The sequence below is a fragment of the Zalophus californianus genome, chromosome 12 (assembly GCF_009762305.2).
Source record: "Zalophus californianus isolate mZalCal1 chromosome 12, mZalCal1.pri.v2, whole genome shotgun sequence".
Taxonomy (NCBI): Eukaryota; Metazoa; Chordata; class Mammalia; order Carnivora; family Otariidae; genus Zalophus; species Zalophus californianus.
In genome coordinates this window covers 83,641,296-83,888,290 of record NC_045606.1, presented here as the reverse complement: position 1 = coordinate 83,888,290, position 246,995 = coordinate 83,641,296, and the positions used below count along the sequence as shown (strand labels likewise).

Here is a 246,995-nt window from a genome sequence, read left to right as displayed (position 1 = left end):
GTTCTGACCCCACCCCATGATAATCCCCCGACCCTTACCACCCATCCCCTGCCTTCTTGCCGGCCCCTCCTCGGCTTCGCTGGCCTCGGGAGAGGGACAAATACCCTGAGCCTCAGTCCTGGAAAAGAAGGAGGAGCTAGCCCAGATGGTGGCCACACAATCCTGAATCTCCAGACATCTACTAAATTGTCTGAATTTCTTTGCTCCCAGGGTCCCTGGGCCCCGAGCAAGGAGGAGGATGGTCCTGGGGACCGAGGACAGGGGAACAAGACCTGTCCCTCAGCCCTGCCCCTTTTCGTAGCGTCTGGGGCGCTGTTGTGGGTATGGAGGGATGATGGGGGTCCAGGGAAGCAGTCCAGATCCCTGAGGGCCCCGGGGCCAGCACCTACTGCACACACCACCTGCTTGTTGGAATTTATGACAGGGCATGTGTGCCTGTGTGTGGCTTCTGTAATATGACCCAATAATGTTTTAAATTTGCGGCACCTGGCTGGCTCAATCGGTGGAGCACTCGACTCTCGATCTCGGGGTTGTGATCCCACACTGGGAGTAGAGTTTACTTAAAAAATAATCACAATAGGGGCCCCTGGGTGGTTCAGTGGGTTAAGCATCTGCCTTTAGCTCAGGTAGTGATCTTAGGGTTTTGGGATCGAGTCCCACGTTGGGCTCCCTGCTCAGCAGGGAGTTTGCTTCTCCCTCTCTCTGCTCATGCTCTCTCTGTCTCTCTCAAATAAATAAATAAAATCTTTAAACAATCATCATCAGCATAATAAATAAAAATAAAAATTAATGTTTTACATTTGTATACTCTTTGACCTAGAGATACCACTTCTCAAAATATATCCTAAAAAAAAAAATCTAAATTTGTATTATAGCCGGAAATTGGAAATTACCCAAATGTCCTTAAGATGGGCTTGACAAATTAAGGAATAACCCTAGCATGAAATACTGCAGTTATTAATTATCATAGGATATAAGATTCCCAAATGAGAAAAGATAATTCAGTGAGAAAAGTTACAAAACAATATATACAAAATGCTCTTATTTTTTATTTGTTTTTATTTTTTAAAAAAGAATTTATTTATTTATTTGACAGAGAGAGACACAGCGAGAGAGGGAACACAAGCAGGGGGAGCGGGAGAGGGAGAAGCAGGCTTCCCGCCGAGCAGGGAGCCCGACGTGGGACTCGATCCCTGGACCCCAGGACCATGACCTGAGCAGAAGGCAGATGCTTAACGACTGAGCCACCAGGCACCCCTGCTCTTATTTTTTATTAAAACGAAATGCACATGGGAAAGAAGACTGGAAAAACCTACAGTGGGTGGTGGTCAGTGGCTTTTGGGGGGTTTGTGTCGTCTGCTTGGTCTTCTCTCTCTCTGCAGTCTCGGGATTATTTCTGTGATGAGGGAAGCACCAAACATTAGTTTGAAAAGAAAATTCGAGAAAAAGGAAAAATAAAAATCCAAAGGACCCAAACAAATTTTGCCGATAGCACGCCTAGGACGCACAGACATGACTAGGCCTGGCACCCCCATGGCTGCCGTCCCTTCCCCTCTTTCCAGGCCTTCTCTGTCACTCAGGTAATGTGACCCTCCCAGGGAGGAGGGTCTTCATCTCCTGGGCTCCTGCCCCTAAAGCAGCTGTTTCCTGAGCGCCCGGCTCAAGCCCAGAAGAGAGATGCCTCCTCGGGCCCATACAGCAAGGCTGGCCATGGCTGAGAGGAAAATCCTCTGTTCCCACACTCAGTGCTTCCAGTAGTTGGAGGGGGTCTGCGGGACTCTCTGAGGCTGTATGGCTGTCCCATCTGCCAAGAGTCGCCCCCCACTGTGGCTAATTATTAGGTAACAAGATACTGGAGGTGGCTCCTGACCTGCAAAGACAGAGAAGAAACATGTATTAGGGGTCTCCCATTTCGCTGCACTGTGCTCAAAGCTCTACAGAGATGATTGACGTTAAGCCTGATGTTCCCACGAGGTGGATGAGGAAACTGAGGCTCACAGAGGTCAGGTAGCTTGTGTAAGTTCCCACTAGCCAGGAAAGCCAGCAGATGCTCCTAGCCGCAGGTGGGGGCTGGCTCCTTATTCCCCAGGCTTGTTCCCACCCGGCCAGGTCTTAGCTCCTTTCCTGGGGCGCGGAGGCCGTGGAGAGAGGTCCCCCGTGCCGCGGCTCAGCTGGGCCCCTGGGTGGCACAGATCTGGTGAGGCCCTCTGCTCTGAGGCCCAGCCAGCCCTGCCACACGTGGGCAGAGCCTGGGAGCCCAGCCATGGACAGGCTGTTCCTGCTGCCGTGCCCTTCCCTGGTACAGAGGGACAGTGTCTACCCCGAATAAAGGTCATGTCCCAACTGCCCTTTTGGTGGGACGGGGTGGGAAGGGCTGTGGCCTGGAGCCCCAGGCTTGTGTTTCTCACATCACGGGGAACAGGGAGGGCCTAATCCCCCACGCGCCCCTCACCCTCAGGGGTCTCGCCTTCATGGCTCTGCAGGCTGGTCCCGTGGGGGTGGGTCTGAGCCCTCAGCACCAGGCATCCTTAGTCCTGCTGACCAGTGTCACCTGTGGGGCAGTAGGGTATATGGGATGGAGGCCGAGGAGGGACTGTGTAAGACAGCCAGGGGCAGGAGCGCAGGAGTCGGGCAGATGGAGACAAGAATGAGAGCTGGGAACACAGGCAGCAAGAGCGGACAACAGCGGGTCGGAGACCCTCGGGGAGCACAGGAGGACAGCCCCCGGGCCCAGCAGCTTGTCAGACACTGTGGTCAGCAGGCGGTTGGGGGTGGGGTGCTGTAAAAATACTTTTTTAGTATGAGTATGTCCCGTGCGATATTTGGGACACACCTATACTATAAGATGATCCGTTGGTACCTAAAATTCCAGTCTGAGTGGCATCCTTTGTTTCCTCTGGTGACCCTCCACCCAGGACCTACGTTTTCCTCGGTGGCTGAGGCCACCCCGAAGGCACCCCTCTTCACACTGCCAGGAAGGGGCTCCTTCCAGTCAGGCGACAAGTTCACATCTCACTGTCCTAGCCTCTGGCCAAGACAGGCTACTCTACCCCGCATCCACAGAATCCACAGCCACTCCAGACCAGATGGAGCCACCAGCATGGCCCCTGTTTTTACAGATGCAGAATCTGAGACCTGTGTAGGAGACTAGCCCAAAGTCCTACAGAGAGAGGGTAGGGCTCCAACCGGAATGGAAACTGTCTTGGCTGGAGGCCGAATGAGGGCAATGTGTAGCTAATTCTTCAGCCAGTCTGGGCTGGGATCCAGAGAAGGTACCTAGCTTCGGCAGACATAAACTCACGTCCATGGGCATGTTTGGATGATGAACCATTTGTGTTTGCCTACAGCCCGCCCCGCCCCCCACCCCAGTCTCGGTTGATCCCAGTTCAGGTTAAATGGGCCTCTGGAAACTGGAGAGGTAGTACAGGTGCCCGAAGCAGCCCCACACGCTCACTCTGTCGTGCCGGCCCTGGCCTTTGCAAAGGTGTAGGATGACTTGAGTGGATTACTTCTCATGCTCTGCTGTACCTCAGTTTCCCCACCTGTGAAGTGGGTGGAAATATGCTGTCATGTCAGGCTCCTAGCAGCCCAGAGTGATGCCTTGTTTGATTACAAAGTGGATTAAAAGTCTTGTGTACTTGATACAAGTAACTCTATCCCGTACATGGATGGTTTCAATGAAAAGCGGCCTCAGGTGGCTTTTCGCCAGCCTCCCTGGCCCTCTCCTCCAGCCCCCACGGAATGGGCTATGGAGGAAAGAGAGAAAGATGATAGGTTCCTCCTGGCACCCTCAAGTTTCGCTGTTGCTGTTCACTTTTGCTGAGGGCTCCCAGGAAGGCCCAGTGGGGGCTGGCCTCCTGGGCTGGGCCCCAGTTCATGCCCCGTTCCTTCCAGGCTGGGAACTGGTCTTTGCTGAAAAAGGCCATAGCAGCCCCGACAGTGGGCTCCAGACCAGAGAGCCGGGGTTCCTGCCGAGCATGTGGAGCTGCTCAGGGGCCCAACCACCTGGCTTCAGCACCCCACCCCAAACCAGACTCACACCGGGGGGGCATCTTTGCTGGAACCTGTTTCTCTCGCAAGAGAATCCCATGTGACACAAGCTCAGATCTGTCCTCTGGCCCCCTCAGGTCCGCTGGACGTTCAGGGGGAGGGAAGGTGTGAGCCGCTGCAGGGGAAGCCACCACACCCCAAAAGGCCACCTTAGCCCGTTTCTTATGATGCAAGTAGTAAGGGCTCCCTGGGCCGCTGAGGTCAGCACCTGATAGCGCTTAGTCCACCTGCTGCAGTAGCTGGTGGTTCTGTGGATGGCTAGACCCCTCCTCCATGCGGGTTTTGCTGGGTTTTTTTTCTGTGAACCGCTCTTACATAGACGGTCTCTCATTGTCTGCTCCTTCTGGAAGCAGGCCTCGAATAAGTCCATAAATGAAATGTGTCTCAGTGGTTTTCAGGAAGTTGGACATTAATGGAGTAGCATTACCATCCCCACAATGTTACCACCTTCCCCTCCCAAGAGGTGTGGCAGGGAACTCGGATACTGACGCTCAGGCCTCTGGTGGCCTCAGCCCGCCGAAGCCACAGGGTGCAAATGGCTGCTGAGCATGGCCCGAGGCCTGCACAGCCTGAAATGTCTGGGGCTGACCTGTTTGATTCAAATTGGACTGAAAGTCTCTGGGACTTTATTCTCTGGAGCAGAGTGATGATCTCTGAGGTTGTGGCTGACGCTGGATTTAGAGAGAGCTCTAGAGGACAGTTTGAAATTCAGTTTTGTGACTGGCATCTTACCTACCTTCACTGGCGTATTTGGCCAGATGGGGCCAGGGCCTGTCTGGAGCTCAGGATCTCGGGCTGCCCACTGCCCACTGGAGGCCAAAGGGCCCATCCAGGGATGTCAGCACTCACCCTCCTCACAGACAACGGACGGAGGTCAGTCAGCACGACACTCAGACTCAGTTCGAGTCCTGGCTGCACCCCATCCTAGCCAGATTATTAAACCTAGGAAGCCTCAGTTTTCTCATCCATACGAGAGGACGTGGTAACCACAGTCTCACACCGTTGTGGTGAGGAGTGTAACACCCACTCAATAAATGCAATCCCCCTCCTCCTGGGCTTTTAAATTAATTACAGTCCAGGAAAAGAACCCGTGTTCATTAACAGGTGCCATTCATTTATTGAACAAACTTTAACAAGTGCCTACTATGTGCCAGAGGGCTACTATTCATGTCAGAGCTCTTAGACAATCAGAGGCGGGGGTCTGAGCCTGCAGGTGGAGAACACACACGGACACAAGGCATTTGCGCCTGGATTTTCATGATGAGAACAGAAGGTGCAGCAAACATGAGCAGAGTCTTCAGGATGAATATCCTGGTTTTCTAATCTCATGACTGAAGGCAACCGGGAACAAGGTGTCCAGGGGTCTTTGGGCAAAGTCAAAGCCACCATGGTAAGAAAATAGTTCTTTTTTTCTTTTTCAACACTTTTTTTTTCTTTTAAGCCCAATGTGGGCCTTGAACTCACCACCCCAAGATCAAGAGTAGTGGGCTCTACCGACTGAGCCAGCCAGTCACCCCAAGAAAATAGTTCTTTATTTTTTTAAATTAAAAAAAATTTTTTAAAGTCATCTCTGCGCCCCACGTGGGGCTTGAACTCACAATCCTGAAATCAAGAATCGCATGCTCCACGGACTGAGAAAACAGTTCTTTTGAAGGTCGCTGAGCTTGAACTAGCTGGGACTGGCTAAGGCCAAGGGCAGGTCACCTGGGTAAGCTCCTACTGTGCCCCCCCCCCATAGAATTAAGCAGGATAGAGGGGACTCCTCTATCCTCTATCTCAACACAGGCTGAGGGCAGATGAGCCTCACAGGGACAAATAGTGAAGCCAGAGAGCCAAGAAACCAGGGTTCAAATCTGGGCTCGGCCACTCACGGACGGTAGGGCTTGAACAAGTCACTGAGTCCCCAGAGCCTCAGTTTCCCTCACTAGTGGAATGGGGTTGTCCTGAGAACCCCATGAGGTGAAGTATGGGAAAGCTTTTTGTAAACTGCCCAGTGGCATTATCACAGCCGGGAGTGAGCGGACCGGTTCTGAGCCTTTGGCCACCAAGCGCCCGCTGAGTAAACCTGGAAAATGCACACTCGCATCAAGCCTCAGATCTTCTGACACCACTGAGATGTGAGGGGGAAGTGAAAGTGTTGGAGGAAGAACTCTGTAGAGTGTGATCTATCTGCGGGCCGCAGTCATGGCTGCTTGCTTTCTGGGCCCATCTGCCTCAGGTTTCCGTGGTGGCTGCCGGCTGCCCAGAGCCCTTCACTGTGGCCCTTCATGCCACAGCAGTTCCCCATAACACTCCAAAGCCAGACCCTTCTCCCAGTCCCCTCAAAACTTACCCATCCAGGGGCGCCTGGCTGGCTCAGCCAGTAGAGCACGTGACTCTTGATGTGAAGGTCATGTGTTCAAACCCCATGTTGGATGTGGAGCCCACTTTAAAAACCAAAAAACCAAAAACTTACCCAGCCAGGCTCACAGGCCCATGAAAAGATGCGCAGCATCGTAAGTCACCAAGGCAACGCCAGTTAACCCCACAGGCACCTGGAGCTGCTCGCCCTGTGTAGAATGCTAACATTAAAAAGACTGGCATATCAAGTGTTGGCAGGGATGTGGGGCAACCGGATCTCTCATTTCTCTCACTGGACAAGGGAAATGAAAATCAGCAGTAGCACATCAAAAGCTTCAAATTGCCCTGGTGGGAGGATTTATACCTCAGAAACCAGCAAATGCTGCAAATCAGGGCTTTCTCCCATACCAGAGAGCTGGTTGTTCAACATTTACTAGCACAAACTCTGATGGAAATATGTTCACAAAGAGACTGTGTACGTGAATGAAACTTTATTCACCGTAGCCACAGTGGCCGGAAACTGGAAACAACTCAAATGTCTATCAACTGGGGGAGGGGGTGGGATGGATAAACACACTGTGGTTCCTCCGCACAGTGAAATACGACTCAGCAATAAAAAGGAGTGAACTATTAATACACAGAACTTGGATGAATCTCAAAGGCGTTATGCTGAGTGAAAGCAGCCAGGTTCCAAAGGTTACATACTATAGAGTTGCATTTACATGAAATTCTACAGAAGACAAAACTTTGGTGGTAGAAAGCAGATCAGTAGTTCCAGGGGCGAGAGACAAGGTAGAGGGTAGGGTGGTGGGGAAAAGAAGCTGACCTGGAAGGGGCATGAGGAAAAGTTTAGGGGTGGTGGAAATATTCTATATCCTGATTGTGGTGATGGTTACATAGGTGTATATATTTGTCAACGCTCATCTAATTGTAGGCTAAAAATTGATTAATTTTATTGTATGTAAATTATATCTCAACACAATTGTCCAAGCAAAACAAAACCAAAGACTTATCCATTCTGCATTGTACTCCTTTGGGTCTTTGCTAATACATATGGGATCCTGCGGGCAGGCCCCTTGAGAGCCCAGGACCAGGCTTAGAGAAAATACCTCAACCTAATGATTGACGGCAGAATAGGCCAATGGGGAAGCGATTTGGAAGCAGGCGCCGGTACTTCAAGTTATGCCCCTTCCAAGGAGGTGGGGCCCGCTGGGGTCGGGGTTGCTAGAGTGGGCAGAAGCTTCTCTCCCATTCAGGTGCTGTCTTTTCCACCTGCCCTCCACTTGAAGAAGTCGGTCACCTATGGATGCTGAATGACCAAAATGTTGTCTTTTTCCCTGAAAGCTGGTGGAACTGGAGGACTGGGGTCACCGGAGCTTAGAGGAAAGAGGATGGGAGGGGGATGGGGGCAGGGAGGGATCAAGACCCGGTCATCATTCAGCACGGGTGCTTGGAGGATTAGCATATGGCAGATAACAAGCAGCTGTTCTCCCTCGATTCCAGATGGATTCAGAGAAAAACAGCCTTCACTGGTAGCAGGAAAGATTTAGGTGGGACATAATGATGAACTTCCTGAGAGTGGACATGTGTGCACACCTGTGTAGGTGCATGTGTGTGTGAGTGTGCGTGTGTTGTAAAGTCAGAGCAGGGCAAGAGGCCACTTGGTATGTATAGTTCCTCTCTCCGGAGCACTTTAGGAATTGGGAAGACAAACCCACTCTGAAATGAGCCCGGTCCCTATGGGCTGAGGACAGAGAGATGGACTCAGTCAGACCCTTTCTCTACGTACCTTGGAGGGCAATTAGCTGGCTGGTCCATCAGTAAGACCCCCAAAGCAGAAGTGTGTGGAGACAGATGGGTACTTACTTTCATGGCCCGACCCCCTCCCAGACGGCCCTGTGCACTCTCCTCGCATTAGGACAGAAGACACCATCCATCACCAGAGGGGATGGTGATGTCACAGCTTCGGGCCTCCGAGTGCACAGGAAGACCGTTCCAACCCCTCTGAGGCGCTAAATCATTCATGGAGCAGAGAGCCCTGGTGGCAGGAGATTTACTGCCGAGGAATCACTTTAGGGAGTGTGGAAATAAATTCTTTAAAGAGACCCCATCAGTGGCCTCAGGCTGAGGCTTGGGCATATGATGGGGACCCAGTAAAGTGGGACCTGGTGGGGGCGGCTTCCCGACTCCAGAGTGGAGGACAGGAGGGAGCCCAAGACCTGCATCCGAGGGTAGGTCCAAACTGAAGGCAGATTTCCAGCACCCTGGGCTGGAGGGGGGGGGGCGCTCCCTGATAACCAGCTCTGACTCATCCATTCCTCCTGTCACCCTTGAGGGTTTCCGAGCTTGTACCCACAGGGATTCTGCAATGAGAGAATGAGGAACCGTGTTGGTATGTGTCCGCTGAGTCTATGGGCTCTGCGATCTTGGACCACCCCATCCCAGCAAGTCTCTGCTGGAAGGGGAGTTTCAGGCCAGCTTTGGTTTCTTGGAAGTGGAAGTTGGATCATTACCCAGCATTCACGCTCTTGTCTCAAAGAGAATGTGAGCTCCTCAAAGGACCAGTCTGTTTTATGATCCAGAACTCCAGAACTTGGTGATTTGGCTGGGGTCCTGGGGTACTATTTGCTAGTTTAAACAGCGGGAGTATGTGCCATCAGAAGCATCCTGGGACTTGCGCTGCCCTGCACCACACAGCACACAGTGGGGCTCTTCTCGTCCAAGTCCAGCCCAGCTCGTCCGCCTCCATTTGAAGGGCTACAGCACATTTCTTCCGTGTGTCTTGATCAAGAAAAATGAAGGGATGAAGGAAGAAAGGGAAGGTATTTCCAGATCAGCTTTGGAAAAGCAGACACAGCACTTAGGGTTCCTTCCAGTTCTCTCACTTGACAGATAAGGAAACTGCAATCTAGAGGTGGGACTGACGTGTCCAAAGCCCATGTCCATGAGATGGGGAAAGGAGGGGAGGAAAGGTCCCCAGAAGTCATGCTGAGCAGTTTCTGCCTCCCTGGAGATGGCGTCAGTCATCATGGAGGAGTAAAGGGACTGTGACGGAGAGAAAGGTCCGGGATGGTTCCGGCCCCTGTTCTGCTACCCTACTCCTCTGCAAAACCACTCTCCCTCTCCGTGCTGCAGGGGGCAGGGTGGGGGGACGGAATCCTGCGGGGCCCTGGTAGGACTGCACTCTGTACCCATGCTCATTTACTCACTCACAAACACATATTTGTGGAGCATCTTTGGGGAGAGGCAGGCATGGGGATCCAGCAGTGAACAAGACAGACGTAGCCCTTGCTGTCCCAGAGCATTTCTTGTTACCAGGACAAGTGCTAAAAGCCTGGGCAGGTAATCCCTGCTACCCCGCCCCCACCCAGCCCCTCCCTGTCCAGCTCTACAGGGTGCTCCTAGCACCTCCAACCCCTGGACACAGGCCAAAGGCTGCTTCTTAAGAGGGACCCCACCACCTTCAGGGTGGGGCTACCAGTGGCTGTACTTTACAAAGAGCCAACCCCAGGAACTGTCAAAGAACTTCAGGAATTCCTGATGGGCCCAGTCCCCCCAACTTCCACCCAAACTGGCTCGTTTTCCACTTCCCTTTGCCTCTCTCTTCCACATTTGCCAGTTCTCCAGCCCTCCCCCTGCATCAGCTCCTGCCACGAGGGTCTGTCAGCTTGCAGCCTGGGAACCCAGGGAACCTTCCTTCTAGGCATCCCAGCATCTCCTTGGCACCCCCTCTTCAGGTTTGTCCTGGGAAAATCTCCAAGTTCCTGAGCGCCCCCTCCCGCCCCACTAAGCTAGAGGTCAGGCCCTCAGGTGCCTGGGTCAATTCTGAGACCCGGAGCTCCTAAGGGCCCTCACCCAGGGGGTCCCTCAGCATTTTTTTCTTAATCGCCCGCCCCAGTTCTCCCCATCTAGTGGGGTGGAAAAAACTTGGGCTGGGATCCAGAGAACTGGGCTCTGGTCCTCCCTCCGGCTGGAATTCACGGCCTAAGGGGACCTTGGATTCCTCCTGCGGAAGCCACCGGGTTGGATCAGACAAGCCCCGGAGCCCTGGGAGGGTCTGGGCAGACGGGAGGCAAACCAGACCCCAACGCCGACGAGCGCGAGTTGATGCTCCCGGAGATGCGGAGGCTGAGAGCAACCCGAGCCTGGGTGGGCGGGGTGCACGGCATGCAGGAGGCGCGTTGGCAGGGCCCAGTGGGGTGCGTGTGGGGAGAGGCGGCCAGCTAGGAGCGAGGGAGGAAGGGACGAGACGCCCCCGAACAGAACGCATCGCCCGCTCTACAGTTGCCTGCACACAGGCAAAAGACAGTGCCATGCCCCTGCAGGAGCCGCACCGCCTCCTTCGAGAAAGGCGGACAACTTGACCCCCTCGAATGTGGGTGGTGACTGCAGGACTAAAGAGAACTGTCCCCTGAAGAAACGCTTTGTTGTTTCCAAAGTGCTTGCAAAAACATTTCGTTATTCGATGCCCCAAACAGTCCTCTGACTTGGGTAAGCTCCCAATTTTCAGATGAAGAAACTGAGGCTCAGAAAGGTCAGGGAGGTGCCCAGCAAAAGCGCGTTGGTTGATTAAAAATGCAGATTATTTTAATTTGAGACAATTAAATCTTAACTCTCTGACGCATCCCAAAACAAAGCACTTGCCTGGTTTGGGGGCTGAATTATTCAGCTAAATGCTGCTTTGGACAAGGGAAGTGAAACGTGGACCGTGGCCAAAACCATATTTGGTCGCCGACCTCTGGATAATCTGCTGAAGGTTGCAAGATGCCTCCCCAACCAACTGCAGACACAATCTCTCCCTAATTAGAACCTCTGGGCTTCGAGCTCTGGAGTCCTGGAGCCCTGAAGCCATCCCCAGGCCTGGGGACTGGGAACCGGGCTCCACGCCCATGGGTGCGTCCCAGGCCGGCTCATCTGGGTGCAACAGATGTCGGAAGGTGGGGGCTGTGTGCCGGGCCCTTGGGTGGGGTGGGAATGCTAGGTTTCTAGCCCTGGAGGTCCTCTGGCTGAGCTTCTTTCCAGGGGCCAGGCGCCCATTTTCTGCCCCTATCCTCCAGAAGGAAGTTTGGCGGGTCTTCTCCGTTTCTCCTACAGAGGAGGAAATAGAGGCTGGACTTAAATCCCAGGCCCTGAGCACCCACCCAGTGCTCAGTCCCCTATCCCTGCCAGCCACCTTCTCCGCTGACTCCGGTCAAGGACACCTCTGGGGTGGCGCTCAAGTCTCAGCTACGGCCAAACTCAGCCGGAGTGTCACCTGGTGGGGGAAGGTAGGAGACAAAATGTTGCAAGGATGCAGGGGCCACGCACTCTTGCTTCCCACCCCCCTCCCCCCTGGCCCTGGCACAGGACCTGCATCAACCCCAGGAGCTGAGAACCCGGAGACTCCCCAACCCCAAACCCCCGCCTAGCCCTTCCCACCACTGCTCACAGTCTGCGGCTTAGCCTCTGGCTCACCCTCTCTGATTCAATTCCTCCAGGCTTCAGCATCCCCAGTCAGATTTTTTTAAAAAGCAATTTCTACTGTTTCTTTTTTTAATTGAAAATTTAATATAATCATTTCGTAAACAAACACATACACTTCCAACAGTCCACAAAGACATACAGCAAAAAGAAAGTCTCCTGCCCCTTGACCCCCAATTCTCCCACATGAAGCCACCCCTATTTGTGTCTTGGGTGTCCAGTGGAGCAAACCTGACACCTAGACACCCCCCACTCCCCGCTTATATTTTTACAGCCCATGGGTCCTTTGCCCTTTTCACCTAACATCCAGGATATTTCCCAGGATGTATTAGGACCATATATATTTTTCCTCACTCGTTTTAAGAGCTGGAGTAGATTCCTATGACGGGATCGCCTTTCATTTGTCTGTCTCTCGTTTTTCTCGACCTTTCCCTATCAACCCTTGCGCTCGCTGCCCCCCCCCCCCAAGAGCCCGGAGCTGAATCTCTGGGTTTCTGTGCCCTTCGAAAATGGTAGAGAGACCTCGCGCCGCTCGAAGAAAAACACAGACGCACAAACGGCGTTTTTCGGAAAATGGGGGATTCGTTGGGCTGCAAGTGTCCACAGATGCACATTTAGATTCTAGAACAAAGCGGGGAGGGCTGGGGCCTGGGCGGAGATTGAAAGACTGTGAACCCTAGCCCCCAGCACAAGGCCCTCGCGGGCGTGGGGTCGTGGTAGTGGCGACATCTCGAGGGGCTAGCACTAGGAGCCTGGGATCCGTCGGCGGGGGAAGAGCACCCGGAAGGCATTGCGCTTGCGGGACTACAGCGGTGATGATGCAGGTTCTGCAGTTTGCCAGGAATCTACGGGTCACGAAGTACGCCCGTGCTCACACGTGCATTTTCTTTATCCTCCTGAGAGGTGGGAGTCATTATACCCATTTTGCAAATGGGGAAACAGGCTCTGAGAGGTGAAATAAATCGCTGGAGATCGCGCTCCTGGTAACTGGAGCGCAGGAGGACCCGAACCCGGGGCCGTCTCACTGCCGAATGCTAGTTACGCGTGTCGTGGACCTAGAGCCCGGGTCAGCACGGGGTCCCGACCAATCTGAGCGAGGCTGAAGGCGATACCGCCGCCGCGCGGGCAGGTCTAGGTGGGGGAGGGAGGCTGCAGCCCAGACATCCTGCCCCGTGGAGGGAGAAGGGAGGGGAGACGGGAGGTTGATGACCTCTTCGCTCAACATCTTCAGCACAACGGTTACTACCAAGGAGAGGGCGAGCTTAGGGAAGCAGGATGAGCAGGGGGTGGGAAAGAACTTGAACTGGCCAGAGAGACAAGCCGAAACACCGGGAGCGAGAAAGAAGGGCCGTGTCCAGGCACCGAGCGAGCGGCGCCGTCTTCCAGGCTGGAGTAGCTCAGGTTTAGGCGTCCTTCCTAAACCTGACATGAGGGGTCGCGGAACCCAAACCTACGTGTCGCGGGCCGTGTGGGATGTTGGTGGAGAGGCGGAAAATGTCTCTAGAGAGAGGAAGATGCCGCCGCCGGGCAGCCTGGCGTCTGACCTGCGGAGGGAGGGCACTGGGTGCACAGGACAGGGCAGCAAAGTGAGGACCTGAGGTCGTCCGGAGCCACCTCCTCCCCCGCCTGCGACCCTAGATGAAAGGGATACAAGGTATCGGGTCCCCGGGGGCCGCCCCCTCACCGCCCGGGTCTAGCTCCGGTTACCGGCCTGTCCTGCTCCCTAAAATATGTATGAGGCCCTTGAGGGTGCAGTTTCGCGCCCCCTCCCGGAGTAGGGTTGGGGGCCTTGGGGTGCACGGGGAGCCACAGAGGGAGAAAGCAGCGTTGGCTCCTGAGGCCGGGGCCGTCTCAACTTTCAGCAGCGCATTTAAGAAAAGGTGGAAACTGGATCCGTCTCGGCGGCGCCCCCGCCCCGCCAGCCCCGACGGCCGGACCACGCAGCCGGTGGCTCGCTTTGCTCTGAGCGGTGTCTGGTTGTCAACAGCAGGTGAATGGGCCCGGGCGGGGCGCGCCGGGCCCCGGGGGGCGGGGCGCGCGCTATAAAGGGGGTGCGACAGGCCGCGGGGGCCACTCGCAGCCGGCAAAGCCTGCGCTTTGGCTTTGCGGTTCCTGGCACACCGCGCCCCTACCACCCAGCATCCCACGGCCCTCAGGGAGCAGGTAGGGCGCGGTTGGAGACAGTCAGTTCAGGGCGACCAGGATAGGAAGGGGAATGCGAGCCGGCCCTGGAAGGGTTAATGTGGAACCACCCCACCCCCCCTCTGGCCCGTTGGGCCTAGAGCTTTGCTCGAGATCTCCTCTGTCCGGGTCCTTGCGCACCACACGCCTCATCTCGGGGTACTCTTGAAGAGGGACACCGAGGCCCCCGCGACTCGCTCTGGCGGTTCTGCCTGGGTTGGGGGGGTCTTGCCTCCTCCTCTGGCTGCGACATCCAAGGTCGGAGCAGGCCCCGCCCAGGAATCGGACCTATTTAAGGGTTCGTATCAGCACCATCGCTTGCGGCCCCTCGGGGCTGGGCAGGGGCTGGGGTAGTGGGGACCATGGACCCTGGCCGCCCATCACCACTGCCTACACTTTCTTCGCTGGAGCCCAGAACAGCGTGCTAACGGTCTTCAATTTTAATACAAGAGAGGTTTAGATTTGGTGGGGGGGCATCCGCTCAGCACCCTCCTTTTTAGGGCCTTCTTAGCCGCCAGACCTGCGAGGTTCGATAGGGAGAATAGGAGCTAAAAGGGAGGAGGACGGATTAACGTTTTATTTTAATCTGGTTTAGAACTGTGGTTGCCGTCTGGGAAGGCCAGGAGGGGCTGGTACTGGGAAGGGTGCCCAAAGCAGCGGCGGGGGGGGGGGGGCGGTGCGGGGAGGCGCTGGTGCTCAGGATGCTGGGGAAGGAGGAAGAGGCCACCCCAACGCTGACAGCCTGGTTGTCTTCTAGCCCCTGCCCCGCCCCTCGGAATGCTCCGGATGGTATCGGAGCAAAGGACCGCAGAGAAGTATCTAATCAGCGTTCGCTCCCCAACCTAGGCCCGCCCCGCCCCCTCCCGGGGGAGCCACTGCCGCAGAGGGTGGGGGGGGAGGAGGAAGGGAGATGGAAACGGGTCTGGGGGCGGCTCCTCTCCCCCTCCCCCTTCCGGGACAGGCAGCCTTTGTTCCCGGCGGCGCAGTGGCCAGACACCTGTGAGGCCGCAGAGCTGGAAAAGCATAGGTGGTGAGGACGTAGCGGGGAACCCTCTCGTCCTCGCTCCTGCCCTGCACCCCTGGCTCCGGGTGGGCCCACTGACACAACTCAGCCTTCCGCACCTTTCTGCGGGGGAGACTGCGGAGATCCGTCCAGTGGCCCCACAGTGCGTCCGAGCTCCAAACGCACCTCCCCTCCCCCAGCACAGGGTCGGATTTCCAAGCATGCTATTCTACACACACCTCGGCCAGCTCTGGGCTCAGAGGGTGGCGGGGTGGCAGGGCGTCGGGGCGCACCTCGGCCTGCGGCACCCTAGCCTGAGGGCAGGAGGCAGGGATAGAAGGCGGGCGGCGAGACCCCTTGGGGCCAGACCGGGCCGGGTCGGGCGACCAGGCGGGGCCCTCAGCGTCTCCACAGTCCGGGTCGGGCGTGCCCTGCGCGGTGCACCAACCCGAGCCACATTCAAGGTGAATCATCCCCGGCCCGCCCCCTGCCCCTCCCCGCCTCACGGCACCTGAACCAATGGCGCGGCGCGGGGGGCGGGCGGGGCTCCGGGGGCGGTAAACCCTCCCAGAGTCATTATCTCTGCACTCTGTCGAGTCCCCGCACCTCCGCGCCCGAGCCGGCGGGCTTGTCGCCGGCCGCGCAGTCCTGGGCACCCCGCGCACCCTTTTCTTCGGCCTCCGGGGCCCCGGTGCCTCTCCTGCCCTGCCCCGCCTGCCGCGCGGAGGCGGCTCCTCCTCAGGTGGCAGAGCCGGGGCCTCCCCCAGCAGACCTGTCACCCGACACCCAGGAAGCGCGCGGCCCCATCCCGGCTCCTCTTTGTTCCCCCGCCGGACTCCGCGCTCGGGCGCCGCCTCCTCCCGCGTAGCACTGTGGAGGTTCGGGGCGCGGCCCTTGGCCCGGACGCGGCTCGGGTTCGGTTCATCTGGCCCGCTCCGAACCAGGGCCCTTTTTGTCTGGTTTTTCCCATGTGGACTCGGCGCGGAGCTGGGAGGCGGCAGTGCGCCCAGCCCGGAGCCGGCGCAGGTGAGTGTCCGGGGCGGGGCCGGGCAGAGCCAGCGCCGGCGAGGAGGAGAAGGTGGAGGCGGGCGCCCCGGGGCGAGCAGGGCTAGAACCCGGGTTGGGCGGGCAGCCGGCCTTCGGGGATGACGCGGCAGTGCGGCCTCCCCGCTCTCCCGCGCCTTCCGGCGGAGGTGCGCACGCGGCCCCGTGGTCCTGGGTCCCCCAGTGGAGTTGGTCTGCGCCCAGGGCTGCTACCCGGGCCGGGCGGCCGCGCTGCTTGGGTGTGGATCGTGTTTGGCCAGGTGCGTATCGGCGCGGGCCCAAGCACTTCCAGGGGACACAATCGGGGGTCGCGTCGGCGTTTCGCCGCCCTGGTGGGCTCAGATGGAAGCGCAGGGCTGGGAGGCCCGCGCCGACCTAGGCTGGAGGAGAGTTCCTGCTCCGAGAGCTAGTTTCTTCAGCCCCCCTGTCCGGGCTTCTTGACACGTCGTTACCACTTCTGTGGCTCCGGAACGGCCCCGCCCAGTCTCTAGGGGAAAGCAGTTCTCAGACCCCCAGCTCGCCTCTGCTTCGGGGCCACCCATTCTGGGGGCCTTGGAGCACGCGGCGGAGACACCTTGTCGCCCTGCGCCTATCCCCCCATATCCTTGTTGGCGCTAGCAAGCGCCCGGGGCCCCTGAGCTCTGCTTTGGGGTCGGAGGCTGGATGGCGCGCCTCGGGTCCTTCACCGGTGCGCGCATCCTAGGAGCTGGGCTGTGAGGGAGCCGTCCCGGAGTCAGGGATCGCCCGATTCCGCGGGGCCCTCTAGGCTCAGCCATTTGCTGTCCCTTCCCCCCAGCTCTGGCATCCCTACTCTTGTCTATAGACGTACCCGCTGGAAGCTGGGGTCGCTAATACAGGCTCAGAGCGATTAGGAGCCGGGAGCCGGCCGTGCCCTAATCGACCTCCCCACCCCCCATCGGTTAGGTGAGGACCGAGCCTCCCTGTGTTCTGTCGGGGTTCGTAAAGCTCTAGAGGATTAAAAGCCCGATTTTCCTCCGGGGGCCAGGTGGCGGATGTCTGCGCTACGCCCCTGGTCCTCTGGCGGGGTCACTGGGCTCCACCCGGTGTGCACCACCTCCCGCAGTGAGCCCAACGGGTACCGAGTCGTCGGGTCTCCGAGCCGAGACTGGGCTTTCCCAGAAGTCTGTCCTGACCGTGGACCTAGCGCACCCAAAGGAAGGTGGCCCCACACCCAGCCCTCAGCCGAGACAGGCCAGCGCATTCCCCGAGAGACTGCGGGTTCGGATCCCAGCCCTTGAGCGGCAGCCTCAGCTGCGGGATTTTTTACCACTCATGGCTGCCTCATCGTGTACTTGAGGCCTTGGCCTGCTCCTGGGGGGCTTAGGGGGACCTCTGGAGTAGGCCTTACGCAAAGGAAAAAAAATTGCGGGGTACTGAATGTGAGAATTTCGTTTATTCCTTTACCCCTACCAGGTGGGTCTAGGGGTGCAGTGGCTCCAGCATGAGCTCTCACAGCTCCAGCAGCCTGCATCAGTGGTGGGAGCTCTGGTGACCAGGGCTGCCACGAAAGCAGCTTTGGGTTCCTCCCCTGGGGCCTCTGGGGAGACAGGGGGACAGGCACCAGGCCCTAGGCATGTCGGAGGGCCCCAGCTGCCCCCATCCTCTAGCCCCTTGGGCCTGGGGGCATTCGTTGGAGACCAGAGGGGCCAGGCCCCCGGCGGTCGTGGGTGGTGCAGCTCAGATCCGGGACTCCAGAATCGTTGTGTACTTGTGTACTTGTGCAGCGGAGAGCCACTGCGGCGGGGGTTGGTGGTAGGCTTTGTTATGGCCAAAGACCGGCGATCTCGGAGTACTCATGGACTTTTGTGTCCCAGCAACCCTCTCCTCCTGTGAGCTGTTAGAACTTGGGAGGGTGGGACCTGCTCTGTGCCCTGAGGGACGGAAACCTCTAGAGGAAACCTCTAGAGGAAGCGGGACTCAGGGAGGTGTCTACAGGTGGTCCTAGTGGGTTTCTGGAGGGTGGGGCTGAAGAGGGTGGGGCGGTGTCAGCAGAGACCTTGGAGGGCGTGTAAGATACACAGTGTGAGACCCTCAAGTCCTCTGGGCGCTTTGGTGGCTTTCGTGTCAAGCGGTCTTCCCACCTGGCCTGTAGGTCAGGTCCCCTTGAGGCCACACCAGCTCAGAAGCTCTTTCCTTTGTCAGGATCTCCCTCTGGCCAGGGTGGGAGACAGGGAACCAGCCTGCTCCCAGACCTTACCTTCATCTTCCCACTCCCAGAAGTGGATTTCTGTGCCTTTGGATCTGAAGGCGGGGGGCGGGGGCGGGGGGGAGGTGCTGTGTCAGATGGCCCTCCCTCCCCACCAGGCTAGAGGAGGTTGCTTGAACCACAGGCCTCAGTTTTCCCTTTTGACCCTTCAAATTGCTGCTTATACCCTCCCAGCTCCCCTTGGCCCTCATTTCAGGAGAGCTGGGAGACCATGCTTCCCTAGGACCCAGGCCTGTGCCTCTCCCGCGGGGCTCTGGGGGTTGACCCCAGTGGCCGGGGCGGCAGGTCTGGCACCGCCCCAGCACTGCGGCACCGGGTCCTGCCGCATTGGGCTTCGCAGGGGCGAGGCAGGCGCAGGGGAGGAGCCTGGCGCAGCCCTGACGCTCCAACTGGAAGCTGGAAGGGGATTTGGCTTTTAAGTTATTCTCTGCTTACAGAGACCCAAGTCAGCTGCAAAGATGAGGAAAACAGACCACGTGTCTCCACAGATGCCGCAATTAGAGGGAGCCCACAGGACCCCCGCGGCCTGCTGCAGCCCTCTTTACCTTCCATTTCTGGACCCGGGAGAGAGCAGGACCCATAACTGCTGTCCTCGGCCTGCTCCTGAGTCGCCTGGTGCCGGGCTAGCTCCCAGTGTCCCCCTCACCCAACATCCACCTCTTCCTACCCCCAGCTCCCCAAAGAAAGAAAGAAAAAGGAATTTAGGGTGGTTGAAGTACCCCTGGGCTAAGGCTTCTGATAGTGCACAGTGGTGGCCTCAGGAAAGGGCTCCCAGACATTTCCGCAAAGGAGGGCTGCACCCCCTGCTGCAGGATTGCCTAGGTGCCTATTAAGATGCAGATTTCCGAGTGTGCCCCCTAATTTGCATTTCAGGGGTCCCTTGGGTGTGCCTGCTGGTAACACCTTTAGCTCTTCTGATACCTACCTCCAGTTGACCTACAGTCTGTACTAACATTCCCACCCCCCGGGGTGGGAGAGATGCTGTCTCTTCTTTTCTCTAGCCCAGTGCACAGTGGTCGTGGGGAAACCTGAGGCCGAGTGCCAGGTAGTGACCTCCGAAGATCTCCATCCCTGCAAGTTGGGTTGGCCTCTGGGAGGCCGGAGCCCAGCACTGGGGCGTGTTCAAGCAGGATGAGGAGTCCCCTGGGGCCATGGGGAAAGGAGAGCCTGGAGCAGCGATTTGAGCTCCCTTTGGACACCAGGGATGAGGGCAGAGTGGGTGAGGGTTTTGCATAGGTGCTGGGAGGCAGAGTGGCTTGCAGCAACCCTGAGCTCAGTGGGAGAAGCATCACCAAGGGGTTTTGATAGTTTCTGGGCCAGGAGACTCAACTCTGACCTTTCCAGGCTGCTTTTCTAGCCACCTTGCCCCCTGGTCCCCACTCAAGCCTGGAGCCGGCAGAGACTGCCGCTCTGCAGAGTCCCCAGCCCCCCTGCCTAGGCACCAGCTCCCCTGAGTCCGACCCTCTCTCCTCTTCCCTCATTCCTTCCCCAGGGCGCCGGGCACCAGAGGCAGGAGCTGCTACACTGACTTCTCTGGAGGCAGCCACTCTGGCAACCACTGATGCAACCTCGCCAGCCCCTCCCTCCCCTCCCTCGCTTCTGCTTTCCTCTGCAGTCCCCTCCGAGCCAGCCAGATGCTGCTCCCCTCACTGGAAGGCAGCCGCGCCTCCAGCGCCCTCCGTGCTGCCTGCTTGGCCAGGGAACTTCCCGCCCACCTGCCCTGCTGTCCTGGCCACAGGCCGGCAGCAGCGATGTCCAGCCAGGGCAGTTCAGGATCAGGTCTGGTTTGGGATGGGAGTCCAGGGAGCAGCGGGTTTGGTTTGCCCTTGGGGCTCTGCTTCTGCCACAGGGCAGGCTGGGGGCTGAAGGATGCTGGAGACCAAGACATCCTGGAACAGGAGGGTTCTGTGCTCAGAGGTTGGGAGAGGCACACCCTGGATGTCCCACTGGTCACTGCCCCCTTTGGGGCCTGGCGTGATGGGCAGAGAGGAGGATCTGGCCAGCTGCTTGCTCCTCGGAACTGGATTCACTCCCTCCCCAGCTTGAGTAAAGGGTGGGCTGGGCGAGGGTGGAGGGGCGGTGGGTGGGCACTCAGGTGGAGACAGGAAGCACCCTGGTGTGGGCATCTTGTCCCACCCTCCCCCAAGCTGTGAGTGTTCGGCCCTTCTCCCCAAGCTGCCACCACCTTCTGGAAGGTCATTTGGGGCCGAAACAAGGCATGTCAAGCTTGTGACGGTGTGGGGTGAGGAGGGCTGCTGAGGGGTTGATGGGAGGCTGGACCTTCTGCCCAGGGTGGCGGGGAGCTGGGAGAGGGAGCAGGAGTGGGAGTCTCTCTGCAGGGTCGGCAGGCCGAGAGCGCGACTCCTGTTCTGTGTATGGCACTGGTAGAATTCACTGTGAACAGTCTCGGTCAGTGAATTACCGAAGGGCCATAAACAGAGCAGAGACAGATCCGCGAGTGTGTCGGGAGCACTCTTCACCCCCTCTGGCCCGTGGTGGGCCTGGACCTCGGAAATGGGGCTGCTTTGGCCAGTAGGGGGGGCGCGGGGGGGGAGGGCGGGGGGCGCAGGGATACCCCCTCCAGTAGGTCCCCAGAGGGCCTGCAACACCCGATCTGCTTGGCCGATTTTGGCACTAGCACATTTTTGCTTGTGTCTCTCCGCTCTGAGCAATCATGTGCAGTGCCAATATGGGAAAAGCAGGACTGCAGCCGCGTGCCCCCCCCTGCGACTCGTGTCCAGCCGGCCCCAGGGGCTTCTCGCCACTCCCGGGCCCATCTGGCTCAGCTGCTGGGAGGGCCCCAGCCCCGTGGGCAGCCAGATCGCCTTACACTGCCTTGGGCCACGGCAGAGCTGGAAGCCCGGCAATCTGAGCCGGGCCAGCAGATGGGGCCGCCTGCAGCTGTGGAGGGCGGTGGAGGGGGGGGGCTTGGGGTGTGTGTCACCATCTGTAGGGCCAGCCCGGGTGTGGGGGGGTGCCACGGGTCAGGAAGGCCCAGCTCTGCTCCCCACACACCCTTGGGGTGAGACCTTGGCTGGCCTTCTGCCGAAGGAACTGAGGTAGCTCCTGGCAGTGGGGTTGTCTTTGAGGTCAGGCCAGGTGTGTCCCCGGGGGCTCTTGTCCCTGGGGCAGAGTCTGCCCCGGGGGGGGGGGGGCACTGAGAACAGGGTGTGTGGTTCAGGCCCTGGCGGGTCCATCAGCTTCCAGACAGGGAAACTGAGAGGGAAGGCCTGGCTGAAGAGGTTAGTCAGTGAGGAGGTGGGCAAGGCCAATGTCGCTCTTCAGTCACCGGCCACAACTTGGGGGGGTCAGCCTCAGTGGTTTTGTGCTTTGGGCTCTCCTGGCTCCCAGGGCTGGGGGGCATCCCGGCTCTGAGCCTACATACAGGCCTAGGCTCAGATGCCCAGCTGACAGTGAGGATGAGAGGCCTGGCCCAGCCAGGCTGTCCTGGTGTGAGGCCCTGGTGACCGCACTCAGCAGGAGGCCCGCTGACTGGCCTCGGATGCTGCCAGCTGGAGGCCCCAGTTCCTGGTGGAGCTGTTTCTCCCTGGGGAGTGAGCCTCAGGCATGGGGTAGGGACGGAGGGGGTGGCGTGTTGTTGAGGCTGTTGGCTGGAGGATGGCAGGATCCAAGGGACTGCTCAGCAGGAACACAGGGCTATCAACCCCTCCTGCCTAGGGCACTAGGGACGGCCTTGGAGGCTTGGAGGGATCAGGCCATTTCTCTCTGCCGGTTCCCCGTGTATCCAATGGGGAAGAGCTCCCTCATGGTCCCTCCCGAATGTGGTGATGGTGTCCCTGTGCAGAAGCTCTTCTAAGCACTGCAGAGAAGGGATACTTCTTATTTGCTTATTTATCCCAAGAAGGAGACTTCTGTCCCTGCAGCTGGATCTCTGACGGCCCAGTCTCCCCACAGGGCCTGTCTCTCTGCCCTGGCCCTCTACTCCAGGACCAAAATGGCTGCCTTGCCTGAGAGCTTCCCTCCAGGGCACGATGCCATCGGTCTGAGGGGCAGGGAAGAAGGGTATCCATGGCCTGGATTGGAGTGACCCCTGGGGGTGGGTGTGGACACAAGGGGGTTGGAAGGCCCCTGGACATGACAGTTTTGTGTTTTTTTTTAAGATTTTATTTATTTATTTGACCGAGAGAGACACAGCGAGAGAGGGAACACAAGCAGGGGGAGTGGGAGAGGGAGACGCAGGCTTCCCGCTGAGCAGGGAGCCATCGATGTGGGGCTTGATCCCAGGACCCTGCCGAAGGCAGACGCTTAACGACTAAGACACCCAGGCGCCCCTGGAACTTCTGAAATGTCTGGCTCCATTTCCGTACCTTCCTGCCTAGCAGGGAAGGGTGGGCCTTCCAGCCTGAGACTCGAGCAGCCCCTCAGCCCCTGGGTGGTCTGCAGCTGGGCTCCACTCTCCTGTGGCTTTGCTTCTGCTGCTCAGCACCTGCCCAGGTGGGTGCCTTCGCTGAGCCCTGAGGAACAGGTGCTAGTTGGGGGTGCAGAGGAGGCAGTTCAGAGCCTGGAGCCAGCCTCCATGCCTGGCCCTCTGGAAGAGACTGCAGGCCCTAACTTAGTTTCACCTCATAATTTCGGCGGTCCCAGGTCAGGCCGCAGCTTCTGCTCTGGGTGACGAGTTCACCCACAATAGTGACTACCCATGCTGGGGCCCCTGGAGCCAGCTGTCCTCCCCAGAGGCCTGCCTTCACCTCCCCCCTCCTCCAGCCTTTGTGCCTCCCCACCCTGTAAACTGGGCCTGAATCCTCCTTTGTGTTGGGGGGGGTGCGAATGAGCGGGAGGTTTTCCCCACTCCCCAGGCAGCTCAGTTATGGAGCTGTTTGATCTAGCCAAGGCCCTGTGCCCCACAGGGATTCCTGTAGTCTGACTCAAGTCCCTCCCGCTGCCGCTGAAAGCATTTTCTCGTCTGAGTGAGGAGGTCTCTGGGAAGCACTTTGCTCTGACTTTTGGGTGTTTTTCAAGAGCAGCCAGGCCAGGGTGTCCGCCTACCCACCCCCTCCATGCAGGGCCCCTGTTTGTCTGTGGGGCTTGGAGCTTCTGGAGGTGGCAGCTCCCCGCAGGGACTGTGTGAAGTGGATTTTCCAGCCTCCGCACCCCTCCCCCCACTGCTCCATTTGCTTATTCAATCCCAGCCATTATCCTGGGCCCTGCCTCGGCTCTGCGAAATGCGATCCCGCTCCATTGATCGCGGGCGGGGGCTGCTCCGTTCTGCCGAGGAAGCCGGGCTGCTGTGCCGAGAAGGCTCCCTCCCCCAGGTGCCCTACTCGGCCGGCCCGGCGCTCAGGGCGGGCCTGTGGGCGCTGCCCCAGCGGGTGGGGACGAGGGGCCGCCCTGCCCACCGCGCACACTGCACTGGGAGCAGCAGGAGCTTCCTGGCCTTGTAGTCACTGGCCCCCAGGAAAACCCGGGACCAGGAGCCCAGTTCCTGGGTGTGTCCCCAAACAGGCCAGCCCACCCCACAGGCTCGCCCTTGCTCAGTTCTGGGGACCTTCAGCACCAAGCAGATTGCTCTCCAACCCCGGGGCCTGCCGGCCCTGCCCCGGGCTGCAGCTGCCCCATCCTACTGGGGGGCCTGCCCTGCAGGAGCCAGAACCTGAGGATAATGGGGGTGGGCATCTCTGCTCCTCCACTCCGTCTTCCTGCTGGTCTGGTTCCACCCCAGAAGGGGCAGTGGCCACTGTCCCCTGCACCTGCTGAGGGCCACAGCCCCAGGGGGTGGGATCAGCCTCCCTGGCAGCCGATGCTCCAGCCTGGGCTTCTGGTTTGGAAAGGGGGTCCTCTTGTGACTGGTTTTACTGCCCACGGAGCTTCAGGTGAATAGATCCTTCCAAGGCTCCAAGGGCTGGGCCTGCGTGCTGGCTGAAGACTTGAGGTGACCTTAGGTGGCTTCAAACACCCCTTAGGAAAGGGCCTGCCCGCATCTGGGGGATGTGGGACAACAGAAGTGTGCTGTCCTTGGGGTAAGTTTCCTGGAGGCCTGGGGAGGTGGCACTTTGGGGATTAAGATGGAAGCCAACCCCCTGGGGGTGTACAGATGGGTAGGGCTGGTGTGGGTGGATACACTGGGGTTTATGCTGTATGGATGGGATGTTCAGCGGGTTTTGACTTGGCTCATTTCTGCCACTGACTGGCCAAGATGAGTGATGTCAGTGAGCCCAGAGGCTACCTGTGCAGGTCCTGGAGGAATGGCACCAGCCCAGGGGTTGGCCCACCATCCTCTGGGAGGAGACTCCAGCAAGCTATTTGCTGCTTTGGGGCTTGATACGGAGGAGTATCAGGTACAGAAAGTCAGCTTCTTCCCTGAGGGGTGAGCCAGCTGGTGAGCTTTAGGTCCTGGGGAATAGCAGGGGTTGGTGGGGGGTCTCTCTGGATCAAATGAGACGGTGACATGGAGTGCTCGGTACACAGCAGAGCCTGGCCCCCTTTAGCTCTCTCAACCCCAGGGTCCAGGCAGAGGACTGCCTGGAGTGGAGGTATTCTCTAGGGTTCCCCCTAGAGTGGGTAGGGACAGGGTCCAGGTCTGAGCTGGGTCCTGATAGCTGCCGCCTGTGCGTTCACCCCCTCCCTCCCTCCCAGCGCGGTCCCAGCATGGTCCCAGCACGGTCCCAGCACCATGGGACTCCACAGGGAGCAGCTGAGGAGGGCTGGGCTCCCACAGGCGCCAACTGGAAGGATGTGACCTTGTTCTCCTTGGGTGGTGGGGAGGGTGCCTCCTGCTGGACAGTCCCGCGCCCGGGACCATGCTAACTGTCCCTGTCTCTTACTCAGCAGAGGCGGCAGCCTCTGAGCCCCCCTCAGCCCCCGGGCCCGCCGCTGCCGCTTGCCTCCCCCCATTTTTGGCAATGGTAGAACTCACACTGGTGAGGTCATGGGATCCGGTGGTTCTAGACTTGCCAACTATGGTGCAAGGCCTCAGCGGGCAGCTCTGCAGCCAGCCGCCGCTCAAGGGACCCTGCCACCGCACTGGACCTGCTGCCCCCCAGGGAAGGAGGGAGGGACTCTGGTCCCTGGGTGCTGGTCAGTGGCAGAGGGTGGATGCAGTTGGAAGTGACACTCACTGTTTCCCTGCATCCCCCTGAGGTCACAGGTCTCCGAATCAGCTGGGAATCTATCGTCCTGCCTTTGGGGGTGCTACCAAGAGGGCTTGAGGTGTGGCCCAAAGTGAGGGAGTGAAGGTGGGTGGCTGGGCTCGGGAAGGAGGGAACGTTTGGTGTTTGGTACCCCCACCCAGCTCTTCTGTTCAGGGTGGGCTCTGAGGCCTCAAGGGAGGGTCTCCCTCCCTTCCACACATCACTGTCCACACATCACTGAGAGTGGGTCTCCCTTTTGGGCTATCGGCAGGGAGGATGTGGGCAGGCCATCCATCCATGGGCATCTCCGTAATCTGGGCTGAAGCAGTGGAGGGATGAATGGGTCAAAGGCCCCAGAGATATGATAGGGGGTGTGTTTAAGCCACTTATATAAATGCAGGACGGGCTCCAGGGGGAGTGGGCGGCCTGTGGGCTGGACCCCTGCCCCCAGCTGCAGCTCGGCTGTGGGCTGCTCATGTCTCAGAGCCTGGGATGCAGCGGGAACTCCGAGACAGACCAGAGGGTCAGGGACCCAGCTTGGGTCAGGATGGGTGGCAGTGTGGTGGGCAGACCTGGAATTTTCCGTGCCCATAGAAGGCTCGGGCAGCCCTAGGACTAGAGCTGCACGTGTGTGGGTAAGGGGAAGAGAGTCTGTTCTGACCCACAGTGAACAGTACAAATAAGAGTGCAAAGGCCTTTTCCCTTTGCCCCAGTCCTGCATTTCCTGGGAGACCCCCAGCCCCTGCAACTCTGGCTGTCTTCCTTCACTAGCTCTCAGAGGGATGAGAGTGGTTGCAGCCACTGGGGCTGATGGGTGGGCAGGGCGGGCAGACCTCCCTCGGCTCACTCCAGGCTCTGGACTCCATGCCACTGCAATGTGTTTGGGAAGAGATGGGCTGAATAAGGAAGGTTGGGGGGGGGTGCGTCCCCAGAAGAGGGCATCTGAGCCTATGGCTCTTGGAAATAAGAGAAGACCGTCCTCCCACAGGCTGCAACTGATTTTAAAAACCTGATAAATTATATGCCAGACGTGAGGAGGACAAGGGTTTGTTCCTTGTCAAGCATTTATTAAGCACCAAGTACATACCAGGCAGTGCATAAACACCAGGGGCTGTAGCCAGAAGAGGCAGTGGGAGGAAGGGCAAGAGGCACACCTGCAGAGATGCGGGGAATGCCGGAGGAGATGGGATGGGGGGGTCACTGGAGGAGATGGAAGAAACACAGGACTTCGGGGAGGGAGAAGAAAGAAAGGAGCCTGTCTGAGAAAGCGCAGGTTTTGTATAGGGAAGCCAACCATGTTTGGTTTGGGCCCTGAGTATGGTGGGAGTCTTGGAAGGCGGGGGGGAGTGGTGGTGGTGGTGGTGGTGGTGGTGGTGGTGGTGGTGGTGGTGGTGGTGATGGTGGTGGTGATGATCTGGTAAAATGGATGGAGGGATGAGACCAGGGATGTGGGGGGCAGGTGTGGACCCAAGGGTGAGATGGTGGCCGGGGCAGGTCAAGGCCCTGGGACTGGAGAGAGAAAGTACCAGGAAACAGACTCTCCGGGAAGCTGAGAGGGGATCCACCCCTATCTGAATGGGCTCTATTCTGAAGCTTCTGAGCAACCGGAAGAGGGGGGCACTCTAGTAAGCCACCCGAGCACGATCGATGCGCAGTTAACCATCTGTTCAATCGCAGTGCCCTGCGTGCCAGCGAACTGGTAAACACTCAGGTAAACGACATGATTGAAGGAATTTATAGTCAAAGCCCATGGAGGTGAGCCGAGCCAGGCCAGGCTGGTGCCGCCGCCTTCAGCGCCTCTCCCCTGCTTTGGGCTGGCTACTTTGGGTCTGGGACAAGCAGGCAGGAGTGAGACTATTCCTGCGCCTTGGTGGGGACGGAAATTAACAGAAGAAATTGGGGAGCTTGGGACAGATTCAGTCGTGGTGAAAGCTACTGATCTCTTTTGCACTTACTGGGTGCAGTGTTTTCCTGCTTTCCATTAATCCTCATGACTGCGGGCCAACCGGGGTTAGGACATGAAGCACCTTGACCTTGGTGAGAAGCAGGGAATTTGAGCCCTGGCCATCTGCCTCCAGAGCTGTGAATCGCTGCTCCACACCAGGGCCAGGGAGCTGGCTGGGGACACTGGCCTTCTCCGTGGGGGCCCCTTTAACCACTGCAGGGGTTTGTGCCCCAGCCCCCCGGGGGGCCATGGTTGCTGAGGGTGGTGGAGCCAGAACCAGGGCTGGGGTGGGCGGGCGGGGTGGGGAGAAGGCTCGGACACCATCGCCACTGCTGGCTACTAGCCCGGCTCCCTGTTCTGCTCTCCTGTCGCCTGCACTAATCTGACCGTGACAGCCCTGTTCCTGCACCACCACCGGGATCAAGCCAAGCGCCTTGCCTGGTTTGCGAGGCCCTGTGTGACTGGGCCTACTAGGCAGTCCCTTCCCACCGCCCCCGGCTTCCCCCCCCGCCCTGCTCCCCTGGGAGATTCTGGGCATGTCCTTGTCTGGCCCCCTTACCTTTGCCTGAGCTCTGCTAAGCGCCCGGAGCACACCCTTCCCTGGGCCTGGCCCTGGCTGCCTCGCTTGGAAGTATCTGCGAGTGGGTCTGTTTCTGCATCCGCTGGAAGCTGAGGGCCAGACTGTCTCGCTCATCCTTGTGTGCCTGGGACCACGTGGCAGGGGCCTGGCATGGGTCAGAGAGGTCCTGGAAGCCCACAGGGTATTGAGTTCTGGGTGATCTTACCTTGGGCACCTCTGTCATCCTGGTCACCCCTAGAGTCCCAGTTCCCCCCCGCTCCCGCCTCACCCCAAGGTCAAAGGGTGGTGCTGCCCCAGGGTCAGGGCCTGGCAGATGGCTCTGGCCTGAGAACTGAGGCAGCAGGGATCCCACCTCTTTTAGGTCTGGTGGCTTTTGAAGCAAAGTGCCATTAAAACCCCATGTGACAGGCTCCCTGTGAAGACCAGCCCTAATGCAGGACGACGTCAGCGACTACGAGTGGACAGATAATGCTGTTGGATGCTAATGGCGAAGGCCTGGGCCTGCTGGAGGCCCGCAGCCAGTGCAGACAGGGCCTGTCCCGGCCACAGGCCTCCCGCGGGGCGGTGTGGACAGCAAGCAGGTGCGAACAGGTGGTGCGAGGCGCTGGGCCCCGAGGAAGGAATGGCCCCCGGGAAAGGAGGGAGCCTGTGGGCTTTGAGTGAAGGCAGCACCTGGTCTGAGCTTGGAGAAGGAGGTCTGGGGGAGGAACAAGCCGGAGCCACCTGACGGCAGGAGGAGGGTTGCTGGAGGCCCGGGACGTGCCCCTCAGTCTGTTCAGCCTGAAGGATGTCAGTGCCAAGGTGTGAGCCTCTTCTCCCCACAGCCCTCTGCCGCCAGGACACGGAGGCCATGGGGCCGGCACAACCGGGTCTGTACAGAACAGGGGTCTCCGTTGACCCTCTAGGGGCCATGTGGCAATATCTGGGGACACTGGATTGTCCTAACCGGAGGTGGGCGGGGCGCAGCAGAACGAGAAGCCCCGGTGTCGTCAGAGCTGAGGCTGAGAACGCCCAGCAGAGAAGGACAGGTTAAGGGCGCCTGGGTGGCTCAGTCGTTGAGTGTCTGCCTTCGGCTCGGGTCATGATCTCAGGGTCCTGGGATCGAGTCCCGCATCGGGCTCCTTGCGCTGCGGGAGGCCTGCTTCTCCCTCTCCCATTCCCCCTGCTTGTGTTCCTGCTCTCGCTGTCTCTCTCTCTCTGTCAAATAAATAAATAAATAAATAAATAAATAAATAAAAGAGAAGGACAGGTTAAAGCAGCAAGTTGACATCTGAAGAGAAGGTTAAAGCCCTATGTTTAGGTTAGGGGAGACCCCTCAGTTGTACAAGGGCAAGAAGGGAGGAGACCAGACTACTGAAAGGAAGGCAGAAGAGAGACCTGGGGACTTTGACCACACATCACCCGGGATGGCACTGAAGGAGGGACAGCAGCAGGTCACGGGAGGTGGGCACGCTGGGTCTGTGCCCTGGTCTGGGTCTGGTACCATCTTCAGAGGGTCCGCAGCAGAGAGCGGGGCCAGACCAGTGACATTTCGGGTGCCCACATGCCCTTTTGCGGATTACATAATTGCTCGCTCACTTGCACGTTTAAAAGACATATCTTAGGGGGAGAAAGGGTATTTTGGGAGGGCCTGGCTGGCTCAGTTGGAAGACCATGTGACTCTTGATCTCAGGGTTGTGAGTTCAAGCCCCAAGTTGGGGGTAGAGATTACTTAAAAAAAAAATAAAGATATTTTAAGATACAACATTTTTGGTTTTCACTGGGAGGGTCATTCAGGAAATCTAGTCCACCTTATATTTGGAAACCGCTCACCAATCTCCAGGGAAAGCTGGAACTGGAGATTTTGGTTGTGGAAAGGTTTGGGTGGGAATGTGAACGCTGTTTCAGTCATTTGGAGGACTGGAGACATTACGGTCCTCTGTGACTGCAGAGGCAGTGGGCTTTACAGAGAGGTGGACTGTTTGTCTCCCAGAAGAGCTTCTTTGTGGTCCGTCAGGCCGTGACTTAAGACAAGTAAGCTGTCCATCTCTGGGGATGTTCCTGCAAAGGTGCTGGGGTGCTGGGGTGGGTGGCAGCCTTAGATGGGGGCTGAACCAGTTGCCTTGTCACTGTATCGAGTGTCACTTGATGTTGAAGCTGGTTCCTTGCCCAAGCGTGGGTCGCTCGCATGTCCTAAACTCCTGAGCTGTGATCTAGGCAAGGTTCAGCTCATGTTCGCACAGCTTTTTAAATGCACATAAAGGCTATTGTGATGAGCAAGTTGCAAATTAATTGAACTTTGGATTCATAATGGATGTGTCTTTTCTCAAACAGCAGATACTGGAAAGCCAAACTCTGTAGTGGTAGGGCTGGTGGGCTGTGGGGTTTTGTTGGCAGATCTGTCCCATACAGGGTTCTCGAAACTGCCATTCAGTGTTGGCTGAAGCCTGACCTGAACCTTCCAGGCCTCTCCGTGCCCTGACTGGCTCCATTGGGGTTTCTCAGGGCGAGATGACAGCTGGAATAGGAGGCAGCAATGAAGGCCTCTGCTGAGCTCCACCAACAGACATCTCTGGAGGGTCTCATGTGTGTGTCCTCCATCCCCCACCAGGATCCTCCCTGTTCTGTCCTGGAGGCCCCCAGCTTCTGGGAGCCAGCCTTCTCCTGCCTCCGCAGCTCTCCTGAGAAGGTAGCATGGGGGCAGCTGGGGGCCAGAAGCCTTAGGACCAGGAGAGCAAGGACAACATCTTGTGGAGGTTATGGGGGAGGGGAGGTGCAGACAGAGGTGGCCCTCGTGGGGAAATAGATCCATCCCTTCACTGCCGCTGATGAACCCACGGGTTTCAAGTGTCTTCTCTCTCTATGAAGACAAAGCCATCTCACCTTGACGGGTTTGAACACCATGTGGTTTTATTTTCTGCGGTCATGACTTTGACCAGGTTCTGTTGACTCTCTCTTCTAGCTCCTTAATTACATTTTGAGTGAATTCCATACCTTTATAAAGAGTACCCTGAAGCTTCAGTCTAAAACTCAAGTTCAACTCCACCCTCTTCCAAGCTCCAGGACCCACAGTGTTTCGGGTGGAGGTGTGGTCTGCCTTGTGGATGGCTACCAAACCTCTGTCGTCTTGATCCAGATCCTCCAGGATTGGGAGGTGGATGGTGATGGGCAGCCAGGGAAGATGGGAAAGGGAAGGCAGAAATCGTAAGAGCCAAGCACTTCCCTCAAGACCAGTGACCTTGATGTTCCTCTCCTGTTCCCTGCAGGTCTTACACGGACCGGGAAGGGGCCTCCTCAGATGCTTCACTCACTGACAACTGCTCACCATACTCCCCTCCCCTCCCCTTTCCTTGGATAGTTGATGATCTGTGAATAGACACATGCCACATTAGTTTAGCTTCCCCCAGAATACCTTCAAAATTGAGGTGTTTTAAAGTAATGCTCAAGGCTTTAAAAGCCGAAGGAAGTAATCAAAGCTATTGCTTTGGATATAAAAATGTAGAAGATGCTGAGTGTAAAATAACTTGGGAGTTCCCTTCAACTTTAAGAAAGTATTTAGCACTTTGTGGGCGCTTGGGTTAAGCGGCTGGCTTCGGCTCAGGTCATGATCCCGGGGTCCTGGGATCGAGCCCCACGTCGGGCTCCCTGCTCAGTGGAGAGTCTGTTTCTCCCTCTGCCTCTGCCTGTCTCTCTGCTTACTTGTGCTCTCTATCTCTCTGTCAAATAAATAAAATCTAAAAAAAAGAAAGTATTTAGCACTTTGTTTCTTTTGAGTAACTGATGATTTATTCCTTTCTTCTAGTAACATGACCTCTTTGTCAAGAGTGGAGCTAAATGGGAGCCTTCATCAAGTCACCCATGTTGACTCCACCGTGGGCAAACGTGGGCCTCCTTTTATTTAGTCTTGACTTCTCATTCCCATTCTCTCACTTCATCGCATACATCTTTTATATAACCTTCACGTTCTTTTTGGGGAAAAGTGTTAGGACCTTTTGGGGGGTGATGATGAAAATGTTCTAAAATTAAATTATGTGATGGTCGCATCACTTTGTAAGTCTGCCGAAGACCATCGAGCCGCTCACCTGGAAACGGATTACCTGACTGGCACGTAAATTACCTCAGTAAAGCCGCTTTTAAACACCTTGAGGTTATTGGGATGGCGGGAGTGCACAGATGCGGTGGTTACCCCAGTGACCCCCTGATTTCCTGACTTTCACAGAACTGGGAGAGTTCTTTGGTTGTGGCCATGTGAGGCAGCAGGGAGGCTATTAGGATCCCAGCTCCTCTGTCCCCTGGTTGTCACAGCTTGGGTGGAGATGATGGCGCTCCCAGCCCCCTTCTCTCCCTGGGAGGAAGACCGCCCCCCGATCCGCTGGCCATTGCTGATTGGCCTGGAGGCAGACACGTGACACCGGCTGGCCAATCAGCTGTGCTCCCCAAGACTGCGGCTCCACGTCGGGGGCGGGAATTTGCGTCACCTTGGGCTTCGAAGACGCAGATCTCGGCTCCATCAGCCTCCCGTCTTTTCTCAGGCGTCCCTGGATGTCTGCTGTTCACACGGGAAAAGCTTTGATGCTGGGCGCTTTCTGGTGTCACCTCATTCCGTCTGGCCAGGTGGGCTGGGCCTTGCCAGAGGTGTTGGGACCGGTGAGGACAGGAGGACTGGGGGGCCAGGACTCACAGCCTGGACCAGCTCACCTCGGCGCAGCTCATCTGTGGAACGGTAATGACACTCGACCCAGCTAATTCATTGGGAGAAGCAAAGGACATCACCTGGGCGTTGGTGATAGGGTCCCCTGAATTGTTGATTAACCGCTGTTCTGTACAGGTGAGAACCCTGAGGGCCAGGGTAAAGAATCCTATTATGTGATTAGTCTCCCTTAACTTTTCTCTTGTGAATTAAAAAAAATATGTTTTTTTTTGGCAAAAAAAAAAAAAAGTATCCCTTTGTGACTGTTTTCTGCAACAATTCTGGTAAATTCTGGCAAATTTCAGACTCAAGATTATTTGGCTTAAATAGTGTTCTCTATAGGAAATAGTTCTGGTAAGGGAAATACAGAGGCATAAATTAACAATTTTAAAAAATATTTTATTTTTAAGTAATCTCTGCACCCAACCTGGGGCCTGAACTAACAACCCCAAAATCAAAAGTTGCATGCTCTACTGACTGAGCCAGCCAGGTGCCCCCGCCCCCCCCACCGCAAAGTTTAAGGTTTTAAGAATTTAGATGGTAAGGCCAGGGCAGGAGATGCTGAGTGCAGTGGGGGTATGACCCTGGTCAAGAGTCAGAAGTCTGGGTGCAATGCTACCCTCGTGTGGTTCTGAGTCTCTCTGCCTCTAGGCTTTACTCTTCATAGCCTAAATGAGGAGTGGTGGCTAATGTCCCTTCCAGCTTTAAAATTCTGTTCCATGCAAAGCCACTGGGGAGCCCAAAGACTGTATGGGACTTAGGCCCAACTGACGACGTCACAATCCAACTACTTTGCCAAGGTTTGGCTTGGCCTCCTTGCCCGGAGCTTCTTGGGTTTTAACATTGACCGATCTCTCCATAGCTTTTGGGGCCTGGGGCTTTTAACGACCTTAAGGACAACAACATAATGTAACTACTCATGCCCAAGAATGTGTTCAGGCCCCAGCATCTTCACTACCCTTTAGTCTTGGTAGGATCTCACAGGGCCGGATTTTTCTTGGAAATAACATCAACATTTTTTTCACATCAAATTATTTAACAATGTTAACACTGGCTTTTTGCAGAAAATTTTTGAGTAATGAGAATGTGTGGGAATGGATATTTTGGGTTCCTTGAATTTCCTAAGAAACCACTGGAAATTAAGGTCACTCATCGGATGAGATGTTTTGAGTGTCTGCTGTAGTCAAGTCCCTGTGTGCCTTGGCCTCTGTGTGCATGCGTGACGAAAAGGCCCAGCTGCTGGGAGGCCCCTCTGGTGGGGTGGGCCCCACACGACGACCATTGCACTGTCAGGAAACCCTGATGGCTGAGGCTGCCTGTGGGCTAAGCTCAGGACTCACCTGGAGTTTTCTTTAAAGATGAGAATCCAGATGTGCAGCTCGTTTTCTGACACCTGCCCTCTGAATGGTTGGCACGAAGAACAGAACTTCTAGAGACAGATGTAGCAGAGTTTGATCCAGGCCCCCCGTTAGCTAGTTCCGCATTTACCTTGTGAAGTTGCCAAGTGTCAGTTCCCACAGCTATAAAATGGAATCTAACCTCCGTACAGGGTTGTGGAGAGGATGAGAAATCAAGGTGTTAGAGCATTTTGCAGTGTCCTGTGCAGAGCAGCTCTTGAGTTCCTGCTAGTTCCGGCACTAGTTACTTAAAGGTAGATACATTCAGAAGAAATCTGAGTTGAGACCCAATTTAAGTTGTACCAACAATTTTAATTACAAGTGCTTTAAATTTGGGGGGATAGCTTCTAGCCTTTTCTCCCAAATATTAAATAAGCTACTCTAAACTTAACCTCTTTGTGCCTGCTTGCTCATCTGTGCAGTGGGGATGATAACAGTACTTTGTAAAGATTAAGTGGATCTATAGGTAAATCTTGAGAACAGAAACAGAACATGGCGCATTGTAAGGGTATATAAGTTTTAACTATTGTGATGGGTACCACATAAATACTCTTAATTGCAGACAAGTCATAGTTCTCATCCAGAGCCAGGAAAGCCTCCGGACAGGGCTGGAGACATGGGCTTGAGACACAGGGCTGTCCTTGCCTCCCAAGGTCGCCCTGGGAAAGTCCTAGGTTCTCAGGGGAGACTGGTTCCCCCTCTGCAGATGGGTATTATCCCTGTTCTTTTCCCCTCCCCCCCCCACCTTTGTAGAAATACACTCCCAAGACACCAGTAGTCAACAAATGTTTGCTCACAGCCTAACTGTTTTGGGGAAAGAGAACTCAAATTCAGAGTGAGCTGGGGACTCATTCAGGGGCCCAGAAGCACTGGGAGTGGCATGGCAGGTGGGAAGACCTACCCTGTCCAGCTATTTCAGAGACCTTAAGTCCTATCTCTCCCTCCATGCTGCCTCCAGCATCCTGGTGGGTCTTCTCCGAGAGCTGCCAACCTGGAGCAAACAGCAGAGGCTAGGAGGGAGTGCGCGGGTGGTGGTCTTTGCCTCTGGCATCTGAGCATGAGCCGTGCTGACGCCACAGGCTGGCTTGGGCTCATCACCTGACCCAGAGCCCAGTGAGGTGGGGATGAGAGGGATGTGGGCTCTCCTCCCTCACCCCACCTAGCCTCTGTTCCAACTAATTAAGCTTCAGTTTTGGTTTGTCCAGTTTGGACACTAAAGGGACCCACCACGGGCTGGGTACCAACCTAGCCACCCTCGGAGCAGAGGCTTTGGGGGCATTATGGAGGAGGAGAGAGGACTGGCTGCAGGTAGGGAGGAAGGTGGGTGCAGGAGTAGGCCCTTTTCCATGTGCAAAGTGGCTGCAGATGAGCCTGGCTTGGGTCTGAGTGAGGTCCAGGGTGCACAGGCAGCCTGAGCTTAGAGGGTGAGCAGCCCCTTGTTTTCCCTGCCCTTCTGCTTCTCTTCAGCTCACTCATCTGAGTTCAGACAACTCCAGCGGTCACCAGCATCGCCAGTAACTTCTCAGATGTAGGACTAAGAGCCAAGAATTCTTAGCCCAGTCTCAATTTCTGTGAGCACCGGATCTTTGTCTGCAGCCTGGATGATAAACTACTTAACGCAGAGGACCCTTAAGGAGATAAAAGGAGAGAACAGAACTCGTTCTGCTACAGCACTCCATCCAGATGGCACCTTATCACCTTGGGCTGCAACGATCGGCTCATACGAATGTCTCCTCCCATCTTGTGCCCATGGGCACCTGCCAGGTTGTATCATCTGACACATGGCAGGCTATCACCAAGTTAAACAAAACTGACCCATGGGCCAGATCTGGTCGACAGGTGTAGTGTTTTGTGGTTTTTTTTTTTCCCTGCAGAGTATGTGAAGGATTTTTTGATTTGTTGTTGAAATCAGGACATCTGTACACAAATCTGGACTCCCCATCTTCTCTGGAAAATTATGAAGATGGGGCTCTAGGGCCCACATCGCTCCCACTTGGTGGCAATCTGCAGACAATTCTCTCCACTCTACCTGCCCCCACGCCCCGCCCCCCCCACTCGCCCACCTGAGCCGCTTCCCCTTCACTGAGCGATTTTACCTACTGGGCCCTGCAGCAGCTGCCGGTGGTGACTCAGGCAGTAATGGAAGCAAAGGTCTCCGTGAGCCCCACCAAAGAAAGTTTTCAACACATGCTTGTTGAAAAGGCAGCAGCTGGGTCTTGCCAGGCAAACAGAATGTACTGTAGAGTGAGGTACCTCCAGAGAGAGGCTGGCCCCATAAGGAGGTACTTTAGAGAACCCAGCTGTTCCTGGGTGGCCAGTGGCAGTGATGTTCGGTTGGTTTGGCTGCGATCGATCCTCTTTTTCGGTGCACCCTCTAGTGAAAATAGGCAATAGTGTGCCATCTGTTCAAAAAGGGGGAGGGGGCGCTAGCTTTACGAGCCGCTGTCAGTCATCGAGGAGAACACCTCTGGTCTCCTTTACTCAACGATTTTAATCACTATCACCAGGAAACCGACCCAGGCATCCAATAACAAAGGGGTGGAGGGCTTCGTTCGAGGCTGAGGCACAGAGCGGACACAAACACAGAGGTGCCAAACCACTGGCAGGGGCGGTGGTGACGAAGGGCCTACAGCTGGGGGTGTGGCAGGAGGTACAGCTGGAAAGATGGCAGTTGTCGCATGAAAGCAATGAGCCAGAGTGAGGACTGGAGGAAAAATTAATGGCTTGAGGCCTCTGCTTCAGGGAGGATAATCCACTGCGACAGTGAACAACACTCCCGTGCAGGGAACCCCGATGGACAGGCGCCATCGCCCAGCCTGAGTTTTAATGTGGAATGCAATTAACCCCTAAAGAAAGAACTCCAGAGTACAGTTTTCAAACCATCTTTAGAACTTTTCAAGTTAGATCCCAGCCCCCCACCTGGCCCTGCACCCTCAGGACAGCCGTTTATAAAATGAATTCAGTGGCGCTGCTCCCGAGGTGGGCGCTGGCCAGGAGGCCCTGCCCCTGCCCTCGCTCCTTCCAGGGCTCCGCAACATCACGGAGCACCATTCAAAGACCACCGAGCTTGAGTACGAGCACCTTTCACAAAGCAGAACAAGCCACCCCCAAAGGAGTTCCAAGGGGCCAAGTGCTCCTACAGAGATGAACAGTCCCACTTCCTGTTGCCACATTTTAAACTATTTATTGAATGAGGCAGTAATAGACAGAATGGAAAACAACACAGAATCCATGCTTTGCTACTTGGGTTTTGCTTTTCTTCTTCTTCTTCTTCTTCTTCTTCTTCTTCTTCTTCTTCTTTTCTCAAACTATTAGGAGGTTATTTCACCACAAAGGAACACGGACTTGAAAGCCCCTGAACAGCTTCACAATGACGATAAAAAATAATAATTAAAAAAATAACAAGTTGTAGAACTAGGACTGTTTATATGTAAATTTCCCTTCCCTCCCCCTATTACGTACAGAAAAAAACATACAAAGAACATTAGATAGTTTTATATAAAACAAGCAAATACAAGAATCTGAAACTTTTCTCAAAGGCTGAGCAAGATGTGAAGGATCTTTTAATGTCGCATTAAAAAAAACACATTAAATACACTATCACACATGGGGGCCCAGGAGGAGGGAGGAAGAGTTGTCCCTGTACTCAAGGAGCAGAGATTTGGCCTGTCGAGAAGTCAGGTGAATTTAGCCACTGGAGACTCAGGGCTTGCAGCTGAGAAATCACAGAATTTGAAAGTTACCGAGAACACCCAGACCGGTCAACACCTGTGAGGAGGCGGCTGTGGGGCCTGTGCCACCGGGCCGCACCTGGGAAAACTGCACTGTCCCTTCTGAGACAGGGCCTGCCCCAGGGCTGCTGGAAACACCCAGGTCCCTTTCTCTTCCAAGGCCCCTCAGCATGAAGAGCAACCTTCCTCGAGCCGGGTGCTCCTGTCACTTACAGTCTCCTCTTTTAAGCTACAGAAAGTTACTGGAAAGGAAAATATTGCTCCCGTTGGTGTGCCCTGGTCTTTGAAGATTTTTCTCTCCCTCCTTCCTTTCCCCTTCCAATCCCTCCCCTCCCCGTCCCACTCTCTCCCCTCCAAGCACACGCCCACAAGCACACTTAATGCGCACGCGCTCCTCAAACCCTTAATACTTGTTACCTTCAGTTCATATACATGACCGATTCAGAACTGACCTTAAAACCAAAGCAACGTTTTAATAGTCATGAGATCAAGAAGGCTTCCTGGGAAGGGGAGGAGATGGGAGGCTGAAGAAATCCCTCTTGTCCCTGCCTGGAGCTTTAAGGACATTCACCTGCCTGGGGCAAGGTCAGCACCTGGGCCAGCCCGAGGAGCATCTCAGCTGCCAGACCATGAGGCCCTTGGACCTTGCAAACACAATTTCTGGACCCCACCTCGTTCTGGAACCTCCTTCCTCAGGTGAGTCCAGCAGGGAGAGTTCTGGGTGGCCACTGGGAGGCAGCTTTGGTGAAGGGCATGGTCACCTCCGCCTGAGTTTGTCAGTAGCTCAACGCATGACCCTGGTATGAACAAAAACCGGGTGACTGTGTCTGGCCACGTACCCTACACCCACTAAACTGGGTGAATTATTTTTTTCCACAGCTCACCTTGATTTCATACAGATAATTCCATGCGGGTTTCATATATATATATATATATATATATATATATATATATATATACATATACACATACATACATACATATATATACTTTATATATATGTAAATGTGTATATCCATATGTACACATATACATATATTCACACTCACACATACACACACATAAGTATACACACATGTTTCTGCAGAAAGAAGTCCTGCCACAATTTGGCTTTTTCGGGACAGTGAAATTGACAACAGTATCTTATTCCACCAGTCCCAGAAAATCAAGAGTGGTGCTTTAAAAAATGCAATTCCAAAACCCACTGCCTTTCTTCCTTTTTAAAAAAAAGGTTAACAAAACTTTTCTTCCAAAGTCGAGAGACTTAATTCCATTTGATTGCACCTCTGCAAACGTGTAAAAAATTCTGAAGTAGACTAGAAAACGATGCCATCGTACGGCTGCATGTCACTGTTCCAACGTCACCACCTCCACAGCCTGGCCGTCCATGGTGACTGTGCTGTCCGATATCCGGGTGGTCACAGGGGCCATGGCCACCTGCACTGGCCCGTTGCCCTGGGCGAGGCTGGTTACCACAGTCTGGTACATGCTCACGGGGATCTGGACCAATCCTGGGGAGACAAAGGGGAGACTGTTGGTGGGGGTTGGGCTCAGCCTCCCAGATGCTGGCTGGACAGAGCAACCAGCCCCCAGCCCTTCAGGGCACCACTGTCAGCCTCATGTAATTGCCCACCGACTGTCCAGGCACAAATACATCCCTCTGCTTACCCACTGTCATTCTATAAAACAGACTATCAGGAAAGAAAGTTCGAAGAAACTGTGGAAATGGGCCCCAGGGCAGGGCCTCCCCAACTTGCCAGGAGATGAGCCTGCCTGCTTCTAATTTTAGAAGCAGGGCTGGTGAGGTGTGAACCCTCCTCCCCAGCCCAGCGCTCCTGACGGCCTCCTTCCACTGGGAAAGGCGGCCATTAATTTTCTTTGATGTTCTGCTACCGACTTCTTCAATTGTCTGCCTGCCCATGCTGTTTCCCTCGGCTTGAAAAAATATCCCCCTCAATCCTGTCCTGTTTCCTTGGCCACTGCCCCTTCCTTCAGTGTTTGCTTATTAAAAAAAGAGGGGGGACACCAAGGGTGGCTTGGTCAGTTAAGCATCCGACTCTTGATTTTGGCTCAGGTCATGATCTCAATAAGGGTTGTGAGATTGCGCCCTGAGTCCGGCATGAGGTGTTCACACTGGGCGTGGAGCCTGCTTAGGATTCTCTCTTCCTCTCCCTCTGTCCTCCCCAGCACTCTCAAAACAAAAACAAAAACAAAACACAAACCCCAAAACAAAAAACCTAGGGCATTGTTTTCTTGATTTTAAATCCACAGACCAGTAAAATTTAAAAATACATTTTGGGATCAACTTAAAATATAAAGACCCAACTGTCTCCTAATATCACTATTATTGCACAGTAGAAAGGATGGTTTAACACAAAGGAAGAAACACATAATTGCAGAAAAGGGCAGTCCTTCCTAAGAAAGAAAAGTTGATAGTTTTATATGACATATTGAAGAAAAAAAAGGATTTCCAGTTAAATGAGGCAGAATAAATGCACATTATCAAGCTCCTCTTCCTCTTGAAACTAAAATTAGAATGAAGTGGGAGGAAGGATATCAATGAGGGATGTCAACATGTTTTTGGAAGATGAGAAGCAAATGTCAAGTGGTTCTGACTTATCAGAGCAGTGGAAGTAGCAAGCCCTGTGTCCATGGCGGGAGCAGGACATGTAGGCCTCACTACCGCAGAAAAAGACGAGGCTAAAAACGGGAATTGGTTAAAAGCGTGTATTCAACTTTATGCACCAGTAGCTCTCACCAATCCCAACACCCAGACACCCTGACCTTTGTTGACAAGACATCTGTAGTTCCTCCACTGTACTGAGAAGCTGACCTGGAAAGGCTGGGAAAGACCACAGTGGTACCTGTTGGGTGGGGAAGTGGGGCGGGGGGGAGACCCTGAAGTCCTGGCCTGCTGTGCTAGCCTACAGATCACCTAGCTGTGCCCTGCACCACCTGACAACCGGCTCTCACTCTTCAGGAACACAAGGTTGCAGACAATGGTCGGGGCGGGGGAGGAGCGGGGAGAAGAAAACAAAGGCCCCAGAACCCTAATATCCTCAGAGAAGAGATTTGTATCATCAAAATGGGATGCTTTTCTTAAAAAGGAATATGAGAAAAACTTTAAAATAAAGAATCTAATAGATGAAATACATTCCAAAGAAAGCAGAAGATAGTCAAGGAAATTTCTCAGTAGGAAAGATTAAAAGATGGAAAGGAGAGAAAATATGAGACCACAGGGGTCCAACCTCTGATAAAAGAGAATTCCAGAAACAGTAAAAAAAAAAAAAAAGGGTAGGAAGTTATCAGACACATTGTAAATAAATTTCTAGAGCTGAAAAACAAATTCACATTGAAAAGGCCCATTAGATGCCCAGCAGACAAGATTACAAAAGATCAAGACAATAACGCACATCTTTGCAAAATTTCAGAACACCAGGGATAAAGCAAAGATCCTGAAAGATTCCGGAAAGAAAAAAAAAAAAGTCCTACCACAAAGAACTGGGAGTTGGAATATTGTGGGACTTCTCAAAAGCAAGCCTGGAAGCTAGGAGATGAAGGAGCAGATGCCTTTGAGTGTCTGAGAGAAAGTGCTTTCCAGCTAGAACTGTTTCCGGCCCAAGAAATGATACCGCTATCAATTGACTGTGAAGGCAGAAGAAAGGCATCTTCAGACCCGTAAGGGGTGGAAAAGCTGGCCACCCATGCATGCTTTCTCAGGAAGCTCTGAAGGATGTGCTCCAAAGCAACGAGACAGAAAACTACGCAAGAGGTGGCTGTGGGATCTAGGAGACCAGAGAACCCACTGTGGAGAGCTGTGGGCAGGCTGAGGGGCCCCGGACCAGAGTTCTGCAGCAGGTCTGAGAGCACAGAGAGCAGAGACCGGCATGACGACCTGGGCACGAGTACTGAGGGGGGTTTTCCGGAAGTGGGGTAGAACCGGTGATTACTACCTAAAACACAGAAGAGAAAGAGCAAGTAGTAACTGTGATAATATACTTGTCTTAGCAGTGACCAGCTTTTATGTAGTTATAATAATATAAACATACAAAGTGGGTTATCAAGAAATTGCAATAATGTCTCAACTCAAGAAATAACGATTTAAGACTTTTAGAGCAGGGAAGATACACACCAGAAAGAACGAGCATGAAATGTTGCCTCTAGGGTATAAAAAAAGGCCTTTTAGTCCTCTTTGACATTTAAGGCCATATTATCACTTTGCTGAAAATAAAAACTAATTTTAAAAAGAGAGTGTTTTATCAGAATATTTTCTAACGCAAAAAGAAACCCCCCCAAACAAAATCCATGTTATTTTACAATGTTAAATTATTATCTGTTTTCTAGAGGAAAGTCTTGCCACTTTGGGGACCCTATCTGATGATACAACATGAAACAGGCTCGATGTTTTGTTTCGTGACAGTCATTTTTGGAAATCCAGGCTCACCCTGCTGTGTGTTGATAGGAATGGAGGGCCCGACCCACCCCCTGCTCACACTTGCCGCGCTGGGCCTGGAAGGAGGCGAGACCAGCCCACGCTCCCACACAAAGCTGAGAGGAGAGCAGGCGGAGGGCCCAGCACTGACCCCAGAATGCTGTGGGGTTCAGTTTCCCTCATCTAGACTTTGCATACGGCTCTTAAATGTCTCTAACCAATCCTCTTTCAGTTCACCTCTCCCTGCCACCTGAGAGATCTTTCTAGACCACGTCACGCCTCCATCTCAAACTGTTCAAATTCCATGTTAAAAAGGTTCCCAAAGGGGCACCTGGGTGGCTCAGTCGGTTAAGCATCTGCCTTCAGCTCAGGTCATGATCCCGGGGTCCTGGGATCAAGCTCAGCAGGGAGCCTGCTTCTCCCTCTCCCTCTCCCCACTGCTCGTGTTCTCTCTTGCTATCTCTCTCTCTCTCTCTCTCCCAAATAAATAAAATCTTAAAAAAAAAGGTTCCCAAAGCCTATAAAAAAATGTTCATGTTTGACATGGTATTCAAGACATCTCGTGCTCTGCCCTGGTCTAGCTCTGCAGTCTCGCCTCCATCCTTCACCACAGGCACTGTGCGCTCGGGGCACCAGCCTGGCTCCTCTCACCTCCCAACACAGCGGTCACACTCCTTCCTCTGGGCCTTTGCTCACATTGTTCACTACTGGGAGTCCCCAAACTCCCTACTCCTTCCCCTTTAAAGGCTGGTTCAAAAAAAACATATGTATAATGAAAATGAAATTCAAAAAAATATATAATGGAAATGAAATTTAAAAACCCCAAATATAATGGAAATGAAATTAAAACAAAAACAAATGCAAAAAAACGGGTTCCGTTGTCCCTCCTCTTGGAAGCTGGCCCCATCCGAGCCCCAGTCAATATTGACAGTGGCCCAGTGAGCACGGGCACAGGAGTGCATCATCTGGCGTGGCCAGTAAATGTGTGTGGACAGGACTTCCTGTTTGACAGAGGGCGACTTCAGGGCCAGGTGTGGCTCTGGTTCATGTGGTTTCCCACAGTGTGAGGTACAAGATGTGCCAGAAGGGCAACAGGCCAAGGGAGTCTATTAGTGGCCTCAGCAATGTGCAGCTGGGCCCTAGCCCCTGGCCTCTAGATTCCAGGCATGGAGTCTACAACCCCTTCCACCTCCCCACTCTATTCATGATCATCATCGCTTCTGTCCTCTCTTCTGGTCACAAGAGGTGAGGCAAAACTCATGAGGCAACGAAGAATGTCCCCGGCAAAGCCAGGATACCTGTGTCCTCCTGCAAAGAAGCCAAATGTTGGCAAATAGCAGCTAACCTAGAAGCAAAGACCAGTCTCATTTCTTTACTCTCGATTCTGAGCCTGATGCAGTTCCAAAAGCTCCAAACTGGGGGAACAAGTTGCACCCTTGATAAATACAGGGACCACTGTGAGCAGGGAGACTTCCTCACGGTGAACCACCAGCCTGGGATGGGGGGGGTCACAGGGGTAGGGGTGGGTAGAGACTTAAAGAATTGTCATAGTTATATCTCTGGTTTATGATATGTTTTCATTTCCTATGATGCAGGTCCACATCCAACACTGTTGTTACAAGTTTTAGTATCATGGAAGATTTGTTCCAGAATAAAATGGAGAAAAGGGCAAATGCAGAGATATCTATTGGCTGCCATTGCTATAACCAGAACATTCTTCTGAACACAAACTGATCCTGTTGCCTTCTTTTACAATTCTTCAGTGGCCCTCGGGGTATAGATCCAAATCCCCTTGCAGGATTTAAACCCTTATGTCAGCCCCTATCGTTCAGTTCAGCCTAGTGACCACGAATCGCCACCTGCTTTACACTCCAATCAGGTGAATGACCTGATTGAGTCCCCATGACATGCACACAACTGTCAGTTCTGCCTGGGATGATGTGCCGGGACTTGCTCCTTGAATGGGCTCCTGTTCTTCCCTCCACAGTAATAGTTATCGTCAGTCCCTCCTCCTTGGCCTTAGCCCCTCTTCTCCAGAGGTCCTGAGCCCTCTGTACTGGCCTCCATGGAGGCAGTGACCGTATTCACCATCACTGTTTGCATGTCTTGTCTTCGGGAGGACTGTCAATTCCTTGAGGGATGGAGTCTCCATCTTTGAGTCCTCAGCAATCGGCGACAGCTCAGTAACGATTTCTGCACTCATGAAGGGAACCTGCCTTCTGAGGTTGCACAGGTGTCCCTTCCAGAGACGGGGTGATTGAAGTGGCCCAGTCTGAGGGTTATGAGGCAGTTTCAGAGCAGGAACTCCCAGTCCAGAGAATGTTCGAGTAAAAAGGACTACATTCAGGACTCATCCAAAGAAACCACTTTTAAAGGTTTCATCTTCTGGGTGCGCCTGGGTGGCTCAGTCAGTTAAGCATCTGCCTTCAACTCAGGTCATGATCCTAGGGTCCTGGGATGGAGTTCTGCATCAGGCTCCCTGCTCAGCGGGGAGCCTGCTTCTCCCTCTGCGCCCCACCCCCTGCTCGTGCTCTTTCTTGCTCCCTCAAATAAAAATCTTTAAAAAATAAATAAATAAAAGATTTCAGGGATGCCTGGGTAGCTCAGTTGGTTGTGTCTGCCTTTGGCTCAGGTCATGATCCCAGGGTCCTGGAATCCAGTCCCACATCGGACTCCTTGCTCAGCAGGGAGCCTGCCTCTCCCTCTGCCTGCCGCTCCCCCTGCTTGTACTCTGTCTCTCTCTGTCAAATAAATAAATAAAATCTTCAAAAAAAAAAAAAAGATTCATCTTCTGTATTTCACTTCACGATCAGGGAAGGAATAAATTTGTCCTCTACAACTGCATGATGAAGCTGTCTTAAGAGTGAATGGTGACAGCAACTGCATCTCTGAAAAGCTTTACGGAGGGCAAAATTCCATGCACAGGGTCATTTCATAACCCCAAATGCCTTGAAATTCCAAGGCCATTACTTTCTACACGCGGTTTTAGTCTACCTCCACCTTAAATCTGCGCATTACCATCCTACTGTGGGGATTTTAGAATTTCGGAATCTCTCTCTCTCTCTCTCTCTCACAAACAGCCATTTTGGCATGGGATTAGATTAAATCGTCTCAGCGGCTCTGACCCAGAGGCCTTCCTGTCTACGGAGGGGCAGGGGGAGGGGCCGGAGGCCTGCAAGCCAGTGCACTAAGTCGGTGGCTGCCCTTGGAGGAGAGATGATTAAACGCTGAGGTACAGTAATCAGGCTGGGACTGTCCCTGCATCTGCTCAGCCCGGCCCTGATTAGCCCTAATCTAGAAGGCGTATGTTAATCCCAGTTTGTATTCTGGGTCATTTCGATTGATTAAGCAACAGGAAGCCCTTTACATTCTACTTTAAAGGCTGGAAGTTCTCTTTTTTTCTTTTCCGAGAGACCCTGTACAATCCTAGCAGTTTGTCTCTTAGCATTTGTATAGCACTTTGCAAAGCCCTCTTACATCCACTGTGTCTCATCTGGTTTTTGCTAAGACCCTAGAGAGCCGGCAGGGCAGGTGGTCCTCCCTGTCACAAACAGGCAAGTTCCTTTGGCAGAACCATGGACTTATCCTAAAGGCACATGTTATAAAGTCCTGAAGATTTAGTACCCCAGTCTGTAGGACCCCAGTATTTCAAAGCCATAAGAAACCTTAAAATTCGGGGTGCCTGGGTGGCTCAGCTGGTTGAGCGTCTGCCTTTGGCTCAGGTCATGATCCCGGGGTCCTGGGATCGAGCCCCACATCGGGCTCCCTGCTCCGCGGGGAGCCTGCTTCTCCCTCTCCCACTCCCCCTGCTTGTGTTCCCTCTCTCGCTGTGTCTCTCTCTGTCAAATAAATAAAATCTTTAAAAAAAAAAAAAAAAGAAACCTTAAAATTCATTCAGTTTAGTAAATCCCTTTCTTTTTCTTTTTAAACTCAAAAGTAAACAGATAAAAAGGTTATTAAAAAAAAAAGTAAACATGGAGCAAGAGAGACTGAGTGGTCTTCGCCCCAAGATGACTGAGTTGTGGCAAAGCCAAGGGTCCAGGCTCTCAATGTGGGAGTCTTTCCATGCGCCCACCCACCTGACCGTGGAAGACCCGCCGGCAGGGACCTGGAAAGTGGAGGACTACTCTCTTTGGGCTCATCGCTGCCTCTCCCCTCAGGCTTCCAGCCAAGGTTTACGAAGTGGCCAAACTGGGAAGAGGCCAGAGGTGCCTCGGGAGCCACAGGTCCCAGGCACAAGGATTTCCCTGTCCGACAGCAGTGAGACTAAAATCCCTGGAAGAACTGCTGGCTCCGGGACCCCATTTCCCTGTAAAAGGCAAGACCCGACCCTGCTCATTTCTCCCCTGCCGGGTATCACATACTCGAGCTCACATGGTCAAACACACTCCTCCCAGTCTTCCCCCAGGGCAGCAAGCAGCCATCACATCCCTCCAGTTGCCTCGGCTGAAAACTCCACAGTCATCTTTGACTTCATATGCGGCACATCAGCAAATCCTGTCAACCTGCCCTTCACATATAAACCTGGAGTTCCGCCACTTCTCTTTGCTGCCTCCCTGGACAAAATCCTATCATCTCTTGCCAGGACTACATTTAAAAAAAAAATTTTTTTTAAATTTTTTTATTAGAGAGAGAGCGTGTGTGCGGGAGGGAGGGGCAGAGGGAGAGGGAGAGAGAACCTGAAGCAGGCTCCACGCCCACAGGGAGCCCCAGCACAGAGCCTGATGTGGGGCTTGACCCCACGACCCCGAGATCATGACGTGAGGTGAAGTCAAGAGTCGGATGCTCAACCGACTGAACCACGCAGGCGCCCCGCCAGGACTACGTTTTATCTTTCTTTGTAATCGCCCGGTTTCAGCCCTTGCTCCACTATAGCCAGAGGGATCTTCGAAAACCTCCACATGACACGATGGGTATCAGGACAGCCTCTGAAAATTCAGATGCCTGGCTAGGTTGGTTCTGATGCAGCTCACACGCTTCAGAGGCTTCCTTTCAAGTCAGATGACCTTCTCAGGGAGGACACACAGGGAGACTGACCTCCGGACACACAGGGAGACTGACCTCCGAGGTGGCCAGGCTTCTACTCAGAGTGCTCCAAGGAGACCCCTGCACAGGGTCCATTCTTCGAGGGACCTGTTCATCTCACCAGGGCCATCATTTCACACAAGGTGATCGTCTGCCTCTTACGTTTCCCCCCTTTCAGGAGAATCTCGATTTTAACAGATACTTCATTTTGAAAAATAGGTAACACAGAGAAGGCATAGTATGGGGCTGAAAAAAGTCAGTCTCCCTCCCAGAGGTAACTACTGTGGCTAGTTTCTCGGCTGGCCTGTAGTCTACTAGATTGTGCATTTGGAAATGTGTGTATGTGTGTCTGTGTATCCTCCCCATTTGAACAATGCACCTCGCTTTTTCGGGATCTTTACTTACAAGTATGAACAGAGTGGCTTTATTTTTTTTTTTAGTGGCTGCAGAGTATTCCATTTGCATGAAGGTGCTTAATGTTTTTTCACGTCAGACGGGTCATGTGTTGCCGTTGTAACAAGGTCTGAGGGAGGCACATGGCACACAACAGCGTGAGCGCCCCCATCATCATGCTTATGAACTACAGAAGGATCTAGAGGTGCTTGATTTTGATTAATCAGTACTCGGATGACTCACACCTTGGCTTTCCAATCTTTTGCTGTTGTGCCAAATGTACTGCAATTTCTCACAAATGCGAGGATAACTACCAAAGAGACAACTTCTTAAGAGGCGATTTATACTTTAAAATTTCCTAGGTGCAGGAATGGGGGAATTCTTAACTGTTCTGCTCAGCCCAGTTCCTTTCAAGACTCAAAATAATCTACCTCTAGTAGTGGGACTTAAGATTAAGGCATGATAAGTGACAGGGGAATATACTTTTGGACAGACATTTGTCTTCGAGCCTCTCATATTACATGGGTGGCAGATAATGCCATCACAAGCCTGGTCTCGTCTTCTAATACAAGTGACCATTTGCTCGTGTTAAGGGGCTTGGCCTTGTTGTCTGCGGAACAGGAGGCCATGAGGCTTACAGTGTGGTCTGTCTCTGACGGTGGCACCAGGGGAGGCTTTGTGGTAGACCATGGGCGCCAATGAGAGTGACTCAAAAGGTTAGGGTCACAGCTTTGCACACTCTGTGAATTTATCATTCATGAGCTGATCTACTCTACTCCTGACCTCTCCTGAGGTAATGAGTTTCATCACTTACCTACTGTATAATGGAACACACACACATGTGTATGTGTGTATATGCACATATGCACTTTATTTACTTAGGGGAATTCATTTACTTTCCTCAAGACTAACTCTTTTAGTATTCTGTGATTTGATGAATATGTCTACATATCACAGTTCGCTAAATCTTCTTGAAATACCGTTTGGCAATGGCCATCCCAACCCACCAAAAAACCCACAAAACAAAACAAAAAAACCCCAACTTTTGATGGCTGTCTCCTAATGGGAAAAATAAGTCCAAATAGCTACTGGCTTGAAGGATTACATCAGCCTCTCCCACAAATGCTCTACATTTTCTCTTCATTACAACCACACCTGTCCCCTTAGTGTCCCCTCCCCACCACACATATTGCTCAGGCAGATGTCCTAGCACTATCCCCTGTCAACGCAAGTCCCATTCTTCCAACAATTTCCACATCTTTCCTGGAGTCACCCCGGACAGAACAGCCCACCAGGAGGTTCTTTCCCTCCTGTGATTTTCCTCCCTCCACCATTTGGCACCAGCTGTGTGCTAACCTGTTTCCAAGTAGTTATTGTTGTTCTCTGTATAATCTGCTTGCTTAGATTTTGGCAGGACGGTGTCTTTAAATACTGAGTAGCCCGAACATAGTAGATGCTTAATAATTAAATATGACTATAGATCGTGTTCCTCATGATTTTCAGAAACTCGGTCACATTCGTATTAGCCTTGGCCTCCACAGACTGAAGGCCTTGGGACTTTTCACTCTGTTCCCGGGTGCAGTGGGGATTTTCACAAGACTCTCAAGGCACTGTAGCCAAATGCCGTAAGGTAGTTCAGGTGCACTGTGTGTGAGGGTAAAACAGGCTGTTTTATTTCCATGAAAGGCTTGCCGGTCAGAAAGACTACACATGACTCCTGGCTCTGCTGCCAAATGGCTTGTGAACCTCGCTTTCCTTAAATGGAAAAGGGCAGCTACTCATCTCACAGGGCTGTCGAGGGCTAGGTGTGCTGATGGAGGTGAAGTCTGGCACTGTGCCTGGCGCACAGTAGGTGTACCAATAAATGTCAGCTACGTTTCAAAGATGACTCTGAATAAGAGGCTTGATGAAGTCTGGTGGGGTCACAGGCATTCGACTAAAGCTCTCAGCAAACAGAAATGAAAGCAGAGACAGCACAGATCTCCTTTCAGCAGTGATTTGTTCCTGCCAGGAAGCACATCATTCGCCAAAAGCCTTCAAAGATGTAAAGATTAGAGATAAAAGCCATGAAATCAGGGCAGAGGGACTGGGGGGCAGCTTCCTTTCTGAAACGCAGCGATGGGCAGAACTGGCACTGCGGCGGCACCCGGACGTCTATGGAATAGCTGCCGACTCAGTGCACTGGTAAATGAATAATCCAGGCAGAACCACTAATCAATGGTAAGAATGTTAAATATACGGTCAGGGGCAGGAGGATATGATGTCATCACTCTGATAAATTTCTCAACCCCTCCAGATAATAACGATATCATAGGCTCAAGTGCAGCAGAGCACAGAGTTATGCGCCTGGCCACGGTCACCCGGAACCAGACTGCCCTGCCCCCACCCCACCCCGCGACAAGATAGAGCAGGACAGACAGCCTCAGGAAGAATGGGCCTTTCATTTGCCCTCACAATCCGGGAAACCTTTGGGAATTGTTGTTTGCTGTAACTGAATCTTTCAGCCCAAAGGCTTTCCAAGTTGGTCATGGAAATATCTTTAGTTGGGAGAAAAATATTGATGGTTGTGAGAGAAAACCAGCTAAACAAAGAAACTTATCAAATGAACACAACATCTGGTGGGAGAGAAAGAGTTTTTTTTTAAGATACATTTATTTATTTTAGAGACGGAGAGTGTGTGTTGCGGGGAGGGCAGCAGGAGAGGGAGTCCCAAGCAGACTCTGCACTGAGCGTGGAGCCTGACATGGGGCTCGATCCCATGACCCTGAGACCACGACCAAGAGTCTGATGCCCAACCGACTGCACTACCCAGGCACCCGAAGAGAAAGAATTCTTAAAACCCAAAGGAAAAATTTACAGTATTAAAGCCTTCTGCAGTTTATGGATGTGAAAGCTAGCTACAGGTATCAGGAAAGTGCTGGCTTAAATGGGGGGACCAGAAAACTGTACCTAGAAAGGATAGGAATAAATAAGTAAAAAACAAAGCTATGAATTATATTACTTAAGTTAGTTCTGCAGTTTTTAAAGAGCCATCAAGCACTATCTTCAGGTGTTTCAAGGGGTGACAGGCAGGAGGTAAGTCCTTTAAAGTCTTATTTGCAGGCTTGAAAAAGAATTTACATCAGTGACTGATGTCTAAGGCAAGCCACTATTATATGAAGAAAAAGAGGCATTAGGTATGTACTGGTATAGAGATGGGAGAACATGAAAGGAAATCAGGGAAAGAAGCTAGTCGAATAGGCGGCTGGCAGATAAAGAGGCCGAGAATGACAAACAAGGACCAGATGGAAAAAGAGAGGACAGTCGCAGGGTCAAAAGGGGAAGATCATGAAAAGAACGTCAATATCAAATGAAAGGAGATCCAGGGAACCTTCCTGATACTAACACAAGGAGGAAACAGAGCAAAAGTATTTCTCTTCCAGTCGTTCTGTTCCTGTTATATTAGCTGCTTCTGGGACATTTAATCCTTCTTTTCCGTGTTTTCTAACTCCATGGCTTTTGGGTACATTTGAGGGATTTATGGATTAAAATATGTATTACACCTGGCGTACTGAGTATTCTCATAAAGCCCATAGCAGCCTCACAGGTGGCTTGGCGTAACAGGCACTCCTTGGCATACAAGGTTTCTCCCCTCTTGCTAGACAATGTCACCCCTCTCGGAAAAACCACTTTCTGTGATAACTTCCATAGCAGAGATTCTGTCCTTTGCCTGATTTTTCAGACCACCAGGAAATTCCTCTTGCCCTCAATCCACAAGCCAAATGTTAAAATTAAATTCATTTTTACTTTATTAGTAAGTGTACTTCAAAACATATTTTGGAGGTAAAATTTCAGTTTCCTTTTGAAACTATTGGAATGTCCAGGAACATTAATGAAGTCATGGTTTTGTGCTTCAGAACCACTGTGGTGTACTATCTTGCAGGCTGAGCCCCCAATGTAGGGTTGAACAAGCTGACTCCAAGGCCTGCTGATCTGCCCAATAGGGCTTTAAACTGAAAATGGCAGGAGGGAAAAGTGTTCAACTAAAGTCTGTGGGACATGTGTTTGCTCAGGAGGACATCTGATCTGACCCTTACAGAGAAGGGCAGGAGATGCCTAGTAAAATCCAGAAGAAATCCCTGGGAAGAAGGGGGACACTCAAGGTCCCCCAAGTGTGTACACCAGTAGATAGGGCATGAGCAATATGTAAAGTGTTGATTTTTTTTTTTAGGATTTCATTTTTAAGTAATCTCTACACCCAACATGGGGATCGAACTTATAACCCCAAGATCAAGAGTCACATGCTCCACTGACTGAGCCAGCCAGGTGTCCCAAAAGTGTTGATATTTTTAAATAGAAAGAAGAAGGGGTTGGGGGATGGGGAAACTGGGGGATGGGCACTAAGGAGGGAACGTGATATAATGAGCACTGGGTGTTATATACAACTGACGAATCCCTGAATTCTACCTCTGAAACTAATAACACACTATGTGTTAATTAACTGAATTTAAATTAAATTAACTGAATTTAAATTAAATTTAATTTAAAAAATTAGAAAAAAATAAATAGAAAGCCGAGCCAAGATGATAGAAACCTTAGCGGAAAGTCACCATGCTAAGAATTTGCAGAAGTCAGATGTAGAAATGAATGCAAGAGCCAATCAGGAGTTACCCAGAGTTAGGAATGGAGATTTATTTATTTTTCTGTCATTATTTTCAGTTTTTTTTTTTATTAGGGAAAATTTCAAATAGGCACAAAAGGAGAGAGACTAGCACAAGGAACCCTGCCCCCACCGCCCCACGCCGCAAATGTACCCACCATCCCGCCCTCGCTTCTTCTAACCTAACAGGCGTAGACTGAGGCACAAAAGCTTCCAAAGATGTTCTACTATTTTTCAACCCCTCACATTTAGCACAATCTGTAGAGTACCATTTAGAAAGCAAACAAACACTAAAAAATTCTATGAGCACATAAAGAGCAGAATTAAATTGGCTTTTGGCAGTAAGACACCTGAAGACAGCAGGTTGGAAAGTAGAAATAAATAGTTAGGGGGTTTGATAGTCATAGAAAGAAATCTATCTCAATAAACTTCATTTTGTTCAGCCGTTTATGCTGCCTTTCCTATCTGGACTGTATCTAGCATAACCAAATTGATAATGGGGACACGTTCTTTACAAAAGAACTCCAGCTTCTGCCAGAAAGTCAGAAGGAATGATAACACTAGAGGAATCTCCATGTTGTTATCTCTGCACAAAATCATCAATGGCTAAGACCGTTCGGGTGGCTGGAGGACGGGCCGGGGAGCAGAGGGCTCTAACATCCATGCGGGATGCAGCGCCTCTGGTACCCTACCCTGTGGCCGCTACCTTCTTTCGCCAGAGACAAGCCCCCATGATGCTCGGTCAGCCAGACAGAGTCTGACAACACAGAACTTTCTCTTTCTTTTTTAAGATTTTATTTACTTGTCAGAGAGAGAGAGCACAAGCGGGAGGAGCGGCAGACAGAGGGAGAAGCAGGCTCCTCGCGGAGCAAGGAGCCCGACATGGGGCTCGATCCCGGGACTCTGGGATCACGACCTGAGCCGAAGGCAGACGCTTAACTGACTGAGCTCCCCAGGTGGCCCAACACAGAACTTTCAAAAAAGCATGAGCAAGACGGGCCCCCGGAATGTGGTGCGGAGGAGCAGCATCAGAACACCGCCTCCCCTGTACGCCCTGGTGCCCGGCGTACAAAGCCATCCCAACACCCTCCCACGGAGGGTTTTACAAATCCTTCGGTAACCGTGCCAGCACACCAAGTGCCAATGGTGTGCATGTTTATAAAAGGTGATCTCAGTCAGCTCTTAGTTAAGCCGAAGGGAGGGTCAGCCATTTCTCCGATACCTCCCCTCTAAACTGGAATTCATGATGTACTTTTCTTGTAGCAGACTTACTTTCCTAATAATGTCTTCCTTGGGCTAATATGAAAATTAATTTGTATTCCTTAAGTACCCAGCAGCTGGGTTGGGGGGGAGGGAGGAGATGGTCCGGGCTTACGCTGGATTGTTGGGAGAAACTGTCTAAGGATTTAAAATGTGTCATGACTCATTTGCATGACAGAATCTGTATGTGGCACCTGAGAGTTGTCTATATTTACATTTATAAAATGGACAGCTACTCTGTCTTATAGGCCTGCTGTGAGGATAAGGAACATTATAGTTACAAAGTTTAAGTTCTGGAGAAAAAGGACAAGATCTAAATTTGAGGTGGTTTTGTTATTTCACATAGGTTTCCTCTCGGGAGTCAAAGCTACCATGCAGTGGCTACCAGAGGCAGACAAATGGAGGAAGCAAGATTCAAGATCCTGCCCTTGGGCCCCAGAGCTGTTAGAAATGGAAGGTGCCGCCAGCTCAGTGGTCCACCCCAGAGTGTCGTCGGCACTCCGCGTTGTACACAAAATGAAGAATTCATATACACACCCTTGGCCCTTGAGCATTCGCTCGTTCTCGTTAGTCAGAAAACTCTCCAGTCAAACAGCAGGGCCGTGAAAGCTTATTAAGGAGTGGAAGACCAGGGAGTAGCCAGCTGAAAGTGGACCTTCCTAAAATTAAAGTCCTTTCTCATGGTTAAAATTCATTACTATTATTTTGGGTGTATGTGAGGGGTGGGGAAAGGACATGAGATTCTTGGAGGAAAACAATGTTTTTAAGGTGGGAAGATAAAGACCACAACCTAAGCAATATGGCTGGAAGGGGTTGTTCCAAAAACATCCAGGCAAATTCCAAATTCCCTTTTTCCCTCCAACAAAGCTGAAACAGAAACTCCAAGGCTGGCAAAAGCAGTCAAGAAACCATTTCAAAACGTTCGGACTAATCTCTAACACAGTGCTGTCCACCAGAACTCACTGTAAAGACGGCCATGTTGTATTTGTGTGCTGGTCAATATGGTGGCTGCAGAGCACATGAAATGTGGCTAGGAGGACAGAGGAGCTCAATCTTTACTTTGACTTTAATTAAAGTTTAAATAGTGCAGCTCTAAAACCTTTCCCGAGCTTCCAGTGAGCCACCTCCACAGCATAAACATGCCTCAATCGTGAACACACTGTAGAACACGGTAAGAGTTGCCTTTGTTAACTGGAAACTCAATCTGAAACTGGATGCTCTGCCTTCACCTAAAATATGTTTTCCTCGCATTTCCCCTATTTATATCAGGGTTGTTGTTTTTTCCTTCCCCCTTTGCTGCTCGACCCCATCAACTTATTTTTAACACCCCCTCCCCCTCCCCCAGGGCCCCCAGGTGAGAAACTTTGCCAGCACTGGAGAACAATACAGCATAGCTCTGCAGTATAGGACTACGAGCAGTACGGAACGGCTGGGCTGGGCAAAACCCGAAGAATTGCTGGACGCCGGCTTCGTGAGCCAATCTGATAGCAGGGTTTGTCTCACTCAGAGCAGTGTCTCAGTTTCCAGATTTAGACCCCTTCGGTGATTTTCAGATCCAGTTGCTAGCTTTACAACGGAAAAGATGTGTTTATCAATTTCACTTCGAAAACCCCATTTGGCCTCTGAAAATCTCTAAATAGGCCTTTCTAATAATGAAGATTTGGTGTAATTATAATGTCACAGGCAATTGTCCTGACAAGGCAAAACCAATATGTCTCCTTGCTGGGTCTTTGCTCTCAGTCTGACCAACAGGAGGAGAAAAGAAGCTTTGTCAGGAGCAGATGTGCAGTGGGAGGCCCCGGGGAAGCAGATCTGCTGAATGGGGCAGGTGCCACTTAGACATTCACTTTACTGACTCCAACCACAACCTCCCCTTCATTTGATATCCTGCTCTTGGCAGGAGGATGGGGAGAGAGCATCATACAAAAAGGAAGCGTGTTTATCCTGTTCAGATTACGGCTCTGCCAGGCCACCGATGCTGGGCTCTGCACATTTGCTCTTTATTAAGCAAATGGTGGTGCTGGGAAGTGAATCCCTCTATTTACACAGGTAACCTGAGAGCCAGAGGGCCCCCAAACCATACTGGCTGCGATGTACAAGCTATCAGAGTTAATAACAGTGCGCTGACATTCCTTCAAAATCCTAATGGAAGCATAAATAAAATGAGCAAAGTCCACTTTCCCCAAGAACCTTAAAGACTTCATTCTGTAGGAGTTTTTCCTGTCATGAGATTCTGGTTCTTGTGTGAACCTTTTTACATGCTCAATTAAAACCTACTTTTTCATCCACGTATTAAACAGAAATGAGTCCAATTAAAGTTGTCCAATTATGGCTCTGGATTTGGTATGCCAAAACAAAACAAAACAAAAAACCAATTCCCTTTACAGAATATTACCTGCAATGACAGGCACCAAGATTCTGCTGGAATCATCTAAGACCAGAATCTGTCTTTCGAATACAAAGACTCAGAAAGATGTGGGGACCTAAAGGGAAGGAGAATGAGATAAGGACACATGTAACTTGGCCCTCGTGACACTGGGGATGGAGAGGAGACTGGTCAGTCCATCTGCCAGGTGGCAGGCACCTTCTTGGGAGTCTCTGCCCTGAAGCTCTGGTCTGAGTCTTTTGCCCAGAATGTCCCTGGCTCACCGAGGTCCCCCAGCTGAGAATACCTGACACAGTCAGACCAAGCTGTTGTGAAGGTATGCCAACCTAGCTTGACAATGTATGCTAATTCCCTCCGGGGCCCTGGAGAGCCAAGTCTGGAGGCATTCAGCTTTTAATACGGAAAGCACCTAAAAGCTACCTCGGAAGGACATGGCCATGGCTCAGATGAATACTAAGAATAGAGACCAGTGTGTAGCGGCCTGTCATTTCATTGTAAAGGTTCTTCCTTTCTGTAGTCCTTAAGTCTTCAAGTAGCAGGGCCTAGATTAGCAATTTCTGGTGTACGAATGATGAATGCTGAGGCCACCCTTGTTTATAAATGGTATAGGGGAGACAATACACCACCCCCTCTGGAGGAGCAGACTCTGCAAGGAGAAAGATGAATCTAAACATCACACTGACACTTTCAAGAGACAGCCTTGGTCCTTCTGGAGGTATCCACAGGTCAGCATTTTTACGGGAGACAAACAAAGGCACCAAAGAACGCTGACAATTAGAAAACCCTCCAGCTGTGGGGGCTATGTCTGATGAGTGACAGGAAAGACCTGGTCATCTGGAGAACTGAATCTCAGTTTGGTTTCTCTAGCATGCCTGGAGGGCACAGTATGCTTTATCAGTAACAGAGACTTTCTAAGGCAGGGATTCCCAGGGAGTGGATCTCACACTGCTCCCTCCAAATGGAGGCTCACTGGACCAGATCCCAAGAATGTGTCCCAGAGGAGCTAAAAGCGAACACTCTGAAGATTAATATCCTTCCCGTTCAGTCTGAGTGTTTAAAAAAAATAACAACAATAATAACAACAGCAGCAGCAGCAGCAGCAATAGTAGTTAAGAGTTACTGCATGCTTACAATGCTCCAGGCACTAAAGGGAATGGGACGAAATAGTCTCTGCTGGCCCCTAAGTTTAGTGTGATCGACATACCTCCCTGGATGGGCAAGAGTGGGGTGTCAGCAAAACTGCCATTTCCCTCTGACGGCTATTCTAGAAGGCATTTTGGATTTTAGGAGGTAACTGTGAATGGAGTCGGGAAGGAGGACAAGCTTCAGTGCTATAAAAGGGCTGGGCAGTAACACATCTGGGGCAGAAAACTGTAACTGTAAAGCCCTCTGGGTATTCTAGAATTGAGAGCCCCGGTATACACCTCTATGTTCCTATTTCAGAAGCAGCCATGTTTTCGTGGTGAAATCTGGAATTCATCCAATAGTAATGGCTTCTTTCAGCCTCGTGACCCACTGGGCTCTGGATATTTGATCCTTTTTGGGGTCACTATAAATCATTAAAGCGCCTCGCCTCAAGATGCCTGTAGCCAAGAAGAGAAATCTGCATTTGTGAGGCATCTGGGTGGAAACGTGTAAGCGGCCTGGGTCGTGCATACAGAGACTAGGAAGTGGGTCTAGGTGTCTCCACTGCCTCTTGTCTTAGGTTTTCCTGCTCGGGACTCTGCGGTGCACAAAAATAGGCCAGTTCTTGCAACCCTCCTGCCCAGCTGTTTACTGGTTGAGGATTACTGCAGTCATATGGTAGTGGGTTTTTATTTTGTTTTGTTTTGTTTTAAGCAAAGCCATGCTGTCTATGAGCTGAGAAGGTCACTGGGAGGCAAGGCTCATGAAGTATTAGTGTTGTCCTTCTCTGTGCAGAGGGGGCACAACTTGCCAGAAGAGCACAGTATTTTTGCTATAGCCTTTAGATCAATGCTATCCAATATAACTTTCTGAAATGATGAAAATGTTCTGTATCTGTGCAGTGTATTACAGTAGCTATTTACATTTAAAAAAATTTTTTTAAGACTTTATTTATTTATTTGAGAGAGAGCGAGCACAAGCAGTGGGAGGGGCAGAGGGAGAGGCAGAGGGAGAAGCAGACTCCCCGCAGAGCAGGGAGCCTGACGCGGGGCTCGATCCCAGGACCCTGGGATCATGACCTGAGAAGGCAGACGCTTAACTGACTGAGCCACCCAGGCGCCCCATACCTATTTACATTTAAATCTGAATAAATTAGAATAAAAAATACAATATCTCAGGCCACACATGGCTGTTGAGTGCTTGAAATGAGGCTGACTGAAGAACTAAATTTTTTATTTTACTTAATTTTAATTAACTCACATTTAAATCCAACAGCCACAAATCATAGCTACTGTATTAGACAGCACACATTTAGATCCTGCGTTTTGATGCCATTTATTTGCCTCTGCTAAGATTTATCATGACACTGACTTCTAAGGTGAGTAAAATATGGCTATTACCACTCCTTAAAACAATCCTGCAAAACAGTGACCCACACAAAGGAACAGCTGAATCAGATGAATAATAAAGACAATGGTTTTCACTTGTTTTAGATCTCCTTGACTTCCTTGGTTGGGTGGGTTGCAAGGAGGAGTGAAGAGGAAGGAAGGGGCCCACGTCAGGCAGTAGAGAGTACTGGAGAACCGGGTTTAGTTTCCAGTTTCACCATTTAGTTGCTGAGTGACACTGGGCAAGTCCCAGCTTTAGCTGCCTCCACAAAATAGGGCTCATAGCTCTGTTCTACCCACCTTACTGTTCTACAATGCAGAGGGTGACGGTGGCAGCCGTAGTAGTAAAAACAGAAAAGGAAAGAAAGGAGGAAGACAAGAAAATGATGAAGGTCCTAAATAATGATGGTCAGTGCTTACAGTTAAAAAGCAAAAAGAGAGCAAAAGTGAAAGTTATTTTCCTGGTATGACATCTACCAACATGTTTTCCAGAATGAAAACTATCATTTTAAGAAAATAGTTGACTTAGGGGCGCCTGGGTGGCTCAGTCGTTAAGTGTCTGCCTTGGGCTCAGGTCATGATCCCAGGGTCCTGGGATCGAGCCCCGCATCGGGCTCCCTGCTCGGCGGGGAGCCTGCTTCTCCCTCCCCCTCTGCCTGCCTCTCTGCCTACTTGTTCTCTCTCTGTATCTCTCTTAAATAAATAAAGATTAAATAATAAATAATTTATTTATTTATATAATAAATAAATAAATAAATTAAATTATTTATTTATTTATTTATTTAAATAATTAAATAAATTAAATAAATAATAAATAAGATTAAATAAAATCTTAAAAAAAAAAGAAAATAGTTGACTTAAATAGGGAAATGCTGTCTGCAAAGAAAGCGTGTTGTCCAGAGGACATTTGAAGCATCCAGGGCCCGGGTGCTGGCTGCAGGGCTGCCGCTCCCCAGTGCAGCGCCTGCTTCCCAGGGGGCCCCAGCTGCAGGCCCTCACGTACTCACCCCTCCACCCTCTTCTTTTCTCAACCATCCTCATCTGATTCCTTCTAAGAAGTGATCTTTTCAGGTCTGCGAGTATGCTCTACCTCCCCCTCCATTTAAAAAAGACCCATGATTCCGGGGGCACCCGGCTGGCTCAGTCAGCTGGGGATATGACTCTTGATCTTGAGGTCGTGTGTTCTGGACCCACGCTGGGTGTAGAGATTGCTTAAAAATAAAATCTTAAAAAAATGAAAATAAAAAAGACCTACGATTCTAAAGGGAAAAGAGCTGTACGACAGATGAATCTTCCTTTGCTTTTTGACAGAACAGGCAACGCCTCGGCTTGGTCTGACTGAGACGATCCTAGGAGCTGAGCTTCCCTTTACGTCTCCCTGTCAGTGGAAAAGAGGGTCATTTACTTGAAGGGAAGGTGGCCTAAGGGTCCACAGAGCGCTGCTCTTTGGGGACTTTCAGGCTGGGAGGCTTCTGGCCTTGGACTCCTAGCTCACATAACACCGTTCAGGGGCTGCCTGCTTCAAGTCCAGGGAGTACTGAACTCGCCATCTTTGGATTAAAGGGACAAATGATTTAATAGCAAAGAACAGCTCGTGGCAAAGCTATTATCGCGCTTTATGGTGACTGAAAATGTTCCTTTACAATAAAACTTAATTTAATACATTTGTTTAAACTTTAATTAAAATAGTGAGGCAAAAAGTGATTTAGTGCATACTAGAAGAGCATACCAGCACTTTATTTTTTAAAGATTTTATCTGAGAGCGAGCAGGAGTGGGGGGGGGGGGGAGAGGGCCAGAGGGAGACACAGACTCCCCGCTAAGCAGGGAACCCGACGCCGGACTCGATCTCAGGACCTCGAGATCACGACCTGAGCCGAAGGCAGCCGCTTAACCGACTGAGCCCCCCAGGCGCCCCTACCAGCACTTTTTGGAGGAGCAACACTGACATGTTTCCTAAATTAAATTAATACTGACATCTCCACTGACTCTTTTGGGAACATGTCCATATACTAATGTGACCAGAGAATGAGGAGTACAGAAAAACGGAGAACGAGAGATGTATTCTATAGTTTATCATGATGAGCACTGGCATTTTCTCTCTTATTTTTAAAGAAGAGCTGGATCAGAAGGACCTCTAGTGAGTAATAATGGAATGATGGTGGTGGTGAGAATAAGGACAAAAGTGAAAAAAGTGCCCCTTCGTGATGGAGATTGAAATCCCATGCAGCTGTGAGATCTGAAGAGCAATTATGCCCTTAGGAGTAACCAAGAGCCCTATCAGCTAATGCAAACTAGGCGCTGGGAGCCAGCAGCCCTCGCCCCAGAACAGTGATATAACCGAATCCAGGAGCCGTTAACCAGTCCCCTTCAATTTCCTTCCCTCAAGGCTATACAGAAAGGGCTTCTGATGTCCCATTTTTGCAGCGTTTACCTCTGGAGCATAAATCCTTCAACTGCATAAGGTAAGCATATGGATCAGTCCTGAAGTCAGGGAAGCACAAGAGTACTCTGCATTCGGAAGTGCAACTGAACATATTCTGGGGAATGATGAAATTCGGGGAGATGAAATTGATGTGGACAGCTAATAACTGTTTTATGTTTACAGTGCATCTATGTGCCAAGCACTATGCTAAGCACTCTACAGGAATCACTCTGTTTAATGCTCCCATCAACCTCATGAGCATGGAACAACCATTAGCCTAATTTTATAGTTAAGGCTTAGGTTAATTTGCTTGCTCAAGATCACAGAGCTTGGTAATGCAGCTTTTAGAGTAAGCAGCTAGGCCAGCAGACCCTCTCATCTCCCTTGCCCCTCTTACTCTCAGCACTAGACCAGATATCCACAAAGTTAAATGACCCCAGCCACCACTTCTATAGCAGAGGCTCTTAATCCTTTGGCCGGTGGAGGGGCAAGGAGTGAGAGGTGGGGGAAGGCGTTCTCTAATCTGTTTGCACATCTGATCAGAGCTATGGATCCCAGATAAGTGCAAAAAATTTATGCAGAATTTTTCAGGGTCCAAGCCCCCAGGTTAGGGGTGCGCTAATGTCCTTGTAATACATATAAAGTAGGTTTCCACAGAGAATTAAAGCACACACATATCTGCCTCCTTCAGATCCAGCGGCGCTTACCTCTTTATAATCAGTACGGAACAGGCCTTTCTGCCGTCCTGTCTCACTTGGGAGGCCTTGCAGAATAGGAATGTGTGTTCCAATCTCTCAGGCAAAAACCTCACCCAGGAATCCTGCTCTCTCATCTGAACTTCATGTTTCTGTCCTCATCTATCCACTCTTTTACCCCTCCTGCTAAAAAGACCAATTTTTTAAAAAAATTAAAAAAAAAGTGAGCATAACTGAGAGTAAACTGGAGAAACATACATATTTTTAAAAGTTTTTCTTTCTTTTTAAGATTTTATTTATTTATTTATTTATTTATTTGCGAGAGGGAGACAGAGATGGCGAGAGAGAACACAAGTGGGAGGAGGAAAGAGAGAAGCAGGCTTCCCGCGGAGCAGGGAGCCCGATGCGGGGCTCGATCCCAGGACGCTGGGATCATGACCTGAGCCGAAGGCAGATGGGTAACCGACTGAGCCCCCCAGGCACACCTTAAAAGTTTTTAGTCGGGTCAAAGAAAAGTAGCCAGGTGGAAAGGTGAAGACAGGTTCAGTGTGAAGAAAAGGAGAAGACAGTATTTTTTTTTCTAAAGGAATTAAAAGTTGATTTCACTTGATTTGGCAGTTGAAATGGGTAGTAAAATGCACACTGGTTTTACAGTGCAGGAAGACCGAGTGGGGTCTTTTATCTTTTAGTTGGAGGAAATTTATGTTGATGAGTCTTAAGGGGGACCCTCAGGCAGCAGGGCTGTTGCCAGCGCCATGTCAGAACAAAGAGGGACACAGTGCACAGCAGAGAAGTGAGAAGGCCTGCTCTTTCTGTAAGTATAATGTTAATACCTTGTAATCAGCTTTAATTTTTAAACAAACCCAGCCCTCTAGAGTACACATCTCTCCATTCAGGGCTGGCCCCATGTCTCAGCCAGGACAGCACAGGTAGTGGATGGTCTCTGGGTGTCGGAACGGTGGAGAAAGATGCATTTTCCAAACTCTCTGGCATGACCCTATCAAGAGCTGGAGGCAGAGCCAAAGGGAAGGCACAGTGAGGGGCAGGGGAAACAAATTAGCCATCAACTAGCTTCAGGCAGAAATGTTACATTCCGCAGGGCCCTTTCTACTACCTCGGTCCCTACCTTCCTAGAGCCAGATGGGAATGCTGAAAGAACTCTGGCATCAATTGAATGGTGGCAGGAGGGCTTGGACAGGAGCTTCTAGGGGGTGAAGAAACAACTCATAAGCTGGGTTCACTTCCTTGGGAACATCACCTACTCCCCGCCCCCAAACAATATCCCTCGTTCTAAACACCCACCCACCCCCAATCAAATGAAAATAAGAAGATATGTTCACTAATTGCAAAGTGATCTGCTCACTAAAAATACTAAAATGTGATGATAGCTGACCATTGAATGCTTCTACAATTTTTGCCACTGGAGAACCACAGACCTACGGGCTCCCCTCGGCTAGCAAAGGGAAGTGCGTGTGCAATCACGCAGGCAGAGGGCAGGGCTGCTGGAAGGGGAGCCCTTGGCATCAGAAATCACCACAGGCTCCCTATGGCCATCGGGGACACCTGGGCAGATGGGCACTGCGGCTAAGCTAGACAAAGGCAAGCGGCTTCTAGCAGGGATGGGGAGAAACGCCTGACATTCCTGAACTTATTTGTTCAACACTGGGAGACAGTCATCACTCTGTATTTGTGGGGTCACGTTGAAGGGAGGCAGCACAGCTGAGTGAGGTGGAGGCAAACTGCCTGAATCCAAATTCCACTTCCGCCACACTCTGTGTGAACCTGGCCAAGTTACTGAAACTTTCTGGGTCTCACTTTCCCCATACGTTAAATGGGCATAATGGTGTTTACCTCATAGGATTATTCTGAGTTATTTAAATAAGTTCATGCACGTACAACACTTAGCAGAGGGCTTGCACATAGCAAGCATTATATAAATGTTTATTAAATAAATAAAATTGATAAGACAATGGAATTGAGAGACAGAATGCAAGGTCAATAGTGGGAAAGAATGCAGATTCCTAGCTTGGAGTACTCCATCAGGGGAGTGTGCCCCACCCTCATTTTAGTACAAAAAATGAAATTGAAGAAGTTGGGGAAAAAAGGGAAATTAAAATTTCAAAGTGTAAGAACTGAGCCTCCACAGAATTCTGCATAAACAGAATGGACAGCCACGATTTCTTAATCTAGAAAAACGCACCTGGTTTGGTCTAACTACAGGGACAGTGTCTCCTCCAGCAACAATTAGTGTCTCATTCAATTCACTGGGGCAGTATTAAGAGCACTTGCTTCCCACTCCTGGTCCATCTCTGTGATAATGAATACTCCCCACTTCCCCTGCCCTAGGGAAAGATGAGGCAGAAGGAGAGGAGAACACTTAAATTAGTTAAATTAAAATAAGACTTTAACACTATGTTAATTACACTGGAAGTAAAATTAAGGATAAAAAAAGGCTTAATTCTTCTGGATAAACTTTAAAATTTCTGTAAAGGTCACTCCCCCCACAAATCTTTTTGGAATTTTGATTGAATTTTTTCCAAATTTGGAGACAGGCCTTTCACTAACTGCTAATAGTAACACCATAATAATAAAATATTACAGTATAAAGAAAAAACAAATAGATGATCCACACAAAAGACCCTACACAGCCTATTTAAGAATTCTGCATAAAAATACTGAAAACATTTTTCACAGAACTAGAACAAATAATCCTAAAATTTGTACGGAACCACAAAAGACCCCAAATAGCCATAACAATCTTGAAAGAGAAAAACAAAGCTGGAGGTAACCCAATTCCAGATTTCAAGTTATACTACAAAGCTACAGTAATCAAAACAATATGGTACTGGCACAAAAATAGACACAAAGATCAGTGGAACAGGACAGAAAGCCCAGAAACAAACCCATGATTATATAGTCAATTAATTTTCAACAAGAGCAAGACTATACAATGGGCAAAACAGTCTCTTCAACAAATGGTGTTGGGAAAACTCTACAGCTACACGCCAAAAAAAAAAAAGAAAGAAAGAAAAAGAAACAGGACCACTTTCTTACACCAAACACAAAAATAAACTCAAAATGAGTTAAAGACCTACATGTGAGACCCGAAACCCATAAAAATCCTAGAAGAGAGTACAGGCAGTAATTTCCCTGGCATCAGCCGTAGCAAGATTTTTTCAGATATGTCTCCTGAGACAAGGGAAATAAAAGCAAAAATAAACTCTTGGGGCTACATCAAAATAAAAAAGTTTCTGCACAGGGAAGGAAGCAATCAACAAACTAAAAGACAACCTACTGAATGGGAGAAAATATTTGCAAATGACATATCTGATAAAGGGTTAGTATCCAAAATATATAAAAAACTTATAAAACTGAACACCCTAAAAACAAATAATCTAGTTAAAAAATGGGCGGAAGACATGAACCAACATTTCTCCGAAGATATCCAGATGGCTAACAGACATAGGAAAAGATGCTCAACATCACTCATCACCAGGGAAATGCAAATCAAAACTACAATGAGATATCACCTTACACTGGTCAGAATGGCTAAAATCAAAAACACAATAAACAACAAGTGTTGGCGAGGACATGGAGAAAAAGGAACCCTCTTACACTGTGGGAATGCAAACTGGTGCAGCCACTGTGGAAAACAGTATGGAGATTCCTCAAAAAGTTAAAAATAGGACTACCCCATGATCCAGTAATTGCACTACTGGTTATCTACCCAAAAAATACAAAAATACTAATTCAAAGGGATACATGCACCCCGATGTTTATAGCAGCATTATTTACAATAGCCAAATTATGGAAGCTGCCCAAGTATCCATCCGTAGATGAATGGATAATACACAATGGAGTATTATTCAGCCATAAAAAAGAATGAAATCTTGTCATTTGCAACAACATGGATAGAGCTAGAGAGTATAATGCTAAGTGAAATAAGTCAGAAAGATAAATAATACCGTGTGATTTCACTCATATGTAAATTTAAGAAACAAAAGAAATGAATAAAGGAACATACAAGCAAGATGCCTGGCTGGCTCAGTTGGTAGAGTTTGTGACTCCTGATTTCAGGGTTGTGAGTTTGAGCCCCACGTTAGGTGTGGAGCATAAAGAAAAAACTAATAAAATAAAAAAATATAGCGGGAGTTGGGGGAAAGGAGAGACAAATCAAGAAACAGACTCTTAACTATGGAGAGCAAACTGATGGTTACCAGAGGTGGGGTGGGGGGGGTGGTGAAACAGGTGAAGGGGATCATCATGATGGGCACTGAGTAATGCACAGAACTGTTGGATCACTGTATTGTACACCTGAGACTAACAGAACACTGTATGTTAACTATACTGGAATTAAAATAAACTAAAAAATGAAAAAGAATTCTGCATATGATAAAAATGACATTTTTCTAAATTAGTTTAGAAAGGATGGATTTCAACCTTTTTATGGAATAAATGGTACTAGAATAGATTATGTAGGGAAAAAAAATCAATTCAGATTCCTACCTAATGTCCTATTCCAAAATAAATTCCAGATATTTTACAGTATTTATTTTTTTTAAACTTTTTTTTTTAAGATTTTATTTATTTGTCAGAGAGGGAGAGAAAGAGCACAAGCAGGGAGAGTGGCAGGCAGAGGGAGAAGCAGGTTCCCCGCTGAGCAAGGAGCCCGATGCAGGACTTAATCCCAGGACCCTGGGGTCATGACCTGAGCTGAAGGCAGACGCTTAACTGATTGAGCCACCCAGGCGTCCCTATTTTACAGTATTTAAAATAAAAAATGAGACCACAGAAGAACTGTTATATATTTATCTGATTTGGGGCCTATGTAAATGTAAAGGCCAAAGACAAATAATTATGGAAATAAAAATGAAAGTAACAGAAGTAAAATAAAAATAAACTGAAAAAAAAACCCCTATTTGCAACATACACAATTAAAGGGGTTATATCTTTAAAATAGGATACTTTCTTAGCAGCTCTGGTAAGAGGCTTAATGGGACAACAGTTGAAGCAGATGATTCCCATTATCTTTATTGATTAACTATGAACTATCTGTTTAGTCCCTCCCCACCCCCCCATCTAGCTTTTAGGAATAAAAGACAGCTGCATGAATATGCAATAAGATCTCAGACATAACAGCACCTTGGAAGAGGTGGCCGAGGGTCAATATAGTTCCTATTTTTAATTATTTTTGCTGAAATAGAAAGGAAGAAAAAAGATGTGTAGATCTGGTTGCCCGATGATGGCTGACCATGGGTGGCGAGGTCAGGTGAGAGGTGACTATGGGTCACAGAGCCCTTCAACCCCTGTGTGGGCCTGCCTCACAGACTACACAACCTTTTATATTAAGGTGTTGGGGGGTGGGGAGGCAAGGAGCGACTGTGAGAGAAAGAAAAGAAAAGAAAGGAGCAGACGAGAAAAGATGTAAAGGAAGGCACTCATGGAGAGGCCTTCCCTAGTCTTAGGCAATTCTCCCTGCACGTCAATAAAAAGAAAGGAACCTGTGAAAACTTTGAATTGAACCAAACCATGAAATTCCATCCTAAGAGACCAAAGACCTATTCAGTGCTATCAAAAAAGGGAGAGCATACATGAGATAAAGTAATACCAGTGCTTGAGTAGTCCCCTTAGTGTTGGGGTGGGTTAGAGTCCAGACAAAAGGAGACATCTTCAAGGCGCAAGGTCTCCGTCCAATCTGCCTTGGTGACCCAGAAATTAAACTTCTGGCGTGTATGCATGGGTTGTTATCTTTCACTTGAAAACCACTGTCCTACAGGACACTGCTTCATATCCTTGCTGCCCAGACATCTCTCTCCCATTACCGTACTCTATCAAGCAACACACACGATGGTTCTCCATCCCAGAAGACGCAGAAACTCCCTCTGCTTCAGGCCTAAACAATATCCAGATTGCTCTCAGAAGAGTTGTCTGCTAGTAGGATTTTTATTTAAACCATGCTCTGGAATCTGGGGAGCATTTCTTTTTCCCCAGTAGTGGCGTTTTCCAAATAGCACCTTGTTCCTCTACCATCTGGTTCTTCCTGATAATACTCTTCCTGATAATCAACTTGGTCTACTGGCAGACACCATAAGGTTATCATCACAGAAGTGACAAACTTTGGCAACAGGAAACAATCTGAAAGAATGATGAAAAGAGAATTCCCTAAAAGTCTATCCAGATACCAAATCAGCTATGTACATGGGAGAGATCTGGTTCCAGCCCCACAGTAAACTCTATAGCACTCTGGGTAAAATGTGAGAAGACAGAAGGAGCATCAGAATTATTTGGATCATATCCAATATTAGATTCACTCTCTGGATTCCCAAGGGAGAGATGAAATGATTGGCCTTCCCCTGAAATTGCTGGTGTAAGGCACAACTCAACCGCCTGGTGTGAATCAGAAACGCTGCGCTGAGAAAGTGCTAACTCCAACTCCCACGTCTTAGTTCGGCATATGTTGGCAGTCACACACTGGGGACGGCCTTCTTTGGGAACCACTGGCTTTTAGGATGTAGACCAGAATTTTCCCTTACTGCCAACACAATCAACTACATGAAATCAACACAACTGATTCACACACCCCAAGGCAACTGAAAAGAGGCAGCTTCCAGGAATCAACAGTAGTAGGTGTGGTTCAGCTTTACTGTATGGCTGAATGGGTCCACTTGGCCAGAGACCCCCAGGGTCCTTATACTTACCTATAAATTCATCTGAGAAGGTGAGGCTGAGGAGGAGCCAGAACTCTAAAGCTGTCTATTCTCCTAGCCACGACATGTCAAGACCATTAGAAGGGATAACAGTCTCCTAGTCTCCTATCAAACCCAGGCAGAGGAGTATCTGGAGCATTCCACAGGGAGTAACAGCAATCTGCACTTCAGAAGAATGTCGCAGAGCCAGATATCCTCTCTGTTCAAGGTAGATTAGGACTCAGAAGAGGAGTAGCATAAAGTAAGAAAGTAGGGGTAGGATTCTAGCTAAAGGGGGAGGTTTTCCTTAAATCTACCTATGGTCCATTTCATCCCGAACACACATGGCTGTAAGGTGCCCTTTAACCTGCAGTGTTCTGGCTAAGATCAAGTCTAACTCTGTTAGGGTTAGTTCATGGAAGCCCCTAACCCTACAGAAAAGGCAGGCTCTAGTTGTAGTATTTGATTTTGTTGTTTGTTTGTTTTTTAAGAAAATGATTCTCAGGGGCTCTTCACATTTCCTGTGTTATTCTCTGGGTGACAGACACAAGTACTTTCCTCTTCTCACTTCCAAAGGAGGACACAGCTTTGGGTCTTTCTTCAAAGACTTTTCCAGGTACCTTTGTTCACTTATAACAACAGATCTATCCTTTAAAAAGTGCCAGGAACTTTTCTCTCAGCCACTGATGTCATTAAGGAACTTTCTGTCTAAATAAGACTATGTTATTATTTATCCTCTTTTCAAGACTAAAAAGAAATCTCCAAAAACCATGGAGTACTTAACTTGTCCTACTTAACTTAATTACATATATATATATATAAGTTTAATAAACAATCACAGAGTGTCACAGAATGGGTCTGGTCCTTCTCTTTGACCCAGACTTTTGAGGCACTTCCCCAGGCAGCCCAAGTCTTGGTAACTGACTTCCAGAGCCTGCTGACGTGGATCCAAAGAGCTGGGCTGGAGTTGTAAATTTTTGCCACCATATTTCTATGAACTTTATCCCTTTTGTTTATTCAAGAAATCACCAATATCCAGGAAGTCAAAGAGATGGGAAAGAAGGGCAGGGTGGTGGCGTGTTATTGGCTAAATCCAGAGGTCCCTGGTGAGGCCACATTTAACAGGAGGCAGACTCATGGCACCAACCATAAAAGCGCCTTCGTCACAGCCCGCTGACTGACCCCGTGTGAGATGCTGGTGCCTTTCTTAAGACAGCATGTTCTAACTTACAAAGCACCTGCCCATGGGAGGGTCTCTGCTGCAGCAAAGGACACTGATCTGCCCCATGGGAGAGTAAAGAACAAAATGTGCCCCATAGCAAATTTTAAAGTACCTCTCAGTCCTATCACAGCAAAATACTTTTCAAATAAGCAATTCAGTTAGATAGCCATTATCATGGCATTCCCCCCGCCCCCGCCCCGCCGCTGAAAACCCCAAGTCTCCTACTAGTGAAAGGAATCAGAGAGGCTCCTAGAATTTCACTCGGCATCAATTGCCTATCAATAAAGAAAAACTCAAATCAAAGCTCAACCTCTTTCTGAAGGGTCTGCTGTCAGTCATGTCATGAAGGTTTAAGTGGAAACAGGGAAGATATTCAATAAAATATTTATGCTCTCTTACCATTAGCATCTTGGACTCCAGTAAGTGCTCCGACAGCTGCTGCGGTTTCCCCAGACAGTACGATCTGTCCCCCTCCTTGCAAGGTGGCCTCGGCCAGTGTGGCGACAGCATGGGCGGCGGCTTCACTGTGGGCACAGGAACAGCAGAGAGGGGGCTGTCTAAGTTGAATAAAGGTACAGCACTGCAGCAAGACAACCCATCCTCCCAACCCTTCCTTGGATCTCTCTACTGACTCCATGGCTATGAGCCTACCAGTGAATGCAGGAGTCCAGTACTGCTGGACAGACCCAGAGGAATTTTTAAATGATAACAGTAAATAGCTAGAGAACCCCCAAGTCTTACAGATTTGTTTATTTTTATTCTTTTTAAAGATTTTATTTATTTATTTGACAGAGAGAGACACAGCGAGAGAGAGAACACAAGCAGGGGGGAGTGGGAGAGGGAGAAGCAGGCTTCCCGCCAAGCAGGGAACCCAATGCGGGGCTCGATCCCAGGACCCTGGGATCACGACCTGAGCCAATGGCAGATGCCTAACGACTGAGCCACCCTGGCGCCCCAAGTCCTACAGATTTATAAAGCTAATGTGACATTTTCTTTAAGTCTAAGAAACGGGTGTTTGAGGGGGCGCCTGGGTGGCTCAGTCGTTAAGCATCTGCCTTTGGCTCAAGTCATGATCCCAGGGTCCTGGGATCGAGCCCCGCATCAGGCTCCCTGCTCCGCGGGAGGCCTGCTTCCCCCCCTCCCACTCCCCCTGCTTGTGTTCCCTCTCTCGCTGTGTCTCTCTCTGTCAAATAAATAAATAAAATCTTAAAAAAAAAAAAGAAAAGAAATGGGTGTTTGAGGACAGAAGGCACTCATTACCAATCTCTTTATCAATATTGGTTGAGTGCCTGCCAGCCAGAGTGGGAGCTCTGATCCACACTGACAATGCAAAAGTCTTTCTGGTTGGCAATCACAAGGCTTTCTTGTTCTCTCTTCTCTTTATGGTAACATTAGGCAGATTATCTAAAACTGCCCTTTGGCGGCAGAGGATGGATGATACGAGAAGTTAACAACCTGGACTCGCTATTTAATTAATATTAAATAATAACAATGTAGTTCATATCCATGACTTCCAATACAAAGTAATGGCTAAGACCCTAATATCCTGCAAAGTCTAGCTCTTCTCTTTGCCTCAGGGTACATGTGGGCAGTGCTAAATTAAGGCTTGAAATTTTAAATGATCACATCAGCCCAAACTCCTAGCTTCCAGAAACACAATGAAACAAGAAATCTCCCTTCACTGCAAACACTTTGTAAAATAGAAAGATATTAACCATCTGTTTATAGTGAGCACCATTCTAGCAATTTGTATCCTATTTTTCTCTTTTTCTTGATACGCTTTTCCCAAATGCACAAATACCCATTTTTATTGATTCTAGGATGTTACAAACTAGAAAATGCTCCATTATTTTATGTGCCAGCAAGAAAGAAAATATGCCTGATAACTGTAGTATTGTAGTATCCAAATTTCCGAGATGTTAAAATGTGAAAGAAGCAGAAATTCAGCACCTCTCCTGGGAAAGTATCAGCTCCCGCTTTGCACAGTTACTGAAGGAGTATCAAATGCGGGCATGGAGTAGAGGAGGTGGTGTCATCCAGTTCTGCAGAGATGGGCAAAGTCCTGGGTTTGACACCGAAGAAGCCAGTTGATTCAGCTTTGCTCTGAAGCTGCAGGCCCTAACTCTGGCAGGCACACCTCGTAGTCACGAGCTGTAGGTGGGATTGGGGGACGAGGGCCCTGGACTGGTTAGGGTAGACGTGTCCTTACTGTGGGCAAAGCAACATGTACCACACTCAACAGTGTCACTTTCACTTGTGAAAGTCAGCAGACAAGTAAAGCAACTGACATAATCACTTCCCTGGGGGAATGTAGGGATTCTAGGAAGCAGTAAAAGAAACCCAATGGATAGAAAAGTCCCCTTAAATCGAAAATTCTCCCTTTCTTACTAATTTGATTTGTTTTTTAATTTTTAGGTCTCTGTTCAAAAGTTATTTTTTCTGATAATAAAATACACATAGCATACTTGTTAAAGTTTCATTAAATATAAAAGAAACTTTAAAAATATACAGAGAGAAGTTATTTCCCTCTAATCTTAAATACAACAGCTAATAATCAGGATCATACTGCAGTTTTATAGCCTACTTTTTTTCACCTAACATTGTATTTCCCCATGTAAATACTCTCTGACACTTATTCAAAATAATAAATGCAAAATTGCTGACAGACACCCCTCTTTTTTTCCCTAGTCACTCATCTGTGGCAACTTTCAAGTTCCTGGCTTCCTTTGAGTTAGTTCAAGGTCATAATTACGTATTTCAAATTTGTTTGCTTCCTTCATAAACATTTGGGGGTGTAACTGAGGCTGAGCAAAAAGCTCAACAGTCCTAGGGTGCATGTGCAGGCCATGTGAGAGCTAAGATCACCCTCCATGCTGAGATACACTTCTTCGTGATCCGATGCCCACAGTCAGTCATTGCACAGTATCTGTGACATTGATTTAGAACTGAAAGGGACCTTTGATCTGCAATTACTACTAAAGGCTATTCTTTACACTTTACATGGTAGAGTTTAATTTTAAAGTCCTTCAAAAATCTTTATTAGAGATCATAAAATTATGGGGTGCCTGGGTGACTCAGTCGTTAAGCATTTGCCTTCGGCTCAGGTCATGATCCCAAGGGTCCTGGGATCGAGCCCCCCCATTGGGCTCCCTGCTCAGCCAGGAGCCTGCTTCTCCCTCTCCCGCTCCCTCTGCTTGTGTTCCCTCTCTAGCTGTCTCTCTCTCTGTATCAAATAAATAAATAAAATCTTTTAAAAATAATAAAAAAAGAGATCATAAAATTAATGATTTTGTGTCTAGATCTTTAATATATTTTTTTAAGAAACTGATGTTTCTTAGAAAATTTTACAGTATCCAGCTGTCACTGATTCATGACAAAAATATCTCACACTCTCTGTCCTGCGACATCGCAGAGAGCTGAAAAGTCTATTCTTTGAGAAAAGCTGCAGCAGTGTGGTATTTTGAAGAAGGAAGCTGTCAATGAGAATTGTTTCTATGGAAATACGATCTCTGTTTACAGGTTACCTCAGTGACTGCTCCATTCCCCATAGTTTTGGTCACAATTTGTATACTCGTATTTCTGTGACCATCAAAGGGGATGTCCTGCCAGTCTCGGAGACCCTGGACATGGGCTTGCAGTGTGGAGTTTTACGGGCGATGGAGGGAGGACAGCTACGCGGATGTGGAAGCGCACCCGTTCCCAGCCACACCTATTTTATTACATCTGAAGCTCTACATGTTTGAAGTCATTTTCTTTAACACCTTTCTAAAATATGTTTGGCAGAGGAAAGGATGTGAACCAGCCCAAGCCAGTGCAATCCGGGACCAGAGGTGTGAGGAGGATGCCGAGCTCACAGGCTGGGGAGGTTGGTTATCTCATCCCTGCTCAGGGGCCAGAGGCATAGCAGTGGTGGAGGGATCTTCCCCGTGGGGCATGACGTGGCCACCCCGGCGGCCAACAGGCCTTCATTTCCAAATCTACCCTAACCACTGACACTAGACCTCATGGGAGTGAGCAAACTAGACTGCGAGGAAAAGATGCCCTTTACTTACAAGGTGAAGCTACTGTTCACAAGTTTTTGACAAAAGTAAGTTTCTAAACCAGAGTTACCGATGCAAAGTTTTCATCAGCTTCTCATCTGCAAGTGCCCAGCCTTCATAGCCAGGAGCAGGCAGCAGCTGCCCTCCATCTCCAGAGAGGGCTTCTAGCCTAGGCCATCTATCCCATTTTACTAGACAAATAAGTACCAGTCCGTACATTGCAGCCATATTTTATTTTAATATCTCTAATTCTAAGTCAGTAGTACTTTCATTAAAAAAAAAACCAGTAAATTTTTCTTTAAAAATAGGATTCACTTCTTTTTTATGCCAAGTGTCTTCATAGCAAAAGAAGAGCAACTCTGAGTTCCTTGAGAAGCGGACTCAAAGCAAGCCACTGCTTCCGCATACTGCTGAGTCGCAGCACGACAGACAGTAGACACACAAGTAAAAATTGTCTCGGTGTCGACAACACAGTGTGAATTCCTACTCGGGCAAATGTAGACTCAGGCTATAAATACTTACCATGCATGTGTATATGCAAGGGCTGTGCTGACTTTAAGACAATTTTTTTTTTAAGTAGGCTCCATGCCCAGTGTGGGGAGCCTGAAATTAAGAGTCGTGTGCTCTCCTGACTGAGCCAGCCAGGCACCCCAGGGCTGTAGTGACTTAAACTGACTTAAGAGGGAATATAATCTAGGATGGCTTAACTAACAAACTGAAACTTCAAATTAATTTTTGTATCGCAAGAAGCAAATGATGATTTCACTTCCTTTCCCTCTGGTTGTTCAGCTGAGTACTTTTGGTTTTTTGAGCTGTAATGTTCCGCACATCATTTGTTCCTTTTGATTCTCTCCCCATCTCCTTCCTAAAAGTGCTGATTTATTATGTATTTTGAAAATAATTAAAATTAACTGTTTCCAGATTCTTTTTTTTTTAAAGATTTTATTTATTTATTTGACAGAGAGAGAGCACAAGCAGAGGGAGTGGGAGAGGGAGAAGCAGGCTCCCCGCTGAGTAGGGAGCCCGATGTGGGGCTCGATCCCAGGACCCTGGGATCATGACCTGAGCCGAAGGCAGACGCTTAACGACTGAGCCACCCAGGTGTCCCTGTTTCCAGATTCTTAATGACAATTTCTCCTTACCCTCTTTGGGTTATTTATAATGCCAGGGTGGGCTGAAGGCTGTTTGAGTCCAGGGCCCTTGTTCTGACTTGCTACACAAAACTCTTTTAATAGTGTGGTTGAAAAACAGGTCTGTCCTGCATCTGTCCTAAATGACCCCCCTTTCCCCTCCAGCAGATGAAGGAGCCCCTCTGCCTTCTTATTCCCCACCTGCCATATCATGCAGCTTGCCTTTCACTCCTCACTCTGCACCCACATCTGCTGTTTACAGCGCAGCAGTGGGGCAGGTGATTATTAAAGAACCATGCTTGTTCCATCTGCACCTGAAACAGGCTAGATGGAAGCAGCTCTATGAAATCGCTTTGTTACCATGGGAACAAAGACCAGATTTCTCAGTGTAGTTTTCACTAAGATGACTTCCAGCAACACAACCTGCAGAGAGAGGCTGGGAGTATTGTCTAATTCCACAAAGAAGCAAACACCAGGGGTCTGCGTCTTACGTCCAAACCTCCTGGCATTAGACAGTGGGTGACCTCGCTTGGAATCAGAAAGCCCCTAGTAGCCCGGCTATAGTCTAGTCTTGGCTGCCGGGCTTGGTTTCTTCACATCTAGCAGAGCAACACACCATCCCCCAACACTCATCAAGGCGCTGAACTCTCTGATTGCAAAGAGATTTCAACATCTCTACTCCTCCTCCATGCCATAGTGAGCCGCATTCTCCTTCCTTTGGAGTAAACACTATAGCCACCTCAGCCGCATCTGAGCTTGTTAACAAGCCCTCAGGGGAAACCATTACTCTCCTTGCCTTTAGAAATAAGCCCTGGTCCTTACACTAAAGGGAGCCAGAAGGTGCCTCATATTTTCCACTATGTATAGGGTTCCCAGGACACTCACACTTCATTGGAATATCCAAGGTGTTGGCTCAATGAAATCAAGTTTTGATGGTCTTTAATGCTGGCCCCGTTAGGCTCCATGCCACAGTGAGGGGTTACCAGACCAAGAGGGAGGTTTTCACTCTGGCCATGACTTTTAGGAAGTTTATCCGTGCATCCTCTCTCAAAGGAAGGAGTGGGGTTGGGCCAAAGTGCAAGGGGTCAAATAAGACTTTCATGTTACTGAAAAGCCACATGGTTCAATGGGCTAAGAAAAAAGTTTCAATCCCAGGTTACTTGGGGACTCACTGAGTACCCCTGGGAGGTGTGTGTGTTGCATACCTAATCAACCACACTCTGGCCACACTCCCTTCAAACCCAGTCACTTTATCTCCACTCTCACTACTTTAGTTTCCAAGGCTTTAACAAGGCACACTTGGCCTGCCTCTTCCTAACTGGCCTTCTATTTCTAATCTCTTCTCATCGTAAGTAATTCTGAATAGACAAAATTTAAAATGCAATTTCAATGATAACTCTAATTCTTTTCTTTTTTTTTAGACGGGTGGGGGAGAGAGAGAGAGAGAATATTAAGCGGGCTCCATGCCCAGTGCGGAGCTCAATCCCACAACCCTGAGCTCATGACCCGAGTGTAAATCAAGAGTCGGACACCGACTGAACCACCCAGGTACCCTGACAACTCTAATTCTTGAAGTGCTAACTATGGGTTGGACACTTTGATGAGAGTTTTATATATATCATCTCAGTGAATCTTTTTAAATTCTATATGATGAAAATTATCCTATGATGAGGAAACCAAGATCAAATGGCTAGTAAGTGGCAGAGCTAGAATTCAAACCTGAATCTACGTGACCTCAGAACCTTCTCAGTCCCCATACTATACAGCCACATGGAAATCATTCGTACATAAGCCTATCAAGACTTTCTAGTTACCTATCACAACCAATCTAAACTTTGGCTGTTTTTTTTTTTTATATATATTTTGGAGGAGGTTATCCCCTTCCTCTGAATTTCTACAATGTTCATGGTCTGTACTACACAATTCAATAGTGAATTATGCTGAGTACTAGTGTTTACAAAGTGTTTTACTTAAATCAATTCCCCCAAAGATAACAGTAAGACTTCTCTTTGGGCAGACATTGTATCTTAGAGCACTCCTTATTTTACAACCTTCCCCAGTAGAGTGCAGGCAGGTCATAGGAATTCAGTGGCTAACTGTGAGGCTCACAGCTGCGGTACATAATGGGGACAGTAGCCTTACCATATGCCAGGCACTGATCTAAGGATCTTGCGTGCAGTGGCTTTCTCAGTCCTCATAACACCCCTACAAGGGAGCTATTGTTATTACACCCATTTCACAGAAGAGGAAAGCCTGGGCACTGAGTTCAAGTAAATGATCCAAGGTCAAACAGCTAGTAGGTGACAGAGCTGCAATGTAAACCCAGATGGTCTAGCTTCAAGACCCACACAATTAACTACTAGGTAAAATGCTTGGGTCCACTGAAAAGAAAATTATGTCAGCAATGAAGAGAAAAAGAATGATATAGGGATGATCTCTTCTGTCAACAAGCAACAGAAGGAAGCAAGCAGGGAACAATATCGTTTTGGAAACTCTCACTGGAGTATCCTATTCTGCAGCACCTTTCCTAAACATACCTGAAGAAAAATATTTAAGTTATTTTTCCTAATAATCTAAATAAAACTCATTTCAAAGTTACTGATAAGCAAGGGAAACAAATTTCCTGAAAAGTCAGTAAAATCAGCTCTCAACCAGTCCAAACATCGATTAATGCCTCTAACAAAAAGTTTCTTTTGTAGGAATGAAAGTATGACTAAAGCAATTTGTTCTGTAGGGTAAATGGAAAATCAGTCCTGAAGCTGCTTGCTTTATTATATCCTTTGGTCCCTTTAAAAACCCAAAGGTACTCAAACCCTGCTGCTTTTGGTCTGATAAAGGGCACAAGGTAGGATAGAGCAAAACGGATTGATGTCCCTCTATCAGCAGGCTTGAGCTGGAAGTCAGAAGGCTGGACTGGTTGCTGTGGGGTGAGGTGGGGCAGTAACGGGGTGAGCGGAGGCCGATTAGAAGCCAAACTACAATACCCTAGGGGCCAAGAGTGTTAATGTTAAGCTCCAACCGCCAGTTGTGACAGAGGTACCACATTTCTCTTTTCGACCCGTAGGTAGGGACAGATTCACCGTCCTCGTGTATTCCCCCAGCCCTGCCTCCACCTGTTGAGTGCCATGGTGACTGTAGCTCCCTGTTGCATCTCCTGAGAAGCTGCCACCGCGGCCTCCGCCAATGAGGCCACTGCCTGGGTGGCCTCTGACGCTTGTGTCGTCTGGATGGTCATCTCACCTCCCTGTAACGTGGCCCAGTTTTGTTCCACCTGAGGCAGAAAGGACAGGAGAGTAAAGAATCAAAGTCACAAAAGGATTATAACAAATTGCTACGTGCTCAGCCAAATACATACACATTTTTAAATTAACATGACCTACAATGTACAGAACAGGGTTTTTAGTATGCTATCTTTTGTGTATAAAAAGGGGGGGTATTAGAATATATATTTGAATTTGCTTATATTTGCACAAAGAAATTCTGGAAGGACACAAAAGAAACCACTGAAAATATTTTCCTCCTTGTGTGTGGCGGGGAGGGGAGTTGTGGGATATAGGTTGGCTAGGAGACAGAAAGCAAGATTTTCCAATGTATACTTTTAAATAATTTTTGAAATATCGGAGCCGTATCAATCAATGTATTACCTATTCTTATGAATTCTTTTGAATAGGTAATGTATTAATACGGCTCAGATTAAAAAATTTGAATAAACCATAAAATTCAAAAGTTAGAATTTTTGAATAGACCATAAATATAATTCTAAAAAAATTCAAATGATACCAAAGGATATGCAATGCCGGTACTCCCGACCTTTTGCCCAGAGGTGGCTACGGTTACCTATCTCTTATGTGTCTTTGCAGGGACATTCTCTCTATATGCAAGCATATTTACACACACACACACACACACACTCTCTCTCTCTCTCTCTCTCTCTCTCTCCCTCCTATTTCCCCCTTCCTACTCCCTCTTAAAAAATAAAAATGGCAGCTTATTCTACATTATCTTTTTGTGCCTTGCTTGTTTCACCAACAATACATCTCTGAAGTAATTCTATTTTGGAACATATAAAACTACTTCATTCATTCATGACTCATAATGATGGCTGCACAGCATTGTAGTATGTAAGCACACCATGATTTATTTAACCAGCCATCTTTTAATGGGCATTTAAGAAGTTTCTAGTCTCTTGCTATTACAAACAGTACTGTGATGAATATCTTTGCATACCACATTGTATATTTTATGGGAGTCTACTTATGGAGTAAATTCCTAGAGGTGGGACTGTCTATTAAATTTATTATATATTTTAATTTTTGATGGAAACTGCCGAATTCAGGAAACATTTTTTTTTTAATGTAGCAAAAACGGCTTTCCTTTTAGTGGAGAGGAATTATGAAGAAACAAAATAAAACATACAAAAAAACTTTTATCTGGTGAGAGAACAGACTAGGATTTAGTTTTGTTAGATCAAGGACAGGGGTTTTCTCGGCACTGGCATTATTAATTAACATTTGAGGCCAGACAAGTCTTTGCTTGGGGGTGGGGGGTGTCCTGTGCATTGTAGGATGTTTCGCAGTACCACTGGCTTCTACCCACTCACTAGATGATAACAGCACCCTCCCCAGTCATGATATTCAAAAACATCTCCAGATATTACCAAATGTCCTGGGGGGGGGGAGAGGGTATACCCTGATTGAGAACCACTCCTTTTAGTATAATGCTTTGCATTTAGAGATTTCTCAGTCCTGGATACCTGTATCTAGCTACTTTAGTCCATTTTGCTCAATAAGTGCAGTTGATTAATTATTCCCCCTCAAAAACAAAAAGGGCAGGGGCAGTGAAAGCAATTTCTAAGCGAAATTAGGGTAGGTGATAAATCAGTCCGCTCAGGTACAATATCTCTATGGGTTTGGGTCTCCGGATGTCAGCTGTGCTCACTGGAGCTCTGATTCACATTGCTTGGGCCCAGCGAGTGGAGAGCTTGTGCTTGCATATTAACTGTGTCCCAAAGAAAGTGTCACAAGCTTAGGAGAGGTAGATACTTAAAATGCCTCCTGCTTTTCTATTACCATACTTAAGACGATGACAGTGCTTCTCAGAATGCTTGTCAAAAGCCTCCCAGAAAATGGGACATTCCTTTGAACTACCCTAGTATTTGCCCTGAGTTCTCATAGGCAGTGGATTATGCCAGCAAGCCTTCAAAGCCCATCACTAAGAGGCAGAGACATCCCATTTCCTCCCCCTTAGAGCTGCAAAGTTGCCCACTCAGGAACTCACAAAACTCTTGCTTCCCAAGAGTTAATATCTCTTTGATTTCATTGCTCCAGTGAGTGTCACTGCAAATGATGCCACTTAAAATGGCAAGTGACACTGCCAATTTGCAGATGGTCTCTGATTCCACTCAAAACACCAGCCAAAGCTGACCAGCCCCTGTCACCTTTTGCCATTAAACAGTCTTCCTCTTTCCAGATCTGCCCCTCTATATTTTTGCCCATCCCACTGCAGAGCTTGGCCTAGTGCGGCTCTCCCAATACTCAGACTCCAATGGCAGCAATTTAATGTATACACATTTAGTTACAACTGTATTCGTAGCAAAAATGGTATTAGAAAGATGCCATATACAGTATACTTTAAGGAAGTTAAATTATATGGCATGAAAGATTAATGGATGGTGGCAAAGGGTAGAGAGGAAGTAGGAAGAAGAAGCAGACGAAGAGATTTCTATTCAGAATAATGGCAGGTGATAAATAAATCACTTGGGTGTTAACATTTCTTTGGAATTTCCTATTCTTCAGTCTCAGTGCTTTAGTTGTATTTGCTTGAGCTCTTGTTGCTCTCCCTTTCCATCTGTTGGGAGCCACTGTGTGGTTATCTATGCCGGATGTCACCATGTCCCAGAGAAAGGGCCCCAAGCCCTAGGAGGGAAAGATATTCAGAGGATGTACAGTTAGCATCAATGCTTTTCTGAGAGACCCACTCCAATGAGGCCCTTCAAACTGTGGTCACTCTTACCCCTCTAGCTACAGTGAACCACTCTCTTCCACACTCTCCCAGTGCGATGCACTGCATGTGCTGTTCCCTTCGATAGGAACACAACAACTCCCACCTTTGCTTCTTGTCTGACCTCAGGTGAACTTTGAGTCCAGACAACTCCCTCTATTCCCCTGTGGTCGAGGCTCAGGATCTCTCCTCTGTGTTCCATAGCACCCTGGGCTTGCTTCCTCTAGATCCTTACCTCATTGCCATTGTGCTTTGATGTGTTTTTCTCTACCACCTACCTGTGTGCTCCTTAAGAGCAAGAGCAGTCTTTATTTTCCTCTATGTATCAAATCTATGTAAATGGCACAGGGCTCAGAAAGTGTTTACTGAATGGCAGGATGGAGAACATATTCCTTTATTCATGTTTTCCTACTTGTTCTTCAGCCTACTTATATTTCAGGTAAACTGATATTCATTAAAAACCATCTAGAATAAGTTGTTCTACTGTTACATGTGGGATGGTTCAGCTTAAAATTCATGTCTTCAATGTCTTTGTATTTTGGTTTCTTCTTCTTCTTCTTCTAACAGAACCATATATACCATTATGATCACATAACATTCTCTTTCCAAATTTGACTTTTCTGACACTTACATGCAATTAATATCACCATTACCAACTGGTGGTCTTATAACACAACAGAATAAATTCTCAAACCCATTTGCATTTGTAAGTATGCCATCAAAACTGAAATTGTATAAATATTTTGAAATCAACATAGTTTATTTCATATTATTTTCAAATTCTTTCCTTGTTCCTTTTTTCTTAAAGTAGGTTCCACGCCCAATATGGGGTTTGAACTCATGACCCTGAGATCAAAAGTCATATGCTCTTCCAATTGAGCCAGTCAGGTGCCCCAAAAGTCTTTTTTTAAAGTTTGTTTATTCATTTAAGAAATCTCTTCACCCACCGTGGGGTCCAAACTCACAATACTGAGACCAATAGTCACATGCTCTTCCCACTGAGCCAGTCAGGCGCCCCTATTTCCTTGTTCATTTCTAAATGTCTATGTAACTTATAGTGTCCTTAATTAGTTTTAAGCTGACTAAGGTTAGAGATTTTTTGTTTCTTTGTAACTTCAGTCAACCCTTGAATAACACAGGCTTGAACTGTGTGGGTCCATTTATAAGGGGATTTTTTTTCAATAAATACAGTGTAGTACTATAAACATGTTTTCTCTTCCTTATGATTTTTTAAATAATACTTCTTTAGCTTGCCTTATTATAAGAATACAGTATATAATACGTATAAAATATAGAATATGTGTTAGTTGACTGTTTATGTTATCAGTAAGGCTTCTGATCAATACTAGGCTATTAGTAGTTAAGTTTTGGGGGAGTCAAAAAGTTATATGTGAATTTGACTGCATAGGGGGTCTGTGCCCCTAACTCTCACGTTGTTCAAGGGTCAACTGGACTTAGATTATTGGGCATTCTCAGGACAGAGTATTCAAACAGATTTGGGAGACCATATATTACCAGAAGAGACAAATGTAACTAAATGTAACTAACTGGATGTTGAAGGCAGTGTAGTCTAATGGCAAGAGGTCTCACTGGCAAGGTTAAGGAGGATAACAAAATGACCTCACAACTTCTAAAAGTATAGGTATCATTTATTTTTGTACAGTACTTTCTGTTCCTTGGAAGAAAAGATGTGAAATACAAGGCAGTAGGATGTTTTTACTGAGTCATCTGATATAATGTTTCATTAACTTGATGTGGTCTTATCTGCCCTAAGCAGTGAGATATTTTGAGTAATTCCAGTTCTTATGGTTCAAAACTGAGATGCTAACAACCATGTCAACATCTAGGAGAAATGAGAAGGCAAATAAATCACACTTTGAAATCTAAAGACATTTTGTCCCTTTCTGAGATAACCTGTGCTGCTTCTCTTCATACCATTTTTATTTCACTGGAAGTGTGCAAAGAGTTACATTTTTTTTTAAATCTGACTGAATTTGGGTATTTACCAGCAGGCTATTTCTGTCATTCACCCATTCCTACAATCGATGACTTAAAAATGGTGTGCTGACAAAGCCGTAGATAAGTCACTGAGATTTTTTTTTTTAATTTTTCCTATTTTTCCGTGAACTTCTGAATATGTTAATTACCACTATATATGTGAAGTTATTTAGTAAAATGGGCTTCAAAGAATTAGTCTCTAGAGAAATGTTTAAGAAACAGAGCTGCTTTCTTTAAATAGTATCAGGAAACATTCAGTAGGGAGATATGGTTGATAACTTTGGTTAAGTCAGAGAGTAAGAAATCTTGTGAATGTACCCACCACTGTCTTTTCTCTCTTTCACACTTCAAGTTCTAGTGTCATCTAGTGTCCTCCAGTTCTAGTGTTTGGGGAGATGGATTTTTCCCTCAGCTAATCCATACTCTTCCATGATGTTTATATACTTATAAAAGTAAATATCCTGTCGACTGTTACTTTCCTATACTGTAAAACCAAATGCTGCTCCTGCCCCCAAACCTTCCCAGACTCCCTAGCTGGAAACATTCTCTCCTGAAGGCACAGACCACTTTGCAGCATCTTCTACAGCATGGAACAGAGTTCATTTATGTAGACATTTCTCTCCCCCACCAGACAGGAGGAGCGTCTTGCGAGCAGGGTTCCCGTGTAAATCCACTTCACACATCTAACGCGTCAGTGCAGCATGACATGGGCTCACTTCCTGCTGGCCGACTGCAGAGCCTGGCTGTGTTTTCTTCATCTCCCTAGCCATGAGATCTTTCTTACTTCTCTCCCTTTCCTGAGTTGTGCAAATGAAAATGACTTCTGTGGTGTTTTGAGTGGAAAGCCCCATGGTTGTGAACAAGGATGAGATAATACTTTTAGCTTTATTTCTAATACTGCTCTTTGACATTTGTTAGCTGTTTTTCAAGCTTCAGGGCTACACCATACTGGTACCTTTAAGGGAAAAGCCCACAGTGCCTTAATGAACCCTTTCCTGAACTTCACAAATGGCTCAGAGCTCAGAGCCTGGACAACATTTTTCTAAATGCATTACTCAGCTTCAACACTTACTCCGTGACTTTGGACAAGTCACCTAACCTCTACATGTTTCAGTTTTCTCATCTATAAAGTGAAGATAACAGAACCTATTCTTAATAGGGTTGAGCACTTAGCTTACCAAGTGCTCAATTAAGGCTAGCTACCATTAGGTTAACATCCCATAATTACCTTGATTTTGGTAGAGAAGGATTTTCTCATAAAGTCTTTTCAAAGGCATATTTAAAATGTAATAAATCATGGCCACTGATATACAAATATTTTTATCCCTCCAAAGAATTCTTCAGTAGCTCCAGTCTTAATAATCAGTTTTTTTTAATAAAGCCCAATGATTAAATCTTTGGGATTCACAGCATAAAAGTATTACATGGATAATCTCTTTTTATTGTATATTATACAAAATGCTATACTGCAAATGTAAAATTATAATTTCAATTATTACAATTAATACACACAGCATAAGATACTCTGCAAAACTGTCATGGTCTGATGTTTTAAAAGGCTTAAATAAAATAATGCTACAGATGTGTCGGCTACCCGGTCTTTTTATATTCTGGACTCTAACTACTCCCTCACCTACACATTTAAGTATTTTAAGTAGACGCAGACCAAATCCTCTTTCTTACCTCTCCATCAGCCACTGCAGAATAATTCACTTGGGCAACAGTGACTGTGGTTGGCAATTCTGAAGCATCAGCCAATGTGGCTACCGTTGCCCCTGTACCAACCTAAAGAAAAACACGGAGAGTGGTGTCAGCGGATGGATCATTCTACCTCTCCCTTACTCAGAAGTTAAGATTCATGTAATCCCAAATTCAGCAAAGGTAATGATTAATATGCTTTGTAATGTGAAATGTGTTACTAAAATCATATCTCAGATACTTACATGAGGTTCAGAATTTTATTTCAACCAAATAAATCAATATCAGAAGCTATCACGTTTCACCATCAGTAAACTAGTATCAACCAACTTTCTACTTTCACCCCAATTGGAATTTTAGAGGTTCCCCATCTACCAACAAGTTATGTTTTACCTCAGAAGAGCTAATTCTGAAGGAATAGCTCCTGATCCTTGATAGAATGAAACAGTACAAAAGTAGCCAATTTAACAGTGCTTTGTTTTGGAAAAAACAAAGAAAAAGCTACCGATAGCTCTGTATTTAACAAATTGCAAACAATTTAAAGTATTATTCAAAAATCAATTTCAGATAGAAAGACTTCGGGAAGCTATAAAAAGTTAATTAAGAGTTTGCATGACAAAAATTTTCTCCAGTCTGAGGTGAGGTGCCCGCTGATCCACCTCAGAAGCCACAATCTGAGAACCATAGGTTTACTCACCTGGATAAGTGAGACAGTGCCATCAGGGTTACTAAAGGTCTGGACTACGGTCTGTGATGGTACAAGATGGGCTATACTGTGTGTGGTTGTGGCCTGTGTTTGTGTTTGCTGATCTTCGAAAGCATACAAAAGGTCCTCCCGCCCATGCTGTTTATAACAGTTTTTAACTATGGTCCGTAGTGCCTGAGTCCATGAAACCTGTCACCAAAAGACCAGACAAGCACATTAAAGTCACAAAGAATGTTGGTTATTCAGCCCCACTATGGAATAAGCAGGTGCTTATTTATCAAACCAAACCAAACCTGTACAGAATAAGCTCCCTTAGGGTTATTTCCCTTAGACTGATTGTGGCACAAAGAAATTCAGCACCAAGCACCAAAGATTTCCTACTAGTTTCCTTCCTGATCAAAGCCTGGTTTAGCTTTTGGGTTTTTCTGAGGCCAACTCACAAAAGAAGTTGACTCTTTTGTCAAGAATTTTATATTAAGATTCTCAATAAACTTCCAGGCTAACTAAAAAACAAATATGCAGAAAAAGCAAGGGATGACATCTAGTTGAGCCCATCTTTTTAAAAAGAAGTATCATTATCAGACTCAGCCAACTTCTCATCTCTTTAACTCTATATTTATATTTCTCAACAGTGGTTCCTGCTAACCAGAAATAAGGACATCTTCTAAGTCTTCAGAGTGATTAATACTTCTTCTTAACGTTTCTTCAGTTTTTCCAAGCACCTCATAATATTAAAACTGCTCCAAAAGGCAAGTAGGCAGAGAGAAGTGTAAACTCATGGACCTGCCCTGAGTCTTTATACTGATGAAGTGATGGAATGGGAAAGGCTACAAATCAGACAGTATCAAGCTTTTCTGGGAGACAAGTTTGACTTTCACACATATGTTTTTAGACTTTTTAGCATAAGAAGTAGAACCCCCAGAATTGAGGTAGTTGATTCAGTGTGGAAAAGCAACAGGTCTGAGAAACCCTCACCCTCTGCTTTTGCTCTTCTGTGCGGACGTCACTCCGGACATTTGCCCATGGGATATCTTCAGGCCACCAGATGGGCTTGCAGCTTTCTTTGCCCCAGCCTGGTTTTCCTCGACCTGTGGAGTACTTGAGCATCTCTGGAATAAATGCCCGAAGCTGGGCCTGGAAGACAAGAGTGTGGTCATCAGCAGTCATGAAAAACATCTGGGGTGTGCTTGTGTCTAAAACAGAGAGCCTTCCTGGAGGGTCCCAGAGAATTCCAAAATGTGACTGATGAGAACCCGTTGTTTTTCCACAGGTCACCATAGCTCCATGGGTGGCTGAGAATTATACATATGTTGGTAAAGTATACCTTAAGCTATATTTCATTGACTTGGCCCTAAAAGATCAAGAATACCTGCCAACGAGTCTGATTTCTGCCTAAGATACTATGGATGCTATTTCTCTCATTTCCATCCTACAGCAGCTTTCCACACATTTAAGGTGTCAAACAAAGCCGATGTGTTTTCAACATTGTTCTGGAGGTAGTAACCAGGGCAAACAGATCAGAGAAATAAGAGGTGAGGAGCAGGTAGAATCATCACTATTTGTAGATGATATGACTGTGCATCTGGAAAACCCCAGAGAATCATACGAAAAACTATAAACAGTAAGAACATTCAGGAAGGTGGTTGGTTACAAATGGGAAATAGGGTCTACTTAATAAAAAGGGAAAATAACCCTAAAGCTTTTCCAGAAAGTTTCTGGTATGCCAGGCCAATGTCTCTGAGTCTGACATACACATAGAGTGAGCATATGTGATCTTAAACACATTATGGACTTCATTCAGATTTATTTCACAAATCGAATCCAGACCAGGCAGGTGTTAAACCAGAGACAACTGCCATTCTTTATCTCTTGGCACAGTAACCACACTGAGTGTGTATGTTGGAGGAGAAGGGGAGCTTACTTTGTGAATACTCTTAATTGCTGACAATGAATTTTGGCAAGAGAAGCAGTTTATCAAGTTATAACGTTCCTCCCTGGACCTACTGCTTTCCCTTTAACCTCTGCAACACTCCAGAGAGAAGCAGTATCCTCCAACTAAGGACACATCTATGCTGCCCCTACAGCTCAAGACCAAAAGGAGAAGACAATTTTAGCAATGAGTCAGACCCAAGGACACGGGCTTGCAGTAATAAAAGAGAAAAAGAAAACAGAAATGGGAATGGTTAAGTATTAATGGGAGAATGAGCACAACACCAGTTTTACATTCAAGAGCCTATTGAGATATCAGGTGTTCTTATTTGAATATTATTTTACCAGAAGCTGATACCAATTATTATATAAGAGGGAATCATGAACCCAAATCAGTAATGCTTCCCCTAACGAGGAGAGCTCTGGTTGACTGTATTTACATCATCGATCCTTGTGCGGAGCCTGCCATTTCACCTCCCCAAGTCCACCTCTCCCAGACAGTCTCCTGCCTACAGGATATGATATAATACACTCTGTATATATTTGGCTCTGCGGCATCAAGCAGCAGGCTAATAGAAAGTATCCATTTGCAAACCCAGGCTATCCGCTGGCTCATGAGGTCACTCCTTCAGTTATTTTAAGAAAGTGCATCTCAAAGTCATTTTCCCCTTTATCCTGCTTTCCTGGGAGGGTGTCTTTTTCTTGCCTCAGATACAGGGAGAAGGAAAAGCCTTAATCCTCACACACAATATTTGCGTTTCTTCAAGGGAAAAAAATAATGGCTTTCTCAGATGCAAAAATAAACTGATACCACACACTTTCACAAGTCTCTCTTTTCTTTTAATCCCATTAACACTCTCCAAAAGGAGAGTTCTGAATATCCATACCTAGCAGAGTCTGGAGATAATGATGTAAGGCTCAACAGCTCTAAATTTTTTTTTTTTTTTTTTTTTTTATTTATTTGAGAGAGGGAATGAGAGATAGAGAGCATGAGAGGAAAGAGGGTCAGAGGGAGAAGCAGACTCCCTGCTGAGCAGGGAGCCCGATGTGGGACTCGATCCCAGGACTCCAGGATCATGACCTGAGCCGAAGGCAGTCGCTTAACCAACTGAGCCACCCAGGCGCCCTCAACAGCTCTAAATTAACATAAGACTACAGTGTCCAGAAGAACTCGCTGTCAAAAACACTTGGCTACCAAGAGTCTGCTCCAATACCACCTGGAACCCCATACATTCTCCAATTCTGATGACTTTGAGCTTCTGATCCCGCACCCAGTCGTATCATGGTTTCCCACATTCTTCAGCCCTGGGTCACCCTGGCACCTGGTGACAGACACCTTCCATCCTGTCTTGTTTTTTTGGCTCTCTCACATCAGGCTTTCACTGGGTTTCAAGGACTCACAGGTTGCGGGAAGTGTGGGCAGTGCACACTCATTTAAAACCCTCCTCTGCCTTCTCTCCAACTACCTGTCTTCTCAGTCTTAGTCTTTGCTAGTAGAACCCCACTTTCTTTCCCTAGACAGTCAAGCTCAAAATCTCAGTCAGCTTTACCTCTTTCCTTCAACACCCATCTAGCTACTCATTGCAAGTTCAATTCTTTCTTCTTTGAAATGTCTGTGCTCTCCATCTCTTCTTTTCCAGACCCACCTTCATCCCCACTTCCTAGCCCAAGGCTAGTGCATCCTTCTAGCTGACCTTCTTATGGAATTCCAGGTTCTCCCCTTTCTTCCTCATCCCATGCATCCTTGACAGACAGATTTCCCTAAATGCTGCACAGATCCTATGCTCAAAAAAAAAAAAAAAGAACAACGAAAACAAAAACTTTCAAATGGCCTCTCACTACTAGCAACCAAACTAGACTCCTCTGTTTAGCTTTTCCAGCCCGCCACAATCCAGCCTCCCAGCACACTCAGTTCCTGCTAATTGCCAACAGGCAGCCTTGGTCCTATTTAGGTGAATCTCTGCACTATCTATGAACTGAACTCATTCCTGCTTTATCCTTTTGATTTGTTTCCCTTACTGGAGCACCTTCTCAAGCTACTGTTCCAATGCTGACACTTGTTCCTTGTTGCCCAGCAAATCCCACATTCTTTGTGAAATATCTCTTGACTACTTCTTAAGTCAACTTCTTGTCAATCAGTCAGTAAGAACACAAACTCCAGACTCAAGTTGGCTCTGAATCCCAGCTCTCTCTGAATGTTAATTTTCTCAACTGCAAAATGCTAATGGCAAGTATACAGGGTCAATTCAAAGGATCAGAGATAGTGGGGATATATACACATAGTTGCACTGACTTAATAGCAGTTTTACTATTATTACTTCAGTCATCAGCCCTTTTCTCAAATTCAAAGAAAAAGTCAAAAATGTTCTGAAATGGTTTTCTAGTACTAAACACATTGTGATGTATGGAAAGACATTTATCCTTAGTTTTCCAAGGTGGGTATGGTGGGTATGGGGAAAAAGGCAGAAGGAGATAGAAGTATGAGTTTATATGTATCTGTGTAAACATGGCTCAAGATGAGAAATAAAGAATGCTAGAATCAAAAAGTGACCACTGAGGCCAATTCCGTGCCTTGAGGAATTAAGCTGTTACCAACACGCCCCAATGCGTAGATGGTTTAGGCAATTTTTTCTGTGGGATATTTGAGCATTTTTTTTTAAAGTGTACAAGCAGATTACTAATGGAAATCATCAGAAAATGGGACTCAAGTGTAACCATAATTAGAAGAGAAAACTAGAACTAGGCAGCTGTCAGAGATGTTCCATGTGCTAGAAATCTCTGGATGGAAATGTCTCAAAGTCTTGGGAAGAAGAGAGTAGGAGAAACAAGCAACACACAGGGAAGGTTGCGTACACAGGCAAAACTCCACCAAAAATTAAAAAATGGGACCAGAGTGAAATTTAACTGCTGGTATACAAGTTCTAACTCAGAGGTAGATTTTAACTTTTTACTAATTATCAAATGTATAAATTTGCCCCGATATCAAAACAAGAGGTAAAAAGCACTTTCTACTATAAAAGTTGACTTTTCAAGTCTGTACATTTGGGGGATGAAGACCATTCTTTGCTTTTAAATGCATAGAAATGATGTGACTTCACTGAAAAAGACGATTTTCCACCAGACTATTATTTTATACTGTCCCAAATAAACAGTGCGAAGGCTAAAGGGACTATCATTAAGGGAAAATGAACTATTCAGTATAGAAAGAGTTAAATGATTTCTTTCCAGAATTCACTGTGCTCTCATTACCAGCTGGATTAATTACTGGTCCTGGAGAGTTTTGGAAACCCAAGCTACTCAATGTGCTTGTTAAGGAAGGTTTGTCTTTAATCCCCAGAGGAGACAATCAACAGGATCAGCAAAGGTAAAGCCTACCCTCTCAGGCTGTCCTTTAATTGGGCTGCAGTAAGCTTTCCGAGCCTCTCATTCTTATTTAGGGTTCTATATGGGCTTAAAGTGCCCCGCTTGGTCAGGAAATCCACCCCAAACCAGCAAAGAGTAGAAAGTACCACTCCTTCCAGGGCACATTCAGCAAAGAAAAATGGTATCAAATTCCTGCCAGTGGCAGTCAAAAGTGAAGATTATGTAGAAACCATAGATGGTTTTAAAAAAGATTGAATCTGAAATTCTAAAAAGTTTAATCCAACCCGAATGAGACAATTCCCACTACGTTAGAAATTTTCCACTCGTAAATTCAGTAGGTTCTTTGCTGTCTTGCCCTTACACATTCCCAAGTGCCCATCTTCTCTCATTCCATCTTTGTGTGCTTGTACCCAAGTCCTAGGGTTTTTGAGGCCCCTGGTGTCTATTTTGATTCAGTTACCAAGAAAAGGCTTCTCAAGACGTTTGCCAACTCCCCATCTACTTAAAAGATGAAAGTATATGTAATAAATTTCAAGAGAAAGCTGCTGAAATCAAATTGTGTTGGCAGGTCATGTTTTCTATAGCCTATAAGGGAAACAGGAATGTGGCAGAGAAGGAAGACTGGAGAATTTTCAGACTGTGGCTTCATTATTTTAACTTAAAAGTCAACAGACTCAATTATATTCAAATGGATATTTAAAGGGTACTAGAAAGCAAAAGCAAAATGATTTTTTTGCTATTTAAAATGATTTCTACCACTGACCTCTGGTTCACAGAGATAATGAAAGTGACTTTCCTTATTAGAAACGCCAATCCTGCATCCCCCATTCCCTGGTAGCACCAGCAGAAACACTGGCTTCTTTTAATCTCATTTCCTCATTAAACATATTCCCATAGAAACATGGGAAGAACAAGTTTGGAAGGAAAAATAAATTCAGAGAATAGGAGGGACAGTCAATGAAGACACTCATTTCGAGACTCTTCTCTCAAGCCAACCCTTCTGTTGTCTGTCTTCATACCCCATCAACCTACCAAACTGTCCCTCGCATTCATCAAATTGCTCTTAAAATTCTACCTTCCCTTTGAAGGAGTCTCAGATTGGTCCATTTCTGCTACCTCATCTCAGCTGTACTCCTCTGTACAAAAATCTAAATAAACAAAGTCCTCTTGATACCTTCGCCAATCAATCCAGTCACCTGTCAGCAGCAGAACATCCTTCCTTATAGGCCAAATTCTATGTGTTTACATAAATATATGATGGAAAAGCTCAGTTTTATTTTTCTTATTATTTTTTAAAGATTTTATTTATTTATTTGACACACACACAGAGAGCGCGAGAGAGAGCGAGCACAAGCAGGGGGAGCAGCATAGGGAGAGGGAGAAGCAGATTCCCCGCTGAGTGGGGAGCCCAATGCGGGTCTGATCCCAGGACCCTGGGATCATGACCTGAGCCGAAGGCAGACCCTTAACCGACTGAGCCCCCCAGGCGCCCCTGAAAAGCAGTTTTAAAGTGATGAAAGAAAACACAAATGGTATGATATTGTACATATTTTACTACAGCTCACTTTTTCCACTCAACATATTGTCACAGAGATCTTCTCATGGTAGTACAACTAGAATAATCTCATTTTTAAGAAAAAGTAGTTCCCTAGTATCCATGATATAGATTTTTCCATTTTATTTAACCATTCTCCTGCTGATAAGCATTTATTTACAGTGCTTGTAAAAATGTTTCTTTGTGCATAGGTGTGGGTATTTCTCTAGCAGCAAAGTGAAATAGCTGGTTAGAAGGCATATGCATTTAATTTTTTTTTTTTTTTAAGTAGGCTCCATGCCTAGCATGAAGCCCAACTCAGAGCTTGAACTCACAACCCTGAGATCAAGGCCTGAGCTGAGATCGAGAGTTGGATGCTTAGCCAACTGAGTCACCCAGGTGCCCCTGCATTTAACATTTTAATAGACACTGCCAAATTGTCCTCCAAAAAGTACCAATACCACTCCCATCAACAATACACACAAGACCCATTTTTTTCACACCCTCCCTCAAATTTTATTATCCAGCTTTCTTATTTTGATTCATCGAATGTGGGGGAAATGGTAATTATTTTAATTTTCATTACTAGTGAGGTTGAGAATCTTTTTATATATTTAGTGATTTTTTTTTTTTCTTTTTGTGAACTGTTCAGAATGCTTTGCTTATTTTTCTAATTATCTTTCTTATTAATTTGAAGGACATAAATATGTTCTGGATATTACTACTTGCCATATAATCTGCAAATATTTTCCTCTAGTCTAGTTGTATCCTGCATATGGAATTTATAGGCCTTTATATGCCTTCTATTAGTATTCCTAAATATATCATTACTCTTTTACTCTACTCAAAATATGCTATGTTCTACCTAAGAATTCAGTAATTTTGTTACCAATAATTTTGTTATTCTCAATCTCATCCTGCATACCTAATATTTACAAAATGTTGAATGGCATCATATAAACATTTTTTGATAATCTTAGATGGTAGGAAAAGCCTACTTTGCATATCGGTTTTGACATTACAGTAGGGAGAAGTAATTTAGGACTATTATCTACAACAGTGGTTCTCAAAGTTGGCTGCACACTGGAATCACCTGGGGAGTTTAAACACTATACATGCCTGGATCTCATTCCCAAAGATTCTGATTTAATTAGTCTGGAGTATGGCCTGGGCACTAGGACTTTAAGTTCTCCAGGTGATTTTACTATGTGGCCAAGTTTGAAGACAACTCTACTAAATTTGTTTTTGTCATAAAATATACATAGCATAAAATTTATCACTCTAATATGTACAATTCAGTGGCGTTAAGTACATTCACAATGCTATATAACCATCGCTCCTACTTCCAGAATTTATTCATCATCATCCCAAACAGAAACTCTGTATGCATTTATCAATAACTCCCCATTCCTACTCTTCCCTGGCCCTGGTAAACTCTATATTCTGTCTCTATGAATTTGCCCATTCTAGATACATCATTTAAGCAGAATCACACACAATATTTATCTTTTCTGTTTGGTTTATTTCACTTAGTATACTGTTTCTACTCTTTGGGTAGGAGGCCAGACCTATGCTTTTTCAAAACAACACCCAAAAAACCTAAATTGACAGTTGATGAATATTTTCTAAGTAAAACATGTCAAGACCTGTGAATAACTTCTTCCTAATGAAGCAATCACTGTGCTGAATGTTTCTTAAGGTTCTTCCTGAAAACCGGTGAGGAATTACTATCCTCCTGCATCATCGCCCCAAGGGACTATTAAAGCAACAAAGATTGCCCCAGTGAGAGTAAGAGGAGGACATAAGTTCAGGTGAGGAAAGGGAGGGGACAAGGGAAAAAGTAGTAGATTTTTTAAAAAGTATAATTACTATAGAATATTTATATTAGTTTTAGGTGTACAACATACTGGTTTGACAATTCTATATATTACTCAGTGCTCACCAAAATAAGTGCTCACCATCTGTCACCATACAATGTTATTACAACATTATTGACTACATTCCCTACTCTGTTTCACCTCCTTGACTTATTTTATAGCTAGAAGTTTGTACCTCTTAATTCCCTTTATCTATTTTGCCCATCCCCCCACTCACCTCCCCTCTGGCAACAACCAGTTTGTTCTATTTAAGAGTCTGTTTTGTTTTTTAGATTCCACATATAAGTGAAATCATATAGTATTTGTCTTTCTCAGTCTTATTTCATTAGCATAACACCCTGTAGGTGCATCCCTGTTGCTGCAAAAGGCAAGATCTCATTCTTTTTAATGGCTGAGTAATATTCCATTGTATATATACCACCTTTTATCCATTCATCTGTGGATGGACACTTGGGCTGCTTACATATCCTGGCTATTGTAAATAATGCTGCAATAAACACAGGGGTGCATATACCTTTTTGAATTAGCGTTTTTGTTTTCTTTGGGTAAATTCCTAGTGGAATTACTGGATCTCACTGTATTTCTATTTTTAATTTTTTTTATTTTTTAAAAAAAACTCCTAAGTTTTTTTATTTACGTGATCTCTACACCCCATGTGGGGCTTGAACTCATGACCCCAAGATCAAGAGTTGCATGCTCTTCTGACTGAACCAGCCAGGCGCCCCACTATTTTTTTTTTTTTAAAGAGTCTTTTTTTTTTTTAAGAGAACGCAAAGGGTTTGGGAAGGGGCAGAGGAAGAGGGAGAGAGAGAATCTTAAGCAGGCTCCACACGCATCACAGAACCCAATGTGGGGCTCGATCTCACGACCCTGAGATCATGACCCAAACTGAAACTAAGAATTGGTTGCGTAACCAACTGAGTCACCCAGGTGCCCCACAGCCCCAGTATTTTTATAATTTTTTGAGAAACCTCCATTGTTTTCCACAGTGACTGCATCAATGTACATTTCCACCAATAGTGCACAAATGTTCCATTTTCTCTACATTACCACCAAACTTATTTCTTGTCTTTTCGATACTAGCCATTCTGATAGATGTGAGGTGATATCTTATTGTGGTCTTCATTTGTATTTCACTGATAATAAGTGGTGCTGAGCATCTCTTCATGTCTGTTGGCCATCTGTATGTCTTCTTTGGAAAAATGTCTATTTAGGTTTTCTGCCCATTTTTTAATTGGATTGTTTGGTTTTTTGGTATTGATTTGTATAACTTCTTTATATATTTTGGATATTAACCCCTTAACAGATATATCATCTGTAAATATCTTCTCATATTCAATAGGCTGCCTTTGGTTTTGTTGACCATTTCCTTTGCTGTGTAAAATATATTTATTCTGGCATAGTCCCAATAGTTTATTTTTGCTTCGTTTTCCTTGCCTGAAAAGACATATCCACAAATATGTTGTGAAGGCTATGTCCAAGAGATCACTGCCTATGTTTTCTTCTAAGAGTTTCATGGTTTCAAGTCTCCCATTTAGGTCTTTAATCCATTTTGAGTTTTATTTTTATGTATGGTGAAAGTAAGTGGTCAAGTTTCATTCTTTTTTTTCTTTAAGATTTTATTTATTTAACAGAGAGACACAGTGAGAGAGGGAACACAAGTAGGGCAAGTGGGAGAGGGAAAAGCAGGCCTCCCACCAAGCAGGGAGCCCGATGCAGGGCTTGATCCCAGAACCCTGGGATCATGACCTGAGCCGAAGGCAGACACTTAACGACTGAGCCACCCAGGCGCCCCAGTCAAGTTTCATTCTTTTGCATGTAGCTGTCCAGTTTTCCTAATACTATCTTTTTTTTAAAGATTTTATTTACCTATTTGACAGAGAGAGAGACAGCGAGTGAGGGAACACAAGGAGGGGGGTTGTGAGAGGGAGAAGCAGGCTTCCCACTGAGCAGGGAGCCCGATGCGGGGCTCGATCCCAGGACCGCGGGATCATGACCTGAGTCAAAGGCAGATGCTCAATGGCTGAGCCACCCACGCATCCCCCCAATACCATTTTTTGATGAGAGTGTCTTTTCCCCACTGTATATTCTTGCTTCTGTGGTCACAGATTAATTGACCATAAAATGGATTTATTTCTGGGCTCTTTATTCTGTTCTATAGATCTTTGTGCCTATTTTTTGTGCCAGTACCACACTGTTTTGATTACTATAGCTTTGTAGTATATTTTGAAATCTGGATTTGTGATACTTCCAGCTATGTTCTTCTCTCTCAAAATTGCTTTGGCTATTTGGGGTCTTTCATGATTCCATACAAGTTTTAGGATTCTTTGTTCTAATTCTGTGAATAATGTTATTGGAATTTTGATAGGGATTGCACTGAATCTGTAGATTGCTTTGGGAAGTATGGAAATTATATTAATTAATTAATTAATTTTTAAGTTTTAAGTAGGCTCCACATCCAGTGTGGGGCTTGAACTCATGATCCTGAGATTAAGAGTTGCATGCTCTACTGACTGAGCCAGACAGGCACCCCTTAATGATATTAATTCTTCCAATCCATGAGCATAGAATATCTTTCCATTTGTTTATGTTGTCTTCAATTTCTTTCATCGATGTCTTACAGTTTTCAGAGTATAGGTCTTTCACCTCCTTGGTTAAGTTTATTCCTAAGTATTTTATTCTTTTTGGTGCAACTGTAAATGGAATTGTTTTCTTCATTTCTCCTTCTTCTACTTTGTTATTAGTGTATAGAAAACAACAAATTTCTGTATATTAATTTTGTATCCTACAACTTTACTGACCTGATTTATCAGTTCTAATAGTTTTTTGGTGGAGTATTTAAGTTTTCTATATATAGTACCATGTCATCTACAAATAGTGACAGTTTTAGTTCTTCCTTACCAATTGGATGCCTTTTATTTCTTTTTCTTGTCTGACTGCTGTGGCTAAGACTTCCAGTACTAAGCTGAATCAAAGTGGTAAGAGTGGACATCCTTGTCTTGTTCCTGATCTTAGAGGAAAAGTTCTCAGTTTTTCACCACTGAGCATATGATGTTAGCTGTGGACTTTTCATATACGGCCTTTATTATGTTTAGGTATGTTCCCTCTAAACGCAGTATGTTGAAAGTTTTATCATGAACAGATGTTGTATTATGTCAAATACTTTTTATGTATCTCATGAGATAATCATATGGTTTATAACCTTCCTCTTGTTAATTTGATATATCACGTTGACTTATTTGTGAATATTGAACCACTCTTGCATTCCTGGAATAAATCTCATTTGACCATGGTGAAATCTTTTCCTTAAATGTATTATTGAATTCAGTTTGCTAATATTTTGTTGAGGATTTTTACACCTACGTGCATCAGCGATACTGGCCTATAGTTTTCTTTTTTGTAGTGTCTTTTTCTGGTTTTGATATCACGGTAACACTGGCCTCACAGAATGAATTTGAAAATTTCTCTTCCTCCTTTATTTTTTGGAATAGTTTGAGAACAGATATCAACTCTTCTTTAAATATTTGGTAGAATTCACCTGTGAAGACATCTGGTCCTAGACTTCTGTTTGTTGGGAGCTTTTTGTTTTATTTGTTAATTATTTTTTAAAGTATGTGTTTGTTTGTTTGTTTATGTAATCTCCACATCCAACGTGGAGGACCCTGAGGGTAAGAGTCACATACTCTTCTGACTGAGCCAGCCAAGTGCCAGGTGCCCCAGAAGTGTTCTGTTTTTGTTTTTTTACAATTCAGTTTCATTACTAGTAACTGGTCTGTTCAGATTTTCTATTTCTTGTTGATTCAATTTTTGGAAGAGTATATGTTTCTAGGAATTTACCTTTTTTTTTTTTAGGTTGTCCAATTTACTGGCATATAATTTTTCACAATATGCTCTTATAATCCTTTATATTTCTATGGTACCAGTTGTTACTTCTCTTAATTTCTGATTTTATCCCTTTATCATTATGTAGTGCCTTCTTTGTCTCAAAAAGGACTGAATTTTAACCAATAATCCTGGACTGGTCTTTTCAGAGATGTTTCTTCTATAATTATAATCTTTGCCTGGATCTCTTCTAAGACAAATTCCAAGAAGATTTACAACTTCCCAAGAACAAGAGAATCCTATTGGACTCAAGTGTGGTAAAGAGCAGAACTGATTTCCCACTAGCAAAATCATAATCATTGCTTAAAGACTCTTCAAGCAACGATGTAATTCCTAAATTCAAAGTGTAGTCTGGTAATTAGTAGCAGCATTGGCTGGGATCTTGCTAAAAGGGAGATTTTCAGGTTCCACTCAAGACCAACTGATTCACAGTCTGAATTTAAATGACAAGACTTTCAGGTAACTCATGCACACTGAAGTTTGAGAAGCACAATTTAGCCCATTCTCTGGTTTCTGGTCTGAAGTATCCTATAAAATTGTGCTAACCTGGCTTTCAAAATCTCTAAAAAAGATGATTTCATTAATTCTGGGGTTGCAGAATCTACACTAAATTAATGATTTCTTCTGCTAAGCCTTATCTCAACTTCCTTCAACTCATAGCCAGGAGGCAGGCAGATGTAGGATAAGTTCTAGCCACTATTCTTTTTATTCTTTTAAAATTTTATTTATTTATTTGACAGAGAGAGACACAGAGAGAGAGGGAACACAAGCAGGGGGAGTAGGAGAGGGAGAAGCAGGCTTCCCGCAGAGCAGGGAGCCCGATGCGGGGCTCTATCCTGGGACTCCAGGATCATGACCTGAGCTGAAGGCAGACGCTTAACAACTGAGCCACCCAGGAGCGCCTCTAGTCACTATTCTTAAAGGTGCCTAGAAATGCAAGTTTTCATTTTAGCACTAAAAATATTACAGAGCTATGTATTTTTTAACACACACACACACACACACACACACACACACACACACACACAAAAGACTTCATCAGGGTCAAGATATATTTATAATAGTTTGTTTTTAAGTAAATGTTTATGTAAACATTCTATTTACTAACATAGTATTATACTTGTACCAAAACCAAAAATTAATAAGAAACAACAAAAACCAAAACTACAGAGCTGTTTCCTAAAAGAATCAGAGCATTTAGTTCACATAGAACTTAAGATATTCTATCATACGTAATTTCAATTTGTGTAGGTGACAACTGTGATAGTTGTTAGAGCAAGTCAAGAAATTCCTCTAAAACAGTAAATGTGGGGCGCCTGGGTGGCTCAGTCATTGAGCGTCTGCCTTCGGCTCAGGTCATGATCCCGGGGTCCTGGGATCGAGCCCCACATCAGGCTCCCTGCTCAGCGGGAAGCCTGCTTCTCCCTCTCCCACTCTCCCTGCTTGTGTTCCCTCTCTCGCTGTCTCTCTCTGTCAAATAAATAAATAAAATCTTTAAAAAAAAATAAAACAGTAAATGTTTAGTTTTGATTAGCTGAAATACTCAACCTGAGTGATCACAATATAGTTTTACAGAAAGACAGAAAAAGAGAGAGAGAGAGAAAGCACTGGCAATATGAACTCGACCATTTAATTCCATTTCTGTTTGTCACTAACTTGCTTCATAAATTGCTTCCTCTCTTTATGTCTCAATTTTTCAATATATTGCCACCTGTATTGTCCCACTTCATTGCTGAGCCAAATAAAAATTCCAGGTTCACTAACTTTCTGTAAGTGAAAAATGGGTGAGAAATGGTATGTTCAGGTTACTCAAAAGTTAATATAGGTAATATAAACAGTATTAATAATTGGTAATACTATCTTTGTGTGATGCCTTCATTTTCAAAGCACTTTCCCATATAATACCTCATTTTTTCTTCCTCTGACTCCATAAAGTAGGAGGGCATATATTATTCTCATTTTCAGAAGATGAAACTGGGAACCAAGGCTATATGTGGTAGGATTGGGACTAGAGACTAGACCTTCCAACTCTAAAAAACCAGGCTAATTCTCAAATTTGTAAGGAATTAAAATAATGGAACACATAACACTAGAACAATATCAAATATAATTTACTCTTTGGATGACTGAAAATTCATCTTAGGATAGCATATAGAATTATGTTTATGAGGGCGCATGGGTGGCTCAGTTGGTTAAGCGACTGCCTTCGGCTCAGGTCATGATCCTGGAGTCCCTGGATCGAGTCCCACATCGGGCTCCCTCCTCAGCAGGGAGTCTGCTTCTCCCTCTGACCCTCTTCCCTCTCGTGCTCTCTATCTCTCATTCTCTCTCTCTCAAATAAATAAAATCTTTAAAAAAAAAAAGAATTATGTTTATGAGTTAGGATCCCATCAATATAAACATTAGTCATCTCCGTTGCATTCAGGGCAGATAAGACAACTAATAGAGCTGTCTGGTTAACCCAAATCCAATTCTGTTACAGTGTACTTTTACAATTCTGGAATTTTATCACTTCAAGAAGTCATGAATTACCCATTTGGTCTGAATTCTAGAATTGGTGTCCAATTAAATTTACTTGGTCCTTTATAGCTACTGATCATATATGAGCTCTGCTTCCTTGACTATGAAAGAGGAATTATATATATACTCTGGAGGGCAAGGATTAAATGAGATACCCCTGTGAATAACTTAGTAGTGTGCCTTCCAAAACATAGTAGCTACAGAAGAGAAAAATAAGAGAAAGAAAAAGTTGTTGACATCTTCACCCAAACATAAAGTTCAACAAACTTGTACTTAAAAAAATTCAAGTTCAATATAAATATGAAAATATTTTTTGTGTTTCTATGGTTATAAAAGTAATTCGTGTTAATAAGAGAAATAAAATAAAAATCACCCATAATGCCACCATGCATAGATAATCACTGTTAATACTTTGGTTTTACAGTAAATATATTTACATCTCTCTAAAGTTTTACACACACGCGACAGAGACAAGTTTTGTGTGCATGTTTTAAACAAATGAAATTGATTAACTCAATTATGTATTTCCTGAAAGAAAAAAAAAATCTAGCCCTCTCCCAAAGAAACAAAATATAAAGCATTAAACAAAGTACTAAATAAAGCACTCGAATTAGAGTACATAAGAAATGTTATTCTTTTTAAAGATTTTATTTATTTATTTGAGAGAGAGAGAATGAGAGACAGAGAGCATGAGAGGGAGGAGGGCCAGAGGGAGAAGCAGACCCCCCGCCGAGCAGGGAGCCCGATGTGGGACTCGATCCCGGGACTCCAGGATCATGACCTGAGCCGAAGGCAGTTGCTTAACCAACTGAGCCACCCAGGCGCCCAAGAAATGTTATTTTATAAGCAGTTAAAAACTACTGGAACTCTCTATCCCATTGCAATAGAGAACAAGTTGGCATTTTTGGTGTCTAATATTTCACTCAATAGTAAATTTCTGGTCTCTTTTGGGAGCTGCTCATCTTCTCATGTAAATTCTAAACATCACTATCATAATTTATTCAAGCACTTTGTTCCCAGATTTTCCTATTATAAACAGTGCCATGAACATACATCTTTGCTCGCCTGGTGGGCATGACATACACGTTAAATTTTGATATACACTATTGCCACCCTGCTTTCTGGAAAGATCATACCACTGCATTATTTCTATTGACAGGGTGTTAAAATGCTTGTATTCTCATTCCCTCTCCTACCTAGGTTTAGTTTGAAATAACACCCTGCTTTTACTATCATTAATAATGAAAGGTTTTGGGATCAATTAGGAAAAAAAAAAGGTAACTGGCTCACATTAATAACAAGGATCTGAGGAAAACAACTGGGGAAAAAAAAAAAGATCTGGGGTAGAAAACCCAGGATCCAAATACTCAGAAATTCCCATTCAATTAGGAGCTGGGCTTTTCATCACTCTACTCACTCCTCCTCACCATCTGTTTTATTGGTTACGTATTACTTTTTGGTCATGATCTGTGGCGAGAAGGGAAAGGAGGGAACGTAGGACGATAAAGAAAATGCATGCCCCCAACAAAGCACCTCTGAGTCTGATCCCTGACTTGAGTACCAGCTTCCCTTGGATCCATCACTACACAAAGCTCTCCCAAGTGTATATGTCACAAGAATAGAAAACAGCACAGTTACAAATGTTTTACCTCCAACATGAAAATTAAACTGTTTGCTATGACTTCTGAGGCCATAAGCCAAGTTTCATAACATGAAACTTGTCCATGATGATTTAATATAATCAAAACCTCAGATTATTTCAACCTAACACACCAAATGTGACAAAGAAGGAAAAAATGCCCATCACAGGAGAGGGCATAATGCCTCACATGCCTAACACAGTATTCTTAATCAGAAGCTTAGTTAACTTTATAGATACCTTATATCTGAGGTACAAAGAAGATTCTTTACATAAATCAGGTAAAAAAAAAAATTTCACCTTATGTTTTCTTTAATTAGTCAGAATGGTCTTAAGGACAGAATAATAGGTATGAAGTGACAGGAAAAAAGTTTAGATAATGCTTTCCTTTTTGAGCCATTATTTAGATATTCTTCAAATGTTCACAGAAAGATCTATGAATCCAACAAGCAAATGATCACAATGTAGCTTTATAAAATACTGTATGGCTTTAGACCAAGCTACAGGTTCAGACTCAGCAGGAAAAAAGGGCCACCTCCTGAGTAGCACTGTCAATGTCTGCAGCCTGTGAACACGTACTTGGAAGACTTCCAATCCAGGTAACTACCATGCTGAATTTGTTTTACTCTGACGCTTAGGTCATCTATTGAACAGATACTATTATTTAGAATTCAGAGGTTATTTGGGTGCCGGGAGCTGTAGTAGATGGCAGTAAAGAACAGAAACTAAATCCCTGCTCTCAAATTCTAGCTAGAGAGATCCCAGGTAAGTATAAATGTTAATGAGTAAGATGATTTCAGGTAGTAATCAGTGTTTCCAAGACAATAAAATGGGGGATGTGTTAGGCAGTGACTTGGTAGCAAGGAGAAGCTCCATTAGATGGGATAATCAAGAAAGGCTTGGCTCAGGAGGTGACATCTGAGGCCGACTTTGATTAGGATAAGGTTACGCATGTAATGATCCGGGAGAACAACGTTTCAGGCAGAGGAAACAGCCAACGCGAAAGAATGGGCTTGAAGTGTTGGGCAAAAAGAGGGCCAGGGTGGCCAGAGCACAGTGACTGAGGGGGAGACTGAAGAATGGAGCTGGAAGAGGCTGGATTCTCGGATTTTGCAGGACCTCAGAGGCCATGGCAGAGTCTGATTTTGATTCTAGGAATAGTGGAAAGCCATTAAAGGGCTTAAATAAGGCGGTGATATGAGCAGATTTAAGTTTTGGAAAAAACCTCTGGTGGTTCCGTGAGGTACAGACTGCAGCGGGGCAAGAGCGGCAAGGAGAGCAAGAGAGTCGATCAAATGAAATAGTCTCTACGTGAGAGATACTTGGCTTGGGCGAGGGTGGTGATGGGAACTGAGGAGAACGGTCAGATTCAGGGCACATCTCAGAGCCGAACTGAGACGACGTGGAGTGAGGGCGAAACAGGGAAACAAAGGGTTGCTCCTATGCTGGCACTTGAGCAACCAGATGGACAGTGGTGCTGGTCACCGATACGGAGGGTCGTAGGGGGAGTGGAGAGTGGGGCAATCGAAGGTTCTGTCTGGGGCATGCTGGGCACTGGATATCTAAGAATGAGTGCTATAAGCTGGGCTGTAAACAGGATATAGAAGGAACATAAAGCCCATGGGCCAGATGAGACCACTTGGAAAGAAAGTAAAGATACAGACATGCCAATACTGGTCCTTGAGAACAGGAGGAAGAGCAAGCGGAAGAGCGGAGAAGGAGCACCGTGAGGTGGGAGGACATTCGGAGAGTGTGGGGTCAGACACAGAGAGCAGGAAGTGTTTTATTTATTTATTTTTAAAGATTTTATTTATTTATTTGGCAGAGAGATACAGAGAGAGAACAAGTAGGCAGAGAGGCAGGCAGAGGGAGAGGGAGAAGCAGGCTTCCCGCTGAGCAGGGAGCCCGATGACGGGCTCGATCCCAGGACCTTGGGATCATGACCTGAGCCGAAGGCAGCTGCTCAACCAACTGAGCCACCCAGGCGCCCCAGGAAGTGTTTTAAAGGAAGGAATAATCAACTGTGTCACATGCTGCTGGAAGACTGAATAAGATAAGGAAAGAAAATGCACAACTGGATTTAGCAAGAGAAGAGTACAATAAAGAAATAAGGTAGGAAAATATGTTATTAAAAAGGGCATTTGATCTTGATCAAGCTATCACTTTCAAAGCTGAGACGGACCACCTCAGCAAAATTCCTGAGGAATGCTGATTTATCTGGCTAAGTACATCTTGACTTCCTTCGTCAAAGCAAGAGGAGAGAAGCAATGACTCAGAAGGGTGTCCTTCTGAGTTTTCCATTCTTATTCCCCAGAAAGGGGAGCCTTCCTTGGCGACAGTGTGGTGGTATTCAGAATTTACATGGAAAGAGGAGCAGCTTAGCCCAAAAGACTAATAGTTTACTTGCCCTGCTTGACGGTGACTCATCAAAGTCCTAACAGTCACCTGTCCAAGCAAACCAATTCTGAGCTACAAGTTTCTTTATCTAACCCAACGGCCCAAGTGAAAGGAAAGAACTGCCAACCAAGGAGGAGAGTATTCTTCTGACACTACATTCTCTTCCCCAAGGCTGCTACCGCCTCGCTGTCAGAACCCAGCCTCTCTCCGCTGCTATCACTGAGCACAAAACTGACAAGTGTGATCTGAGACCCGCCCACACCCGGGCCACTTGTCTTTCTGTCTCCTCCTCACTTCCCGCCCCTTACCTGGGTCATTTTGTCCACAGAGACTGGAATTCCATCGATGGTGAGAGGTGGCAGCTCGGAGTTAACCTCCTGTGGCGCAGGGGCGTGTTCTGCCAGGGCAGACTCCAGGTCTTCCAGGATCATGCTCTTGTACTTACGCACCTGCAGGGAATTAAGGGCAGCAGTAAACGAGATGCCCAGCAACCAGGGAGGGTTGGTGCCAAGCAACTGGAGAGGGGGTAGGGCTACCTCCCTCAGCCACAGCAGAGCCCTAAGAGCAAACACTTCTACAACTAGCAGATAAAAATACCCGCTGGCCCCAAAGACATCACACTGTACAGAATTAAAGTGAAAAGATGATGAAATTGCAGGTAATAACAGTAGAAAGGAGCCAGGGGAAGTTTTACAGAAATACTGCTTCTTGGTTAAAATCACGTTTTCTCATTCAACGCCGACCCCCTTACCTGTTCCAGATCTAATAGGAATGGTGTTCTTTATTCTGCGTTTCCTGGGCCACCTGATAAAACCTAGCTGTGGCAGTTCACCACCAAAATCACTTCCAAGATCACCAAGGACTTATGTCTCTAAAGCTCTAGGCAACCTATCTGAAACTGCCACTACTTTCCTGCAAGGCCAGACTACCCAACAGGTGATTCAAGTGCTTAAGAGGCTGGGCTGAAAGGCATCGGAGGGAAAAACAAGCAGTGTATATTGTAGCTGTGTGTCAAAGGTACCACTATCAGCAAGGCCCAGGGCCAGAGAGAGCCCCGCGGGTCAAGCCCTCCTCCTTTCTGGTCCTCCCTGGTGACAGAGGTAACCTTCGAATCCATGATGTTTCTGTAGCTCCGACATGCCCAGGTCTGAACCAGATATCACTGTTCTGACTCCTTTCCTTCCACTACCAGTGAAAGGTCTCTCCAGAGACAGAGAACTTAATGGCAGCACATTTGTACATGCACACATTCCTCCATGATGAGCAGAAACGGTAGGCAGACACGGGATCCTATAACCACCAATGATGGGCTCATTCACTTACAAGAATACACAGTGGGATAAGGACACCTTAGGGGATAACAAAGAAGCCATGAAATTACGGAAATATAACAAGATGGGATAGGAAACTAACTTGCTTTCAGGTATCAAGCCATTATCCTCGGAAAAAAAGGGAAAAGAAAATGAGGTATCCAAAAATTATGACAATGTTCAAGGCCTGGGTTTTCTGCTCCAGACTGGACTCTCAATCAGGACAAACTTCCTTAGAAGTATCTCATTATGAGGATTAAAAAAGAAAGATTCCCATACTCCATCTCAAGCATGTAGAAAAGTAAAAATTACTGTTGGCTACGAAATACAACTTTTGCAGTGACAGAACCTTCCAAATAGGTCAACAATGAAGGCGATGAAAGAAAAATAGTACAAACACGTTTAATCATTATCATCCCAGAGATTCAGTGGTAGCCTGGTTTCTAACACAAAAAAGAAAGTTTCAAAAATCATTGCCAATATATTTACTGTAACATAAACAGCTGGCGTTGCCATGCCAACTTTAAGGATTTATATTTTCTGCTTTCTAGGTTTCTGTATCCTATGTAGAGTTTTTATGCTACCAGCCCAGAGAAACACCGAATCTTATAAGCGTAAGTTCTGGTCTTTGAACTTTAATATATCAAGTTAAATCATTATATCAGTATGTAGGCCCATAGTAAGAGTGAATGATAATAGTATAAAAATAAATTTCACTGTGCTGGAAATACCTGGCATTCAAAGACAGAAAATCATTAGATTATTACTATTACATTAGCTAGTTTCAAACAATTTTGGCCATTTTTATGGATCAGTAAAATTCTAGGAATTCATACCCAGGCATTTGGCTAAACTTATCAGTGCTATATAATGCCTTAAAAATACCGTGAGTTTCAAAAAGAAAAAAAACCAAATTGCTGGTAGAGCATTCCTCCAAGTAATTTACAACAGAATAACTTTAGCTGTGACCACAGTGTTTTTAAGGTTGCTCAGTAAAGTTTCCCAGAAGGATCAAGCTAGTGCTTCAATTTGTTCTGACTTATCAATTCTGAGATGCATATTCTTTCACATTTATCAGTCCTCTGAAATTGGGATACATCTTACAACTGCTGTGGATGAGACAACCTGAGGCACAGCTGTCACAGGCTATAGACCTGTGAACGTGGTGGCTGTTCTCCCTGGGAGCATGACTGTGATCCCTTGCCTTTTTTTTTTTTTTTTTTTGATTTTATTTATTTATTTGAGAGAGAGAGATAGCGAGAGAGAGCACGAGTGGGGAGGAGAGGGAGAAGCAGGCTCCCCACTGAGCAGGGAGCCCGACGACACGGGGCTCGATCCCAGGACCTCGGGATCATGACCTGAGCCGAAGGCAGACGCTTAACTGAATGAGCCATCCAGGCGCCCCAATCCCTTGCCTTTTCAATCAACAAACCATTTGAGAAAGGAATGTGAGTCTTGGTTGCAGTTAGATAATCTCCCCAGTGATCTTTCTGGTAAGATCAAGAAGCACCAGCATCAAACTTGTCACAGCTTGGAAAAACATCTAGAGACAATAGCAGAGCACTCTTTAAAGCCATGCAGCATCACTCGTGCTCTTGATGGCACAGAGGACAGTATTACATGAAATGTCACAGACGATGATGACTTTGCAACAAGAAATTATTCGGAAGCACCAGGCTGTGAAAGTGAGGAAGTTTTAGGAATATCAATTTATTTCACATTCCTTTTTTGGTACTATATAAAATGCAATACAATTAAAATCTATGTCTAAATAAGCTTGAAAGAGCTCTTTCAATAAGCATAAAACAAAAATTGTAAGTGATCAGCACTGTGCCGGAGTTTGTCAATGTTTTTTCAGTCTTCATGGTACATAAATAATGGTTCATCTTGTAAGTGATAATGCCATAGATCTGGTGACACAGACGTTTGTTTTTCCAACTTCAAAAACCACAGCTTAAGCCTTTGTTACTTCATACCAATGTCACTGTCAACTAACTGGTTTTACAAAGTTAAAAATCACTTAAAAACAAAATCAGCTAGTCTGCCTACCAGTCTCTCTTCCCCCAATTCATCCTATATACCACTGCCATTTATAAAACAGCTGAGCCCCGGCGCGCCTGGCTGGCTCAGTCAGTGGAGCATACAACTCTTGATCTCGGGGTCGTGAGTTCAAGCTTCACGTTGGGTGTAGAGATTACTTTAAAAAAAAAAGTATGTAAAAAAAATATCTGAGCCCCTTTGGTGGCTGTCTGAAAATAAATAAATAAATAAATTTCTGAAACAATGACTTATGACAATCAAATACAATTTACTGAGCACTTACTATGTGTCAAGCACTGTGTATATTATCTCAATTAACCCTCACATAATTCTATAAGGAAAATATTAGTATACCCATTGTGCAGCTAAGAAAAACAAGGCTTAATAAACAAGTGACTCCCCAAATCATATAGCTAGTACACAGTAATATGGCCACAAATCAAACTAATTTTTATCTAGTTCCAAAGCCTATATGTTCAGCCACTTTGCTATCGTTGTCTTTTTTCTCAAAACCACTTCTACAGTTTCCATTTCTCATAGGATGAAGTCCAAACTTCTCAGTCCAGCATTTCCACCTTTCTAATTATTCCCCACTTTGCCAATACTCCTCCAACCGGGCCACCAGATACAGTTGTGCCTGCCCAGCCCTGGAGACAATGCGAATGGCACCCTCCTAGCTGGTCAGTTTCCTCACTAACTTTTGCAGCGAGCCAAGTTCTCTTCTACCTCTGGGCCTTTAATTCTGCTTCCTACCAAAAAATTATCCATCTTTCAAGGCCCAACCCAATTTCCACTCCCTTTAAGAAAAATTCCTAAGTTTTCCTGCCATAATTCTTACTCCTTTAAATTCCTACAAAATCAAATGATCACTTACATTCTTACATATACCATGTACAACTAGTGTGTGACACCACGATCATTACTTAACATGTGTTATGAAACACTTCACATATTCAGACACATGCAGATGATATATTCCGCCCCCCCCCCAAGGAAAAAAAAGCTTTGTTTGGACTGAGAGGTGGAGAACGAGAAGGACCTAAGCCAGCCTACTGAACCAAGGAGTGAGATTCCAAAATGGCAAGCAGAGCTTATCAACCAAATGGACTCCACCTCCCAGCAGCCTTACAGTTAGTACAATCAATAAAGGCTGCTGGGAAATCTATTTGCCACTAAATCACCAAAGTGTGCCAGCCACCATTACAAAAACGGCACAGTTTCTTTTTTTCCATAATTAAATTTCCACAACACCTCCCAACTACAAGTATTACAAAAGAAAGTTTAAAAAAAAAAAATCACATTTTACAGATCTTAAACACATCTTTGGCATTTAGCTCCAAGGTCTCACCATCCTCAAAAAATAGTTCTCCTGCTAAACTCATCAGCTAAAAGTTCTACCCAAGTAGTGAGAAGATGGTCTTTGCTAGCCCATGGCAATTCTTTTCCCATTCTCCCTAGCCGCTTAGGGCTGAACAGCACAGTAAGGCTCAGATTGGGGGGATGAGGGAGAAGGGGCACAAGGGCTAATTTTCCCCAGTGCAAGATGGCATCTGAAGCTTGATGGGAGAGAACTGGCGAGGCTTGTGGGAAGGGTCCAGGCCCTGTATTCAGTCAGAGTCACTGCTGGAAGAGGAGGAGGAGGAGGAGGCGGAGGCAGAATGCTTGCCATGCTGGTGGTGTTTGTGCATCTTTTTATGAGCTTTCTTCATTTTCTTCCGCATCTTCTTGGTCATCACCCTTCCCGGTCCTACCATGCCGGGTGCCACAGGATTCACAAGAGGCATGCCAGGAGCAGGTGGTGGGTAGGGAGGTGGGTAGGGACCTAGGGGTTGGCATCCTGGATACCCTGGTTGTGGCAAAGGATGAGGGGGCCCACCTGGGGGGAAAGCTGGATTCCCCTGGGGGAACTCCTGGGGGAGTTGGAAAGGGGCCTGGAGGACAGGCAGGATTTACAGGCGGTGGAGGGGCAGGATTGGAACCTTCAGGGTACCCGACGTTAGGGGGATATGGATTTGGTCCTGGCTGCCCGGCACTGGGATTCCACAAGTTCAGGTGTTTCCTCCAGCCTCTGGCCGCAGCTGGAGGTCTCTAACTCCTCAGTAGAGGGACAGAGTCTGCGGATCCCACTGTCCTCATCTTTCACCTCCCTTTCCGTGACTAAGTCCGGAAGACTTTCCACGTGCAGATGATATATTAATTAACATTCTCGTAATTGCCAGAGGTGGAGCGTTTAGGGTGTTTATGAGAGCCCTTAAGAGTTCTGGGCACGGAATGTGCTTGCTGAGGATTTTGGAATTGGCTGCTACCACTGTAGTATCAATGGGCCCTTAGTCAGGTTGCAAAAAGAGTCCCAGACAAGATACCATAGTTCTTTTGTATAGCTGAAGCCTTTCTGGAGAAAAGAGGAGTCTTCAGAAAGGTGCCATGAAAAGATCAAAACATTTTTTCTTACCTATGTGCTTTTCTGAGGTTAAAAATATGTTGTCATCTGAGATACGTAACACAAAGACGCCCCAGTGCAGAGCTGCCCTCAGACCCATGAGCCTGAAGGACATCTGGCACTGAGCCAGGCCACACGCTGGGGCCCATAAAGCTCTGTTGGCCTTCACCCTGTTCTCTCTCCAGCCCCAAGGTCAGTCTCTTTTCTCCCCCACCTCAGTCCAGACCTCTAATTTTCCTCTCGCCCCCTGGGACCCTAGTCTTAGACCTTGGAGCCTCAAAGGACTTAGATGGATTCCTTATCTCATATTTTGTATCTAACAGTGTTAGTTATTTGTTGTATGTAAATAAAAAAGTTTTTACTTCACTATTTTTTAAGATTTTAATTGCAGTATAGTTAACACAGTGTTCTGTTAGTTTCAGGGGTACAATATAGTGATTCGACAATTCTAGACATTACTCAGTGCTCATCATGATAAATATTCTCTTTAATCCCCACCACCTCTTTCACTCATCCCCCCACCCACCTCCCCTCTGGTGACCACCAGTTTGTTCTCTATAGTTAAGAGTCTGTTTTCTGGTTTGTCTTTTTCTTTGTTCATTTGTTTTCTTTTTTAAGTTCCACATATGAGGAAATCATATGGTATTTTTTACTATTTTTTAAAATATGCTTCCACATTTCCTGTAACTTGAAGACATTTTAAAAAACCTATATAAACTTAGGACAAGAAATCACAACCAACTCCAGAGTCCACTCATCTACTGGGAAAGTAGAATTAAAGACTGAAGCCTGATTTCAAAGAAGCTAGTGACAACCCCAGAGCTACTTCTCACCTCTGTGCCTGGGACTAATTTCTGCACCTGCAGAACTGGTTAGTCATAGCCAGTGTATCCCCATCTAAATGCTACGGATTATTGACTCTGAGGAAAGAGCTCCACCTCCAGAAACTCCTGAAGTTCTTTTGGAAAAGGATGGAAATTCTCTCGCTGTTCCTCAACAAAATATTTCTAGGCCTATTCCTACCAAGCCTATAAAAGAGGGATATGGCAGTAAGCCAAGAGAATGCCCTCGGGACACAGCAACTTAAAAAAAAGCTACCATTTGCCAATGCTTTTCATGCCAGCTCTCTATAAACATATATAGGGGGCTGATAATCAACTTTAATTAATTTCTACTGCTCCCCAGTGAGGTGGGTATTATCCTTATTTTACACATGAGGACATCGAGCCACATATAGGAAAAATCAATGTGGGGAAACTACTCAAAAAAATCAAAGCTTAAAAACAGTTTTCACAAATGTGGAGGTTTTAGTTATATATGTCCACTCTAGTTAATACCAACCCATGGGCAAAATTGAATTAGCTTGTCTAAACGTTAATAATGCTGCCTTTTAGGTGGGAGCCGCACCTTCACTAAGAAGGATATTCAAAAGGGCCAAAACACCCAATGGAGTTCCGGAGGTCTTTTAACTTGTTTTTTGTTGTTGTTGTTGTTTGTTTTGTTTTAAAAAGCTGAGGCTTAAGAAGACATAGGTTTTAAACGGCAGAGAGGGATGCCTGGGTGGCTCTGTTGGTTAAGCATCTGCCTTCGGCTCAGGTCATGATCCCGGGGTCCTAGGATCAAGTCCCACATTGTGCTCCTTGCTCAGCGGAGAGCCTGCTTCTCCCTCTGCCTGCCACTCCCCTGCTTGTGTGCTCTCTCTCTCTCTGACAAATAAATAAAATCTTTAAAAAGCAAACAAACAAACAAAACCTTTAAAGATCTGTTAGATCTGAGAGGCTAGATCCCGAGCAACTTAAAGAAACCCTGAGTTTCTGAATAAGGGAATCTCATTCTACATTAAAGTCAAAGGCCCTTTCTGAGAGTTCAGCTAGCTTTAGGTTACTTCACTCCCTCATGTTACAAATATAGACATGGCGTATGTGATCTCTGAACCTAGTAGTTCCTCCAGCCAGCCAGCCATCAACCAAATAATTATTCATCTCCTATATGCTAGCTACTGTACTAAGGAAGAGCTGGGGACAAAATGGAAAGCAAATTTATCCATCACAGCGCCCCATTATTGTGCATATTTCAATCTAGTGGAGAAGACAAACACAAAAATTATCATAAAAATAAAAGTATAATTACAAACTGGGACAAGCACTATGAAGAATGACACAAGCCAACCTCACAGTTCTTTACATCTCAGGGTCTCAGTTGAGATCCAATGTAGGATTAGAACTTAGAAACCAAATCTGCATTGCTGAGTGCTGACAAACGTTTAAGATGCTTTACTCATTCACAACTAACTACTCGTGGCAGGGGCAATGTGTGGTACTTTGGGAGCATAATGGAGAACAAAGTAGATCCAGTCCCTCCCGTCTCAGAGCTCACAATCTAGCTGGGGATAGATGTTAATCAAATAATCATACAAATAAAAGTACATCTGCAGTAAGTATGCACAGGACTGTGGAACTGGAAGGTAGCCTCTTTTAGAAAAAGAGGCAAGGACTAAGAAAATGAAATGAAATTTGAATTATTGAATTAAATTTGAAATCCCATATTTAATACCCTGGACAAACCTCTGGGAGATATAATACTCCATCACCATGAATCCAAATCTCAACAGTGGCTCTACTATTCAGAAGTTGGGGAATCTGATGGGTATTAAGGAAGGCACGTATTGAATGGAGCACTGGGTGTTATACGCAAACAATGAATCATGGAACACTACATCAAAAACTAATGATGTAATGCATGGTGATTAACATAACATAATAAAATTAAATTAAAAAAAAGTTGGGGAATCTGGAGCAAATCACTTAACCTCTCTGAGCTAGTATTCTCTTGCAAAATGAAAATAATAATAATATGCCTACATCTCAAGGTTATTGCCAGAATTATTGAGAATAATCTGCTATATTATACAAATGTTAATTACAACAATCCTCTGCATTTAACAATTCCATAAACATGTATAAAATGCAGATTTACTTTTAAAGTAGGACCAAACTATGTATGGTTCTCTAACTTGCTTTGTTCACTTAATACATCATCTCCATCTGAAAATGTTAACAGAAAGACCTATGTCATCATATTTAATAGCAGTGTAGCAGTCCCATCTCTGGATGAGCCATCATTTATCTAACTAATCCCTTCTCTTTGAACATTTAGGTTATTCTCAATTTTTAAAAGATACTGTAAAGGGTACAGTGACTGATACACTTGTATATACATCTTTGCTCATTTAACAAATTATTTCCTTAGGATAAAATTTCAAAAGGAAGCTGGGTTAAAAAGTGTACATTTGGGGCACATTTTATATAGTTGTCAATCTGCCCTCTAAAAAATCACACCAATTTAAACTGGCTGTTTGATATGCCAATACTGCAGGTCGTACATCTTTTTCATGTTTGCCAACCCAAACCGTGTAAAGTGGCTTTCTGTTTTAATTCCCATTTCTTTGAAAATTTTGTTTGACATTTGTACTTCCTCCTTCTACTTATGTCTTCTCTTTTGTCATTAGGTGTGTGAAAATATGAATTTAAATGAAAAAACTTAAATATACAGAAAGATGTAAATAACAATAAATGCTTCTACCCTCACCACCCAGATTCAATAATTGCCAACATTTTGGCATAATTATCGGTCATCTGTACACATATACACCATATTTTTTGGGCTAACCACTTAAAGTATATTTTATTTTATTATTATTTTTAAAGATTTCACTTATTTATTTGAGAGAGAGAGAGTGCGTGTGAGCTGCGGGGGGCGGGGGGGGGGTGCAGAGGGAGAGGGAGACACAGACTCCCCTCTGAGCAGGGAGCCTGACCCCGGGCTTGATCCCAGGACCCTGAGATTGTAGGCAGATGCTTAACTGACTGAGCCATCCAGGCATTCCCACTTAGAGTATATTATAGAGTATATTTAGACACTTGTAAATACTTCAGCGTGCATCTTAGAAAAATAAGGGCATTCTCATACATAACTACAGTACAATGATCACATCCTACAAAAATATCAGAATTCCTTAATATCATCTAATATTTAATCCATATTCAAACATATCTTTGGGTCTTTGTTATTCATCTGTTCTTATTTTTACTGATTTTTGAGAGCCCTATATATTAAGAATATTAATCATTAGTTTGCTACTTACTGTGTGATCTTGAACAAAATACTTAAGCTCTCAACCCTCAAATTTCTACATCTGTAAAGCACAAATAATAACATATATATCATAGGGTTATTGTGATGATTAAGTAAAAATCATAAATTTAAAGTGCTTAGCAGAAAATAGGTACATTAAAAATACTCAATAAATTGTAATTGCTGTTATTAACTTGAAAACATTTCCCCCATTGGTTGTGAGCCATTTAATTTTGTTTACAGTGCCTTGCTATACACCTCAATTGTGGACAAGAAGGTAATATGGGCAAAACACAGTATGGAAAAATAAATAGAACCCTGAAAAATAGAAAAAAAAAATTCAACATTAACTATTAAAAGGCCTAGTAATGTATCCAATCCCCTTTCAACAAACTCTTAAAATAACAGACAATCTTGAATCTGAAATCCATATTTCAAAGATGAATAGCCCTATTGAATTTTAATTTTTCTAGAGTTTCTCAGCAGCCTCCAGCTAGAAAAGCAAAAAGGAAGATTAATGACAGCTTCAGGCAGGAGAACAAAATGCAAGTATCAGTTTTAAAATTATTAAATGAGTGCTCACTTTGGCAGCACATATACTAAAATTATTAAATGAGATGATACGAAGTGCTTATAACTATACCTAGAACATAGTAAGCACTCAATAAATGTCAGACATCTAAATCATCTCCTTAACTGTTATTAACAAGAGATTATGGGCAATACATTGCATACTGATTATGATAAACAATGGGTTCTAATTACTTAATACCACTCTGAACACCATTACTGATATATTAAGATTATATTCTGTATCTTGAAGGTTAACAGAAGTCACCCAAAATAATCAGAGCAGTGTCCCCTTTGAGGGATATACTTATTCAGTTTTGTCCATGTTTATTGTTCTACTGAGCTTCAGATATATTTTAGTTATTTTATTTTCTTACTAAATTATCCACTTAGTTGAGGTTCTTAATTTGTAAGAACAGAATTAATGCACAGCATTTTCTTACAAGTTTCAATCTTTCCTTATCTGCAACTATGACTCATCTAATTTCTAAGACTATATATTGACTTTCTTCTCCCTTTTCCTCAACTAGCATGCTAGAAGTTTTTCTTTTTCATTGGACTTTTCATAGTATCATTTCTTGAACGTAACAATTCTACTTTTTCTGCTCACAAATTCATTTTTTCCCCATGTTTACTTAGTCTCTTTTTTCTTAGACTCATCTTATTATTCCCTTTCCAGCTTCTTGAATTAGAGAAGTTTCTTTTCCATCTTCTTGTATATTAAAAAAGTTAAGGCAATGAATATTCCTTTGAGTACCAGTTCAAATCGAAACTTTTAAGTTTTGCTTTTGTATTTTCTAAGTAGTCCGCAAATTAAGAAGTATTTTTAAGTTTCTATGTGGCTGAATACTTTTTCCTGTCTATCTTTTGATATTAAGTTCAAAATGTTCTGTATCATGGTCAAAAATATGGCCTGTATAATTCCACTATTGGGTATTTACTCAAAGAAAATGGAAACACTAATTTGAAAAGATAAATATGCACCCTTTAAGTTTATTACAGCATTACTTGCAATAGCCAAAATATGGAAGCAACCCAAGTGTCCATCATAGATGGATGGATAAAGAAGAGGTGGTGTGTGTATATGTACATATACATACATATATAATGGAATATTATAATATTGGAGTATATAATGGAATATTACTAAGCCATAAAAAAGAACGAAATTTTGCCTTTTGCAACAACATGGATGTATGTAAAGGGTAAAATGAGAAGTGAAAGAAGTCAGAGAAAGACAGATACTGTATGATTTCACTCATATGTGGAATTTAAGAAACAAAACAAATGGACAAAGGAAAAAACAGACAAAAAAACTAGACTCTTCAATACAGAGAACAAACTCCTGGCTATCAGAAGCCTGGGGCGGGGGGGGGCGACTGAAATAGATAAATGGGATTAGGGGTACACTTAACCTTGACGAGCACTGAGAGATGTACAGAGCTGTTGACTCATTGAAATATATACCTGAAACGAATGTAACACTGCATGTTAATTATGTTTCAATTTTTAAAAAGAGAGATTTGTAGTTCTAGCTGAAAAACAAAATTAAAGTAGTTCCTTGGAAAAAAACCCCATATGGTCTGTATAATTTCTGCATTTTACAATTTATTAAGATTTTCTTTGGGGCCCAATAATAATATTTGGTCAAGTCTTACAATTCATTCATGTAATTTTTCAAATATGGCATGTTCTCTCCTTATATAGTATCAATGCTAGCATATATCTTTTATATTAACCTTATTCTTTTATTCAGATCCCTATGTTCTTATTTCGTTTTCTTCCTTATTCTGACAAAGATATTAAAGCCTCCCACCATTGTCATTTGTTTTATTTTTTCTTATATTTGTAATTTTTTGATCTACACACTTTGCTTTACTGTCACTTGAGGCATAAAAAGTTCATTATAGATTTATACTGCGTATCAATATCAAATTACATCTGGTTCTCAGTTAATACTCATTTGTCTTGAGAATTTGGCTTTGTCTGATATTAATGCTGTGATCCATGATTTATCTTTTGTAGGCATTTGTCTGACATACCTTTGCCTATTATTTTAAGATTTTTAACAGCTTTATTGAGATTATAATTCACATACCCTACATATTAGTTTCCTATGGCTGCCACAAGTATCATTAACTTGGTGCCTTAAACCAACAGAAATTCATTCTCTTAGTTTCACTGGGCTAAAGTCAAGGTTATTGGCAAGGCTGGTCCTTCTGAAGGCTCTAGGGGAGAGTCCATTTCCTTGCCTTGTCTAGTTGCTTCTAGCCTATATTCTTTGGCTCCTGACCCCTTCCCTGCATCCAGCCTTTTACTCCTACCAACCCATCTTCTACTTTATCAATCTCCCTTTGTCTCCCTTTGATAAAGACAATGTAATTAGACGTAGGGCGTACCTGGATAATCCAGGGTAATCTCCCCATCTCAAGATTGTTAACCTAATCACCGCAAAGTCCTTTTTGCCATACGAGGTAACACACAAGGTTCCAGGGATTCAGACCTGGATATCCTTGGGGTCATTATTCAGCATATCAGACCATACGATTCACCATTTAAAAAAAATAAAGTGTACAATTCAACCTTTTTAAGTATAAATGTAGGGTTGTGCAAGCATCATCATAATCTAATTTTAGAGCATTTTTATCCCCCCTAAAATAAACCCATACTAATTGGCTGTCACTTTCCATTCCTCCTTCCCACCTCTCCAACCCGGCAATGACTAATCTACTCCATAGGTTTGCCTGTTCTGGACATTGCGTATAAATGGAATCATACAACATGTGGTCTTTTGTGATTGGGCTCTTTCACCTAGCACAATGTTTTCAAGGTTTATCCATGCTGTAGTTTTTTTTTTTTTTTAAGATTTTATTTATTTATTTGAGAGAACGAGAGAATGATCAGTGGAGAGGGGCGGGGGGGCAGAGAGAGAGAGAGAGAGAGAGAGAGAGACAGACAGACAGACAGAGATACTCCCTGCTGAGGAGGGAGCTGGATGAGGGACTCGATCCCAGGACCTGGAGATCATGACCTGAGCTGAGGTCAGATGCTCAACCCACTGAGCTACCCAGGAGCCCCGCATGCTGTAGTTTTTTTTTTTTTTTTTTAATCAGTATTTCATTCCCTGTTACTGCTGAATAATACTCCATTGTATGGATAATAACATATTTTATTTATCCATTCATCAGTTGATGAACATTTGGGTTGTTTCCACTTTGTGGCTATTATGAATAATGCTGCTAAGAACATTGTGTGTAAGTTTTATCTATAAGTTTTGCTGCTATGGACATTGTGTGTATAAGTTTTGTTTTCAGTTCTTTTGAGTAAACCTAGGAGTAGAATTGCTGGGTCATGTGGTGACTCTACTTTTAAAATTTTAAGAAATTGCCAAACTGTTTTTTTTTTTAAGATTTTATTTATTTTTTTGACAGAGAGATAGAGAGAGAGCACAAGTAGGCAGAGAGGCAGGCAGAGGGAGAGGAAGAAGCAGGCTCCCTGCCGAGCAGGGAGCCCGATGCAGGACTCGATCCCAGGACCCTGGGATCATGACCTGAGCCGAAGGCAGCCACTTAATCGACTGAGCCATCCAGGCGCCCCATCTAACTGTTTTTTGAAGCAACTGCATCATTTCACATTCCCAGTAGCAATGTACGGAAGGTTCCAATTTCTACATATTCTCAACAACACTTATTGTTGTCCACCTCTTTGATTATAATCATCCTAGTAAGTATGAAGTGGTCTCATTCTGGTTTTGATTTTCATTTCCGTAATAACTAATGACTGTCGTTAGTGCTCATGTGCTTGCTGACCATTTCTCTATCTTCTTTGGAGAAATATCTATTCAGATTCTTTGCCATTTTTTAAAAACTTGGAAGTATAGTTGAACACAACTTACATTAGTTTTAGGTATTACAACATAGTGATTTGATAACTCTATACAGTATGCTACGCTCACAAGTATATCTATTGTCACCACACAATGCTATTATGATACCATTGAGTATATTCCCTATGCTGCACCTTTCATCCCCATGACTTATTCATTCCATAATTGGAAGCCTGTACCGCCCACTCCCCTTCACCCGTTTGCCGATCCCCTACCACCCTGCTCTGGCAATCTCCAATTCGTTCTCTGTATTTTAAGAGTCTGTTTCTGCTTTGTTTTGTTTTTTTAGATTTCACATGTAAGTGAAATCATATGATACTTGCCTTTGTCTGACTTATGTCACTTAGCATAATACCCTCTAGGGTCTATGTATGTTGTCACAAATGGCAAGATTTCATTTTTTTTTATGGCTGAGTAATATTCCACTGTGTGTGTGTGTGTGTGTGTGTGTGTGTGTGTGTGTACACACTACCACTTCTTTATCCATCCCTCTGTGGATGGACACTTGGGTTACTTCCGTATCTTGGCAACTGTAGATAATGCTGCAGTAAACATAGGGGTACATGTATCTTTTTGAAATTAGTGTTTTCATATCTTCTATAAATAGCCAGTAGTGGAATTACTGGATTGTATGGTATTTCTATTTTTAATTTTTTGAGCAACAACCTCCATACTGTTTTCCACAGTGGCTGCACTTCTACCAACAGTACACAAGTGTTCTGTTTTCTCCACATTACCACCAAAACTTGTTATTTTTCTTTTTTAAGGTTTTATTTATTTATTTTGGAGAGAGAGAGAGAGAGAAAGAGAGAGCGTGCATACGAGTGGAGGGAGGTATGGTGGGGTAAGAATCTCAAGCAGACTCCACACTGAGCACAGAGCCCGAAGTGGGGCTTGATTTCACGATCCTGAGATCATGCATGACCTGAGCCGAAACCAAGTCGGATGTTTAACCAACTGAGCCACCCAGGTGCCCCTCTTTTTGATACCAGGCATTCTGACACGTGTGAGGGGATATCTCATTCTGGTTTTGATTTGATGATTTGATGATGAGTGAGGCTGAGCATCTTCTCATAGGTCTGTTGGCCATCTGTAGGTTTTGGGAAAATGTCTATTCAGGTCCTCTGCCCATTTTTTAATTGGATTGTTTGGGTTTTTTTTTGGTGTTGAGCTGTGTAACTTCTTTATATATTTTGGATATTAACCCCTTGACACATGTATCATTTACAAATATCTTCTCACATTCAGTAGATTGCCTTTTCATTATGTTGGTGGCTTCCTTTGCTGCACAAAAAGCTTTTTATGTTGGTGTAGTCCTAATAATTTATTTTTGCTTTTTTTTCCCTTGCCTGAGGAGACATGTCCATAAATATCTTGCTGAGGCCAATGTACAAGAGATCACTGCCTATGTTTTCTTCTAAGAGTTTTATGGTTTCAGGTCTCACATTTAGGTCTTTAATCCATTTTGAATTTATTTTTGTGTATGGTGTAAGAAAGTGGTCCAGTTTTCCTAACACCATTTTTTGAAGAGACTATCTTTCCCCCATTATATATTCTTGCCTCCATGGTCACTGATTAATTGACCATATAATGGTGGGTTTATTTTTGGGCTTTCTATTATGTTCTATTGATCTATGTGCCTGTTTTTGTGCTAGTACTATACCGTCTTGATTATTAAAACCATGTAAATCTGGGATTGTGATACCTCCTGCTGTATTCTTTCTCAAGAATGCTTTGGCTGTTTGAGGTCTTTTATGGTTCCATACAAATCTTAGGATTATTTGTTCTGCTTCTTTGAAAATGCTATTGGTATTTCGACTGGGATTGCACTGAATCTGTAGATTGCTTTGGGTAGTATGGACATTTTAATGATATTAATTCTTCCAATCTATGAGCGTAAAATATCTTTCCATTTGTGCTGTCATCAATTTCTTCCATCATTGTATATTTTTTTTCAGAGTACAGTCTTTCACCACCTTGGTTCAGTTTATTCCTAAGTATTTTATTCTTTTTGGTGCAATTGTAAATGGAATTGTTTTCTTAATTTCTCTTTATGCTACTTCATTATTTTTTCTTCAAATTTTTATTTAAATTCAAATTAGTTAACATACAGTGCAATATTGGTTTCAGAAGCAGAATTTACTTCATTATTAATGTATAAAAATGCAACAGATTTCTGTATATTAATTTTGTATCCTGCAACTTTACTGAATTCATTTATCAGTTCAAACAGACTTTTGGTGGAGTCTTCAGGGTGTTCTAAGTATAGTAGTATGTCATATGCAAACAGTGACAGATTCTTTGCCATTTTAAAACTGGGCTTGGGGTGCCTGGGTGGCTCAGCCAGTTAAGTGTCCAACTCTTGATTTCAGTTTGGGTTGTGATCTCAGGGTGGTGAGATCGAGCCCTGCATGGGGCTCCACACTAGGTGTGTAGCCCGCTTGAGATTCTCTATCTCCCTCTGCCCGCCACCACCCCCGCCCGGCTGCTGCACATGCGCACTCTAAATAAATAAATAAAACTGGGTTGTCTTTTTATTGTTCAGTTCTAAGAGTTCTTTATATGGATTCAAGTTATTTGTCAGATGTATGATTTGCAAATATTTTCTCCCATTCTGTGAACTGCCTTTTCACTTTCTTAATGGTATCATTTGCAGCTACTTTGAACATTTGTGAGTCACCGTATGTCACATAAATTAAATACAGTTGGGTTTTGGTTTGGATTATTGTTGTTCCACTCTGAAAGAAAATCTTTGTCGTTCTCAAAGGAGTTAATCCATTTATATTTATGATTTATAACAGAATTAATTGGCTTCACTTTATTACTTTGTTCTATATTTTGTGTTTTCCTTTTTAAATCTTTTATACAGACTTGTTTTTTCCCTCTTTAATGTTTTGGAAGACATATTCTGCTTCTAATTCTACTGGTATTTATTCTTCAGCCTGTATTTATCAAATGTCAGTCAATGAAGAAAATACTGTTTTTTCTGTCTAGTCTGTCATATGACTGTTTGTTTCTTTTTATAATGTATGGAAGACTCCAGGAGTTTTCCAAACTTTCTTTTTGTTTTTGTTTTTTTTAAAAGATTTTGTTTTAAGTAATCTCTATACCCAACATGGGGCTCAAACTTACAACTCCAAGATCAAGAGTCACATGCTCCACTGGCTGAGCCAGCCAGGCACCCCTCTTTTCAGTGAGCAATTTTCAGAGGTATTTTTCTGAGTCTTCTGGATGAGTCTTTTTCACAGATCATATTACGATTAGTAGTAAAATTATTTTAAATTTTTGATACTGAAAAAAAGAAGACATGCCCAGATTTCATGTTGGTGAACATCATGACACTAAGGACAGCTTGTCAGGCACCATTTTGATCTAAAAATCTTCTACCATATTCTTCTAAGGAAAGGTCCTAATATGCACCCTAAATCTAGGGCCTCAGGAATTTTTGGCACAACTCAAAACAAAACTCAAAAATGTTGAAAAAGAACAACATTTGTATGTGAAAAAAAACACACACACAATAAAACAAACAAAATTTCAATTGCTTACTAATCAGTTCTAAACTCCTGAAATGTCTACATTCGATATGTGAGAAATCCAATAAATGTCCCTTTAGCTAATAAACGTCATCCTAATAAAAACAAAATGCAATCTAAATCTGGACAGACCATTATTCTACTAACGATTCAAAGTTATTTCCACCAGAGAAAGAGTAGTTCACTTAGTATAAGTATACAAAGGTAAAATACTATCTTTATAAACTTAGCTACAGATAGTTAGGCAATCAAAATATTCAACTATATTTCAAAATTGAAGCACAGTGTCAAATAAATTCTTCAAAGAAATGCAAGTGATTTTAAATATGGAACTCAAATACCAGCAAGCAGTAAAATGCTTCCTGAGGTTTGCCTCACGAAGTTTACATCTTAGAATTATCTCACATTTTGTTTCTGACATAAATCAGTAATTTTCTTACAAAATCGTTGGGGCACCTGGGTGGCTCACTGGGTTAAGCGTCTGCCTTTTGCTCAGGTCATGATCCCAGAGTCCCGGGACCAAGCCCCACATTGGGCTCCCTGCTCAGCAGGGAGTCTGCTTCTCTCTCTGCCCCTCACCCTGCTCGTATTCTCTCTCTCTCACTCACTCTGTCTCTCTCTCTCTCTCTCAAAATAAATAAATAAATAAATAAATAAATAAATAAATAAATAAATAAATAAATAACTTTAAATTAAAAAAAAAAAACCAACAAGATCCTGTGGTGGTGGTTTCTTAAGAAACGTAACACCATCTTCCCCCCCCTGGGTAGAATATGTTGTTATAGTAAGTACAAACAGAAATAATCCTTTTTATTTTGATCTACATAAAATGGTTTGAAAACCAGTCCCACTCCCACCCCCAGATGAGGGGAGGAGAGAAGTAAAAGCTATTGTACTAGACAGAGGATCAAAAGAACAACCAACAACCCACAGAAAGCAAGAGTTGAGTATCTGAGGACACAGCTGAGTTTTCTTACCACATTCTCCAAAGGTGCTGCACCAAACACTTTAAAGACAGGGTTGGGTTTAGAGGGGGAGATACAGAGGACAATAGCTTGCTGTCCCACTCGAGTAGTATATTCATCTAATGTGGCTCGAAGTTTCCTGAATTAGAGAATGAAAAGAGAATAAAAACAGTTAAAGAAGAGAGAAATGACAGTGACAAGGAAACAAAATTTACTTTGACTTGAGACAATTTATTCTGATTAGATACGTTGTTGTACCCAAAATGTGAAAAGGGGAGTGTGAGTTTGAATATCCTGTTCAGCAGAAATATGTGCATACCTTTGTCCTAAAGATCAATGACTAGCCCACTGATACAAGGGTCGGCTACAAGTTTGCATCAGGCACAGCCATGACACAAGGCTGAACATGGAGACTTTAATTCTTCCTGATCCTAGCAACACTAAAGGGGTTTTCTCTTACTGCAACTTGTAATAACGATAAAGATTACTGCTGAGACATTTTCTTGTAGACATTATCATATCATCTCCATGCTTAATGAAGGGGGCCTAAATGACCTGCTTCTAATTTCTTTGACTGATATGTCATTGTTTATGTCTCACTGACAGTTTTATCCAGAAATACGACTTCAAAAATGTCATTTCTAGATTTTCATTGCATATAAACAACAATTCTTGGTCCTGTAATATTTTACAAATAAGGAAGAAGTAAAAGAGCTTTTTTAAATATATCAACACTGGATGACAGAAATGTTGGGCTTTTCCTCTGAAATCATGGGAGATTATTTTAAAGTTCTACATTCTATAATCCTTCTGAGAACATAGTCTACTCTCTCCAGGGACTGGTGAATAATTAATTCAGATGAAACAGAGCGAACACGCCTAGTTTTCCATCTTTCTCCAAAAGTATGTACTACCACGTCTATGTCCCTTATAGCAAAGACATTTCTATATATAACACATTCTAATTACTCCGGCCTATCCCGTCATTAAAGGAAATGAGAAGAACTGCCTATCAGGTGGCATATAAACTCTTTGCCGAAAGCTTCCGATCCAGTACTTTTTGGGTTTTTCCTTCAGTTTCTTATAATCTTCCTCTTATAAAATAAACTGTATTTTCTAGCTTTTGTCACATATCATTTGCATGGACTGGCACTCCATCTGGATTCAACATTCTAATAAGACCTAGAAATTTTGGATATAATATTTAAAACACTACAAGAAAAAAACTTCTGGAATATTTTATAGACAAAATTTCTTACCCTCTATGAATGCATTTTGTACAACCATCAAATATTAAGTCCTCTGTGTATTATACCTGCGTGATAATCTTTCTGTGCAACCTACAAACTCTTCAGAAAAAACTCTTCAGCAAAGGACCATATGCCAAACAAGAAATTTGGCAGCATTCCTTGAAGGAATGGTCTATATTCACGCTCTCCAATTCTTTTTTTCCCATTTTCTCTTGAAGACACCCCAATCCTTTCATCCTTACCACTCCATTGGAAATGCTCTTGCCAAGTTCAACCATGACCTCCGTGTTGCTAAATCTAATGGTCAATTTGCATCTTATTCAACCTGCCAGCAGCATTTGACAGAGCTGATCACATGCCCTCCTTCTTAAAACACTATTTGTACTTGGTTTCTAGTGTATTGCTCTCTCTCTCCTTTTTTTTAAAGATTTTATTTATTTATTTGACAGAGAGAGACATAGCGAGAGAGGGAACACAAGCAGAGGGAGTGGGAGAGGGAGATGCAGGCTTCCCCGCAGAGCAGGGAGCCCAATGCGGGGCTCAATCCCAGGACCCTGGGATCACGACCCGAGCCGAAGGCAGACGCTTAACGACTGAGCCACCCAGGCGCCCCTCTAATGTATTGCTCTCTTGATTTTCCTCCTGATTCACTGGTAGCTTCTTGGACTCCTTTGCTCATTCCTTTCATCTCTCCAACCTCTAAAGGGTAGAATGCTTCAGGCCTCAGTCTGCACTCAATCTCTAGGTGACCTCTTCCAGTCTCACAGTCTTAGACAAGATCTAAGACTTAGTCATTTTCAGCAAGATCTCTCCTTTGAATTCCAGACTCACGTATCAACTGCTTATTGTTTCTCCACTTAATGGTTAAGAGGTATCACAGACCTGACGTGTCCAAAACCAAATTCCTGATTCTGCCCTACCCTCACTCATTCCTATACCTGCTCCTCTCTTCCAGTAAGTGTCATCTCAACCCTTCCAGTAATCAGACCAAAAATCGAGGTCCCCTTCCCTGCTGTTTTTGCTCTCACACCCCACATCCAATCCATCAGTTAATCATGTTGGAGTTGACTTTTGAAATACATCCAGGATGACCACCTCTTACTACCTTTGCTGCTGCGATATTGGTTTTAAGATCCTGTGATTTCTGACCTGGATTACTACAATAAACTCCTAACTGTTCTCCCTGCTTCCATTCTGGTATATCCAAATTCTACTCTCAACACGGTAGCCTGATGATTTCTCTGAAAACATATATCAGAGCATATCACTGCTTTGGTCAAAAGCCTTCACTGACTTCCCATCTCACTCAGAACAAGAGTCAAAGCCGTTACACCGGACCAATGACCCCATAATGTGGCTCTCTACTACTGCTCTGACTCTATCTCCCGTCATTCTTTCCCTGGCTATTCCTCAAACATGATTATCACATTCATTCCATGCCACTTGTGCAACTTTCCTCTTGCTCTTCTCTCTGCCTGAAAAGCTCTTCCTTTAGACATTAGTCATGCCCCTTTACTTTAGGTCTCCATTCAGAGGTTGCCTGTCAAAGAGGATTTCCCAGACCATCCCTATAAAAAAAGAGAAACTACTATATCCCCCCCAAACCTTTCTTTTCTTTTTTTCCTTACTCCACTTTTTTTCCATAGTACTTATCATCATTTGACACATTACATATGTGTTTATTTTCTTTTTTCCTCCACTGGATTATAAGCTCTTTCAGGGAATTTGTTTTATTCATGGTTATATTCCCAAGGCCTAGAACAATGTCTGGCACAGTGCAGGCATAGAAATTTTCTCTGAATGAAATGATGTGGTATTCTACATCTTTTCTTCCTTTCTAGTTTCATGTGTTTGACTTCACAGGAGTACTTTCAAGTCTAATTCTGCCATCAAGGACTCCGACGGTATCCTCGGTGCACCTAGTAATGCCTGTCACACCACGAAGTGCTGGAGGAACAGCAACAGCACGGAGAAGGGAGCCCTCACCGAAGCAGGCGTGTTTGCTGTCTCTTCCGGATAGATGGATTAGACTCAAACACGTGAGGCCGTTTCCGCTTCTTTCCTGTTGCCACTGCAGCGGCAGCAGCCATTCCCACGGGACCTGAAACAATAACGTGGGTGCTGAGATCAGGCAAAGCCCGTCAGCTCTACGAGACAGAAAGCAATTAAAGGCACGAGAAAGGTAGCCTTTATTTCCTAATATGTTCTCAGTAAATATAGAATGTTCCTGATATTAACATAGTTCACTATTGTTCAACACAAATCATATTTTCATTTACCAATGAAACTTACAAGGAATCTACAAAGTGACTGACTTAAACACCTCCCTACCATACACTAGCTAAATTTTACATAATGTTGTGTTGTGTTTTGCCAGCATGCCCATACTGCGAAGGCAATATTCTCAGAGGTGCTAAATGAGATCGCAGCATTGAGAGAAAGAGCTTGCCAAAAGAATCACAGATTTCAAATTTCATTTCCATCCCTGTGCCCCTCTTTCCATTACCCCAAGACACTGCCAAGTTAAGGAAGAGAGATAATCACTCATGCTTGGAACTCAAATAGTAACAACAACACCCATAAGAGGAATAGCTGGAAGAATATTATCTTAATTGGAAATTATTTCTTATATATCTGAGAATTGTGCCTAAAATGGAGTTGTTGACCACAAAGTTAAACTGATGAAAGCATGCTGGCAGGAAAGAGATGAAAACTATCCCACTCTAAGGAAAAAATGTTAATAAAAGTTGGTCTGGCTTGCCCTCAAACTAATTATTAAAATAAAGGGTAGACCCTAAGGAATTATTGGAGTCTCTGATTCTGGAATCTCAACATATCAAGGACATTCCTTTTTCTTTTTAAAGCAGATGATCCACTTTTATCCTTATTTGTAAACCATATAAAAGGCTTATATGAAAATTAAGTTTAACTACTCACATTTATACTAGCACATATGTTATATATGGTCTAAGGGGCTCAATTAAAATAAGCCTCCCTGAAAATCTAGACAGATCTCTCTACATGTTATTTAGTAGTATAATCAGTCTGACTTAAATAAACTCCTCTAAAGAGCCCCCAGAGCAAGTCAAAAAATAAATTAATGCTTTTAACCTTCATTTCCATTGTAAATAGCTGCTAGATAAAAAAAATCCTATTGATACATTTTTCCCAGTATTTTATTTTTTGACTGTGATAAGAACACTTAATATATGTGATCTACCATATTAATTTTTTGAGTGTACAATACAGTTAAAGATAGGCACAATGTTGACCAGATCTCTAGAACTTATTTATCTTGCATAACTGAAACTTTATACCTGTTGAAGAGCAACTCTCATTCCCATACCCCAGTTGCTGGCAACCACCCTTCTACCCCTGTTTCTATGAGTTTGACTAGATACCTCATGTAAAGTGGAATCATGCAGTATCTGTCCTTCTCTGTAACTGGCTTCTTTCTCTTGGCATAATGCCCTCAAGGTTCACCCACGTTGTTGCACATGGCAGGATTTCCTTCTTTTTAAAGGCTGGATAATATTCCATTCTATACTTATACCACATTTTCTTTACCCATTCATCTGTCAATGGACACGAGTTGCTTCCACATCTTGCCTATTGTGAATAATGAACATGGGAATGTGAATACTCTATGAGATCCTGATTTCAATTCTTTTGAATATGTACCCAGAGGTGAAACTGCTGGATCATAGGGTAGTTCTATTTTTAATTTTTTAAGGAACCTTTATACCGTTTTCCATAAAGACTGCACCATTTTATATTCCCACCAACAGCATGTAAGGGTTCCAATTTCTCCACATCCTTGCTAATATTTATCCTTTGTTGTTGTTTTGATAGAGCCATCCTAACAGGTGTCAGATAGCAACTCATTGTGGTTTGGATTTGCATATCCCTGATGATTAGTAATGTGAACATCCTTTTCACGGGCTTCTTGGCCACTTGTACGTCTTCTTTAGGGAGATGTCTACTTAAGTCCTTTGTCCATTTTTTAATTAGCTTATTTGTTTTTATTCTATTCATCTGTAAGAGTCCAATATCTTATTACTAAAACTTTCAAATATAGAGCAAAGTTGAAAGAATTTTTTAGTGAACATTCATATATCTACCACTCTACCATAACATTTTACCATATGCATCTATCCATCTTTCTTTTTTATTATTTAAAAAAAATTTTAAATAATCTCTACACCTAACATGGGGCTTGAACTCACAATCCCAAGATCAAGAGTTGCATGCTCTAGTGAGCCAGTCAGGCACCCCATCCATCTTTCTATCCATTCATCAATCCATATCATTTTTTTATTCTGATGCATGTAAACTGCAGTATGAGTCCCCTAAATATTCAGTGGGAATATCATTAGCTAGAGTTCAATACTTCTTTATAATTTTTTCTTTTGAGACAAAATGTACATATAATGCAATGTACAAATATTAAGTGTACATTCAATTTTGTGTAAGTGTACCATGAATTTTGAAAATGTACTTATGATAACCAATCTCCTATCAAGATATATAACAATACCACAACTACAGAAAGTTCTCTCATGTCTCCTTTCAGTCAGTTCCCACCCAATCTCTCAAAAGTACCCACAATTCTGATTTTTTCACCCTCGTTTAGCCCTCTCTATTCTAGAACTTGAAATAAATGGAATCATACAGTATATATTCTTTTGTATAAGGTTTCTTTCACTTAGAATGTTTTTGAGATTTATCCACACTGTTATATGTGTTAGTAGTTTGTTCCTTTTTATTGATGAGTAATATTCCAGAATATAAATAAATCACAGTTTATCCCTTATCCTATTGATAGACATTTGGGTAATTTCCAGTTTTAGGCTATTATGAATAAAGGTGCTTAATTAATTTATAAATTCAATACAATTCAAATAAAAGTCCCAGCATGGGTTTTTTCTGGAACTTGATAAGCTGATCCTAAAACTTAAATGGAAGTGCAAAAGGCCAAAAATAGCTAGAATAATTGTGAAGAATTTTAAGAATTTAAAAAGGTGCACTCATCCTATCAAATATCAGTAGTTACTATAAAGCTACAGTCATTGAGACAGTACGGAACTGGCTGAAGGATAGACAAGCCAATGCAACGGGATTAAGAGTTCACAAACACCTTCCCTGTGTCAGAAGACAGAGGTGGGAAATGGATGAATTATTAAAAATGTGGTACTGGGACAAATGATTGTATGGGAAAATAATGAAACTAGATCCCTATATCATATACACAAAAATATTATCCAGGTGAATTAAAGAGCTAAATTAAAACAACAAAGAATTTTGTAACTTCTGCAATAAACTGCTGTAGAGTACTTATGAACTCAGGGGTAAGAATTCCTTAAATAAGACTCCAAAAGGATAAACAGTAAGGTAAAAGACTGATAAATTTCACAATGATATAAATTAAAACCTTCATGGACAAAAGAAATAATAAAAAATTGAGGGAAGGAGTGGTCAACAAATTGGGAGAAGATTCTAAATGCAATGTATATTATCAAGAAAAGAACAGTATTAAAAAATATATCAATAACTCTTACAATAAGAAAAAATGACAAACCAACCTGATTGGACAAAGGCATAAAGAGGAAATATGCAAAAGAAGAAAACCAATAGTCAATAAAAAGTCACTTCAATAGTCTGAATGGCACTCTATCTTGTCTTCCTGCACTGGCTAGAATCTCTAGCTCAGAGATGAGCAAATTAAAAAGACAATGAGATACTATTTCATCAGACTGGCAAAAACAAAAAACGATTGACAATTCCAAATATGGTGAGGACTGGAAGCAACAGGCACTCCAGCATGCTGTGTGGGGATGTAAATTGATACAATGATTTGGAAAGACATTTGGAATATTTAGTAAAATTGAAAATGTGCCCATCTTTGCCCTCTCATTATCCTCATGGATATACCCTTCAGCAGTGTTTTCAAACTGCAGGTTTCTGTTCTTTGGTGGTTCATGAGTAGCTTTTGTTTTTTAATAAAATGGAATAAAGTGAAAGACACTAGAACATATCAGTGGGTGTGTCATGGCAGAAGGGTAAGTATTACTCCATGAGAAATTGTTATTCCAGTTATATGTGCATTCATTTATCCCAGACCACAATGTAAAATGTATCACTATGGGAAATGTCAAGGGTTTGAAAACCAATGCCAAAAGAAACTCCCACAATTTGCACAAGAAAAGATAAAATAATCTTCATTTGCAGTTATTGTAATAGGAAAAACTTATAAACAGCCTAAGTGCTATACCAATATATGTCATTTTCAGATAATGAATGGAATACCAAATCACACTTAAAATAAAAATATACTGCCACATTATCAACATGAATGAATCTCAAAAAAATAATACTGAATGAGATAAACAATGTTACAGAGAGATAGGATTAGAGTGTTATCATTTTTATAAACTTTAAAACATGCCAAACAATGCTAAGTATTATTTATTGATACATACATATACAGCAGAAATAAAAGAAGTGCATGAGAATGATAAAGATCAAATTTAGGATAGTGATTACCTCAGTGGAGGGAGGGAAGAGAATAGGATTAGAAAAGCAGCAATCTCCTTCCCTTCCCTCTCCATTCACCTTATTTCCTCCAGAGTATTCAGTGCTTTTTGAAATTATTTTACTTTATTATTTGTACCCTTCTCCCCACCACTGGTCTGTAAGCTACATTAGGAGCAAGCTCTTTCCTGTCTTGTTCGTAGTATTTATATACAGTGATATAGAGCATACAGTAATTCCTCAATAATTGTTGAATGATTAAATGGTAAATCATTTCTACCAGCTGGGCCTCAGTTTCCGTATCTGCCACGTGAAAATGTTAGATTAAAGTCCTTTCCTAATGTTAACACTATGACAGTGCAGTACAGTAATACAGCAAAACTATGTCTCAAAAGCATCTCTCTTCCTAGGAAAGCGGTTGACCTGCATTCATTATGTTAGGATGCCCTCTTCTGGGAAGTATAAATATTTCAAAAAGGTATTTTACAAACATCTCAAATGTGTTCTGCCACTGAGCCTTATTTTAAATTCACAATTCCAGAAATACACAGTGGATTATAACTGAAAGTAATAAGGTTGTTTTTCATCACATTTGTCTTCTTTTCCTTAAATACAGCACATACTAAAAAAAGATGGAGTATTTTGGTCATTCCTGATAACTGATTTACTGTCCAACTTTCCCTAAATATCTTCTAAGATCAATGTTCCTTATACAATATTAAACCCATCCAGGCATGGTTTACATGGAGTCTTCCCCATAATGCTAAGTATACAATGTAAATAGCAAAGGAATGGTACAAAATACAGCCCAGCTTTAAGTCATTTAGTGGCCCAGAAAAATCTCAAACCTTAAATTGGATTAAGATAATCCAGGATTGCTAGTGTCCTCAGGCATCTGGCAGAAGCAAACAAAAATCCTCTCTAGAGGACAATAATACTATTCTAGACCCCAAATTATTTCTAAAAATAAATTTCCAAACACACCATCCAGCATTCATTTAAATATAACCAATACATGAAGAGAAAAACCAACATAAACAAGAAATAGCACTAACAACATATAACAGAAAAAGACCCATAGGCACCTCAGAGAGAATTACCAAATGTATTGTAAAATCATGATGCTTACTTCACTCCCAAAGGTTTAAAAAACTTTTTTTTCTACTACAATTGGAAACTATAATAGTACAAATTTGGGAGGGAAAAACATAATAGAAATTCTAAAACAAAAAAAAAATGAAACTTAACTATTACTAAAATTAGTACCTCAGTAGACAGATTTAAATCACCTCAGACACAGTTGGTGAGAAAAATTAATAAACTGGAAGACAGTTTGAAGAAACTACATAGAGTGAAGCATAAAGACACAAAATGATGGTAATACAGAATAGAGGGTAAGAGACATAAAGGATTCAATGAGGAAAACTAACATATTTAATTGGAGTCACAGAAGGAAAAGATGGAATGAAGCAGAAGCAAAACTGAAGCAAAATCTAGTGACTAAGGGGAGCCTGGGTGGCTGGCTCAGTGGGTCAAGCGTCTGCCTTCAGCTCAGGTCATGATCCCAGGGTCCTGGAATCGAGCTCCACATCAGGCTCCCTGATCAGTGGGGAGTCTGCTTCTCCTTCTCCCTCTGCCCCTCCCCCCTTCTTGTGCATGCTCTCGCTCTCTCAAATAAATAAAAAGAATCTTAAAAAAAAAAGATCTAGTGACTAAGATTTTCCAGAATTGATGAAAGACATCAATCCACAGATTCAAGACGTTCAAAGAATCCTAAACAGAATAAATGAGAAGTCCAAAGCCAGATGTATCACAAAAACTGAAGACGGAAAAACAAACAAAAAACTTAAGACAGAGAAAATCTTAATAACATTTGGAGGAGGGACCTACGTGGGAGATAACCTTCAAAGGAGCAACTGTTAGAATGAAACAGCTGAATTCTGAAAAGCAAGGACAGAAACTAGTGGGAACAGTATCTTCAATATGAGGGGAAAAAAATAAGTGCCAACCTAAAATTCTATACCCAGGGGGAACATCCTTTGAGATTGAAAGTTAAATAAAAACATTCTCAGACAATGAAAAACTGAGAGACTTCCATGCTGAAGGAAATATTAAATGTTATCTTTACATAGAAGAAAAATTCTCAGAAGACAAGTTGGATATAAAGGAAAAAATGAATATTAAGTATAAAACAAAAATAATGTCTTGTATGGCTTAAAATATACAAAGAATTAATACACAGAATAACAATAGCATATAGGTCAGAAGCAGGAGAATAAAATTCAAGTGTTCTAAGAAATTTGCATTATCCCTTTAAAAGGACAAAAGTACCAATTACAGAAGACTTTGAAATAAGTTAAGGATGTATTAAAATTTCTGGGGTACCACTAATAGTAAAAGTGTGTATAACTTCCAAACGAACAAGAAAAAAAAAATTAAAAACTTCTCAGTCCCTCTAAAACACAAAGGAAAAGTAAATACAGAGTAAGTGGGATGAAGAGAAAGAAAGCATATTGTAAACATGATAAATTTAAACCTAAATATACCAGTGGTTACATTTACTGTAAATGGACTAAATGTTTTAGTAAGAAGTCAAAAGATTGTTAGAATGGAGGAAAAAAACAAAACCAAAGTCATATCATTAATAGTATGCCATTCTAGATCTTAAGTCTCAGTAGAATACAGGCATAAGCTGTAAATGCAAGGCTTAAAAAATCATGAAAATGTGATATATGTGAGAATGCCTGCATTCTAGGCCCTTGCAGATATGCACAATACCAGAGGTTAAGAAAAAAAATGAAGAGCTTCTGATCCAAACAGTATTACCTGCAGCAGCTAGATGGGCTGTTACCTCATCAGCCGCTGTGGAGTTGAGTATGTCTGAATCATCGTAAGAGGTGTCCTCAGGAGAAGAAGGTGAGTCTTCATCAGCACTCAGCATACTGTGCTCAGTGTAGGTGGCCACATGGACCTGCTGTACTTGTTGGGCAACTGCATGGGCTTCTATGGTAGCCATGTGTTCGGTTTGGGTCACTCCGTGCTCCTCCATGAAGATCTACTGTCAGAAGAAAAGGCAAAGGAACAAAATTCAGTGTGTAGTGTAACACAATTCTTAAACGAAGCAATGTTTTCCTCAAGAGCAGAGGAAGCCTACGATTCCACTACATACCTCACCACACCAAGTCACAGGAAATGGATAGCACCATTCAAGTATGATCCAAAAATGGAAGAACATTTTCCTTACGTAAAACCATTTTGATAGAAATTCACTGAGCTAATTTTATATGTCAGGCCACAAGACAATAAATACCCTTCATATTACATATAACAATAAAAAAGATACTTTAAAGATCTCAGTGATGTGCATTTGACATCGTAGACATAAAAACCCTCAGTAAGTAATGAGATAGATAACATTTTCTTTGTATTTCACAGACAATCGGAAGTTAAGCTTTATTTTTTCCAAAACTACAATCACTTAAATTGGTTTTTCTGCTTATAAAACTGTGCCTCTTATAAATCCTGATATGATACATATGATGCAGTAACTTGTAAAGTAGTAAGATAAAGGTCTGCTCTTCTACTGCACTTATTATCTATCCCCTCATCCCCCTCAACCTACAGAAGTGTATTATCCTTAAAAAATTTTTTTGAAGCATACATACATACATACATAAAATTAAAAAAAACCAACAACAACAGGTTCATATGCAGGGCACCTGGGGGGCTCAGTTGGTTAAACATCTGCCTTCAGCTTGGGTCGCAATCTCGGGGTCCTGGGATAGAGCCCCACATCAGGCTCCCAGCTCAGCACGGAGTCTGCTTCTCCCTTTCCCTCTGCCCCTCGCCCTTCCCATTCTTTCTCTATCTCTCTCTCATAAGTAAATAGAACCTCTTAAAAAAAAAAAAAGGTTCATATTAACATATTATTTTATAATTTGCTTTTTTCATATTATAATCTATCTAGACATTCTGACATGTCAAAACATACAGATCTTCCTAAACAGCTGCAGTATACTTCATTGTATGGATGTACTGTAATTATGTAACCAATCACCTACTGATACATAGCAAGGCTGCTTTCAAATTTTTGCCATTATACACATCAGTGCAGTGAATATCCTTGTATATAAAATTTTGCATATAATATTCAATAAACTCAATAAAATGAAAATATTACCATATGATCCAGCATTTATACCTAGAAGAACTGAAAGCAGGGTCTCAAAGGGTTACTTGTACACCCATGTTCATAGCAGAATTATTCACAATAGCCAGAAAGGTGGAAGCAACCCAACTATCCACTAATCGATAAATGCGTAAACAAGGGCGCCTGGGTGGCTCAGTCGTTAAGCGTCTGCCTTCGGCTCAGGTCATGATCCCAGGGTCCTGGGATCGAGTCCCACATCGGGCTCCCTGCTCAGCAGGAAGCCTGCTTCTCCCTCTCCCACTCCCCCTGCTTGTGTTCCTGCTCTCGCTGTCTCTCTCTGTCAAATAAATAAATAAAATCTTTAAAAAAAAATAAATGTGTAAACAAAATGTGGATATATCTACAATAAAATAGTATTCAGCCTTTAAAAAGAAGGAATACAGGGGCAGTTGGGTGGCTCAGATGGTTAAGTGTCTGCCCCAGGTCATGATCCCAGGGGATCAAGCTCCACATCCCTGCTAAGCAGGGAGCCTGCTTCTCCCTCTCCCTCTCTCAAATAAATAAATAAAATCTAAAGAAATAATAATAATAATATAAACTTAGAGAAGAACTTACTTGACTCAATTTTTAAAAATCTATAAGAAAAATTGGGGCACCTGGGTGGCTCAGTCGGTTAAGCATGTGACTCATGGTTTCAGCTCAGGTTGTATCTCAGGGTCATGAAATCAAGCCCTGTGGCAGGCTCCACGCTCAGCGGGGAGTCTGCTTGAGATTCTCTCTCTGCCCCTCCCCGCACTCATGCTCCCTCTCTCCAAAATTAAGAAAAAAAAATCAATAAAAAATCTACACCTAGCATCATATTTAATGCCAAGAAACTAGAAGCTTTCCTGCTAAGTCAGGAATAAGGCAACTCCTTTTCCACTCCTTTTCAACATTGTACTAGAAGTCCTAGCTAGTCCAGTAAGACAAGAAAAGGAAATAAAAGGCATACTGATGGGGAAGGAAAAATAAAACAAAAACCCTGTATTTGTTCAAGATGACATGATTGTCTGTCTATATAGGAAATCCAAAAGAATCAAAAAACCTCCTGAAACTAATAAGTGATTATAGCAATGTTGCAGGATACAAAGTTCACATACAAAAATCAATTGCTTTATACCAGCAAACAGAATTTGAATTTAAAACACAATGCCATTTACATTAGCAAGCAAAAAACTAGACTACTTAAGTATAAATCTAACAAAATACTGACGAGATCTATATAAGGAAAACTACAAAACTCTGATGAAAGAAATCAAAGAAGAACTAAATAACAGTAACAAGATTCATGTTCATGGATAGGAAGACTCAATATTGTCAAGATATCCTAACTTGATCCATAGATTCAATGTAATCCCAATTGAAATCCCAGCAAGTTTATTTTATGGAAATCAACAAACTGATTTTAAAGTTTATATGGAGAGGCAAAAGACCCAGAACAGTAAAGACAACATTGAAGGAGAGTAACAAAGCTGGAAGATTGATATTACTCTACTTCCAGACTTACTATAAACCTACAGTAAGGCAGTGTGGTGTTGGTAAAAGAACACACAGATCAATGGAACAGAACAGAGAGACCAAAAATAGATCCCCATAAATGCAGTCAACTGATCTTTGACAAAGAAGCAAAAGCACTACAATGGAGCCAAAAAGAAATCTTCTCAACAAACAGTGCTAGCACAACTGGACATCACATACCAAAAATGAATCTAGACAGACTTTACACACTTCCAAAAATTAACTCAAAATGGATCATAGACCTAAATGTAAAATTCAAAACTATAAAACTCCTAGAAGAGAACACTGGAGAAAATTTAGATGACCTTTGCTATGGTGATAACTTTTTAGAGACAACATCAAATGCCTGATCTATGAAAGAAATAGTTAACTGAGAAGCTGGACATCATTAAAAACTTCTGCTCTATGAAAGATACTCTCGGGGTGCCTAGCTGGCTCAGTTGGCTAGGTGTCTGACTTCGGCTCAGGTCATGATCTTGGGGTCCTGGGATTACTGTAAAACTCTCCCTTTCCTTCTTTGAAAACTTCTAAAATCCTTGGTTTCTCTGAGTGATTGTTTTCTTTCCCGGATCCCTACCCCCTCCCCTCAGCCACCCCAGAGTTTGACTGCTTTAAGCCCCATTCTGTTGTCTTTGTTCTTCAGGCAAACTGGTTCTTTGTAAATGACCAAATTTTCACCTTTTGGAAGCTCTTGATTTCTATTTTATATTCTTGTGCTGTTTCCAATTTTTTTTTCTTTTAACTTTTAATTCTCCCTTGTCATTCTCACACCACTATACATATCACAACTCATCCTTCTAACTCTGATTTTTAACTTTGGGACTATTCAGTTATCTCAGGGAGTATTCTGTATTTCAAAATAAAATTCACTTTAATTACAAAATAAAACAACCGCATGATGCCTCAAATCCAAAAAGATTAGGAATCACTCAGCTATCATTTCACTCCCCAACCCCTTTTCCACACTTTCTCTTCTGCTTGAGGTCATCTCCCCAGCCCTGTATCTCTGTGTGGCGTAACATGACATGACAGTTTCTTCAAATGGAGCTTTGGAAGATTTACCTTGTAAAACAGTATTATTTAAAAGAGGAAAAAATAAAGAAAACACGACAGAACGTTAATATTTGGGAAATGTGGGTAATGAGAGTTCTTTATACTATTTTTGTAACTTTTCTAAAAGTCTAAAATTATATCAAAATAAACTTTTTTCTTTTTTTTTTTAAAGAAAGGTATCTGATAAGGTTTCTTCCATAGCCTATGTTTGATGTATTTCAGAATATTCAAGGGACTGTATCTTACCCCCCAGATTTGTACATATCTGAAATGCAATTTTAGGGGCGCGTGGGTAGCTCAGCCGTTAAGCATCTGCCTTCAGCTCAGGTCATGATCCCAGGGTCCTGGGATTGAGCCCCACATCGGGCTCCCGGCTCGGCAGGAAGCCTGCTTCTCCCTCTCCCACTCTCCCTGCTTGTGTTCCTGCTCTCACTAACTCTCTCTGTCAAATAAATAAATAAAATCTTTAAAAATAAAATGCAATTTTAACACACTATTTAAGTTGCACAATTAAACACAATATATGAGAGGAAAACACCATGAAAATACTGTTTTTCCATCCATTTCACGGTTCTTCTAGTGTAAGAGACAAACTACTTAGGGCATTTTAAAATTCTGGGTACTCCAAAATTGTTTTTAAATGATTTGGGATTAGATGGCATCTAACTGCTTTTCAAAGGGATCTGTCTGCTATACACTTGGTATAGTGGATTTCCATTCTTTCCTGCAGAATGCGGTTCGCGGCAGAAATCAATAGGGCTGTCTGTTTCACCGGCCTGTCATTTGTGCCCAGTGCCTCATCTCTTTCTACCTCTCTTCCCATCCCACCCTTCAACCTCTCTAACTACTTTTACTCAGCACTCTGTAAAAAAGCAAAGGCAAAGGTATTTCAGACTTCTTTGCACCAGTGGGATACTTAATAAATGATGCTTTCAATGTTTTCATAAAATAATACATAAAATAGGTTGTTTAAAGCCAGATATTGCTGGCATACACATATTGCTGGAGATCTTCATAACCACCCGCCCACTCATTTCTAGTAGAGCATTTTCACTTTCATCCCTGAGCAGTCAGATTCTGTGGACAGCAAAACTGGGAGGAACTGCTAATAATTGAAAACATATTAGATAGTAACAATTTTTAAAAACAGCAGACTATTATCAGATATCCAGGAAGCCTAGGACAAGTTACTTAACCTCTGAGTCTCAATTTCAACATTTGTTTTTAAATGAAAAGAAAATGATAGTACCTGTGCTCAAAGGATATGAGGATTAAATGAGATCATCCAGATAAAGTGAGAAACACAATGCCTGGCACATAAATGCTCAATGTTAATTATGATGATGATGATGCCAGAATTCCTAGGTCTTTATGGTCCTATCCTTCTTGACTCACTACCTGACTAGTCTTGCAAGGACTGGGTCTCAATTTCTTCATCTTTCAATTAGGCAACCAGCTCTAAGAATATGGTTTTCTTAACTGTATGCAAAAGGTTTTGAGCCAGGCATCTAAAAAGCCCTTCCTTTATTATATTAACTCTGGCAACTGAGATACTGTTCTCCTGGACATAAAATAAGGAGACTATAGAGCACCCACAATTCTAGCATAATTTCGTGATAATGCACAAATGGAGAGCCAGCAGATGGACCCAACTGTGACCCCTCCGAACAGATGTGAGAAGCAAGGTGAAAGCAACCTGTCACTCTAAATACCAATCCAAATGAAAAGGCATGCCTGGAGCCAGTGATGTTCAGCAGATCAGTCAACACTCCATTCAAAAAATTCACTCCCCAAAATAATAACATAGCATTTAATAAGTTTACTAAAACCTTTTTCTTAGCCTGGATCATCACGGGGGAGGGGGCAGGCACAACATGTTCTTTATCTATAGATTTGTCTTTATTATATAAACTATCATGGCTTGGGGAGGGGCGGTTTGGTACAGAGGAGTTCCTGCTCTTGCCATTCTGGGCCAGTAAGGGCAGGACTGAAAGGTAATGAAGAGGGCACAAAACAGGGATTTGCCTATCTCCCAGCACCCTGGTAGCTGTAGTCAGTAATTCCTAGGAAGCTACTGGAATTTGGATGACATGTCCAACAGAGTTCAATGTAATCTAATCCACACATAATGGATAAGATTAAGTGTACAGTACTTTATTTTTTTTAAAGATTTTATTTATTTATTTATGAGAGACAGAGAGAGGGAGAGAGGGAGAGAGAGAGAGAGAGAGAGAGGCAGAGGGAGAAGCAGGCTCCCAAGGAGCAGGGAGCCCAATGCGGGACTCGATCCCAGGACTCCGGGATCATGTCCTGAGCCGAAGGCAGACGCTTAACCATCTGAGCCACCCAGGCACCCAAGTGTACAGTATTTTAAAAATCAAAGTAGGAAGGGCAGGCTGGGAAATCTAATCAAGGTATAAATAAATGTAAAGGCAAGCACTAGACTAATCAATAGCATTATCATATCAAAAGAAGAACTGCAAGAACCGCCTGAGGGAAAGTCTCAGAGCAAGACTGTGTCTACTGTCCAAACCAGGGACAGGAAAACCAAGAGGCTCAACTATATTCTCAGACAAGTCCAGAATCGAAACTTCATAACTAGGATAGAAATTTCACTCAACAGAAGAGCCTTTCTCAAAAAAGTCTAAAGTTAACGACAGGATTTGATTCTTGGAGGAATGCAGAGTAATGGATCAAAATCTCAACACAGCAGGAAGAAAAAAATTGCACAAGAAAGTCAAGGTGAAAATAGAAGCAAGGGTAAAATGTAGCTTAATTCTGAGTAATAAATGGAGCTTAAGACAAGAAGAATCCATTTGACCCTCCTAGGAATATTCTCTTTCAAATAGCCCACGGGTGATATTGGACTTGGAAAAAAATATCCTCCCACACCACTGGGCTCTCCAAAGGAAAAATAAATAAATAAATAAAGCCACAGTCATGTAGGCAGTTTGTTTTCCATAAAACAGAAAATTAAACATAGGTAAAAATACAGGAAATTAAATATAGTACAAAACAGAAGGTAAAGGTTATGAAACTCGACAAGGTGAAAACACAGATAAAGAAGAGAGACATGAGGTGGGAGAAGGGGTGGGGGAGTGGAGGAATGGCCAGGAGCATCGACATCCTATCTTCACCGCAGTGAGGGAGTCAGGAGACACTATCAAGAGCTGAAGGAAGAACTCAGTAGGACAATGTAACCATCAAAAATAGAGCAGAATGGAGAAAATGCTGTGAGGTAATCCTTACACAGAAGAAAGTAAAAAATGCCCACGTTTGATAAATAATTATCCAGAGTTATGGAGGAATATTGCTTAATACCATAAACAAAATAGTTAAACTATAAACAAAAACAGTTAACTGTCTCTGAAAAGTAGGACTGGGGTAGGGAAGAGTGTGACAAAGGCCACTGATTTTTATTATAAATCCTTCTACTTGATTTTTTATCATATGAGTGTATACTTTGACTTCTACCAAACTAGACTTCAAAAACAAATTAACTACAATATTGCCTTCCAAACCGAGCCTTTGAAATATTTAAGTGACACACTGGAACAAACTGTCACTAGAAAAATCAAATTCCTATCTTATGCTAAGAATCAAGAGAACAGCACAGTTCAAGTTTAGAAATCATCTTGCCTTGTGTAAGACTAACTTCCTCATTGGGAGCATGAAAGTAACAAAATTTTTTATGACTGCATGTATGTATTGCATGTATTTTCGGTATGTATTTGTTCTTTTTAATTCTGATATGCTGATAAAATTTGTAAATATTCATTAATATTAATAACAGCCCAAGAATCCAGTTAATAATAGTGCTTTTATAGAATATGTGAGAAAAACAAGCTTTACCACACAACGTCACAATGATTTAAGGATGAGTAACCACAGTACTAAGAAAACAATACTGTAAGCTCATTGAAGGCAGGGCTTGGTTCCATCAAGTCTTTATGAATAGTTGCTATTATAATTTGCTCTTTAATAAATGTTTGGGGGTAACTGGTTTGCATATTTTAATTACTAAGCTAAATCCAGGCATTACAGTTTCTGTAATTTCCCTATAAGGTTGCCCTGGCTATTCATCTCGTCTCTCACTTCCAAGTGCTCTCTTCTATACTTGTTCTGATGTGCTCTTGACCCAGCTCTGGGCTGGGTCAGTCAACCTTTACCAGATTTGCCTGCCAGTTTCCTGTTAGGTTTTACTGAAGGGAGGCAACAGCATAAATTGAGAAGAGAGAGGGAGAAGAATTTCCTTGCTATTCTCATTCCTATCAGTGTTGCTCCAACAAAGAGGCCAAACCTTTCTCCCAACTCCAGCTGTGCCCCTTCTTCTCTGGTGGTGGAGCACCAGCTGCCTGGTATCCCACTCAGAGATCCAGTTACCAGCTGTGTGGGGGCCCCTCTGAGCTCCTAGAATCTTCTCTTCTGTTCCCCCAGCCCTAGGGGTGGTGGCTGCTTCCCATAATTATTAATATCCGGATTACCTCGGTGTCTGCTTTTTGCCCCTTCAGTCTTCCAATATCCGTGTAACCCACTCCCAGAATGAAATCCTCTGAAATATCTCCTATGGTTTACTAGGCCTTCACTGATACAAAGAGAAGAAAATACGTACCCTCATCAGAAATAATTCATAGGGTCCTGGTAAGAAGCAAAAGTTTATTTTGACTTGTACAAGTCAAGATAATGAAATGTATTTTATACTGTCAATAAAGTAGATTCTAAGGACTTTTTTTTGTAAGTCCACCACTAGGGTTTGTATTTCCATACACTGATAGAAGTTGAATTCAAAATCTTGAGTCTGATGAATCATTAAAAAAAGGCTGGGTTAGAGATTATAATATGAACCATGAAGAGAGAAATGGGAGCCTTACAAGTAAGAAGAGGGTATAGACAGAAAGGGAGGTAGGAGATATAAATACAAATTTTTATCTGTTTGAGTGTATCCTACCTATTTTTTTTTTAATTTTTAGTAAGCTCTATGCCCAATGTGGGGCTTGAACTCAGGACCCTGAGATCAAGAGGCGCATGCTCTATGGATTAAGCCAGCCAGGCGCCCCATCTTACTTATCCTTTTTTTTTTTTTTTAAAGATTTTATTTATTTATTTGAGAGAGAGAATGAGAGACAGAGAGCATGAGAGGGAAGAGGGTCAGAGGGAGAAGCAGACTCCCCGCTGAGCAGGGAGTCCGACAGCGGGACTCGATCCCGGGACTCCAGGATCATGACCTGAGCCGAAAGCAGTCGATCAACCAACTGAGCCACCCAGGTGCCCCTTACTTATCCTTTAAGATACTTAATAAGTCTAACATTCCAGAAACCTTAGAATCAACATCACAGTAATACAATAAATGTCTTTTTATGGGATTAATAGTGACAGTCACAAAAAGATTTGTCATATTATTCAATTAATAGACTAGTTCAGGTGTTTGGACCAATCAAAGAAAATACGGTAGCAATGGCAGTTTTGACCCTCATCTACCACTCTAAGTTCTTGACAGACTACATAGGTCTATGTATATCTACTGAAAATCAACAGTGGGTACTAAGTATAATTTCCAGTGTGGCTTGTAGCAATTTAGAGTTATTATTTTTTCTTTAAAAAAGTAGGCTCCATGCCCAACATGGGTCTTAAACTCATGACCCTGAGATCAAGAGTCACAGGCTCTACTGACTGAGCCAGCCAGGCGCCCCTATTTTTTCTTATTATATAACTGGACACAAAGTGCACAAAGGTATGCAAAGTCTCTTCTCCATTCCACCTCATACTTGCTTTAAGGCTTTACCTCACTTCTACAAGCAAGGTGGTTAAGAGCGCAGAGTCTGAAGCTTAAGTATTATTGGATTCATGTCTTTGCCCTGCCATTCACTAGCACCTTAGAGAAGTTTCACTTGACTTCTATGCCTTAGTTTCATCATCTCTCAAATGGGGAAAATAATAGAACCTAGTTAATAAAATTACTGAGGACCAAATGAGTAAATATGTACAAGAGCTTAAAATGGGACATGGAATATAATAAGTACTACATAATTGTTACCTATTATTATCATTATTAATTCCACACAGAAATATAAGCAAAGCATAGAAATGTCAAAAGGAAAGTTACAGGATTTATTTTATTATTTTTTGTTGAATTTTGTTTGTTTAGGCAGGCTCCACACACAGCATGGAGCCCAACACGGGGCTTCAAGTCATGACCTTGAAATCAAGATCTGAGCAGAGATAAGAGTCAGATGGTTAACCTACTGAGCCACCCAGTGGTCCCCGTGACTTATTTTTATATTGGGAGAAAAACTGCTTATAGATCACAAACTAAAAGGTTTTGGCCAAGTGTACCTGGCTGACTCAATTGGCAGAACACTCCTGATCTTGGGGTTGTGGGTTTGAGCCCCACACTGGGTGTAGAGATCACTTAAAAATAAAATCTGCAAAAAAAAAAAACAAAGTTTGGCCATTTAAGGAAGGACCTCTATCCGAGAGTAGTTCTTGATCTTTTTTGGATTATGGATCCTTTTGAGGATGTGTGAAAACTACAGACCTCTTCCCTAGAAAAATGCATATAAACACAAAATTTTCCAAAATATTTCAATGTTCTTGGACTCAAATCACAAATAGGTTATTTCATGATAATATAGCTAGACCAAAACTGAAACACTAGAGGGTGCCACAACCAAAGAAAAATGTCAAGAAAGCACAGGGAATTTCAGGTTGCTTAAAATTCTTCAACTGCAATATCCTTCCGCAGAAAAGAATTAGGTGAATCTACTTCACCAGATGCTTTAAAATACATGAATTCTTCTATAGGTTCTAGATGAGCACTGTCCAGTAGAAATGTCTGCAATGGAAATGTTCTAAATTTGCACTGTCCAAAACACTAGGTGCTAACCACATGTGGCTATCGACCACATGAAAATGTTCTAAGGCATTAAAATTTAAATTTTATTTAGTTTTAAATGATTTTAACTTAACCATATGTGGCTGTGGCTACCACACTGAATTGTGCAGCTCTACATTTTTTTCCCCAGATTATTTATTTATTTAGAGAGCACGCACACAAGCAGGGGGAGGGGCAGAGGGAGAGAGAATCTCAAGCACACTCCCGGCTGAGCAAGGAGCCCCGACACAGGGCTCTATCTCACGACCCTGAAATCATGACCCAAGCTGAAATCAAGAGTGACATTTAACCGACTGAACCATCCAGGCACCCCTCTACATTTCTATTTTTAAGTTTCAAAATGACTTGCTTCTAATCACAGGCATTATACATCATTGTTAAAGAAAGTTCTAATACAATAGGCTTATACAGTAATTCAGACCAATCTGTCCCTCGTGAAAAAATCAACATTGCAAAGGTCTCTCAGCTGCCCTACAGATGTTCACAATCCAAAGTAAAGCTTTCTTTTACTCATTATAGAAGACCCTACCTGCCCAATTCCCCTATTAGGTTTCTTTAATCCCCTGGGTTATAAGCTTAAAAATATAAGTACAAATTAATAAAGTTAAGCAGGAAGCCATGTGCCATTTAAAAAAGCAAAAATCACATTTCAGTGAAAGTCACCAGTGGGTTAGGGAAGCACAGAGAAGACAAGGCGGCAAGGGCATCAAGTGGATATCATGAAGGAGATGAGTCTTCAGCCAAGAGTTCGTCAGTTGCCAGAATGAAAGAAGGGCACTGCAGGCAGAGGCAACAGCTTGTGAAGTCACATGGCGTAATGAGGGGGGGAGGGCATCAGGGAACATCCAGACAGTAGACTCAGGAAAAGTCTGCGGACCAAAGGAACACCACTCCACCACTCCTTCACTCCAGATTCTTGCTTTACACTGCAATTTAATTTGCTAACAATAAAGCTACTGCTGACCCACCTGTCAGAGGAAAAGTAGTCTATCCACATTGTAAAACACCTTACAGCTTTCCACCCTGTGTTTATCACAGTGCCCTGAATGGAGGGTTGATGACAATGATAAAAAGGATTAGAAAATGCATTTGCAAATATTCAGATGCTTATTAACAGCCACAAATATCAATAAAAAGCAGGTGAGTTACTGAAGCTATCCCTGGGTTAGAACATGGTAGATAGGGAGGTTAGTATGCCCAGGTATTTGCTAATGGGTCAGAACACAGCTGGCTTTTTTTTGCAGAAAAATCATTTGTCCACAGCTGCTCCCCAAATTACCAAAAATCAAATAAGTACTTGTCATGTGACAGCAGGATCAGAGGCTGCCTCAATTTACATTAAGAGGAAATAACTTAAATTGCTGTAAGACCCACCCCTCTGTCTCAGACAAGCACAAAGGACACTCTTATTTCAGATCCTGCTTACTGTCAAATATAGCATTGTTGCCTGGCTGTTTCTGTGGTGGGCCTCAATCCTGCTGGATCTGTCATTACACAGCCAACATTCAGTTAGTTAAAGCTGTTTCTTAGATTCTGGTGGACAGTTCAATGCATCATTTTTCTTCTGAGATAACTGAACTAGCACTTGCCTCTGGATAAAATTATGAAGATATAAGTGTCAATACTACAGATCTAGGAATCTGCAATTCAATCATTCTGTCGTTCATTTTACAGGTATTTACTGAATTCTTACCAGATACTCCCAGATTATTTTAGTATTAGTGTTCCAAGAAAAACTATGATTGGTAATTTTTTATTTTTTTAGTTAAAAATGTATTATTAGAGAAGGAACAAGTTCTTTTTTGGGTAAATGAGAAAATACAGGTGAGAAAAACAAAAAAGAAACAGAAGTCACTACAACCTGAGACGGCCACACTACCAAGTTAACAATTGGGTATGTATGTTTCTAGCATCCCTCTTCTGCCAAGTTTCTTCTATGGTCGGTTTTATTTTGTTCGCTTTAAAAACAAAAGTGAGGCTATCATGTACATACTATTTTTTTTAAAGGTTTTATTTTTAAGTAATCTCTACACCCAACACGGGACTCAAACTCGCAATTCTGAGATCAAGAGTCGCATGTCCTACCAATTGAGCCAGCCAGGAGCCCCAAGGTACGTACTATTTTATAAATACTTTAAAATTTAATATAGAATAAAACTGTTTATGTTATTAACATCTGCACATCATTTTCTAACGTTTGCAGAGCATCCCTTATAAATGTGTGCAGTAGTTATTTCATTAATTCCCTAAAGTCAATCATTTAGATTGATTTCCAAATTTTCACTATTATAAGTAGGACTGTGATGACAATTCTGATATTCAATAAATATCTGTTGAATAAATGAGTAAACGAATGATTGACTAAGGGAAAGTCTTTCACATATACCTGATTATTTCCTTAGTTTCTAATGGATATAAATCTGTTAATTGTTTAATCACATAGTTATGATTCTGGACTTGCTATTAGAGCAGGCATGGAAAAGTAATGCAGTAAAAACAGCAATCTAAACATAAAAGTAAGCACATAACATTTAGCAGTGGATGGAGGACAGAAAGAAAATTTTCACCTTGACAATGAAAAAGGGAAGTATAGCTCCCAAAAGGTAGAATATGGGAAGAGGGAAGTAAGTGCAGGGATACTTATACCATTTTACAAAATGGCAGATTAAGACCTTATTGAAAGTTGATGGATCAAAAAAATAAAAGTTTACCACTTAAAATTATAAAGATAATAAGTCTATAAATAATATAAATATCAACTAATGGGAGACAGAGGAAGAGGCAGAAAAAGTGAGTTGATTCTTATTTTTCACATAAAAAATCTACAAGATATTTTCTAAAGTTGGTGTATAAGGAACAGAAGTTTATACATATTAATAAGTCTTATGAAAGTGACCTCGGGAGAAGCTACAAACAAAAAGAGTGAAATGGTTTTTAAACATTGTCTTTGGACAGTAAGGCTGGGGATGGAAGAAAAGAGATGAGGCAGGAACCGTGTTTTTTTCATCATGAGCTTTTTCCTGCTATTTGATTTTTTTAGGAAGTGCAAATAATACCCAGATGAAGGTGAAGGTTGGCTAAAAAAATCTGTAACTATTCACTCTGACTCCCATTAACTATATCCGTTTTTTCTTTTTTAAGATTTTATTTATTTGATGGAGAATGAGAGAGCGCACAAGCAGGGGGAGCAGCAGACAGAGGCAGAAGTAGGCTCCCTGCTCAGCAGGGAGCCCAAAGCCGGGCTTGATCCCAGGACCCTGAGATCATGACCTGAGCCTAAGGTAGACGCTTAACCAACTGAGCCACCCAGGTGCCCCCAACTATATCCTTCTATCTTGATAACTAGTCAGGCTCAACTATCCACAGAGCTTTCCTTCAACCAGATGCAAACTAAAAAACACTGAAGACCTTGGAGACCATCTAGTCTGATTTTCTCGTTTTACAGATTTAGCTGAAACCCAGAAAGGTTAAGTGAGTTACTCAAAGTCACATCTCTAGTTAGCAGCAAAGCCAAAATTCAAACCCACAGCTCCTGGCTTCCAATCAAGTGCTCCATTCGTTCCATCAGAGACCTACCCTTTGCCTGGAGTACAATCTAACCACTATTGGCTTGGGCTCCTTAACCGTTATCCCAAACTATCACGTCCGCATCTCCAAGCCAAAATTTGGGGTTTACTCAGGGTGCAGTGAATTTGTATTGTAACAAATTTGCACTATAAATATGCATATTGAAGTACTTTTTCAAAAACCTGTACCTGCAGTCACCCACCCCAGGCTTCCTACCAGGCCTCCTGAAGCCCCCACCATCTCTGCCTGAAAGGATATAGCTACTTTGAGGACTGGTTCCCACAATCTCAGAGGCCTGACAGCATGCTTCCCAGCCACAGGAATAAATGCAATTCATGAAGTTTCCAAGCCATGTCTTTTGAAGCAACGGTCTTCTGTGAGGACCAGGGTGGGCAACTGATTTCATCTTCTTCTTCACCCAGATGAAATGATTTAGCTAATTACCCACTCTCACTTTCAGTAGATGGAAAGAGAACAAAACTGTTAAAAAACAATTGTTTTGAGGAAAATGGAGACTTGTGCACACGATTTTTATGTTTGTAATCATTATACCATTTTATAAAAATTATTTTAAAACTGAATTTTAAACGCTATGAAAGTCCCTATTATTTATGAGATTATATTAGATTATTATGGAAACATGAAAATAAAAAACATGTAAAAATGGGAACCAAACCAATCACTGGAAATAAGTATATGCAGAATGGTCAAGATCTAATAACCAAAACCTCAGTATCTACTGTATTTTCCATAAATTGTGCACAACTTGTGGATGGTGTATTCACCGTCTCACTAAATAAAACAAGTAACACTGGATGGCTAAAGAATGGCTTGAGTGGGATGAGGCTAGAGGCAGTGCAGCCAGTCAGGTAACTAATTTGATGGTCCAGGCAGGAGCACTCATGGACGCCTGAGCTACGACAATGGGGAGGAAAAGTGTGTGTGAAATACTTAGGTGGTAAAAATGGAAAGGATTTAGTGAACAACTGGATGTGAACAGTGAGGGCAAAGTAAGTCCAGGATGACGACCACTCCTCTGGCTGGTTAGGCAGTGGCTCATTAACCAAGGCAAGGAACAGGAAAAGAGCAGAACTGCACAGGAAGGCAGTTCATGACAATATTCACATGAGCTAGCGGAACAGAGACCCAGAGCTGGAGTGGAGGTGCAGGTTTAAGTGTGGCACGCACCAACAAGGAGATGGTAATGAAAGCAGACAGCATGAATCGAACTGACCAGGAAATGTATATAATAGTTGTAAATATGTAAAGCTGGACAATAAAAGAAGCAAACTTGGGGAATATTCAAAGGGTATATTAAAGAGGAAAAAACAGTAACATATGAAGGAGAATGCAAGGGTTAGAAGAAGAAACGAGAATGAGAAGACAGCAGTGTCAGGGTAGCCAAATGAAGAGAGAAGCCAATACCCAGTGCCGTGAAAGGACAGTTGAGATAAGGACTTGCCAAGAGATTCAATACATTCATTCATCCAACACATATGTGATTATCACCGACTATGTCAAGCACTGATGCAGACACAGGAGACAGCAAAACAGATCCCTGCCTTCTTGGATTTGACATGCTACTGGAAGGAGATAAACAATAAACAAAAACCAAATATATATATACACACACATATATATACATATGTGTATGAATGTATATATGAATATATATATAAATATACGTGTGTGTGTGTAAATGAAATATTTCAGAAAGAAGGGAGGCGGGGGCAGGGTACTGGTCAAAGACTGCTTTTCTGACCAGATATCTGAACTCAGATCTGCAGGAAATGAGAGAGCGAGCATGAAATACTTGAAGGAAGAGTATCCCAGGCAGTTAAGAACAGCTAATGCAAATAATGCTGAGGCAGGACCAAGCCTGGAGTGATGGTGGAGTAGCAAAATAGCCCGTATGCCTGAAGCACCCTAAGTTAAGGGAGAAGAGGCAGAGGAGGCCAGAGAGGTTAGCCAGGGTCAGACTTGGGGGGCCTTGAGGGCTACCTAAGATCCTTGGATTTTACTCTGAATGAGATGGGCAGAGATGCAGTCTGATTTTTGGATTTATGTTTTTAAAGCCTCACTTGGCCTGCTATGTGTGAGCAGACTGAAGGGAGGGAAAAGGGTTGAAGCAGAAGACCAATTATAAGGCTAGTGAAAGATAAGCATGGCTTGGACCAGAGCAGCAGACAGACGTGGAGGTGCAGGTGTTGAGGAGAGAGTTGCTGGATTTTCAGATGACTTGGATGCAGGGTAGAGTGAAAGAGAGGAGTCAAGATTGACTCCAAGGTTTTTGGTTTGAGCAACTGTTAGAACACAATAGCCATTTAGTGAAATGGGAATGAATGTCAGAAGAACAACTGAGATGCCTATTAGATATTCATGTGGAAATGCTGGGTAGGATGTACTGAATTGGTGGCTTACGTGTGTTGGTTTTTTTTTAACTGCTTTTAGATGCTTTCGAACTGCTTTTTAAAAACTATTTTTAATTGCTTTTTAACATTTATTTTTGCTCTTTTTTTGAAGAATTAAGAACTACACTATATTCTTAGGAAGGTTGAGATCAACATTTATTATCAGGGTTCATTAATTTCTCAACAAATAAAATATAAAAGTGCCACTATTATCTTTCCTAAGGTAACAATATAAACACTAGGTTGCAATAACCTATCATATCTCAGTTTACTGATTTCTGTCAATTTTCTTTATGGATGTCAAACGTCTATAAAAACAGGTAATTACACAAATAAGTTAAAGTAGCCACTGGGAGAGATTCAAGAATGTACTTTATAAATTACTATATAAATATTTTTTCTTTCTTTCTTTTACTAAGAGCTGCTGTAGTGTAAGCAGAAAGAAGCCAGAACCTGGTGTCAGAAGTGCCTGATTTAAAAAAAAAAAAAAAGAAGAAGAAGAAGAGCCTGATTTTGATTTCTAGTTGCACAACCTTGGGGAAAAAAATCCTAAAATTTCTATGAGCTTCTGCAAAACTGAGAATAATGCCCACCTCATAGGGTAGTAATAGCTAACATTTATTGAGCCCTTATAACTATGTGCTAGATGCTTTTCTAAGACTTGTACATAATCTCATGTAACCCTCACAATTCTATGAGGTATTGTTAATTATTATCCTCATTGATATAAGATGAAATGAGGCACAATAAGGTTAAGTAAGTGTTCTAGAGCAAACAGGGAGTGGCAGAAACAAAATTTAAATCTTTTTTTTTTCACCACCATATCAAATTTATTATCCCAATGGCACTAATACAGCTGGAGGTGCTCACGGTGACACTGCACAAAGTTTCCTGCCTTCTAGCTTCTGTCCAAAGAGAAAGGTCTACCCGCTCGTTCCTTCCCCCTGGGGGGAAAATCCACTACGGGCCATTTATCCAAATAAACCTCTTAATGCATTATATATTTTTTTGGACATCTGAGTTTCTGAAATGGAAAAAAGTATTGAGTGTCCCATCCCATCTCCCCCACCCCCACTGGCCAAATAAGTCCCTGTTGCCAGGGCATTTCTGTTGCCTCTGAAATCTTGAAATAAATATCGAAAGAAATGGCATCAAGTGTTCATGTTGAGTGATGGCACTGAGTGGGCCCCAGAACCTGTCAGGTGGAGCGTCCCCGTGGACAGTCTTGAGGTGTTATGGAGAATGCGAGGGCTTGCTGCTGTGGTCGATCATCAGCCAGGTACAGGGGCTGTACTGAGTCCCACCGGGGAGATGGGCTGCAGGGGAGGCTGCCTATAATTTGTCCAGGGCCTTGATGCCTTCCTTCAGGCCTTTGCGCTTACGTGTTTCGGCCACCACCTAGCTGGGGCGGCTGGTGTTGTCGAAGGGATCCCTGGGCAGAATCTGCCAGTGGTCAAAAACGCACTGGGGGAAGGCCTGGCCGCCAGTGTTGGACCTCGGGTCAGCGGTGAAGCCAAAGGACTCATTCACGGGCAGATAGGCCATCACGACAAACATGGGGGTGCCGGCCACCTGGGACTCCTTAAACACATGACCCCGCTTCCTGTTCAGGACACCATAGATGCCACCAACCACTTGTTCTGGACACTGAATCTCCACAAGGTAGATGGGCTCCATAAGCCGGGGCTGTGCAGTCAGCACACTAGCATAGAGGCAGCGCCGGGCAGTGGGGATGATCTGGCCCCCCCCACGGTGGATGGCATCCGCATGCAGGGTCACGTCGTGGACATCAAAGCGCACACCACACGTATTCTCTTCGCACAGAGCCCCTTCTTTGGTGGCCCACTGGAAGCCAGCTACCACGCTATCTTTGATCTCGTTGAGGTACTGCACACCCTTGGTGATGTCAGCGAGGACGCTGGGGCCAGTGCCGTCGGGCCCAAAGCACCAGATCTTGCGAGCCTCAGCCACATCCCACTCATACTTCTCGGCCAGATAGTGGGCCCGCTGCTTGAGCTCCTGGTGGGTGGACACCTCGCCCTTGTCAATGTCCTCAGCCAGGCCATCAGGGGAGGGTCGAGCCTTCATGTACAGCCGGTTGTGCTTGTTGGGGGACTTGGACAGGCAGAGCACATTCGACTCCTCACTGACAGTCTCACGATAGGAGACTACAGGATCAGATTTCTTGATGGGAATGCACGCATGGTCCTCCTCCAGGTCCTTCAGACAGATCTCCAGGTGCAGCTCCCCAGCCCCTGCGATGATGTGCTCCCCGGACTCCTCAATGATGCACTGCACCATAGGGTCCGACTTGGCCAGCCGTTTCAGACCCTCCACTAGTTTGGGAAGGTCAGCTGGATTCTTGGCCTCCACAGCGACCCGGACAACAGGGCTCACGCTGAACTTCATCACCCGCATGTTGTGGGCATGCTCAAAGGTAGTGATGGTGCCAGTCTTCACCAGGAACTGGTCCACGCCCACCAGACCCACAATGTTTCCACAAGGCACATCTTCAATGGGCTCCACGTAACAGCCCATCAGGATTGTCCTATGGATGGGTTTCAGGTAGAGGTCCTCCTTCTTCCCAGGGGTGTAGCTGGGGCCCATGATCCTGACCTTCAAGCCAGTGGACACCAGCCCAGAGAACACACGACCGAAAGCGTAGAACCAACCTTTGTCGGAGGTTGGCACCATTTTGGAAATGTACATCATGAGGGGGCCTTTGGGATCACAGCTTTTAATGCCCATCGCTGCCTCGTCGTCCAGGGGCCCCTCATACAAGAGCTCACGGAGGTATTTTTGGGCCATCACGGGAGAAGGCAGATGGATGGTGATCATCTGCAACAAAGCGTCCCCAGCTGGTAGCCAGCGGCGCATCACAGCCTTTAGAAGTGGTTTGCCTTCTTTGTCTTTGTCTTCGCTGTCCAGCTTGATATCCAGCTTTTCAATAAGCTTTGCCGTCTCCTCTTTCTTGAAATTCATGATAGCGTCAAACACCTTGAAAATAGGGTCCAAGATGAGCTGGCAGAATGTCCGTGGTAGCTTCTTGCCATCAGGGCTGGTGGCTGACTTGCTGAATTTGCCGTTGGCTGGATCGAAGTACCGGTCACCCCACAGCTTCTTCATCATGTCCTCCACTTTCTTGGCCCGCTCAGCAGGCCCCAGCTGGCCCTCGCCCTTGGCAGCAAATTTGGCCACATACATCTCTGCAAACTGCTTCAAGGTAAAGGCCCAACCATGGAGTCCAGACCCAAAGCCGACAATCCCAAGTACAGGGTCGATCATGATGTTGCCCATGGGTCCACTCTCTCCCTCCCCATAAGTGGAAATGATGACATTGACATTCTCCACAATGCGCTGGAAAGTCTGGTAGAGCTCCTCAGGCTCCAGCTGCAGCTCCAGCAGAGCCCAGTCCATCTTGTTCATCATCAGCACAGGCTTGATCCGCTCAGCAATGGCCTGCTGCAGCACCCTCTCTGTCTGCACGCACACACCAGACACACAGTCCACCACCACCAAGGCACTGTCGGTGACACGGAGGGCGGCAGTCACCTCCAAGGAGAACTCCACATGTCCGGGGGAATCAATGAGATTGATTAGAAAGCCAGAGCCATCCTTGCTCTTCTTGATAAAGTTCAAATCGTTCTCCAAGAGCTCATAGAAGAGGGAGATAGCCGTTGACTTGATGGTGATGCAACGCTCCTGCTCGTCCTTCCCGGTGTCAGTGAAGCGGGTCTCTCCAGCGCGGGCAGAGGCGACGATGCCGGCCTTGCACACCAGCGAGTCCGTCAGCGTGGACTTGCCGTGGTCCACGTAGGCGATGATGGACATGTTTCGGATGTTGGCCTTCTTGTCCATGATGGCCCGGATCCGGTCTACTGTGAAGTTCACCATGGTGGCGGATGGCGGTGGATTCTCCCAGGCAGATCCGAGCGAGGAGAGTCGCGCCGAGGATGGCGGCGACGATGGCGGAAGAGCAACAAAATTTAAATCTTGACAATATGCATACTGCTTTATAGTTTACAAAACATGTTCACATGTTATTTTTTAAAAAATATTTATTTATTTATTTGACAGAGAGACTGCGCACACACAAGCCGGGGGAGCTGCAGGCAGAGGGAGAGGGAGAAGCAGGCTCCCCGCCGAGCAGGGAGCCGGATGTGGGGCTCGATCCCAAGACCCCGGAATCATGACCTGAGCCGAAGGCAGCCGCTTAACCGACTGAGCCACCCAGGCACCCTGTTCATATTTTATTTTTAAAAGTAGGTGTAGTACACGGGCGCCTGGGTCGCTCAGTTAAGCAGCTGCCTTCGGCTCAGGTCATGATTCCGGGGTCTTGGGATCGAGCCCCACATCCGGCTCCCTGCTCGGCGGGGAGCCTGCTTCTCCCTCTCCCTCTGCCTGCAGCTCCCCCTGCTTGTGTGTGCGCAGTCTCTCTGTCAAATAAATAAATAAAATCTTTAAAAAATAAATAAAAATAAAAGTAGGTATAGTACAGTGTTAGAACAAACTGAAATCACTTTTTGTAGGTCCAACACAGTCAAATGAATTTTAGGTTCAACCTTAACTATTATGCTATAGCCACTTAAAAAAATGAAATGTGAAAAAAATTTTTTAACTGTAAGTCACTATGGAAGGTATTATTTTAAGCAACAAATAGAACCACACTAAGAATTATTAATACAGCTGTGACACTGAAAGTGGTATGAACGGGAGCAGACAATATATATGGGAATCCACTCAAACTGCCCATCAATCAATAATCAATAGTCAAGAAAAAGTCCATTATATATAACCCACATTTCTATTTGCAGCCTTGGCATTTTGAGGATTAATCTTCTGAGCAGTATGGAGACAATCTCAGGCTGACATCATTTTCCCCGTGGCACTCATCACCATCTGATGCAATATTTGTTTATTAGTTCTTTTTTTCTCAACCCACTAGAAAGTAAGCTCATGAAGGCAAAGAGTTTTCTGTTTTATTCAGTGCTTTACCTCAACTTTACCCTAGAACTGTTCAATGATCACTCAAATTCATGTGCTGAAAACTGAGATATATAGAACTTACTAAATGACTTGGACTAAGAATACATGAAATACGTTTTTTAAGACAAAGATAAACAGTACCCAGAGATTTTGTAATATAAATAACAAATAAAACAAACCTTTCTAAATGACATAGGTAATAACAGTTTCTATCCATAAACACTTCAAAAAGCGTCAGACATCTAAATTTTTAATAGTACCCATTCAGAAATAAAAATCCCCACATTCACTGTAATCCATTAAAATAAACTGTATCTTGAATTACTTACAAAATTAAATTTAGGATAGCATTTAATCAAAGTTACAAACAGTAATAAGAAGGAAAAAATCATCTTAGAACCCTAGATTAGAAAAGGAAGTTAGAGGGACACCTGGGTGGCTTAGTCGGTTAAGTGGCTGCCTTCGGCTCGGGTCATGATCCCGGGGTCCTGGGATCAAGCCCCACATCGGGCTCCTTGCTGAGCGGGGAGCCTGCTTCTCTCTCTGCCTGCTGCTTTCCCTGCTTGTGCTCTCTCCCTCTCTCTCTCTGACAAATAAATAAAATCTTTATAAAAAAAAAAGAAGAAAAGGAAGTTAGAGAAAAGTAAAAAAGCATATATGTTTCAAGACTGAAATAAATGCAATTTAGAAAGTGGTTGAATATAAAATTAAAATGATTTCTTAAAAGTAGGAATAACATTTCCATTTTAGAACTTGTTTAACCTGTACAAGATATCCCTAAACTAAGGGGGGTAGGGGAATGCTACCCTAAGTTTCTAAAGGAATAAAAGCTCCCTAAATAACATTTACACTATATTTCCTGTTCGAAAAACAACAAAATTTTTCCATGACTATCAAATGTTGCATGTTTAGAATAAATATTTGAAGAATTATAGAGCACTAAAAAGAATAGTCATCCTGTAAGAACAAAAAAAAATTTTTTTTCCACTACCAGTTATTCCATGTGATCTTTAATAAAATGGTAAAAAACAGAAGGGTAAAAGGGACCATCCGATGTAATTTACCATATACATTTATGAGCAGCCGCTTGGTCCTGGCCACAATAGACATCCTGCAGCTGGCTGTCAAACCACTAAAAGCTGCTTGTCACCCACCTTCCTAGCCTCTTAGAACTGAGCTCACTTGGGTCAAAACAAGTCAACTGCGTTTCTCACCAGCAGTAATACACTGGAATAAAAGTGTCAAGTATAATTCTGGCTGCCAAGATTTTGTTCTTAAGAACAGACTTGTAACTATTAAAGGGGACATTAAATTAGAGTGATTGCCTAAAAGAAAAGGGCTATCTGCATCTGTAGCTTAATTGGAATAATATTTCTGAGGTCTTGATCTGTAATCAGACCAGAGGAAAGAGAAGCAACTGGGGGGGAAAAAAGCAACAAATATCACTACCCCAAAAGGAGGGGAATAAAGGGTAAACTATTTTTTAAAAATGACTGTGCCAGGGACGACTGGGTGACTCAGTCATAGTCTGCCTTCTGCTCAGGTCATGATCTGCAGGCCTGGGGTCTAGGCCTGCATCGGGCTCCCTGCTCAGCAGGTAGCCTGCTTCTCCCTCTCCCTCTGCCTGCCGCTCCCCTTGCTTGTGCTCTCTCGCTTTCTCTGACAAATAAATAAATTAAATCTTTTTTAAAAAATGAAAAATAAAAAATAAATGACTATGCCAGTAGCAGTATGTAAATAAAACTAGGGTTATACTTTAAAACAGATTCCATGTGTTATGCAATAAGGAATATTCACTCTGACTTAGTATAATTATAAATCATTAGTACTGAGGAATACTACAGAAGTATTAAAGTATGAAGTAGACTGATGTGTACTGACACAGAAAACATCCACAATGTACACTGTTGGAAACTGAAAAAAAAAAAAAACAGGTTATAAAATCTGCTAGAATGAATGTGGTCTCATTCAGAAAAAAAATTATGGATATGGTTATGAGCAAACAAAATAATCTCTACAAAGACATACTGAAACTATTAAGGATACTCTTCTGTGCAGAATTATGAAGACTATTTCTTTTATATAATTTTCTTCTCCCTTTAAAATAATAAGTACGTAATTACTTTTATAATGGGGGTGGTGGTGGTGATTTCCAGGTCTAGGAAAGAAAACACAAATACCGTAATAAGCCCTTCTCTCCCCCTTTACCAAATGAAAAATCTGAGAATGGCCTCCAAGCTCATGGAATCACAGAGACACATATACAGACCGCCAAAGCTGCATGATGTTCTTTGGGAATTCTTTCTGCTTTTTTAAATTTTTTAAAAAATTTATTTATTTGTCAGAGAGAGAGAGCACAAGCAGGGGGAGTGGCAGGCAGAGGGAGAAGCAGACTCCCCGCTGAGCAAGGAGCCTGATGTGGGACTCGATCCCAGGACCCTGGGATCATGACCTGAGCCGAAGGCAGACGCTTAACTGACTGAACCACCTAGGTGTCCCATCTTTAAGCAGAATTCTATGTGGAACCTGAAAACATGAGATAAAAGTAGAACTTCTCTTATTGAAGGAGCTGGGAAACATAGACAGCTATAACCATTCATCCTCCTCATCTCCTGCAAGCCCTCTGAGGTTCCTGAGGACTCCACGGAGCACAAGTGGAAACTCCCTGATGTAAGTCTTCCATCGTGCAGTTGGGAAACTGCGGCCTGAGAATTAGTCTCCTGTTAAGGCCTCTGCCATACAGACTGGCCCCAAGGTCATTTTATCTGCTAGGCATGAGAGACATAGTCCCTGAGCCGTGTCTTTTCAAATACATCCAGAAAAGCGTAGAGAAAGCAGAAAAGACATATGAATTGGCTCCAAAATAGCAAAAAAAAAACCCTTGCATAATAAAAATTATATATAATTAGGGCGCCTGGGTGGCTCAGTTGGTTAAGCGACTGCCTTCGGCTCAGGTCATGATCCTGGAGTCCCGTGATTGAGTCCCGCATCGGGCTCCCTGCTCAGTGGGGAGGTTGTTTCTCCCTCTGACCCTCTCCCCTCTCATGCTCTCTCTCACTTTCTCTCTCTCTCAAATAAATAAATAAAATCTTTAAAAAAATTATATATAATTATATATATAAAAAGGGAAAAGAAACATAAAGGTTCCTGATATTCAACATGATTCAAGCACACAACTCCTTAGTGGCTTTGCCAATGTATGTTTTTCTATTGTCTGAGGGTCATGTTTAGCTATACATATCCATCAAAGTAATAGAAACTGGAATCTGCCACTGAGAAAAACAAGTGGGGAAAAAAGCAGAAAAAGGACAGTTTTGGAGACCGAAAAGTCAAAAAAGATTTGTTGGTCAAGTAGATAGCTAGAGATGCTGAAGATAGTGAAATACACCCATGGAGGGTAAAATCAAAGTCCATAAGGACTCCAAACAGCCTAAAAATAATAAATTCTCATTGGACAAATTTCACACTAAACTTAGTATGGAAATGAGCATATGACATGCAACACATACAAATGTGGATAATGAAAGGTGACTTCTGCATCAGCCTGACCACACCTGTATTTAGTGCTGGGCACTTTACTTTTTTAAGCACTGGGACTGTGAAAAGCCCAATAGTATAAGAAACAGTTGGAAAACATGGATATGTCTAAGCCTAGAGAAGAAAGGACTTTAGGAAAATGACCTCTCAAATATTAAAGGGCTAACATGGGGAAGACGAATCATAAATAGTATGTGGCCCCAATAAGAAAAAAATAGTTAAGGAGTTAGGGTAGGTAGGGCAGAATTCTGGTTAACAGAATATTTTTTTCTAACAGGGGTGTGAAGACAGAGTGAGTTGTCAGAAAACGGAGTTCTCCCATCACTAGACACCTTCATACAAAGCACACATAACCACTTGGGGGCACTGGAGAAGTGGACTTGTGCACATCCTCATTCAAACTAATACACAGAAAGTAAGGGAGCACAAACTCAAATTCTGCAACATGGGGTCCACAGGTGTATATTAGGAAGGCTGTCTCAGGCGAAATGGATACATACCCCAGATAAAAATCTGATTCAATCCTTGCCCTTCACTTATTGGAAGAAAATAATCTTTTGATACATAATTCTGCTGCATTTGGGGGTGTGTACAAATGTACACACAGAATTACACAGATGGTACAAAACTGGCTTTAACCAAAGGTTTAGTGTCTTTGAGAACTGTAACAGTAGAAGCTGAAAGGCTTTCCTAGAGAAATGTAAGAAAAAAACCAAAACTCTTCTGCTATCATAGTCTTAAAACATTTTCTACACTTTCCTGGGATGCCTGTGTGGCTCAGTTGGTCAAGCGTCTGCCTTCAGCTCAGGTCATGATCTCAGGGTCCTGGGATCAAATCCCGCATCAGGCTCCTTGCTCAGCAGGCAGCCTGCTTCTCCCTCTGCCTGCCGCTCCCCCTGGTTCGTGCTCTCTCTCCCTCTCTCTGACAAATTAATAGATCTTAAAAAAAAAATTATACACTTTCCTTATTATTAACAAATTGCAAAGGAAAGCAGTTTTTATTAATGTACTGCTTCATCTCTGAAGATTATGTAGAGTGAAACTGATAATGCAACAACACGTTTACTGAATGCTGCAATTTCAATCATTCATAATATAGCCAAGAGACCCTGGGAAAGGATTTAATTTTGTCTTACTTTGCCTTTTAAATTTGTATGTTATTCTAACAAGTGTAGTTCTGATTCCCTAGGCTAACACAGGAGATGTGGTAGAGCAGGATAAAAAGAGTAAGAACAATAGGGAGGAATCAATCAATCAATCAAAGAAAGAAAGAAAAGAAAAAGCAGACAAGAACAAACTACAACGAGCTGTTATTATGGAGGGACAGCCAGCCCTACAGATCTCAACCGCTCATAAGGGCATTATTCTATCACAGGACAAGCATTCCTTTACATATCTGAGTAATGTTTTTCACAAAGCATGAGCGACCTAAAAATACATATGGCAGTTGCTCTGGAAGACAGTTTGGCAGTTTATTACAAAACTAAACATACTCTTACTATATGATCTAACAATTACACTCGTTGGTATTTATCCAAATAAGTTGAAAACTTATGTACACGCAATAACCTGCACATAAATGTTTACAGTAGCTTTACTCAATAATTGCCAAACTGGGGGGTGCCTGGGTGGCTCAGATGGTTAAGCGTCTGCCTTCGGCTCGGGTCGTGGTCCCGGGGTCCTGGGATCGAGTCCCGCGTCAGGCTCCCTGCTCCTTGGGAGCCTGCTTCTCTCTCTCTCTCTCTCTCTCTGTCTCTCATGAATAAATAAATAAAATCTTAAAAAAAAATAATTGCCAAACTGGGAAGCAACCAAGATGTCCTTCAATAGGTGAATGAATAAACAAATTGTGGTACATCCAGACAATGGAATGTTATTCAGCAGTAAAAAGAAATGAACTACCAAGACACAAAAAGACATGGTGGAACCTTAAGTGCCCACTGCTAGGTGAAAGAAGCCAATCTGAAAAGGCTACATACTGTAACAATTCCAACTTTATGACACTCTGTAAAAGGCAAAACTATGGAAACAGTGAAAATATCAGGGTTTGGAATAAGGGAGGGAATGAGTACAGAGGATCTGGGAGCATTGAAACCATTCTGTATGATACCATAATGGATGATATGTCATAATACACTTGCCCAGGGATGCCTGGGTGCTTCAGTCAGTTACGCATTTGCCTTCAGCTCAGGTGGTAATCCCAGGGTCCTGGGATCGTGTTCCACCTCAGGGTCCTTACTCTCAGCAGAGAGCCTGCTGCTCCCTCTGCCTGCCACTCCCCCTGCTTGTGCGCTCTCTCGCTCTCTGACAAATAAATAAATAAAATCTTTATAAAAAATAATACACTTGTCAAAACACACAATATATATACCTGTACAATATACTGAATCCTAATGTAAACTATGGCCTTAGTTCATATTGGTTCATCAACTGTGAGAAATTTACCACACTAAAGCAAGATGTTAATGGAAGGGGTGGCGAGGGGGTAGACAGGAACTTACTATAGTTTCTGCTCAGTTTTTCTACTAAAACTGCTCTAAAAAATAAAGTATATTAATTTTTAAAATATGTGTCAAAAATCAATGTTCCCATAAGAAATCATGGTAAAGGTGGGGTATCGGGATTTTCAGGCACAGCCAGGGGCTCCTCTACTCTAAATCATAGCCTTTAGCCTTTTGTTAGATAATGCTGAATAGTTATATATTATATGTGATATTTATTGTTATAGCTTACATAATATATATTTATTCTTAAAATATGGCTTATATGTAAAGTATGCATAGCTTAATTTATATAAAGCTAAATACATTTGAATGTATAGGAGGCATGGTGATGGGAAAGACTGAAGAAATCAGGGAGGTGGGACAGCTTCATCTAATGAAAAGATGATGTTGCTGTCAGAGCTTTCTCAACACTGCTAATAACGTTCTAACTAAAAAGTGCACAAGAGTTCAAACAGGCACTGAGGCCAAAAGAAGTTCCAATACTGTTCAGTAATCAGTGCTTTCCACAGTAATATCAAGTTGCCAAGAAAAGATAAAATTATACAAAGTACATAGTATTCTGGTTTAAACTGTACAGAAATACACATTGTAGGCTTTTTTTTTTTTTAAGACTTTTTTTGGGGACGCCTGGCTGGCTTAGTAGAGCAAGTGACTTGTAATCTCAGGGTCATGAGTTCAAGCCCCACATTGGGCATAGAGCCTTGTTAAAACCAAACCAAACCAAACCCCACTTTCTCATATAGTTAGAATTATACAGCATGTAGTCTTTTCAGATTGGCTTCTTTCACTTAGTAATGCATATTTAAGGTTCTCCATGTCTTTTCATGGCTTGATAGCTCCTTTCTTTTTAGTGCTAAAATATTCCATCGTCTGGATGTACCGGTTACCAATTCTTTCTTTCACAGATATTGCCTTTGGTGTTGTCCCTAAAAAGGCATCATCATACCCAAGGTCACCTATATTTTCTATGTTATCCTCTAGGAGTTTTAGAGTTTTACATTTTACATTCAGAACTCTGATCCACTTTAATTTTGGGGAAGGGTGTGAAGTCTATTTAAATTCATTTTTTTGGCATGTGGATCTCCAATTGTTCTAGCACCATTTGTTGGAAGAGATTCTCTTTGCTCCATCCTATTGCCTTTACTCCTCTGTCAAAGATCAGATGACTATATTTATGGGGATCTATTTCTGGGCTCTCTGTTCTGTTCCACTGATCTGTCTATTCCTTCAATACCACACTGCCTTCATCACAGCAGCTTTATAGACAGTCTCGAAGTCAAGTAGTATCAGTCTTCCTACTTTGTTCTTCTCCTTTTAATACTGTGTTACCTATTCTGGGTCTTTTGCCTCTCCATGTAAACTTTAGAATCAGTTTGTCTGTATTCATAAAATAATTTGCTAGGACTTTGACTGGGATTGCACTGAATCTATAGATCAGCTATGACTTTTATGCACACGTGTGCGTGTGTTTGTGTGTACGCGCAAAAAGGTGTTTTTATTAAAGCACAGGGGACAGGACCCATAGGCTCAAGCTATGACGTCCTGACAATACTGTCTTCCTATCCATGAACATGGAATCTGTTTAGTTCTTGATTTCTTTCATCAGAGTTTTGTAGTTTTCCTCATACAGACATTGTCCATATTTTGTTATATGTATACCTAAGTATTTCATCTTTTTCATTTTTTAAAATAAAAAATGGCTAAAACCAAAACAGTACTTAATGTTTAGAGATAAACATCATAAACATCACTTATCTGTAATTTGTTTACTATAAAAATCTCTGTAAGTTTAAAAAATGCTTAACAATACTACCTCTTTCTAGATGCCATTTATAGTATTTCTATACTAAGAAATATGCCACAATATTTCATATAAATAGTAAATTTGCCAGGTATGTGTCTAATATGTAATGCTCAGTCATTTTCTATTTCTTACAAAGAATCAACTAAAATGGTTTTACAGCCTTTATGTGGCTACTTTGCAATTTTGTGTAATCCATAAAACTGCATCCTTATATATTAAAAGGTACCAAAAATACATAGACTTAAGTAGGAAGAAGGAAAGCAAAAAACACTCCCAAATATTAATCATGGCATCTCCGGATGGCAAGGCTACAAATATTTTCATTTTTGTACTTTATTTTAAAGTTCTCTACAAAGATCATATATTACGTTCACACTCCATTAAATCAAATATTTACAGCATGTTAAATGAATAAATTATAACTATACAGATCAATAAAGATTAATCTCTTGTGTAATATTTAAAAACAAAAATAAATATTATGTCTTTTCCATGGATACAACACACAAAGAGAAAGTTTTTTAAAATGCAGGAGAATGATAAACACCAAATTCAGAATAATGGTCAAAGCTGGGAAGGAAGGGGACTGTGATGAGGAAGGAGTGTCTAGGAGGTTTCAATAATATCTATGATACATTATTTCTTAAGCTGCGTAGTAGGTACATGGTATTCATTAAATTGTTCTATACCCTTCTTTATGCCCAAAGTATTTCAAAATTCTGTTAAAGCAGCAGCTACAGAAGTCATGCCAAAGCAGTAGTACTTAACCCCAATCTCTTCAAACTACTTTAATGGAATATGGTACTAGAAGATAATAGAGATAAACGTTATCATTTATAAGTGAGAAAATTCTTTGGAAATTTTAAAGCAGGGGTTCTAAAGGTGGGTTTTCATGTGTATACTTACAAGCAAATAACAATCTAAAATCTACATTCCATAAAATATCTGTAGCAAACATTCTAATCCGTACCTTGCACATAGCTCAAAATTAAATCTGTCCAATGTAATATATAAATTATTTTGAATATGACCTCATTTTACATTTCCACTTAACAACCCTATTTGAAAGCAGACTTTTTACTTTAGTCAGTTTAAAAACAGTACTTAGGCTTTTAAAGATGTTGTAAAAATAAGATTAATTTCTGACTGGTATTTTTCATCTTGGTGATTTAAAATGGATTTTAACCAGCACATGACACCTACCACAAGCAGCACCACAAAAGTGGCTCACATAGTAACACAACCCCAGTACTAGCTACACCCATTCACACTGTTACATAGCTATGACAGTGACCCAAGTCTAGGTAATGGCTATCCTACCCAAGCTTTCAGTAGTATCCATTGTAATTTGAAGCAATGACCTTCAAGGACAAAAGATAAATTCACAAGATGTTTGAAGATACTCCTTAAAATAGATTCAGTAACTTTTAACTTGAAACAAAAAAAAAGTGTATGGTTTTGATTGTTAGAAATGCCTTAGCTTATCTCTTACAATCTCTACTTGTGATAGGAGTAAAAGTTTTTTTTTAAAAAAAAGTAAGGATTGGGGTGGAGGTAAGGAAGACCTACATGGTTTAGAACTAGCACTGTTTCTCCCCATTTCCACCTTCAATTTCACTGCCCATTCCCACAACCTAGCCCTAAACCAGAAATAAGACTGTAACAAACAAATTACCAGAAAACAAAAGGAGTACTATTTTAGCAAACTGAAATTATCAAAACGTAGCTAGATGGACTGAGGTTTCCACACTAAAAGAAAAGGCTATATCATGCCATTTTACCACCCAATTCCTTGCCCCAAAAAACAAGGGGGGGGGGGCGGGAACAATAGTCTATAATCACACTAGGGTATTCTTCAGACAGGCTCCCTTAAAGGGGAAAATGACTCAATTAAAACTATCTACCTGGATCTGCAGTTTATATGAACACAAGGACTTTTATTCACTATTCTTCCTAAAAAGTGATTTTTTTTTTTTTTAAAGATTTTATTCATTTGACAGAGAGAGACACAGCGAGAGAGGGAACACAAGCTCGGAGAGGGAGAGAGGGAGAAGCAGGCCTCCTGCCGAGCAAGGAGCCCGATGCGGGGCTCGAACCCAGAACCCCGGGATCATGACCCGAGCCGAAGGCAGACGCTTAACGACTGAGCCACCCAGGCGCCCCAAAAGTGATTTGTTTTTAACATCCAGCTTCTGTAACCCTTTTTGAAAAGACTTTACAAGCTCAAGCAATGACCTATTGAAATTTAAATGAGATGTTTGCTTTACAGATCAAATCCATCTGACTTGAGGATCCTCTCTTAGACTACTACAAATTTAAGGACCCAAAAACTACAGGAGTCATTAATAGAAGCCTAACAAGGCTGGAATTGTCGGCTCCGTGGGTACTTGTACACGTGTCCTTTTCCTGTGCATTTCTGAAACCAGTTAATTCTCATTTTAATATCACCTTATATTTAGTTCTTTATATCATAATTTGCATTTACCAAATATATTATCATCCATATTTCATTTGACCAACCTATCCTCAACAACTGTCTGTGGAAAGCTGCCTAATCAAGACTGCCTACATTATTTTACTCACCAAGTTCTGTCCTGTTTAAGTGTCATCATACCACATTCACTAAACAAGTATTCTTTCAGCACCTTTTCTGTGTGAAATCCCGGAAGAGGGAAACTGAAGAGGGACATCTGAATGATTAGTTTAGCCCTCACACAGCTTATAGCAGCAGTTCTCAAAGTGAACAGTAGAACCCTGGGATCCCCTGAGACTTTTTCAAGGGACCCATAAGATCAAATCTATTTTCATATAACTGCAATACCGTGATTTTAAGAAATATATATTTGGTCATCCAGATGTACTTTTTAAGTTTTTTTAGTTTCAGGTGTACAATATAGTGATTCAACAATTCCATATATTACTCAGTGCTCATCATGTTAAGTGTATTCTTGAATCCCCATCACCTATTTCACCCATCCCCCCACCCCTCTCCCCTTTAGTAACCATCAGTTTGTTCTCTATAGTTAAGAGTCTGTTTCTTGCTTTGTCTTTTTTTGTTGTTCATTTGTTTTGTTTCTTAAATTCCACATGAGTGAAATCCTATGGTATTTGTCTTTCTCGGACTTATTTCCCTTAGCATAATACTCTCTAGATGATCCATGTTGTTGCAAATGGCAAGATTTCATTCTTTTACGACTGAATAATATTCCCTGGTATATATACACCACATCTTTATTCATTCATCTATGGATGGATACTTGCGCTGCTTCCCTATCTTGGCTATTACAAATAATGCTGCAATAAACAGAGGGGTGCATGTATCTCCTTGAATTAGTGTTTCTGTATTTTTTGAGCAAATGTCCAGTGTGTGATTACTGGATGATAGGGTAGTTCTAGTTTTATTTTTTTTAAAGATTTTATTTATTTGAGAGAGAGAGAATGAGAGAGAGCACGAGAGGGAAGAGGGTCAGAGGGAGAAGCAGACTCCCTGCTGAGCAGGGAGCCCGATGTGGGACTCGATCCCAGGACTCCAGGATCATGACCTGAGCCGAAGGCAGTCGCCTAACCAACTGAGCCACCCAGGCGCCCCAGGGTAGTTCTAGTTTTAATTTTTTGAGGAACCACATGTATTTTGATCTCCATCCAGCTACTGGCTCACAGCTCCTAAAACACTTGGAATTTCTGGTGATAAGGTCAACTGAAGTTGTCTTTTGTTATGTTAATGAAGGTGGCTTTGGAACCCCCCCCCAAAAGGACAGGGACTGGTTGCCAGGAGGACCAACCATGTTTTCAGAAGGTTGGAACTTTCAGCCGCACCCCCTACCTCCTCGGAGGGGAGAGGGCTGAAGGTTGAATCAACCAATGGCCAATGACTTAGTCAATCATGACTACCTATTGAAGCCTCCATAAAAACCCAAAGGACTGGATCCAGGGAGTTTCTAGGTTGATGAACATATGGAAATACTGGGAGAGTGGTGCACCTGTAGAGGGCATGGAAGCCCCACGCCCTTTCCCCATACCTCGCCCAGTGTATCTCTTCACCTGGCTGTTCACTTCCTTTATCATATCCTTTAATAAACTGGTAAAATTAAGTGTTTCCCTCAGTTCTGCAAGCCACTCTAGCAAATTAATCGAACCTGAGAAGGAAGTCATGGGATCCTCTGACTTACAGTCAGAAGTACAGGTAATAACCTGGACTTGTGATTAGCATTCTGAGTTGGAGGGAGTCCTTGTCAGAAATGAGTTGAATTCTCAGGCATCCTGCTGGTGCCCAAGAATTGGTTGGCTGTATGTGTGGGAAACCAGCTCCATCCCCCCCATACACATTCGAATTAGTCTCAGAACAATTTAGTAACCAAGACATTTGCCGTTTTCATTGTGCTTATATTTGCACTTACGTGCAAAAGCAACAGTAGGGTAAAACTACTGGCACTTTAGAACAATATAGTCTTAATCTTCATGTGCACACAGTAAGAGTCAATTTTACTGAAGAATGTGTTGATGAAAGTACAAGTTATATATTTTTATTAAATCTTCACACTTGAGTTCTTGTCTTTTTACTATTCTGTATAACCAAACGGAAAGTATTCATAAAGCACTTCTGCATTCAGAAGCATGCTCTTTCAAAAAGCACATATATCATGTTTTGAGTTGCAAACTCAATTAGCTACATCCCCCCCCCCCAAAAAAACACCATTTTTACTTCAAAGAATGGCTAACAGACAGACTATATGGTTATTCAGACATGGGTATACGGCAGATATTTTTCCAAAAAACAACAAAGTGAACCTGTCACTCCAAGGAAAATAACTGACAGTATTTATTGCCAAAGATAAAATCTGGTATATCAAGTGATAATTAGAATTCTGGAAAACTTTATCTGCCACAGTGAGCTTGACAGCTTTCCATTACTTAAAAGCCTTTTCTGATGAGATCAATGGTAGTGTTATTGAATGTGATTTTTGTGTCAACATTTGGAAAGGTGCGTAACCCAGTAAACTGGTATCTTCCAAATGACCACGTATGATGTTACAAAATCATGGATGGGTTACAAGAGTCATTCAAAGTCTATGATAAGCCAATAGATTTCAATGAAACAAAGTACAATTATGGTTTCAGAACCTACACTGCAAATCACCTTGAAGAAATTAATACTGCTGAGTTTTGGTGTAATATTAAAGAATATCCACAATTATCTGAAAAGGCTCTTAAAATGCTTTTCCCTTTCCCACCTATATATTTGGTATAAGATCAGATCTTTTCCATTTACTTTAACCAAAGCAACGTACTCAGCAGACTGAGTGCAAAAACAGAATTCAACTGTCTTTTATCAAGCCAGACATTAGAAGGATTTGCAAAAACTGTAAAACAATACCCCTCATTATACTGTTTTTTTTAAAAAAAAAAGTTAAACAGCAGACTAAGTGCAAAAACAGATAGAATTCAACTGTCTTCTATCAAGCCAGACATTAGAAGGATTTGCAAAAACTGTAAAACAATACCCATTATACTGTTTTTTAAAAAATATAGTTATTAAAAAAATAAATTATTTTTATAAACATATTTCACCTATTCTAACATATAGTGGGTGTACTATTGTTATTTTTAACTTAAACATTTTAAAAAATTTCTCAGTTTTAATTTCTAATACAGTAAATATCAAAATTTATAGGGGCGCCTGGGTGGCTCAGTCGTTAGGCGTCTGCCTTCGGCTCAGGTCATGATCCCAGGGTCCTGGGATCAAGCCCCGCATTGGGCTCCCTGCTCCACGGGAAGCCTGCTTCTCCCTCTCCCACTCCCCCAGCTTGTGTTCCCTCTCTCGCTGTGTCTCTCTGTCAAATAAGGAAATAAAATCTTAAAAAAAAAAAACCAAAAACTTATAACCCACATAAACAAAAGCTCAAGTCCTCAGTAATTTTAAAGGTATAAAAGGGTCCTGAGACCAAAGATTAAGAACCACTGGCTTATAGTATAATAAGAGAAAAAAAGAAAACACAAATAATAACCCAAGGCTGAAAATGTGTGTCATAGCCCTTCTATTCTTGGACATCCCAGCTCTTCTTAAACTAGACCTATGCTACCTACCAGGCTCTTGAAATAATTTATTTGGCCCTGCCATCAATATAATCAAAATGAGTAAGTCTTTAAGCAGGCATAAAAAGGACTTAAGCAATACCAAGATTATATATTAAACCAATCTGAATTCATAGGTTTTTCTTTACTAGTTTTCTAAATAAATGGCCTGAATTAAATTGGTTGTATTTCCCTGGTATAAACTTAGCCTATAAAGAGAAGTTCTCTTGGAAAAGCATCCCACATAATCCAATTAGTAATGGAAAGCCATGGAATTTGGTTCCCTGCCTCTCAACAGGGCAAGAAACCTAGAAATCCTACACTGGTGCTGAGATTCAGGACACAGAAGATGTCATTCCAAAAAGGGGGGGGGGCACTTTCTGGAGGACCATATGCACATAAGCAATCATTGGTGTTTTTAAAAAAGGGAGATACAGAGGCGCCTGGGTAGCTCAGTCAGCTGGACATCTGACTTTGGCTCAGGTCATGGTCCTGGGGTCCTGGGATTGAGCCCAGCGTCGGGCTTCCTGCTTCCCCTCTGCTGCTCCCCCTGCTCATGCTGTCAAATAAATACAAGATCTTAAAAAATAAATAAATAAAAAGGGAGTTACAAACACACCTTTTGTGTGTGCTTAGCCTACCTTGAAGGATACACAAGAAACTAGTGGAGGTGATTTCTGGAGAGGGAGACTAGGAGAGAAACTTACTTTTCACTGTATTCCTTTTATATTGTTTGATATTTTAATCACGTGCATATAATATTTATGCAAAAATAAGTATTTTTAAAACACCATTCCTACATCACCTATTTCTCTAGTCTTTTATCTCAAATGCAAATTCCAAATAATACTAGTAGATATACAGATCATTAAATGCTTATCTGTTAAATAAGCAGTGGATACACATTTCATATACCTGACAGAAACATCAAAAGCAATCTGTCCATCAACCAAGAAGTGATCAGCCTTGATTACCTGAAGAAGTACTGGAGTACCTGATTACAGAAGTATTTAGCGATGCCATCCGATGCCATCCATCTGCCCCGTATTGATATAGTTGCTATAGTTGTTATTTCAATGGTAACTTTTTTCTTTTTTATATTCACCACAGCATTTGCTTTAAGAAATATTCTCTGGATAGCACCAAAGTAGGTAAGGTTAAAGATTCCTTTAAACCATGCAGCAACATCAAAGTCAGAATTAACTTAGTTCCTACTAGGCCCTAGACACTATGACTAGATAATGTAACACTTAATTTTTTTTTTAAGATTTTTTTTTTAATTCATTCAAGACACAGAGATACAGAGAGAGAGAGAACATGAGTAGGAGGAGAAGCAGAGGGAAGGGGAGAAGCAGGGCCCCCACTGAGCAGGGAGCCCGATGCAGGACTCGATCCCAGGACCCTGGGATCATGACCTGAGCCGAAGGCAGATGCCTAACCATCTGAGCCACCCAGACGCCACATAATGTAACACTTATAACACACAATGTAACACATGACAATGTGCACTTGGATCTAAAACCTAACTACACAGTATAGATTTAATAGTTACACCAATCAAAAAGACTTGGGGGTTTTAACCAATTCCAAGTTCAACAAGCCAATCTCATGATATGGCTACAATACACGTAATTCAAATCTGGGCTGTATTAATCATAGTGGCTACACAGTGTCCAGAATACAGAAATACCCACTGTAGTTTGTACTTATCAGACCTATCTCACAACTAATGCTGAGGATTAGGCCAAAGATCTAGAGTATTTAGGTACACAAGATCTAGAGACCCTGAAAAAGTACAGTAGGGTACGGATAGTTTGGTAAGTGGAAGGCAACATTTAATGAGTTAGCTATCATGTGTGAAGCATTTCACATGAATTTTTCTTACATCTTCACGTATCAATGATACAGGCATTATTATCCTTGTCTTAAAATTAAAGAGATTCAGACTCTGAAACAGCAAGTAACATGCTCAAATTTGCATGCAACTTTGCATTATCAGGATTTAAACCCAGAGCTCCTGTAATGGGCTGAATGGTGGCTCCCCAAAAGGTATGCCCACATCCTAATTCCTGGAACCTGTGAATGTCACCTTATTTGGAAAAAAAAGGGGTCTTTTAGATATAACAAAACTAAGGATCCTGAGATGAGGAGATCATCCTGGATTATCCAGGTTGTTCCAAAATCCAATGACAAGTGCCCTTATAGGAGTGAGGCCAACAGAGATTATACAGACAAGAGAGTAGGAGACAGTGTGCTCGTAGAGGCAGAGACTGAAATGATATAGCCACAAGTCAAGGAACACCAGCAGCCACAAAAAGCAGGAGGTGGTAAAGAACAGATTCTTCCCTAGAGCCTCCAGAGAGACTGTGGCCCTACAAACACCTGATTCCTGACTTTGGGGCTCCAGAACTATGGGAGAATAAATTTATGTTGTTTTAAGGCACTTACTTATGGTAATTTGTTATGGTAGGCCTAGGAAAACAGCCCTCCAACTCTCTTTCCAGCATACCCCATTACCCTTCCAAAAGGCTGAAGGTCCCAGGGACATTTAAACTAAAAGAGAACTCAGAGGACTTTACAAAGAAAATATAAAACATGTATGATTTTAGAAGTCCTAGAGAACAGAAGACCAGTAGGTAAAACTTACAGGGAGAAATTTCAGTTGAAACTAAGCTTTCTAAGCATCCAAATATCTTAAAGATTAAACGGACTTTGGGTAAGAAGTAAATTTCCTATCACTGGATGTGTTCAAGGAGACTAATGATCATATAACTTTGGGGAGCAGGGGTGGCTTAAATGACTTAGAATCTGGTCCCACCCTGAGTTCCTAAAAATTATAAAGTATTAGATAGCACCACAAAGCCTGGTAATAAGGTAAAATATTACAAATGAATTTTGCAAGGCTTCCACAATCAAATAAATACTGACTGCTTGTTATGTGTCTTGCACAGTGGCTGGTAATGAACACTGTATCTACTATAATGAAGCTTTACAATCTGGTGGGAAAAACAGACATATATCAAGAAATATACAAATAAGGGCACCTGGGTGGCTCAATTGGTTAAGTGACTGCCTTCGGCTCAGGTCATAATCCCAGGGTCCTGGGATTGAGCCCTGCATCGGGCTCCCTGCTTGGCTGGAAGCCTGCTTCTCCCTCTCCCACTCCCCCTGCGTGTGTTCCCTCTCACGCTGTCAATTAAATAAATAAATAAAATCTTAAAAAAATATATATAAATGTAAAATGACATGTATAGACATGGTAAATGGAAAGTGCAAAAATGAGGAAGATCTGATAAAACTTCCTGAGGAAATTATGCTTGAGGAGAGACCTGAATAAAATTTATATGATTCTACTAGAAAGAGAAGAGAGGGAAAAGCTTTTCCAGGCAGAAGGAACACCAAAGGAAAGGCTTTATGGTTAGGGGAACATGACTGATACAAAATCAGTTCAAAAGTTAGGTACCACATTAAAGAGCTTATCTTCATCCTAAATTCAATGGGGGGAGCACGACCAGAGCCGTGTACTTAGACAAAACCATTTCATTCTGGCCGCACTGAAGAGAATGGATTAGGGCTCAGCCAGAGTGGATGCAGGCGGACCACTTAGAGGTTATTCCAAAAGTTCAAGAAACAAATGATAACAACTCAGACAGAAGTGGTAATGGGGAAATGAAGAGGACAAATTGAATTTAGAAAGCTAAATAAACAGGATTTGATGACACAGGAAGACTAAAGTTTCTGTTCCGATAAACCAGATGAAATGGTGGTACTATTCACTGAGGTAAGCAAGAGTTGAACAGGAGCAAGTTTGATAAGGGAATTTCATTTGGAGATGTAAGTGCATCTGGAGACATCCAAGAAATACCAATTAGGCCACTGGATATAGGGTTCTGAAACTCTATTTGTAGGCCAAATCTGAGTATGCATATTTACATGGAACAACCGCATAGACTTTTTATCATTAAGGAAAACCAGTCATTGTTAAAAAGTAATCATTATTCTTAAAAAAAGATAATTTCAAAATCATGCTAACCTAAAAGACAAGAATCACTACTGTACCAAAAGCCCTAAATTAATACTAAACAAAGATTGGGGCACCTGGATGGCTCAGTCAGAAGCATGTGACTCTTGATTCAAGGGTCGTGAGTTTAAGGGCCATACTTGGTGTAGAGATTACTTAAATGAATAAATTTTTTAAAAACTTAAAAAAAATACTAAACAAAGATTACCTATTTAAAGGGCAGTGGATGTATACCACTCTATGGCTATAAAATGGATTTCTTCAGAATGAAGACAATCCATCTTGATGGAATCTCAAGTTAGAATTAGCTATTATTATTCTCACATGTTCAGATACAAAAACTGAAAACAAGTTTAAGAGGCAATAAGTTTGTTCTTTTTATTCCCAGATTCTCTACCTCTTGCTCTATCTGCAAGATATTGATTTAGCATTTTAAATGTCAAGCATAAAGGTTTTCTCCTAGAAAAGATACTAATCTTCAGAGTAAAGGATAATAAATCAATCAGATATTATTCTTCCAACACACACCTCCATAAACTTTATACTATACTAGGTCGAAAAATGACTAGATTGCTTTGGATATTAGTTGCCGTAACTAAGGAACTATTTACCCTAGATGTGCTTTCCATTTTGTATAAAAAACAAAAACAAAGCAACTACCACAGGGATTAAAGACAGAACTAAAGGAGAAGGCAGGAAAATTGGGTTTTATTACTAACTCTAAAGAGAATCCACTGTATAAATTAAGAAAGTTAACTTTGAGAAATATCGTTATTTTTACCTAAAATTAGAATTATATATGCCACATGCTTCATTGAGGGCAAGCATGAATGAGATTACATAGCATTTTATATTTGTACATATACTTATATTTTATATACATATAATCTTTTGAAATCCCCATAGATAATGCTAAAAAAAAGAAACCAGGTATTTTTAACACTTTTGTATTACACTATTGCTGCTACTAATAATCTAATTTGCTCTCAAGAGGAATAAAACAAGTCAAAAGGTCCCAGGATAAAATTAAAGGGCCAATAATATACTGAGATAAATTTGTTCACTTCAGAAACTATCCTGCATATAGAAATCTTAGCTCAGAAAGTATGAGGACAGAGTGGAGAAAAAAAATGAGTTATTATGTGAATGAAATTGAGGTTAACCCAGGATTTAGCTTTCATTCTTCACTAAGTAAGCTTTCACAGGCCAGCCCTTTTGCCCTTACTCCAAGTTACCCTTACCTCAGCAAAAACACACGGAGCACGAAACAGACAGCAAGCATTTCCTGAACAAATTTGTATTTGGAGAGAAAATTTTAAATATCTTTTATATTTCATTAAAACAAATGGATTTACAACTGCCCCATTAAGAATACTTCAGGGCAAAAATAAATAGATGAATTACATAAAATTAGACATTTCTGGTTCAAAACAGTATGCACAGTATTATTGCATCTTCATAGACAGTGTACTTATGCATGTACATACATATAGACGGAGAAAAGTATCTAGAACTATATATACTAAAATATTATATTTTTATGGTATAATTACAAACATTTTAAATTTTCTTTTTGCTTTTCTACAATGAACATATATACATGCCTTTTTAAGAAGAAAATACCATTTTTATTGTTTAACATGTCGTAACACAGACTCAATTTTAGAATTAGAAATTTAGAATTTTTATTTAGAAGAAACTTTGGATACCATTTCTGTCTTCATTTTTCAAGTGGGGCAACAGGTCCAGTGAAGATAAGTGACTTGCCTGCCCAAAATCTGATAGTGAGCCTTTAGGGCCATAATTATATTTATCCATACTTATGGGGGCTGGGGGGGAGGGTTGGTTATAAGAGTTAATGCATGTTCACTAAAGATAATTTCAAAGTTATAAAAAAGAAAATGAAAATCATCTATATGCGTATAAACCAAAGAAAACAACCATTGACTTTGGAGGGTTTTTTTTTTCTTTCTAAAATTGCTCACTACAAAAATAATATATTTTTAATGTAAAAAAAACTCTGAAAATATAGAACCAAAAATTAAGGAAAAGACAAAATTTTAACATTCAGTCACATAACTGGTGATATCAGAATTATTTCTTCTTAGACTTAGTATCTGAAGCCAGTTTTGGGGCAAGAGACTAGGTCTATGACAGTGTTTTTAATTAGCAAACCTTGGTTGGTTCTTTAATTTGTGAATTATTGTTATACAGAAGATCAATTACTAAGAATTTTATTTCATAACTGTTTAATAAAAGACAAAGAGCCAAAAAAAAAACCAACAAAGGAAAAGATAAAATACTCCAGTTCTACCTAGGGATCTTCTTTGTAGATTAGTGAATGTAAAGATAATCCACAAACACAGCTAATTATAAGTTCCATAACACAAACTTTCTGTTTAAGATTACCCAATATTAATTCATTGCTTTTATTTATTTCAGAGAGAGAGAGAGAGAATGCAGAGGGGCGCGCAGATTCCCCGCTGAGCAGGGAGCCTGATTCAGAGCTTGATCTTGGGACTCCAGGATCATGACCCCAGCCGAAGGCAGACGCTTAATGACTAAGCCACCCAGGCGCCCCCCCGCCTTTTCTAACATTTATTTGTTTTGAGAGTGAGCACAGAAGGGAGGGACAGAGGAGGAGGGAGGGAGAATCTCAAGCAGACTCCCTGCTGAGCAGACAAGAGGCTCCACAACCCTGAGATCCTGACCTGAGCCAAAATCAAGAGTCAGATGCTTAACTGACTGAGCCACCCAGGAGCCCCCATTCATCGCTCCCTTGTATTTACCAACAGTCCATAAAACATTGCTGGCATTAATTATAGGAAAAAAATGAATTATGAACAAATATATTTATAAAAACAAGCTAATCGGGCGCCTGGGTGGCTCAGTTGGTTGGGCGACTGCCTTCAGCTCAGGGCATGATCCTGGAGTCCCAGGACAGAGTCCCACATCTGGCTCCCTGCTCAGCAGGGAGTCGCTTCTCCCTCTGACCCTCTTCCCTCTCGTGCTCTCTCTCATTCTCTTTCTCAAATAAATAAATAAAATCTTAAAAAAAACACAAGCTAATCAAACTCTTAAGTTATGAACCATCATTAACTCAATTAGCAAGACATTTTAAAAAAAACTACTTCATCTTTATCTTGTCCTTTTAAAATTCCTACCTTCTGGGACACCTGGGTGGCTCAGTCAGTTAAGCGTCTGCCTTTGGCTCAGGTCATAATCCCAGGATCCTGGGATCAAGTCCCACACTGGGCTCCCTGCTCAGCGGGGAGCCTGCTTCTCCCTCTGCCTGCCGCTCCCCCTGCTTGTGTGCTCGTGCTCTTTCTCTGCTAAATTAAAAAAAAAGTTCCTATCTTCTATATACTTTATAATGCACACAAATGTATTAGTACAATAGCACAGGAACATCATTTATAAATAAAGTGATTCAGAATGTGTGCTCAAAATTTTTACTTGAATGGGTGACCATACAAGTCACTGGAGATCACTGCCCCAGAACCTAGGGCTTAGCTAACAAAACTGTCTCCTAATCTAATTTCAAAGATCCAAAAATCAGAGGTAGAAAGTAAAAATGACCAATTATCTACAATTTCAGAATGAGGGGCACCTGGGTGGCTCCTAGGATGGAACCCTACATCGGGATCCCTGCTCAGCGGGGAGTCTGCTCTCCCTCTCCCTCTGCCCCACCCCCTGCTTGTGCCCTCTCTCTCTCAAATAAATAAATAAAATTTAAAAATAAAATAAAAAATTTCAGAATGAAATGATTTTGGAATAAGTAGTTCTAATATGGAACATTAAAAATTTGCTTAAGTTTCTAGATTTTATTAATAACTTAAGAAACTTGGAACACTAGCAATTTGTTAGCATTAAATCATCATAGATCTCAAAGCATTCCATAACTGTCATACTTCAGAAGGACCCTGTAAAATAGGCCAATGGTATTTTCACTTCATGGTCAGAAAAATTAAGCAAGTAAAGAATGTCTTGCCCCAAATGACTAGACTGAAACATTTGTGCATTTTAGAAAACTTCCAAAGTATAAGAACTCTGAACTTAAACATTTTTGAGTGCAATCTATAAACCACAAAGCTTTCTTTTAAAACTTATTCTCTCTTTAAAACAATAGTAATTTGGGCGCCTGGGTGGCTCAGTTGGTTAAGCGACTGCCTTCGGCTCAGGTCATGATCCTGGAGTCCCGGGATCGAGTCCCGCATCGGGCTCCCCGCTCGGCGAGGAGTCTGCTTCTCCCTCTGACCCTCTTCCTTCTCGTGCTCTGTCTCTCTCATTCTCTCTCTCAAATAAATAAATAAAATCTTTTTAAAAAAATAAATAAAAAATAAAATAGTAATTTGATCGCCCACAAAGCCTACTACTGTATATAGTATATGAACTGATAGTCATATACTAGTGTGAATCCTAGAGTATTAAAAGAACAAAACAACAACAAAAAAACAAAACAAGGAATCCAGAAGACTTGGCAAGATTCTGAAATTGGTTAAGTTTTGCTTTGGCATTCCTCCCACCTTCCTTCTGGTGCTCTTAGTCCTATCTCCTGGAGGTGTCTCAGATCTTCCCGAAGTTCTTCACCTGAGATACCCACTCAAAATTTCTTCCCCTTGGTCTGTCCCAGTCAATCGAGTTAACAGATTTCAGCCAGCCAACACAACCAGTATTTGACTTAATTAACAATACCGAAAAGGCCTTTGACTTTTCCGTGTGTCAAGAACGCTATGGACCCTCTCCCCAGAAAAACTGCACAGGCACACATAAAAAATTTTTCATACAATTTCAAGAGATCAGGGTTACATGACCAAAATATATCCCTGAGTCCCAGAACTATAAAATTCAGGCTAAAAACCCCTGCATTTAACATTAAATTATAAAAAAAATCTGCATCTTAAAAAACTAAAAACTCGGGGCGCCTGGGTGACTCAGTTGTTAAGCATCTGCCTTCAGTGCAGGTCATGATCCCAGGGTCCTGGGATCGAACCCTGCATCGGGCTCCCTGCTTGGTGGGAAGCCTGCTTCTCCCTCTCCCACTCCCCCTGCCTGTGTTCCCTCTCTCGCTGTGTCTCTCTCTGTCAAATAAATAAACAAAAAATCTTTGGAAAAAAAAACACAAACACTAAAAACTCAGGGATGCCTGGGCGGCTTAGTCTGTTGAGCACCTGCCTTCTGCTCAGGTCATGATCCCAGGGTCCTGGGATTGAGTCCCTAGTGAAGCTCCTTGCTCAGTAGGGAGCCTGCTTCTCCCTCTGCCTGCCACTCCCCCTGCTTGTGCTCTGACAGATAAATAAAATCTTTAAAAAAAAAAGACTATAAACTAAAACACATATACTATATACTCAAATCTATAAAATCTAATTGTTAGAATTGAAGTATTCTCTCAAAGCTTTTATGCTATAATTTCCATAAGGGGAAGAACAGGACCTATTTCTAAGCATAGGTCATCTATTAAACTGGGTTTTATAGACCCTGTATTCAATAATGCTCTAGAAATCTATTGTTTACACTATGATTCCTGTCAAAACAATACACACACACACACAATACATACACACATACTCAGAAAATGCCTTTTATCTCTTAATTGCCAAATCCAGTTTTCATCCCAATGAGCTCTCCGTAGGATTTCAAGTTGCTAAATTCCCTGTTACAATTCCCTTAACCCCTATCCTTAGCTTCTTCAAACCCATACTATTTATCTTATCTCTTTAGCCATTCTTTTTCAACTTCCCTCATAGGCCCCTCCTCTTCCACTTGACCTTCAGATGTAGATGCTTGGTTAAGGTTGCCCTTAGTCTTCTCAATCCTGATACTATACTCTTTTGCAGTTTCTGAATGACATTATGCTAATGGATACAAGTCTCTTAATTGATCCCCACTTCCCCTTCTGCTCCAGCCAAATCTGTCAATAGGGAGCTATTTGATGTATCTTGATTCCCACATCTAGAATCATACCCTATTCCCTTCTTTCTCAAATTGTTCTTCCAATACAGTCCCTATCTTAATTAAAGGCATCATCATTCATTAATGAACTATAATCTTTGAACTCCCCATGCTCTTCCCAATCAAGTCACAACCTCATCAGCTTCATTTTCCACTACTCCTCAAGCATAGCAAAATCTACTTGCTATTCCTCAGACTATCAATGCCCTTCCTCTAACCTCTTCTCCATCAGGTGAAACAGCTACTCACTTTTTCAAGTCCTACTTAAAGATCTCCTACAGTCTTCCCTAACCTCACTTACTCTCCCCACATTACTCACCCCCTGCCTCTATAATTCCACACGAGTCTTTATTTTACTTCTCAACAAGCTATATTGTAGTTAGTTGAGCCCTTATCTTTCTCCTCTAGTAGACAAGGCCTGTGGTTTACTTGTTACTGTAGCACTTAACACATGCCTGGAATACAGCATGTCTTTGATCAATGACTAGTGAATGAATGGCAAAACTCCAAAGACAGAGTTAAGGTTATTTCTCAATGAAGGGTATACCTTATCCCCTTTTGAACATAAAACAAGAATTAAGTCCCCTAGTCCCTCAATCCCCATTTCTAGTCCGCTGCTTAGTTTTAAGCAATGTTTCATGGGGACATTTCCTCACTTCCTCTTGTTTTTGTAGGTCTAGCTGCCAGCCTAACCACATTAGCATTCAGGAGCAGCAACAAAACAGACTCTCCAAGTTCTAAAAAGCAAAAAAGACTTTACAATTACCAATAGTGATACAAGTTCCTTTCTAAAAACAAGTCTTAACGTTTACGCATAAAAACTTCATTCTTCATAATTCTGAAAAAGGCTTGGCATAGTTTACCCAACAGGAACCATTTAAGAGTTATTAAGAAAATGTCCATTTAAACTGTCAGCCAAAATTTTCACATTTATAACCATAGAAATCAGCATGCATGAATTTATCTAAATACTATGCTTGTATACTAAATACACTATATATTTATCTATAAATCAGTCTAAATTACCAGATGACCCACACATAAGTAGTTCTTTTAGCTTCCTTTAAAAATATGTGCCCAGGGGCCCCTGGGTGGCTCAGTCGTTAAACGTCTGCCTTCAGCTCAGGTCATGATGCCAGGGTCCTGGGATCGAGCCCCGCAGGAAGCCTGCTTCTCCCTCTCCCACTCCCCCTGCTTGTGTTCCCTCTCTCGCTTTATCTTTCTGTCAAATAATCTTTAAAAAAAAAAAAAAATACGTACCCAAAGGGGTGCCTGGGTAGCTCAGTTGGTTAAGCATCTCTCAGCTCAGGTCATGATCTCAGGGGGTCATGAGATCAAGCCCCATGTCAGGCTCTGTGCTCAGCTCAGAGTCTGCTTGGGATTCTCTTTCTCCCTCTCCCTCTGCCCCTCCCTGGCTTGCTCACTCACTCTCTCAAATAAATAAATAAATCTTAAAAAAAAAGTACATGCCCTAAATTCCAGTGATCATCCCAATCTATAAAACTAGATTCTTTTATCAGCATCAGTTACTCTTCTAGAGTAACCAACTTTCCCGAAACACATTCACACACACCCACACACCCCTCCCTTAACCTGGTTTCCTCAAAAAATTATCTGATGGTTCAGTAACAGTTTGATAAGGCAGGCTACAAGGTCTGGGATTCTGGAGGAAATCCCATATATGGTACAATTATCTTCTAAGAGGCTACTTTCGGTGACAGAATACAGATTTGCCTCAAGGGATCACAAATATGGTAGGCCCACCTTATTTGCCTCCTAGATTTTTTTGTTTTTGTCTTTCAAAAATATACTAAAAGCTCTCTTTAAAGTTGTATTTCTGGGGCGACTGGGTGGCTTAGTTGTTAAGCGTCTGCCTTCGGCTCAGGTCATGATCCCAGGGTCCTGGGATCGAGCCCTGCATCAGGCTCCCTGCTCTGCAGGAAGCCTGTTTCTCCCTCTCCCACTCCCTTTGCTTGTGTTCCCTCTCTCGCTGTGTCTCTCTCTGTCAAATAAATAAATAAAATTTAAAAATAAAAATAAACAAAGTTGTATTTTCTGACTTTTCTTCACTTCATATAAATGTTCACATTTAGGCCCACAGACATGGTGAAAAGGCAAAAAAAAAAAAGACTGTATGATGAAATGTGTTTGAAGCTTCAATAACTAAACCGCATTGAGTGGGGTCAAAAACTCATTAGCCTAATTCTGAACTACACTTCAGAAAAAAATATATATTCTAAGGCATATATAATCCACTTATTTTACCTGAGCAGTCAAAAATTCTTTTCATTTTCCAACTTTTGTCCATATTACATCAAAATAACTTCAGACAAAGCATTCTTGTTGCTCCAAGATTCAAAGTTTCCAATAGCTCAATGTGGTTGTAATCTTCTGGAAACACCCGAAGTTGATTTGTTTCACCTCCTTTTACTATTGTCTCTTCCAGCCCAATCACCTTAGAAGAATATTGATGGACCAAAGTTCTAACTGAAAAGCCCAGAAAGTGAATAATCCATCCCCTAGCTCTTAAGAAAGGAACTATGATACATAATGCACAAAAATTAACATGTACCCAGAGCCTCAAAAACAAAACAAAACAAAACAATGATTGGACTTGGTTTAAATAAAATGTTTCTAAAATAAGCTTAACAAGTAGGTTTCTTTTTCATTGCTGTTTTACTAAACATTTATGGAAAATTATACTTGGGTAAGCTCAGGCTGAAAACACTAGTTTTAGCTCTCAAGGAAAACATGAACGAACAGAGAGAACATTTTCTAAAACGTTTTTTACAAAAGATTGGTATTTAAGACTGATTTTCCAAATACAATACACACACACACATAATTACATAATTAATAAGCACCACACAAAGTCACACACATTTAAATTCAAATATCACATTTCCTGGACTAATTACAACCCCAGAGAGGGTGCACTGAAATTCTTGAGGTTAGAGTAGACACTTCTGAGACTCAACAACCCAGAGTTCCCGCTTCACACTCCAATTTTTCACAGTGGCCCTAAGTGGATGAACAAGCCCACTGCAGCACAAAGCACTGGGGTTGCCTAAAGAGATCTAACAGAAGCTGAACATATGCAATAACTTCCTGTTCTCCAGACTGGAGGGTGTGCTTCTAAAGGCTGACAATTCATAGCCCTTCCAAAAACCAAAAGTCAGTACGTTTTTTTCAAATACTTGTGAAAAAATTTTTAATTTCAAAAATTACTATTCATCATTATTTCCCAACATTTACTGAATGCCTTATTATATATGAGGTATAAAAAATTTAATCCCAGACCCCAAGGAGTTTAAATTTCCCTTAAAACAGTCACCCATTTGTGATTATTTCACATAAAATACTTCTCCAAGACAACTCAGGGGTCTGCTTGAACTCACAGTATACAGGCAATGGAAAATTCAGGTATTTAAATCATAGGGAGTTTGTCTTCAGCTCCTAACAAAATTAGAGATAGATGTACACTTGTGATTTAATAATAACAAGAAACTTGCAATTTGGGGTTCCACTGGAATATACATGAATTGGGAGGGAAACCTGAAATCCTTTCTTCTTTAATCCCTTCTAGATCTGGACAAGGGCTTTCATTATCTGCTGCTCTTAGAGTTACTTCCTAAATCCAGGAGCTAAATTTCCTTAAAACCTGGTAAGAAATCTATTCCCATGAAAACTCCTAGCTTGAGGATGATTTTTTTTCTTTTTGGCTAAGTGAGAATATGACCACTGACTACTAAGCAAAAAGTCATTTTCTCTCATATATGTTGAGTTTGAGATGGGGGGAGGGGAAAGGCACATAGGATGAAATCAAAGGACTTCAAATAAGCATGTGCCAAAAGATATTAAGCAGTACTTCTTAATCTGATTGTTTTTTTGTTTTTGTCATGGACCCAGTTGAAAGTCACATTTAATGCCTGTCAGAAGAAAAAAAAAGTCCCTTAACACAAACAATTCTGCACACCCAAGAATAAGTATTACATTACATGTGATAATTGTATGTTTCCTCTCCTGCTCATAAAATAAGGAAATTACACTCATGCACAGATTCTAGTCATATTTTCACTACCTGATGAGATAATACGTCAAGAACATTCAAACACAAATCTGGATACTACTACTGAACTCTAAAAACAAAACAAAAAACCCCAGCATCTCCAAAGCCCCTCGCCCCTCCTTTCTTGAGTGAGGAACAACCCAATAACTTACTGTTCAAAGTCAAAGCAAAAGGAATTTTTTTTTTAAAAAAAGGCTGGACATGAAATAGGAAAAGGATCACCGTGGGCATAGATGATGCCCTGGAAAAACAGGTGAGATGCGCAAACCCATTCTCCTGTGAGCACTGTCCATGCTGACAGGTTCACTCACACTGCCTTCACCTTGAAAACTTCCCAATCCATTGTCTCTACACACTTAAGAAAACGTGAATTTTGCTCTGACCACAAAAAGAATTAAGCACAACTGACACCAGCTCTGAAGTAAGCAATTAATATGTTCTAATCTAATGCTTAAGGAGGGATGGAGATCAGGCAACAGCTCCTCCAACTGGCTGGAGCAGATTACCATTTGAAGCCCTAAAAATGCTAAGATTTTTAAACAACTCCAAGTTCTGATGGACACAGTCAGATGCACTGTAGAAACTTTGGGACCAGCAGCAACGACACAACAGGTGAGGGAGGCGGTGGACATCATTGCACACTGAGGTGGACAACATGCAGAGGCAAACCCTTGAGTTCCCCGAAAGGCTGGGGATGTGAAATAATACCCTTGCACAAGGCCATCCAGAGCCCCTGTCTTTACAGTGGCAACAGTTCGGTTCCTTCCGAGGGGCGCGCCACTCGCCCTCTCCTCACCCAGGAGACCACCACCCCAGGCATAGGAAGAACCGAGGCCCCTCCACCGGCAGCATCTCAGCTGGGGAAGAAAACACAATGTCGCTCCTTATTTCTGCGTACAAAAGGACTTTGCGCCCTCCTCCTCGAACCGCCGCCGCTGCTGGCCGGGCCGCCTCCTAACTTGCAAGAAGGTGGGCAACGCGCCATATTCGAGCGTCCCCCGGTCTACCTGGGTAACAAGCCCACGCCACCCCGGCGGGAGGAAGCTTCGGAGACCGCCCGAAGAGCCAGACTCCTCTCCCGCAGGAGACAGCGGCTCCCGCGCCCCGGCCCGACCCGCCGCGCCGCCCGCGGACCAGACCGGGGAAGGGCCGAGGGGGCGAGCGGGGAGCCGCGGCTCCGGTCCCGCGCAGCCCGCCCACCTCCCGCTCCCGGGCCCGGCGCGCTCTCCCGGGCCTCCCGCTCCCGAGCCCGCGGGAAGACCGGGCCCGGGCTCCGGGTTCTACGGTGGTGAGAAGGCCGCGGCCCCCAGAGCCTCAGGCGGCGGGGGAGGCCGGAACCCTGGGGCTCTCGGGAGGGCAGCGCCTCCCTCCCGAGCCCGCCAGGACGCCTGGGGCCTACTGCGGCCTGCGCATCCTCGGGGTGGCGGTTTGACTGGGCCGGGCCGGGGCCCCCCGCCCGAGGCGGGCCGAATCCGGCGGGGGCCCAGGCCCGGAGCCGGGGGCGGCAGGGTGCAGGCTGCGGGGCGGGCCGGCCGGCCGGCGGGCGGGCGGCGTGTTGCGGCTGCGCCGGGGCTGAAATAGCTGGAGATTGCGCGGTAGGGCACTCACCTCAGAGCGGCTGCGCTACCGTGGGCCTGCGCCGTGGAGACTGCGACCGCGCCGGCTCCTCGCAGCCTCCTGCCACCAGCGGCAATGGCGAGCGCTGCCGCCTCTGCCGCCGCCGCCGCCGCCGAGGGGGGGGAGGGGAGGGAGAGGAGGCACGCACGCGACGCACGGGCTCAGCTTCCCCGCCCGGCGGCCGCCATGATGAGGAGGTCGGCGCTGCTTCAGCGGGGCTGGCCCGGAGGGGGCTCTGGGCGAGGGTCTCTCCCCGCCCCCGCGGCCTCCTAGAGCCCACGTTTAGCTTGACAGGGTTGGATGGGGCCGGAACCATGAAGGCAACTGGATTAGTCAAGTGTGGACTCTTGGGAGAGTGGCGCAGGCAGCCCAAGATGGTTGCTAATCTGAAAATAGTAACATTTCTCGCCCCTCAGCCCCGAGAATTATAGCACCTCCTGAACAAGCCTCGACAATCGGGAACGGGCTTCCCCGCATTTTCCTCAGCCTTGACAGTCGCACCTTCACCCTTTCTTCGGAATGACCTTTGTTTCCCGATTTCAAACCCTGCCCAGGTATTTAAAAGCAAAAATTTTTGCACAAAGCAATATTTTAATTTATCCGCTCATTCATTCGTTTGGCAAACATTTCTAGAGGGCCCTTTCTGTGCCAGTTTTGTTCTGGACACGCTGGAGATGCACCTATTAGAAAGACGAAGCCCTTGCTGTCAAGGAGTTTGTACGTTCAGTGCAGGGAGTCAGAAGCAATAGGGACCCCCAAGCAGGTGCCTGAGAAGTAAAGAGGAGTGGGTAGCAGAAAAACAATCTAATGTCAGAGACATACGAGAGGTAGTTTTTGTTCTTGGTTTTTAAAAGTGGGATCAGGAAACTACGTGCATCAGGATCAGTAGGGCTGATTACTTAAATGCTGGGCCCCAATTGGTTGTCTCCACAATCTTGGCTTGTTAGCCCAGGAAACTGCATTTTTAACAGCCCTTCCCCGGCCCCCCCCAACACACCTTGTCCTGGTAATTCTCATGAACACCATAATTTAAGAACCATTGCGTTAGGATGCATGGTTGGTTCAGGCTACCAAATCATCTCTAATCAAGATGCTGCGAAAGACTTCATGGTCTCCCTGCCAGGGGAATTGCCCTCTCCAATCCATTCTACCCCCTGTAGCTTGAGTGGTCTTTCAAAAAAGAAAACATGTCATTTCCCTGCTTAACAGGCTTAATAAGATCCCAATGCACATAAGTTAAAGCCTAAAATTCTTTGAGTTGGCTTCAAGGCCCTTGGTGACCTCACCCCTGCGGCCATCTTCGACCTCATCTGCCACAGACATCTCCCTCAGGCTGCAGCCAAATCAAGAAGCTCTCAAGTCATACATGGCAGAAAGTTCTCCCGCCTCATAATTTTTGCAAGGGCTGCTCTCTCTGCACAGAACTTTCTTCTCCATTCTTTATACCTTCTCGTCACCTGCCACTTCTTAACGTCTCAACATTAAGGCCTTTTCCTCCAGGACACATTCTCGAATCGCCCCTAAATTGAGTGCTTTGGCTCTTTTATCATCATACCCAGTATTTATCACTTGTGCTTATTGAGCACTCAGAATGTTTCAGGGCCTATTTTAAGTCCTTTACATACATTATCTCCTTTCTCATCTAATTCTCAAGGAAAGTCCATGAGGCAGATATACTGTTATTATTATCTCATTTTGCAGGTAGAGAAACAAGGGCATGTAGAGATTATTTGCCCAAACCCAGACAATAAGAGGTGGAGCCAGATCTGAAAGCCATCAGCTTGACCTCAGAGTTGTGCTCTTAACCATTACTAGCATTTTCACATTGCAGTTTGATCCCCACTGAGGAAGCACAAAATGAACTTAGTGGGTCATGACCAACATTTCATAAAAGAAATAGAAAATATTAGAGAGCGTCAAACTTAGTGAGGCTCTTGTTTTGTGAAGCTTTTATTTCAGATATATAAATGTATGTACATAGGTTTGTGTATTTGTACTGGATCATGATACTGGATTACTGGATTACAGCTACAAAGAGTTTGAAAGTACTGCGTTACTCTTTCTCCACAGCACTTCTCAGACCATGAATCCTCCACAATCCAGAAGCTGCCAGAGGGCAGGGATTTCATCTTGTTCATGATTGTATACTAGCACCTCACGCAATGCTTGGCTCATAGTAGACCTTCAATAAACATATAATGAGAGACCTCTGTGTCCACCCTCCTCAGACATGCAAGTTATTTTCTTAAGACAAATGAGCCTGTGAACCCCAGTTGCTCTATCCAAAAGGCTCTTCATTCTGGATAACCAAAGATTCTAGAATCAGTCTCAGGGAAAAAAGCAGAAAAATCTACCCTAAGAGATTAAAAGAACTGGATTCCAATGAAGTGACAGTGATCAGCTTCACGTGGAAGTCAGAAACTATAGACAGCATAATGTCAGAAGACAACTCCATAAGGTAAGGTGTAGGTAGTAGTTGCATTAAGAAAGAAGGGATGACTTGGGGTGCCTGGCTGGCTTAGTCAGTGAGGTGTGTGTGGCTCTTGGTCTCAGGACTGTGAATTCAACCCTGCCTAGGGCAGAAAGAAAGAAAGAAAGGGAGAAAGAAGGGAGGGAGGGAGGAAAAGGAAGAAAGGAAGGAAGAAACAAACACGGAGGGAGGAAGGAAAAAAGGAAGAGAGAGAGAAGGAAAAGAAAGAAAGAAAAAGAAAGAAAGGCAGACTGACTTAAGGTGACTTAATCTTGGCACCCAGAGCAAGGATAAAAAGAAGCCTAGACCCTTGAGAATATATTGGGAATTCATCAGCCTTGGCAATGCAGGAGATTCCCAAGTTGGCTTTGCTTTCAATAAGCTGCTGGTCATTTGCGGACACCTGGGTGGCTCAGTTGGTTAAACGTTTGCTTTCAGCTCAGGTCATGATCTCAGGGTCTTGGGATTGAGCCCCTGCGTTGGGCTCCCCGCTCAGTGGGGAGTCTGCTTGTCCCTCTCCCTCTGCCCCTCACCCCGACTTGTGCTCTCTCTCTCTCAAATAAATAAATAAAATCTTAAAAAAAAAAAAAGAAGCTGCTGGTCATTTGGCTGGCTGAATTATAGTGTGTGCTAAGAACCAAATGAGTGGTCCTACAGATAATAAATGCTCCGGGTAATCAGAATTGAACTTATGTGGGTAATTTCAGAGAGATTTACTTTGATTTGGCCTTGAAGGGTGGGCAAGATTCTTATGGGCATAGAGCAGAAAGGTGAAGACCCTTTAACCGGGTGGATTGTTGTGGGAGACCGAGCAATAGGTGGAAGTGGGAGGCCTCCAAGTGTGTTTAGTAAGTAAAGCAGCAAGGTAGGTCTCAGTTGGGGCAGCCGGCTTGCAGGCCTGTCCAAGGTAGTTTGCTCACTAGTGGGACACTTGACAGGATCTGATTTGTGGGAGGCTTTTAGCTCTAGGGTTGACTGTGTCCCTTGGGGTGGGGTAGGGGGGACCATAGGGGATAAGGAAATGAAGAAAGATGGCTGAAGCAACAATTTTCACAAGGGACCCTTCAGGACCCACTGTGTAAGAGTTCCAAGAATAGCAGCCTCCCCATTTCTACTTTGGAATGTGTGCAGCCCCAGCCCCATAAGGATTACCGGGAACCTGGAACTTTGTAAACAATACAAGGGAGTTTTGCCTCTTTGGGAACACCAAGGGCTGGTCCAGGCAGGGTCTGCTTTTCCAGAGAGTGCTGGTCCCAGGAGCCACACCCCCATGCTTTCAGAGGCCACATTGTAATATGGGTTCTGGAATCAGACTCCTGGTTCAAAGCCTGGCCATACCACTTCCTACCTGTGAGACCTGACAAGCCACTCAACATTTTAAGCCTCTGTTTCTCTGCCCAAGACGTGGAGGTTAAGAGATAATATAAGGACTCCAAACAGAGCCTGGACCCAGGAAGCACATAGTAAGCGCTGGGTATTATTAGCTCTTCCTAATTACCATTAAGCATGCAGACTGCTTGGTACAAAATACAGGTATGATAGATGGTGGCTGTTGTGGTGGTGATGATGATGAATAAGTGTGAGCACATGTAAATATCCCTGGGGACTCCCCCAAAAGCTAGGGAGAGCATTCAAGGGATGCCAAGACAAGGGATTTGTGTAAGGAAGTAATGTGTTACAAGGTTAGAAATGTCAAGGTGAGTTTTTTTATGTCTGAGGATGGTTTGGGGGAAAGAGGATGGAAAAGACTGTTTACTGTTACTTTATTTAAATTAATATTTCTGTATTAAGGTAACAACTTTTAAGGTGCCTGGGTGCCTCAGTTGGTTGAGGGTCTGACTCTTGATTTCAGCGCAGGTTATGATCTCAGGGTCATAAGATCGAGCCCCATGTTGGGCTCCACGCTCAGTGTGGAGTCTGCTTGAGATTCTTCTCCCTCTGCCCCTCCTGCTAGTGCTGTCTCTCTCGCTCAAATAAATGATCTTTAAAAAAAAAGTAATAACTTTTAAAATCTATTTTTCTTTGAGCCTTTAAGTTGATCTCATCTATTTCAAAATCTAGGAAATTTTAACAGTCATTTTCAAAGGGCCCTCCTCTCCCTGAACCCAAAGTCTGTTGATGACCCCCTGTTATATGTATTTCCTGCTTCAGATTGTTTCCCGAGTGTCTGTCCTGCCCATGAGACTTTGAACTATGATCAGGAGCTCCTGTCATATAGACACTGCACGTTCAGTCAGTTAAAACCTGGCCTCATTATCTTCCCTCAAAGCTGCTCCTCCTGTAGTCCCTGTCTCAATTAACAGTGTCTTTTGGATATAACATCTTAGAATCCTTTTTATATGATTTGTCAGGTCAATTCAACACACATTTATTGGGTACCTCTCTATACCAAATGCCAGAGTGCTGGGGATACGGTGGGAAACATGGGCCTTGTCCTTGAGAAAAGGCTGATTAATGCTCCTTCAACTCAACTGGAATACACTACACTCCTTTAAATAACTATTTCACTCATTTAATGTTAAATAACCACTAAACATTTTAAACTGCATTTATATACATAATATATCTACCTTGCCTTTTAAACTCTGTGTTTAAATGCCTGATCTAATAAACAGAATGTCCTCATATAAAGAATAAAAACAACAATAACTTACTGAGCATTCACTAAAAGTCAGGTACTATTGCAAACTCCTGTATGAACTCATTAATTCCTTCCCAGCAATGTTATGAAATAGGTACTATAATTATACCTATTTTATAGATAAGAAAACTCAGACACAAGAAGTTAAGTTACTTGCTCCTAGTCAGATATCTAGCAAACCTAATATATTTTAAATCTAATAAATTTTAAAATCTAATATATTCAACTTTAAGTATAGTGAATGTCAAACTCTTTTTTTTTAAAGATTTTATTTATTTATTTGAGAGAGAGAAAAAGAGCATGCATGAGTGGGGGGAGGGGCAGAGGCAGAGGGAGAAGCAAACTCCCTGCTGAGCAGGCAGCCCAAAGTGGGACTCTATCCCAACCTGAGCCAAAGGCAGACACTTCACTGACTGAGCCACCCAGACACTCCTCAAACTCTCTCTCTCTTTTTTTTTTTAAGTAGGCTCCATGCCCAATGTGGGGCTTGAACTCTAGACCCTGAGATTGAGTCACATGCTCTTCCCACTGAGCCAGCCAGGCACCCCCAAAGTCTCTTTCAATACCATTTGCAAACTAATAAAAATCTCTAATACAACTCTGAAATCAATTACTGAATTATATATTTTACATTGGAATCACAAGGCTAATTTATCAGATTCTCTAATAAATTATCTACATCTTACAAACATTGAAAATACCAAATTACACAATATTATTAGAGTTAAGACAAAAATACAAATTCTGTGGATTTATTCCATCGTTCTCATATATAATTCTGAACCTTTTTAGGATTAAATACTATTTATCATCCCAAGCCATTGAGGTGACTGCCTCAAGCCAGCCAATTGACTTGCCTCTGTAGGAGAATGGGGATTCCCATCTCAGTAGGCTGAGAGTGCTTTTTGGCCAAGATTTTTCAGAGAGATTCTTCTGCCACCACTGTGAACACGCCAAGTCCCTTCGATATAATCTATGTGAACAGAGTTCTCCTAGATCCTGCCCTACCCTACAGATTAGATTCCCCCTGGTGCGTAACCTAGTTCTTTCTGGACCCATTGATCAGGTTATGAGGTAGATAAAATTCTGGTAACAATCAAGTTCCTTCTTCTCTTGATTAGATCCAACTGATCTCTTCATTGGATGATTACATTTGGCATCCTTTTCCTATTCTTGACCTGTCTGCCACAATCCCAAGGTCATTCCTAATGACAAGAAAAAAGGTAGATTGGGCCAGGCCATAGAGGGTTCTAATGGCCTTCTTAGGAATTGGTTCTTAGTTCGGGGCAACAGTTGGCTTTTGACGATTTTGAGCAAGACACTTACAAAGTCAGAATAGTGTAGATTCACCAGGAATCCAAATAAATTGAGCCACTGATCCCTAGAAGGCACTCAAGGCTCGCCACTTTTTCACTCTCTTTAGGGTGGAGTCAGGATGGTGATGGTGAGTGAGAAATTTCACCCTACCCCAAAGTCATACCCATATCCACAAAAGAAGAAAAACTACCTGAAATTGGAGAATATGGCTTAACGTACATTTTCTAGGGGTAGAGACTTTAAAAGGTAGGAGGTTCAGGATGGGTGTGGTCTCCCTTCTACTGTCAACATATCCTGAGTGGTAACAGGCTCTCCTTGCCCTCCTTGGAGGCACCCAAGCCAGCATCTTCTCTTTTCTCCTTCTAGGAAGTCTCCAGGCCCAGGGGCTACAGCCCCACCTATGATGGATTGGACAGCCCCAGCCTTTGGGCAAAGAAGCTGCAGATTTGTCTTTCTGTCCAATTTCTCTGGTGAGGGTGGCTTTTCGTGCCACTAGGAAGTAAAGTTCCAAGACTCATGTTTGGGCATCAAGTGGGGGGGAATAGACAGAGATGACCAGAGTCCAGCCTGTCTTTCCTGACTTCTGCATTGTGGTTTGAGGCTAAATACCCAGCTAATAATAAAGTTCTCTTTTGCCTAGTTGTGTCATTGTTCCCTTTCCTTATATTTCCCCTAGTGACCTCTCGGGAAAGGGAGATGGCTGGCCTAGACAGGATTTAGGCATTCCCAGATCTCCAACAAGATATCTTCTCCATATCCTCTTAATAACAGTCCTTGGAAGATATTCTGAACTCCGTAACAGACCAAAATTAGTCTGGAAATGTTTAAAAGAAATAAAAAGAAAATCCAACGGGGGAAATAAAGGAAAATTCAACACTGCTTGGTAACTAATGAAATACTGAGGGACTAGGAGGGCAAAAGTCAGAGGTAATTCCAAGGTTTTAAGAACTAAATGACAGAAAGATGGTGGTGTGTTTGACAGTCATCTAAAGGGACAGCCAATTTAGATGGAAAGAGGATGTGTTTGGTTTCAGACAGATTGAGTGACGGGTGGCAACAGGGAAGCCATATGTTTTGGGAAGATTACTCTGGGCACAGGCAGCAGCATGGAGTGGAGGTGGGGAAGGCTGAGGCAGAGCAATCAGGCATGAATGCAAACTGGTGGTGCCCGTGGCATAGAAGGGAGGGAGGGATTTGGGAGACATCTGGAAGAAAGCTTAATAGGGGTTTGGAGACTGATTAGATCTTGAGGGTGATGGAGCAAGTGAGTTGTCCAGTAACTCCCTAATACTTACCTAATAGCTTTAGACAGTTGCTCTTTTTAAGTATCATTCACTCATTTACTTATTCAACTTATTCAACAAATACCTTGTAACAGTCACCTGTGAGTGTGACTTGCTAACTCAAGAGATTCCCCTTCTCTGGAAACTGCCCCCGTTCACAGAAATGGCCCCCGGAAGTCACTCCTATGCTTCAAAACCCTCATCCCCCATTGCTGACTGACTCAGGCATGAACTTGACCCAAGTTTATATATACTATGCCAAGTATATTCTCTGTCCTGGGAGTTTAGCATGTTTGACTAAGAGATACAGACTGGAATCATGCTAGAGCTGAGTCACATTAATGGTGGAGTTAGAGAAAAAAATCCATGAATACCACTGAGGTCCCCAAGGCTGCACTATCCCTCTAGTACCTTCTGGCCACAGATGATTAGTCTGGAAAGAGGTACCTGACTCAAGTTGGCTAATCAGATCATTTCCTGGAGATTTTGAAATTGGAATTGAGATCTCTCCCTCTCTCTCTCTAACTTTACAACTTTTTTTTTTTTTTTTAACTTTGGGAGCTGTAAGCAGAACCATTTTCCACCAAATCAACTGGGGAACAGAGACAGTCCATCAGCAGTGAGAGAAGAAGACACAAGAGAGAATTTCCCAGGGTCCCCACAGTGCTCTAGTCCCTAGTTCGATTCCTGGTATTCACAGGATCCCTGCCGATGGGTTTCCTAAGTTCCTGAATATTCTCCTAATAAATTACCTTTTTTGCCTAAAGGACTTTGAGTTGAAGTTTCTGATGGGTAGGCACTCCCAACCTAAAGAGTTCTAGTGAATGTATATCTGTGTGTATGAGGCTCTGGGCAAGACAACACAGATCCATTATGGAGCAGGCTTGGGGTCCTGTACTCAATTTGCTCAGAGTAGTGAGGAGAAGAGAAATTCTGTTATCAATAACTATGATACAGGTAAGAAGAGAAAATCCACTAGAGATATACAAAGCAAGCTCTTTGGGGACTTACAGGAGGCCCAGAACTCCTAACAGCAGGACTGGACTAGAATGAGGCAAGCAAGGAGCCACTGACTCTCAGGGTTATGTGAGTGCAAGCTTGGTGCTTCCACAACCCCGAGAGAGCGTGCCTCCTTAAATTTTGCACCTTAGGCACCTTTCTGGGCTCATCCCACGTCTTGCCCTGGCTAATAGTGAGGGTCAGGAGGACTTCATAGGGAAGTTAGTACCTGAGCTGGACCTTGGGGAGGAAGGAGTTGGACTTGGTGGCAAGGTCATATAACTCAAGGTAAAGTTAACATTATCAAAAATACTCCCGTGAGAACACAAAAGGATTGCTCTAGAATCATCAGACTCTTGAGTATGACTTAAGTATCCAGAGCGTGAGGAAGGAAGGCACAGTAAGAAAAAAGGAGGGAACATAGAGTGAGACTCTGCAGGCAACAAGAAAATAGTGGTGACTGTTAAAAACTTGGAAGTGACATAATCAGAGCGGTACTTAGGAAGATTAATTGAACAGAATGGCTTGAACTAAAAAGGATGGGCTAAGGTCAAGGCAAACATTTAGAGGCTATTGTTTTAATCCAGGCAGAAAGGTGAAAGTCTAAACAAATTGGCACCAGGAATGGAGAGACTGTAGGAAAAATAATACACAATTAATACAACTTGACAATTGATTGGATGTTGGAGACGAAGGAAGAGAGGAATTCGAAATACTGCTAAACTCTGTGCAGCTATAAGGAAGGATGAAAAAGCAGCTGATGAAATGATGTCCAAAATATATACATGAAAAATGCAAGTAGAACTGTGTATATGGTATGCTATTTTTTTTTTTATTTTGCCTGGGTTTTTGTTGTTTTTGTTGTTGCTGTCGAGGTATAATTGACCTATATCATTATATTAGTTTTAGGTATACAGCATAATGATTTGATATTTGTATACATTGCACAATGGTCACCACAATAAGTCTAGTTACCATCTGTTACCGTACAAAAGTTAAAAACAATTTTTTTCTTGTGATGAGAATTTTTAAGATTTATTTTCTTAGCAACTGTCAAATATGCATTACAATGTTATTGACTATAGTTACCATGCTGTAAATTACATCCCCGTGACTTATTTGTTTTATAACAAATAAGGAGGTTTGTACCTCTTGACCCCCTTCACCCATTTCGCCCACCTCCCAGCCCCTTCCCCCATCATTTGTATTTTTAAAAGGGAAAAAATGTAAATAAAAATACTTCTTACATATGCAAAATATAGGCATATATCCCTAAAGAAATACATACAAAACTTTGACATTACTGGCCTGTTAAGAGGGGAGGTGGATAATTGGTGTTCAGTAGTGGGAGAGCCTTTTCAATGTACGTCAATGAACCTTTTGAATTTTGAATCATTTCGGTGTGTATTACCTGATAAAAAAACAGTTTCTTAAAATTACTGAACAAAAACAACCCCAAAGCCCAAAGATGAGGCTGAAGTATGGAGCTGGTGATAGCAGCTCCATTAACAAAAATAAAGACAGGAAGGGAAGTTCATTTGAGAAAAAAAATGATGTGTTTCAATTCTGACATACTGAGACCGGGATGCCAGTTGTATATACATCTAGTTGGAGGCATTCAGCTAGCAGTGGAGGAGGGGAGAGCTAAGCAACACAAGGTCATGAAAGAACTTTGCCAGAATAGTCACTGTAATGGTGCAAACAGAAACCAGAATTCAGGGGGTGCCTGGCTGGCTCAGTCTGTAGAGCGTGTGACTCTTGATCTCAGGGTTGTAAGTTCAAGCCCCATGTTGGGTGTAGAGACTACTTAAAAATAAAATTAAGAGGGGCGCCTGGGTGGCTCAGTCATTAAGCGTCTGCCTTCGGCTCAGGTCATGATCCCAGGGTCCTGGGATCGAGCCCCGCATTGGGCTCCCTGCTCAGCGGGAAGCCTGCTTCTCCCTCTCCCACTCCCCCTTGCTTGTGCTCTCTCTCTCGCTATGTCTCTGTCAGTCAAAATAAAGAAATTTAAAAAAATCTTAAAAAAAAAAGAAACTCTTTAAAAAATAAATAAATAAAATTAAGAAGGAAAGAAGGAAGGAAGGAAGGAAGGAACGAACCATGGGTAGCCGAATAAAGGGGAAATGGGAGATGAGAGGTAACTAGAGTAGGCTATTCATTTAAGAATGATGGATAAAAAGGAGTAATGGAGAGGTTGTGGTAGCTAGAGAGAGAGAAAGTCAAGGTAGAATGAGGGAGCATTGAACATATTTTTAGGCTTCTGGAGAGGAGCCAGTAGAAAGAGAAAGGTTGAGAGTACAGGAAGAGGGAGGAATTGATGGAGCAAGGACCCCAAGGAGGAGAGAAAGCACAAGAGTGGGATGAGGCTGAAAGGAGGTGGGGCAACTTCACATTTCAGAGAAGCCAGAGGGTCAAGAAGGAAGGATGGATGAGGCTGTAGATGTGAGTGTCTATAGGGGATTCATGAGGGAGAGAGGATTCAAGCTGGTTTCTCCTGTTTTCTCTGTGAGGCAGGGGACTAAGTCATCTGCTGAAAAGGGGACCCAGCAATCAATAGCTCCAGAGCAATGGTGAAGATGTAGAAGAGGCCTTGCTTAGGGAGAAAGCACCATGCAAGGGCAGACAAGAGGCTGACCACTAGTGTCAAGAGCCCAACTGAAATGAGGCCCCACACAAATATGATGACACCAATCAACATGACTCATAGAGCACTTTCTGTGACTTTCCATAGCAGCCCACAGACACTCAGGTGGCCAATACATAGTTTTGTTTCCTTGTTTTGGGCTTTCTCTTTTCTTGAGAGTCAACTTAGGTTTGTTTATTTTTAACTGTGGTAAAATACACTCTACTGGTTTGCTCAGGCTGCCATTATCAAAATACCACAGACTGGGTAGCTTACACAACAGAACTTTATTTTCTTACAGTTCTGTAGACTAGGAGTATGAGCTCAAGATGTCAGCAGGTTTGGTTGCTTCTGATGCCTCTCTCCTTGGCTTGCTGATGGCCACCTTCTCGATGTGTATTCGTATGGTCATCTCTCTATGCATGTAGCTGTTTGCTATCTCTCTTTCTCTGTGTCCAAGTTTCCTCTTCTTCTAAGGACACTGGTCATGTTAGGGCCACCCTAACAACCCCATTTAACTTAATTACTTCTTAAAAGACCTTATCTCCAAATACAGTCACTCCCTGTGACTTAACTCCCAGCATTCTGAGGTGCTGGGAGTTAAGACTTCAACATATGAATTTCAAGGGGATGCAAGTCAACCCATAACATGCATATAATAAAAAGTTTATTATCTTAACCATTTTTAAGTGTATAGTTAAGTGTTTTGTTTTATTTACATATTCATTATGGCTTGTGAGTCTCACTTGCTTTCTATAGTAAGAAGATATCCCAGGGCCAAATAAAATTTCTTAGGCTCATTCCTGCCACATACTAGTAATCAGCCATTCCTATTAGTGGGGAAGGGTATTTAGGGACCACAATCTAGATACTAGGAGTAATCATTGCTATTGGGTTGTCATCTTCAATGGATAATTCTATGATAATGCTATCTCTTTATATTTGAAGTGTATTTCTTCTAGATAGCAAATACTTGAAATTTGCTTTTTGTTCTAGTCTGATAATATGTGCCTTTTAATTGGGGTGTTTAGACCATTTCCATTTAATGTGATTATCAGTATGGTTGGTTTAAATTTATCATCTTGTAAAGTGTATACTGTTCCATGTGGGTTTTGCTCCCTTTTTATATTTGCCCATCTTCTTTTGGGTTGAGGATTTATTTTTCTTTTATGATTCCACTTTATCTCAGCTATGCACTTATTAGTTTGACCTCTTTGTTTATTTTTTTCAGGTTTGCCGGAGCCCAGCTCCAGCAGGGGAAGAGTCCTTGAAGGAAAGGACGGCGTCGGCGAGTGAGGAGATGCTTACCGCCTGATCCTGTGTCTGTGTCTCCTCACTCGCCGACACTGTCCTTTCCTTCAAGGACCCTTCTCCAGAGTCCAGCTCCAGCACAGGTTGCTCTAGATTTTACAAATATGTGCCTTTAATTTATCACAGTCTACCTTCATTTGATATTATATCACTCCATGTTTAACATAAGAACTCAACTACAATCTAAATCCATTTCTGGATGCCTATCCTTTCTTCTATCTTTGTCATAGGTTTTTCTTCTATGTATGTTATAAACATCGCGGTAAATTATCCTATTTTCTTTAACAGTGAACTATATTTATAGTGAATTTTAAAATGAGAGGGAAGCATATGAAAACGTTCAACATCATATGTCATTAGGGAAATGCAAATTAAAACAATAATGAAATACCACTACATACCTATTAGAATAGCTAAAATCCAAAAAAAAACCGATACCAGTTGCTGGTGAAGATGTGGTAGGGAAACCTAAACTGTAACTAACAAATTGCTGGAGGCTCAGTGTGGACAAATCTGAGAGTTAAAAACTTTAGGGGGCCCAGTAATTAGGGATTCCCATGTTTTTGTGTATTTTACCTCCACCAGATTCTCACATTGAAAATAAGAATTGGGGCGCCTGGGTGGCTCAGTTGGCTAAGCATTTGACTCTTTTTTTTTTAAGATTTTATTTATTTATTTGACAGAGAGAGACAACGCGAGATCCCAGGACCCTGGGATCATGACCTGAGCTGAAGGCAGACGCGCTTGATGACTGAGCCACCCAGGCGCTCCTAAGCATTTTACCCCTGATCTCAGCTCAGGTCTTGATCTCCAGGTCTTGATCTCAGGGTTGTGAGTTCAAGCCCCACATTGGGCTCCATGCTGGGTGTGGAGCCTACTTAAAAAAAAGGGGGGGGGAGAAAAATTCCCTCATGCTTTTGGGGGTGTGTGTTGGGGGGTGGGGTGCCATTTTTAAATTTGCCCAGAATCTTTTCTTCTCCTAACAAGGCCTGCCCTTAAGACAGACTATTTCACCAGAGCCTAACTGACCTGAGGAAAAGAAAATACTGAACTCTAACCCCCTCTAGCCTTTCTGTCTCACCTAAAGGGAGGGTGAAGAGATTAAGTAGCACTCATAAAGGTCACAGCCCAGGAGCACAGGCTCACTAAAACACTGAGATCTAATCATCATGCCTTATAATATTTCCCCTGTCCCCCACAACTCAAGCATCAGAACCAGACTCAGATATGGCAAGGATACTAGAATTATCAGACCAGAATTTAAAATAACTATGATTACTATGCTAAGGACTCTCATGGCAAAAATAGACAACATGTAAAAACAAATAAGTAATGTAAGCAGAGAGATGGAAATTCTAAGAAACAATCAAAAAGAAATGCTAGAAATCAAAAACACCCTTATGAAAATGAATGGCTTTGATAGAGTAGATGGTACACTGGACACAGATGTGGAAAGAATTAGTGAGATTGAAGATATAGTTCAATAGAAATGTCCAAAACTGAAATGCAAAGAGAAAAAAATATTGAAAAAAAAAAACAACAACACAGAACAGGATATCCAAGAACCGTCGGACTATTACAAAAGGTGGAATGTACACATCAATGAAATACCAGAAGGAGAAAAAAGAGAAAGGAAGAGAAAAAAAGAGCTGAAGCAGCAAACTGAGAAGTCCCCAACATTAATAACAGTGTATTCATATTGGCTCTCTTGGCCCTGCTCCAGCTAAGGATGGGCCAGAAATCACAGGGAGTTAGACCCCCAACAATAGCCCTCCATCAGCAAATGGGTGGGAGCTGGAGGGTAAGAACCCCAGCTTCCTCACTCCTTGGTTGGGACCCCATGAGGCATGTTCTATACTGTTTCCCAGAGTTCTTCTGTGGGATCCAGCCTCGATGCCCACAACAGGCGCCTGTTGTATCACATACCTTCTGTTGCCTTCCTTCCCTTCCCCGTCTCACTTGCCCATTTCCAACAGGGCTTCCTGGGATCACTTCCCAAATAAAAGCCTCGCCCTGTAATCCTTGGCCACGAGATTGCTTTCAGAGGTACCCAACTAGTACCTCTAGGTATATTCATTATGATGTATTACTTCTATGATAGAGGAAGATTTGAAAAAAGAATTGCCCCATCTATAAGGTGTTTTCAAGCATGAACCTAAAGACAACGTTTTAGCAGTGTATTTATATTATCTAAATAGCCAGTCATTTGATGTATTTGGAGAGCAGAGACTGGAAGAGTTACATGAGGTAGAGTTCTTTTTTTTTTTAAGATTTTATTTATTTATTTGAGAGAGAGAATGAGAGAGAGAGAGAGCATGAGAGTGGGGAGGGTCAGAGGGAGAAGCAGACTCCCCGCTGAGCAGGGAGCCCGACGTGGGACTCGATCCCAGGACTCCTGGATCATGACCTGAGCCGAAGGCAGTTGCTCAACCAACTGAGCCACCCAGGCGCCCTGAGGTAGAGTTCTTTAAGTTGGATATTTGATATTTTGTTGACCAGGCCCACTGTTATGCAGGAGCAGGACAGGAAAACTTGCAATGTAGTTGTGGCCCCATTATCAATTGACCATGTGTCATGTTTTTTGTACCAAAAGAGTAGAGCAAATAAAACATTGTCCCTTTTATGCAAATAAGAGTATAAACTGCTTTGAGGTATTTGGAATTCAAGATATATTGTTATGCTATTTTTTGAACAGCTAGGTGAAGTTTACTTTGTATTTTTACTTGACATACATTCACATTGCTGAGTATTTTAGAGATGACCTTAAATGCTGGGTACATATAAAATTTAAATATATTTTTAGATTATAAAGAAAGTGACTAAAACTCTGAATGAGAAAAAATTGTCTCACTGAATTTAAGACCAGCTAAATGTTTGTGAAGGAAAAAAGATTAGAAGAACATGTATTAAAATTATAAAGTAATTTGTATATAAATTGATAAGATAGGTTAGGAGTTTTGTTGGTTTCTGTTTATCAAAACTTTGTTTGTATGACTACATTATTTTCATAATGAATACAATATTTTAGAAGAAAGTTCGCAGAAGCAGACAACACAAGGTCTAATTAAAGAAGAGCTGCTTTGATATTCAGCTGTCTGCTTATTTAATTTGAAACTTCCACAATAGGAAAAGAAGACTCAGAAAACAACTGTGCAAAATTTTGTCAGCCACTGGTTGTTAAGCAGGGTCTCCTCATAGATTAAAGGTGTCTTTTTAATAAATTTTTAAATGACGTGTAATATAAAAGTGCAAAAATTGGACATAAAGAGCTCAGTGAAACTTCAGTCAACTCACCTGTGTAACAACCGTCCCGTTGGAGAGCTACAACACCCCCCGGACCCCAGAATCCCACCTTGTGCTCCCTCCCAGTCATTACCACCCAGTCCTCCCCAAAGGCAACCATCAGCCTGATTTCTAATGTCATAGATTCGTTTGGCTGTTTCTGAAGTTTATGTAAATGGAAATTTGCATTATGAATTCTTTTGTGTCCCAGTTCTTTTGTTCAGCATAGTTTGTGAGATTAACCATGTCACATGTAAAGTATAGCTCCTTCCCACAGTTTACGACTGTACCACAGTTTGTGTGTTGTACCTTCTGGGTATTTGAGATGTTTCCAGATTGGTATTATTATTAATAATGTTTGTATAGTCTCGTGTGTGTCTCTGGATGCACATATAGATACGCAGTTATATTAAGGAAATACCCAGGAATGGGGGAGTTCCAGATCATTGGGTAGGTGTTATGTTCAGTTTTAGTAAATATTCTCTGTTTTCTAAGGAGGTCATACCAATTTCCACCCCCACCAGCAGCGTGTGAAAGTTGTAGTTGGTCTTTGTCAGTACTTGGTGTTTTCTCATTGTTGCCATTCTGGTGGGCAGGTGTGGTATCTCGTGATGGTTTCAATTTGTCTTTCCTTCTTGACTAAAGAGATTAAGCACCTTTTTTCATCTTATTAACCATCTGTATATCTTATGAAATGTCTGCTGAAGACTTTTGCTCAGTATTCTATCGAATTGTATCTTTTTCTTATTGATTTGTAGGAGTCGTTATATATTCTGGATGCCAGTCCTTTGTGGGTTATATATCCTGCATATATGTTCTCCCACTCTGTGATTGTCACTTCACTCTCTTTGTGGTGAATTTTGATAAACAAAATAAAATTTTTCTTTTTTTAAAGATTTTATCTATTTATTTGACAGAGAGAGAGACACAGCGGGAGAGGGAACACAAGCTGGGGGGGGGGTAGTGGGAGAGGGAGAAGCAGGCTTCCCGCCGAGCAGGGAGCCAGATGTGGGGCTCATGACCTGAGCCGAAGGCAGACGCTTAACGACTGAGCCACCCAGGCGCCCCAAAATAAATTTTTTTTCTTAATGGTTAGTGCTTTGTGTGTCCTGTTTAAGAGATCTTTGCCTACCCTAAGATCATGAAGGTAGTTTCCTCTATTATCTTCTTGAAACTGTATGATTTAAATTTTCACATTTAATCTATCATGTACATGGAATATATATTTGTGTTATGATGTGAAGTAAAGGTCAAGCTGCCTTTTTTTTTTTAACGTAAGGCTATTCACTGGACCCAGCATCATTTACTGATGACTGTCCTTTCTACACTATTCTGCTTTGCCAACACATACATAAAACAAGTGATTGGTTTTTTTTGTTTTTTGTTTTTTTTTAAGATTTTATTTATTTATTTGAGAGAGAGAGAATGAAAGACAGAGAGCATGAGAGGGAAGAGGGTCAGAGGGAGAAGCAGACCCCCCGCTGAGCAGGGAGCCTGATGTGGGACTGTATCCTGGGACTCTGGGATCATGACCTGAGCCGAAGGCAGTCGCTTAACCAACTGAGCCACCCAGGCGCCCTGCTTTGTTTTGTTTTTTAAGATTTATTTTATTTTATTTTATTTTTTTAAAGATTTTTATTTATTTATTCATGAGAGACAGAGAGAGAGAGAGAGGCAGAGGGAGAAACAGGCTCCCAAAGAGAAGGGAGCCCGATGCGGGACTCGATCCCAAGACCCTGGGATCATGACCTGAGCCAAAGGCAGACGCTTAACTGACTGAGCCACCCAGGCGCCCCTAAAACAAGTGATTGTATATATGTGAGACTGTTTCTGGATTTGGGCTCTCTATTCTGTGCCAATGAACTTCACAGATTTTTTAATTCATGAAAGACAGAGGGAGAAAGGGAAAGTTTAGGGGCATTCATTATAAATATATATAAATTAAAAAATGTATTACCATTTTATTTGCTTTAATTTCAAAGTTGTCTGTTTTTCTTTTTAAAAACAAACATTCAAAACCATCAGCCACTTAATTTTTTTTTATTTTTTTTAAAGCTTTTTTTTTTTTTAGATTTTTTTATTTATTTATTTGAGAGAGAGAGAATGAGAAACAGAGAGCATGAGGGAAGAGGGTCAGAGGGAGAAGCAGACCCCCCCCGCCGAGCAGGGAGCCCGATGTGGGACTCGATCCTGGGACTCCAGGATCATGACCTGAGCCAAAGGCAGTCGCTTAACCAGCTGAGCCACCCAGGCGCCCAATTTTTTTTTTAGTTCTATAGATTATTATAGAGTAAGGGGTGCGGAGGTCAAATCCAGCAAACCTCAAAATAATTCTCCACTGAGGTGCTTGGTGCCAACTGTTTAAGGCACTAAGCTTTGAGTATAATCTTTTAAAATTATTCCAACAGGGGCGCCTGGGTGGCTCAGTCGGTTAGGCGGCTGCCTTCGGCTCAGGTCATGATCCCAGGGTCCTGGGATCGAGCCCCGCGTCGGGCTCCCTGCTCGGCGGGGAGCCTGCTTCTCCCTCTCCCTCTGCCTGCCTCTCTGCCTACTTGTTCTCTCTCTGTATCTCTCTGCCAAATAAATAAATAAAATCTTTTAAAAAAATAAAATTATTCCAACAAAGGCTAGAATGCTTTATTAGAAATGTATTTGTCTACAAAGCATTTTATATACAAATAATATTTAGATTCCAAAAACAGCATACGTTTCATCGTTTAAATGTACTAGGATATGACATGTGGAATTCAACTTTGGTTAGTATCTTTGGAGGGAAGTATCAGCCCCTTTGTTTTGTTGTGTTTTGTTTCATATTGGTTTATTTAGGGGTTCCATTTTCACTCCTCAATAGATTTTATGTACTTCTCATATGCTTCTTCACTCATTCATTCATTCATCCAGTTCTGAAGGATGACTGAGTGTTATCTTGGTCAGCCAACCATCTTCATAACAAGATTTGAGGGCAAGTCCTGGTTTTTCTACAAGAGCTTCATTAATTTCAGTTACTTCTCCTGATAGAGAGTTCACTAGCAGCTTTCACACTTTCCAAAGCACCAAACTCATCTTGTTTGTTCCATTTTGTCCCAACTTTAGGCAGACTACAGTAAACAACTTCTGTACAAAGTTGCTGTGCAAAATTACTGATTCCCATTGTTCTAATACCATTTTCTGTTGTTACCCATTCGTGTTCGGCTGTGAATTTGCGCACGGAGAGCGGAGTGGACCGTGAGCACAGCGTTCGGATGGCCTGGCCCTCAGCACCCCCTCCCCCCCTCCCCACCCCACCGCAGGCCACAGTGGCAGACAGGGACAGCTGGCAGGGGAGCGGCAGGGGCGGGGGCACACGCGCCTCACAGCTCCTAGCGCCATGTGCCCAGAGGTGGGAGGTATCAGCCACTTAATTTTACATTTTTTTTCAAGTTTTTGAGTATGTCATATGTATTTGTGGCTCAAACATTAACATGTATACAAAGTTATGCAAATGTTGACCCATTTATTTAATTTCCATCTACCCTAAGAGGTAACTAGTGCCATTAGTTTCTTATCTTTCTTTCAGATATTTTTAATGCATGTATAAGCTACCATGAAAATATATTTTTCACTTTTTTTACAATGATAGTATTTCTATACACTCCTCTGCACCTTGCTTTTTTAAACTTAACAACATATCTTAAATATTTTCCTGTAATAATGCAAAAGAGATTCCCTATCCTTCTTATGGCTACATAGTATTCTATTACATATATGTATCATCATTTAATTAGCTCGGTGAGGGACATTTTGTTTGTTTTTAGTCTTTCGCTATTATAAATAATACTACAAAAAGTAATCTTATGTGAATGGCATTTTACCTGTGACTGTAATTGTGGGATAAATTTCCTGAAGTGGAAATGTGAAGTCGAGGGGTTTCCTCGACCAGATACTGACAAATTCCCTGAGACGTTGTTCCAGTTTACACTCTCCCCACCAACAGATGAAGGTGCCTCTTTCTCAGGAACTGTGCTAGCATCTCATAACCTTGTAATTCCAAGACAGGGCACAGAGTCTTCCAATCCAAGTCCACACTGATTAATTCAGAGGAGAGGTCACAAGCTGGGTCAAAGGAAAGCATCCATGGGCTTTTCCCTAAAGAGAGCAGAAATGAAGTCCTCTCTTTTCTCTGAGATTGTACGGTATAAGAATCAAACCAGTCGGGAGCTGCCAGAGTAGCCTTCTCTGCTACCGAGGGTAAGAGCTGCCTGGGAATCCTCCAGTCCCGGGGAAAGCAGGGCCGAGAGATGGAGAATGATGTGAAGGAGCGCCTGAATCCAATCTCGCCTAAATCCAAGAGGTTATGTGTGTCAAGAACAACTTCATCATTTGCTCCTTCTCTTTCTCTCTTCCCTCCCCCTCTTTTCCTCTTCTTCACTTACTCTAATTTTAGGGTTTTTTTTTTCCTACAACTCAGTCTAAAGAGACTCAACTAACACAACTCCCCACCTTCAAGTTCTTAAAATAATTTGATGTTTTCGTTTACCAAACAAGATGCTCTATGTTCTTCTTCAGCTTCATTCAACTCTTCTTCAGTTGTGGTTTTCTGGTATCTAATTCTTGTTTAAGTAACGAGTCACCCAACATTGAACATCATACCTGCAAGGCCCCGTTGTGGGGACTGTGGGAGACACAGTCCTTTCCCTTGACGTGCTAAGGCCCCGGGGAGAGAGCCAGACATTTACACAGAGAAGGGGGATCAACACCATCAGGAAGATCACTAAATGCCTGACCTAGTGAACAGGAAGCCAGACAGAAAAGGCCTCACTCTTCCCTAGGGTAGTCAGAAAAGAATTCACGTAGAAGACAAGACTTTTGGGTTTTTAGTGTTTTATTTTATTTATTTTTTATTTTATTTATTTTTAAGATTTTATTTATTTATTTGAGAGAGAGAGAGAATGAGAGAGAGAATACGAGATGGGGGAGGGTCAGAGGGAGAAGCAGACTCCCCGCTGAGCAGGGAGCCCGATGTGGGGCTCGATCCTGGGACTCCAGGATCATGACCTGAGCCGAAGGCAGTTGCGTAACCAACTGAGCCACCCAGGCGCCCGGGTTTTTAGTGTTTTAGATAGTACATTGACATGGTCCAACATTCAGAAGGTACATGTAATGTACAGTTTGTAGCTTAACCGTGTTTAAGTGCACAGCTCAGCGTCACTGAGTCCATTCATGTGCTATGTTACTGTCACCACCATCCAGACCCGGAACTCTTCACGTTACACAATGGAGACTGTCCCCTTTAAACGCTACCTCCTCCTCCCCTCTTCCCGCCAGGCCCTGGCAACTACCATTCTACTTTCTGTTTCTATGAATGTGACCACTCTAAGTACCTCGAAGAAGTGGGATCATACAGTATGTGTCCTTTTGTGACTGACTTATTTTACTAAGCATAATATCCTTAAAGTTCATCCATGTTGTAGCATGTGTCAGAATGTTCTTTTTATTTATTTTTCCTTTTTATTTAAGAGGGGGAGGGGCAGAGGGAGAGAGAGAGGGAGAAGCTCAAGCAGGCTCCACGCCTAGTGTGGAGCCCAACACGGGGCTCAGTCTCAGGACCCTGGGATCATGACCTGAGCAGAAATCCAGAGTTGGATGCTCAACCGACTGGGCCACCCAGGCACCCAAATATTCTCCCTTTTTAAGCTGTATAATATTCCACTGTATGTGTATACCGCATTTTGTTTATCTGTTTGGGTTTTTGAGAGTTCTTACTCTCCTGCTGTCCCACTCCCTCATAATTTGTACCATCAAGCAGTTTTCTAGAAGGTCAAGGCCTTACATGACTCTTCTTTATTGGGCAGAAGGACCTACTAGCATGACTGTCTTTTCCCAGAGACTACAAGGAGCTGACCTCCAACGCCTCCAGTGGCCAGAGGCATCCTCTCTTAGTTAACTTGGTTTCTTCAAAGAAACACTTCCTTGCAAGGCCCTTCGGGATTTCAGTCCTCTCAGCCCAGAAGTCCTCTGGGACCTGAGCTCCCTGTGCTGACCCAGAATCCATTAGCATCCTGCTGAGCAGCTTCTGGCAAAGGCCCTCTGAGTGGATTTTCTTCATATCCTTGGCAGGGAGCTTCAGGAAGTGCTGCCCGTTTTCACCCTACCCCACTGATCGGGTGCCTGAGGCCTGTTGTTCTCAGGGGGCCCACCCTCAGCTATATCCTTTCAGAAGCTTTATCTTCCAGGCATCTGGGACCTTTTGTGTTACCCGGGGCCTTCGCTCAGTCTTTCACAGGAAAAGACTGGGGCCACTCAGTCTCCTTCATTCTTTCTTTTTCCATTGCTTTTTTACCTTCTTAAAAAAACAGATGGACAATTGTACTGTAAGAGAATGCCCTTGTTCTTTGGAAATATACTCACATGATACACTTGGTGAAAACACCAGGATGCCAACAGGCTGTGGGCAAGCCCAGGTCCTGGGGATTTAGGGGTAAAAGGAGCATAGTGCCTCTAGTTTACAGAGGAATCAGAAAAAAAATGCATCAATATAAACATATAAGGAAAAAGGATGATAAAGCAAATGGGGTAAAGTGTAACAATTGGTGAATCTGGTGCTATGCGTTGAATATTGTGTACTCTGAAATTCGTGTGTGGAAGCCCAAATCCCTAATGGATGGTACTTGGAGGCAAGGCCTTTGGCAGGTGATGAGGTCCCAAGAATAATAATAGGTGGAGTCCCCGTGAATGGGATTAGTGTCCTTAGAGATCCCAGAGAGCTCCCTCACCCTTCCACCATGTGAAGACCCAGAGAGAAGATAATCTTCTACGAATGAGGAAGTGGTCTCTGGCCAGACACCGAATCTGTTGGCACCTTGATTTTGGATTTCCCAGTCTTCAGAACTATAAGAAATAAATTTCTGTTTTTATAAACCACTCAGTCTGGGGCGCCTAGGTGGCTCAGTCAGTTAAGTGTCTGACTCTTGATTTTAGCTCAGGTCATGATCTCAGGGTCGTGGGATTGAGCCCAGTCGGGCTCTGCGCTCAGCCGGGAGTCTGCTTGTCCGTCTCCCTCTGCTCCTCCCCCCGCTCATGCTCCCTCTCTCTCAAATAAATAAACAAAATCTTAAAAATATATAAAAATCTTAAAATATATACATATTATGTATATAATATATATATACCACTCAGTCCATGGTATTCTGTTATAGCAGCCCAAAGAGGGAAATTCTAAACAGCAGATTATCTGATACGTTTACATGAAAGATTGGATTGAAAGGCTCTTGGAGGGTGTGTGCCAGAGAAAACAAATTAAATGAAAAACGAAGGTAGATATTAACTATGGGGGGGGGGAATTGTACAAACAATGAAATGAAAGCACAGTAAATCAATAGGCTCAGCATTCAGTTGCTGCAGGTGTTTACTGAAAGCCTTCTATGTGCCAGGCATGTTCTTAGGCCCTGGGGGACACCGTGGTTAACAAAGTCCCTTCCCTCAACAAATATAAAATCAGGATTTACATCAATAAGTATATAATATAATGTCAAGGGGTGTGTGTGTGTGTGTGTGTGTGTGTGTGTGTAGGTGGTAAGTCGGTGAAGAAAAGTAAAGCTGGGAAACAGATGGAGGGGGAGGATAATCTGGAAAGACTTCTCTGATGAGGTGATATTTGGGCGGATCCATGAATGAAATAAGAAGGATTTCAGGCAAACATCAGGGAGGAGAGTATTCTGATAGCTAGAAGAACAAGTGTAAAGGCCCTGGGGTAGGAGTACACTCAGCGTGGTCCCATGTTGGAGGAACTAGGGAGGCCACTGATGCTGGAGAGGAGTGATGGAGAGGGAGACAGGCAGGGGAAGAGGGAGCCCAGCTCCTGTAGGATTTTATAGGGCCTGGCAAAGACTGGAATGATTCATAATCATAATGAAGTACGCACTGAATTCTGATTTTACTGAAACTTGTGGTCAGAGCATGGAGGTAGTGCAAAAATGTCAAATCCTCATCTACCGTAACAGAAAGTCAACAGAAAACATCTGAAGTTGGTAACAATAAATAGGAGAACAAGCATATTATGTGGAAATGTGGAGATAAATACCAGAGGAAATAACTGAAAGAGTTGACCATGGTTGCTTCTGGAAAGGAGCCTGTTGAATGGCAAGAGCGAGGCGTGGCGAAGGAGACCATTGCTGATTGTTATGAGCATTTTAGTATCACGTAATTTTTAAGACCGTATGCCCATGTTGCTCTGACAAAACCGAAAAAAACAAAACGAAACGAAAACCGGAGCAGTTACCTCCCATGTCCTAGTTTCACGGGCGATGGCAGGGATGACCCTCTGTGATTGCCCCCCGCAGCCTCGTTCAGCTGCGTGGAAAGCCCCCACGAAGGCTGCTGCCACCTCCCGGTGCCATCAGCAGGTGTGCGAAGCAGATCTCTCGGGAAGCACTCTCCGGACCAGCCCCGCTGCTTTGACTCTTGCTCACCAGGCAAGCTTGGCTCCCAGAACCAACTCAGCTCAGCGATAAGCAGCAGCCCTGGATGCGGCAGGCTGGGGGCTAGGATGAGGGATGGGACGGGGTTTGAACTTCAAACCAAACCGACCAAGGCCTTCTTGCTCCGCTTCACGATGCCGTGGGCCGTGTTCAGTGGCAGAAGTTATGCGAAAAGGGAACTTACGTTCACTGAGTGTTCACTGTGATTAGTTTATGTGCTGGAAGCTTTATATACATTATTTCCTTTAATCCTCACAAACAGCCCTGTGGGTTCAATGCTGCTAAACTGGATACTTAAAAAGGGTTAAGATGGTAAATGTTATATGTATTTTACCATAATTTAAAAAGAACAGCGAGAGCCTTGTGTGGCAGGTATTATTTCTAGTTTCCAGAAGAGGAAACAGAGGCTCAAGAAATTAAATACCTTGTTCCAGCTGCCCAGCCAGTAGGTGTCTGAGGCAGGTGCATCGGGCTTGGATGGCTTTCTGCGCTGTTGGGGGGGGGGGGGTGTCTCCATGATAAGGCAAATGCTAAATGAAATGGAAGGAATGAGATCTAGGAGGAAAGTGTAGTGTTTCTTTAGAGTCTCACAATTTTGTCCGCTACCAGCTTGGTAATCCTCCCCGGAGGAGTGAGCGAATGCTGGGGTGAGGTGTACTGGTAAACCCCTCCCCCCCGCAGCAGCTCTGGGAGAGGGCTCCATCAGTCTGCTTCGCACCCCTGAAGGCCATGCGGGGGAGGGTCTGCAAATGTTTGCAGCAAATGAACTTGCAGCTCTGAGACTTCTCAGATACTCCATGGGAGGCTACTTTCACTTGATTTCAGGTTCTGAAGTAGCTGAATTTTTAGATGATGCAAAGCCGATTCTTTCCCTGCAGGAGTTGGAGGAAATGATAAGTGCTTGGTAGAGGGCAAAGAGAGCATCAGCATATCATTAAAATGCAGTTGGGAGAGTAGAGTTGGGGGGGGCTTAAGAGGGCAGGTGAAGGGGTGAAGAATAATTAGGATAATAACACCATCAAACACTTCTGCAAAGCATGCTGTGTTTGCAGGCACTGTTCTAAGCACTTTCTGTGTATTCATTTAATTCTCATAACCATGCTATGAGGTTATTATCAGTTAGCTAAAGAGTACACAGTTTATAAAGCATTGGATGATCCTATATGCCAATTTCTACCTAAGAAAAGTATTATTTATAATAGACAAAAACTAGAAACCACCTGAATGTCCAACAACAGGGAATATTAAAGTCATGGAATTTATGTAGACATAATGTCATCTCACTACCTCCTTTAATCTTTACACCAATGCCATAAGAGAGGTCCTAGTAGGAGCCCATTTTACAGGTATGGAGACTGAGGCTCAGAAACCTTATAAGGTTAGATTTGAAAGTAGATTTGAAAAAGAAACAAAGGGGCGCCTGCGTGGCTCAGTCGATTTAGTGGCTGCCTTTGGCTCAGATCGTGATCCCAGGGTCCTGGGATCGAGCCCCGCATCAGGCTCTCTGCTTGGCGGGGAGTCTCCTTCTCCCTCTCCCTCTCCCTCTCCCCCTTCTCGTGCTGTCTCTCTCTCTCTCTCTCAAATAAATAAATAAAATCTTTAAGAATAAATAAATAAAAATAAAGAAAGAAAGTAGTTTTGGAACCCAGCCCCATCTAACTTTGGGACCCAAGCTCTTACCTACTATGTTATCCTTCCTTGAAGACAGGAAGATAAAAAGTATTGCACAAAACTGCCATTCACCAGGATTATAGTCATATAAAACCTGAGGCTGTGGGCAAATGCCAGTCATGACTACAATATATGAACTAGGTAAGGGGGTAATTTGAGTGAAGTGAGTAAAGTTGTTCTGAGTAAGATCCTCAAAGGACGCCCAGGACCGGGCATTCTTTCCCCCACTTTCCCTGGCAACAGCCCTGTTTAGCTGTCATCATGCTGTGTGCCACTTTGAGCATCGGGGCCTTGGTGTCCTGGGTTCCAAAGGGAGCGAGGGGGCAGAAAATAGAACTTTTCCTTTCCCGGGTTCCCCTGGGACCTGCAGACCTGCCCTGATACACCCTTCGCTGAAGTCACACCTGCTTGGAGCTGAAGACTGTGGCCAGGGTGTCTCTGAGGCTGGCCTCTCCGTTGCGTCCCATGCCTCTGGGAGCCTGGGACTCCACTCATGCAGCCTCCTCTCTGTCGTGGACCCCTGTGTCCTTCTGTGCACCATCAGTGGTCCAGGGTGCCTTAGGTGACACTGAGCTCCTTTGATACAAAACAGCCACTCCCCCAGAGCTTGTTAGCATAGCTGAGTTTACACACAACCTGAGGGGAGACAAGAGAGGTTTGCCTCGAGGCCATACGGTGTCATCACCTCTCTTACCGAGCCTGGCTTCCCGCCACCTCTCTGGCTCTTCTCCGTGTCTTTCTCAGGTCCCCTTGCCTCTTCCCTCCTGACTGGGCTCCTGTCTACAGGAGCCCAGGCAGGAACTCCTCCCCCTGCTTCATGCAGAGCCTCTTGCTCTCCTCTCTCCGCCAGCTCCACTCCCACAGGTCACGCTAACCTCCAGGAGATTTGGCAAAGGTTTTTTTCCCTCAAAAGACACCTCCTTTCTTAAGAGGACAACCTCTAGTGACAACTGTTCAGGGGGAAAAAAAATTAAGCCTTTTACATTTTCAATCATCTGAGGTCAGCTTACTCAGAAAACACCCTGGAACAGAGATCTATGTGCAGGAGGCTTCAAGGGACATGCTCTTAGAACAACCCCCGTAAGGAACAGGGGAAGCAGGACTGAACAGAGGGAGAAGTGAAGCTTCCATGCACTTGCAGTGAGTCTTTTTTTTAAATTATTATTTTTATTTTTTAAAGATTTTATTTATTTATTTATTTGCCAGAGAGAGACACAGCGAGAGAGGGAACACAAGCAGGGGGAGTGGGAGAGGGAGAAGCAGGCTCCCCGCTGAGCAGGGAGCCCGATGTGGGGGGCTCGATCCCAGGACCCTGGGATCATGACCTGAGCCGAAGGCAGATGCTTAACGACTGAGCCACCCAGGCGCCCCATTGCAGTGAGTCTTTACCCAATACCACAGAAAGTTCTGGAGCTGGAGTGGCCCCTTGGAATTATGCCACTGAGCCAAGGGGGTCAGGCTTTCGTACTCTGCTTTCCACACACACATTGACTGGTCATTCACTGTGTGTCAGACAGCCCACTTGGCTGAGGACCAGTCCAGGTAGGGACAGAGCAGGCCAACTCCCAGCACCTAGGGGTGTGAGCACCTCCCTCCTAAAGGTGGGACGTGGGTGGCACACCACAGCAGCCACTACAGTAATAATAATTGTTAAAAGGTGTGAAACAATCTCAATGCCTATCTATTGGGGTTTTGATAAATAAATAATGGTACATCCACACCAAAGAATACTACGCAATTGTTAAAACTTTGTTTACTAACATAGAGTGGTAGTCAGGATATATTCTTAAGTGAAGAAAAGCGAGTTGCCAAATAGAACTACCTCATGACTCCATTTTTATGTTTAATAAGTAAATAAATAGTCTAAAAGTAGTCCAGACTTTTAGTACTACCTCTGGAGAGGTGACTATACCAAAAAGTAACAATAAATATTTATTATAATAATCTTGAGAGTAAAACTTTTTTAAAAAAGGATTTTATTATTATTTTTTAAAGATTTATTTATTTATTTGAGGGGGGAGGGACAGAGGGAGGGGGGAGGAGCGCCAAGCAGACTCCCCACTGAGCGCAGAGCCTGACTCAGGGCTCTATCCCACAACCCCGAGATCATGACCTGAGCCAAAATCAAGAGTCAGCTGCTTAACCGACTGCGCCACCCAGGTGGCCCTGAAAGGTTTTATTTTTAAGTAATCTCCACACCGAGCATTAGGCTCGAACTCATAACCCCAAGATCAAGAGTCACATTCTCCACGACTGAGCCTGCCAGACACCCCAAGAGTAAAAGTTTTCTGGAAAAAAAAAAAAGTCCTAGCCAATTAAAAGCAGGTAGCTGTTGATGAAATATAAGTGAAGGAAGTGATTTTCTTGCTGCTGACTGGAATTTCTCTCCCCCTCAGTTTTCTGTAAGAAATGGCATCTGTCCCCACTTCCTGCCTCAACTTGTGCGGCAGCCCGCACAGCTGTTGAGCAGCTCTCACGTCCCCTTCGGATGCAGAGGGGGCTGCGAGCACCTAATGAGGAGGGTGTTGGCTTCGTGTCCGGGGTGGAAGGAACAGGAGGAGCTGGGGTTGCCCAGATTCCACAAAGCCATGGGACAAATTCCCAGGCCGCAGCGGCTGCCAGCGTCCCTCGTGGCAGGGATCCTGGGCCGCTCCCCTGTCACCCGCCGGCCTTGTCATCGTCGTCGGCACGGTACCAGTGACCACTTACCGAGACTTCACCATGTGCCAGGCACTACACTTTCTAGTCAGTACCTCGTTTCTCCCTTACAACAATCTCTACGATCATCTTGGTTTGCAGACAAGAAGTCTTTGCCCAGCTTTGTGAATCTACTGCCAACTACTGAACTGAGCACCTGAAGCGGGTGACTTTTGTGGTGTGTAACTTCTACGTCCATAAAGCTGCTTTTAAAAAAGAGAAAACTGGGGCGCCTGGGTGGTTCGGTCAGTTGAGCATCTGACTCTTGGTTTCGGCTCAGGTTATGATCTCAGGGTCGTGGGATTGAGCCCCCCGTCGGGCTTCGTGCTGAGCATGGAGTCTGCTTGAGTCTCTCTCTCTCTCTCTCCCTCTGCCCCTTTCCCCCTTCCCTCTCAAAATGATAATAATAATAACAATAAAATAAAAAAGAGAAAACTAAAGTCCATATAGGCATATAGGTTAGATAACTTGCCCGAGATGACCGAGGCACACAGCGGCAGGACAGCGTTAGCAAGAAGGAAGCAGACAAGGGAATCTGTGCAGTGTCCGTTACACCAGAGCCTCCTGACTGCGTGAGGCAGACCGTGGGGGCTCAGTGGCACTGACTACCCCAGTCCATTGGCACGCTGGGTCTGCAGTGGGCAAGCCACCTGGGCAGTCCCTTCTGGCTGTGAGCAGCGGCATCTGGTTGCCTCAGAGAGTGGCTGTAACAGCATGGGGTGGGGAGGGGCCGGTATGAGAGGGAGTGAGAGAAAGGAGTGACATCCGTCACTGGATGCCCCATGCCCAAAATGTGCCAGCTCTGCACGAGGTGGAGCAGGGGCCCAAGGAAGTGCTGGGGTTTATGTCTCGAATGTCCTGGGAGCCCCCCCCCCCCAGTCAGCTCAGGCTGGAGAATGGGATGCGGGGAGGGGGCGGCTGCTGGAGGGGCTGCATCGGGCTGGGTCCCAGACCTCGGTCTTCCCCCGCCCTGCCGGAATCTGTCCTTCTGCGGCCCGTGTGCCTTTGGAGCTGTAGCCAAGCCAGGGGTATGGGGACTGCTCTAAGGACACGTGCCTGTTCTGCTAACTAGACCATCAGCGTTATCTTGAAATAGTTGGTGTGAAAAAGTTTGATGGGTTTGAAATCCTTTGCTTTATCACAAGAAATTTCCATAAGAGCTGTTAAACTCTTTAAAGATAATTTCAACTGCTGTAAAAATTTGAAGGGTGATAAAAACACTTTAAAATTTTTTTATCTCCTCCTTGGGCAAAATTTCTCATTGATGGTGATAACTAAAAACTTGAATAGATCATTATTTTAAAATTTCCATCGGCAATTATTTATTACCATTGCAAGGCATATAAAAAGGGTTTAAAAGAATTATGCCCGGGCTATATTTACTATCTCGCAACAGAGCAGTGCTGGGCCATCAGGCAGCCACTGCCCATGTGTGGCCACTGAGCACTTGAACTGTGCCTGTCCAGATGGAGACGTGTTGTATTTCACTTACAAATGAAAATACATGCTAGACTTAGTAAGAAAGTAAGAATGTAAAATTAAAAAAAGTAAAATATCTCATATTAATGTAATTATTGTTTAATACAATATCTCATTTAATTTTATATTGATGACATATTGAAATCATAATATTGTGGATATATTAAGTTAAATAAATATACTATAAAAATTTTTTTAAAATATGTTCATGGAAACAAGCTCAAGTTTCTCATTAAAAATTTGAAGATATTTTATTTGGAAAATTTTATACAAATTCAGTATTTAATATGTACTCTAATGACTTTATATTTTATTTTTATACTTCTTTAATTATAAAGAAAACATAATGACTTTTTCCATCAAGCCCCACACAGATGTCCCCCAATCCCCTACAGTTCACTTGAGTACACCATAATAGTGTGGATGTTTCCTGCGAGTGTGATTGCATGAAACTGTTTCAAAGAAGGTATTTTTGAGCATCTATATTGTTCAGAAAGATATTTTTGAATATCGTTAAGGCTTATAAAAGGCATTTTTGTGCATCTCTCCATGCCAGGCACCATGCCTGCTTCTGGGGATACACAGCTGGGCACGTGCTATCGTGTATTGACATATATAGTGACAATTATGGGAGGGAAATCTTTGTCGACCCACTAAGGAAAGAAACACCTGGCAAGGAGCTCCCAGCGACCTTCTCTGTTGGCTGCAGAATTCATGGGCATCTTAGTGAGGCCCAGACCAGCCACAGAGCAGTGGGCCCGGAGGCCTCCATCTGAACAGAGTGACAAGGAAGGGGGGGGTGGGCTTTGCTTTTTTGAGCTTTACGTTGAAGTAGAGCCCCTGGCAGAGCCCCTTATGGCATGTTTCCGCTGCATGAGGCTTTCTTTCTGTCCTCTAAACTCCGGGAGCCCTGCCTCAGCTGCAGAGCATCTGTGCGCAGCTTTCGTATAATCAGATGCCTGAGGCAATGCATGTCCCGAAGTCAGAGGCCAGGCTACCCGGGTGCTTGTAAACTCGGTTATTTTTTACATGTGTGACTTTGGCAAACCATTTTGTTCTCGTTACGGGCTAGCCTAATGCCAAGGCTGACTTTCTGTTTCCAACTTGGCCCCCCTGGGTGGCATCTTGCAATCTCTGTAAATGGCCTCTGCAATACAGGAAGCCACCCCATGCCCTCACTTGCATAATTTGAGATGCTAGCATTTTCTCAGTTCTTCCGAAGTGGAGCCCAGGAGACTATCCATCTGGAAAATCACGAGAGAGCACTGAAGGTGACGGAAATCGACATTAGATCCCAGACTATGGAGTCACTTCCTGGAAAAGCAAAGAAACAGTATGGCATCTGTTCAGATGAATATTACTTTCTCAAATTCTGTGTGGTCTTGGGCCTGCTCTGTGATGTCACTTTGTCATAACTTTCTCCATCTTTGCCCCGAAATACCCACGTAATTGCGCCTAGAGCGACTGATATATGTGATGGTATTGGCACACACATTGTCATAAAAACTATGTATATGTATGGATGTACAGTGTAAGCCATGTGCTTAATTATAAGAAGTGTTGTCCTTTATCCATGGTCCTAGGATCAAGTCCTGCATCGGGCTCCCTCCTCCTTGGGAGCCTGCTTCTCCCTCTGCCTCTCTCTCTCTCTCTGTCTCTCATGAATAAATAAATAAAAAATCTTAAAAAAAAAAAAAGGAAGGAATTTGATCAAAGGCAAACCATCTAATGTAACTAGCCAAGGAAAAAGCTTTCAGGACTTTCAGATGTTAACTGTTTCTCCTGACTAGGAAATGCTACAAAGCTCAAGTTAGTTAGGAAGACTTATATACTTTGTGTTTCAAACACCTAAGAGATGCTTTTCAGTTATTAGTATTGTGTGTTCTTTTATTTTTTTAAGATCTTATTTTTAAGTAATCTCTACACCCCATGTGGGGCTCGAACTCACAGCCCTGAGATCAAGAGTCACATACTCCACAGACTGAGCCAGCCATATTCTTTTTTTTTTTTTGAGAGAGAGAGAGAGAGAGAGAAAGCAAACAGGGAGGGGCAGAGGGAGAAGGAGAGAGAATCTTAAGTAGACCCTCTGCTGAGCGTGGAGTCCGACATGGAGCTTGATCTCACAACCCTGAGATCATGACCTGAGCTGAAATCAAGAGTCAGATGCTTGACCAACTGAGCCACCCAGGCTCTCCATCATATTCTTAATTGAATGATTTGAATGACTACATCCAATTCTGCACCTATACCCTCTGGTATTGCTTTTTAATCTTCCTGGAAATCATTTTCTAAAAAAATAAAGACATATTCAGATCTGAAAAAAGGAAAAATGTGTGTATTGACATGACAGGGGTCATGGGTATTTCTTACTGTTAAATTGTTTAAATATATTTTTAAAGATTTTATTTTTTAAGTAACCTCTACACCTAATGTGGGGCTCGAACTCAGAACCCAGAGATCAAGAGTCACATGTTCCACTAACTGAGCCAGCGAGGTGCCACAGGTTTTTTGAATATTAAATAAACATTTAAACTTTTAAAAGCTGTCCAATTAAAGGGAAAAACTGATAAAGCTCTTCGAAGAAACCTGTTAAAAGAATTTCAGCCATTTAAATGCCCAACAATAGGGGAAGGCTGAAGTAAATCACAGTAATAATGAGTTACCACTTACTGTACACTTTACTCTGTACCAGGTACTATGCTAAGTGTTTTATATGCACTATTTCATTTTTTTAAATGCTCTAAAAACTCAGCAGGAGAGGCCTATTGTCATCAACATTTTCATTTTATTGATGAGAAAACTATAGCATAAAGACACAGTAAGCCACTCAGCAAAGACCACATGGCTGGTCAGTGGCAGCTGACCAGGAGGTTTGAACCCAAGACTGTTGGGTCCTACAACTAACTGGCAACCCCTAGGTTACCAGACAACACACTGTGGCCACAACCACGGCAAGCTTTCACAGCCAAGCACACTATTGGTGGGGCTGTCATGATTAGACCCTTCTAAAAGGGAGGCGATTTCCAGCATCTCTCACAGCGTTAGGATGCACATCCCGTTTGTCACACAATTATACTTCTATGACACCATCTAGGAGAAATGCTCGTGCAGGTACAGAAAGACTATTGTACAAGTGATCGAACCATCATAAATATCTGCTAACGGGAACTGCAAAGTACATTAGGGTACTTCTATAGATGAACTATTTGGGCTTTCTTAAAATGCAGCAGACCCCTATGTACCAGTAAGGAAATGTCTCCAAGCTACACTGTGACATGAAAAAGCTAATTGTGGGGGCCATTAGTTAAAGAGCTGTTTTGAATGAGTGTAGAGAAAGGTCTGCAAGGATAGAAACTAAACTGTTAAAAGTGGTTTACCTCTGAGGCATGGGGGGAGAAAGGAGGAGGGAAGGGAAAATTTTACCTTGTCCTTTATATATTTCTGAATTGTTCTAATTCTTTACAGCGAGTGTATGTTACTTCTGTAATTAAAAAGAAGCTAATATGGAAAAAATGCTCATGTTTTCAACCAAGTTTTAATGATACGGGAAAAATATTATAACACGTGAAAAAAAATCAGAGCATGAAATTATGTATACAAGTATGATCTCAGCTGCAGAAAAATGCATTTAAAATCTAGAAAGGAAATATATCAAAACGTTAATAGGCACTGCCTTTGGGTGGCAGGATTATAGGTGGATTTTTTTTTCTGCCTTACTTTTCTATACTGTCTCAGTGTGCCTTATTATTTTTATAATTAGAAAAATAAAGCATTAAGCAGGTCTGCCAAAGGTGCGTGGCGGGTTGTAAAACTGAAGCAGCCGCTGCCCAGACCTGGCTGTGAGGCTCCCCGATTCCTAACTCGCAGAGGAAAATGTCCTGCTTGCGGAGGGGGCGGATGAGGAGCGAAGACCGGCTTTCTTCTGATTGTCTGATGATCCGATTACGTTGCAGGAGGAAAAGGGAGAGTGTCCGGGCAGAGAGGGTGAGACCCCTGAAGGTGAGGTTTCCGATCCTGAAGGTCAGGGCTGGGTTTTGCGGGGAAGGCGGGATCACTGTGGCTGTAAGAGTGGGTGCCGTCCAAGCGGGGTGACCCGGCGCAGGGGGTGGAGGGAAGGCGGGTGCCACCCCGAAAGGTCTTGTGTGGTCCCCAGAGACTGGCGGGGGCGCTGCCATGACGCAGTGTAGAGGTTGGGGTCACGGGTGGTGGCTGCAGGGAGAGCAACTCTGTCACTTGACCCAGATGACCCACTTCTTGAAGTGTCCGAGACTGCCCGGGATCCTTCACGGAGCAACCATAATGGCAAGGTCTAGGACTCTGGAGAAAAGTAGCTTGAAAGAGTGCTTTTATAAAAGTAATTCTTTTGGTAAGGAGCCCTTGGCCTTTGTGCAGTTCCGGGCCTGTGTGTCATGCGTTCTTTGCTCTCCTCTTGCTCTGCTCTGTGATACAGAAGTGCTGCTTCCAGAAGGCTCTGTTTCCACGCCTCCCATGTCCGTGGGCTTCTGGCTCAGTGTGGCCAACAGGAGACACTGCGGAGGCGGCAAGACAGGAGGCCGGGGGAAGTTGAGGTAGTTCTCCTACCCCCTCCCTGCCTCGGGTGACGGCTCTGGCAGCAAATGGGCTTCCTCCGTCACATCAGCTTCCACCGAGGCCTCTTGGGTTCCTCTCTCTGTCCCCTTGAGGGTAGTGGCAGCCGTGGTTCCCGCGGCTGCTGCCGAGTCCGCCCGCTTGGCTTCCCAGCCAGCTCTTCTGTCACACATGCAATCAGTTCCTTGCCTTGAATTCTCTCTGTTCGAATGCTTTCTAACTCGCTTCCACCGGGGGGTGGGGTTGGGGGTGGGCAACACTGAGTAGCCGGGCACAGAGGCATCGAGAACTGTGCGAGGGAGGGAGACACCAGCGCCCTGTGATACTCAGTGCAGTCGTCCTCTACAGCACCGCCACTAGGGGGCATAACACCGGGTGAAACTCGGTGTCTCTCAGAAGGGACATAACCCCAGGGTTGTATACACGGTCCTGACCTATGCATTGGGTGGGAGGTGGAAGGTGGAAGCCAGCCACCTGGTAGCCGATCGACTGCATTCACGTAGCTGCAAGCATCTGACTCTTTTATTAGGGCACCGAGGTTTGTTGTGCCTGGGTATTTACTTATTTGAATACATTTTATTTTTTGTAAGTTACTTATGTGTGTCCCCTTTACTACACAGTACACAGTTAGGAGATTTTACCGCTGATTTTCATTTCCAGGGTAGTAAAGGGGATGTTACAGAATATTGGTTTTACAAAGAGACCTTGGGGTGGAAGAAGGTCGTGCAGCACTGCGTTAGAGGAGGATGGGCACCACCCGGAAATCCTGGGCCAGAAGGGGAAGTAGGCACTTGACAAGACTCTGAGTTGTTTCCCTTTCTGGGGGGTGAGGCTTGGGGGGAGGGAGATGCACACACTCTTGATTATACACGGGGTTGTGTCCTTGTGTCCGAGATGGCATTTTCATTTTCGCAGTGTAAGAATGGGGAGAATTGTTGATGTTGTCGCCAAGCAGCAAGAGGTATGAGCTCTGGTGGGCATCTGCCATTCCTCTCAGCTGCCCAGCTCCTGAATAGCCTTTCTCTGGGTGGGGGACACTCCTTGTGTTATGCGTCCTCCACAGCAGGTAGAGCCTGCCTCCCACTACAGAAGCTAAGCAGACACCCCCTTTATGGGGCTCCCCTGCCGCTGGGTGTGGATCCGTGTCCTAGGCACACATGGAGCAGGTGCACCTGTCCCGGACTTTGAATGATGACACGATTGCTTTTCCCTGAGTAAGGAGGAAAGCCATTCCTGAGGAGGTGATGTTTAAGCTACGGTTTGAGGGATAAGTAGAATTTCAACAGGTTGGGAGGTTGGAGGAATGAGCAGTAGGCGGATCAGAGGGTTGCGCAGGTGGGCAGGCATTCCAGGTATGGCAAAGGCATAAGTGTGAAGATATTTCAAAATAGGTAAAATGCCATTAACTTTGCTCATGGATGTTGGAGTCAAGAGCATTGAAAAGGGGTCAGAAGACCTAGGTTCAAATATGGATCCTGCCTTGTATGACCTCGGGCGAGTCCCCAGCCCTCTGGGGCTCACTTCCCTTACTTGGAAAAAAGGTAGTCCTACCACTGCTGATCTGCCATCCTCACATAGTTTTTGTAGGATCACATGAAGATGAATGTAAACTGCTTTAAATGGAAAAGTCTAAACAAAAATTATTATGTGTGTAGGGGGTGGGATACACAAAACAGTGAGAGAGCACAAGTCCAGGCTGAGAGAGGTTGGAAGAAAATCAAGTCTGGGGAGGAATTTGTCTGGTCAAGACCAACTCTCTCAAGTGTAGGGCTGGGGAGGCCAGGTGGGGTTGGGGTGAGCACACAGCAAGTAGCCAGGCAGCTTTCACACCTGGAGAGCGGGCAGGTGTCAAAAGGATTGCAGATACTCAGCCAGAAAAGGTGAGGAAACTTGCTTTTCATTCAAATGTAGTTGTGAGGCAGGACCCAAGAATCTGTATTCCTAACACGCTCCCACGTGCTGCCAATACTGGGGCAAAGGTTCCTCTTGTGTCTCCCTGAGGTTCTGGTCTGACCACGTCAACTGCTTTGTGCGTGTTCCCGGTCTTCAGCCACCCTTGCTACAAATGCCTTGTGTTATTTGCTTTCTCTAGTTGGCCAATGTCTTCTGTCACATTTTGATTCTTAATTTTCACCCCAGAAAGTAACTCTAAGCTTTGCCGACTCCCCTTTGTTCTCTCATGAAGAGTGTGAGGTACAGGAGTGAATAGCTTGTCAGCCTTGTGCAGAAGAGCAGAGGGGCTATTGTACCCAGAAGCTTCCTGTCAACACTGCCCATGTAAATATCACCAGCCCGGCCTCAGAGCCCTCAAGGTCAAGTCTCTACCTTCCTAGTTACCGGGGCTGAAAATCAGCAGTAGATCGACACCACCTCCCTGTCTGCATCCCAGGTGATCACGAAATCTTGATGATACTATAGGAGGTCTTTGGGAATTCACAAATTAAGTGGTCAAGGGAGCAACTCCAAAGTCCATAGACCTCCAGCCATTTGGAATGGGCTCACCAGTCACCTAGGTAAGGGTGTTGTCAGGAGTTTCCTAGAAGGTTCTGCAAAGCCCCAGCAGGAGTCCAAACGGCAGCATTTAGCGCGTGAGAGCGGATAGCCTACAGCTGCCACCCACCTCAGCCCAGGGAGTGATGCTTTTAAAACCAGGGAATCCACAAACTGCAAAAGCACCCCTTCTATGACAAGGATCCATCCCCACCCACCCACCCCCCGTAACGTCCGCGGCGTCCCTCTCCTTTCCACTCCCCCACCCCGTTCAGGGGCCCATCTGCACCTGCTCTCCGCAGCACCTCCTCTCCGCAGCACCTCGTCCGGCTTCCTCCCGCCCAGGAGCCCCGCCCCGCCGCCCCGCCGCCCCGCCCACCGCCCCGCCCCGCCGAAGCCCGCCCCGCCCGCCGCCCCGCCCCGCCGAAGCCCGCCCCGCCCGCCGCCCCGCCCCGCCGAAGCCCGCCCCGCCCGCCGCCCCGCCCCGCCGAAGCCCGCCCCGCCCGCCGCCCCGCCCCGCCGAAGCCCGCCCCGCCCCGCCGCCCCGCCCCGCCGCCCCGCCCCGCCGCCCCGCCCCGCCGCCCCGCCCCGCCGCCCCGCCCCGCCCCGCCGCCCCGCCCCGCCGCCCCGCCCCGCCGCCCCGCCCCGCCGCCCCGCCCCGCCGCCCCGCCCCGCCGCCCCGCCCCGCCGCCCCGCCCCGCCCCGCCGAAGCCCGCCCGCCGGCCTGCAGCCCTTTCTCCAGCCGGCGCCTCCACCTGACCTTCTCCTCCCCGCGCCGCCCCTCCTGCTCCGGCCGCAGTCTTCCGTGTGGTGACTCCACGACTGAAATCCCGGTCCACATCACATGCTCTGTCGGTTGGGTCAGTGTTGCCAGCATCCTGTGTGGTCAGGTCGTTGCCCTTACTTACATTCCAGGTGGTCAGCCAAGGAAAACAAGACCAGAAGACGCTGACGGTTCAGGGGGCAGAGATTAGCTGTACAGGGGAGAGGCAGAGGCAGAGGCAGGACAGAGGACTGGGGCCCCAGGGGCCCCAGGCTGGGTGACCGCCCGCCGGTCCCTGGTCCCTCGGGGGCCTGGAGAGCTAGGGCGGAGCCGTGGAGCCTCGAGTCCCTGGGCCCCAGCTGCCGAACACACAGCCCCGGGGGATTCAGCTTCATGGGGAGGAGTTTCACACCCTGTGGTCGGAAAAAGTTGGTTGGAGGCAAATGGGTTCTTCCCAGAGCCTTGGTAGACTCCAGCCCTTCCGCAGTGAGGGACATGGAGGAAATGAGGTCAAGGTTCTGTCCTTGATCTGGTCCCAGCCCGGCCTCCGCGGACCCCGGCCTGGCGGTGGGCTGCAGGGGAGGGGTGGAAGACGCAGGAGCTGGAGAAGAGGAGCTCCAAGGGAGGAGGGTGAGGGGGGCAGCAGGTAGGGACCAAGCTCCGGATGTCTTCCTGCAAACGAGCCCAGGAGTGTTGTTTCTATTCCAGCCAACGTCAGGAGAGGACTGCCACTGCCAAAATACTTTGCTGCTCTCTTTCTTGACTCCATCTCCCTGGTAGCGGCTTCTGTGGTACTCACCCTGGAGGTGACCGGCCGGGAAACGGGCCCCCAGAGCAAGGCCCGTGTAGCCTCACTGTAGGGCATCGCTCCCAAAGACCGCGCCATGCTCTTGACAGGCACACCTGTAGAGGCTGAGGCTGCTCTGGGCCAACGTGGAGTGGAGGCTTTGGCCAGCCTGGAAGGAGCCGGCCGTGCGCGGAGGTGAAGTCCGTGGCTCCCTGGCGCGTGCCGGCCGAGTCAGAGGGCGGACCCCCAAGGTGGCCAAACAGGAGAAAAAGAAGACAGGCTGAACCACGCAGTGGATGCAGGACAACCAGCGCTTGGTCAACGTCATGCCCACCTTTGGCAAGAAGGGCCCCGATGCCAACTCTTAAATCCGTTGTAATGCTGGCTCTCCCCAACAAAGCCACTAAGTCCAGTCGTCAACAACAACAACAACAACAACGATAAAACACCTTTGTTATAGCTCCCAAGAGCAGGGCCATACTGCCACTCAGGCCTCAGCATCAGGAGTGAGGGGAAAGCAGGGGCCAGAGCCTTTATTGGGGTTTTTGCTGGAAGGAATAGACGAGGCAGGGTGGGCATGCTGGGCAGGTTTAGGAGGGGGACAGTGGGGGTAATTTCAGTGGGCTCTGGCTCCAGGGGCGTCCCCAGTGGCCTGATATCTGGCCCTGGGGGGATTTAGGGTAGGAGGATAGTGTCCTGACTGTAGGAAGCTGATAAAAGGAGGCGAATGTGGGCGAGAGGGGCGGATTCGTTGGGTTGCCTATCAAAGGTAGGCTCACAGGCAAGTTGTTTGCTATTTCTAGAAGGCAGCTAACCATGGGAGGAGCAGTCCCTCTCTGGGCCTGCAAGGCCCCGGAGACCTCAAAACATCACAAAATACAGAAAATAGAAAGCAGAATGTCAGAATGTGCCAGAGCATCAGGGGGTCTGCGAGGAGCTGTAACCTCGCTGAGAACCCCACCCAGGGAGGTAGAGCATGAGAGACCAAAGTGCCATGTGAAAGCAGGAGGCTCCCAGTTCTGGCAACAGCTCCCTTGGACAGTCGGCTGGTGTGGTGCAAACACGCTCTCACTCTCCCCCAGAAGTTGCGGCGTGGGGTGGACTCAGGCTTTGGCTTTGGGGTCAGACCTGGCTGGGCACCACCGTGTGACCAGGGGAAGTTACTTCACCCTTCTGAGCCCAACAGGATCGTTGGCAGAATTAAAGGAATTTGAGGACAGAAGCTTCTCTACTTGGGCTCCTGGCTCTGTGAGCTGTAGAAATGCCTCAGAGAGCTCTCTGGAACTGGCTAAAGAAATGCCGATTTCCTGGCTCCCCCTAGACCTTCACGTGACCTGGGCCACACTCCGTAAACTGCAAAAAGATAGCAAGACCAAGAGAAGTGAGTGTGTTCTGGTAACAGCAGCGGGACACCGGGGCAGAGCTGAATCTCACAGCCATTACCCCGGGAAAGCTGGCTAGGCTGGGTGGCCAATCACCACTAACCGCTGGAAGCAGGCGACCAGGGCCCTGGGACACAAATACCAGCCCCAGAGTGGGGGCAGCTCTTTTTGCTGCCACACACAGAGGGCTGGCATCCCTCGGCTGGGTCCGCCGACCTGCTGTAGCCCCAGTACTGAAGTTGGAGGTGTTCAAAACTTCACACGACAGAGACCATTTTCAGCTCTGTGAGGCCCAGAATGAGAAATAAATTCACATCCTCGGAGGAAAATGGAAATGTCATCTCCTTTTCAAGTTCCTAGTAGTACCTGTACATTCCAAACTGTGGAGAATGAATTATTTGCTTATTTATTTTAATATGGACATTTTTTTAAAGCAAGTTGATTTGCTCCTGGTCATTTCCCCCCCCAAGATTTTATTTATTTATTTGACACATAGAGAGCACAGCAGGGGGAACAGCAGAGGGAGAGGGAGAAGCAGGCTCCCCCTGAACAGGGACCCCCCCCACATGGGACTGGACGCCAGGACCCCGGGATCATGACCTGAGCCAAAGGCAGACGCTTAGCTGACTCAGCCACCCCGGTGCCCCTTCCTGGTCATCTCTTATCTGCAAATTCCATGAAGGCTAAAAATTGAGAGTTCTCTTATAATACTCGCTCCTTAATCCTGCCTACTCCCAACACAACCAAATCTTTGTATGATTTCTGGTGGAGCAACATTTTGCTGAGGTGATTTCACAGAATTCTGTAGCCAACACTCTGTTGTCACCGGTCTTCTGGCCAGTGCTGTGACCGCGTGAGCCCACACCCCGGACCCCAGGGCACCCCTGTTCTCTGAAATGCCTGACTCATCCTACCCAGGCTTTCTTGAAGAAAGTGAAGTGAAATTAAGCCCTCCCACACTCCTTTAAAAATGTATCCTCTAAATTCCAGTTGTCGTAGTAACATCTTCATGCTGCCCCGCTGCCTTTTATATATTTTGGTGCTGATGGACCATCAGTTACCATGAGAACAGGAATGTCTTTAAACAGCGAATCTTATGGAGCTCAGTTCTGTGTCATGTGCAAAACAAAACCCACGTCCACAGGGACAGCCTCAGCAGAGCTCTGATAGTTTAACAATGGAGTGGGACCTAGAAACCAAGAGTTTCACTTGGTTCTCTGAATTTTATTTTGAAAAAAAAAGAAAAAGGTGTATTTTTTTTTAAAGATTCAGTTCTATTAACTGTCACTCTTCAGTGATTACATTAGTTTTAAAGACTTACTTTTAATTTATTTGAGAGAGAGAGAGAAGGGTCAGAAGGAGAGGGAGAGAGAGAATCCCAAGCAGACTCTGTGCCCTGTGAGAGCCCCAAGCAGGGCTCGATCTCACAACCCTGAGATCATGACCTGAGCCCAAACCAAGAGTCAGACACTTAACTGAGTGTGCCACCCAGGCGCCCCAGTACATTAGTTTTAAATGCATAGTCCTTCCTTCAGACTCGAAGACAGATTTGTTCATGCCTGCCACACAACTGTAGTCATCCCCACCTCCCCAGTTCGACCCTCCAGTGACCGGGCAGTGCCAGCTGATCGGCCGTTCCCTGCAATCGCAGAGCCGAGGTCTGTGCATTGATTCTCTCTTTCAAAGGTGAATGTTGGAAAAAATGTAAGCTCTTTTGAGTTCAAGGACATAACACATGCTTCTTCAGAACTCTTTGCAGAGTCCTTTTTGTTAATTGATTTGACTTCAAGCTTTCCATTCTCAAGTACAAAATGAAGTTTGGGCTGAGAATTTAAAAGAGTTCATTTCAGAGGATTTGTGTGTGGGAACCAACTCGGAGGTAGGAAGAAGCCAGCGTCACAGTCTGAAGAGCAGCCTGCGTCAAAGACACACTCTTCACGAAGTCCCATGGCTAGACGTTCGCAGCACGTAGTGCATGCCTACCACGTGCTGGGCGCTGGGCTGCACACGTGGCGCGTATTACCTCATTTCATCCTGGCACTATACGTTCTCCTTTATGCTTTCATTTTTTGAGAAAACAGCCATGGGTATTAGGCAACTTGACCCAAAGTCACACACCTAACTACCCAGTGGAGCTGGGGCTTGATGAAAAGCACCTTGCTCCACAGCCCACGCACTTGACCTCCAAGCTCAGTAAACCTACCTTTTACAAAGACATCCTCAATCCGGGGCCAGTGGGATGCGCTTTGTACATCTGTGCAAACTCGAGCAGCAGACAGCGGCGCTGGGACCATGTTTTAACCGGTCACGCCCTGGGTTCGGTCCCTGTGCATTAGCGCGCTGCCGAGCCTTCTCCAGCAGAAGCAAGCTGGGCTCGAGTGCGAGGCAGAGAATCAAGTCATTGCCAGTGGCCCCGTCCACCAGTTCCTGTCCCTCCGGAAAACAGCGTGCCCCATAAAAGAATTTTATATTTTGACCCCATAATCCCACTCATGGGAATTTGTTCTAAGAAAATAATTCAAAACAAATCTATACACAAAAAGGCATTCATCCAGCATTACATATAACAGCAAAAATTGGCAACATTGTAAACATCCCGCTATAGTGGATCCTCAGGTTAACTACAATACAGCAAGTGAATGGAATACCACACAGCTATTAACAAACAGCTGTGAAGACAACGAAACCATACGTTAAAAAGATTATAATTCAACATTCAGTTCAGCATCTGAAAATCTCCCTTCACTAAGACTATGACAATGCTTTTTTTTTTAATTAGTGTCTAATAAGATGGCCAACAGACACATGAAAAGATGCTCAACATCACTCATCATCAGGAAATTCAAATCTAAACTACAATGAAATATTACCTCACACCAATTAGAATGGCCAGTATCAGAATGATAGGAAAAAACAAGTGTTGATGAGGACGTGGAGAAAAAGGAACCCTCATGCAGTGTTGGTAGGAATGCAAACTGGTGCAGCCACCGTGGAAAACACTATGGGAGTTCTTCAAAAAATTAAAAATAAAGGGCGCCTGGGTGGCTCAGTTGGTTAAAGCGACTGCCTTCGGCTCAGGTCATGATCCTGGAGTCCCGGGATCGAGCCCCCCGCATCGGGCTCCCTGCTCAGAGGGGAGCCTGCTTCTCCCTCTGACTCTCCCCTCCTCATGTGCTCTCTCTCTCTCTCAAATAAATAAGTAAAATCTTAAAAAAAACAAACAAAAAAAAAGAAATCCCATATGATCTAATAATTTCACTATTGGGTATTTACCCAAAGAAAATGAAAACCCTAATTCAAAAAGGAGATACGCACTCCTATGGTTATGGCAGTATTATTTACAATAGCCAAAGTATGGAAGCAACCTTGGTGTCAATCAGTAGACGAATGGATAAGGAAAATGCGGTACACACGCACGCACCACGCGCACGCACACAGGCGCGCGTGCGCGCGCGCGCACACACACACACACACACACACACAGCAGCGGGCTGCCATCCTTGGTAGGTTCTCGGAAGGTGACTTCAGAGGTGCAGATGGAGCTCAGCGGTCTGACAGAACAGAAGCCTATGGGCTGCACACACCTGGGGACAGACTGCCAAAGAAGTCAAGGCCGAAGGACACCTGGAGACAGAGAAGGGACCAAATGGCACTGGGCGATTCAACTCCCATAGCCAACAGGTGGGCCCGGGTGGGAGGACACTGCCGTTCAAAGCTCTCCCAGTGACCATGCATGGCAAATCCGACTGTGGTCTGTACGATGGTGACTGGTGTCCCAGAAGCCAGGGACCAGGAGGTCCAAGAAGCCACCGCCTGAGGGTCACCCGCTGGCAGGGGCCTGAAGCTGATGAGCTGGCAGGCCCGAGTCTGCCCAGCCTTCAGAGTCCTGCACGCTCGCCTTGTGCTGAGCCTGCCATGAGCCTGACCTCTCAGTCGCAGCTTCTCTGCCTCATTTATCGTTAATGCATTTTACATCCTCATCCAGGAGAGAAAACACAAGGTTGATGTAACTGGGGGAGGCCGTTCATGGAGTAACAGATCCAAGGTGAGAATTAGCAGGTAGGAAGTACAGACTCTGACCCAGGGAATGTCAAGCAAGGCCAGGGATGAAGTGTTTTCTGTGGGAAATGGGTCAAGGCAGGCGGAGGGTCAAGGGGTGGGTGGTTCAGGGGGCAGTGGCCTGTGATGTGGTTCGGGGGCCTCGAGTGGAGTTGTGCAGGAGGCCAGAAAGAGTGCCCTGGTTTCTCCGAGTCACAAGAAAAGGAGGAGAAATAAGACTGTGTGCAGAGGGAGGGAGCCAGGTGAGGAAGGAGTCCTGGGGCAGGGGGAATCACTTCTGCTTCCCACCCCCCACCACTGCGCACTTGCAGAGAGAAAGCCTCTTGTGGGAAGTCTGTGCTGTCCCCCGCTCCCACTCGTACAGGAGATCAAGAACAAAGAGCCTTGGTGGATTTTGTGTTTTCTTATTGTGGTAAAATATACACAACAAAAAATTTGTCACTTTAACCATTTCTACGTAACTGGTTTAGTGGCACTAGGTACATTCACAACGTTGTACAACCATCATCAGTGCCCATTTTTTAAATTTTCTTTTGGGAGGGGGTAGGGGTAGAGGGAGAGAGAGAATCCCAGGTAGGCTCCCTGCCCAGTGCAGAGCCTGATGGGGCCTCAATCTCACAACCCTGAGATCATGACCTGAGCCAAAATCTAGAGTTAGATGCCCAACTGACTGAGCCACCCAGGTGCTCCCATCACTGTCCATTTACATTTTTTTTCATCATCTCAGACAGAAACTCATTAAACAGTAGCTTCCCTTTCTGCCCTCCCCCCAAGCCCATGGCAACCACTATTCTACATTCCATCCCCATGAGTGTACCTATTCGAGAGAACTCATGCAAGTGAGTCATACCATATTTGTCCTTTTGAATCTGGCTTAGTTCATGTAGCATAACATTTTCAAGGTTCATCCATGTTGTAGCCTGTGCCAGAATTTCCTTCTTTTTTCAGGCTGAATACTATTCCATTGTCTATAGAGACCACATTTCGTTTAACCATTCACTTGTTGATGGACACCTAGGTTGCTGCCACCTTTTGGCTGTTGTGAATAGTGCTGCTATGAATGTTGGTGTATAAGTATCTGTTTGGCTCCCTGCTTTCAACTCTTTGGGGTACATACCTGTTAGTGGAATTGCTGGATCGTATGGTAACTCTATGTTTAGCTTTTTAAGGAACCACCGAATTATTTCCTACAATGGCCACACCAAGCCTTAAGCTATTTAAGTGAAGAATCTATTCCAAAAGCCTCACGTCAGCCTGGACTGGAAAGATGGTCTAAAGTCTAGCGTTCAGAAGGCCAGGGCCTCACTGGCATGTGAAACGTGGGTGCCCTATCCTAGCTACAGGAGACATGACACCCTGGAGGATCCAGAATAGGGTGACCAAGAGGAGTCATGTTAAGTAAAAAGTGGTTGAAGGGACTGGGGTGTTTGGCCTGGAGCAGAACACATGTCCTCTCCACCAAGAACCGTCTCTCAGAGTGTGTAAGGCTGCCATGGGGCAGAGCTGGTGGACCTTATTGTAGCCATGGACACAGAGGGGAGAGCCGGGTGAAGCCCACCAGGAGGCCACCTCTAGCCAAATGCTGCTCTGAGAGCAGGCTATAGAGAGGGTTCCTGTGATGGGTCACGGCCAAGGCTCCGTGACCCAGGGAGGGGGGGTCACCAAGAAAGACAGCACAGAGCAGGAATCCATGCTTCATGGGACTCTTTCATTGCTCTTCTGTCTTCAACAAATGGAAAGGTTGGGTTCAGATTTTTTTTTTTTTTGGCAACTGACAAAATCTTGGGCTTTCTTTTTTACACTTCCTATCAGGAAGCATAGTCTCAATACAAATAGTGTAATTGCTGGATTATGAGTTTCATTGTGATAAATTTAAACATTAATCAAAATAAAATATTTAAGAACAATCATCTTATTTGAATGGTTTCTCTAGAAGTTGGAGAAGATGTGATAGAGCTAAGAAGAGTTTTAAGACTTAAAACTCTGCTTTAGGGGCGCCTGGGTGGCTCAGTCGGTTGAGCGTCAGACTCTTGGTTTCAGCTCAGGTCATGATCTCAGGATTCTGGGATCGAGCCCCCCATCGGACTCCACACTCATCGCAGAGTCTGCTTGAGATTCTCTCTCTCCCTCTGCCCCTCCCCCACTTGTGCTTGCTCTCTCTCTCTCTCTCTCAAATAAATAAATATTAAAACAAAACAAAACAAAACTTCTGCTTTGCTCAGGTACCCTAACCCTCGGTCACCTCTACAGGTGGCTTAGTAAACAGAACACAAGAGCACAATTGCAGCCTCCTGAGGGTGAGTTTCCTCTTGAAGCCGCCTCTCTGGACCCCTTGTTTCTCAGCCTTTTTGTTGTTTTCTGAGTCTTCTTTATTACAGAAGCAATGCATGCTTCAGATAGTTATTAGCACTATCCAGCAAATATTTCTGGTTCCCCCGTGGGGCACGTGTGGCATTGCTTTTCCCCACTATCATAAAGTGAGGTGTGGCCACGTGGCTTGTTCTGGCTGATAAAATGAGAAGTGATCTGTCACTTCGGGTGGGAACCTTAAGAACCCATGTGCAGTTTACATTTCTTTCTTTCTTTCTTTCTCTCTGCCTGACAGCCTACAACACCCCAAATGCTGGCTGCTCTGTAAGCACGGGTCCCTGGAGGCAGGCCCCCAGCCCACCCTCAATGGACATGGAGTCCGAGGGAGAAAGAAACCTTTGGGTCAGCCCTCCAGGAACTAAAGCTTTAATAAGAAATAAACCTTTGTTGTTTTAAGCCTCTGAGATTTTGGGGTTGTTACTGTAGCATAAATAGCTTGTTAGAAAAATCCTTCAACAAATATTTATATGCCAGGGTGCTGGTTATGTCACAGGGCACAAGGAAGCCATCAACAAGCCGACCAGCCCTGTTAGCAGAGAACTGCAATCTAGCAGGGAAGATAACCATTAATCAATCAGCCATTTAATTGTAAAAGTATGGAGACATGGGGCGCCTGGGTGGCTCAGTGGGTTAAGCGTCTGCCTTCGGCTCAGATCATGATCCCAGGGTCCTGGGATGGAGCCCCGCATCGGGCTCCCTGCTCGGTGAGGAACCTGCTTCTCCCTCTCCCTCTGCCTGCAGCTGCCCCTGCTTGTGCTGTCAAGTGGATAAATAAAACCTAAAAAAAAAAAAAAAAAAAGTATGGAGACATACAGAGCCCCACAGAGCGCATAGGGCACATGACCGGCTTTGGCCCAGGATCCGGGAGACTTCTCTTAGAAGATATGAAGCTGGGACCTAAAGGGTGGCTGGGAGTTACTCAGGGGAAAGGGAGACTCGTGTCCACACAGAGGGAACAATATGAGCAAAATGTCTGAGGCAGAAGGGAGCCGGAGTGGCTGGAATGCCGAGAAGAGGGCGTAGACGTGCTGGGAGGCGGGAAGGAGAGAGTGCCCCGGACCACCCAGCGCTTGTGGACCTTGGTGGGAAGTCTGGTCTCATCCCAAGAGCAATGGGTCACCATGGGAATGTTTGAGGCAGAAGGGTCACATGATCATATCATATTTTTAGAGGGCAACAGCCAATATAGGATTATCAAAGTAAGAAATGTCAAGTGAGGAGAAAATCAGTCCCAAGTTGGCTTTGACCGGCAAGACAAAACATGATGCAGCCCCCAAAACCAACAGCAGGTGGCGCTGCGTGCATGGCTGCCAGCCACCGGGAGCACGTGGCCACCGCCGTGACCCTGCTTCAAGCTGGGGCATCTCTGGGCTCTCACAGAAACTCAGGGATACACGCCGCATCCTCCCACCACCAGAGGGAGATAAGGAACACACTGCAGGGCCGGTGACAGACCTGGATTCTGACAGGAGGTTTGCGTTTGTGCACCAGCAGCAGAAGCCCCTCGGTCCTTCCTTCCACGTTTACGCTCATTCCCTGTTTTAGAGAGAAGCCGGACGCAGGAGGACCCCTCATCCAACAGATCATGATCCCTGTTCCCATTCTCTCACCCTCCCTGACATCCCTGCAGCGTGTGGCCCCACTGACCCCCCTTTTCTCCAGGTTCCCTCACCCTCCTCCTCCATCTCTGACAGCCCCTCCTCTTCCTTCTGTCCCATGAAAGGAGACTGTCCCCATGGCTCCTGACTCAGCGCAACTTTATTATTTCTACAACTGACCAGCCCTTGGTTCCAACCATGAGCTTGCATTGAATACACTGCATCTAAACCTACACTCCTGGCCAACCTCTCTCTCTGAGCCCTAGTCCCAAATTCCTTGGTGCCTGCAGGACCGCTCCCTGGATTTCCCACGGCCACCGCGTGTCTCCCAGGGAGAAGGCCGGCTTCACCTCGCTCATGGTTTACAGACAGGTGCCCACGCCCCGTGCAGTCGCCAAGGAGGGGGAGCGGGAAGGAGAGAAGTGGTCTAAGGCACGGCCGTGTCCTCTCTCTGGGCTCCACACATCTCTCCTCCACCTCCTGAGGTCTGCTTACTGTAGGTTTCCGCTTTTCCACAACTTTAGCTTGTGGGGAACCCCTGGGGCCGCAGCTGTAGCCTGTGGTCTCTTTCTATGCTTCCTCCAAGCGTCAGCTTCCTACGTGCCTCGTTCTCCAGGTCTTTACAGGACGGAGACTCTGATGGACCCACCTGGTCTTAAAATAGACCAGGCTCGTCGTAGCAGCCAATGGATGAGTTTTTAGGGGTCAGGAGCCTCCCACTGGTCCAACCAGTTGTGCCTGAGGGACGGGACTGGTATTACTGGTCAGGTGTTACTAAACATGAACACCGGGATAATTCTTCATGGGATTCGGGGAGGGGGGCAGTTAGCGTGGTTGACAGGAGTGCTGTCTTTTTGCTGTAATTCATCCCCTTATAGACAAGATCCTGGGAAGAATTTGCTTATGCTTTTTTCTTCACTTCCTCACCTTTCTGTCACACATCTTTCCTCTCTCACCTTTTTTTTAAACACCACTTTTGTATTTTTTTTAAATCTCAAACCTATAGAAAGGTTGAAAGAAAGTACAGTGAACACACAGACCCTTTACCTAGACCAGCATTCTCAACCTTGGCACCATAACATTTGGGGCAGGAGAATTTGTTGTTGTGGGAGCCTGTCCAGTGCATTGTGGGATGTTTAGCTGCATTCCTGACCTCTACCCACTAGATGCTGGTGACATCCCCTCCACTGAGACAACCAAAAATATCTCAGACATCCCCAAATGTCCTTTGGGAGGCAGCATAGCCCCCAGTTGAGAACCACTGACCTGGATTCAGGAACTGACATTTTGTCATATTTGCACATGCACAAACTGTGTATATACATGTATCCATATGTAAACATACATATATGGATGTATATATTTCCTATATACACGTAATCATAGTGAGCAAATGTGGCAACATGTTAGTTTGTGGATCTCTATAATATACCTGAATATTATACAAGTATAGTTACTATATGTGTGTATCTTACGTGCAAAGAGTGCAAATGTGGCAACGTGTGAAAATATGTATTTTATACACACACACATATATGCACACTTTTTTCCTGAAGCATTTCAAAGTAAGTTGCATACATCATTACCCTTCCACCTAAATAATTTAGCTCCTGAGGACAAGAACGTTCTGGCATATAACCACAATAAGATTATCATGGCCAAGAAATTTACATCAATACAATATTATTTTAAGCCTATATTCATTTTTTCCTCACTTTCCCGATAATGTTCTTTGTGGACTTTTGGTCTGCAGTGTCTCTGTCATGATAACACGGCAGACACACCAGCGAAGGGGAAACAGAAACTAACTGCCCTCCATCACGATGGGACCTGCGCCTCAGCCTCCTCTTCTCAGTGTAAACCGTGCCCATCCGATCCGATTCGTACTTCCTCTATTCCAGTGCTTACTAGCCTTTCTGCTCATCATTAACCATCTCAAGAAAAGAAAGCATTTCCACTTCCAGATGATCTCCTGAGCCTTTAAACGTCTGCCACCCGGCACGTCTCTGTAGCTCCCCAGATGATGTCATCCACGCTGGGGACAAGATCAGAAAAAGCCTCTGCGAATGCTACCTCCCCAGCATTCCAATAAGCATTACTGCTCAGATACAAGCTCCGAACCAAGCGAGGCAGAGGAGGGCATGAGATATCCCACAAGTTGAAAGACTCAGCAAGCATTTCAGCCCCTGGTTAGGCCGCATTAACTAGAGCCCAGCTCCTCCCCGGGTGCAGTCCAGCAGCGGGCACCGCTGTGGGGGGCGGGAAGGCAAATTCCCAACCCCCACCCTTTGACACGTCCTCCGGGTGCTGCTTGCTCAGGTTTGAGAAGGACTGAACTGGAGTTAGTGCGTTCACAGAAACCACTTGGGTCCGTCCCAGCAGTGTCTAGCAGAGTGGGAAGGTGCTCCCTTTCCAAAGCCCGTCCACAGAGAACCCAGAGGGCCCCCCTTCAGCTTAAGAGCAGCACCAACCTTCACCCGAGTGAGGGCTCCTCTGGCAACTAGTCAGGGTCTCACCTGCGCAGGTGGGACAGCTAGAGGAATGTCACTCCCAGCAAGCTCACGTGCGGTGTGAGCACCCCACTTCTCTAGTACAAGGATTCGTGTGATCGCCTTTTTTCCTCTGATATTTATGAAATCCTGAGTCCTAGGTTGCAGCCTTTCTTAGCAGACTTCGTGAATCTTTGAGATCCTCACCAGGCAACCTGCAGCATCATTACAAGCAATTCAGACAAACTAGATCATCCCCGGACAGGTGCTGCCTTAGAGGCATCAGCTTGGGGCCCACACCTGCGATTGCAGAGCACAGTGCAGGTGTCAGCTTTGGGAACGTGGTGCAACATGCCAGCAAGACAGAGCGGGAGCAGGGATGGAATGCTAAGTGATTCAGAGATGGTGTTTATACTTCAAAATGCCTTTCCTTCCAAGTTTCACATTTGGGGCTTTTAGGCCTTTTGGACTGAAGAAAAAGAACTGCAGTTTTATCTCTTACGTGGATCATGGAATAGCAGCAGAATGCCCATGGCAAGTTTCTAGCACCAGTTCTATAACTCGGGGTCAGAACGTTTAGAAGGAAGCCTGCAGAAGGTGGAAGGAAGATGTAAGTGTGGAGGAAAAGTGTGGAGAAGAGTCCAGTGAAATGGAAAGAAGGGAGAGATGTGTGCTGATTTGCTCCCTTTCCTGGCACCGGGACACGGTCCCCTGTCAGCTCCTTTGAGTCATTTGCTTATATGCCCTAGAAAGGTCAGAGCAGGAGTGATGATCTGTCTCCACCGGTATCCCTGGCTAATTAAAATCAGCCAAGAGTCAGACTGCTGAGAAGAAAAAATTATAGAAACAAAGTATTCATTATTTTTCCTGAAAAAGATGAAAAAAGGAAACAGTGCCCAAGAGAGGGCTGTTCATAAGCAAATCCTGTGCTTTTCGTCATGTTTTTTTTTTTTTTTTTTTTTAAGTAGGCTCCATGCCCAGCGTGGAGCCTGATGCAGGGGCTTGAACTCACCACCCTGGAATCAAGACCTGAGCCAAAATGGAGAGTCTGGCACTTAACCAGCTGAGCTACCTGGGTGCCCCAGGTATGCCTTTTCTATGTAACAAACCTGTTTAGGCAAAAGAAAATAATTCATGCAGGCTAGAACTGCCTTTTGAGAACAAAGTTTATTCTGACCCAGAATTATAATAATTTTTAAAGTCCTATCAATTCCACCATGCTTGGTAGGAATTACTCGGACTCCCCCCCCGCCCCCCGCCTTGACCTCTTCTGAAAAAGCAAATTGGCTAACTATTGCTGAATTTAGCTGGGAAGTAAAATGCATTTCTTTATCATTAACTACCAGAGAAAAGCACACTTAGCTTGCATCTCAAATTGTCTTTAGTAAAGTCTATTTTGCTTGCAGTAGTTGTGTTATCCTGATTTCTCTTCCCCAAGTTCTGCTCTCTGTGAAATGCTACTAAGTCTTGTTTTTCCCTTTCTTTGATTTGGGAGCACCTGGCCAGCGGAAGCCTCGCAGCTGCAGGCAGTCGGCCACGTTGTGGGCGATGTAGTAGAGGTTCAGCATGGCAGCAGGGCTGAGAATGTCCACTTCCGGTTTCTTCTGTTTCTTCCCGCCAGACTTGCCTCGGCCTTTTCCTCGTTTCCCTTTACCTGGCTTTCAAAGACAAGTATATACGGGGCAAAAATTAGTTTTTATAACCTTGCAATAATTTTCAACATTTCCTGTTGAACATAAGAAAAATAACTCCTGAAAACCAAAAAACTGTAACAGTAACAAAAATTTTTGCATGGAGTGAGAGGAGAAGTCACGTGCAGTCTAATTCAACAAATGTGTATGAAGCACCCAGATTAAAAGAGACCCAACCTAATCTAACGGTCGGGTGGACCTTGTCTGCACTGATTTGAACAAACTGTAAAAAGACATTTTTAGGCAACCAGGGACATTTGGTAATATCAAGGAATTATTAATTTTGTTAGGTGTGTTAATGGCATTGGGTCATGGAAGAAAATGTTTACACGTTTCAGAGATGCACACTAAAATCTGAAAGAAGGCCTGAGATTTGCTTTAAAATACTGCAGCTCTCCTACTCCCCTGCAAAAGACAGATCAAACAAATGTGGCAAGATCCTGACAATTTCGGAGTTTGAGAAATGGATATATGGGGATTCATTTTACTATTTTATTTTTGTGTATGTATAGAAACTTTCATAATAAAAATTTAATTAAAAACATTAGATAATCGGATGCCAACACATATTTTGGCATTTGTTATGCTGTAGTCACTATCTCATTAAGCAGTAATGAGGGCTGAGACAAATACAAGGCACTTAGCATAGTGTCTGACATAAAGGAAACAGTAAGTGATTGTCCCCATCACTTTATCACCACTAATCCTCCAAGCTGAGTTTCGAGGGAGAGAGGTATTATTCCTGTCTTAAAAATGGAAAAGTGGAGGCTCAGCAAGGTCACCATGCAAACCAGCATCTACCAGCTCAGCACCTGTGCTCTGGCCATGACCATGCTGCCAGGCCAGTGCCTTCTGGGAAAAGGAATGGTTACCATCCTAACGTGGGAATAAACTATCTGAAGTTTTGCTAGGGCCACACAAAGCTGAGTTGACTTCTCTATGTCCTGTGACCCATCCATAAAGTAAGAGATGGAGGTGTATTATTTAGAAAGTGTCTCTTCTATGCAAGGGAAAGGAGAGGAATGTGTAAGTTATCAAGAATACCTGCAAGGGCTAAATATTTGTATAAAATCGATGCCATGTTGATAGCATCTCACTTTAAAAATGTCCCAGGCTAAACAAAGAGAAACATAGTCGATGTATTAAAAACACTAAAATACATTTTTATTAAGTGAAATGGAATACACTCCTAGATAAAAAACTCAGGAATGAAGATGAGAAGTATCTTGCAACACAGGGGCCTGGCTTTCATGTGGAAATCCAAATTAAAAAAAAAAAAAACAGCAAAATGAAAACCCATATGATAACTGTATCTCCTGATAAAAGATCCCCTTGGAGTGTAGGATCCATAAGCTCTTAAAATTTGGGGGTCTTGGCTTTATTTATGATTTTATACTTTTTTGCATGTCAACCATTAAGACTTACCCGGAATAACTGCCCCCATAAAGTGTTTTCATCTCTAAAATAGTTTGCTAACTAAAACTCAACACAAAGGTTTGATATTTTTATTCCAAGTTCACATCTTTTTGTAGAAATTGGCAAACTGGCTCTAGAATTCATATGGAAATGCAAAGGACTTTGAAAAAGAGCAAAGTCAAAGGACGAATGCTACCTTACTTCAAGAATTATTATACAGCTACAGTGTATGGTATTGGTGTCAAGACAGACAAATGGATCAATGGAACAGAATAAAGAGTGCAAAAATAGGTCCACACATAGATGAACAACTGCTTTCCAACAAAAGTGCAAAAGCAATTCAATAGAGCATGGGTAACTGATGAGGGATAGAAGCAGAAAAATGTTCTTTAGCCCAGAAGGCTGACCTATAGCCTGCATAGTTCCCATAAGGATCAAATACACACTGGTTGCTACATCCTTAAAGGGTCTCATGACTATCTGTAAATCTCACCGATAGTTAATATTGAGCTGAATGATAAGCACCAGAGAAATCTTGTGAAAGTAGTTTTATGAGTAGAAATTCAAAGAAAACATTTATGATCTAATACTCCCCTCACATCGCCTCCCCCTGAGCACTAAGCATATAACCACCAGCTTTGTACAACAGATGTGCAGCTCTTTCTGCCCAGGGATCCTGTCCCTGCGCTACTTAAATAAACTTACTAAGCTGCACCTAAAACGTCTCAAGAATTCTCTCTCGACCATCGTGCTCAACAATCCAGCAACAATAATTTCCTCAAAAAATGGGGCTGGAACAATGCATATCCATTTGCAAAAAGAGGAAGCTCAATCCATGCTTTTACCATAGCAAAAATTAACTCAAAATGGCTCATATACCTAAATATAAAACCAAAAAGTATAAAAGTCCTAGAAGAAAATACAGGAGAAAACCTTTATGACCTTAGGTTAGACAAAGATTTCTTGGATCTGACACCAAAGCACAATCCACGAAAGGACAAATTGATAAATTCACCATCAAAATTAAAAACTTGTGCTCTTCAAAAGATATTGTTAAGAAAATGAAAAGCAGACTGGGAGAAAATATTTGCAAATCATATATCTGATAAAGCCCTTATATCCAGAATGGATAAAGGACTCTCAAAACACAGTAAAAACACTAGAAAACAAACAAACAAACAAAAACAATAAAACATGGTCAAAAGATTTGAACAGATACTTTCCCAAATAAGATATACATATGGCCAATGCGCACATGAGAAGATACTCAACATTAGGGAAATCCACTTAAACGACAATGAGATACTGGGGCACACTCATTAGAACGGCTCTAATGGTTACAAACACTGACCAGACCAAGTGTTGGTGAAGATGTGGGGGATCTAGCACTCTCTTACACTGCTGGTGGGAATCCAAAATGAAAGAGCCACTCTGGAAAAGACTTTGGCAGTTTCTTTAAAAGGTTAAGAACATACTTCCCATATGAGCCAGCCATTCCACTGCTAGGTATTTACCAAGAGAAATAAAAGTGTATATATGTTCTAAAACTTGTACATGAAATGTCTGTAGTAACTTTGTGCTAGCTAAAAACTGGAAAGAGCCCAAAAGTCCATCAGTGAGGGAACGGATAAACAAACCGTGGTATAACCGTATACTGGAATACCACTCAGCAATAAAAAGGACTACTGATGCATGCTACAACTACAACATGGGAAAATTTATTTAAAAATAATTCTACAAGTGAGGGATGTCTGGCTGGCTCAGTCAGTGGAGCATGTGATTCTTGATTTCAGGGCTGTGGGTTCGAGCCCCACGTTGGTGCAGAGATTACTTAAATAAAATCTTAAAATAATAATAACAATTATACAAGACCAAAAACCCCTACATACTGTATAATTCCATATATTAAAAAATCCTATAAATTACAAAGTAATCCATACAGGCAGGGCAGATCAGCAGTTGCCCGGGATGGGGGGTGGAGGAGGGCGATACACACAGAAGCAAGAAAAAAGGCCTGATTGCAGAGAAGCACAAAAGAGGCTTCCAGGCGTGATCAACATGTTTGTTACCTTGATCGCAGTGATGGCTTAATGGGAGCATACAGATGCCACACTTATCAAATTGTACATTAAAATATGTGCATTACATATGTACATAAAATATGTACATTAAAATAAAAAGATTTCCTCCAATTTATTGTACATCACTTATACCTCAATAAATCTGTTAAGACATTTTTGTGAGTGAAAACTTTCAGTTTCTCGGCCGGTTGGGTCGGTTCAACACAACTCCATGGCTCCTGGCTGTTTCCGGTCCCAGAACACAGACCTCCCGACTTGAGACTCTCCAGACTCCTTAATGAAGACGACTGGCTCCTACCACACTGGCCTCCCTTCTAGTTCCCAAACCTGCTCCACCGCTCCCTGCTCCCGCCTCTTCCCACAGACCTTCACAGGGGAAATCATTTGTTACTTCTCTTTGTGCGGGGCTCTGCTCAAATATCACCTCTTGAGAAAACTCTCTCAGATACTGTGTCTATATTCTAGCTACAACTAGGGTGACCATATAATTTATTGTCCAAACCAAGACACTTCAACAAACATAAACTGGGGCTGTCCCAGGCAAGGAGGGAGGGTGTACGGATGGTTTCCCAACAACCCTCTCAGCCAGTTACTTTCTAGCTCCTGACCCCAAGCACACCCCACTATTTAATTGTGCTATTTTGTTCATGTATTTATTGTTTCCTAGCCAGAATTTTGTCTATGAGGTCACCACCGAATTCCTAGGGCCTAGACCAATGTCTGGCACATTTGTAGGTATGAAAGTATCTGCTGAGTGAGTACATTGCAACTCAGATGCAATTCAGTCTCAGGACTTAGAAAGCAAACGTAGATATCTGCCCTTGTGAATTTTAAGATGACTCCTTCGTTCATTCAACAAATATTTAACAAATATCTACTGAGCACCAGGACCTGCAGCTCCAGGCTCCTGTTTTCATGAGGCTTATAGTCCAGTGAGGGAGAAATTGCAAACACATTTACTCATTCTCCTGTGAGAGCCCAGGGTCCTTTATAATGACACAGGATGCACAGGGAATGACCTAATCTGGGACAGGAAGGAAGAAGGGTTCCTGAAGAGCAGCCTGTGGGCTGAAGAGCAGGGAATTCCCAGGCAAACAGCTTGTGCAAAGGCTCTGAGGCTGGAGGGAACAGACCAAACTGAAGGGACCTCTCAAAAAAGGTCAGTGTGGCTGGCCTATAGGCAACCCCGGTGGGGGTGCAGAGGAGTTCAGGCTGGGAAGGTAGGCTGTGTGCAACTCTGGCCTGCAGGCCTTGGAAGCTAAGGTGTTTAACTTTTAACCAAGGGCCAGTGGGGATCCATTAGCTTAAATGGCTTTATTAAACCGTTTTTGCTTCAGTTCCCTAGGCTCTGAAAGAGAATGACAGTACCAACCACGCACAGTAACCAGGGGAGTGACACAATTTAAATCAAGAGACATCTATTTAGTGCTTTTATATGCAATGAAGTAGAAGGAACACACAGATTTACCAAACACATTTCTATACTAGAGGCAAACGGGGGTGAGGAATGAGGCTTTACAAGGTGAGGCAAAGCTCCTGTAAGCGAGGTGTAGAAGGTCATGGGGGCTTGGGGAGCAATATGGCAGCAGGAGGTACTTCTGAGCTAGGCCCATGTTGAAGAAAAGTAGATCAAAACTTGAGTTGGGGCAGGTGCAGGAGGCTTCAAGAAGAATGTGGGTCTAGTGAGGGATGTGTTTTTTGTTCATTTTGTTTAAAGTAGAGAAGTTAATATGGCAAATAAAGCTCAAGAGGTTGAGGCCCCTTTACCTTGGGCTCTGAGCGGTACTTAGTTGAGCAGACTGGAAATTCCTGAGGTCCTGGGGTAGGGGTTACAAGGTCACAGCCATTCTGGTGGAGGAGGAGGACAAAAGAGATGGAGAGCCCCTGGACAGAGGTAGTGGACTACCGCCAGAGTCCAGGCAGGCGGTAAGGAGGGCAGGACTTGGCCAGAGGCAGTGAGGGTGGGAAGCAGGTCGAAGGGACTGGATGAGGACTGAGGAACAGCAGTGCTTATGAGTTCGAGGCCAGAAGAATGAACATGCCATTGCAAAGTGCAGAGAAGGAAGTGGTTAAAAGACCTGGATTTTGAACACAGTTGGGAAATGCTCTCTGGTGGAGAGATCCAGTGAGAAGTTGGAGTGGTTTGGCTTAAGATGGAGCTCTGTGAACCAACGACTTGGGGATGAGATGGAAGTTTAAGGATGTTGCAAGCCTTCCTGGGCATAAAATTCAAGAATTCCCTGCACAAAAGATTTCCTCCAAAGCCCTTCCTCAAACTAGGACTTGAAGAGAGAATCACTCGTTAGAGCCTGCAGACCGGGTCGCTCGGGCGCTGGTTTTCTGCCTCTTAATCCGTAGAGGAGAATCCTGCACAGGACCCAGGACAGCGGCAGCAGGGGGTAAGTGCCTGGGCCAGTCCCTGTTGACAAAGGGCTGGCACTCTGGGGTTTCACACCCTGATACCCGCCTCTCTTTATTTCCCACATATATGGTTATGAAAGTGCCTCAACAGAACCAAGGAACGAAAACTAACCAACTCGCAAAAAGAGGGCTCGGCCTCATCCTGCTTGGCTGTTCCCTTTGGCGCGTGCAGACCACCTGGGCAACCGGTCTCCCCGTCATCTTTGTGCCCCAAGTGTTCAGATCACTAGGCTGGACACCCCCTCCCCAACGACAGGAGACGGAGGTACCCATCTCGTGGCGTGGGTAACAAATCTTGGTAAAACGTGCTTCAACGAGGCAGAGCAGTATTAAACTAATTTAGCGAAAGCCTCGGAACTTCTTATACTTAAATAAGACGTGTATTACCATGGTAATTCCTCAGTCGAGCAGGTAGGTGAGCGTGGCATGGGTTCCCAATCCTGAAATAAAGAGAGAGAGCCCAGTTCTCCGCATCGCCTGGGGGCGGCGCCCCCGCGCCCATCCCTGCTGCCTACCCGGCTGCCTCCGCACTCGCCAGCGAACCGTCGCAGGCCCGGGACCTCGCCACGCTTCTCAAGGGCCCCAGACGCCCACGGCAGCCCGGCGGGGTGAGGGGGCAGCCCGCCACCCAGCCGCCCCCACGCGGAGCCTGCGCACTCACCGCACCAAGGCAGCGGGCCGCGTGACCCACGGCGAGCACGCCCCGGGCACTGGGGCGGGGCTGGGGGGGCGCCGGGCTCGCGGGCGCCGGCGGGGCCGCGCGCACAAACGCTGGGCGGTGCGCGCCGTGGGGGGCGGGGCCGCGCGGTGTTCACCTGTTGCCGGGACACCGGGGCCCGGCGCCCAGCCGTTGGGCCCGGCGGGGCAGTCCGTCCGTAGTCCCGCGCCGGCCTCGCCGCGCTGGCTGGGCCACCTCACCTCGCGCGACGGCGACGACGGCCGCGAGTGCCCGGAAGCCCAGCCTCGCGCTGGGGGGCGGGACCGGGCGGTGCTCTGGCGGGTGTGGTACGTGGGCTTGGTTGGAGTGGGCCGGTTCCGCCGTAGGAGCCGGGCCCCTCACTGGCTGACCTTGGAGAAGTCGTCGAAGACTCCGGGACCTTATTTTGGGAAATGACATACAGCCTTTGAGAGTTGAAGTGGGGGAAAAAAAAAAAATCCCGGGAAAATGTTCATAAAGAGCCTGGTACAGTCCCAAGAGAGTAAAGGCCTGAAAAAAGGTTGTTAGGCCCGAACGGGAGTAAGGAAGGCTACACAGGAGGTGCAGTTCCGTCTCCAACTTTGTGAGTTCATCCCGATAGATGTTTACTTGTGTTCTCCAAGGTGAGCAACCTTTTTTAGACTCGTTTTTGTATGCCTCATTGGTAGTGAGAGACGTTAATGGACTAATGGCCATGATTCAGTAGAAGTATCCCCTTCATTCTAGCAAGGCTGGCCACTTCTTCGTTCTCATGGATGTCTGAGCCTAAGTCAGTGTTGCTCTCCTCTTCCCCTCCTCCTCCTCCTCTAAGTCTCCCCACTTGCTTCTGATCTGTGCATTATGCCCCTTGCTCATCAGGACTTCACTTAGTCATCTCATGTCTGTCTGCCTCCTGCTGCATTCCAAGTGCTGGCTGATCTCAAAGTCCGGTCTTTAGTTCTCTGCTGTTGTGCCTCAGTGTCTCCTTACCTGACAGGTCATCTGATAACGTCAGTGACTACCTCTCTTGGGATGACACAGCCCCCAGCAGAAAGAATGGCCTCCATTTGAGCTCCAGTCTTCAGGCCACACTATTCTCTGGACTGAGGGCATCTCTCCCTCTGTGAGCCGCTCAGTTTCTGTTGTCAGTGGCAACACTGCTCTCCCAGTCTCTTGCCCTCCGTCATCTCTAACTCCTCTCTCCAATGCTGAGTCCAAGGCATGAGCATCCCCTGTAAATTCCATTATGGAACCTCCCCTTGACATTGTCATCATTCTAAACTAGACCTTCATTTCATATTGCAGATAATAGTTAACACTGAAGGAGCACTGATGTCAAGCCCCTTGTTGAGCACTTTGCACACATCATGGCATCATTATTTCCCTACAACTAGTGTGGTAGTTTCCATTATGTTCTCCAGTTTGCTCGAGGCCATAAAGAGTAACTTGCCCAAGTTCACACAAGCAGAGTCAAAGCCAGCTCTGTCCATCTGTCCAGCTGGTGCTGTTAAACACTAAAATCATTCAGGAAGACACCCCGGGCGTGAGGCCAGAAGATGTGGGTTCAAAACTTGGCCTTACTACTTATTAGTTATGCAATTTTCTGAGCTTCACTTTCTTGCTTTGGGTTACTGTGAAGGTGATGACAATGTCAAGGGGAGGCTCCATAAAGGAATTTATGATGGAATGCAGGTGAAAATGCTTTGTGAATTCAAAGTTATCTCCAGTAAGCCTTGCTTTAAAGGATATAAATTTGTGGATTAGGGAAAATGGAATGGGGAGAGGCTGGTAAAAAGGTACAAACTTCCACTTATAAGATGAATGAGGTCTAATGTATAACATGATGACTATAGTTAATAATACTGTATTGAATAGTTGAAAATAGCTAAGAGTGGAACTTAAGTGTTCTCATATATAAAACTGAGGTGAGGAATGTGTTAATTGTGGTAATTCTTTCACAATGTATATGCGTGTCAAATCATCATGTGTACACTTTAAATATATTACAGTTTTGTCAGTTATACCCCCAATAAAGCTGGGGGGGGACAAAAAGCTATAAAGCACAAGAAAGCATGCTTTGTCAGTAAACAGGCAGAACATAAAGTGGTCTAGTGACAATCGGAACAACTTCAATGGCAGCACCATTTTCCATCGATCAAGTGGATCTTCAGCCTTTGCACTAGAGAAAGGCTTCGCACTCACCTGCAGGGAAAGGAGGAGGGCTGCTGAGGTGTGGGGCTGAAAGACAGACTTTGTTATATAACACAGCGCAGGTTGCTGTTAGAATAAAAAAAAAAAAAAGTTGACAATGCAGGCATTTTTCTTAAATACCAGTCCACTTAAGAATCATTTAATGTTTAAGACTTAAGAATCTTATCTGTTTATTCTGTAAGAACTGAACAAATTTTCCTGTGTAAACTGGAAGATGAGTTAAATTTAGATAACTATTCAAATTCACATTAGAATAGCACTGGTGGGGAACCTGGCTGGCTCAGTCAGAAGAGCATGTGACTCGATCTCGGGGTCGTGAGTTCGAGCCCCACGTTGGGTGTAGAGTTTACTTAAAAAAAAAAAAAACCTGAAAAAGAATAGTACTACTTAATTTTATCTGTTTATGAATATACATCCTTATGTCTCCTTTATAAATAGTAATACAAACTGTGCTGTTCTTTAAAAAAAATAACATTGCCAGAATTGAAGCATGCATTCTTAGAACATCTAAACTTAGAATATTCTATGATTATCTTTCTTAGAAGTTGCATTTAAAAATTCTGATTTCCTCCTTTCTACTCTGGTCCCTCCCTCTCTTCCTTTCTTTTTATCTCATTAAGTTCAACAGTATAGCACTGCATTCACTTCATCCTTTATAGCTCTAATATTGTAGAGGAAGTTACAGAAAAAATAAAATGTTCTTTGTAGGTAATTTCCTCTGGCCGGCCACTAGGGTCCCAGCAGTGAGAACCTTGGGGTGCAATAAAGACCAGCTGGAGCGGACAGGAG

The 246,995-nt window shown here is 44.4% G+C and overlaps 3 protein-coding genes, 1 long non-coding RNA gene, 1 other non-coding gene and 2 pseudogenes across 12 annotated transcripts; 2 read left to right on the top strand and 5 right to left on the bottom strand.

The window, feature by feature from the left end:
• Window positions 1–37,153: 37,153 nt before the first annotated feature.
• NRF1 (nuclear respiratory factor 1) lies at window positions 37,154–185,073 on the bottom strand. Of its 5 annotated transcripts, none has more exons than XM_027572972.1 (13): window positions 184,948–185,073; window positions 133,591–133,822; window positions 126,220–126,334; window positions 122,996–123,122; window positions 104,411–104,551; window positions 85,937–86,095; window positions 84,953–85,150; window positions 84,241–84,342; window positions 80,316–80,474; window positions 77,673–77,830; window positions 69,789–69,913; window positions 55,860–55,947; window positions 39,091–39,226 (listed from the first exon to the last, which is right to left on the bottom strand). In XM_027572972.1, exons 2-12 carry the CDS (start codon window positions 133,811–133,813, stop codon window positions 55,892–55,894), a joined length of 1,563 nt encoding a protein of 520 aa, XP_027428773.1. In that variant the 5' UTR covers window positions 133,814–133,822; window positions 184,948–185,073; the 3' UTR covers window positions 39,091–39,226; window positions 55,860–55,891. The 5 variants fall into 5 exon arrangements, 4 of the variants coding, with proteins under 4 accessions (XP_027428772.1, XP_027428774.1, XP_027428775.1 ...); XR_003516318.1 differs by lacking the exon at window positions 55,860–55,947 and adding an exon at window positions 63,682–63,823 and having other exon boundaries at window positions 39,117–39,226; XM_027572971.2 differs by lacking the exon at window positions 55,860–55,947 and having other exon boundaries at window positions 37,154–39,226.
• On the bottom strand, window positions 47,660–47,764 carry LOC113912104. The gene has a single exon (XR_003516723.1). It is a non-coding gene; the product is annotated as a small nucleolar RNA U13 (small nucleolar RNA).
• On the bottom strand, window positions 109,060–110,007 carry LOC113911788 (annotated as a pseudogene).
• Window positions 151,209–154,370, bottom strand: LOC113910914 (elongation factor 2-like). The gene has a single exon (XM_035723180.1). It carries the CDS (start codon window positions 154,286–154,288, stop codon window positions 151,793–151,795), a length of 2,496 nt encoding a protein of 831 aa, XP_035579073.1. The 5' UTR covers window positions 154,289–154,370; the 3' UTR covers window positions 151,209–151,792.
• A 58-nt stretch (window positions 185,074–185,131) lies between the features above and the next one.
• Window positions 185,132–192,014, top strand: LOC113910916. Its single transcript, XR_003516319.2, has 3 exons — window positions 185,132–185,510; window positions 187,027–187,414; window positions 191,751–192,014. It is a non-coding gene; the product is annotated as an uncharacterized LOC113910916 (long non-coding RNA).
• A 31,013-nt stretch (window positions 192,015–223,027) lies between these two features.
• LOC113910987 lies at window positions 223,028–225,640 on the top strand (annotated as a pseudogene).
• An 11,218-nt stretch (window positions 225,641–236,858) lies between these two features.
• On the bottom strand, window positions 236,859–246,420 carry SMKR1 (small lysine rich protein 1). 4 transcript variants are annotated; one of them, XR_003516432.2, is made up of 4 exons: window positions 246,198–246,420; window positions 244,135–244,416; window positions 243,707–243,759; window positions 236,859–237,368 (listed from the first exon to the last, which is right to left on the bottom strand). XR_003516432.2 is itself a non-coding variant. In XM_027573695.2 (3 exons), the coding sequence occupies exons 2-3, from the start codon at window positions 243,707–243,709 to the stop codon at window positions 237,171–237,173; spliced, it is 201 nt and encodes a 66-aa protein (XP_027429496.1). In that variant the 5' UTR covers window positions 243,710–243,759; window positions 244,135–244,272; the 3' UTR covers window positions 236,859–237,170. The 4 variants fall into 4 exon arrangements, 3 of the variants coding, with proteins under 3 accessions (XP_027429496.1, XP_027429498.1, XP_027429497.1); XM_027573695.2 differs by lacking the exon at window positions 246,198–246,420 and having other exon boundaries at window positions 244,135–244,272; XM_027573697.2 differs by lacking the exons at window positions 244,135–244,416; window positions 246,198–246,420 and adding an exon at window positions 243,981–244,100.
• Between the last annotated feature and the right edge of the window lie 575 nt (window positions 246,421–246,995).

Coding starts and splice junctions, on each gene's coding strand:
- NRF1 (XM_027572971.2), bottom strand. CDS start 133,813: ATGGAGGAGCACGGAGTGACCCAAACCGAACACATGGCTACCATAGAA. Junction 69,914..77,672: donor GTCACCATGGCACTCAACAG/GTGGAGGCAGGG, acceptor CTGTGCCCACAG/TGAAGCCGCCGCCCATGCTG. Junction 39,227..69,788: donor TGGAGTCCAAGATGCTAATG/GTAAGAGAGCAT, acceptor TTGTCTCCCCAG/GATTGGTCCAGATCCCCGTG.
- LOC113910914 (XM_035723180.1), bottom strand. CDS start 154,288: ATGGTGAACTTCACAGTAGACCGGATCCGGGCCATCATGGACAAGAAG.